The following is a 288,358-nucleotide window of genomic DNA, read 5'->3' on the forward strand; positions in this document are numbered from 1 at the left end:
TATAAAATATTTAAGAAGCTTCATTTAAAATTAAATTAAAACACAGAGCCCGCTGGACTGGTGGCCAGGACCCAGGCAGTGTGAGTGCCACTGAAAATCAGCTCATGAGCTGCCTTCGGCATGCATGCCACAGGTTGCCTACCCCTGGATTAGATGATTATAATGGTCCCTTCTGGCCTTAAAAGCTATGAAACAAATAAAAGTGATAATTTAGGACAAAATCTACTACAGATTAATTTCTGGCATCTGCAAAAATAATTATCTGTAACCACAGTGTTATCTGTGTTTGCAAAGATAAAGTGTGGTAAAAACAATATCGCTAGAGTATACAGAGCTGCATTAGTAGGAAAAAGAAACTACGTTTGTTAATTTCTCTTTCACTAGGATGGTTTCCCGTAAATGAGGCTGTGTGATCAGTGGCTGAGGACTCCAGGTGGGTTTGGTTTGCAAATTCAGGTTCTTGTTTCATTCTCAATGGTTAGAAAGTATCTCTTATCTGAAATTGATATGAGCTTAAGTCGTATTAGACACGTTTGAATTTAAGGACTTGATTTTCATGTCTTCAAACACACAGGACAGAGTGCAAAAATGTGTGCACAATTTCATGCCTAATTTGCACAAGCTTTTCCTCTGATTGTGCATGCAAATTAAGTATTTACATGTATGAATAGCCCGGGAGGCATGTTCTGTCCATTTACCCTTGTGAATAAAGATTACTGCAAGTACTCATAAGAGAGCAAACAATTGTGGGTACATTTCTATACCTGGACCTGCATGTCTGAAGTTTTGCAGATCAGGTCTATTGGCTTCACTTTTGTGATTTATGACCAGGTCTTTATCACCCAGCTTTTCCTTATTCTGTCATTCTCTCTCTCCCCTCTCCCCCACCTGGAGTCAGATCGTTGGCTGGTGTGAACTGGTGAAGCACCCTTGGTTTCAGTGGAGCTAAGCTACCTCACACCAGCTAAGAATCGGCCCCTTTGTACTACTATATAGCTTGGAAGATGGGACACTCAAGAGTCAGTTATCATCCCATCAAATTCTTATTTGACCCTGCCTGTTCGAGACATAGTGGACACAGATGTTTCCTAATTGGGCTGGAAAGCCTTAGTGAAGTGTTTAATAACAAATGGTGCCCAGAACACAAACCAGTATCTTTGCTTAAAATCAAGATATAGAAGAGGTTTGTGGCATTTTATATCAAAGTACATTTCTGAATTTGACATTTCCACTTGATTGGGAGATTGTATCAGTAAATGGGCTAGACATTTCCAACTTGTGTCTTAAGTGACCGATTTGTCTTCAAAAAATATCAGAAGCCCAACCCCCTGTGCAAAAATGCAATTGTGTACTAATTTGTGCAGAGTGAATGTGTTTCTGTGACAAGGGCCTGAACGAGACCTGTCTACCATGTAGATCTTACCTAAGGCCTGTTCCGAGGGATGAAATGGCTATTCTGTGGTAGATAGGCCTTAGGCAGCCCTCTGCACTGGGGTGAATTTCATCTAGAATTGCCATTACTATACACAGCAATTCGCAATATGCATGACAGTAGCCATATTTTAGATATTCTGTTACCAGTTTGCATGTGTAAATGCATATAATATAAATAGTAAATGCATTCTAAGGTTAGGTTTGCAATCTCACTCTCATTTTGCACATAGCTGTATCCCACAGATAGTTTGAAAACTGGGCCTTAAAAGAGTAAGAAGCAGGAAAATTGAGTTCACTGAGACACCAGTCCTGCAAAGCTCTTAAGCAGACACTTTAACTTTAAGCATGTAAGTAGTGCCATTGAAAGGGCCCTAGGCAAGAGTTTCCCTATTCTCTACCTCAGTTCGCAAGCAGCGGTACATGTACCACTGGGTGTACACAGAGGTCTTCCAGGGGGTACTCAACTCATCTAGATCAGCGTTTCTCAACCTGGAGGTTGCGACCCCAAGGGGGGTTCTGGGATGGGTTTGGGGGGGGGGGAGTTTGCAAGGCCACCATTAGGGGATGGCAAGCAGCACAATTGCATGGGGTCCACACCACAAGGGCCCCCACAAAGCTAAGTTACATGCATCAGCCCTGGGCAATGGGGCTTGGCTTCAGACAAGACTCACAAGTGAAAAACAGGCTTAAGTATCACACTGAAATGTAAGTACAATATTTATATTTCAATCAATGTATTTAATTATATGATAAAATGAGGAAGTAGGCAAATTTTTCAATAATATGGTGCTGTGACACTTTTTTGTATTTTTATGTCTGCTTTGTAAGCACGTAATTTTTAAGTGAGGTGAAACTTGGGGGTACGCAAGACAAATCAGACTCCTGAAAGGGGCACAGTCATTTGGAAAGGTTGAGAATCACGGCTTGACCTTATTTCCTCTTTTCACTCATTTGTACTTTTGCACAGTTACTCAGTTGTCCCTTCTACATTTATGCTCTGCTGCCTCCTCACATGGAATCTACAAACCACCTCACTTCCTTGGCTTTGATTTCTGCTCTTACCTTTAGCACCTGCCGGTAACAACTTATCCCTCATGGCTGGTCTTATGGGTGGGCAACCACAAGAGGCCAGGAGCAGGGTGGGCCTAGAGTGAGAAGCCGTGGAAGAGAGCTCAGAGCAACGTGGGGAAAGGAGGCAGCAGATGGGGGGTAATGGAGGGGTGGGGACCCCAGGGAGGCGGTGGGGACAGGGGTGAGGGGGGTGAGCCTGGGGAGGTAGTGGGGGCTGGGGCAATGGGAGGATAGGTAGGGAGCCCAGGGATGCAGCAGGGGTCAGAGGCTATGTGAGGGGAACCTGGGGATGCAGCAGGGACCAGGGGCAATGGGGAGATGGATGGGGAGACAGTGGGGTCCACGGGTACCAAAATACAAATTCACCTAGGGTGCCATTTTCCCTAAGGCTGGTTCTGGTAGTTCTTTTAATCTCCATTTTTGTTTCTTCCTCCAGCCCTGTCACTCAGTGAATAGTGAAAGAAGCATCTTACAAAGTTTAGATCATCCAATCAAGGACCAAAAACAATACCATGTGACTTAGGTGACCAATCACACATCTCGAATATTAACTCATTAAGTCTCCACAAGCTCTTTATTAGCATTTGACTCAGTATGCTAATAGACTTCTATAAGAAACATAGTATATAATGGGTCACCAGGGAAATATGTCTCCTACATCCTGTCTGGAGAAGTTTGTCTCCAGGCATGCTACTTTTGAGTGACCTGTCTGTGACGTTTCACTCCATAGTCTCTATGAAAATATGCTTATGTTATGAATATGACATTGGAAAGGTTATAATTTACTGAATGTGATTATCCAATTTGTTTGCGTGTAGCATTTCTGCATCTGAAGTTAGGAATACTGACTGTATCTGTATTTCAACTATGCTACTTTGGGTATCGCCCACTGCTAACACTTCAGGTACAACAATGGAAAAGGCAGACAGGGCTGATGGCCCATCAGCAAGGACAATGGACTGTGAAAAGAGTTAGCCTTCCTAGGGATTCTCCATACAGCCAGTGAGTCATGGAGGCTGTGATACTACAGAGTCAGGTGGGCTTGTCACCTGATACTAAAACAGTGGCTCGCAAACTTTTGTACTGCTGAACCTTTCACATAGCAAGCCTCTGAGTGTGACCTCCTCCTCCCCTTATAAATTAAGGAGGCAAAGTGAGGTTTGGGGTGGAGATTGACAGCTCGTGACCCTCCCCCCCATGTAATAACTTTGTGACCCCCTGAGAGATCTGAACCACCCAGTTTGAGAACCCCTGTACTCAAAATATATAAATAAATAACTTTACCTGGGACTTCTTGTAACTTTCCACTGGAAGGGAACAAAGGATTGGGAAACAAAGGATTCCTGCCTTATGTAAATCCTGCTTAAGGGTGGGGAGGAAGGCAAATGTGAATAGGGATCAGAAGCGGTTAACAGGGGAGTTTTGTGAGGAAGTTTAGAGGTGAGCTGGGTGTGGGGGGTGGGGAGCTGCCAGTGGGAGCTGAGCACCCACCAATTTTTCCCCGTGGGTGCTCCAGCCCCAGAGCACCCATGGAGTCGGTGCCTATGCAGCGTAGTACATAGATGAGACTTTCTGGGACACAGTAGAATGGTCCCCCACTCTGACAGCCTCTGTGCTGTTGAGGAGGATGAAAGTCCCAGGGAAGGAGAACATCTAAGTGGAGCAGAGGGAAACAATCCCATAGTTGGGACCCTCCTTCTAGGAGATGTTGAGGTATCCTCTCGCACTGAGGATACATCTCTGGGGGAGGGAACTCCAGCTATTAGAAAGAGACAGGTAATAGTAGGCGATTCGATCATTAGAAACACAGTTAGCTGGGTTTGCAATGACCGGGAGAACCGCATGGTGACTTGTCTGCCTGGTGTGAAGGTTGCAGATCTCTTGAGACATCTAGATAGACTTATGTGTAGTGCTGGGGAGGAGCTGGTGGTCATGGTACATGTAGGAGAGAGGTCCTAAAGGCCAAATTTAGGCTGCTAGGTAAGAGACTGAATCTTACTTCCAGCCTGGCAGCTGCGCCACAACACCGTCCAGGACCGGCTGGTGAAGGCCATTGCCCCACACCTGGGTGAGGTCGCAGTCAACCACACCATCCCCAACACCGACAGCCTGCTGCGCCCGGACATCGTCATCACGGACAAGGAGCGGAAAAAGATCATCCTCGTCAACGTGACAATCCCGTTTGAGAACAGGACCCCAGCCTTCCATGGAGCCCGTAAACTCAAAAAATATGCCCCCTTGGCGGACACCTTGCGGGCAAAGGGCTACGAGGTTTACACCGATGCCCTGATTGTCGGGGCCCTGGGTGCCTGGGATCCCTGTAATGAACGTGTACTTAGGGCCTGTGGGGTGGGCCATCGCTATGCACGGCTCATGAGACGTTTGATGGTCTCTGACACTATCCGGTGGTCTAGGGACATTTACATAGAGCACATCACCAGCCACCGCCAATACCAAGAGTGAGCCGGCGTGGCTCTGTGCACCCATGGGGGGAGGAGGCCTATAAACCCCCGCTACCGAACCATATCCCCTAAAGCCACCGAACTAGATTCCACCATGCGAGGGTCATCCTGTCCCCATTACCCGGCCCGCTTACTTATACCCATGACTGCGTGTAACCCACTGTATGAGCGATGTACCCTCACTGCTTCCTTACTGCTTCTTGATCCCACCCACCATACACCCCACATTGGGGGACCTTGCAGACTGTATATGTTATGTGCTAACCAAATTCCCACATACCAGTGTCCCCCTATACTCTGTATGCTGCCCTCAATGACCAACAACTGACGCTTTGAACTCTTTGTATCATTTTTTATTTAAACATTCTCTCACATGCTCCCAGTTTCATGTGCAGGGCCAGTTAGACAGGCAGAACTGTAGCGTCTCAATGTGTGGATGAGACGATGGTGTAGGGAGGAGGGGTTTAGATTTCTTAGGAACTGGGGAAACTTTTGGGAAAGGGGGAGCCTATACAGTAAGGATGGGCTCCAGAATTGCTGGCACTTAACATTAAAAAGGTTGTAGAACAGTTTTTAAACTAGGGGCTGGGGGAAAGCTGACAACAAAGTAAAAGAAGCAGTGGGAGGCAAAAAAGGCATCCTTTAAAAAGTGGAAGTTAAAGCCTAGTGAGGAAAATAGAAAGGAGCATACACACTGGCAAATTAAGTGTAACAAAAAAAAAACAAACAATTAGAAAGACCAAAAAGAATTCTGAGGAACAGTTAGCCAAAGTAATAGCAAAAAAATTTTTAAGTACATCAGAAGCAGGAAGTCTGCTAAACAACCAGAGGGGCCACTGGATGATTGAGGTGCTAAAGGAGCACATAAGGCCGTTGCGGAGAAATTAAATGAATTCTTTGCATCAGTGTTCACGGCTGAGGATGTGAGGGAGATTCCCAAACCTGAGCCATTCTTTTTCATAACACAAGAACTAAGGGTCACCAAATTAAGTTAATAGGCAGCAGGTTTAAAACAAATAAAAGGAAGTATTTCCTCACACAATGCACAGTCAACTTGTGGAATTCCTTGCCAGAGGGTGCTGTGAAGGCCAAGACCATAACAGGGTTCAAACAAGAACTAGATAAATTCATGGAGGTTAGGTCCATCAATGGCTGTTAGCCAGGGTGGGCAGGAATTGTGTCCCTAGCCTCTGTTTGCCACAAGCTGGGAATGAGCGACAGGGGATGGATCACTTGATGATGATCTGTTCTGATCATTCCTTCTGGAGCACCAGGGACTGGCCACTGTTGGAAGACAAGATACTGGGCTAGATGGACCTTTGGTCTGACCCAGTAGGGCCATTTTTATGTTCTCTTCTCCATGGCCTGTCTGCTCAAGGAGAAACACTGCTAAAGCCACCTGAAGGGAAGGGGGTGTGGGGAGAGTCCAGTCTGAAAAGAAATATAACTGGAACTCTGAAACACAGAAACTTTGCAATCATCTGCCTAAAATAACATAGGGTGAGAATTTACATTTTGTAACCCATTTCTTAAGTATATTGAGCTTAGCTTGCATATTTTGCTTTATTTGGTTAGTAATCTGCTTTGGTCTGTCTGCTATCTCCTATATTCACTTCAATTCAACTTTTGCAGTTAATAAAATTATTTCTTGTTTATAATATAATCCAGGTTATGTAATTTCTAACTGGGGGGGGGGCGGGCAAGAAGTTGTGCATATCTTCCTCCACATTGAGGGAGGGAGCAAATTTCATAAAACCTTTGGGTTTATACTCCTAAAAGGGTGTGGGCACCAGAGTAAGTCCCTAAGGCCGAATCTTTCCAGAGCAGATCTCTGTCTCTCTATGCAGCTGGGTGTGGGCCTGCCTCTGTGGTTGGCTGGAAGAGGCTTGTGAGCCTAATCCAGCAAGGCCAGGTAAAGGGGGCCCAGGCTGGCAGAAATAGGCTAACTCAGTAACATCCCAGCACATCAGGTGACACCTCAAAGTGCCCAAACCCATCACACTGCCTTTAACTATAAGGCCTAGAGAACATAATTTTCAGTATATCTACACAACTCCTCACACACTTTCTGCACATACATCTTGCAATGAGTATGATTGATGTGATACAGGCTTTTGTTAGGATATAGCTATTCAGACCTGTCTGCAAAGGCCTATATTTTAAGAATTTAGGTGTATTCTTATCACTTAGCTAGTTATAGAGGTATAAAAGAAAGAATCAAAGATCACTGTCTGTGGAATGTCCTTCTCTTACCGTGACAGGCTAAGGTCTTCAGCTAAGCTGTAGTTAGGCAGCCATAAGCTGGGAAGTGTATGGTCACATCCTCACATTCCAAACTAGTCACATTGAAATTAGGTGCTAGTGGGCTATTTGGAATACAATCCTGCCCTGATATTTCTATCACCTCCAGAGAAAGAGAAGAGCCTAGAAGATGTAAAAGGAAACTTAGTTTGATAGCATCCTGTCTGGCAAGAACTCACTTATCAATAGACACAGCTGGAAAACCCTTATGTCTGTATAGATGTAGTTGTGAAATCCTCACTTCTGTATTGTTTTGTATGTTTATTTGCATGGTCTCTGTCTGGTTCTGTAATTGTTTCTGTCTACTGTACAATTAATTTTGTTGGGTGTAAACCAATTAAGGTGGTGGGGTATAATTGGTTAAATAACCATGTTACAATATGTTAGGATTGGTTAGTTAAATTTCAGTAAAATGATTGGTTAAGGAATAGCTAAGCAAAACGCAGGTTTTAGTATATAGTCTGCAGTCAATCAGGAAGGGGGAGGGAAATGGGAACAGGGACTGGGGATGGGGGAATTGGGATCATGTTTTGCTAAAGGAGAAAATGGGAACAGAGGATGGGAACAGGGACACAGGCAAGGCTCTGTGGTGTCAGAGCTGGGAAGGGGGACACTAAGGAAGGAAACTGGAATCATGCGTGCTGGAAGTTCACCCCAATAAACAGCGAATTGTTTGCGCCTTTGGACTTCGGGTATTGTTGCTCTCTGTTCATGTGAGAAGGACCAGGGAAGTGAGAGGGTGAAGGAATAAGCCCCCTAACAGCTTTCATTAGAGACTGCACACGAAATTCTTTTGGTGAACCCAGGGGATCACTGTATCACTATGTACTCTTGTGCCCTCTGCCAGATGGCATCAAGCGGTCCTTGGGTCACAGGAATAGGTTACATTTGGGTCGTGGTGGGGACAGCAATGAAATTGCCAAATATGGTAAGGTTGGCTATGCATGCTGAAATTTCAGCCCACTCTGAGGTTGGAACTGAGCCAGCCCTTGCACACTCATCTGCAGCACTGTGGGGGCATCTGTCATTGCCTTGGCAGCCATTGTAATCAGACTCCCTGCATGTGTCCCCCATGGACACCACATGCAGCATGCACTACTTTTTTCCTGCACCTAGCTGCTCCAGTAAGCACATGGGGAGGTGGTGTTTTGCACCTGTTGTACTGTATGGGAGTCCTGCAGCTGTTGTCTCTTACCTTTCTCCCCATTGGTTCCTGTCTGATTTACATAAGGAAATATATGTACTGCCAACTACGATTGCTAATTTTTGAGAGATCCCATCAATACATTTTTGGCAGCACTTCACTGTGTAAGAATTAGCTTCTGATGCAAGGCTGGTTTTATGTCTGCTACTCATGGTTACACTCCTCCTCCTCCAAAAGTTGCTAGAAATCTCATCTATGCAGGGTTATCTCTCAGCTAAAACTCTGGCAGATCCCTTAGAATTTTCACGTCTCACCATACCATTTGCTTGTCTCCTAGATTAGCATTCTAGACTAATCAGTTTAAAGGAGAGGTAGCAAACTCGCATATTAGGGAGGTGGAATGTGTCTGATTGTTAGCCTATTAGCCTGGCACTATTTAAAAGCCAGTAGTGATAAAAATGTCATAAAAAGCTGGAGGCTGAAAATATCTTCCCAAATCTTCTGAGCAGTGCAAAAGCAAGGACCAGCAAAGCATTATATTTTACAGTAGTGTGACCGATTTACATTGCACCAGTCACACACAACCACATAACCCAGTACTTTCACAAAATGAAAACACGTGACCTCTCCTGCTGTCATCTGAATACAAAGGAAAGGAAGATAATTTAGCTTGGATCCCTTTTTCACTTACATAAAGTAACTCCTCTTCATGAAGTACTGTTGTCAGTCTTGTTCCTATTGTACTTCATTTCCATAAACCACTTCCTTTACTGAAAAGGATCTGCAAGAAACAATCCTGTCACTTGACTCTACTGTTTACAGTATGGTTTGAGACAGTAAGGCCCAGAGCTACAAAGATATTCAGGTGCCTAACCCCTCCCATCTCTCTCTCCCATGGCTCAATGATTGCTCAACTGTGGATACTTAAATAGTCATTGAGCGAGAGAGAAAGAAAATGATTCTAGTCCCGTGGTTAGGGAATCTATGTGAAGGCGGGAGACCTAGGACCAGTCCCCCAGATACAATCGCTCTTTGGGAGTCACACATTAGAATACCCCACAGTGATTAGCACACTCTTCTGAGAGGTAGGATTTGAACAGGGGTCTTCCTTCACAGAATATCAGGGTTGGAAAGGACCTCAGGAGGTCATCTAGTCCAATCCCCTGCTCAAAGCAGGACCAATCCCCAACTATATCATCCCAGCCAGGGCTTTGTCAAGCCTGCCCTTAAAAACCTCTAAGGAAGAAGATTTCACCACCTCCCGAAGTAATCTAATCCAGTGCTTCACCACCCTCCTAGTCAACAAGTTTTTCCTAATATCCAACCTAAATCTCCTCCACTGCAACTTGAGACCATTACTCCTTGTTCTGTCATCTGCCACCACTGAGAACAGCTGAGCTCCATCCTCTCTGGAACTCCTTTTCAGCTGGCTGAAAGCAGCTATCAAATCCCCCCCCACCCCAGTCTTCTCTTCTGCAGACTAAATAATCCCAGTTCCCCCAGCCTCACCTCGTAAGTCATGTGCCCCAGCCCCCTGATCATTTTTGTTGCTCTCCGCAAGACTCTTTCCAATTTTTCCACATTCTTCTTGTAGTGTGGGGCCCAAAACTGGACACAGTACTCCAGATGAGGCCTCACCAATGTTGAATAGAAGGGAATGATCACATCCTTTGATCTGCTGGCAATGTCCCTACTTATACAGCCCAAAATGCCGTTAGCCTTTTTGGCAACAAAGGTACACTGTCAACTCACGTCCAGCTTCTTGTCCACTGTAACCCCTAGGTCCTTTTCTGCAGAACTGCTGCCTAGCCACTCAGTCCATAGTCTGTAGCAGTGTATGGGATTCTTCTGTCCTAAGTACAGGACTCTGCACTTGTCCTTGTTGAACCTCATCAGGTTTCTTTTGGCTCAATTCTATAATTTGTCTAGGTCCCTCTGAATCCTATCCCTATCCTTCAGTGTATCTACCGCTCCTCCCAGTTTAGTGTCATCTGCAAACTTGCTGAGGGTGCAGTCCATGCCATCCTCCAGATCATTAATGAAGATACTGAACAAAACCAGCCCCAGGACCGACCCTTGGGGCACTCCGCTTGATACCGGCTGCCAACTAGACATGGAGCCATTGATCACTACTCATTGAGCCTAACGATATAGCCAGCTTTCTTTCCACCTTATAGTCCATTTATCCAGCCCATACTTCTTTAACTTCATGGCAAGAATACTGTGGGAGACAGTATCAAAAGCTTTGCTAAAGTCAAGGAATAACATATCCACTGCTTTTCCCTCATCCACAGAGCCAGTTATCTCATCATAGAAGGCAATTAGGTTAGTCAGGCATGACTTGCCCTTGGTGAATCCAGGCTGACTGTTCCTGATCACTTTCCTCTCCTCTAAGTGCTTCAGAATTGATTCCTTGAAGACCTGCTCCATGATTTTTCCAGGGACTGAGGTGAAGCTGATTGGCCTGCAGTTCTTCGGATCCCCCTCCTTCCCTTTTTTAAAGATGGGCACTACATTAGCCTTTTCCCAGTCATCCGGGACCTCCCTGTATCGCCATGAGTTTTCAAAGATAATGGCCAATGGCTCTGCAATCCATCAACTCCTTTAGCAGCCTCGGATGCAGCACATATGGCCCCATGGACTTGTGCTCATCCAGCTTTTCTAAAAAGTCCTGAACCACTTCTTTCTCCATATAGGGCTGGTCACCTCCTCCCCATGCTGTGCTGCCCAGTGCAGTAGGCTGGGAACTCACCTTGTTCGTGAAGACAGGGACAAAAAAAGTATTGAGTACATTTAGCTTTTTCCACATCCTCTGTCACTAGGTTGTCTCCCTCATTTAGTAAGGGGCCCACACTTTCTTTGACTTTCTTCTTGTTGCTAACATACCTGAAGAAACCCTTCTTGTTACTCTTAACATCCCTTGCTAACTGCTACTCCAAATGTGAATTGGCCTTCCTAATTTCACTCCTGCATGCCTCAGCAATATTTTTATACTCCTCCCCGGTCATTTGTCCAATCTTCCACTTCTTGTAAGCTTCTGTTTTGTGTTTAAGATCAGCAAGGATTTCACTGTTAAGCCAAGCTGGTCATCTGCCATATTTACTATTCTTTCTATACATTGGGATGGTTTCTTCCTGCAACCTCAATAAGGATTCTTAAATATACGGCCAGCTCTCCTGGACTCCTTTCCCCCTCATGTTAATCTTCCAGGGGATCCTGCCCATCAGTTCCCCGAGGGAGTCAAAGTCTGCTTTTCTGAAGTCCAGGGTTCATATCATGCTGCTCTCCTTTCTTCCTCGTGTCAGGATCCTGAACTTGACCATCTCATGGTCACTGCCTCCCAGGTGCCCATCCACTTTTGCTTCCCCTACTAATTCTTCCCAGTTTGTAAGCAGCAGATCAAGAGGAGCTCTGCCCCTAGTTGGTTCCTCCAGCACTTGCACCAGGAAATTGTCCCCTATACTTTCCAAAAACTTCCTGGATTGTCTGTGCACTGCTGTATTACTCTCCCAGCAGATATCAACAGGTGATTGAAGTCTCCCATGAAAACCAGGGCTTGTGATCTAGTAACTTCTGTTAGTTGCCGAAGAAAGCCTCATCCACCTCATCCCCCTGGTCTGGTGGTCTATAGCAGACTCCCACCATGATATCACCCTTGTTGCTCACACTTCTAAACTTAATCCAGAGTCTCTCAGGTTTTTCTGCAGTTTCATACCGGAGCTCTGAGCAGTCATACTGCTCTTACATACAATGCAATTCCCTCACCTTTTCTGTCCTTCCTGAACAGTTTATATACATCCATGACAGTACTCTAGTTCTTTCCCTTCTAGGAGGAGAATTGCAGCTGGGTCCCACACATCACAGGTGAATACACTAACCATTGGAATAAAAATTATAAGGTAGGCATCTCCTCCTCTGGTAATTTTGTGTGCAAGAAACTACTTAAGTGCCTAAAATGCCTGACTCCAGGCAGTGGGTTCCCATTCGTGAATTGCTAAGCAGAGATAAGACACCTATCTCCAGGAAAGGGGCAGGGCTTAGCACACAACCTTGTCCATGGCATCTCCCACTGGCTAGCTCAGGCAGCTCCTTGCCTAGCATTCTGGCTTTTGTGGACAGTGTTCTTAGGTGCCTCTCTCTTTCCATTCATTGTATAGGGAGCCTAGGTGCCCACTTCGGCTTTGTGGATTGTTTCTGTTATTTTTTAAGCACCTAGAAGTTTGGCACCATTACTCTCAATGTTATAACAACTGAGTCATTTTGTGGACCCCACCTTCAGTGTCTGGAAGTACACAAAGTATTACAGAATCTGCAAACAGACTCTAGAGCTGTAGTCAGGGCCGGTGCAACCACTTAGGCAAACTAGGCGGCCGCCTAGGGCGCCTAGTGATTGGGGGCACCTAAAAGTCCCCTCAGGCGAGGAGGTGGAGTGGAGGTGGGCTGGGTGGGCGGGTGCGTGCGGGGAGGGCTGCCCGCAGTAATGGGGAGGGAGGGAGGCGCACAGGGGAACAGCTCCCCACCCCAGCTCACCTCCACTCTGCCTCCTCCACTGAGCACACAGCCCAGCTCTAAGTCTCCTCCAATTGGTGCCGCACACATGGGCGGGGAGAATTAGAGTGGCGCCAGCGTGCTCAGATGAGGAGGCGGAGCTGAGGTGAGCTGGACGGGGGAAAACCCAGGCAGGGTTAGCTGCAGTGGGGGGAGTCTCCCCAGGGTTAGCTGCCGTGGTGGGGGAGGGGGAGGTCTCCCCAGGCAGGGTTAGCTGCCATGGGAGGACGGGGTGGAGAGGGATTAGCTGTCATGGGGGGGGGTAGCTGCTGCGGGGGGGGGGTCCCCGGGTGGGTGGCTGAGTTAGCTGCCTTGCAGGGACGGGGTTAGCTGACTGGGGGGGGGTGCAAGGTGGAAGTTTCGCCTAGGGCACAAAACTTCCTTGCACTGGCCCTGGCTGTAGTTAGCACAACCCCCAGGGGATGCTACTCTGAAGTTCTGGGGCTGGCATCAACAATGTTTCCTAAATCATTTGTTTTGAGAGTTTCTAGGCCATTCAAATGTTGTCATTTTAGCCCACATTTTGGTTGGTCTTATGCATCATGTTTCATTTTCCAGTCACTTACAAGTCATCTGTCTAATGCTAGTATTTTTTTTTTTAAATCAGTGACGAAAGTCTTGGTTGTTTTGAATTACATCACTGCTTTTAAAAGTTGTTTGAAAACCAGTTAGTGTGGCTTGCCCGCCCTTTTGGATTTTGGGGGCAAGAAACCGTGAGGAAGAAAACTCAAGCAACTCTTCTATGTAACATTAACCAAGGGCTGGGACACAACTCCTTCGCTTCTATCTGACGGGTATGTTGTTGTTGATGGTCAATAGAATGAATTTCTGGTCTGGGCAAAAGCGTGATTTTCTTTTCTTTAATTTGCTCCTGTGAAATGCTGCTTTTCACTTTCAACAAAAAATAGAGGGGAAAATTTAAAGAGGCTTAATATTTCAGCTGACACTGTGATTGGTGGGTAGTGGGTGAAGGCATATGTCCTGGAAGAATTTATTTCAGGCTGCTTTTTCTTAAAAAGCAAGGCTCACAGTCTCTTCTCCTTTACCTTGCCACCACCCAAGGGGCGTAGTGCCAGTTGTAACTGGGGAGAATTTAGTCTGAAATATCTATTGAACTATATAGAATGCTTCTCTTTATATTGTCTGAGTGTATTACCCAAAGAATACGATCCTCCCTCACGTTGGTGTCCATGAGAATAATCTTGACCTCCTCGCCAATTTTTTCAAGGCATGATATATGGTGCAAGAGTGGGCAGAAGGTGATCGCTTGCTTATTTTTTCCCAAGGTTAAAAGCAAAATCAAAGCAACAAGTAGGCTAGAGTAAAAAAAAAAACAAAGCAAATAGGAAAAGTTTAACCAATAAATTAAAACAGTTTTGTTGCAACGCTCACCCCTCTTTCTCCTCTGACAGGAGCCTGCATGTGCCCCCCCTCCCCAGCTCCTGCGAACCCTACCCATGGCGCTTGTTACCGCAGGCAGCATGGGCCGAGCAGCCTCCCCGCTCTAAGGCGAGAGACGCACGTGCATAGCGGCTTGATGCGGCCAGGCCTTAGCGTGTAATGCTCGGGCAGGGCCCCTGCCTTCTCCCAGAGCCGAGAACCCGGAGAGCCATGGCCGGACAGGGCTGTGCTCAGGGGCCTTCTCCCCACGACACTGCGGGGCCCTGGGGATAACCACGTGCTAGCGATGGGGCCGCGCTGCGACCCCCCAGAGCCCTGAGCGCACACATCCCTCCGCCCCCCGCGGCAGCCCGGCGTCCGCCCACACCCCTGCCCGCCATTGGGGCCTGTGGCGGGAGCCCTCCCCAAGCGGGGGCGGCAGGCGGGCCGGGCCGCGCTGGGTGCAGCATGGCAGGGGAGCCGCGCAGCCCGCCGGTGAAGGTGCTGGCCGCCCAGCTGAGGCAGTGCCGGCGGGCCGCGGGTGGGCCCTGGCTGCTGGCACGGGAGGAGGCCGGGCGGGGCCCGCTGGCGGTGCCGGTGGTGTGGATGCAGGGCACGGTGCTGGCGGTGGAGGCCGGGGGCGCCCGGGGCGGCTCGGCCCGGCTGCAGGACGAGAGCGGCCCCTTCACGGTGCTAGGGGTGGAGCGGGTCCCCAAAGGGCGGCCATGCCTCAGCGCAGGTACGGGGGTGGGGGGCGGAGTGTGGGGGACCCGTATCGAGGGTGTGTACTCCCGCCCTGGGGATCCAAACTGTCCGGCGGCGGGGACCCCCCCCCCGTCCACCGCCATTTGCGGGGGGGGGGTGAGCTGTGCCTGCCCCGTGGGGTCCCCCACACCAACTGCCCCTAGGACCACCACCCAGCGCCTTCAGGGGGAGGAGCCCTGCTGCTCCTGCCCTATGGGGACCCCCCCCACAGGGGGCCCTACTGTTCCTGTCCTTTGGGGATCCCCATACACAAGCAGGGGGGGCTTACTGTTTCCATTCCTTGGTGGGTACTCCCCACATGCTGGAAGGCCTACTGTATTGCCTTGTGGGGTTCCCTGCACACACACACCTGGGAGGGTCTACTCCCACCCCATGGGTCCCACACATGCTGGAGCCAGAGCAACATAGTGATTTTAGTCCTACAATTCACACGAGCACATAGACAGCGACTCACCACATGCATGCAAGGGGGTTATACTGCAGAGGATAGGCAACCTGCAAGGATGCTTGTGCCAGATGCTTTCAGGCCCAGATCCTCAGCGCACATAATCATACACCTTCAACATTTCGAGAGGGTAAAGTATGCCTGTGGACTAGGAGACCCTGGCAGCACAGGTGGATGCTGCCCCAGTGTGGAGAGGCCCTGGTTAGGACATTACAGAGTGAGCCTGTCCCACACTCATCACACAACAGCAGGTCCTGCTGAGGCTCAGCTACCCCCTTTAGGCACTGCAACTTGCCCCCTGGCGCACAGGGTCGCGTTGCACAGCATGGCTCAGGATTGGCCTGGCTGCCCCCAAACTTATATGAATAGTGCTGTTACCTGTCACACATGCGATTCTAATTTCCCACAGTCAGAGGGCCAGCCACACCTGAGTGTCACTGCAACCCTGAGTGTCAGGGGCCAGGTCATAACACCTGGAGCATGAAGCCAAGCCCTGTCAACCCTGTGTGACACAAGCATCTTCAACCAGGACAGGAGGTTTTGGGGTCAAAAAGTCCTGCAAAAGTTGGGACTGTTGGGAGGTATGTATAATTGTTGCATGAGGGCAGGAATTTCTTCCTGCCTGGTGATCAGTTTATGCTTTGAAGCAGGAGGATGTAATAGCCCACCATATATGAGCTAGTGGGACTGCAGATGCTGTTCTTATTCATACAAATACCTAATCATTTTTCTTAAACGTTTGGTCTAATTTTGTGACATGGTAAGAATTCTCAGCTCTTCACACTATCAAGCCTTTGATGACTCAACATTTTTCTCAGAGGCTCTGCTGTGCCTCACATTTTGGCAAGTTTAAAACAAAATAATTGAATAGTTTAAAATGAAATAATCTTGTTTCCTGAGCAAGAATAATGAAAATGTTGAATGTTAATTGCGTTTTGTTTTCTCTTTTCTAGGAAAGTATGTAATGGTGATGGGCGTGGTACACTCCTGCAGTCCAGAGCCTATTCTTCAAGCTGTGAAGATGACAGATCTTTCTGATAATCCTATACACAGGAGCATGTGGAGCTTTGAAGTGGAGGATTTGCACAGAAACATTTCTTAGATGCTGTATATTTTTGTCAGCAGCCTAAAGGACCTGGAAACATAAATGTTTGCTTTTTCGCCACATGGACCTCAGCTCAAAGCATTAGACTGTCAAGAGTAGTTATAGCCTCATCTAGAGAATACTTTGATAGTCAGATATCTTAATCCACTAACTAACAGTTTTAAGAGTTATGGACAGGAGACCAAATTTACCATTGGAGAAAATGGGTACAGCTCTATTGACTTCAGTGAATTTGACTGAGATTCAAGATTTAGAGATCTTTATGCTCATGATAATCATAGGGAGATGGTTCATTCCCTGCACCAATAATGTTTTATGCCAACAGCCTGAACTGCATTAACTTTTCAAATAATAGTGGGTATTTCAATACTAGCTCCATTAATATAGCTGTCATCTGTTAGAATGTAGGGTTAGGCAGTCATAGTACTATATTCCGTCCTCCATTTTGCATAATACTCTTGCTCCCAATGTGAATTCTATACCTGGAATGAGGGCAGAATATGGTACATATTGTTTAGATTGTGTTTATGGTAAGGAAATGGTACCTTGGCTCCATATTTTTTTCTTTCAATAACATTCATATCCAGTTTGCTTTGTTTACAAGACATATGTCCTTTCTAACTGTAACTATAGTTTGGTGCCTAAAACTCTGCGGGTACAGCATTCATCTCTACAATATTAAGAGTAGCCTGGTAACAAAACCTATACTTCCAGTAAATTAAACAGAGATTTGACAGACTCACAGGGAGAAGATTTATCTAGGTCCAAAAAGTAAGTACTCTCACCACATCACACAGTAAGATTACCTCAGCCTAATTATGCATCTTTATATTAAGTTTTCTCTGCCTGGAAAGACAATGTTTTCCAATATACACTCTCGCTTTAAAGTTACTGTTAAATGTATATAATTTTTACCTTTGTCACTTCCTTTTCCTGTAAAGGACAAGTGTATGATACTGCTCTTTTGCCCCCAAAATAATGTATTTGGTCAAGTTTCAATGATAACTCGTGCATCCTAAATAAATACTACATTATCCATAAACTGTAGCTCTGTAGGTTGTGCGGAAAGAGACAAGTTCAACAGTATCAAATAGTTAACAATGTTAACTAACTTTGAGCATATGAAAACAAGCTTTTTGTCTTACTATAAACCACAAAGTGAATTTAAGATCAGGTATTGCACTTGGAAAAATTCTTTTTCTCACAATTCTATCTTGAAGTAAATATTGTCCCCATATTTACAGAGGCTCCTTGGAGGGTGTTGATGAAAGCACTGGGATTAGAATTTTGGGACTGCATACTTCCATCCCCGAGTTTAGTATTTGAGACCATGTCACTTCAGAGGCCTGGGTATAACTGAGGGGTTGTATTAAATGAGACCTTGTTGATTATACATGAGATTAGCCAAGACAGGTGTATAGAATTTTGACAGTATGGGTTAAATTTTTTTTTTTAATGTTGGGGAAAAAGTCCATTTGTAAAATGTAGCCTGCCAGCAAATTCTCGGTGTCAGCATTGTCAGACAACCATTTTTATTTATTTGGTAGCAGGTCCTTTCACATCGTAGTGGTTCTTAGTCTAAGAACTTGAATTTCATCTCAGAATGAAGAAAAACAAAGTTCACCTTCACATGCATGGGAATTAGATTGCGTGTAAAAAGCTTTGATGAAAAGGGCCAAATTCAAACCTCGTGTAAGGGAGTGCAACTCTGCTGGCTTCAGGAGACTTGTACCACTCACATTGCAGCTAAGTATGGCTCAAAGACCTTTTACTCATAGTGAGCAAGTACATAATGCAACAGATGTGAGTAGTTCCTGTTCATTAAATGTATATCTCAGAAGCAGTCTTTACTCAGTGTTGACTTAAATATTGCTGTCCTGAATTTAATTAACAATATCTCTATATCCTCCCCACCCTCCTGGTTCATGAGTCAAGGAAGCCCCAGGGATCCTGCTGCCACTCTGGGTGCTGCCAGGGGCAAGCCCCGGGGGTCCTGCTGCCACTCTGGCCTCTGCTGGGGCGGGGAGGGGGGGAGAACCCCAGGGGGCCAGCCACTGCTCCGTCTGCCCTGGGACTGCTGCTGGGAGACATTGAGCTGTGGTGAATCCCACCGCCCCTGGGGCCACTGCTAAGGCATTCCCTGGGTCAGCTGCATCAGCCACTGCTCGGGCAGTCCCCAGGGCCAGCCACACACTCTGTTACAGAAATCATGGAGCCCTACTTATGAGCAAGCTATGCAGCTCTAGTTTTTGGTTATTAACTATTCTGTTCCTTAAAGTTGAGATTGGCCCAAACTAAATCACTAGATCTGACCACCCCAAGCTTTGGGATGTTCCAGAATCTACGTGTGAATCTAAACTTTGTAGTTGGTGTTCTCTAACTTCTATAAAAACTCAAAACTGGAGACAAACTCTAGGAAAATTGGTGATCTTTGGCCTAAAGCTATTACTATATTTGACAATTGTTGGCTTGTAGAAGTGGCCTAACTGTAGTGCAGCTTCAGAGTTTCTTTGTAACGAAAAGCAACTTACAAAGTATACTGCAAAGATTTTGTGTGGATATTTTATAATAGCATTAGATCGTTAGACCAGCCTGAGTCGTTGAAACTAGATTCTTTTCTGGGAACTCAAAACTGAAACAGGTTCCTAAGAAAGTTGAACTTGGAGCATGTTAGCAAATGAACAGTTCTCTCTTTTCAGAACTTGTGCCCTTGCTTCATGTTTATAAAACAGCAACAACCTTGTGTTTTGCTCAGTGAATTGCTGTTGACTAGGCATGTGGACAATATGTCCCAAGTTTTATGGTATTGTCTGCGGTACTTGTGTGTGGTTGTGTAACTTATTGTGCAACAATGTGAGTAGTGAAATAAGTTTCCTTCAAGTCTTTCCATTTCCTAGTCCACACAATGACTTTCTTTTTCTAGAGCCTAGGACTCAGAAGGGGAATGGGAGGGGTACATGTTTGTGCCCATATGAATTTGAGTGCTTTAGGGTAAATAAAGGAAATCAGAAATGGTTACTATATGAGTTGTGGGCACTAGAAATACTGAGTACTTAGTATTTTTCAAAGGGCTCAATACTTTCCGTCTCCCTGGAGGGAAGGCCAGTATTGATATGTATGGTTGTTGAGGTACAATGAAGTGAACTGATGTAACTTACCCAAAGTGACACAAACTTCATGATAGAGATCAGTTAACAACTCAGGAGTTCCTGGCTCTTGCATTGTGTTCAAACTGCGCACCTGGTCTGACTAAACCACACGTTTATTTGAGAGAGCCTTTCTGCCGTTTGCCAGTCTCATTGGCATACTAAAATACTGTCTTTATGTGAAGCATAAATATGTCCACAATACCTTTTTGCAAAAGCACTTCACAAATCAAGCTGTCCTAAAATCTTCAGTAGCAACTTACATCATCACTAGTCCCACTCTAGTTAGCAGCTTAGTGACCAAGCATTTTTTAAATATCTAAAATCCTGAAACTGCAGGTTTGAATAGAAGCAGGGTCAAATCCCAGTGACTCTTAAGGGGCATATTCTAGGAGGGCTTGTGACTTCTGAGAATCATAAGATTTCATGTGATCTGAGTAATGGTTTTTGCTCTGCCTCAATCTGTGGCCGCTGTATGTTTTACTTTTCTTTGTCATGTTCTATAGATGAAATAGAAATGCACTGCTGGCATTTTAGCTGCAGAGCTCCCTAAGCCAGTCAACAGGAGGTGCAAGAATGTGTATTTTGCATCCTCCTCCTCCCCAAAGGCTCTGACATAATCTTCTGCTAGTTTGAGATATGAAAGACCTGATCTGACCCAGTTCAGGGTTAATGGGAGCTGCTTTACCATCACGCCACCGTTACTAGGGGAGGCTATAAATTGCCCATTTAAAAATCAAGAAGAAAACTTATCATGCAAAACAATAACACAAGAATGCTTAAAAAATGATTGGCCTGTTTTGTTAACAGGAATGGATAAGAAAGATATTACAGGTTTCAGAGGTTGCTGCTTTTTAATTCAACAGTATTTTTGTACAGATGTTCACTTTACAAGAAGCACTGCTCAATGGCTACTTATTGGCATCTCTGTTGGCAGGCTCTGCAGAGAATGGAGTAGTCCCTCCAAGACACAGCTGTAGCACATTTATGGGGCAATGTGGGGAAACTTGTGCTGCTCTTGCCCATGCTGTACTTATTCTGTGGATAAAGCAAGAACGTCAGTCACAGACCTTTAACCAACCCTAAATTCACCAGCAAAAAAACTATTTAAAAAGTAGCTTTGTTTTTTTAAATTGGTATCTTGTTTTCAGTAAGTGCATTGTACAGACACTTTTAGAGCAACCTGTTTTCTTTCTTGGTTTGAGTTCTATATTAATATCACAGTTTACTTTGTTAGGGTGTTTGGAGAGAAGCTTTTCTGTGTTTGAACAGCAGAGATACCAGGCAAAAATCAAAAGTTTTCTGTAGAACTTGGTGTTAGCACCACCTCCTGGTCATTCAGTGGCATGAGTGTACTGGTAACACATGTCAGCATAGCTCAGTATGCATATATGACTTTAGGTATATCACTGAATTCCTGTTAGCTCTCTCTCATGTTTTACTGATAGGTATATGGATGCTCACCCTTTCATTCCTATAAGGTGGATAGATCTTACACTCAGAAAGGCTCATGATGGGTTTAGTATTGCCCATCACACCCCAATTGTATATCATATTTGACATTGTTTGTAATAGAAAATGTTGAATATTTAAACACTGATTAAAGAGTAATTTTTTTAATGGTTACAGTTATTTTAATGTTAAAAGTCAGTATTAAAGCATGATGCAGTCTGTTAAACATGTGTTGCATTTTGTGCCAGAAGTGTCTGCACCTTGTACATCACCTAGTATCTTTCCTATCTTGCAGGGGCATGATGTGAGACTTGATTTTTTAACCTGTGGAAAGAATTTTGAGCTTTCCAGATACTACAGGAGAACAGAATACTCCACCACTAGGCTTTTGCTTGGCACAACCCATTTGTCAGTGTCTTGCTTAATCTCTTCTGGGCCTTCTACCATGCACCACCCTCCTCGGTGGGTACAACCACTCAGTATACCTCCACAAGGCCCCTATTCTAAAGTCCCTCTTAAAGACCTCCTTCTGCCTTGTCATCTACAACTGATGTGTATAAAAAACTCCTCTGTCTACTTGTCTGTATGTCCTTAAATTGTGAGCTCTTCAAAGCCAGGATCAACCTCTTCTTGAATGTATGGCAAGGGCTTAGTACAATGTAGAGACTAAACAAATAATAATTGGCCTGAATCTCCTTTGTGAGCTCTAGCTGCTACTTTAATATAAATACTAAAAAGTATTAATAAGAGCTCTCATTGCTCCTTTAAATTAATTTCTATCTGACTGTTCTCATTCTCTCTTGCTTTATTTGCTGACATTTCACTTTGTCCTTGCATTTCAAATGTTTCCATGAGTATGATCTCAGCAGGCATATGAGTGCTTGGAATTACACAAATTGGCTCATTTAAAAAAAAAAACAGCTGAAATTTGTATAACAAAGTCAATATTCACCATTTACAAAGCTCCTATAAATCATCAGACCAACTTCCAAATAATTTCATGGCAACCTAATCTTCGTATGTTTAAACCTCATGCTTGCTAGCACCACTTTTTTGATCAGCGTGGGTGGGATTTTTTTTTGTCTTCCTAAAATTATGGTATAAAACCATACTATGGGCGGTCTCTCAAGGAGCGTAGAACTTGGTTTTTTTGGGGGTGGGGGTGGGGAGAGTCTCTGTCCACACTGGTTAGAGAAACTAGGCTAGCAACTGTCATATTAAAATGCCTTAAAAACAGCCCTTACTATTGTTTCAGATATGTGCCCTGATCACACATCTACTCACAGGAAGTCTCCTGTGCTTGCAAGAACTCCCACTGACCTGAATGGGGCTTCCAGTCTGCCCATGTGGAGCAGCTTTGCAGAATTGGGCCTGTACAGTGGAAGAAGCCTCTCTATTAACATCAAAACTGTATTAAACCATGATATGGAATTGTTCATTAGCTCTGTGAATGCTGCTTAAATATGATAAAATACATAGTGTACACAGGACCTTAGAAACTAACAATGTTGGCAAAAATGGTGGAGCCATAGATCACATCCTGGATTAGAAACTTTTTCTACTGTCAAGCTACATTAGCCATGAAACTGGGGACATCCCTATCTATTCTTGGATAAACATCAGGGACAAAGGCAAATCATTCTTGTTTGAACACCTCGGAAGGATAGCACCTACTCTCATCCATTGATACAAGTAATGTGGAATTTGACTGTTTAGCTAAGGGTACGTCTACACTACGGGATTATTCCGATTTTACATAAACCGGTTTTGTAAAACAGATTGTATAAAGTCGAGTGCACGCGGCCACACTAAGCACATTAATTCGGTGGTGTGCGTCCATGGTCCAAGGCTAGCGTCGATTTCTGGAGCGTTGCACTGTGGGTAGCTATTCCGTAACTATCCCATAGTTCCCACAGTCTCCCCCGCCCCTTGGAATTCTGGGTTGAGATCCCAGTGCCTGATGGGGCAAAAATCATTGTTGTGGGTGGTTCTGGGTAAATGTCGTCAGTCATTCCTTCCTCCGTGAAAGCAACGGCAGACAATCATTTCGCGCCCTTTTTCCCTGGATTGCCCTAGCACGGCAACCATGGAGCCCGTTCAGCTTTTTTTTTTACTGTCACCGTATGTGTACTGGATGCCGCTGACAGAGGCGATACTGCAGCGCTACAAAGCAGCATTCATTTGCTTTTGCATGATAGCAGAGACGGTTATCAGCCATTCTGTACCGTCTGCTGCCATTGTAAATTGGCAATGAGATGACGGTTATCTGTCGTTCTGTACTGTCTGCTGCTATCATGGGTGCCCCTGGCTGAGGTCAACTGGGGCACAAAGGCAAAAATGGGAATGACTCCCCAAGTCAATCCCTCCTTTATAGTATCTAAAAATAGAGTCAATCCTGCCTAGAATATGAGGCAAGTGTACTAGAGAACCAGAGAGCACAGCCACTCCGTGTCAGATCCCGCAGAAATGATGAGCTACATGCCATTCACTGGGGGTGCCCCGCAACAACCCCACACGTTGCTTCCCTCCTCCCCAACCTTCCTGGGCTACCATGGCAGTGTCCCCCCATTTGTGTCATGAAGTTATAAAGAATGCAGGAATAAGAAACAGCGACTTGTTAGTGAGATAAAATGAGGGAGAGGCAGCCTCCAGCTGCTATGATAGTACAGAATCTTTTCTCTACACATGAAAGGGAGGGGGCTGATGGAAGCTCAGCCCCCAGTTGCTATGATGAGGACAGTTACCAGCTGTTCTGTACCATCTACTGGGAATGACCAGGAATCATTCCTATTTTTACCCCGGCGCCCCCAGCTAGGCTCACCTGAGACCAGCCAGGAGCACTCACGGGCTGATGATGATGACAGGTTGCTCTTCTTGCAAGCAGTGGACAAAGCAGGCGGCGGCCAAATGATGTTATAAGGGAGCATTGTGCAACTTTAAATGAGTATGTTCCCTAATTGAGCAGCAACATAACAACGTTAACCGGGACGACTTTAAATGAGGTGTTACTGTACTTGGCACTGGTGAGGTCCTAGGCGGCGTACCATGTGTCATACTTTAGGAAAGATGTGGACAAATTGGTGAGAGTCCAGAGAACAGCAATAAAAGTGATAAAAGTTTAGAAAACCTGACCTCTGAGGAATGGTTGAAACACCTGGGCATGTTTAAGCTTAAGAAAAGACAATTGATGGAGGGACCTTACATAAGAACATAAGACTAGCCATACTGGATCAAACCAAAGGGCCATCCAGCCCAGTATCCTAGTAGCTTGCGGGGACTTGGAACCAGGGTGGACCAGCAACCCTTCCCCCACCCCCCATCGGCTCCCTGTTACTGGAGCTGGTTGCTGGTCCACCCTGGTTCCAAGTCCCCACAAGCTACTAGGATACTGGGCTGGATGGCCAGTATCCCAGTATCCCCAGTATCAATTTACAACTTTAAACGAGTATGTTCCCTAATTGAGCAGCAACATAACAACGTTAACCGGAACGACTTTAAGTAAGGAGTTACTGTACTTGGCACTGGTGAGGTCCTAGGCGGCGTACCGTGTGTCATACTTTAGGAAAGATGTGGACAAATTGGTGAGAGTCCAGAGAACAGCAATGAAAGTGATAAAAGTTTAGAAAACCTGACCTCTGAGGAATGGTTGAAACACCTGGGCATGTTTAAGCTTAAGAAAAGACAATTGATGGAGGGACTTTACATAAGAACATAAGACTAGCCATACTGGGTCAAACCAAAGGGCCATCCAGCCCAGTATCCTGTCTACCAACAGTGACCAATGCCAAGTGTCCCAGAGGGAGCGAACCTAACCTTCAAATATATTAAGGTCTGTTATAAAGGTCTATGCCTACTGAAGGTAGGACAAGTAGTAACGGGCTTAATCTGCACCAAGGTATCTCAGATGATAAAAAGGCAATTAGTGAACCAAACTATATAAAATAAATACAATCAAATGTCACACTGAATTGACACCAATAAAAGGGATCAATGGAAATAAAAAAGTTTCATTGGGTTATTCCAAAGCAGGACAGGAAGTTTTACTTACACTATGAATATGTGACTTTCTACACTTAAAATAAACTCAGGCCCAGATATACTCCACCTTAGGCTGTATTTAGAAGAAGGAAGTCTTTTTTTTCTTTTTAATGAAAGTTTGGCAACACAGATAGGATCCAATACTGAAATCCCTACTCGGGAAAAACTAGCATTTAAGTCAGTGCCAGTCTTGTTCGAATGAGAACTGCTAGCATTGGCCCAAATATTGAAAGGTCCCCAACAGTACTGAACTCTTAAGGAATTATATAGCTTAATACTACTAGCTGATTTCACAAACGTCGTCATCAGGCTATTGTAAACATGGTTTGCAGATATTAACTGAATAGTCAGACACTTTTTAAAATTTAAACAAATATCTGTCTCTGTATTTAGAGAAGTTAATTCCTCTGTGTGTGTCTTACATATGCTATTAGAGATGGAGCCCAAACAAAACTGAATACGCCTGAGGTTTAGTGGGTTTAGAATAAAGTCCAGATTCAAATTTTGCAGCTGGGTACTGTCTACATGCTGGGCAGCCCAACCCCCCGTATTCCCTACTGATTTATCACTAGCTCCTATGAGAAGTATGTAATACAAATGCACACACCTAGAAGTATGCATGCACATACATGTGTACTGAGCATTCTTTTGACAAGGCTTTATTTATGTGGCCTCATTCACAAATATCTGATGATCTTCCCCTGTGGTCATGTGTAAAAGAATCTTATACTCTTGTAGTTTTTCTTGCTTCCTAAAAATGTAGTTGTACATTTGTAGTCACCAAATCAATCAATCTTTTGTGGTGGCAATGAGTTTACAAATGCCAAATAACTCGTCATATCATTTCATGTATCAAGAGAGCCTCCATTTTCTCCTTTCCAAGCCTCAGCAGTGCATACAGCAGACAAATTAGCAGCGTAAATCTAAGTACTTCAATCCTAGCAGCTGCATAATTGCCTCATCTGCAGAGTCCTATCAGTTACATACAGTATATGCTTTTCTTTGCAGTAAACAAGTTGTAAATGGATCATTACATCTTAAATGATTATTTGGACAAGTGTGGTAGTAATTAGCATGGCAATGATTTGTATGTCTGTTTCCTTTAATGTTCTCAACAACTGAAAGTGATGTAAGGACTTCTTTTCTCCTGAATAAAGGACTGTACTGTACATGTAAACAAAATAGTAATTATTGGGGTCAGTTTCAAAGATTCATATGGCCATTTTTCTCAGAAGATGATTACAGCCTCAAATGTTCCCATATTTGAAGCCATTCTTTATTGTGCTTAGGCAGCATATAATACAGAGCAAGGAACCATGTCAGCAGTAGTAGTAGGTTTTTAATTATCTATCTACTGTAGTCAATAAACAGCACATACAGTTCAAGAAGGGTGCTGTTATCTATAATATCTGGAAACAAAGAGCCAAAAAAATTATATGTGCAGGAGAAAGCTGAGGTGTGTTGTAATAATTCAGGAATGTGTTTGATTATATAGATACCACCTAAAGTTCAATGTGCAGTTATTTATAATCCCTAAACTACAAGATGTATCAAAACATTGCAGTCCTGCCTAACCAGATTGCTTTTCATTTAGCTACTGGTATTGCACACTTATGTTTACAATGGCTGAGGATCAGCACTAGAGCTACAAGTAGGGAGGCAGAGGACAGATGATTCCAAACAATGTAAATGGGAACAGTAGTTGTCTCTTGCAATTGTGAAATGAGCACTGTAATTCAGCTGCTTAGAAGAAATGGAACAAGAAGGTAACCAAAATATAGATGGAATAATGGAATGTGCTACTCCATATGCTGTTGGGCACCATCATTTAGATCAGGTGATGGGCCTGATTCTAATTTCTAATTTCCACACCAGCGTAAATCATGAGTAAATCTGTGGAGATATATCAACCTACAGCAGCGGCCCAATCTTTCTCTAAACTACTCAAGAGTAACAAACATTGTTTCATCTTGGCAGGGACTCTAGTCATGTAAATGGTTACAAACCCCAAGAATCACTCCTTTGAAAGTTTTCTACCTCTGCATTCTAACGAGAGAGCAGCAGAGAGATGGATCTGAGATAACTGATGGTCAGATTAAAATAGTGGTTTTGATAATCTTGGAATTCTAAGGAATACAGATCTCATTTAAAAAGAGTGGAAGGAAGGGAACCTTTTTTGTTTTTTGAATCACAAAATATATATTTTTGATAACATGAATCCAGATAAATTATTCAGAAGAAAAACAAAGGAACAAAGCAAAAAGATCATCAAAGAATTAGAAAACATGGGAAAAATAAGTTTATAATACTGTAAAAATATTTTCACTAAGCAAATTCAGAGGAAATAAAGCAGCCAGCAGGGAATAAGAAACGGAGGTGGTGTCTGCTCTAGAGAGTTAAAAACAAAAGCTGAAATATAAGCTGGAGGGACAAAACTGAATGGAGATGAGCAAAAAACTATGGAATGGTGTTTCTGTTACTTATAGCCACGTTACTAGATAACATTTGAATGTTAAGTCTGGCATCCCAGCTAAAGTGTTTGGGATGACCAGAAATGAAACTTACCACATTGAGAAGGAATTTCCAAAGGGACAAAATTTCTGCTGCACAAGTGGACAAATGCAGCTGCCAAGTTGCAGGCAGCTTTCAACTCACTGGAGTCACAAGCATCATACACGCACATGCTGTAGAATGGTTCGGGGTCCACCTTAAACATGAACAGAGTTATATGTAATGTTTCAGTTACATGAAGCAAAGTACACAACTCTTCTAACAGGTTGATGATAATATGGAAATGTGAATAAACCTTGTCTTGGGTTGTCAGCCTCAGCTGCACATGAGAACTTAGGTGAAAGGAAGGTATTTAGACCATATCAATAGTCTATAAAATAACTCTCACAGTTAATTTGCCTATTTGCTGTAAAGAATGAAATCAAGAACTTCAGAGGAATTGACTTTTTTCATTCCACGTCTGTTTTCTGAAATTATTAATACATCTTTTATTATGACTGATTCTAGGGTTCTACTGTATTTCCATATTCTAGACCAGTATGATAAACTACAATGTCAAGCCAAGGTAACATTTCATAGATCAGAGAAATGTATTTATGTGGTGAAGAGTGTGTGACATTTGGATAGTCCTTCTGTGATACTGTTCTGATCACAACAGAGGATGAGTTTCAACTAAACTCCTGATAGTTAAAAGTAATGACACTGTGGAATGTTCATCCTCCCTGCAATCTTTCATAATTCATTAATGCAGCTTTGAAGAGTGGTGTGAGGAGGTTCAAACCTTCCCTCATTGATTCTTAGTAATACTTACAACTTTGAAACAGTTCCTAAGAAGAGAGTGGGGTTCTTGAAAAAACACTTTACAAACGTTTTGCTTAGCTGTGATGGAACACGGTTTCACCTTCTTCTGTACATAGCTGCAGTGACTGCTCACCTGAGAAAATAGGACTAGTCAATGAATAAACACGTTTTTTAAAGCATTAATGCACTGTAAAGCCCTTCATTTACATTGGGAGATATCACTGCAAGCACTATAGATGAAGGCTTGTTAGACTTTTTTTTTTTTAAACACTGCTCTGAATAATAGTTTATTGTTTCATTAATATTAGGATGTGCCATGCACTCTTTATAAATGAAACAAAGACTGTATTGTCTTATAAATATTACAGGTTACAAACATTGTTTCCTTTTCCTATTGATTTTTGTGATTCATTAAGGATTTTTTTGTATAGCTGCTGAAACAAGTTGTTGGCTCGCTGTCTTTTTTAATCTATCATTTATAAGGTTATTAAAAGTAGTGCTTTTATTAGGTCCTTTTATAGAGAGAAAACAGTTACTCGGATTCTTTCTGACCACTGCACTTATTAACAAGAGTATTTATAAAGTTTTAAGAGAAAATAATCACAAATGGAAAGTAGCAGCAATGACAAACATTTCTGCACAATGAGATGTGGGTGGATTTTCTTGATGCTTGGTTCAGGTCCAAACACAAAGTGGTGATATGCAACATCAACAAAATAAAAAATGAGCAGCATTCAAATCACTGCAGCTTATGCCATGATTTGTTTGGCATAAACATTGCAAATGCACATTTGTGCATCAGATCAGTACGCCATGTGGTCAGGTTCTACTATCTCCTTAAGGAGAGAATTGTAATGTGACAATTTAGCCTCCCAAACAATTCTTTTTCTATGCAGGCATTCAATTGCATGGCTCCTGGCCTGGAAAGTCTCCTGTGGCCTCATGTGCTGCTCCTTTCCTCGCTACGGTTCCTGGGAGAGTTCTGCAGTTCAGGGCTCTCCTGGGAACCGCAGTGAGGAAAGGAGCAGAACACCAGCAGCTCCTCCGGCATTGCTCTGCTGTCCCCAGCCCTGTCCCCCAGCAGGGCTGCTGTACAGACCCCAGAGAGACGCAGCTGCGGGGAAGGGCTGGGTGGTAGAACCACGGCAGAAGAGCTGCTGGCATTCTGCTCTTTTCCCCGCTGTGGCTCCTGGGAGAACCCTAAACTGCAGGGCTCTCCTGGGAATTGCAGTCAGGAAAGGAGCAGAACGTGGGGCCACCAGGCAGCCCCACACCAGCAGTTCCTCTAGTGCAGCTGTATCACCCCCAGCCCTATCCTCCTGTGGAGCTGCTTTACAGACAAAGGAGACCCCGTGTGGAAGGGCTGGGGTGATATAGCTGTGCCAGAGAAGCTGCCGCCATGGGGCCGCCCAGTGGCCCCATGTTCTGCTCCTCCTGTGTCTTTGCAGTACATCATACTAGCTATAAATATCGTGCTGGTATGGCATACCATACCGCACCATATCACCCTACTTGCACTGCTGGACAGACGTAAGCTCCATTTCTCTGTCACAGCTAAATACATCGTCCAGCAGGTTATTTCCACTGTATTGTCTCATCCTACCCCTTTAAAAAAAGTCTGTAATAGTTAGAATGAATTCCTGACTTGGCATATTTGTATTCCTGGCCATTGCTTTAATGATGTATAACAATGGTACATTATCAGCAAGTCAATCTTTTTATTACTTTTTCTGAACGGGATAGGAGACAAACTGACTGCAAGCAGCACACAGAGTTCAGCTAAAGTCATCTATAGATTCTTCTTGGCGGTGTTCAGCACTCCAAAGATGCTGTGTGGCATACAAATAAAATGTAGCAATCAATAGTATAAGCAGAGTCATTATGACATCAACCACTTCAAAAGGTCATGCATGCCTCCATAGCTTATTTATGGTATTACAAAAAGTTTCTTTTATATTGTGTTAAATTAATTATTTTTACCAACTCAGGTTGCCCAGGTGCTTTTGCATTGGGTGCTAATATGTATTCTTAAATAAATTAAATAATAATAAATAAGTAGTTTATTTTAACAATACACCTCTGTCCGTTCCACCAAGATTCTGGCCATATTACCCATATAAGTGTACTCTGCACACTCATTAGAATCCATCTGATTCTCCAATAGCAGAGCAGAAGTAAGATATCTTGAACCCTTCTGCTATTTAGGGAGGAGTTCAGAAGCCCTGAATTGAGTTAGATTGTTGCAGTGGTTCTGGGTGTGGAATTAGGTCATGGTCTTGCAAGTGAAGAGAAAGGGAAGAGCCACAAAGTCTCAGTGGCATCATCTGCGTTGGATGTTTTTTTGAGTAAGTTCTTTAGTAACTGATGTGGAATGGCCACAGAGGAGTTAATACCAACCAGAGTTGGTGCTCTCGAAGGCAAACAACTTGGCCAGGCACTGCAAGCTGAATTTTCCTTTCTCTGCGTTAGTCCTGTAGTACAGCTTATGAGCTCTGTTCATTTTTCCTGGAGAGAATGCTATCAAATCTATATTAACTAGTCGCAGTCTTGGCTTGACTAGCTATAGGCCTCATTTAACTGCACACCTGGGTCCATTTTAGAATTGGGTGCATGTGGTTGTAGTGGCTGAAAACACATTCAGTGAAATTGTCTGTGCAAACAATCAATGTGATGTTACCTGGTCATAACTGATGCATTTATTTGCTTAAACTTTCCAAGAAAATTCACCTTCAGGCAGAAACCAAGCATGGAAACTTTCAGCCCAGGGGAAAGATTCCAAAATTTCCATGCATGGTTTCTGCCTGAAGGTGAATTTTCTTGAAAATTTTAAGCACTTAAATGTGGTTTTCCCCCAAATAAATCTAGGGTGAATATTTTGGTCCACATTTCCAGTATTCTGTGGCTAACTCATGGGTTCCTGCACATTTTCACTGTATGGTTTTAACCTCTTCAGTAAAACAGAAGTTCTCTGTCACATATGTATGGTACAGGTGGCCCTTTGTGTTCCAAGTGCCATATGTGATCTCAAAAGACAGATATCTTGCAACAGTGCTTTCTGATAGCAGTGAGATAGCCAGCATACCTGCCAGCTCCGTGTGAATTCCTGCACACTACCAGTGTAAGAGTGATTGGGAAACATCCATTCATTTCCAGCTTCGTTATCATTGGTACCAAAAAGACCAGCTGATACACCTGGAACCAAATGAAAACAGAGGAAGATAAAAACAGAGCCACGGGAGAATTCTGGTTTTAAAAGTCACCTCTGGCCTTTTACTATCCTGCCTAATGGAGCTTAGGTGTAATGCAGAGGTAATGAGTTTGGGTTCCAGAAGGATAGTATCCCTTGGCAGAGTAACAGGTTGATGGAGCTACCATGTGTTAACTTTTCACTCTGCCCTCCTGCCAGAGAAAGGAGCTGCCATGACAGAAGACGTATGTCTATAAAGATACAGGGTGGCGCATTGTAAAGTTTGGGATGGTGCATTTCATGAGTGGTGAAGCCATGAGTGGGGTATGTTAACCACACCAAAAGAATTAAGGTTTTGTACCACACATTCATATGCTCTGTTATATCTGACATATTAGACAGCAACTCTCAGACTGGCTTGTGGAGGTGGACTGGCTGGTCACAGGTCACCTCAAGCTGCTATACTCCATTAAAAGACTGGAAAATTATAATAATTCTATGTAAACACTTGCTGCTGTTACTATAGGAACATATTACATGTCTCATCACATTCACTGGCAGTGTCTTGTGCCATCTCCAGGGCTTGAGGGAAAGGCTGATGCAAGACAGCCTGTATTCTGAAACCTGAGGTTTCTAGAATTCAGAGAAACAAATTTGAAGCAGAAGGGAATGGCTATGCTGAATGTTTAGTACTTACCATGATGCCATCCATCCAAGGTAACAGTACAGAGATCATAGTGAAAGTCACAGGAGACAGAAATTCCATTTTCATTCAATACTTCTATTCTGTTAGCTTCTTTTCTCATGGTGATGCCGTTCTTTTCAAGGGAGTGATCCAGACTGAGGCAGTTCTCTTCCATCAGGGAAAAATTGTACATCTTGTATGTCTATTTTAAGATGATGATAAAAATGTTCAGGGTAACTAACTTAGGATGGACCTTGCAAGGTGCTGATTCCCCTGAACTCCCCAATGAAGTTGTACTTTCAAATATGTGGAACATAACTTATGTTAGAAATGGCAACTCCTGGTTACTGGGTCAGCTCAGTTTGCACTTTTGAAAATGGATGATGCCATTTATGCACAGCCCCATGTGGAGGATAGTGTGGAGCTCCTGAGGGAGCAGTGAAGCACAAAGCCCCTCAGGTGGACACAAGGAGTGAGGTACAGCTTGTTTCTCCAAGCACAGGTGCTGTAGTTCTTCCTGGCTTACATGGGCCATGCAAGAGTTGGGGAAAGATACCTTGAGCCTTCCCCATCCCATGTATCCACATATGGGCCAGGCAGAATGTGGTCCAGGATTGATGGTATTAGTTTCTCTTATTGAGGGCTATTCCCTTTTGCTGATATATTAGTGGGATTTTCCTATCCTTGCATTAACTTATGTGAGTCACTGTATGCTAAGTCTGAAGTGCAGATAAATTCAGGCTTTGGCTTCTTTGTCAAAGTGCAGTGATTTCAGTCTGGCATATTCTCTCCTGGAAAGGAATGAAGTTTGAATCTCCCCTCCTACCTTCAGTCCTGGGTAAATATCAATGGTAGTCTGGTTCATCTCCACGTGAAATGATCTTAAACCACTACTCTCCTGGTTCAGCACTATGGTAAAGGTATTGTGAACAAAATCCTTGGCAAGAAGCACACTGCACTTTGATGTCAGATCATATATTCTTCCATCAAAAGTCCTAAAATGCTTGTTGCCCATCAGCACAGCATGATCTAGAGGATGATATTGCAAAAGCAATGTCATTGTGTTGTTCACAGAGCTCAGTGGGTGGCACTTATTAACTGCTTGCCAGAATCAGAATACCACCTTTGGCTATGTGTTCTCTGGAAAACTTTCTAAGATAGCCATCAGCATAAATTCTAAAGCAGTTACAAATTGTCCCCTATCAGCAAATTCTCCAGCAGGAAAAATGCATCAGTTTCCTTATAATTATATACCATGCTGGATCCCAGTGTCCCGGAACTTTGGGAAGTATGAAGACAGGATCCAAAGTTTACACTTGAGCCCATCTCGGTTTACAATTTTACTGCTAAATATACATATTCTTATCCAGGAAGCAGGAATAAATATGAGGGGTGTGCCTCAAACAGAGGAAGGCCAGCAAAATCAGAGATAAGACTGGGACTTTCACAGGTGCTGAGGATTCAACTCCAACTGCAGTCAGTGGAAACTGTGGGTGCACAGCATCTCGGAAAATCTTACATCAGAAGCATCCTTTTAAAGCCTTCCATTCTGGCCAGGTATTGGAGCCAATGAAGCATGAGACACACTGTCCAAAAACTACTGTTTCTGGAAGATATGTTGTCTAGTAATTGTTGGTCAGATGTTCAGTGAGGATTGCTCCTATCAGCAATACTCCCTATCTAATGCAGTCTCTGAAGTGTCTGCAGAGCCATCTTGTGCACTCCGAAGTTAACAGGAGTTATGTCATTGACTTCAATGAAATCAGGATCAGGCCCTCAATATGAGACCCAGATATTACCTCAGCCAAAATGCATGCTCTGAGAGCTCATCACAATGGGATGTAGGTAAGATACAGATATAGTCTTCCTGTTCACTCCCCATTTCTCAACATAGTGATGTTATAACACAGCTTTTTTGTACGGTATGTAATTTAAAAAATAAGAAAAATTCTCATGGAAATTTGCTGGAGTTGAAAGCTCACAAAAATGGCTTATTTACTGGTAGGTGACTGTTACTCCACCAAAATATCAGTCTACATAAAATACTATAAAATGCCATCCATTGAAATATGGTGTTAATTAACAATCCTCTCTAGTTATGCAAAATTCTGTCCGGAGTTCAGAGGGGACTGGGACCAGCTGAGAAATATATTAGAACTGTCAAGGAACTTACATTCAAAGGGACTCTCCATCATCCTCTGTTTGATTCTATAATACTCAGCTACTGGGTTGATGTTGTAGAGGTCCCAGAGGGGCCTCATTAGCTTTTCTTCAATGAGGTAGTTAGTGATGTTTGCCAGGTCCACAGAGTGGTCTCCTTTAGGCAGCATTGGTAGTTTCACTGCCACTGAACAGTTCCTGTGGGACACAAATGATTCATTCGTGTTGTTACTGGTGTTAAATTGATTCAATGCAGTTAATGTATCAAATGTTATAAAATGGGAACAAAAAGTGCTGCTTAAGACTGAGTGTACCAGAGTTATTCTATTTGTTGGTGGATATTTATTCTCCGAAGTGGAAAAAGCGGGCCATGATAGTAGATGATAACGTACATTGTCACTGTTAACTGGTATAAAGGGTGTCCAAGGATAGTTGCTTGGTTCTGTTCCCTAATAATGTAACTTGATGTGAAAAAAATATGTAAATATCTGTTTAGAAGACTCTACTGCAGGAATACCCATTGTTACCTGGCTGAAAAACTGTACAGGTTTGATAAAGGCTTTCGGATCTTGCTCACAGCTCTGGAAAACTTGGCTTCTGCCCACCTCAGCATCTGGTGTGTTGCCTAGTGGGGAACCAGAACAGCACATTATAAAATCAACCGTGACATTTCTTGGACCAGCCAGAACATTGCCTTGATATCAAAAGACGATTCACAAACACTCAATCATCCCTCACATTTGTCACTTGCCTGACAGCATGTCATCCTGTTATTTAGAGATAGCTTGTGAATGAGAAGTTAGCCATATTGATATCAGAGAGAAATACAGCCTTCCTATGAGGATCTCATTTAACATGTACCAACACTTCAATGAGTTGATGTGCTACAGTTGCTACTACAGATGATTGAGATCTTTGTTATATGCATTGGTTCTGCAGCACAGACAGCCTTCTTTAAATAGTTTTAGGTATATCTTACCTCTGAAGGTCCCCAAAGCTATTTACAAACTGTAGACTGACAGGAATTACACAGGTAGCTCTGGGGTGGGAAGACAGTAACTGTGTGGACAACAAGCACAGTGCTAGTGGTGTCATTGTGGCCAAAGACACCAGAGTGACACACCCTCTAATATGAAACATGTCACTGAGATACCAGGCCACTTTTTCAAAAGTAGCAAACAGCCATACCCATATATTAGCGGTATATGCACAAAGCAGGAAGGGGGAAATCTACCTGTGCAATTTGCATACACAAAAATGTTGCTTAAAATTTTAGGTGCAATTTCAGTAGCTAGTTTGAGGGCAGGTTGAGAAATATGGCCCTTGATGTTCACACAGAGCAGGCAAAACCTTGAATTTTATTAAGATCTCATGTGAACAGCCCCAAAACAGAAAGGGATCCAATGATGGCATCTACCTTGAAAAGATTCAAGGTAAATCAGCCTGAGTGGGACCTGAACCAGACCTGTATATATGGAGATACTCTTGATATTTCAAAGCTGATGCTTAGACTTGTAAGCTATCCCCTCTAACCCATATAAAAATGAAGCATTGTTTTATACTAACCATATCCAAGCCTGTTTTCATGGCTCTTAATGTCACCTGGATTGGTTCCATTAACCATACATCCTTTACAATACTGGGCACAAAATCCTGGATTTTCTTCATATATGCCTCTGTTTTCTCTTGCCAAACTTCATCCAGTGGCTTCAAAGTCACATCATAGTAGGCATCCTTCAGTGTTGCTAATGGCTCTGAAACAAGTGTGAAACTGACCTTAGCAAATAGATTTTAAAGTGGTCCCCAGCTGTACCTCAGGACAAAATCTTCACTGCCCCAGCACAGGTGGAGGGTGGGAGTGCAAGAGAGAGAAAAGGGGATCTTTCCCTGCACAGGAGATGGGAGCTTCAGTCCTTAATCTTCTCTGCAGGACAGGCTATTGAAAACAGGTATGGCCCTGGTCTGCCTTTCCAGCATCCAGCAGCAGACACTGAGATGGTGGGGAGTGCATGCTGCTTTTTCAAATCCACTGTAAGGAATGTTACATAACATGCTTTCCTCGGGCTCCCTCAGTCTGTTCCTATCTGTGCTGCATGGGCAGAATGCCTCAGCGCCTGGCTGCTCTATCACTGCAGGCTTCCCTCCCACCTCGCCACCCTCCAAGGAGGAGCAAGGGGACAATTTGGTTATTATAACCGAAAGCATAAATACACATTGAACTTGAGTCCAAGGACTAAGTCCTGGTATTGGCAATAGGGGGACAGATCACATTCCGTGACTTGGGTAGAAGTTTTCTCTTGTGCCATGATGGAGACAGCTGATAATCACAGATGAATACAATTCACTTGATTTTCCTCTATTAGTTTGACTGCAAATGTCGTCCATCGGAAACATCATGCAAATTGCTAGCAATGGAATGGCCTGGCAGCATACTACCCATAGAACAGGTACAGTGCCCAGAATCTAGCTAACACAAGTTCCAACAGGCTAGTCCTCAAGTTAATGGTCCTTTGGTTTAAATGCTAGGGGTGGGGGTGGCATTTTCAGCATGTGCTCCTTCACTGAGGAATCCACTGCCAGTCTTAGGCCTTGTCTACACTACAGGGGGAGATAGATCTAAGTGACAACGATCTGTATAAATAACGTAGCTGAAGTTGATGTACTTAGATCCACTTATCACGGGGTCCACACTATGCTATGTCGATGGGAGATGCTCTCCCATCAACTCCCCTTGTGCGTCTCATTCAGGGGGAGTACAGGAGTCGATGGGAGAGCAATCTGTGGGTGATTTAGTGGGTCTAGACCTGCTAAATCAACTGCCAATGCATCAGTCGCCACACATCTTTCCCCCGGTAAGTGGGGCACTGTGACAACTGGAGAAATGATCTGTGTAAATATGGATCCAGTGGAGTTTGTATAGATATTTATAAATAACCTATCACAGCCCAGAGTCTAGATCAGCGCTTTTTCATAGATCAAAATAAAACCTATTCAGCATCTTAATTATTCAGTTTTCTAGCCCCTGCTTATTTCCTGCACGGACTTCACCCTGTGCAGAATACCCCCGTGCTTTAGATGGTTCTGCTTACTTTGCAGTTCATTTTGCATTTGTTGGACAGTGTCTTGAATTTTTTCCAAGTAAAGTGGGAGGTTATTCCTCAAGGTTTGCCTGATTCCACTCTGCTTCCACATCTGAGTGACAGCTTTCCCCCCATTTTGGAGGATTCCAGCAACCTCTTGGGAGGCTTTCAAAGGCCAACCAGCTGCTTCATACAGGAAATCAATTTGCTGCACCTGCAGTGGGCCCCAAACAAGAAGAAATGTAGACATATGCAGTGATTTTTAGCAAACTTTTGGAGCCTGTTTTCCTATGACAGTAATCAGTGCTTTGGAGCTGACTACCATGTCTTTATCAGCAAATCTCACAACTTTCCCATAATGCTTTTGTGATGAATGTGGGAATTTTCTGTACTATTTGTATGCATTAGCTGTATGACTCTGTACCCATCAGCTTCGCATCACTACCTATGGGGAGCAGAATTGGTTTTCTCCTTAGGCATGGGAGATCAGATTAGGTATGTGAGGCATACAGCCACTAGAACTGTCTGGGCTGGAATCAACACATTTGACTGGAAGACCCTACAGAAACAATAGGAACTCCAGTGACCAAAAATTACCACTTAGCTGCAGAGGCAGCTGCGGATGTGAACACAGCATGGCTGTGTCTGGAGAACAAGCCAAGAGGTATCAGGTGTCTGCATTAAGAGGAACAGGGTACACAGAGCACTCCTGGAACTAGGAGACAAAGGAGACAAAGCAGGCAAGCATGGGCTCAGGGAAAGTACAGCATGGTAACACCCTGGCTTCCACCAATAGGAACCATATCCTAAGCCTGACCCTCTCATGCTAACCCAAAGACTTTGAGATTCTGCATGCCAGGTGACTAATACGTTGTTAGCTCCTATTGAAGAGGCTGCTGGGTGTAACTGCAGATATATAGAGTAGTGCACCCTGAAGGTGTAAAGAACAAGCCTCCCACAGGAATGTGGCCTGTCTGGGCTCACTGTAGGGAGTCACAGAGAGAGACAGGGATTGCTGGTGCCCAAGGCCCAGTTTCAGACTTGTGGGGGCTGTGGGCCTGCCCCTGTGGAACTATGGGGACCTTTGGGGTCTGGCATGCTAAAGGGATCACTCCAAAAGGACTGGCTACAGGCTGGCACGTAGATCAGAGCCTGTGAATCTGTGACAATTTTGTATCTTTCTTACCAGATTCCTATAGAAAAGGGCTACCTGATTTATTGAAAACCAAAGGTAGGTTTATAGTACCTTTCAGGATCTGGTCCTAAGTGCCCATAATTCAACTAAAGCCTCTGGGAGCTGAGGTGGGTCAATATTCCTTAGGGTTTGTTACAAAGACATGGAACCTTTATAAGGCTGGAGTGTGCTTTTCCTTTATATGAACAGCAGTGTCCACAAAGGATGAACCATTTAATAGTTCAAATTAAACAAAACAAGAGTTAATACAATGATGTTTAATTTGTATTAATGACTGTGACCAAAAGCACCAAAAGACCTGTATTCACACCATACATACAATTGTCATAATCTTTGTACAAAATATACCTTGTGAGATATCATTTGAAAACTAATAATTCACTGACCAATAATATGATGGTGAAATGCAGGCAGCAAAATTATATGTAAAGTTATAATTCCCCCATATAACACTGTTAGCATATATTCAAACTCATGTAGCCCTGACTAGGCAGAAGTTGTTAAACAGTCTGTCCTAAACAAAGGCAAGTGTGTTTACCTCAGTTTACATATAAGTAGTAAACAGAGTCCCTGAGACAGCAAGAGAGGGTAAATCAGTTTTGCAAAGATAAAGGAAAAGCTGATGCCTCTAGCCGGGTGTCATCGATGTTGACTGTAAATCACCAGCCAAGTAGCCATTCTTTGGCAGTGAAGGGAGGGCAGGAACAGATTGATCTGAATTTTAACAAATAAGATGGAACATCTTTCACCACGAGCCTCCATGTCTCAGTCTTCATAGCGGGAAGGAACTTTATCTTGGGGTAACCCTCAGGAAAATGCATTTCAAAGGTGGACTGGACTACAAAAGTGAGGGGCAAAACCACCCCAGGTAGTCTGTGTCTCTTGTTTCTCTTTCTCTCCCCCACTGAAGAAGACAAAGGGATCAGCCTGTTGACTTTGGAAGGGATCCTGACATGAAAATTTGCTGGAAACACGTGGCAAGGATTTTACCTTGAATCAAGAGTAGTTTAAGTTTTAGCTACTAGAAAATGTTCTCTCTTTATTTCTCTTGTAACCATTTTTTACTTTAATACTTTGTACTTGCACTCACTTAAAATCTCTCTCTTCGTAATTAAATGAATTTGTTTTGTTTTTATTCAAAACTAATCCAGTGTTGTGTTCAAACTGAACTGTTTGGGTAACTCCAGTTAAAGGAGCAAGCTGCTGGATATTGTCCCCTTACAGGGGCAGTGGACCTCTAATATCTGAACTGCCCAGGAGAGGACTAGACTGCGCAGAACACAAATTTTTGGGACAATTTGGGACTGGGAGTGAGTTGGGATCACCCTGCAAGTAGTAACCAAGGCTGGTGGAAGCCAGAGTGTGAATGACAGGCTGCTGGGATCAGAGCTGTTGATCCAGAACTGCAGCTATACACAGACCCTCAGTCTGTTACCTACATGCTGTTAGGCTGTTTGTGAGCTAACTAGCTTTGGAGCTACACCAGCAAAGCATTGAGAGACACCCAAGGTTGCAGGGCAGGTGGTGAGACAACCCCTCACTGGTCTGGACTGCACCCCACAATGACTCCTTCCCAGAGAATAGCAAGGATGGTTCTTGCACAGAATTTCACGGTGCTCTTGGGTATACCACATGACAGAATGGGACCATCCTGTATTAGGTGATTTAGCCATTTCTAAGATGTTAATCTTTAAGCCAACTGGTCGTGTTCATTACTTACTGATCTCCTGAATTTCAAAACAGATTCATCAAACTTCTTGATCTTCTCCATGAGTTTGGCTTTAAGGTGGGACCCAATTTCGTTAAGTTTATTCTGTGAAAATATGAAATATCAGGATTTTATGATTTAGGAACCACTTGTGCTGGGCCAAAATCAATAAGAGTCTAATCAAACTCCAGCAGAGCCCCCTGGTTGTTGAACTTCCAGTGGGGAAACAAGCTGCACATTGCTCCAAAAGGGTGCAGCCTGGGCTAGAAAGGGGAACAGGAGATATTTGCTGACTCCACAGCTCTCTGAAGATTCTCCTTCTTGCAGCACTCCTAGGGAGCCCTGGTGAGAGTTCAGAGTCTTGGGAACTGAACTAGGATTCAGGAAACCTGGGTTCTATTTCTGCTGGATGACATTGGGAAATTGCTTCCCTCTCCCCTTTTGTCTGTCTCTTCTGTTTATACTATCAGCTCTTTGGGGGCAGGGTCTGACTCTTACTATGTTTGTACCTAGCACAAAGAGGCCCCAGCTGAGATCAGGGCCCCTAGATGCTATTGTGATACATATAATCTCCACCCCTCCCCCAATGGATAGCACACAGGAGGCTGCAGCAGAAACCCTACCCGCCCTCCACGGGAGTGAATCTTGCAATGCAAGGGGCCTTGCCAGTGCAGTAAGGCATGTTTTCCATATCTCTGCCGAATCTGGCCCACTATCTTCTTACAGTAACATTGTCACACATGATCTATACTCTCTCTGTGGTCTGAGCACAGAGTTCTGTAGGATTTTTATGCGGTGACAGCATCCTTACTGTCTAGCTCTAGGTGAGAGTTGATCTTTTCAACCCCACTTTTTGCAAGACCCACCCAAATGTTGATTCATCCCAGATATAAAAATGGTAGCATAATATACATTGTTATCAGGGGAGAATCCCAAACACCTCTAATGTGCCATGTTATTGGATACAATCCATAAATGAAACCCATCTGGAGGATGTTCCACTAATTTGATGAGGTAAGACAGAGATGGGCAAACTACAGCCCGTGAGCAAACTATGGCCTGCGGGACCATCCTGCCTGGCCCCCAAGCTCCTGGCCCAGGAGGCTAGCCCTAGTCCCTCCTCCACAGCTCCCCTTCCCCCGCAGCCTCAGCTCACTCTGCCACTGGTGCAATGCTGTGGGCGGCAGGGCTGCGAGCTCCTAGGGCAGTGCAACTGCAGAGCCTGGCCTAACCCCGTCTCTGTGCTGCGCGGTGGCGGCGCAGTCCAGTTCCAGCCGGGTGATGCGGCTGTGGTGCCACCAGCCACTGGTGCTCCAGGCAGCGCAGTAAGAGGGCACAGAGCAGGAGGGGTTGGATAGAGGGCAGGGGAGTTCGGGGTGGTGGTGTGGATAGGGGTCGGGGGGAACAGGGGGTTGAATAGGGGTCCTTGGGGGGCAGTCAGGAATGAGGGGGGGTTGGATGGGATGGCAGAGGGAAGTCAGGGGCAGGGATTCCAGAGGCAGTCAGAGGACAGGGAGAAGGGATGGTTGGATGGGTTAGGAGTCCCAGGAAGGCTGTCAGGAATGAGAGGAGGGGTTGGACAGGGTGGCAGGGATCCAGGGGTGGTCAGGGGACAGGGAGCAGGGGTGTGTGGATGGGGAAGGGGTCCCCGGGGGGGCATCAGGGAACAGAGGGGGCAGATAGGAGGTGGGGGCTAGGCCACAACCCCCTCCCCTAACCAGCTCTCCATACAATTTACGAAACCTGATGTGGCCCTCATGCCAGAAAGTTTTCCCATCCCTGGGTTAAGAAAATATTCTGTAGCTCAAAATGCAGCACTACTATCAACTGCTGCTAAAGGCATCTCACCTCAACTTTAACTACTGGATCTCCACAACCATGAGCCACCAAACTCAAGCTCTGGTTAACAGCAGTGAGGATCAATTGTCCCATCCTTTCTTGCCTTATGCCATTAACACTGAGATAAGCATTAATGGTAGCCATCTGTTGTCCATCAGTACATGCAGTGAGCTCTACTCCTTCCTCCAAGGCCCCTGGGAGAGTAAAAGGAGATATACATTTGCCCAGACAACCTTGCCAGGCATTGGTGTTTTAAAGCCAGCTTTATAATTAATTGAATAGAGTGGTATTTATGCAATAGCTAGAGGGGTTATGTCCTTGCAGAGAGAAGCAAGGACTAACTAGGAGAAATGTTAAATCAGCTTCATTATTAGGATTTCTCCCGTTGTGTAACTTGTATCTACTATACACAAAAAGCGTGCAGGCTTTTTGAAGCATTGGATTAATATAATAAGCTGGTGACATTCTTCTCAGATCTCCATAATGAGTCTTGTGCTCTCCCTTGGACTTCCACAGGCTTTCACTGCTGGAGACTAATTCAAATCCTGCAGAGGTCACAAATGAAAATGTGTTGGGCAGTCTAATCACTCATTCACCCCGCCAGAAATGACTATATGCAGTAGTTCCACACACTGAGCCATTTCTGTGCAAGAGAATCCCAAGAAGGGAGAACTGAGGTGTTGCATGGCTTTTGCCGGCATTTCTCACAGCCGCTACATATACAGGTTCTGAGTCAAGCCATTGCTATCAGCCATTGATTTGAAAATTAAACCCCATGTAGGCAAGGGGAGGATCAGTCACTCAAGATAGCTTTTCAACTACATCACCATCTATTCAAATCCAGACTTGGTTGGGAGTTATTCACAAGTCACTACCACACAGCCTATATGAAATGAGTTGTTGGCCTCAGTACACAGGGTCCATATAGTGAAAAACTATCATCATAATTGGCACCTTTGTTAATAGGCTCAACTCCTCAGATTGAATGGCAACGAAAACTGAACTGAGCTGGCACTTTTTCCTCTCCTGTGTGTGCAATGCAACTGGCTGTCAATCGCAGCTTATTTTTAACAATTGTAGCCCTTATATACTTACCCTTTACATAGCCCATGTAATACTGATGACACTCCTTTCCTTTAGAAGCAGTTACTTTTACTTTCTCTTTTGGATCAATATTTCCCTCCATCAAGACGTGGCTTTGAACAGCTGAGGAAGTAGCAGTTCCTGTCAGGCCTAGCCAAATATCCTCAGATGCTTTTAGCTGCATTCATAAGAAAAAAAAATACATTGATGCAGAGCCAAGGCAAAGAATAAATGAAGCAACATTCAGTGATGATGTCGGAATGCCAATGGATTCTACATAAGACTTGATGGCAATGGAGATATTTTTTCAATGCCTGTGTTGAAAAGTTCAAGCAATAGGATTATTGACTTGAGACAGAACAATCTGATAGCAAAGTGGAGTCAATCAATTACAGCATTGCACACTATGCCAGGCATGTGGATAATCTTTTAATGGTAGCAATGAAAGAAACACTGATCATCAGTTACTTGCTATGCTGCCAGCTTGTGCCACTCATTGACATGTGCGAGAGCATAAAGCTCATATGCATGAGTTGAGTCTCCCACCTTTAATGTCTCTTCTTTTGATATAGTTCTTTTAGAAGAACGTCCAAATCATTAAAATATTTGAAGTGGTAGCTAATGTTGCATGAAATAATAATGGTTAGCTATCTGTGTTCCTCCCCTAAACATGCTCAACACAAGTCAGGTGTTGACCTCAATGCTTTTCTCTTTCCCAGGAGTTCCTCTATCTTACTTGCTATCTACAAGTTAAAAGCGAGAAAGAAAGGTGTTTGCCTGACTGATGATCATAGTATCAGGCAGTTCTCCATCTCTCTTGTAGAGACCACTGTTGTTTTCTGGCAATGGACCCTTTGTTTCCCCATTAATATAATATGCTTGTTTTGGCTGAGATCCTGTTTTATGCTTCGTCAACTAGGGCAGCCACTTAAACTGCAGGTGCTGAATACAGTAGCAGGCTGTGGAGATCATTTTAAAAGCGTAACATACACTCCAGTAGAGGTACACTTACTGCATTTGTCACCAAAATCTGCAGCTGTCTAGTCTTGGTACTTTCTTTTCTCTTGTGGTCACACTGCATCTGCAGTGCATACTAACATGGTAAAGAGGGATACTACCAAAATTATGAAGCAAAATCCTTTTCGATTTTAAGCTTGCATTTTCCGTATTTTACTGTCATTTACTGCACTCGCACAGACTGGAAGCTAGATGGCAGTATGCCTTCAACAGAGAAAAAAAAGACACAATGCTATAAAGCCCTTATTTTAAAAGACTTCACAGATGTCCATGCCCAGCATTAAACTCACTTCAAATTCCATCAAATATTTCTTCACTTTAGCTGTGCTGTTATTCTTTAAGGCTATTGTGAGCACCCCATCATCTCTGACATCACCAGTATGGTGGAGTCTGCCTTCTGACTGCAGGATGACATCTCCTCTGTTGAGCTGATGCCTTCCAGAGAGAATAATTACCTGAACATGAAAAACGTCCCTATTTAGGCTTAGTTTTACTATGGAAATTAAGAAGAGTAAGAGAATCTGCAAGAGTTGCCACAGATCTTGGCATTCTCTCAGTCACACAGCAAAATGATGAACCGCACTTGTCATTTCAGAAACCAATGCCTCTTAAAACTTGCAGCTCCCTCTTACTCTATTGTGCCTCTAAATCTTTGTTATTTAACTACTGTACATTCAATGATCACTTATCTCTACAAGACTAGATGAATGGCTGAACTAAAATTGCACTTCTAATAAAACAAGTGAATTTCTTTCTGGTTTTGTACTGAACTACTGTAGCTGTCATTCTTGTAGATATCTATATACACACACACATATGAGCAGAAAATTTTTAAAGCAGAAGGATATATCAGATTTTAAAGTGACATGGTAAAGATAGGTCCAAACTTCAAAAATAGACAACCATCAAACTTTGAAAAAGTTTTACTGGGACCAAGATGAGAACCTATTTTTAACTGGGCCCAAACCAGAGGTGAAAGTAAGCTGGTATGGGCCGGCACTCCATACCGGTAAGAACCGCACCGGCCCATACCCAGCCGTGGCAGTGCTTTAATGTCCCTGCCCCTTTTGCCTCCCATGTTGGCGGCACTGCCGGTAGGGTCCCATACTGGCAGAGCTGCCGACAGGGGAGGAAAAAGGGGCAGGGACATTAAAGTGCTTTAAGGATGGTCCTTTGCTGTGGCAGCGCTTTAACATTTCTGCTTTAATGTTAAAGTGCTGCCACGGCAAAGGATCCTGAAGAGCTTTAATGTCCCTGCGCCTTTTGCCCTCCCTGCCCAGCCTCCAATGGGTGGGGGAGGAAAAGGGAGCAGTTGCATTTAAATCAACATGGGAGTCCTAGACAGCACAGGCCAGGGGGCCTGGAAGGCCTGCTTGGGGGATGCTGGCCCCCAAGCCTCACCCCTTCCGCCTGAGGCCCCACCCCTTCTGGGGGCCAGAAGGACCCCTCCGGCCAATACTGATAATTGTCCTGACTTACTTTCATCCCTGGCCCAAACCTGCTGTGCTTGCCAACAAGGGAAGCAGCTGGGAAGAGACCATATTTATTTTACAAATACAGACCTTAAGTATGCTGGTGAATATTGTGACGCTTTTAATATCTACAGGGAGCTCTGGATTCTAAGCATGAAAACAGGACAGAACACAGAAAGATGTCCAGTTTGGGTTGTAAACCAAAACAAACATCAAGCATGGGACCAAAGCTTGACCTCCAAATTCTACCACTAGCACCAGAGCCAGCAAAGGCTGGGAATGCTCTCAAGGCAATATAGCTAGGGCTGAAGGAGAGCCCGATATATTGCTCTCTGGTGACCTCTCTGACCAACTACTGGAACTGCACAGATGAGCTCTGGGAAAGGTGAGGGCCTTTGAGTGAGGGCATGGGAATGGAGTGACTGGCATTCTTAAGGGGGACTAGAGAATCTCTCCAAATGGGACATATATAAAAAAGTAATGAGAGTTTGGTGGTAACAGCTCTTTTTCCCCATCCCAGAATGCCATTCAATTTTTATTTATATTTTTCTAAATTCTAGAAACAAATATCTGGTGGTAATTTTTGTGGAACACTGAGGCTCAATGAAAATCAGTCATTTAACTTGCAAATACTTGTGAATTGCAGTAGGAGCAATATACTAATATCCAACTTACATTTGGAAGGTCACACAGTGCAAGACTCATGTAATTATCCAACCAAGTTGAGAAGTCTGTTTCTATTTTACCTAGAATATGTTGCCTGCTGCACGAGGTCAGAAAAACATTTTCCAAAGTGGCTTCTAACTGAATTTTATCTGGATACAATGGTCTGTTTCTCTGTATTAAACCAAGAAAATACTCTGTTAATGTAGCAATTGAATGAAAAATTATAGTTATCCAAAACAACCATTTTCTCCCACACATCAGGTTGCCAACTTCACTCTCCATCCCATGCTCATGGTTTGCTTCTGAACCAAAAGAAGGTCCAATATACATATATTGCCAGCTAACTGGTGGTGTCAGTTCCATGTCTCACCCAACTCCTGTTACCCAAAGAGCCAAAGCTTCAACATAATCCAAAAATACAGTTCTTTCACTAGAAAGCATGTTCGTTTATCAGCATAACTACTGGGCCCCAATACATACCATCACTACAGTATCATTGTATACTCAAGGCAGAAGTGATGCCTGTATTTTATTTCATTTGATTTATTCTTAACTATTCTACAAATCTCTCTCTTTTTCCATGTGAAAATAAAGGAAATCCATAAATAGTGATAACTTACAAAGTAATAAGAAAGGAACCTCCTTCAGCTCCATGGAAAATGCTTATAAACTGTGCTTCAAAATCCATTTTAGAGTTTTCACTGAGTTCTAAGGTGATTCATGTGAAATTTAAAAACTAAGGATAAACCCTGTCAACACAGAAATTGCTCCTGCAAAGTATATGATGAGTAAACAGATGGAATAGTCTTTTGATACCTCATATGTCAAATTCTGTGAGATTTTTTTTCCATCCCAGTTCAGATCTAGATATTCAGTAAACAAGACTGTTGTTTGTTTTATAGACACACATGCCTGAAGACTTCCTACAGTTAGTACTTTCTGAAGCTGGAAGAAAGAAAAATGGAATATACATGTTAGTGCCTTTGCCTGTCTTGTATTTCCTTTCTGGAAAATTAGTTTGCAGTTATACAAAATGCATTTTATAAACTCTTAGAGAATTGCTATCATGACACATGCACCAAAGCAGAATCCATCCCGCTGCAGAGAGCTATCACAAGCAGAGCCTTTAAGTTCTGCTTTGTTCCTGTTGCGAAACCTAAGTAGTGTGTAGCCCTTGCCATGGTCATCAGCACAAGAGTGTTTCATTCCGAATGCACAAATTATTTTTAGACTTGAAACGGAATTTGTCTGCACAACTGTGAGAACACTTTAGATGGGAGGTTTTATTTTTTTTAAAGCTCAGAAAGTAAAATGTGCCTACTAATATTGAACTCCAAATTCATACCTGATCTGAAGAAATTGCCACACAAGCATCCCAAAGGGTGATGTTGAACTTAGATTTATCTTCCAAAGTAATTTTGAAGTCAGCAGGCTGCCCACCATTCCAAGTGAGCTGTATCTAAAACCAGAAGAGATGGATTTCTACATTGATCCTGGGCTGCAGGACTAGAATTAATGGAACAGCCTGATAGAATGCTCCCAAAGATGATGTCCAATGGAAACAACCATATTTGTTGCAATAACTACTATGGAAGGCCAGTATTTTCTATTCACAAAATGTTGAGGCATTTCTAAATCCGTCCATGTTCCATGTCCTAGTGAGTGTGAATGTTCTACTGACTTGCATGCTGACAGGCCTCAAAAACCACCTTCTGCACCACAGGAAAACTGCACTTTTAGAATGAAGTCAATAAAAGTCTTTCTGTTGACTTCATTGGGAACTGGTTTGGGCCCATAGATCTTTCTCAACAAAACTACCCTTGAAATTAATAATTCTAGTGGGAGTTTTGCCTGTATAAGAACTGGACAAACAAGACTTATCCCTAGGCAAATACTGATCACTACAAATACAATCACTTTTGTACGAAAACAAGTTGAGACTCTGTTATCTGTGCAAGGATCAGAAAGAAAACCCCAGAGAGGGTACTGCACAATTCATGCAGCTTTATTATTGGGCATTATCATCAACTTCAGGTGATAACTCACTGTGCAAATGCCCTGATACTGCAGTGCAAATGCTATGTCATGCATACATCTTTCAGATAGGTCATGTAATATCTTCCATTTTTCTTATTTTGCGGGGTGATTTGCAAACTATTTTTTCCATTCCTAGCATAAGCACTTTGCAGACAAACCTGGTTAAAATGTATTTTAAATCCTTTTTCCTTTCATACAACAGATTTTCTCATTGCTCCCTACCTTCTTTTTTGTGTGGGACTTTCATTTGGAACCTAAAAACTGAAGTTCTGTCTGCTCTGTGTATACATTAAAGAACTCAGAGCAGTTCTTATAGGAATAGAGATTTATGTGGCCGTTCTAGGCCAAAATTCATTTGACGACCCCCCCCCCCTCCCACTGTTGTGCCCACCAAAGTGTCATATGTACACGGGACATCAGTAAAATGTTATCAGTTCCTAAGAGTTCATGCAAGGGTATCTGATAAAGCACATTTGTGTGTCTATACTTAGAAAAGGAAATAAATCGAGGTATCTGTGACACTAGGACATAGCGAAGTTTGGTAACTTACATCTGTATAATGATGACCACTGTATTCGGCTCTGGAAATGAAGGATACAGTATAAATATATTATTATAGATATTATTTAATTTGCAGCATCTCATTATCGTACCTGCTGGTTGTACTTTCCACCTTTTCTTTCAGACAGGGAACTGACCTCCAATTGCCTCAAGGTGAAATTAAACGGCTGCACAACAGTGGCTCGGTACTTTACATGCTCTTTTCCAAATTTCAGGGATGATGAAATTAATACCTGGGCAACATCAACAGACACAGAAGTGGCATGAGTAACAAACCTCCTTACATGCACTGAACTGGGATATCCAGCATAAAGCTGGTTTTGTAGTTTTTACTCACATGAATGCCATGCTTAGCACTAGAAGTCAATTTTAGAGTAAGGTATTCTTACTATCTAAATCTCCTCTGTGGTTTCAGCAGGATGCAGCATTTCTCTTTACCAGTGTACTAAGGCCATGATTCTGCAAAGACTTGCGTGTACGTAACGCCAGCAGATACCGGTTGTCGGTGGGTAGGATCAAACTTGGGACCAAATACATGAACCTCTACTGCATGAGCTAAAAGCCATATGGCTGTTAGCTAAGATTGTAGAGCAGATTCATTAAATCTTTCTCACTAAGTGGTCTCAGTGCCACTAGCTGGGACAGAATACTACACCCAGGTGGTGTGTGGGTTACACATGCACTTAACTTTAAGCACTGCAAGCAGTTTCTTTGGCTTCAAGAAGACTTCCCATGGCATATAAAGTTTAAGCATATGCATAAGTGATGCAGAATTGGGGTGTAATTGTGTAGTGTTATGCAAGAACTGTTTAACATCACACACCACAAATGGAAATGGCAGTGGTTGAAGGGTTCCCTGTATATCCCTCTTCTACATTTCATTAGGGATTTTGGTGCTTGAACATTGTTACTCTAAGGGAAGCCTGATTCTTTATGGAGGCAAATTCATTTTCCATTATGGTAACAGGTTTTGTACTTTACTTTTCCCCTTCCCATCATTAAGAAAATAATATTCTTTGAAATATACCTGTCTTGAGTGACATTATGCCAGTGTAACAACCTGTTTAGTGCCTCAGTATGTTGGCAATTATATCTTCAATACAAATTCAGAGTATACACAATATGCTTTAAGTCAGAGCTTGAGACGAACTCAATTATTCACCCATGTTTTTATGTTATAACTGAGATGATTCTGATTAAATTATGGTCCTTTACTTTACCAATTATTTTTAAAGACAGATTTGCTCCTTTATTTTAAACACTGAAACTGGTTTACCTGTAACAGTGTAAAATGTATTAAACATTTTATGCCAAATGTATCATTCTTATTGCCAATTAGGAGAAATCAAAAAAGAAAAGGCTGTAATTAAATCACCAATGCTAAAAATGCCTGCCACTTGGGGTATTTATTGTCTAACTCCTGTTAGTATGAATCTGCCCCACTTCATTGAAAGAAACAATCTCTTAATCCCTTACAACCACCTCCCCCACTTCAGTGGCTTCTCACCTAATTCCGAATTCTTCTTTAGGCTTTGAAATTCCCCAAAGACTTTCTCCATTCTACCTCTTTGACCCTATATCCATCCTCTGCCCCATCCTGGTCATTTGCTCCTCCAATCTTGGCCTGTATGTTATGAACAGCTGTTCTTTGCCCTTTAATTTTCAGTTCAAATTCCTTCAGTCTTCCACTCTGGACCATTTCCATTTAGCCTTTGGTTGCGTCTCTTTGTAAAGTATTTGTAGGGTTGCTGTATGAAGGATGCATTTAAGTAGTTCCACTCATAAAAACCGCTCCACATTCGTAGTTTTACAAAGTTCTTAATAAGTCTACCATTTTTCTCCTGCTCAAATTCCTTGACTATCTTTCTGTCTCATTTAGTGTTTTCAGACATACTTGATATTCTACAAATCTCTTCTGTGCTGTGTGCTGTTTTACCTGGTCCTTGTTGTTCCAACCAATGGTAATGTCATCCTGATGATTGCGTGTTGAATGCTCCACATACACGTGGACCTTGGAATGCCAGGGAAAAGGGATGGAGAGAGGATGGAAAAACTCCACTAAAAGAAAGAGTTCAGACAGATTAATTTCAGATTACCATGCTGGTTTTCTGTTACTTTTAATTAGTGACAGAACACATGACATAGCACCTCAAGAAGCCAAGGACAACATTTGGCACTTAGCAAGAATATCTTTCTCTTATAAAATCATTTTTTGTGCCATGTGTTGATTTCTACTGAACCACAGAAGGGGGGAAACTTCTGTATTTACTAAATCAATCAATCATACGTAATTAAAATTATGACATCTGCTCAAAAGAAATTCCCACAGGGAACACCAGGAAAGTTGTTATTTTCAGATGAAGAAATCTCAGCATCAGGGGCTAGATAGTCTTTCTAGACAGATCCCTTAGGAAGGTGGGAGCGGTAGAGGGCCACTGTCCTAGGGAGAACACCACAAGGCAATGTGCATAATACCCCTGGGGATCCTGGGCTGCCTTGGTGGAATGTAATTTATTACAAGTGGTTTCTGAAGACCACATGAAATAACCTAGTTCGCTTTACAGTCTCATCCCAAAGGACAAAAACAAAGGGCCCAATCTTGAAGTTCTTACTTCTTGAATTCATTGGCAACTTTGCCTGAGAAAGATCTCTATGATAGGTTCAAACATTTTGGGACCAATCTGGCATTAAAATATTTAGGATACCCAGCTTTTGTGTCTTTCACTTTTAAGTTTCCTTTATTTTCTGCTATCAAGGCTTCCTAGAAATTTGAGAAACCTACCCTTAATGTCATGACCTCCAGATAACTTTGGGAAGAGTCCAGTGTAAGTGCCTGTTACTTTTACCTCCTTGCCGTTCCACAGCACAATGTGTCTCAACAAATGAGTTCTGTTACTTTTTTGGTAAACCGTCATGAACACAAGCTGCCTTGGAAGAATTTTTAACTGAAAATAGAATGGGGGGAGGAATCCATTAAAAACCAGGGCTTTGGAGACAGAAAAATCTAAAATGTGTAATTTGGGATTGAATTCACTGGGGCCGGTGGTCCGATTTTAAATAAATGTTTATATGGTGTCTTTAATGGAACCCTGATCCTTCACTGAGGCTTTTAGTTACTACCATTATATAAATGACAGTGCATGTCTGCTGTCAAATATCCTACTCTCTCTAGTGTAACCAAACACACAGTAAAGTACTGTAAACTCTTAACAATATGTTTTCGTACACTTATTGCTTACTTTACCATCTCTAGCTTACCACACATTACAGTATTCTCTCTATTACACCACAGTGTCACCATTTAAAAAAAAAATCCAGCGTTTGTACAAGCAGTTACTATAAACATGGTAGAACAACTTTTCACAGTTTTCTTCTCTACTAAGACTAGGAAGCAATAAACTGATCTTTGATTATTAGCAGTAAATATGCCCAATGGCCTGTGATGGAGTGGGATCTGAGTTTCTACAGAGAATTCTTTCCTGGGAGCTGGCTAGTGAGTCTTGCCCACATGCTCAGGGTTTGCCTGATTGCCATATTTGGGGTTGGAAAGGAATTTTCCTCCAGGGTAATTTGGCAGAGGCCCTGGAGGTTTATCGCCTCCCTCTGCAGCGTGGGGCATGAGTCACTTGCTGGAGGATTCTCTGCACCTTGAGGTCTTTAAACCACGGTTAGGGGTTTGTTACAGGAGTGGGGAAGGGGGGTGAGATTCCGTGGCCTGCGTTGTGCAGGAGGTCAGACTAGATGATCATAATGGTCCCTTCTGATCTTAAAGTCTATGAGTAGGTGTGGTAACTGTGCAGCAAGAGTTGGTCAATATTCAATTTTAAATATATTACAACATTTTCTATATAGCATGTATTTGTATATACTGTGCACTGTCTGTATGTATGCGCAGACAAATCCCAAACCAAACAGTGGTTACATTGTTGGACACTAAACTAAACTAACCATGATCCATAGAATACTACAGGCCTGCTCCTGCTGCTAATATAGTCAATAGCAAAACTCCTAATGGTTCCAACAAGAGCAGGGTTAGTCCTGAGCATGAAACACCAATGCCTGGCAATGTTGTCTAGGCAAATGTATATCTCCTTTTACTCTCCCAGGGGACTTGGAGGAAGGAGTAGAGCTCACTGCATGTACTGATGGACAACAGATGGCTACCGTTAATGCTTATCTCAGTGTTAATGGCATAAGGCAAGCATGAACACAAAATGACAGCGGCTATTTAGCTAATGGTACCAACCTGGGGCATTGTGTGCATCATTTCAATTACTTTTCTGTAGCTGGTCCCAGTGAAAGTTAACTTAGTTGTAAGATGGAAATCCTTTTTCTCCATTCTGATAGAGAACCTGGCTTCTGCTTCCCTCATGGAGTAATTTACCTACAGGAATTGCAGTTAAAGTGAAAGAGAAAACCGACTTAACTAGACTCAGACTATTGTTTCTGTGGCATAGTATATTACATGGAAAGGTGGGTATGATTTGTCATTTTCTTTCTTACATTCATATTGTAGCATGAAAGGTTACAAAACGAATTCTGTTCTCAATGCCGACCCTCTCCCTAAGAGCTGCAGCTGTGGTGGCTCCTTCTGTGTTTTTGTTTGGAGAGCAGGATGGCACGTGCCAAGTGGCTCTGTCTGCACCTAAGCAGATCCACAGGGACATGCAGCGCTGGGTAGGGAGCCTGCCAGTCCTACCAACTATTCCCCCACCCCAGCACCAGCAGGGATCCCAGGACGTGCGCCACCTGTCTTCCCCCACCGCAGCACCAGAGGGGGTCTTGGACCATGCACTGCTCACCCCCCACCCCCTAGCACCAGCAGGGGTCCCAGGCCATGTGCCGCCCACCTCCCCCCCAGCACCAGCTGGGGGTCCCAGGCCACCACCCCAGCACCTGCGGCACCCCTGGACCTCCCCACCAGAGCACCCCCCTCAGCCCAAATCATGGACAGGTCATGGGCCGTGAATTTTTGTTTATTGCCTGTGATCTGTCCATGACTTTTACTAAAAGTACCCATGACTAAAACATAGTCTTATGCATAGGGAATTAGGCTTTGTTACTCTGGCAATAATTGCTCACACACAAATTGTCTCCAGTGAACAAATGATCATGCTATTCTTTTCCTCCACTTTGCTTTTGTATTCCACATCCACTGCTTCTAGCCAGTCTCCAGACCAGTTTTCTCACTGACCACTGTTTTTTAAAATAACCAACGTAATTATAAATACAGCTTTGGAACTGCAAAAAAAAATTCTTTATGGATACAAAATTCTGGCATTGCTTTATCCAGTGCTTAGGAAGTGGAATCTATTGATCTAAATGAATCCCTCCTGTTGTGTTAGGAATGCTGATAGTATTACCTTGGAACATATCCAGCATCTTGGAAATGTGCTGTGCCAAAAAAAGCCACCAATAATAAAAAATTAATAGTAGTTAGTGCTAGAAATCCTGCTGTCAGAATCTTGAAAAATTAGATGGGTGTAGCAAAAGACATGGAGGGTGGATAACCTGTAGATAGTTACCTTTGAAGAAAGTTCAGCTGTGCTGGGGAAGTACTGAAGAAGGAAGGGGGCATTCTGTAGGGCTTTTATATTCAGTTCTTCACTAGAGAAAAGAAATACATTGTTTGGACAAAAATATTTCTAAAACTACCCCGAGTCACCGGAATACAACACTCAAAAGGGTCCAGACCACTGCTGGATACGTGAGTGCCACTGCGTAAGCCTCTGAATCTACCAGAGTCTTGTGAATTATGAATTGCACTTAATAGACTTGTTTAAGGCAAAAGAAAAAAAACAACAAATTCTGACCTCTATGGAAGAAGGTGTGCATTCCAAGAAAGTATATATAGGAATATGATTTTTTTTTAATGTATCACATGTGCACCACTGGTTTGAACGTGGGACTTGCACTAGGGAATATGGGGCTATTAATGTATTCACAGTCATTGTTTCCAGATGAAAATTTGCTATTGTCGGAATTCTAGCTAAATGTGAATGAGTTCTTAGTGCAAAGGTCTCTGGCTGGAATATACTGAAACACATGAGTAATATTCCAGAATTTCAAGAGCCAAAATAATACAACCTCTCTTAGACCCCTTAGAAAGCTCATAAGTTTGTGCATTAGTCTTTCCAAGTCCTTTCTATCATGATATTGTCTAGCTAATCCTTCTGAAGTGAATCACATTTCTATTAATCTTTCTTAGAACAGCCTTGAAAAGTTTTAGAAGAATTCTGGAAATAAACACCATAAATACCACAAGTGTTATGTATCAGAGTGCCCCCAAATTAGAAGAATCAGGAAGTCTTCGCTATTTTTATTGATGCTTAACTGTGCTGAAGTGACTTTAATGGGAGTTAAAACACATGCTTAAGTACTTTGCTGGGTCAGAGCCTCAATCGTCTGGTCCCCTCCAAAGGAATGCAATGGCAAAACTTCCATGGAAATGCTGCCTCTCTCCTGCATGGGTAGGTAGGGAAGTGAAGAGTGCTTGCAGAGGGATTCTACTCTCCATGCTGCATCTTCTTCATAGAAACATGGGAGGAGGCGGCGGATGGTCAAGAGGCCAGCACAAAACCCGCATCTACTTTCCCAAACCCCTGTGTTTGGAGCAGGCTAGGGGAACAGCAGACTATGCCTGCTAAATTTTCCCCATCACCAGCAGTTAGGGACTGATACCATTCTTCAGCCCTGCATATATTTCCCTGAGCTAACAGCCGGTTTATTAGGGCTGTGTATTTTATTTAAGGATTTACTATCCATTTCATTAGTATTTGGGTGATTTAATAAGGGCTTAACTGTATTTCTGTGATCTCATCAGCCTAATTAAATCTTTACAATTACCAAAATCACCCTCTCACCTTTGCTGTTCATTTTTCACAGTGATGGTGACTAAGAGGTTTGTGTTTGTTTCACAGGTCAACTTCAGAGAGCCTTCAATTTCATTTGCAGTCAGGACTTCGAGGAATGCTATCTGAGGAGTAAGCAGAAAGGCAGCAAACAGAATGAATAAAGGGCAATCTCTCTCTACAAGGCTCTCTGGTACAAGGCTAGTCTCTACAGCTATGGTGCTGGAGCTTCTAACTCAAGCAAAGCCCAATGCAAAGTGCCCCATTATACAACACACAGTAAAACATGCAGGGTCTATTGGCTCTTCATAATAAGTTATATGGGTTGTATGCCCCTTGCAATGTTCCTCAGAGTTTCCCAAGTCTTGATGTTGCTTTAACGTATCTTAAAGTGCTGGGCAAAGAAGTAACAAGCTGACCGGCAGATGATAATTCTGCTTTGTGGCAACTTTCAAGGTTTCAACATTTGTTTTCATTCCATGAACAAACCTTCTGAATGATTTAATGAAAGTGGGAGTGTACGTTTGTCAGTCAGTCTCACTCAATGTAGCCTGGTGGTCCGAGCACTGGCCTTGGGAGACAGTTCAAATTGCTGCCGTCTGATTCAGCTCAAATGTTTTCATCCCAAATCAGGCAGAGCAGAGACTTGAACCTGCGTCTCCCACAAAAGGTTTGTGGAAACCGACACAGCTCTACAAAGTGTCTCCGCTTTAACAAAGCAGCATATTTACTGAATGAGCTCTACTGCTCACATTTGATGATGTAATAGTTGGTGACTTTAAAACTGAGCTATAGTGGAGCTCCAGGAGACTTAAGTCATATTAAATGGTATTTCCTGCCTTCACAGTTATAATGCTGACTTACATATTTCTAAATGGGTTTGTTTAGAAGTAGATTCCCCTCCATTTTCCACCTGGATCCCTTGATTATCATAGTTAATCATCTTGAACCAGACAATGCAGACTTAACTCCTGTAACCTCATTTGTACCAAACTCTGATGCACTCCAGAGCTGTACTACATTAATACAGTACTGTGTCCATGAACACCAGTTAACATAAATGTATCCATAGGACTTACATGTTCATAGACTTATTGGGAGATACTTCATTTAGAGCTTGATCCTACAAGGTGCTGAATTCTCCCTCATGGTACTGAATACCCTCAGCTGCCACTGAAGTCAGCATGTGTCATGTATGCTGAGTCAGCAGGAACTGAGGGCATTTAGCTTGTCGCTGGAGTGCTCAGTAATTCTGAGTTACACCCATGCTTCCTACATGCATAAAGCAGTGAAGGAGTCAGCCTCTCAGTCCTCTTCCTTTTCTCATGGAAATTTTTAGAGGATAAGATATTACAATAGAAGATCTCAAGGTGAGAAAAGCGAGAGGGTAGTTCCTGTCCTCTTTAGTAAGATGTTGGCATTAAATACTTAATATTAATTTCAACACTGACAATTTGAGGATCCAATATGGATCTAATATTTATTTTAAGAAGAATGTATCTTATCTACATCGGTCTCCTCGCTACATATTATCTCATCTCAAGTAGGAAGCTACATCAGGATCTTACTAGTACTGCTTCTACGGTTAGCCAACAGAAGGTGAGGAGATATTCCAACCAGTACCCTTCCCAAGAGATGAATGTGTGCAGTCTTTGCTGACCCCTGGTGAGTGGCTTGGAAACTTCAAAATATTGCTTGAATAGTAAATGAGTATGGTGAGAGGCAGTGAAACGTGCGGCAGTCATTGCATCTGGTCAAACGTCCCTGCTGAAGTGCTACAAATGACTTAAACCAAAACACAGGAATTCTATATCAGGGTTGTGTGTATAAAGCTGTTTTCAGTAAAGTCTTTCTGATTTGCTAAGAACCTGTTCACATTAGAAAATGTGATCACCATGGCTTATTTTAAATCTGCTCCTTTTTCAAGTGCAAGTTTAACCCGTAAGAACAGAAATTTCTACTACCTACTGGATTTACTTGGAAATGGACCGTTAGCTCTGCATGATATTTATTTATATTAAATAAATATTTGGATACACTGAGCCAAGGCCTGCTCTCACCTACACCATTCTAAATCACGAGTACTGCTATTGAAGTTGCAACCGATTTGCGCCAGTGTAACTAAAATTAGAATTATCATCCATGGTAACTCAACACACTCCTCTAATCAAAGCACACAAAGCTATCTATGTTTTATTACCTTAATCATGAAGGGCAGTCCCAGATGCTTGAGACCAGTTATTGAATGTTTTACCTCTGCCATCAGTTCAAACGTATCATACAGTTCAAAGTCAGTAACAACATCCATATTCAGAGTGATATATTTCTCATCATATTGAATTTCAAAGGATGCCTTGGCTTTGTTTTCTAAAAGCAATGAACAGAACATTAATCATGCCATTTTAATGGGTGCCATCCCATTCAGTGCAGGCTTATGTAAAACCAAAAGTGCCAGTGAATATGCACCTTTTGAGTAAAGCCATAAAACATCAGACACTCTAGAATGGCATGGGCTGTGGTCTTGGGTTTGCTGAGCCCAAACACTGGCTTCTTTAATTGCATTTGTATATATTAAGCCAGGATCTAGCAAAGCATTTAAGATTGTGTATAACTTTTATGTATGCAACTGGTCTCTTAGGAGTCAATGTGTTTTGCAAGATCAGGGCTTTATTGTCTGTCAATACACATGGTTTTTATAGCACCCAGCATACTGGTATAGTTTCCTTTAGCAAATAAGACCTGTTTTGAGGTAAATTGCTCCCCTCTATTACAAATAGAGATCATCATAATATTTCAAATGATTTTTTTTTCTTTTCCCCCCCTTCCACTCCCACTTTTTCAGTAGCAAAATGGAAAAAGGACATAAAAGGAGGGGGAAAAACAGGAGGGAAAAAGGGGGGGGGGAACTTGAACCCCAGAAAAGCTTTAGAGAAGCAGAGAAAAATATGGAGAGGCATGCAGTATGCTGGCTTATGATCCAGTCTCTCTTTAGTGGCTGGCTCAAGAGAGAGTGAGCACCTATTAACAGCTAATAGAGGCACACCTTTTGATTTAAGTAGTAGGGCTTTAGCTATTGGTACTGAAAGTATTAGCTTGGTCCCTGCTGACCTCCATGACACCTGTGCTTATGTGACTGTGGGTTCCTTACATCACACAGAGTTTACTTAAATGTGACCATTCTTCCATTTGGGCACAGAAGACACTTGTTGCAGTGGGAGATAGGAAGTGAAGATGGAGATGAGGTCTGCAACCTCTAGTGCCATGCAGCTGTGGTGGCTCCTTCTGTGTTTATGTTTGGAGAGCAGGATGGCACGTGCCAAGTGGCTCTGTCTGCACATAAGCAGATCCACAGGCCAAGCCATGTGTTGGTGGTGAGGTTTATGGTTGCCATGGAGACTATTATAGCCCTTCATACACAACTGCTGCCCAATTCACCTAGCTGAAGCCTGCTTACTTGCTCTTGGTGCAGGGACCAGGTTTATACCAGTGGTGCCAACTGAGAGGGCTGGAGTGGGGCGGGAGCAGATTGTGCCACCTCTGCCCCAAGGCTTTTGCCTTGCTCAAAGTTCTGTAGGCCACAGAGCCAGAAGCCAGGGCCTGACCACTCCAATGGAGTGGTACCTGGCACACAGGGTTGCAATGCAACTCAAATTTGGCCTGGCCACGCCTCCATCCAGATATGGGGCAACACCAGAAATGGTGTTGGCAACCTGGCACAAAGGAAATCTGTTCCTGTACAGCAGAGCGCAGGGGGAGTCTGCCAAGAATTCGACTCCTAGCAGCACTGGCTGTGTGAGCAAGAGAGGGGGAGACTCCTTGCCTGAGGGAGACCCGGCATCCCCATGGAAAGAAGGGTGGGGGAAGATGAGCAGGAACCAGCACATGCTATTAGTGTCAACGGCTCCTTCATTTTATCTAAGCATTATGAGGCAAATCTTAGTGATTGTATATGGCCTGAATAACTGGACTGTGTGCTCAGGAGTTCCATATGGGTTTGAGGAAGGAACTTTTCCCTCCACCTATGCTCGGTTGCCAGGACTGCAGCAATGTGTGCTCCAGCGGAGTCCCTGTCATCCCTATGGACAAATAAACCTGCACTGTAAATCCCTTTGGACCCGTGCTCTGCTGCTGCACACAGTGGTTGGTTTCTGCACCTTGTGTGGGGGCTCCTAATCCTACCCTCCCGCCCTGCATACAGCAGAACTGCATTGGTTCCCTGTGATCAGGGCCCTCCTACTAAACCCCAAATGGAAATCTCATCACTATTGGAGGCACTGCTATTTTGGGGATGTAGGGAGAATTTCATGCTGCAAGCAGTATTTGGTGGATCTGGTTGTTGGTTTTTTTTGGGGTGGGGTATGCAACAGATGGCGATGGGTGGGCCATTAACCAGATTGATCATTAATTGGTCAATGTTTGCCTTGTATCTCAGTTCTTCTACATAAACGGAAAGAATGTATGTGATGGAGACATATATGTGCAATAGTTTGACTGCTTAAAAAAAAGCCTAGAGACTCATCTGTCAGGGCATTAATTGCTGAATTGTTTTCATCGGAGGCAGCTAAAATAGCCCATAAAAGCTGGTTGGAAGCTGAAGACAAAATTATACCTGGAGCAATTTGTGGTAGAGAGAGTGTCCTCTTGGGGTTAAGGCTCTGACCTGGGACTCAGGAGATGTGGGTTCAATGCCCAGCGCTGCCACATATTCTTAGTGTGACCTTGGCAAGTTATTTTCCTCTGTGCCCCTCATTTCTCCATCTATAACACAGCAATAATGCTAACCTTTCTCCCACACTTGATCAATTGTGAGGTCTTGAGGCAGAGACTGGTGTTTTGTATTGTGTTTGCACAGCATCTAGTACAATGGGGCCCTGACCTCAACTGGAATACAAAAAATAATAGATCTAGCTCATCTCATGACATACACATTTTTAAGTGCTACCATTTTTATTGCAGAAAGGAAACACTGTGACTTTTTAGACAGTATCGATGGCACACAACAAATTAACTTGCAAATAATTCAACAAAACAGTAGTAATGACCACAAAGTCCTGTTGCATAAAAAGACTACAAAAAACAGCATCCTACCTAGTTTTTGTAACACAAGAGTCAGATTGGTCGCCTTAGGGTAGCCAAATGTCAGTAGTGCCTCACTGTTATGTACACTTTGGCAGAAAATTTCCATTTGCTGGCCAACATGACGAGAGTTAACTGTGTACGTGACTGATGTTTGTCCAGCCATAATTTGCATACGTCTCTCTTGAGCAGAATTTAATCTTTGAAGGTATACAACCATCTGATAAAAGATATGTATAAGTACTGAAAACAGACATTCAAAAACAATATCCTGGCCTGTTCCTTTTCAGAGAAGGACAGCAGAAGGAAAAGTGACTTATCTATAATTGTTACTAAAATTGACCCATACATAGCAGAGCTTTAACCCATTCAATTGTTATCCATTAACATTTCTAGTATCAGATAGATCCATTGAAATGAACTGCCATTTAACTTAAGTTTAATCAATTGTAGGAATCAATTTTATGTCACATATTGCTCAAGTTACACCTTATCCCATAAAAAGATGAAAATATAACTAAGATTATACAATAAACTCTTGATGTGCACGCGCACACACACACACATACAAAGTTTAGAAGACAGGAGGATTTTTCTCCTAATTTCATGAGGGGACATTTAAGAAAATATTTCTCTGTGAAGTACACAATTCCCATTAAAATCATGGGAGCTGTGTCTTACCGAGCAATGCAATGCTCTGAAAATCTATTTCTTCAGGACTTGCATTGCATTTTAAATTCCTGATCATTGTACGTGCTACACTATCAACGATCAAAATGGAACAGACTGGTTCACAAACCAGCAAATTCATCCTTAAGGTTCATATTTTGGCCTTCCTTAGATTGTAAACTTTTGGGGGCAGATACCATCTTTACATTCTGTGTGTGCATAGTGCCTAGCACAGCAGGGTTCTGGTCCACGACTGGAGGTCCTTGGTGCTACTGGATTACAAATAATAAGTAACAATTCATCAAACTATTTTAAAATGAAAAATACCTGGATCGATGCTGAGACTCCAAGTTGTGTCAGCCATGGCCAATTGTGCTGGAAATTCCCAGTCAAGTCAGTTCTTGCCTCAGTCTTTTGGATTTGTCCTCCCAGAACCATCAGGCAAGAACCATAGAGTGTTTTGATACAGAAACTCTTGCTATCCTTCAGGTCAATGGTAGCCTGTGAGTGATAATATCAACGGTATAAAAAAGGGTGAGTTTACAAAAGTTAGTCAGGATTCCCTTTTCAATTCAGGATGGATCTTTGAGATGAGGTATAAAAGAGATGTCTCAGGAGCTTGTGGGTCATTAAGGGAAAGTTTAACTTTGGTGTTTAGCATGAAATTCCAATTTGGGTAATTACATTCTGGTTACCTCAGTGTTCCCAACCTCCGTCGTGTCCAGATGGTTTGTTTCTTCTCCCTTGTTTTTCTGTTCAGTGTTGTTAAACACGTGGTGCCCTGTTTCTCCGTTTGCTCTCAGGTGCAATTCAAGGTAGTATTGACATTGATTTATAAAGCCCTAGCAGGTTTGGGGCCCTGCTATTTGAGAGTTTGCCTCTCTCCTTGTGCATCAACACAACAGGAGAATTTAGCTCACACATCCTCCTTCTTAGTCACTGATTGCCCAGGAATAGCGGAGGGCCCTTGGTTCTGGAATTTATTTTCTCCCTGAGAGAGCCCAAATCTCAGAGTATACGGCAAAGCCAGTGTTGCCTGAGGTGGCCCCTTCACTTCCCTTGTTCCTTTCAGCTTAATTAATAGAATCAGCATTGAAACCCTGCATTGACGTTTATCCAAACATTTCTGTATTGCTTTGCAAATGTCTGTGCATGTGCCCAGAGACCTACTGTGTGAAAGAAATTTTAAAAAATAAATAAGGAAATAAATTTCTCCTGCATTTTTCAATTCCATCAGCTGTTCTCTCTTCCCAGTCTAAAATGCTGCATTGCTACATGTTGTTAAACAAGTTGTGTTTCAACCTAGAGGTGGCCTTAATTTGGAGATGGATCCTTAATGGGTGATGCACTTTGAGGGGAAAGGCATTATATACGTGTCATATTACTAAATAGAAGTGTATTACCATAGTGAGGCCAGGACAATTAATTGCAATTGCATAATGTACTAATTAATCATTAATTAGTACATTATGAATTTTTTAAAAGCATAAGGTGTGACATTTACAAACAGAAAATTAAATTCTATTTTCCAGAGACGTAGTGTATTATAAATGAACAGAATACCTTTCATTTGTCTGTCTAGGTTAAAAAGTCAGTAGTACCAGACAAACTTTTATTGGGTGTCTGCGATGATCGAGCTACTATTAGGAGGAAGCATTAAACTGTTTTCAGCTTCTGCTTCCTACCCCATAAACAGGGTGTGTGGTTCTCTCCATTTACTTCCAAGCCCTCTGAGGGAACCTGGTGTTCTGCAAATAAATGTCAAGCTTCAAAGCCACATTTCCCAAGTATTTATGTGGCACACTCTCCTCCCATCAGGCCACTTTACTGCAGAAGAGTACTTGGAGATATTTCAAAAGCTGCACATTTTTTTCATATCTCTCCAATTTAACCCAGACATTTATTCATAAGCTTTTACCCTAACCTCTTCCATGCAGCTGTGGGGTTAATGGGCAGCTGGTGCCATTTCAAGGGTCTCTATCTTACGAAGGTTCTCAAGTGTTTAAATTTCATTAGGCCATTTCAGCTACATATTGTTGAAATGGAAGAGCCCAAAACCATATGAATAAAACCTGTCCAGCTCTATATATTACATTGCTGAAGTGGCTCACAGCATGATGATCACCTGGGGACAGTGTGTTCACACCTCGCCAGTGTGCTGCATGGGGCAGTACATGATGCCTTGGATCAGATTGCCCTGCTGCACCATTATCTCAGGTGGTGTGTGTGCAAAGGAGCATCAGCAGGTGAGGGGCATGCGAGGGAGGAAACCTAAATGCTGACAGTTTTAAAAGAGAAAGCAGGACAGGCTGCTTCAGTTTTTCACAGGACAGAAAGGGGGAAAATAAAGACAAGTGCAAAGTGCTTCACTTAAGAAGGAAACACCAGATGCACAACTGCCAAATGAGGAGTAACTGAGTAGGAGGTAGTACTGCTGATCCGGGATCTGGGGGTTGTAGTGGATCAAACTGAATCTGAGCCAACAATGTGATGAAGTGGCAAAAATGTCAAACATCATTCTGGGGTGTATGGACAGGAGTGTTGTATGTAAGACACTGGAGGAAATTGTCCTCTTCTACTCAGCACTGGTGAGGCCTCAGCTGGAGTACTGTGTCCAGTTCTAGGCACCAACTTTAGAAAAGATGTGAACAAATTGGGGAGAGTCCATAGGAAAGCAACCAAAATGATAAAATTTTGGAAAACCTGACCTATGAGAAAAGGTTAGAAAACTTTGGTATGTTTAGTCTTCAGAAGAGAAGACTGAGGAGAGATCAAATAACAGTCTTCCAATATGTTAAGAGCTGTTATAAAGAGGACTGTGATCAATTGTTCTCCATGTCCAGTGAAGGCTGGGAAAGAAGTAAGGGGCTTAATGTGCAGCAAGGGAGATTTAGGTTTGATATTGGGAAAATCTTTCCAACTCTAAGGGTTGGAATAGGCCTCCAAGGGAAGTTGCAGAGGTTGTTAAGAACAGGTTGGACAAACACCTGTCATGGATGGCTAGGTTTACTTGGTCCTGCTCAGAGAAAGGGGCTGGACTATACAACCGCCCGAGGTCCCTGCTAGCTCCACATTTCTGTGATTATATGAAAAGGAAAGTGAGGCAGGCCCTGAGCAGCTGGGCTCTTAACAAGCTAGAAGCCTCCTTTGCCTCCTGTGGAACGTATATTGGTCCAGCTTACTCGCTTGGGACTTTCCCTCCTGGGGAGCAAGGCCAGCTCCTGGGCTCCCCCTTTCTGAGATTTGAAAGCAAAGAGCAGAGGCCCAGAGCTGCTGGAGCAAAAGTGGAGCTCTGCAGATATGGTAGGGCCAGCCTAAATTCATTGCCTTTGGGTTAAGAGGTGAGGGGCAGGAAACCTAACTTGACTGCACTGGAAGCAGCCTGAGACCATCCCTGCTCCCTGGAAAATCTCATCCCACAAGAATCCTGGTTTATTTAATTAATATGGTGAAAAAGAGAAAGTTACTCACCTTGTGCAGTAACTGAGGGTCTTTGAGATACATGTCCCTGTGGGAGCTCCACTTCGGGTGTCGGTGCGTCCCGGCGCCGTCTATCGGATATTTACAATAGCAGTGTCTGCGCGTGCACAGTCGGTGTCTCGTGGTGCCATTGGTGCTGCATCTAGCACGCGCACAACCCAATCCCACCAGTTCCTTCTTTACCACAGAGTCCTTACTGCGAACTCCGAAGTAGAGGGGAGAAAGGTGGGAGACCCACAGGGACACACATCTTGAAAAACTCAGTTACTGCCCAAGGTTAGTAACCTTCTCTTCTTCTTTGAGTGCTCTCCTTGTGGGTTCTCCATTTCAGGTGACTGTAGAGCAGTGCCCCTCAAAAGGGAAAAAAGGACTTCGGGTTTGAGTAATAAAGTTAAGTACGATTAGGCCAACTATGGCGTTAGCCCAGAAGTCTTAAGTAATTACATAGTAGTCAGTGAATGTGTGGACAGAAGCACAAGTGGCCACTCTGCAAATCTCTAATATCGGAACATTGTTTAGGAATGCTATCGAGGTTGACACTGAGCGTGTAGAATGAGCTCTGATGTGCCCAGGCGGGTTCGTGTTTCGAATACAATAGCATTGTTGAATGCATGTGGAGATCCATTTTCACAGTCTCTGAGTGGACTGCTGGGAATGTTTTAAAATGGAATGCTCGGTAGCAGAAAAAAAGTCTGGGAGATTCTCTGAAAGGTTTTGTTCTTTCCAAGTAAAAAGCTAATGCACGCCTAACGTCCAAAATATGCAAGATGGTCACTGTTGGATTCCTGTAAGGCTTGGGATAGAACATGGGAAGATGTATTGGTTGATTCATATGAAAGGATGATGTGACCTTTGGTAGAAGGTTGGGTGTGGTCGTAGCATGACCTAGTCTTTGAAGAATATTGTGTAGGAAGGATCGGCCATAAGAGCCCCATCTCACTTACCCATCTGGCAGAAGTAATAGAGACTAAAAAGGCCACTTTCATGGACAAATGAGGAGGGAACAGGTGGCTAGGGGTTCAAATGGTGGTCTGGTGAGGCATTTCAATACCAGACTGAGGTCCCAGGCAATAGTAGGTTGGGGAACCTGTAGGTACATGTTCTGGAGTCCCATGAGGATGCGTTTAATAATGGGGTGTGAGAAGATCAAGGTCCCGTCAATCTCATGACGGAATGCTGTAATGGCTGCAAGATGGACTTTGATCAAGCTCATAGATAAACCTAAGCGTTTCCCCTCCAGTAGGTAACGGTGTAGTGGAGGCCGTCAAATGTTTTTCTTGATACCAGTAGGAGAATCTCTTCCATTTTTTTTTAAGGTAAGTATTACGTGTGTTCACTTTCTTTCTGTTTAGTAATACATGTTTGACTTATTCCAAGCAGGCTAATTCACCATGATGGAACTATTCAGGAGCCATGCTTGTAGGTGAATCTTTGGATTCAGGTGAAGAGTATGATCATTGTCCAGAGACAGCTGGTCCAAGCGGCAAGGGAAAGCTTGAGGGACGCATATTGCCATGCACAGCAGGTGAAGGTACCATGCCTGTTTGGGTCACTTCAGGACTATCAGGATGACCATGGCCTTGTCTAAACATATTTTGTGGATCACACATGAAATTAGAGGAATCGGGGGGGGGGAATGTGTACATGAGTTGTGCCTCCCATGTGATGATGAAAGTGTCCCCCAGTGATCATGGTCCCATTCCCGCTCTCAAGCAGAACACTGTGCATCTGTCTGCATCCCCAACAAACCACAAGTCAATGAGGGGAGTGCCCTACTGGTGAAATATGGATTGCAGGACTCCCCTTTTCACTTCCCATTCGTGGTCCAGAGAGAAGTACCTGCTCAATATGTCTGCCGTCAAATTCTGACAGATGGGAAAGTAGGAGGCCGAAATGTTTATGTTGTTTATGTTAACCAGTTCCACAGTTTCATGGCTTCGGTGCATAGTGAGTGTGATTGAGCACCCCCTTGACGATTGATGCAAAACATACAGGCAATGTCGCTGATCATTATGCAGACTGATTAATTCCTTATGTATAGTAGAAAATGTCTGCAGGCATTGTGTACTGCACATAACTAGTAAATTGATGTGCAAATGAGACTCCACAGGAAACCATTTGCCTTGAGTCATGTGCTGATGCACGTGGGCTCCCTAGCTTATCAGCGAGGCGTCCATTATGATTACTATTGATGGAGGTTCCTGTTGGACCAGGATGCCCAGGCATACATTTTCTGGTCTTGTCCACCAGTGTATAGGCTGTGTTTGCTGCATATGTATGCTGAGCTCAACCAGCACATATGTAATCTTGCATGTAGTACCAAAAACGTTGTGACTACCATGTGTCCTGACAGTTGTATGACAGTACGAGCCGGTATTTGGAGACTTAGTCTGACCTCCGAGATGAGGTTTGTCAGCATTATGAATCTGTTCAGAGGTAGGGATACCTTAGCCTCTGTGGCATTGAGATGTGCCCAGATGAAGTCCAGTTGTTGAACAGAGATTAGAGTAGTTTTTCATTCATTTATCTGTAGCTCTAGATCCCTGAAGAGTGTGATCGTCAACTGGACTGTGTCCAGTGCTTCTTGTTGAGTTGGACCTTTGAGAAGGCAATCGTCCAAGTATGAGAAGAACATTATCCCTTGTTTGTGTAGATGTGCTGAGAGAAGACACTTGGCACAGTGGACAGGCCGAATGGTAATGCTCTGTACTGGAAGTGGCCATGTCCTACTGTGAATGGCAGGAATTTCCTGTGAGCAGGGTGTATGGTAATATGGAAATAAGCATCTTGGAAGTTGAGGTCAGAAAACCAGTCATCCTTTTGCAGCATTGGAACAATCATGCCCAGTGCGAACACCTTGAACTTGTTGAGTGCAAATAAACTTGAGCTTCCTGAGGTTCAAGATAGGTCTCCACCCCCCATTCTTCTTCTGGGTCAGAAAGTAGTGGGATTAGTACCCCTTCTCCTTTTATTACAAAGCACCCGTTCTATGGCCCCTAGTTGCAGAAGATGATTGACTTCTTATCGTAACAGGTGCTTGTGAGAAGGGTTCATGAAGAGGGACAGGGAAGGGGGTAAGGTAGGTGGTTGGGAGGTAAAAGGGATCATACTATCTCCAACACCCACTGGTCTGTGGTTATTGATGCCCAAATATGGTAAAAAGGGTAAAGACAATGACCAAAGCATGGGGATGGATACGGGTGTAAGCGCTGCCTGGTGAGAGAGGTCTCAAATCCAGGACCAAAACTTCTAAATTGTGGCTTGGGCAGAGCTGATTGAGAAGTCGACAGTTGAGATTGAGATACTCTCTGTCGCTGCAACCATTGATGCTGTTGTTGATTCTCGTATTGCCGCTGTTGTTGTCAGTTAGAAAAGGAATCTCTGGTTCTCTAATAAGGTTGGTGGTATCTTCTCTTTGCAGGTGGAATATACATTCCTCAGAGTGTGAAGGATGGCTCAAGAATCCTTGTCTGTCTTGGTTGAGAACAACTTCTCTCAGTCAAAGGGCAGGCCTTCAACCTTGGTTTGGAGTTCCTTGGGAATGCCCCAGGATTGCAGCCAGGTTGCTTGGTGCATCACTGCAGTTGTGGCCATGGTTCTGGCTGCCATGTCAATTAGGTTCAGGGACTCTTGAAGGGCTGTGTGAGCGACAAGTTAGCCCTCATTTAGAATGGCCTTGCATTGTGCTTGTTGCTCCTCTGGAAACTCCTCAGTGAAAGAGCTCAATTTCCCATAGTTATAATTGTATTTTGCTAACAGAGCAGAATAATTGGTGACTCTGAATTGTAATGTCGCTGAGGAGTAAACTTTTTATCCAAAGAAGTTGAGCCTCTTGTGTTCCTTATCTTGTGGGGCTGATCAAAACTGTAGTTGTTTGCCTGATTGATTAGCAGCATCAAACATGAAGGAGTTGGGAGGCAGGTGCGAGGAAGTTCACCCCTTTGGCGGAGTCTTAATATTAGTTCCTATCTGCCCTTTTGCATGTCGGCAGAATCAACCCAGGGTCTGCGAAATTGTCTCTGCTGGTTCCAGAATCACATATTTGATGAGCAGAGTGATCTTGGAAGTAGAATTTGTACCAGTTTGTGCTGGTTTGTCTGAACTTCCTCCAAGGGGATATCCTGGCTTTGGGTGATCCACCTAAACAGTTCCTGGAACTGTTTGAAGTCAACTGCCAAGGTTAGCGGTGGTGACATGATTGCTTCGTCCGAGGAGGAGGAGGAAGAATTGTGAGCAGGAGATGTAACTTCCTAATCTGTGCCTGTTTCAGTGTCATCTCCAACGTCCTTAGCCTCCTTTGGCTGTGGGATGGAGGACACGGGATTAGACCAGGTCACCCACGGCTCATAGAGGTGATCTTAGAAGTAGGGTCCTCGGTAAGCTCATCAGGGTTCCCAATGTGCCCATTGCATTGGAAAGGCCATCGGTGGGGACATCCACAGCAGTTCGTACCAGGGTTGATCCTTCTGGTTGTAATGGTATTTGGGCCCCATATGGCTCCAGAATGGTCTTCATTCGGTCATTGATGATGAGTGTTGTGATGAAAAGGTGCCTGGCCCCTGCACATGATCATAGAATATCAGGTTTGGAAGGGACCTCAGGAGGTCATCTAGTCCAACTCCCTGCTCAAAGCAGGACCAATCTCCAACCAAATCATCCATCCAGGGCTTTGTCAAGCCTGACCTTAAAAACCTCTAAGGAAGAAGATCCCACCACCTCCCTAGGTAACCTATTCCAGTGCTTCACCACCCTCCTAGTCAAAAACTTTTTCCTAATATCCAACCTAAACCTCCCCCACTGCAACCTGAGACCATTACTCCTTGTCTTATCTGCTACCACTGAAAACAGTCTAGATCCATCCTCTTTGGAACCCCCTTTCAGGTAGTTGAAAGCAGCTATCAAATCCTCCCTCAGTCTTCTCTTCTGCAGACTAAATAATCCCAGTTCCCTCAGCCTCTCCTCATAAGTCATGTGCTCCAGACCCCTAATCATTTTTGTTGCCCTCCGCTGGACTCTTTCCAATTTTTCCACATCCTTCTTGTAGTGTGGGGCCCAAAACTAGACACAGTACTCCAGACTAGGTCTCACCAATGCTGAATAGAGGGGAATGATTATGTCCCTGGATCTGCTGGCAATGCTCCTACTTATACAACTCAAAATGCTGTTAGCCTTCTTGGCAACAAAGGCACACTGTTGACTTATATCCAGCTTTCCGTCCACTGTAACCCTTAAATCCTTTTCTGCAGAACTGTTGCTTAGCGACTCAGTCCCTAGTCTGTAGCAGTTCTTCTATCCTAAGTGCAGGACTCTGCACATGTCCTTGTTGAACCTCATCAGATTTCTTTTGGGCCAATTCTATAATTTGTCTAGGTCTCCCTGTATCCTATCCCTACCCTCCAGCATATCTACCACTCCTCTCAGTTTAGTGTCATCTGCAGACTTGCTGAGGGTGCAATCCATGCCATTCTCCAGATCATTAATGAAGATATTGAAAAAAAACGGCCCCAGGACCAACCCTTGGGACACTCCACTTGATACCGACTGCCAACTAGACATGAAGCTATTGATAACTACCCATTGAGCCTGATGATCTAGCCAGCTTTCTACCTACCTTATAGTCCATTCATCCAACCCATACTACTTTAACTTGCTGGCAAGAATACTGTGGGAGACGGTATCAAAAGCATTGCTAAAGACAAGGAATAATGCATCCAGTGCTTTTCCCTCATCCACAGAGCCAGTTATCTTGTCATAGAAGGCAATTAGGTTAGTCAGGCATGACTTGCCCTTGGTGAATCCATGCTGACTGTTCCTGATCACTTTCCTCTCCTCTAAGTGCTTCAAAATTGATTCCTTGAGGACCTGCTCCATGATTTTGCCAGGGATTGAGCTGAGGTTGACTGGCCTGCAGTTCCTTGGATCCTCCTCCTTCCCTTTTTTAAAGATGGGCTAATGTAGTGCCTTTTTCCAGTCATCTGGGACCTCCCCCTATCGCCATGAGTTTTCAAAGATAATGGCCAACGGCTCTGCAATCACATCTACCAATTTCTTTAGCACCCTCGGATGCAGTGCATCCGGACCCATGGACTTGTGCTCGTCCAGCTTTTCTACATAGTCCTGAACCACTTCTTTCTCCACTGATGGCTGGTCACCTCCTCCCCATATTGTGCTGCCCAGTGCAGTAGGCTGGCAGCTGACCTTGTTCGTGAAGACAGAGGCAAAAATAGGACTGAGTACATTAGCTTTCTCTACATCCTCTGTCAGTAGGGTGCACCTCCCTCATTCAGTAAGGGGCCCACATTTTCCCTGACCACCTTCTTGTTGCTAACATACCTGAAGAAACCCTTCTTGTTACCATTAACATCTCTTGCTAGCTGCAACTCCAAGTGTGGGCTGACCTTCCTGATTTCATTCCTGCATGCTTGAGCAATATTTTTATACTCCTCCCTGGTCACTTGTCCAATTTTCCACTTCTTTTAAGCTTCTTTTTTGTGTTTAAGATCAGCAAGGATTTCACTGTTAAGCCAAGCTGCTCATCTGCCATATTTACTATTCTTTCTATACATCGGGATGGTTTGTTCCTGCAACCTCAATAAGGATTATTAAAAATACAGTCAGCTCCCCTGGACTCCTTTCCCCTTCATGTTATTCCTTCCAGGGGATCCTGCCCATCAGTTCCCTGAGGGCATCAAAGTCCAGGGTCCATATTCTGCTGCTCTTCTTTCTTTCTCGTGTCTGAATCCTGAATTCAACCATCTCATGGTCACTGCCTCCTAGATTCCCATCCACTTTTGCTTCCTCTGCTAATTCTTCTGTTTGTGAGCATCAAGTCAAGAAGAGCTGTGCCCCTAGTTGGTTCCTTCAGCATTTGCATCAGGAAATTGGATGATCATCATCATCTTCACTAGACAAATGTAAAGCTACCTGAGAAGTCTGGGGATCACCGCTATAGAGTTCAGGGAACCCTCGGTACTGAGCAAAGGAGACCGGGATGCCAAAGAAATAGCCAAGGCTCTCTGTTGCAGCAGATTCTGTGGCATTTCAGTTGGCCATACCATCAGTGCCAATGGGGGTGCTCTCGTCGGTGCCACCAGCTGTTTTGGCAGTTTAATCAGTGTGGTTGGTGCTGATTTAGCTTTCTCTACTGGTGACAACTGTGATGTTGGTGCCAGAGGAGGAGGCATGTTGCCGGAGGAGACACTCTGTATCACTGGTGAGGTCAGTGCCATGGAGGAGGCATGTCTTCATCTGTGCCTCAACTCCATCTCCTTTGCTCGGCACTCGGCTGTGCCAGAGGTACAACTCAAACATGTGTCAGCATTGAGGGTACTAACCTGGCAGGAGACCACCGTTATTTCTGCAGTGCTCTCTGCAGAGAGGTCTGTGCACTCTTCCTCAGTCTTTTAGAGGAAGGCATGCCTCCTGTCCCTGAGAGAGGTGGTCTGCGGGTCCATCTCAGGTTGGAGAGATTTCTTCCTCAAGATCATTTTGAGGCAGACAGCCCAGTCACACCAGGCTCTCACCTTCAGATTGCTACAGTCAGCAGCAGCTCCAGGCACCAGCACTCCAAGTGTGTGGCTGGGGTGGCAAGCCGCAGGGGGCACCCTGGCGGTCCCTGCGAGGGTGGCAGTCAGGCAGCCTTCGGTGGCTTGCCTGCAGGAGGTCTGCCGGTCCCGTGGATTCGGCGGCAATTCAGCGGTGGGTATGCCGAAGCCGCGGGACCGGAGACCTCCCACAGGCAAGCTGCCAAAGTCAGCCTGACTGCCATGCTTGGGGCAGCAAAAAAGCTAGAGCAGCTCCAGCTACAGTGGATGCATTTTTGTGGTATACGCGCCTCCATGAGACCCCTTACACACGACTGCCCATCAGAAACGGGCATTGCTTCACAGCAGGAGCTGCATCACTTAAAGCCTGGGGAGCCAGGCATCTCTGACAGTTTCCCCACACTGGGGTCGGTTAACCATGGGGAAGATAAAATAGGGAGAAGTAAAGTAAAAACAATTAAATAACTAACACTAACTATGATTTTCTAACTCTTTAAATAACTATTTAAACTACTATTTCTAAAGGTATGGGAAGAGTGGTGAACACTGCCCCAGAGCCCTGTCTTCAGACAAGGATGGTTGATAAGAAACTGGAAGGGTCAGGTCATGTGCACACTAGATGCGGCACCACAAGATATCTACCGTGCACACGCAACACTGATACCATAAATCTCTGATTGATGGTGCCGGGAAGCTCTGACACATGAAGTGGAGTATCTACAGGGACAGAACTCAAAGAAGCAGCAACAGATTTATAATCTGCCCATTATGGCATGACATGCAAAACCCAAGTGTTCGGCCATTTTTCATGCAGTCAACTGGCTTGCATCACACACTGGCAGGTTTGAAAATTGTGAGGTATATTTGTATACAGACTACAAATGTCCTAGTACATTAAATGTCACAACTGGTACAACAAATAACCATTAAAACTTTGCACACTTTGTGATCAGTGCTGGGACTACAACATGTGTGCTCATGAGGTAGTGTCCAAGTGTGGGAAATAGTAGAAGGCTCAAAATTAGGTTTTGGAGGACAGGAACAATAGCTGTTCTCTAGGACAGATGGATTAAAGGCAGAGAAGGTTCTCAAGAGCAGTATGGCAGCTGTCTGGGCCAGAAACTAAGGAAGAAACAGTAGCCTGGCAGTGATTATAGAAATAAGAAGGGAAGATGAGTTGGTGGGATGGAGGGAAAGAGATCATCTCAGATGCATTAATATGGAGGCAGGAAAAAGCCAAGTTACCAAACATAAGATTAAGCAGCTAAAATATTGAGAACAATCTATGCTACCTGCAGCTACTGGAGCCTATTCGTTTGTGGTACCAAATTGCTACTCATGCTAATTTAACTTTGTTGAACTGGGGCGTTAAATAAAGCAGTATTGTACAGCTGCTCTGAAATCTCCAATGTTGTTGTTTCCTCCAGAAGGGATAATACAGTAATAAAAACATAAGAAGGAGAGAACAAGAGCAGTACATGAAGATGGAGAAGCATTCATCATGTTCTATCAATAATGAGTCCTATTTTTTTCATATGTCATATGTGCCGCACACAGTAACATCTACATTCCTCCTCTCTTTGCCATTACAGTTCTGTTGTATTCCTCTTGCTTCCCTCATAGCCTGGTTATTGTCTGGATGTGTGCCACTTTTGTTACCATACAAACCAAAGGACAACATACCTGCAACTCAATCCTGTCTTCTATTCTCAGTGCCTTCAGCGCCTCTACATTATGTGTGAGCTTGTAGTTAATAGACACATGGTCCCGCTTCCGAATAAAGCTCAATTCTTCTGTAATCTGTTTTGTCAGCACAAAATATGTTATCACTTGTATGTAGTGCATCTCCAGTATAGACTGAATAGTGACCAATCAAAACCATCATTTCTACTGCATTAGAGAAAACATTTCATAATGGATATCATAACACTTGTTTACGTTATAAATAGAATGTGGGTTTTGTCATACTTACTGTTTTTCTAAAAACTAGAGGGAATGTAATAGTGATGGCACAAAGAAAAGACTCTTAAAAATGAACAGTTTTGGTATACCTTTGGAGATGGGCTGTCATAAACAGATAGCTAAGGGTTAATGTCTCTTTCACCTGGAAAGGAGTAACCTGAAACACCTGACCAGAGGACCAATCAGGAAACAAGACTTTTTCAAATCTGGGTGGAGGGAAGTTTTGGGTGTGAGTTCTTTGCTCTTTGTCTTGTGTCTGACACTCTCGGCTCTGAGAGTGATCTTTCTGTCTCCTGGCTTTCTAATCTTCTGTTTCCAAGTTGTAAGTACAAAGATAGGAAGACCATAGGTTTATATTGTTTTCTTTTGTATTTACATGGGTATAGTTGCTGGAATGTGTTAAATTGTATTCTTTTTGGATAAGGCTGTTTATTCATTTTTTTCTTTTAAGCAAATAACCCTGTATTTGTCACCTTAATACAGAGAGACCATTTTTATGTCCTTTTCTTTCTTTTTATATAAAGCTTTCTTTTTAAGACCTGTTGGAGTTTTTCTTTAGTGGGGACTCCAGGGAATTGAGTCTGCAGCTCACCAGGGAATTGGTGGGAGGAAGAAGTCAGGGGGAAAATCTCTTTGTGTTAGATTTACTAAGCCTGACTTTGCATACCCTCTGGGTGAGGGAGGAAAAGGAGAGATTAGCTCTCTCTCGGTACTTGTGTTTTCCAGGACTGGAAATAGGGAGGGTGGAGTCCCTCTATTTAGATTCACGGAGCTTGCTTCTGTATATCTCTCCAGGAACCCAGGGAGAGAACACCTGGAGGGGGGAAGGGAAAGGGTTTATTCCCCTTTGTTGTGAGACTCAAGGAATTTGGGTCTTGGGGTCCCCAGGGAAGGTTGCTGGGGGGACCAGAGTACCCCAAAACACTGTAATTTTTTGGGTGGTGGCAGCTTTACCAGGTCCAAGCCGGTAACTAAGCTTGGAGGTTTTCATGCTAACACCCATATTTTGGATGCTAAGGTCCAAATCTGGGAAATATGTTATGACATGGGCATTCTGGATCATTCCTGACATCAAATGCATTGTTGTAAGAGATAGTGCAATTCGAAAGATTGAAAAAAGTGTATTGGGGACTGGGCAACCCAGAAGGTTAGGGCTCAATCCAGCACTCAGTGAAGTCTATGAGAATCTTTCCATAAATGTAAAGGACATTGGTTTGGGGGCCCTAGGCCCGATTTAAAACTGACTAGAGTCAATGAAAAAACTCCCATTGACTTAATGGGCTTTAGATCGGGCTCTTAATTAGTTAGACTTTCTATTTAAGAATATGGATAAATATCCAAGGTGAGTCACAGTAGTCTTGTGAATGGTCTCATGCTATTACTGAGTGGGCATGTGTCTGTGGTGCAATGATTTTCAAGCCTTCTTTAAGTGTAGCTTGTAAGGCCATGAAAAAGCCCATGCATAGCATATCTTTTAATGCATCATCCATAGTTCTAACAAGGCTCCTTCTGTCACCTATTCAAAATGAAAAAAATAACGGTCACCAAATCAGCTCCATGTTTCTAACCTTTCCTCTGAACAATAGGTATGTGGAGACACTTACTTGTTTGCCGTCCACACTAAACTGAATGAATCTTTTATAGAGGTCACCATTTTTTTCTGAAGTCACATCCACTAATGTTCTTGCAGGAATGCCAAGGTCAACGGCTCCTTGGATATTATGAGTTATCAGGCCATCCAGCTCTTGTTTGTCCTGTTAACAATTTAACACACACAAAGGTTTAAAATATGATATTCTTCTCAGTGTGTGTAAAAGAGCTTAGCCCTTGCAGTTTATACACAGCTCAAAGGACAACTCAGTAAGTCTAGGTCTCCTCATACTCTGGTGTAAATTAGACATAATTGTATTGAAGTTAATAGCATTATACTATTTGTACTCTTCTATCTAGCAATACCTGACAACAAGAAAAGCTACAACCACCATAATTTTATTGTGGCATTGAATAAAGAAATAGAAGATGATTGAACTAGCCACTGCCCTTTCAAGTTGCACTGTTAAACACAGAGTTCACTTTATTAATCAGAAACCTTTTATTTCTCCTATTATGTGCATTGCTATAGACTTTTATGACTATTAAATGGTATTATAGTAGGAGGAGATATACTGCATCTAGTCTGATGTTAGCTTCTGTATCATTGTATTGAGCATGATATTTACTGTCCAAATATAATTAAAGCCATAATAGCACAATATAAAAACAAACAAATCTTCAAGGAACATAAATAAGTAATCAAGAAACTTGAGGTGGGCTGTATTATATTATTCGTAGCATTTGACTTGCTGTACATTATAGCAGTGAACTGTTCAATTATCTAAATCACATGCTGGACTTTAATGTTGCCTCAAACTATATCTTTGTCCATTACTTCATAATTGATCAAAGACAAAATTTCAGTTTCCCTACCTGTTTTTCCTAATAATAAAACAGCAGTTTGCAAGTATGAGTCACACTTCACCCCATACTCATTCCAATAATCAGCATGATACTTACGTTAGTGGCTTTTAGTATAAGAAGGCCCTGTAATGTACTTTCATCAACAATTATTAGCATTTGTGAATCGAGGTTCATTCTATCTATCAGGATGTAGCCTGATCCATCAATTTTTATTGGTGTTCCAAGCTCCTGCAATAAATAAAATAAACAATCCACTTGAAAATGACTTGCTGTAGCATCTTTTACGTTTATGTAACTTCTTTGCCCCTTAATAAGTGGACTGTGTGGCATCTGGCTGGAAGACTAGTAAATCAGACAGCATGACTGTATAGTGCATGGTAAATATCAGAAACCTTTTACAAACAGTAAAGAGAGCATATACAATGCTTCTTCCTCCTGCCTGTTTTAAAATGTTTGCTTATACTTTAGTATGTGGTATAGCGTAAATAGGGCACAAGATAATGTGGAAACCTCTCAACTACTTTATGTCAGATTCAGTGTTGTGACATAATGCAGCCATAGATTCAGTGAAGCCAAGTTTACAGCTGCTTTGCGTGGCAGTGGTGCAAAGCAGCCAGAATGTTCTGGTAAATCTGGCCTCATTCAGTGATAACATATTTCCAAAACTTTCCACCTTCACCTCTTCTCCTTTTCATTCCATCTCCTACCTACCTGGAAGCACTGTGGTCTATGGCAGTGTTTCTCAAACTGGGGTCGCCACTTGTGTAGGGAAAGCCCCTGGCGGGCTGGGCCAGTTTGTTTACCTACCCTGTCCGCAGGTCCGGCCAATTGCGGCTCCCACTGGCCGCGGATCACTGCTCCAGGCCAATTGAAGCTGCTGGAAGCGGCGCGGGCAGAGGGACTTACTGGCTGCTGCTTCCAGGAGCTCCCATTGGCCTGCAGAGGCGAACTGCAGCCAGTGGGAGCCACAATCAGCCGGACCTGCAGATGAGGCAGGTAAACAAACTGGCCCGGCCCACCAGGGGCTCTCCCTACACGAGGCAACCCCAGTTTGAGAAACACTGGTCTATGGGATCTAGGGTCATAGTACAAAAATGTAGGACTGCATTAGGATTTTCCATAAAGGACTGTGCTATCTATCACTTAGCTTAGCTGCCATTTTTACTAGAAGTCTGATTCTCTTCACCCATAGCATACGGATGTAAATGCATCCACATGGTGCAGGACAGTAAGGTGCTGCCAAGTCCAGAGTGGCAGTGTTTTGCATTCACTTCACACAGGTGTATATGGCTAACAAAGTGTTGGGGCAATGAAGAATCAGGCCTCTGGGGTTTTTAAAGATGGACATTTCTCTTCTCTTCCCTACCCCTTTTTCCCCCCTCATTTCTTCTGCCCAGGAGAGGTGTCAGCTTGCCCTTGAGCTCTCTTTTTGTGAGCAATCCTACCTGAAGATATGGGGTGGGTCTTTGTCACTGCAGCTGCATAGTACAAAAATCATCATTCAATTTTCATTTCATACATGGTGGGTGGAATTCACCATCTATAACCAGTGGGTGGAGTCACCAATGCTGCAGGTACCACTGATAAAGGCATGGATAGCTATGTAGTGAACAGACATACCCGTGTGGATGGCAAAGCTTGGCTCCTTGCCAGCTCCACATTGCCCTTTTGATGTAAGATGGTTTAGAAACAGGCCAGGGGTGAGGCAAGGTCACTGCAGTTACTGACTGCAATAACATGGATCCTGTGGCCACAAACTCCAAAATTAGGACCTATGCAGAGTTGTAACTTCCACTGAAGGTCAAGGATTGGAATAAAGGCAGTAGACATGCTACGGAGCTGCACCCATAGGTTATAGGGAGTTGCTTCTATCCCCTCCAATCCCCTGTTTAGGTACCTGGACAGAGGCTATTTACTTTGACTACAAGTAATGCAGTGGGGTGAATGTCATCCAATGTGAAGAGCCTATTTCTACTATGGGCTTAATTTTGTGTCTGTTTAATTAATAGAAACATTTCCACTAGTTTAATAATGCAGGATTAGGCCCCATATTTGCTGGTAGTTGCACTGATTTCCTTCATACGAAGTTGGCTGGAATCAGAACTGATACTGTTCTTTAAGTTATTCTGCTTTTAAAAACTATTCCAAAGCAACAGACATTCTCCAAATGAAAAGGTGCTGCATAATTTCTAGGACCACTAAGCCCAGAGTAGGGTCCACAACTGCACAATTATACAGGGTACTAAAAAAAGAATATTTATGTATATACAGGGATGGAACTTCCCACTTTGGAGAGAAAAATGTTTTAGTGCTGCTTAGGCATCCTTACCTGATTCATAGATTCATAGACTTAAGGTCAGAAGGGACCACTGATGATAAACCGTTGTGGAGAAGATATAATTTTTTAGGGCTAAATATCTGCTCATGTTCATTTTCTCCAACTAATGGCCACACTGTGAAGGTTCATAGATTGACAGTCCCTCAAGCAGTGATTAATTACAAAATAAATGGAAACCTATTGCATTTATTGACTAATAAGCTAAAGGTGAGAGTAGCAGGACAGGGCCCAGACACAGTATATGATTGCAATAAATCTTGACAGATTTAGGGTTTTACCTCGGAATGACACAAATGAAGAATTCTCACAAAAAATAAAATACAAATGAATTAACTGGCTGATACTACTGGGATATTTGCTTTCTGATTCTTTTCTGCCGTGACAGTCACAGCACCCTTGTTTTATCACCCTGCCAGAAACACATTTTCTTAGAAACATAGTACTGATTGATACATACCACATTATGATATGTGAAACACAGCAATAGTTTCATGTACTAAGATATGGAAGCAACCAGAATTGCTTGAAAATTTTTCAGCAAAAGAAATTTTTTGTTGAAAAAAATGGCTTATTTAAAAAAAAAATCAAACTTTTTTGCTCTCCCCAAACACCTCTCCTTGAATTTTCAGATTTTCCTCCCTGCGTCCGCCAAAACTTCCTTTTTTTTTTTACAGTGGAAAAAAGGAAAAAATGAAAATTTCAATTTCCAGAAACTTTGGTATAATTTCCAACCCCACTCCCTCCCCCAAAACATTTTTGAAAACTTTCAAACAAACTGTAGTGGATATGGAGCTGCTATGTAATAATCTAAGAATACTGATCTATAATAATTTTATGAATACTGTGTGTGACCTGGTCAGTGAGGCAAATTAACTGTGTTACTATATGGGCTTCTTAAACTTTCCTATATGAATATATTAACCTAGCTTAACAGGGGGCGGTTGGAAAAACAAGTAGGAAAGAAACACAATGGATCTAGACATATAACTTCCCAACAAACGCTTTCGGAGCAATTACTAGACAATTGCATACTTCCAGGCTCCAGCCAGTGCCAGTGCTGGGAACTAAGAGATCAATCAAAGGGCTATAAACAATTTAAAATTACCTGTTTCCTTAGAAGGGAGGTGATCAGAGAACTGGCCAAGATGTTTTCAGCATAATTTGCTCATTTGTTGAAGTTCAAATGTTTTTCGGAGTCTTTCAACAAAGTTCCTCCAGAAACCAGGCACAATCTTGACAGGGCCCTGCCTGCCAGGTGTTAAAAACTGCCTGGTTTCCTGTCAGCCCTCTGTGCAGACTGCCTTGGAGTCAGGGGCAATTTTTTGTTTGTTTATTTTAACTCTGTTTCTCTCTGCTAGCTAAGTTTCTATGGACAAATAAATCATACTTGTTTTTTATGAAGCTGTCCTGGGTCACTGCATTTCATACTAGTCACAGACTTCCAGAGAGGATTCTATATGGTAGTTGGATCCAGACATAGCTGTGCCATTTGATTAAATACAGTTTGTGAAACGGGGAGTTGTAGCTTGTGATCCAGTCTAATGTGAGCTGAGCTATGGGTTCTATTCTGGGAGAAATGCAGGTAGAGGCCTGTCACTTGGAAGGAATGCCCATGGACAGATGGGGGAGAGATCATGGTGCAGTCCAAATTGGAACCAGATCACAAACATTTTTTGGGGGAAAATTATACATGGATTTTTTAGTTTTTCAACCAGCCCTTTAAATCACTCATTTCTAACACTACAGTATGTGGCAACTATTGGTAAATACTGACTTTTCAAATCTGTGATTTCTAAGCAACCAGGGTTTTTTAATCAGTCTATCAGCAATCTCAATTTTCTATAAAGATGCATGGAAATTTCCATAGCTTGAAATTATCTGATTAGTATTGTATATACATTTTGTCTCCACGGGTGGTTTGGATATTTTTTACCCAGTTTGGGACATGTTTTTTAGCAGTGCTGAGCAACCACAACGCCAGCTGAAGCCAATGTGAGAACTCGGTACTTCTGAAGATCAGCACCTGAGGTGATTTTACTGTTGTCCTTTACAAAGTAAATACCAAGTGTGACAAAGTTCCTCCTCTACCTTGGTGGGTCCTTGGCAGATTTGCACACCTCAGTGATCTTCCCGTCTGGTGGAACCCACCGTCTGGGTCAACTCCTCCTGTGTCTGATCAGGAGTTAGGAGGTTTGGGGGGAACCTGGGCCCACCCTGTACTCTGGGTTCCAGCCCAAGGCCCTGTGGATTGCAGCTGCCTATAGTGCCTCCTGTAACAGCTGCATGACAGCTACAACTCCCTGGGCTATTTTCCCATGGCCTCCTCCAAACACCTTCTTTATCCTCACCACAGGACCTTCCTCCTGGTGTCTGATAACACTTGTACTCCTTAGTCCTCCAGCAGCACATCCTCTCATTCTCAGCTCCTTGCACCTCTTGCTCCCAGCTCCTCACAAACCCACCACAAACTGAAGTGAGCTCCTTTTTAAACCCAGGCCCCCTGATTAGCCTGCCTTGATTGGCTGTAGGTGTTCTAATCAGCCTGTCTGCCTTAATTGGTTCTAGCAGGTTCCTGATTACTCTAGTGCAGCCCCTGCTCTGGTCACTCAGGGAACAGAAAACTACTCATCCAGTGACTAGTATATTTGCCCTCTACCAGATTCCTGCACCCCGCTGGTCTGGGTCTGTCACACAAGGTATTTTAAAGTAAATATCCACAAACAGTACGGGCCAAATTATACAAATCCATTTACTTTGAGGTGCAAGTCAGGGCAGAATTTGGCTCTGTGTCTTGTGATAGTATTGCTACAGTGTTTTTGACTCCAAGAGTGGAACATTATTTTTTATACACTTAGAAAGGAGCATGGAGTCCCTACAGGATTCATTTTTGTTACATTAGCATCATCTAAATTTCTTTATAGCAAAGTCCTGGCTCTGCTCCCACTGACATCATTAGCTAATCCTGTACTGAGCCCTGTGTTAGAACTAGCTGCAGCTAGTAACAAGTAAAAGCAGTTATCCTACTTAATCTTTTTTATGCCAGGCAGTACCTGCATTGTTTTGCATTTGGTCTCCATAAGCATTTTCCACTGAAGTTTGTTTTCCACTTGAAGGTCCCCATTGGCTTGAAGTTCACAAGAGCCTGATTTCAATTCTATGTGAATACTATATTTTAACTCTTTTCCTGCCATGATGGACAACTTGTTTTCTCCTGGTATTTCCTTCAGCTGAGGCAGTTCATGACTGAATTCAATTTCCACTGTGACCTTTGGCTGGCACTCTGTTCTCACTTTCAGATGGGCAGTCTTGCCATCTGTTTTGAGGGTACAGAGAAGTTCTGCTTGGCAGCCATCCCTCTGAATAGATCCAATGAGCTGCGACTGAACCGGGATATTGAGATCCTATCAAGAGACAAATATCCTTTTGGATTATAAATTCACTTTGAGACTTGGATTTACCTTTTCCCCCATCAGCTCATGGGACATGAGATGGTCACATTAAAAAATTCAGAGACAAAACCTGAAGTCTTTATGGAGCCATTTACTCAGGCAAAATTGCCACTGCAGCCATTGAAGTGGGAGTTTTGTCTGAGTAAAGACTGAAAAAGGACTTTGGGATTTGGCCCCTAGAATTTACTTACAACTTTTTTACAGATAGTATAAAGTCTTTAAATTACAAAAATTCAAAACTTCCTAGTTCCTCAGTCTAGGAAAGTTTATTGACCATCCCTTGTTTAATTCAGTCCAGAACCACTTGGAATTTTGAGAATACACTCATCTGCATAAAAACAGGTAACAAGTTTTTTCATGTGGGATTCTATGCAACCTGATGGAAAAAATGGAAAAACAATTTTGCAAAACCAATTGAAATTCCAAAGCTGCTTCTGCATGGTTTTCGTGGTTCAAAACTGAATATTTTTTTTCAAAAGTTTTCAGGAAAAAATATTTTTCAAATGTTAATATTTTGAATTTTAGGTTTTCGTCTTTCTATCACTGAAGGCAACACAGTGAATGGTAGCAATTTTCTGCCTTTTTTCTTTTTGACACCGAATAGCCTTTTTAAAAGAAGTTCAAGTTGGAAAAATTAATGGCAAAAATACGAATAATTAGAAATAACCCACAAAAAGCCCCAGGAATCATCCTTTCTAATACATTCAGTGGGGATACAAAGGAAAAACCCAAAATTTCAATATTTCTGGATTGAAGGGAAAAAAAATCTGAACTCTTTTGAAAGAAACAAAACTTTTGACCTTTACTGGAGCATGGCGTTCAAACCTTGCCATAGTGGCAACAGGCAATAATTTTCACCTAGTTCTATTCTGTAGGGGACATCTGTTAACATCAGAGATCTGTGCAGTTTCCAGTTCCTCAATCCAGTGCTGTAGTTGAAGACTGAGATCTGCTTGCAAAGCAACACAGAGAGGCTTGCGCAACCCACTCATAGCATACTCTAGCTGAATCCCCATTAGTCCTTACTTTACTGATCCAGAATCTCTTGTAAAAGCCACTCAGACTACCTGCAGAAGCTGACATTCTGTTTCTGTCTCCAATGTCCATTCAGTTTTATTCTGGGTCTGTAGATCTCCTCTAGCCTTGAGCTTGCATTCACCAGCCTGTAGCAACAAAATGCCTTCAATGGTGGATCCTTTAGCTGCAGAAAGTAGGATGGAGTTTTCAGCAGGCAGCCCTATGTCACTGAGCTGGGGGACTGAGTGCCTCAACATTCCTTGGAAAGCGTGTTTGTGTCCGCAGGAGCTATCTATTTGCACATCAGTTGTTTTGCCATCGCACTGGAGGTTTATTGTTAAACTAATATTGCAGGTGTTGACAATGAATGAGCCCCCAGTGACTAGAATCTGAGGTAATCCCACCTTCTGTGACAGAAGAGAAAAGTTGTGTCAAAAAATAAGCCACATATTTTTGTAGAAGAAACTGTCCTATTAATCTCATTCTATTTGATTGCAAGGCATTTCTCCTTCCTGGTCCAAAAAGTCCAGGGATGGGACCATTTAATGCAGCCTGTGTTCTACAGAGGAATCAGAAATGGCCTCAGGAATAAGCAATGCGTTGAGAAAAACTCTTTAATAAATACTGGAGAGGAAAAGTAAATTTCTAAAATCCTAATTCTAGACAGAAAGGATATGATTTTATTGGAGTCTAGGGGGAAGGAGTTATTTTAATTATAAAGTTGGGATTAAACATTATTTTACGGCAATGACAGTAACATCTGTCACTGTATTACTCCAAGCTCTCAACTTTAAAACATCTGTCTCTGCAAACACTAATTTGCTGCTACTGAAGGACACATTTGATAACCGACCCTGTCTCCTCCACCTACAAGGCAAGATTCTGCCACTCTTCCATTGAGTAGCTTCTTACTCCAGGAGTAAGAGTGGCAGAGGGTGTTAAATATGGAAGTAGTTCTCTGTGCCCACTCAGAACTTGAAACATAAAGGTTAAAACACTTTATAGAACAGCAAATTGGATAATTACCTGAAGGGTGACACACGAATTCATCAGAGTAACAATCCATTCTATATCTGTTTCATTGCTTTCTGGTCTCACTTCTCCATCTGCTTTGAAAGTGCACTGTCCAAGGACAATATCCAGCAGGCCATTATACTTGTCTCCTCTTACCGCTGACATCTTCAGTTGGTTCTCTTTGGCTATGCCCAGAGACTGAAGCTGAGGCAAGGAATGCTTGAAGCCAATCCCCACACTGTGCTGGAGGCCACAGGTGGCATGGAGGTGCATGCGGATGAAGGCGTCATCAGAAGAAACATATCCAATGAAGTTGGCCATAGAGTCGCTGGTGAACACTGACCCATTAAGTGAAATTCTTGCTGGTGTCTAAAATAGAGAAGAACTGTATTGCCAATTTAGTTGCCATGTTACCCTGCATGTTGTTTTAAAATGGCTCCTTGGAGAAACAGGGCCCAATTCTGCACCTCAGTGCAGGTCATGTAGTCACTTATATTTGTTCTAAGAGGATGTAAAATGCTAACTGGCATCAAGTGAGTGAATAATTCTCATCTGATACCATTTTCTACCCACTTTGCATGGATATAAATGACTACACAAGTAGAGAATCCGGCCCAGAATCTTTATACTGAGTTTTCCCCTTACTTTCTTCATAATACTAATAAAATCAGACTGGAGTTAGCTCTAGCAATTTGGGGAGCTTGATATGGCTAGCTGCAACCAACAGGCTGAAATCTGATCTCAAACAGAGTCAGTTTCCTATTGACTTCAATGAGAATTTGCCCAGTGTTAGTGGGGATTAGATGCACATAAATTAGGTTAGAATTAAACTATATTTGTCTGTTGTGACCTATGAGCATAAGCAAGAGCCTCTGTTAGCCATAGGCATCTCTCCCTTTCTGATGCCAACTTTAATATCCTGTACAAATTGCTTGCTGTAAGCATATTTTTAATTAAAATGTTCAGAAAGTGTTAGAACATAAGGAATGCCTTTCCAAAAACTGTTCAAATTTGCAGGTGTCTTCCCAAGCAAACTACCAAATAGGGGGGAAAAGAGAGCTTGTATGAGAAAATTCAAACACTGAGTTGCACTGGCAACACAGCTATATCAGGATTGGAACAATATCAGCTCTGTTCCTCTTGGCTAATGTGTTCAAATAAAAAACTTTGGGCGTATTTGGTATCTGTCTCTTTGAACTTGCTGCCACCATTGAAATAACTCGTCTAAACTAACAACTGCTATCGTTATATAACAAATACATGATTTGTCAAACCCCAGTCCAGTTACAGTATATCATCATGACCATCCAAAGATTCAGTAACTAAAAGGTCTCTTTCAGTTTTGCTTTTTTTAAAAAATAGTCCTATTTCCGCAACCCTTGAATTTATGTAGTATAAAAACCATACATGCTGATTTGGAGGGAGAACCATAAACAGTCCCTCTCTGTGGTTCTTTGGCTGTAACATCTGATTGTTAACCATCCCTAAGTGACCAAATGTAAAACTTCACTTTCAGAGTGATCACATTAGGGGTGTGGATGTGTAGGAATAGCTAATAGGTGAGAAGGCCAGGCAGGACACAAAATAAAAATAAATCTTTGCTAATGGATATTGCTTACTGGCATGATCATCTGACCATATACCTCTGTTGCAACCACATGTTGTGTCATGAACTCAAACAGTAACTTGTGTTCTGATGACAGGTTTCAGAGTAGCAGCCGTGTCAGTCTGTATCCGCAAAAAGAATAGGAGTACTTGTGGCACCTTACAGACTAACGAATTTATTTGAGCTTAAGCTTTCGTGGGCTACAACCCACTTCATTGAATGCATATTCCATTCTACGCATCCAGTGAAGTGGGCTGTAGCCCACGAAAGCTTATGCTCAAATAAATTTGTTAGTCTCTAAGGGTATGTCTACACTACCCACCGGATTGGCAGGTAGCAATTGATCCATTGGGGATCAATTTATCGTGTGTAATGTAGACGCAATAAATCAATCCCCGATCGCTCTCCCGTCGACTGCTGAACTCCAGCTCGATGAGAGGCGGAAGCAAAGTCGACACGGGAGCAGCGGACGTAGATCCCGTGCCGTGAGGACGCGAAGTAAATGATTTTAAGTTGATTTAAGATACATCAACTTCAGCTATGCTATTCTCATAGTTGAAGTTGTGTATATCAGGGTATGGCTACATTTGGAATTTCTAAGCGCTGCCGCGGCAGCGCTTTGAAGTGTGAGTGTAGTCAGAGCAGCAGTGCTGGGAGAGAGCTCTCCCAGCGCTGCATGTAAACCACATCCCTTACGGGTGTAGCGTGCAGCGCTGGGAGCCGTGCTCCCAGCGCTGCTGCCCTGATTACACTGACGCTTTACAGCGCTGTATTTTGCAGTGCTCAGGGGGGTGTTTTTTCACACCCCAGTTGCAGCGCTGTAAAGTGTGAGTGTAGCCAAGCCCTTAGATCGATCCACTCTCCCACCGGTGTAGATCAGGCCTAAGGTGCCACAAGTACTCCTGTTCTTTTTGTGTTCTGATGGCTCCACCATACATGTAAGGGCAATGCACTGTCATTTTGCAAATTTTCATTGCGGTTGAGAAAGACAACAGAATGAAAGGACTGAATGCCTTTGTGTGACTGAGACCAGTGCTGGAACACCAGACATTCTTTCAGTACAGCCATTAGCAGCTTTTTCATCTGATCAGTTTCAGTGTTGTATAGATCCTCAGACACACTTCCTCTCTCTCACCCTAATCCCTTCCCTAATACACCAAAAGCTTCTCTCTGCTACCTTTTGTGAGATCACTGTAGCCACAGCACTATTACCAGGGAGGGATAATGTCAATGTGTTGATAAACCAGCTAAGTGGTAGTGTCAATGAAAGAGAACCTTCCTTTGAATCTCCTGCCCTGCTCAGAATGGCAGAGGTTTCTTATCTGAACAAAACTGCTGGAAATCCAATTACAGCACTTCACACATGCACATTTGGCTCTCTTGAGCTATTATAGTCTCTTTCTGGGATAGCACTCCTCCAGTCATGTGCCTTCTCTGTGGGGTGGGAAAAGGATGAAGAGAAGTGTTCCATAACAGTGAAGGACAGCTCACACTACAATCAGTTTCATTAGGTTCTTTGCTTTTTTCATAAATGTTCATGGCATAAAAAGGGATGAACAGGGAATTTGGGGTAATCCAAACAATGAGATGAGTCCTCTTACATGAGAATTAAAACTCTATCTTTTATCATTGGTCCAAGGACCACTGCTGGGGGAAAAAAATTATTGATTCTGATCCAGTGGGAAAAGGTAAAAAGGGTAACAAACTAATAGGTTTTTAAGGTTTATAATCTTGTGATTTGACAAAGATACAGACACTTTATTGGACCAATGCAATCAGTACATTCAGCAATTTGTATTCTCTCTGAGGCAGACATTCTCTTTCACTCCCCTCACTTTTGCTCCTAGGTCCAACTTATTCCAGGTTGGTTGCTCAATAACAGAAGAGCTCTGCTCAGGTTGAAGTAGTTTTTAGTCCTTTCCACTTCTAGTTTACAGAGACGGTTGGTTTTTTGGACTTCACCCAACAACATCAATCAGATTCTTTTGCTTTTGCATGCTCCCTATGTTCCATGATGCCACTGGACTTTTTCCCAGGTAAGGCCACTTGCGCTGAGTTTTGATTTTAAATCATGCAACTTGTCTGTTGACTGATGCTCAGATAGCACCTTTCAAACTGCACCTGTCTGGTCTGTAAACCTCCTGTCCTAAACAGATAGCTAAGGGTTAATGTCTCTTACACCTGGAAAGAAGTAACCTGAAACACCTGACCAGAGGACCAATCAGGAAACAAGACTTTTTCAAATTTGGGTGGAGGGTTTTTTGTGTGTGAGTCCTTTGTTCTGGGGTCTTCTGCCTGTACTCTCTCGGCTATGAGGAGTGAATTTTTCTATTTCCTGCTTTCTAATCTTCTGTTTCCAAGTTGTGAGTACAAAGATGGTTTATTGTTTTGTATTTACATGTCTATAGTTGCTGGAGTGCTTTGAATTGTATTCTTTTTGAATAAGGCTGTTTATTCAATATTCTTTTAAGCAAATGACCCTGTATTTGTCACCTTAATACAGAGAGACCATTTTTATGTATTTTTCTTTCTTTTTATATAAAGCTTTCTTTTAAGACCTAATGGAGTTTTTCTTTAGTGGGCAACTCCAGGGAATTGAGTCTGCAGCTCACCAGGGAATTGGTGGGAGGAAGAAGTCAGGGGGAAATCTGTGTGTGTTAGATTTACTAGCCTGACTTTGCATTCCCTCTGGGTGAAGAGGGAAGTGCTTGTGTTTCCAGGACTGGAAATAGAGAGGGTGGACTCCCTCTGTTTAGATTCATGGAGTTTGCTTCTGTGTATCTCTCCAGGAACACCTGGAGGGGGGAAGGGAAAAGGTTTATTTCCCTTTGTTGTGAGACTCAAGGGATTTGGGTCTTGGGGTCCCCAGGGAAGGTTTTTGTGGGGACCAGAGTGCCCCAAAACACTCTAATTTTTTGGGTGGTGGCAGCTTTACCAGGTCCAAGCTGTTAACTAAGCTTGGAGGTTTTCATGCTAACCCCCCATATTTTGGACGCTAAAGTCCAAATCTGGGACTAGGTTTATGACACCTCCTGCCTCCGCTATGGGCTTTAAAGTAAGTGTGTATGAATGTACCAAGGATGCAAACGTATGCCACTGGAATATAGGTTTCAGAGTAGCAGCCGTGTTAGTCTGTATCCGCAAAAAGAACAGGGGTACTTGTGGCACCTTAGAGACTAACAAATTTATTTGAGCATAAGCTTTCGTGGGCTACTTCAGTGGGCTGTAACCCATGAAAGCTTATGCTCAAATAAATTTGTTAGTCTCTAAGGTGCCACAAGTACCCCTGTTCTTTTCACTGGAATATGAATTGTGTTGATGCTTCTAACTCAGAATTAATCTCCCATCCAGCTGTGGCAAGACTAAACATTGACATGTGTATGTCCAGTTTTTGTTTAACAACTGCTTTGACCTGCATGTCCCTGGTGCTATTAAAGGAGTGAAGATACTTGAAAGTGTGTACAAAACCTCCTGTTAACTCAGACTCATTTCTGCGCCTACAACAAGCTCTGATACTTACTCTATGGGAATTAGGCCTTAAAACAGTACATTGTTGGTGGCAGAGTTCTGAGAACAAAACTGGTACCTCAGATAAACAGCTGGCAACCTCTCCACTGCAATGACCAGAAAGCTGATTAGTGGTAGATTCTCCGTTGCAATTGACCTGCAGGCATATCAGCATAACATATTAATAAAAAATAAGAGTAAATCAGACTAAACACTGAGCAGATAGTTAAATGAGTAAGTGAAGAGATTGCTTTTTAGGAGAAAGAATAAGGAGACATAAAAATATCAGCCTGAGGCCATGGCTACACTGGAGAGTTGCAGCGCTGGTGAGGGGGTTACAGCGCTGCAACTTAGGATGTGGCCACACTTGCAAAGCACGGCCAGCGCTGCAACTCCCTGGTTGCAGCGCTGGCTGTACACCTGGTCGAGCCTCGGGTGTAGGGATTCCAGCGCTGGTGATCCAGCGCTGGTCAGCAAGTGTGGACGCCCACCAGCGCTTTTATTGACCTCCGTGGTATAAGGAGGTATCCCAGCATCCCTTAGAAGCCTCTCTGGTAATCATGCACACTCCACTGCCCTGGGCTCAGCTGACCCCACCTTTAAATGCCCCGAGAATTTTAAAAATCCCCTTCCTGTTTGCTCAGCCAGGTGTGGAGTGCAATCAATCAATCAATCAATCAGCGACCATGCCTCCATGCCCCAGATGAGCCCCAGCATGGAACAATTCCAAGCTGCAGGACCTCATCAGTGTTTGGGGTGAGGAAGCTGTGCAAGCACAGCTGCGCTCCAGCCGGAGAAATTATGATACCTATGGGCAGATATCACAGTCCTTGCTGAGAAGGGGCCATGAACGGGACGCGTTGCAGTGCAGGGTCAAAATAAAAGAGCTGAGGAGTGCTTACTGCAAAGCCCGTGAGGGAAATCGCCACTCAGGAGCTGCCCCCACAACCTGCCATTTTTACAAGGAGCTGGATGCCATACTTGGGTGTGACCCCACTGCCAATCCTAGGAGCACAATGGAGAGTTCAGAGCAGGGAGAAGTTGGGGAGGGTGTAGAGGAAGCCGATAGTGAGGCTACTGGAGTGGAGGGAGACACCCCGGAGTCCCAGGAGGCATGCAGCCAGGAGCTCTTCTCAAGCCAGGAGGAGGCTAGCCAGTCGCAGCAGCTGGAAGTTGCTGGTGAGGAAGAAGCTGCGGAGCGTGCTCGGGGTAAGCAGATTTTTATGTTTTGGGAGAGGAGGGTTTGGGTTATGACTGCCTGCATCCATGCCTAAACGTGGAATAGCCCATTGATTTGCTCTATCACGTCTCTGTAATCTGCCTCGGTAATCTCTTGAAAAGTTGCAGCCAGAGCGTGCACAATGTGCTTTCGCAAGTTTATAGGGAGAGCCACCGTGGTCCTTGTCCCGGTCAGGCTAACTCGTCCGATCCACTGTGCAGCGAGGGGTGGGGGGACCATGGCTGCACACAAGCAAGCTGCATAGGGGCCAGGGCGGAATCCACATTGCTGTAGAAGACCCTCCCTCTCTTCCCAGGTAACACACAGCAGTGATATATCTGGCAGTAGGAAACCCTGTTGAGAATTTAGGGATACTTGAGTGCAGGGCGCCAGGTTTGCGGTCCCCCCCCCAGCCCCGTGGTGCGTTCCGGTCTCCCCACCCCCTTCCAGCACGTAGCCAGCCCCGTGGTGCGCTCCAGTCTCTCCCCCCGCCTTTCCAGCAGGCAGCCAGGCCCGCGATGCGCTCCGGTCTTCCCCCACCCCCCTTTCCAGCAGGCAGCCAGCCCCGCGGTGCGCTCCGGTTTCTCCCCCCCTTCCCAGCAGGCAGCCAGCCCCGCGGTGCGCTCCGGTCTCTCCCTCCCCCTTCCCAGCAGGCAGCCAGCCCCGCGGTGCACTCCGGTCTCCACCCCCCCCTTTCCAGCAGGCAGCCAGCCCCGCGGTGCGCTCCGGTTTCTTCCCCCCCTTCCCAGCAGGCAGCCAGCCCCGCGGTGCGCTCCAGTCTCTCCCCCCCCTTTCCAGCAGGCAGCCAGCCCCACAGTGCGCTCTGGTTCCCCCCCCCCACCAGCAGGCCGGCAGTTACGCGGACCGCCCCCCCTGCCAGCAGCTCGCCACCTTCCTGTTCACTACTGTCCCCTGTGCAGGACACCAGCTACCTCCTGTACCCAGTGCAGATAAACCCCAGTGACCCATCGATCAATTCCCCCTCCCAGGTGCAGTCGGGGCAGAAACACTCACCCCATTGCTCGCCATGCCTTCGCTTCCCTGGCCTCTCTGTGTTATGTTAGGTATGTGGGAAGGATGCTACAAAAAGTCTAAAAACTCCTTCACTGTGTGATAATAAACAATGTAGCCTCTGTGTATTACATGTTTCTATCTATGGTTTTTTTTAGCGATCTTGACTAATGCAGCCGGATTACTGGCCTCACGTCGCTTGCACAACTTGAGAAAAAATCCGCGAAAATCAAAAGAAGAATTGATCAAAGCAGTTATGATTCACTACAACAGAGAAAGTAGGAAGACGCAGGAATGGAGAGACAAAATGTATGAGTGGAGGTAAACAGAAAGCAGGAGAAAGGAATTGGCTACCAAAAAAACCTCAAAGCAGATGATAAGCCTCCTGGCTTGCCAAACTGAGTCTTTCGAGTCTCTCGTAGCCATGCAGGCAGATCTGTACCGTGGTAACTCACACCCCTCCCAAAGCTCTCTTTCTTGTTCCCCAGTATTTGTACAAAACACCTTTCTCCAGCAGCCAGTTTCTTATTACCCCCAGCTGCCCCCAACACCTGTACGATCATCTACCAGCCCTGATAACTACAATTCTTACCCTGTGCACTCCACCCCCATTACCCTGCAGCATAGTAATCCTGAAGTGCAGCAGACATTGAACAGTAATCCAAACAGGACATATTCAAACCTCTGAATGAACAGTCCGCCACCCTAACCCCCCTGGCCTTTTATGTACTGTACTTTGAATAAAGGATTTTATGGCTTTTACAATACGTTTTATTATTGCAGGAAGTGGTAAATATTGTACCCCAAGGTAGAAAGGAGCACCCTAATCCTTGGAGCCCTTTCCTGGGCCTCTCTAGTAGCCCTGCTCTCTGGCTGTGCAAATTCATCCTCTAGGCGTCGAACCTCGGAGGTCCATTCCTTACTGATTCTTTCACCCTTCCCTTCACAAATATTATGGAGGGTACAGCACGCGGATATAATAGCGGAGATGCTGCTTTCCCCCAAATCTAGCTTCTCATAAAGACACCTCCAGCGGGCTTTCAAACGGCCAAAAGCACACTCTACAGTCATTCTGCACCGGCTCAGCCTGTAGTTGAACCTGTCCTTGCTCCTGTCAAGCTTCCCTGTATACGGTTTCATGAGCCATGGCATTAAGGGGTAAGCGAGGTCTCCAAGGATCACAGTGGGCATTTCGACGTCCCCTACTGTGATCTTGCGGTCTGGGAAAAAAGTCCCGGCCCTCAGCCTCCTGAACAGGGCACTGTTCCGAAAGATGCGTGCATCATGCACCTTTCCAGGCCATCCTGAGTAAATGTCAGTGAAACGCCCACGGTGATCCACAAGCGCTTGCAGAACCACGGAGAAATACCTCTTGTGATTCACGTACTCTGATGCCAGGTGGGGTGGGATGGGGAATAGGAATATGCGTCCCATCTATTGCCCCTCCACAGTTAGGGAAACCCATTTGTGCAAAACCATCCACAATGTCCTGCACGTTCCCCAGAGTCACAGTTCTTCTTAGCAGGGTGCAATTAATGGCTGTGCAAACTTGCATCAGCACCATTCCAATGGTGGACTTTCCCACTCCAAACTGGTTCGCCACAGATCGGTAGCTGTCTGGAGTTGCCAGCTTCCAGATTGCAATAGCCACCCGCTTCTCCACTGGCAGGGCAGCTCTCAATCTCGTGTCCCTGCGCCGCAGGGTAGGGGCGAGCTCAGCACACAGTCCCATGAAAGTGGCTTTTCTCATCCGAAAGTTCTGCAGCCACTGCTCGTCATCCCATGCTTGCAGGACGATGTGATCCCACCACTGAGTGCTGGTTTCCCGAGCCCAAAGGCGCCGTTCCACAGTGCTAAGCACGTCTGTTACTGCCACAAGCAATTGAGTGTCTCGAGCGTCAGGCGTTTCAATATCATCGTCTGACTCCTCACTGTCACTTTGGAGCTGAAGGAATAGCTCCACTGCCATGCGTGATGTGCTGGCAACATTCATCAGCAAGGTCCTCAGCAGCTCAGGCTCCATTTGTAACAGAAATCTCAGAAATCGCGCTGCAGACTCACAATGCCGCCAAACTGCTCGGAATGTGCAGCAAAGCACCATGGGACGTTGGAACAGGAAGCGGAAAGACCCGCACACTTCCTTCCCCTTCCCACATGCCACAGCGCCAAAATGGGACGAGGTGCTCTGTGGGATAGCTGCCCACAATGCACCACTCCCAACAGCGCTGCAAGTGCTGCAAAGGTGGCCACACTGCAGCGCTGGCCCTACACAGCTGTACGAACACAGCTGTAACTACCAGCGCTGGAAAACTGTAAGTGTAGACATGGCCTGAGTTGAGAACGATAGGTCTGGCTCAAATAGGTAAGTAGCAGGTCAGCTCTGAGGCTAAAGCTTGTCTTTAAACTGACTAGAACATTTACAGGAGAGAGCAGAATGTTCTCAAAACAGTAGGCAAAGTTTATTTACTGAACATAGAGTGAGATCCATTCTTAAAAAAAAAAATCTATTGGCCACACTGTGAATTTGAGTTTGCCACGGTATTGCGAAATTTCCTGCTTTTAAAATGAAAATGACATAGTAAACGTAATTATCACCAGAATAAATATGAATGTGTTTAATGCTACCTGCTGTACCATGGAATACATTTTCAAGTGATATAGATTGTAACCTCTGTGGGGCAGGAACTGTGTCTGCACAGTGCCTAGCATCTTCTGGCCATTACTGCAAATCTCAATAATGAACAGTAATAACAGCTGGACCCACAAAAACCAAGCCTGCCTCATCTGTAAAATCACATATTAGAACATGACTTACTAGACACCTGGTTAGCTTATAATGATGTAAACGTGCTAATGGGTCTGCATTTTGCATTTTGGTGGGTTCAACCATTGTGTCTTGCTTTGAAAAATTAGTCCCATATGTCCTGCAGTGCTTAAAAGAACAACGGGATTTTGAATGATGTTCAGTCTTTTCATGCTGGTCTTGTTTGGGAAAAAGGTCTCCCCCTTTTGACCCACTAGCTCTCTTCTTTACAAGATTTAAACCTGAGAAACAGAGCATGAAAGGCAGTGAGATATATCGCATATACCCCAGGCAAGGATTTTTCTACCAACCTGTACCACTGGTGGGACAATGTTAAGCAGTCCTCCCAGGTCATGGTGGAATGAAAGGGCAATTTTCACAGTACTGCTGGTGCTTTTCTTCTCCACTCCCACCTTGAAGTGTTCCTTCTCCACCCTGGTTGTTACCCCAGCAGCTATCCTCTTGCTGAAGTTCTAACCAGAAGAGAAACCAAACTGTGAGAAAAACCAAACAGCAACAAAATAGTAGCAGCTAGCAAACAAGTAGAAGTTGTTTCCACAGGTTGTGAAGACAACAGCCTCTTAAAATGAGAGCACCATTCAGAATCATAATCAAAGGGGCACTGCACAGGCTTGCTCAGCCTGGCTTTGTCTTCGACATGGAATCTTCATGTAAGGCTAAATCCTGCAAGGTGCAACTCCCTCAGCTCCTTTGGATCCCAATGTGAGTGGAGAGCACTCAGTACCGTGAAGGACCAGATCCCGACAGCTTGGCCGATTACAACAATAGTACCAGTAACTGAAAGAGCAATTGCACAGAGTCCTCTGGAGCAGGGGACATCATTAATTTTACTACTATTCCTTCCCATAGTATCTGAGTTCATCACTGACAAGAATGATCTTAGCCTGGCAACATATCTGAGTGGTAGGGAAAGTACTTTGCACCTCAGTTTCTCCATTTGTACAACAGGGGTTGAAGAGATTGTGCTTTGCTCGCACAAAAAGTCTATGGCAAAGGCTTGTGCTTAACCACAACACCAGAGTAGGAAATAACACAGGAGAGGATGTTGATCAACAGCTTGGAAGGAAAGAGATGTGAAGTTTATCTCTTTAGAACAGACATGAAAGCGAAATTGTTAAGGTTGGTTACAGCAGTGTTAGATCCATCAGTAATACTTTGGTTTGTGGGCACTCTCCTGACAGCAGCCTGTGTGCTGCACTATCCCTGTAGGCTCTGCCTACCGACTTCATTTTTCTGTGCAATCAGGCTATACAAATGGACAAAATTCTGCTCTTGTACAACGAACTACTAACTTAAATCCAGAATTTAACATAATTTAGTTTAAATCCAGTCCATATTTGAGATGATTGATGTAAAGTATGACTAAAAGCTGTGTAGAAATCTGTCTTCAGTACAGCAATTCAGAAAACACATGTGTAGGGATCTACTCTGCCACCACTAAATGCAGTTACCTCTAGAGTTAAACGCAGCATTTGATTAACAGCCCACAGGAACAATCTACAATTGTTTTACATTGTTTTGCCTGAGACTGAACTAATCAATCACTCTTCTTATCTGGGCATAAGCTTTTGTGGGTAAAAAAACAAACACACACTTTTTCAGATGCATGGAGTGAAAATTACAGATACAGGCATTATCTAATGACAAATGAAGAGAAGGGAGTTACCTCAGAAGTGGAGAACCAGTGTTGACAGGGCCAATTCGATCAGGGTGGATGTAGTCCACTCCTAATAATAGATGAGGACATGTCAATTCCAGGAGAGATAAAGCTGCTTTTGTAATGAGCCAGCCACTCCCAGTCCCCATTCAAGCCCAGATTAATGGTGTTAAATTTGCCAATGAATTTTAGTTCTGCTGTTTCTCTTTGAAGTCTTTCTGAAGTTTTTTTGTTCACGTATAGCCACATTTAAATCTGTTATAGAATGTCCAGCGAGACTGAAGTGTTCTCCTACTGGCTTTTTACGTTACCATTCCTGATGTCCGATTTGTGTCCATTTATTCTTTTATGTAGGGACTGTCTGGTTTGGCCAATGTACATGGCAGAGGGGTATTGCTGGCACATGATGGCATATATAACATTAGTAGATGTGCAGGGGAACAAGCCCTTGATGGTGTGGCTGATGTGGTTGGGTCCTCTGATGGTGTCGCTAGAGTAGACACGGGGAAAGAGTTGGCAACAAGGTTTGCTGCAGGGATTGGTTCCTGGGTTAGTGTTTCTGTGGTGTGGTGTGTAGTTGCTGGTGAGTATTTGCTTCAGGTTGGGGGCTGTATGTAAGCGAGGACTGGCCTGTCTCCCAAGATCTGTGAGAATGAGGGATCATTTTCCATGATAGCTTGTAGATCGTTGTTGATGCGCTGGAGAGGTTTTAGCTGGGGGCTGTACGTGATGTCCAGTGGTGTTCTGTTATTTTCCTTGTTGGGCCTGTCCTGTAGTAGGTGATTTCTGGGTACCCGTCTCACTCTGTCAATCTGTTTCCTCACTTCTCCAGGGCTGTATTGTAGTTTTAAGAATGCTTGATAAAAATCTTGTAGGCGTTTCGTCTCTGTCTAAAGGACTGGAGCAAATTCAGTTGTATTTTGTGAGGTAACTCCCTTCTCTTCATGTATCATTATATAATGCCTGCATCTGTAATTTTCACTCCATGCATCTGAAGAAGTGGGTTTTTTTCCCATGAAAGCTTATGTCCAAATAAATCTGTTAGTCTTTAAGGTGCCACTAGACTCCTTGTTGTTTTTGTGGATACAAACTAACATGGCTACCCCCCAATACATGTCTTCTTACCTGGTAATAGCAGGCACCTTCTACAGTAAAAGGGATCCCGTGTTTCTTTAGCTTTGTGATATTGTGCTTCAAACTTGCAGTTATTTGGGACTTCGAATCTCCTAAGGACAGTCTCTCAACTCCAAATGCAGCATCAATCCTTTCGCTGCCACTCTGTAAGGCCATAGTAACAGTGTGGTTGGCAATGACATGGTCGTACATGGCAGTGATAGTGCCATCTATAGGAAATCCTATTGACAAATAGAGCCAAATCAGAACAAATGATATACAATGCTGCAAGAAGCATTCAAGGAATTTTCAGTACCACTGAGTGGCAATTATCTATAAAATGTTATAAATGGAGAAATCAATAGTTTCTATCACATTTCATAATAATAGCCTAGCTTTTTCTAACATTACTATAGATCAGTGAGTTGCATCTTCTATTACGTATTCACAATAGAGACTGATGGGAATGAAACCCCCTACAGTGTTACAGGATTAACAAGGTTAAATTTAAAGATATTACTTGGATTTGGAATGTATTTTGGAAACCAAAAGATCATCTTTCCTAAATAAAGGGATGGATGATTCTTAACTCTCCTGTTCTGTATAGTCTTTGAGAATCTATACCTGGGGCCTCGCTGGGACATTCCAAAGAATTCTGCATGATAGGAGTATGTTGTGTGTAGCTCCACCAGATTGCATTTAGAAATTTTCAAAAAACAAAACAACCAAACCAGACTATTCAAGAGCAGAGGGCTAGGTGCATTCAGCCAGGGAGCTTTCAAAACCTACATACCAGAAAAGGCTAAAACATTTGTTTTTACTCAGCAAACGGATGCTTACACTATCTTATTCCACAAGGTGGTTCATTCAAAGACAATCGGAGTTTTACAAGAAACTATTCTGACTTGTCCTAAGGGAAAAGATGTACAAAAATGATGGACGTGCATTAAGCAGGGATACACATAAGTGTTTAAATGACTAACAGGTCTTGCATCCATTCTGTTGCATTTTCTTAAGAATATTAATAAGAATGTTGCTGAAGTTAAGGAGATGGGGCAAATTTGGCCTTGGAGTAAGCAAGTGCAACCCCACTGACTCTAGATTGTTTGGGTTTGCACCCACTTACACTGAGATTAAATTCACCTTTACCATGTTTTGTTACACACCAATTTGATTGAGGTGTAGTTTTTTCATACCTGCATTTTTTAAAGAGGTGAAGTTATGTATGAGAGTCCCAGCAATTCCTCTGTGTCCCTGATTCATGACATTGGAAACATCTACATAGAGAGCTTGCTCATCCACCTGGAAGCTGGCTAGACCCCTTTTGATTCCTTTATTGAGCTCCAGGTGTCCTTTTAACTTTGCTTCCATTGGGATTGCCTGGCTTCCGTTCTGAGTCAATGTGAAAGTGACATTGTGCAGGCTGATATTCCCAAATACATTTCTGTTCCTGAGATGCAGCCCATATAGTGCCTTGTTGATCATCACACTAATGTTACCTGTAAGGGACAGAAATAAGAATTGCACAGAGCTCTTTGGGTTGGGAAATCGGCATGAGAAGAGAAAAATAATTAGATTTGACAAACATGAACAGTAACCCTTTAATTTAACATGGACAGGAATGAAATGCATTTCTATTAGCTGTAATAAATTATTTAGCTCATTCCAGTTAGGGAATCTGCTTACTGAAAGAGAGAGACAGCAATTAGTCAGCTAGTGGAAATACCTTTTGATGAAAGCACATTATATTATAATAGTATTTCTATAATCTGCTATTTACAATAGGTTTCTTCTTAAAAAGTTGCTTGATACTTAAGAGCCAAACTCTGCTTTTCAAGGCTCGGGATTGAGTAAAATGCATCATCCGGGGAAACTTGGGGAGGGACTGTGACCCAGGAAGCACATTGCCCCAGAAGCACATTGTACTACAACAGTGCATGGTGTAGGATGGGACAGCCGCCATGTGCACAGTCCCACCCAGAGCTCCGCAGCACACCTGTCAGCTACTCCCCCACTGAACTCCACAGACACAGCCCAGAAGGGGACGGGGCCAGTCCCTCCCCCTGCCACACACACACACACACTGTAGAGATGGTTGGGAAATGTTATAGCTCCCGAAGAACAATGGCAATGAAGAAAAACCTGTTTCATTTTTCCCAAATTTTCTTCAAAATGTTTTGGAGTTTTGTCAAAAAATGAAACCTTGAAAACCCAAAAATTTCATTTTAGGCCTGAAAGAGTTTAAAATGTCTTCCAATGAAAATGTACATTTTCAGTCAAAATAGAAACATTTTAATGAATTTTGTTTATTGTCAATTTCCATTGAAACCCTCTCCCCAGTTTTGATCACCCAGTGGACAACTGTTCACATCACAAGAAACCATCACCATAGATACTAAATTTATACTTTTCATTTAGGCTGCTAGTAGGTTTTAAATGCACCAAGACACCACAGTGGAGGACATCTTATACTCAAATAATAATAAATTTCCTTTGGTAGCTGCATTCTTAACTATCCTCCTACAGCAAAGCACATAATGAGGAAGCACCTTCATGAATGTTGTTCTTGCGCTTCAGAGATCCATTCAGAGAAAAGAGCTGTGGTATGATCTTCAAGCCTCCAATGTTGTGTTGGACTTTCCCATTCAGGGACAGGAGAAGACCAACTTTCTGCTCCATCGCTCCCAAAAAAACTAGATGAAGTCTGTTCTCATTTAGCTTCAGCTCAGAAGATAATAGAAGTCTACAAGGGAAAGAAACAAACACAAGTAGCTCACACACTATTATCAATAAAGATTTGTTACTGGTGTTCAATATTTAACGTCACTCTATCTCTGTTAATGTAGTGCAAAACTGACCCTCCATTTTGCTTAGTGTATATTATGTGCTTATGTTAGACAAGCATAGAACATGGGAAAAAATCCATGAAGTATGCCAGAGAACAATTTTTCCTTCACTTAGATTTTGGTGACCATAAACACACCAAATATAAGCAAGCTTCCTTCTTATTATTTTCATTTGCTTAGAGCAGATTTCACTGCTTCTCACTAGAAAAAAGAATTCCAGAGGTTACCCTCAACAGGTCAAATTTTAAACAAGATTCAAGGCTGCTCTTATTTATTTACACTCATATCTGTGCAGCAACAGAGCCTGTTTGGCATCCTGCTATTGGCTGACTGCTTACCACACCCCTCCGCAATGCGCAAGACACTCTTTGTTTGTGCAAAAATGAACACACAGGCTGAAATTGTGGCCCAATGTACTCAAAGAACTTTTAAAATCTACTGTGGAGTACATTTTAAAATCTTGTAAAACTAGCTAATTTTACCAGCATGGTCTAGTGGATAAAGTGGAAAAGGACTTGCGGAGTCTGATTGAGAGTGCATGGGCACATGCATGTCCAGCATTGGCGCTCTCATAAAAACATATACTTGAAGTAGTAATTTCACATTTTTCTCCCCCACTTCAATGAAATTTTGCACAAAATACTTGGATTTTTGTAAAAATTTAAAGCCTCTTTCAGTGGATAATTTTACATTTGAGAAGTTTGAAAAAAACTGCTAGAGGAGTGAGAGGTGGTGCTGGTGCCAGTGCCCTCTAAAACAGTGTTTCTTAACCTTTTTGATAGCAGGGACTGTCTTGCTGCCTTCCTAAACTGTATCAAGGAGATCTCAGCAACCGGCGCCAGTCCATGGAGCAGCTGTTGAGAAACACTACTCTAAGAGAGACATGGTCTAATGCAGGGATGGCCAACCTGTGGCTCTGGAGCCAGATGCGGCTCTTCAGAAGTTAATATGCGGCTCTGGGGCTGGAGCTACAGGCACCAACTTTCCAGTGTGCCAGAGGTGCTCACTACTCAACTCCTGGCTCTACCACAGGCCCTGCCCCCCACTCCACCCCTTCCCGCCCCTGATCCTGCCATGCCCTCATTCCTCCCTGCCCCCACAGAGCCTCCTGCATGCCATGAACCAGCTGATTGCGAGGTGCTGGGAGGGAAGGGGAGGCGCTGATCATCAGGGCTGCCGGTGGGCAGCAGGCACTGGGAGCGGGGGGAGGGGTGGAACTGGTTGAGGGCTGCTGACGTATTACTGTGGCTCTTTGGCAGTGTATGTTGGTAAATTCTGGTTCCTTCACAGACTCAGGTTGGCCACCCCTGGTCTAATAGATTAAATCTAGGGCTTGGAGTTAGACAAGATAGAGTGCTAATTCCATATCTGCCCCCAAAGGTTCTTCACAGAACTTTTCAGATATTGGTTAATTATGCTGGATTTCATGATTCCCCCCAGTGTAGCTGCTAAATATCAATTCTGCTTCATCTGACAGAGGACAAAAAATGAGAAAAACAACTGATAACCTAACATGAAGAACTAATTTACTCACAGGGAATCTCTCCTGTTCTCTCCATTATCTATGAACAATGATCTAAGAAAGCAACCAGTAGAGAGAGGGCTACAAGATTGTTTTAGTGTTTCAAAAATGCCTGGTCTACACTAGAGTTTATTTCAAATTTAGCAGTGTTAAACTGAATTAATGCTGCACCCGTCCACATAACAATAATATAAAGGGTTCTTAATATCAATATCTGTACTCCTCCCTGATGAGGTGAGTAGTGCTGAAATCAGTATTGCCATTTCGGGTTAGAGTTAGTGTGGCTGCAATTAGATGGTATTGGCCTCCGGGAGCTATCCCACAGTGCACCATTGTGACCGCTCTGGACAGCAATCTGAACTCGGATGCACTGGCCAGGTAGACAGGAAAAGCCCCGTAAACTTTTGAATTTCATTTCCTGTTTGCCCAGCGTGGAGTGCTGATCAGCACAGGTCCCAGAATCAAAAAAGAGCTCCAGCATGGACCATACGGGAGATACTGAATCTGATCTCTGTATGGGGAGATGAATCTGTTCTATCAGGTTTGACAAAAAGCCAAAACATTTGAAAAAATATCCAAGGCCATAATGGACAGAGGCCACATCAGGGACTCAACACAGTGCTGCGTGAAACTTAAGGAGCTGAGACAAGCGTACCAGAAAGCCAAAGAATGAAATGGAGGCTCACAGAGGGAGGGCAGACTGATGACTGTAGCTATCCCACAGTTCCTGCACTCTCTGAAAACTATTTGAATTCTTGGCTGAGCTCCCAAAGCCAGAAGGATCAAAAACTTTGTCGCGGGTGGCTTAGGGTATATGTCATCAGAGCACCCCCCGGCCCATTAAACCAAAGGGAAAAAAATTGTTTCTCGCCTTTTTTCAATGTCACCATAGGTCTACTGGATGCTGCTGGCAGATGCGGTGCTGAAGCGCTATGCAGCAGCAGCCCCTTCCCTTCCCTTTCGGATGGCAGATGGTGCAGTATGACTGATATCTGTCATCGTCGTCCTGCGAGTGCTCCTGGCCAGCCTCGGTGAGGTCTGCCGGAGGTTCCTGGGCAAAAATGGGAATGCATCCCTTCTTTAAGTTTTATCATTCTCTTCTTTAAGTTTTGTCTCCTGGAGATTCACTCCTGCCTGGAATATCATAGCAGCTGGAGGCTGTCCTCCCCTCCCCCCTTTGATCTCTGCTTGCAGAGGCAATAAAGTCAGTGTTGTTTCTTATTTATGCATTCTTTATTACTTCATCACACAAATGGGGGAATAACTGCCATGGTAGTCTAGGAGGGGTAGGAGAGAAGGGAAGCAACGGGTGGCGTTGTTGCAGGGGCACCCCCTAGAATGGCATGCAGCTCATCATTTCTGCGGGATGTCTGCGGATCTGACCCGGAGCGGCCACTTGCCTCTCTGGTTCTTTAGTAGGCTTGCCTGATATTCTAGGTAGGACTGACTCTCCCTTTAGACAAAACTTAAAGAAGAGAATGACCTGGGGAGTCATTCTCATTTTTGTCCATGCGCTCCTGGCCAATCTCACCGAGGCTGGCCAGAAGCACCCATGACAGCAGCAAACGGTACAGTATGACTGGTAACCATCATTGTTAACTTTCAAAAGGCAAGGGGATGCTTCTGTGTAGCGCTGCAGTACCGTGTCTGTCAGCAGCATCCAGTAGACACAGTGACATTGAAAAAAGGCTAAACAGGCTCCATGGTTGCCGTGCTATGGCGTCTGCCCAGGCAATCCAGGGAAAAGGGCATGAAAAGATTGTCTGCTGTTGCTTTCACGGAGGGAGGATTGTCTGACAACTTTTACCCAGAATCACCCGCAACACTGTTTTTGCCCCATCATGCATTAGTATCTCAACCCAGAATTCCAATGGGCGGGGGAGACTGCGGGAACTATGAGATAGCTACCCACAGTGCAACGCTCCGGAAATCGATGCTAGCCTCAGTACATGGATGCACACTGCTGAATTAATGTGCTTAGTGTGGCCACGTGCACTCGACTTTACACAATCTGTTTCCAAAAATTGGTTTCTGTAAAATCAGAATAATTCCGTAGTGTAGACGTACCCTTCAAAAGCAAAATACTCAAGTAGCAAGGAGAGTGCATGGAACATTGCACTCTCAATGGCTTTCTGCACATGTCAGAATGCAAACTGCCATGCTTAAAAGAGAACTCAGATTTATTAGGGAAGACTCTTCAGAACTCTTTTTAAGGAAGGTTACCACGACATTGTTTTCTTTACCTTGATGGAGATGCTTTGCCCATTAGCTGCAGCTGTACAGACTCTGGTTCTGTCAAAATTGCCTGATGCAGGAGAGCCCTCACTCCAATAATCCTGCTGTTCTTTCTGGTCTCCTTGCTCATATCAACTTCCAGCAGCGCTAGATCCTTTCCACTGGAATGAAGGTAAAGTGATCCATTGAGACTGTTCTCACCATAACTCTTAACAGCTGCATGGGCCTACACGCAGGGGAAAATGAGAACAAGACATCTGCTGCATTAGGAAACTCAGATGACACATGACAAAACAGTGCGGTGTCACATTCAGCAACCCTACTGCTGAGAGTAACGTACAGGACGAGGGTCTCAGAAATCCCTGATTAAAATATGACAAAGAGTACTAAAAGAAAGGCTGGAGTGATTTCTCTATCTCTGATGAAGTCATCCTCTCTGGACACTGCTAAATCATTATCCCTGGAGCTCAGAAAAAAATACTTCAGAGCAACAATTGATTTTGCCTTTGGCATTTACTGATTAGATATTTTCAGTACAGTTTCCCACTGAAGGATAGTACAAGATCTTCATCAACACAACAATTTCAACTTACTCAAGCTGGACACTGGGCTAGACCACCAGTTCACATGGGACATTTTTGAGGAACCAAATATAAATATTTCCAGTGAGGTGCACTTAATAGAAGTTTGTTTGCCAGGTGCTATCACTAGTCCTTGGTTATGTGAAAGCATTTTTGCTTAAATGGAAAAATGAATAGATTCCCCAACCACTCACTCCACTGTTTTAGACATATAATCCTGGTATGAGGGATTTATTACAGGCTAGAGGGGGCCCCAGATCAAAATATTGGTAGTATTTCATTGGCACCAGTGAATTTAAATGACACAAGTTAGAAGGAAGAGACCTATTGGATCATTTAGTCCATTCCCCTGTCAGAACAGATAGGGTACTAGAGGAGGTAGGAGAGAATGATTTAATAAGAGACTACATATGATCTTAGCCAGGGAGTTATTGCCATGTCAAAGCTTTACATACTTATATGAACTTATTGTACATCTGCTTGCAATCAGAATGAAGCATTGATTTTTTAAAAGAAAAGTCCCCTTCCCCCCTGTTCTAGGGAGTTTGGCTTCATTATTGTATTTGTATGATATGATACTACCATATTTATTGCTTTAAGGAAACTTTCTCTGTGCAAGGCAGGAGGGCCTTTTGGCAAGATAAGCATATGCACTGCTTTGGAACTGCCATATGGCCCTACATTGACTAATCAGACCAGATGCAAGTGATTGGCCATATCTCACTCTGTTTGGAACATGTAATAGGAAGAGGATACAATACCATCCTTGACTGTGGTGATTAAAACTGGCTTTCCTGAGCAATCACCAGCGAGGGCCTCCCCTTTCTATTGTGTATCTCTCCTCAAAGACCTTGTGCTGCAGCCAACCCTGCCAAGGTTAAGTTGCACCCAGATCCCTCCGCAGCCTGTTCACACTGCTCTGTCAAGCAGCAGTAACTCCGGAGCAAACTGAAACATATTCCCCCTGTAGAGACTGAGCTTTCCCAGCTCCTGGTAGTATAGGAGAGGGAGACAAAGGCTAGAAATTTGTGGCCTCAGCTCAGACGGTCAAAATACTGTTACTAAACTGCACAACCAATTTTAATACAGATTAAGTGGGATGTAGGCTACTGATTCAAATGTCCTGGATATAGAGTGATTGATACTGTACATTCTATGGCTGACTCCAGTGACTAAGTTGCTGAACTAATAATAAAACTGAAAATAGTCAAAGAGGGAAAATGAAAAGAGATAAAAAGAAAACATACCCCAATTAAAATTTCAGTTAAAATTAGTCTGTACCTGAAAACTTTGGGGGAATTTTGACTGATATGGATGAGTAAACTGGGAAGAAAATCCAAAGTGAATATTTGATCCATTTAGTTGAGCAATGAACTGTTGGCACAAGAGAAGTTACACAGCTGAAATGAAGAATTATGGTGAAATTCCAGCACAATTTAACTTGAGTTTCAGGATAATTTACTCCAAAGTTTTGTGAATTTTACCCAAATCCTGCTCCCTGTGCATGTGTACATACACCAATACCTATTTAGGGTATGTCTTCGCTGCAGAGTTAAACCAAGCTCTTACTCTGAGATTCCATGTAATTCCCTTCCCATCCACACGAAAACCCTTCTCACCTAAGTTTGATGCGTTTACTCCCAGCCAGGTCAGTTAACGCGGGTTTTAGGCTAGAGCTTGGATGCTGATTTCACTTAGACACAGTAAAATTGGTAGAGCTTGCAGTGTTGCTGCTCCCACCTGGGCTAGGTTAACCCAGGTGCTGATCACCTGAGTACACTCTGCAGAGAAGAACATTCACTTAGGGAGAAGGAACCTCCTAGCCCAGGTCAAGAGACTCGGGCTAGCAAGGCTTGCACTAGCACTCTAAAGAGGACTGTGTAGACAGAACTTTGAAGATGCATCTCAGGCTTGAGCAGGCTCTGAAGAGCTTTGTGTGGCTCAAAAGCTTGTCTCTCTCACCAACTGAAGTTGGTCCAATAAAAGATAACATCTGGGACCGGCATGGCTAGAACTACACTTTTCTTAACATGGGTCCATCTCCCAGTTCTGAGGAAAATATCCACCTTCCCAGCATTGATACTTTCAACTAGCAAATCTTTTCTGGAAGCATTCTATGTCTAGTGTGTTACTAAACACTTGGAAGGTTCTGAAGTTTAGGCATCAGAGGTATTTTATTTGAGGATAAATTCCTCATAGCAAAGGACATTCTGTAAACTTTCCAAAGTTTGTGATCTCTGAAATAAAAACAAATTCTAACTGTGCACAGCAGTCAAGCCACAATCTAACCACAGAAACCTAGCTAGGTGCTCTGGGTTTCTCCCTCTCCACAATAAGACTCATCTGACTCCCCATGAACTGCATAGCCTTATGAATGTTGTGCTCCCCTCCCTTGAATGCTGTTCCCCAGGAATTTATTGTACAGAGTTAAACCAAACCATATAAACTTTTCAGAGAGTTAAATTCACTCCTATGGAAAAAGCCAATACAAGACCTAGAGGTCATGAGCAACACACTGGTTTTATGCTTACCCTTTTCAGGAGTGAATTAATAAGCAGGTGCATCACAATAACTCCAGTTCATGCAATGGAATCACAACAAATAGGAACCTGACCTGTGAAGAATCATTTTTGTTGATGGTGGCTTTTATATTCACACCATAGTCAAAGACTTCCACTTTGGTTTGTGCGGAAAACAGTTCTCCATTCAGGGCCAGTGCTTGTGGAAACTGGAGCTGTTCAAGTAAAACACAATTTGTGCATAATGGCAATTTTTATACAAGTTAACTTTCTTCATTTTCTATCCATGCATTTACTGCAAAGTAAGTGTATGTGTGTGTAGATAAAACTTTAACTCAATTCATAGAATGACCCCTTCCCTGGTTGAAAAAACCTCCTAATTATTCCAATTAAAAAAACCAAATGATCAGTATATTTTAGCTTCCTCCAGTCATATTAATTATCTGTATTGTGGTAGCACCTAGGAGCCCCAGTCATGGACCAGAATCCCATTGTGCTATGTCCTGTGTAAACACAGAAAAAAATGAATGTTAACTAGAACTCTCCAAATCAAAAGAATGTTAAAGAAAAACAATGGAATGTACATTGAAAGATTATTGAATGGCAGAAGGGAAGAGACACAAAGAAAGGAGAAACTGTATCTTGGTAGGGAGGAAATAATAGTTCTTAGTAAGTATGGAAGGTGTCAGCGCAAATACCTGGAATGAGTGAGTCATGTCCATGTGTAAGAGATGTCTGAAATCCGTCTCACTGGATTTGTTGAGGTACTTGCCCAGAAGCCTGATGGCATCTTTCTTATTGACTCTCAGAATAGCTTCAATCTCATGCTTTGCCTGTGTGTTGAGATTTGAGCTGTTAGAATTAGCAAATCAAGCAGAATATTAGCCCGATCTATTATGAAATATGAGCGATATCCCGTTACTAGGGAGCTGTTGCATTATGACTCTGAAGGAACTTGCTGAGCAGCATAAGAAAAGTAAACTAATTTTGGTAATAAAGGTGAAATGACTTGCCCAGAGCCAGGATTTGAACTTACAACCTCCTGCTTTCCAATGTACATTCTTAATAATAAATAATAATAATGCTGCTTAACATTAATTTACTCAGAATATACTTGTTCCTCTAACACGGAAGAGACACCTCCCACAGCAATCCACTTTGTACTTCAGCTTCACCACCTACATTCTGGTAGATGCTGTGAGCAAATTGGCAAAACCAGCCAAACTTCTAACTAGATCTGGTAGATCTTAAATTGCTATGTTATACAGACATGTAATGGAGCCTCTCTCATGGATTAATCTTAACAAAAAGTTTACTTACACTTTGGTGTCCTCGGGTTAAGGCACATAGTTCTACATTTTGGGGGAAAATCTTGCTGTTATAAGGATGCACTAAGCCAGCACACATCTAAAAAAATGAGAAACAAAAGCCAGAGATGCGAGTTACAATAACCTGTTTATTTTCTGATTATGTCACTATCCGAAGTAACAGGCAAATTCTCACATCAGGTATCACTCACATAGGGATGTTCAGCTTGGTAGCCAAGTGTAAAGGTTTGAACTGATTCATCCAGCCCATTAATCAAAATTTTAGTTTCCAAGTAGTAGTATTTTTGCTTTTTGTCTGCAGTAAATGTCTCCTGGAGAAGGAAGCTCTGGGGAATGGGCAGTTTAAAAGGATGTCTGGGACAAAACAAAAACATAAAGATTTTAAGGTAAAACCACAGAAGAAAAAAAAAGTTTCTTTCTTCAGCTGAAACTCCTAGACTTTTAACTGCAAATACCTCTAGTGTCAGTTATTGAAACAAAGCAAGCCTACATGAAAGGTTGAAAAGTTACAGAGGTAAAGGAAGGATCAAGAAGGAAAAAAATGTTTGAGAATGGTACCTGTATGAATATGCTAGAATGACACATACTGTCAGAGTTTCATGCTAGTTCAGAATGTAAGCTTTTGGGGGCAGGGATTGTCTTTTTTTGTTTTATATTTTTTCAGAACCTAGCGCATTGGGCTCCTGATCCATGACCAGGGCTCCCAGGTATGTGGGAATACAAAGAATAAATAATAATACATAACAATAGCATTACACATTAGCCAGCATTTCTGACAGAAAATTCCTACCCTAGACCACATAACCTACCCAACATCTTCTAGCATTTAAACTAACTGAAATGATGTTGGATTCTACGGGTGTATGAAGGACAGGTGCAGAGCACCTGAATCAGTGCCTCACATTTCTGGGGGGTAGCCGTGTTAGTCTGTATCAGCAAAAACAACGAGGAATCCTTGTGGTGCCTGAGGCTTGGTCTACGCTGGGGAGTGGGGGGGGTCGATGTAAGATACACAACTTCAGCTACGGGAATAGCTGAGGTCGACGTATCTTATTTCGACTTACCTCCCTTCCTCACGTCACAAGATCAATGGCCATGGCTCCCCCATCAACTCCGCTTGCGCCTCTTGCCCTGGTGGAGTTCCTGAGTCGATGGGAGCAGGTTCGGGGATCGATATATCGTGTCTATATGAGACACAATATATCAATCCCTGATAGATTGATCACTACCCACCAATCTGGGGGGGTAGTCTGGACGTACCCTTAGAGACTAACAAATTTATTTGGGCATAAGTTTTTCTAGACTAGAACCCACTTCATCAGATGCATGGAGTGAAAAATACAGTAAGCAGGTATAAATATACAGCACACGAAAAGATGGGAGTTGCCTTACCAAGTGGGGAGTCAATGCTAGCGAGGCCTCAGGTATCACTCACAGAGAGACTTTAATGTATCTTGCAGCTGAAGTGTGTGACTGTCAAAGCCTCCGGGAAGATATGGATGCACAATTCCCATTAATTTCTAATGGGAACTGACCCTCTCTTATCCTTCAGACAATTTTGAAAATCTCAGCTAACAAGTACATTGTTGTACTCCATAGAAACAATACAACTTGCATGGAATTCACTGAACGAATTTAGGTGCCCTAGGAAAAAGACGGTTACTCACCTTTGTAACTGTTGTTCTTCGAGATGTGTTGCTCATATCCATTCCAGTTAGGTGTACGCGCCGCGCGTGCACATTCGTCGGAAAACTTTTACCCTAGCAACTCAGTGGGCCGGCAGGTCGCCCCCTAGAGTGGCGCCACCATGGCGCTCCATATATACTCCTGCCGGCCCACCCGCTCCTCAGTTCCTTCTTGCCGGCTACTCCGACAGTGGGGAAGGAGGGCGGGTGTGGAATGGATATGAGCAACACATCTCGAAGAACAACAGTTACAAAGGTGAGTAACCGTCTTTTCTTCTTCGAGTGATTGCTCATATCCATTCCAGTTAGGTGAATCCCAAGCCTTACAAAGGCGGTGGGGTCGGAGTGAAATGTGGCAGAATAAAACTGCCGAGCCAGAGGCTACAGCCTCTCTTGAACCAGGGCATACTGCGAAGCAAAGGTAAGGACCGAGGACCAATGGAGCTTCGCGACAGGTCTCGTGGGTAGAAACACGAGCCAGCAAGGCGGCAGATGAAGCCTGAGCCCTGGTAGAATGCACGGTAATGTGGCTTGGGGAAATATGAGCCAAATCATAACAAGTGGGGATGTCCGCCATCACCCAAGATGAGATCCTCTGAGAGGAAAACAAGCAAGCCCTCCCTTTGGCCCGCTACCGGGGCAGAGCTGGGGCACCTTAGGAAATGATTCTGTCAGCACAACTAATGCGAGCACTCCACAGATGTCCAAGGAGTGCAACGGTTATGCCCATTGCGTTGAGCTGTGGGTAACATAAAAGGCCAAAACACCTTAGGGAGGAAAGCCGGGTGCGGTCATAACTGCACCTTGCCTTTGTGGAACCTTCGTAAGAGCTCTGATCTCAGAGACCCGTCTGGCCAAGACTAGGTTGAGGCCCCAGGGCGGGGCTGGGCGGCGCACCCGAGGGTGCAAGCGCTCCAAGCCCTTGAGGGACCTCGAACCCATAGTGGGACACTGAACGTCCATCTTAGCCTGCTGGAAGGTAGGGATGGCTGCTGAGAGTATCCTCAGCGATGATACCGCCAGATCCTGCCGCTGAAGGCCAGAGGCAGGCCAAATAGAGGGGATCGAGACCTCAGCAGGAGCAAGATCGAGCGTACTGCAGCTGTAAAGGAAACGCTTCCACCTGGCTCGGTACGTTGACCAGGCGGAAGGCTGCCTGTCACCCCGACTCAGGTACGTGAGGCGAAGAGGCTGCAGGTCCAAGTGACGAAGCCTGTCATTGCCCTGAGTGATGAGGTCTGGGCTGACAGGCCGAGCAACGTGGTATGTCAGTGCTGCCTGGACCACTCTGGAGTGATCATGATGATGATGCACGCTCCGCCCCTGCGGAATTTGAGCAGGACGTAACGAACCAGTGGGAACAGCGGGAAGGCATAATGCAGTTGGCCGTTCCACGGCATCAGGAATGCGACCAAGATCGATTCCGAGGAGAGACCTTGGAAGGAGCAGAACATCTGGCATTTCCTGCACTCGCGGTGAGCGAACAGGTCTGCGTGAGGAACCATTTCCACTTCCGGAAAGCGGGACGCCTCACATGGGGCAGAGTGACGACTCGTAAGACAGGAAAGACCTGCTGAGTCAAAGAGATAAGACGTTCCGAACGCCTGGGAGAAAGGACGTCGCCAGCTCCATCGAGTGGGCCATGCAAAAGACCCGGAAATGGATGGCCTCCTGACAAAAAAGGGGGGAGGACTATGTCCCCCCTGAATGCTTATGAAGCACCTGGCCATTGTGTTGGCTGTAAACACCGAGATACAACGGCCTCGCAGCTGCCGATGGAACCCCTGGCATGCCAGGCGGACTACTCTCATTCTTGGGGCATTAATGAGGAATGCCAGCTCCCTAGAAGACCGAAGGCCTTAAGCTCGGAGGTGACCATGAGCACTCGAGCAGAGAGATGATGCGTCCGCCGTCAGGGGCAGTGAGGGCTGGGGCGGATGAAACCGCATCCTGTCCACACCAAGGAGGGAGTTAGCCACCACTCTAGGGAGCCTAAGGCGTTCGAGGGAACGGTGACTATCATGACCATTGGCTCCCTGTCCAAGCGGTACGCCGAGGTGGGCCGGACTTGGAGAGGACGGAGGCGGAGCTTGGCGCGTTTGGTTACAAACTTGCGGGCAACCATGGACCCAGGAGACTGAGACAAGAACGAGCTGAGGTCGTTGGGAAAGCCTTCAGACCTCAGATGATTGATGCCATCGCCTAAAACCGCAGTTGCGATAAGCAGGCTCCGGCTAGGTAGGAGACCAAGATAGCCCCTAGGAAGCCCAACCTCTGCGTGGGAACCAGAGCGGATTGCTCTATTAGTAATCGTCAGGCCTTGATCTGTGAATAAGACCGTGACGATGCCCACGGGCTGAGTGGTTTGTGTGTCAGAGTCTCCTCGGATAAGCGAATCGTCCCAATACGGAAAAACGCATATCCGACATAGCTACGGTAGGCGGCGACTATGGCCGTAAACCGGGAGTATTCACCGCTGGCTATAAAGCGGAGGCATCTCCCATGCGGAGGGAAGATGGCATTGCAAAAGTACGCGTCCTTCCTATCCAGGGCGGCATAGTAGCTCCCCGGAGGCAAGGATGGAATAATGGTTCCCAGGGATACCATGCAGAACTTCAACCTTATCCCAAACCGGTTGAGTCCATGCAGGACCAGGAAGGTCTGACCTGTGGTCGAGTGGGGGACTAGGGCATAACGGGAGTAAAACCCCTAGCCCCTTTCGTCCGCTGAAGGGGGACAGGGCTGGAGCAATTTTAAGGTGGTACCTATGCTCCATCGTGCGCAGGACCCAGCGACCTAAAAGTAACTGGGGCCATGCCAGGAGAAAGCGGGATCAGGATCCCGTCCTGCGACTGGTACACCGCCCTCCGGTGAACCTTGGAAGGTCCGTCTTTGGTCCCAGTGGTAATTGCGAGGGACCTCGACTTTGGCTTTTTAGGGGGCCTGACGTTTGTCTGCGACCACCTTGGCCTTGCCGTTTTCCAGAGTTCTGCCTCTGGCTAGGCACAGAGTATGGCGGCTGGGGCCATAAAGGCCTGCGTTTGGTCGCAGGCGTATACATGCTGAGACGCATTAGGACCCTATTGTCCAGCAGGCTTCGCAGTCTGGGGCTGTCTCTGCCGCGAAGATGCCTTTACCAACAAAGGGTAAATTCTTTCCCCCGTCCTCCAAGACGGCAGCGAACTCTAGGTGGGAGGTTCGAGGGAGAAACTCCTCCACCCAGGTGCTATAATTATCGCAGCTAAGCAAGGCTTGTTGCTTTGCTACCCAGAGGTGCAGGGCCCCTGCAGAGTACACCTTGCATTCGCCAAGGCTCTTTCCGCTTCGGGGCTGGCGCCCGCTGGCCATGATATCAGGATCGTGGTCCTGAGCATAAAATCCGCGCATATGGGGTGACACGGATGCGTGTCCGGACAGCCATGGAGGTACTAAAAGAGGGCACGGGCCGAGTCCCTGACTCACTCGGACCTTGCCCAACTCGGCACCGGGGACCGGCATCGGGAGGCGTATCGGTACCTGGAACGAGATCCAGACCCGCAACCAGAACGGTGTCGGGAGGTCGACCGAGATCTCGAGGCTCGGAGAAGAGCTACAGGAGTCAAGGTACCTGCCCCGGTGCCAGATGTCGGAACGGTGCCGATAGCGGGTCGGCGAACGGGATACCGACCGGTGCAGTGAGTGTGACCAGTACCGAGGAAAACAGTACCGGGACTGCCAGTGGTGTCCGGCGTGCCGACAGGACTTGGAGCGTCTGCGGGACCGTGATCATAGACGGTGCCGCTCTGCTGTACTGACAGGGGACAGTCCCTTGAAGAGACTGTATTGCCCGTACCGGCGGTGCCCGGGTCAGGCAGCACTGACTCCGTCATGGCACTGAGAGCCCTCGCCGTTGGTAACATCTCCGGCGCGCAGGGAACAGCAGGCTCAACCACAGTGCGTACTGGGGAGCTGTCAGGCACCGGATTCGACGGCCCTCGTGGGGCCGGGATCCATGGTACCGAGGTCATCAGAGCTTCGGTAGGTGCCGGTGCCGGGAGAACCGAGTTAGATAAGCCGTCTGGCTGGGGTGCCGTCAGCACTGAAGCAGCGGGAGTAATACGCTCAACCACGGCGCGTGCCGGGGAGCCGTCGGGCACCGGATTCTACGGCCCTTGCGGGACCGGGATCGACGGTGCCGAAGCAGGTGTCGGTGCCGGGCGATCCGACTTAGACTAGCCCTCTGGCCGCGGTGCCGTGGGCACGGAAGCAGCCGGAGAATTAGCTCGACCACGGCGCGTGCCGGGGAGCCGTCAGGCACCGGATACTATGGCCCTTGCGGGACCGGGATCGACGGTGCCGACGTCATCGGTGCCGCAGCAGGTGTCGGTGCCGGGCGATCCGACGTAGACGAGCTCTCTGGCTGCGGTGCCGTTGGCACGGAAGCAGCCGGAGCAATACGCTCAACCACGGCGCGTGCCGGGGAGCCGTCAGGCACCGGATTCTACGGCCCGTGTGGGGCCGGGATCGACGGTGCCGACGCCATCGGTGCCGCAGCAGGTGTCGGTGCCGGGCGATCCGACGTAGACGAGCCCTCAGGCTGCGGTGCCGTTGGCACGGAAGCAGCCGGAGCAATACGCTCAACCACGGCGCGTGCCGGGGAGCCGTCAGGCACCGGATTCTACGGCCCGTGTGGGACCGGGATCGACGGTGCCGACGCCATCGGTGCCGCAGCAGGTGTCAATGCCGGGCGATCCGACGTAGACGAGCCCTCTGGCTGCGGTGCCGCTGGCACGGAAGCAGCAGGAGCAATACGCTCAACCACGGCGCGTGCCGGGGAGCCGTCAGGCACCGGATTCCACGGCCCTTGTGGGACCGGGATCGACGGTGACGACGTCATCGGTGCCGTAGCAGGCATTGGCGCCGGGCGATCCGACTAGACGAGCTCTCTGGCTGCGGTGCCGCTGGCACGGAAGCAGCAGGAGCAATACGCTCAACCACGGCGCGTGCCGGGGAGCCGTCAGGCACCGGATTCTACGGCCCTTATGGGACCGGGATCGACGGTGACGACGTCATCGGTGCCGTAGTAGGTGTCAGCGCCGGGCGATCCGACTAGACGAGCTCTCTGGCTGCGGTGCCGCTGGCACGGAAGCAGCAGGAGCAATACGCTCAACCACGGCGCGTGCCGGGGAGCCGTCAGGCACCGGATTCTACGGCCCTCGTGGGACCGGGATCGACGGTGCCGACGTCGTCGGTGCCGGGCGAGCCATCTTAGACGAGCTGTCTAGCTGTGGTGCAGCTGGCACAGAAGCAGCAGGAGCAGTAAGCTCTACCACGGCGCGAGCCGGGGAGCTGCCAGGCACCGGATTCCCTGGTCCTGGGGGACTGGAATCGACGGAGCCGAAGTCATCGGTGCCTCTGCAGGCCGGATAACGCAACTGAGGCGAGCTCTCTGGCTGCGATGCAGGTGGCACGGAAGTAGCGGGAGCAGGGGGCTCAACCACGGCGCGTGCCGGGGAGCCGCCAGGCACCAGTAGGAATCGTAGACTCTCTCGACCTCGGAAGAAGGGAACGGTGCCGAGTCGACATCGGTGCCGGCGACGGTCGGTGCCGGAAGGCCTTGGTGGTACCGGCGGGGTCCGGTGCCGAGGAGGCGCTTCTGCCCGCCGCTTGAACATCGCTCCGCGCCCAAGGTGGAGGGGCAAGTGAAAGTCCCGCACCTTTTTGTTCTCGGCTTAAAAGCCTTGCAAATGGGGCACTTATCTGTCAAGTGTGATTCTTCAAACAGGAGTCATGTAGATCTCTCTTCGGCCGCGGCTTCTGGCAAGCCGGGCCCCTTTTGAAAACCCGGTGAGCCATGCATGGCTCCGGCACTGGGCTCATGGAAGGGGCTACTTCCTGAACCCCGCTAACTAAACTAACCATGTTAGCAAGGAAAACACGTATAACCATACAAATATATATATATAAAAGTGTTATAACTGCATAATTATATACGAGAAAACGAGTAGCTAGGGAAGTGGAGGTCAGCTAAGCCGCGCTCCACTGTTCCAACGACCGACACGGGCGGTAAGAAGGAACTGAGGAGCGGGTGGGCCGGCAGGAGTATATATGGAGCGCCATGGTGGCGCCACTCTAGGGGGCGACCTGCCGGCCCACTGAGTTGCTAGGGTAAAAGTTTTCCGACGAATGTGCACGCGCGGCGCGTACACCTAACTGGAATGGATATGAGCAATCACTCGAAGAAGAACCAACGTTCAACTAATCCTCAGCCCAGGGTGTCGTTTATTACTTAGCTGCAGCATTTTATAGACTTCTCTGATTAGAGTAAGCTGAAAGCTTAGGATGGAGACATTCACTTTTATAATCTCACACTGGACTAAGTTCATGCACAGCAGGACAGCTGACATCATTCCTCATTTTTCATTTGTGTTCTTTTTCCACTACTTAAACAGCCTCTCATACAAATGTTTGGCAGCTCCTAAGGGATCCTGGGTACTTGTAGCTCTTTCTGACCATCCTGGACATTGAGAATGCTCAACACCTCTCTGGAGATGGACAACAGCCCACAGACTCAAGCCCTGAATTTCTGTAGAATCCCCGAAATTACTGAAATTTCAGTAATGACACATCAAGGGGCAGATTCTAGAGTTGGCCAGAATCAAGAGACCATAAATTCCTTCCCATGAATAAATGGAACACATTCCCAAACTAAAACAACATGTTTTAGGGGGGATATATTTGACATTAAGGCAGTCGTATTGTTCCCTAGGAAATGGGAGAAAAATAGGCATCTACATGGCTCAAGGAATTGATTATAGGTGTTAGAACCATCACCACCTGAAAGTCTGACCATCTTGTGACTTTTCTGTGGTCTTTGTGAAATGAGCTGATGCTCTCTGTAGAGTTCCTAATGAACAGATGTCCATATTACAAAATTAGCTATTGCGATTAGCACCCTTGTCAATAGTATACCAGAGAATGGATACAAAGACTCAGTCTATGTATTGCAAGGTTAGGCACATAGGCAAAATGGAGACTTCAGTCTTGTCAAGCCCCCCAGCACCTTTCACAGGAGCACTAAAACTCACATTAAAATTTAAGGTAAAACATTCTGTGAAGATATGAAAAAAAGTGACAACACCTGATATGGATGGTTCCACGTTTCTGGTAGAACATCTTATCTTTCTTCAGCTCTTCTATCTGACCCTCAAGCTGCATCACAACTGGCAGACTCTTGTGGTCTGTCCATAGAGCCTTCATGGAGAGGTTAATCTTTTTAGGCTGCAGTCAAAGTAGCAGGACCATCAGGGTAGCATTGAGAGAGGAGAGTTGAGTAAGATTTGCTGGATCCATGGTGTAGAGGTGGCTAGTCACAAACCACAGAGTGAACCAGGCTGCAGTGAGGTTGTTGTCTTACAGGACAAGCCCATTCCTGCTCCCCATAAAGCCAACAACAAAGCTCCCAATGGCCCAATTCTGATCTTATTTACACCAATTTCAACACTGATATAACTCCAGTGACTTCATTGGAGCTACTCCCAATTTACACCAGTTTAAGTGATGTTAAGATCTGAACCAATGGCTTCAGCAGGATCAGACCTTAAATTAACTGTTTTTAATAAATCAACTATTAATAAATAAATGGTTGTTATTGTTTTTCAGTGGAGATGCTCATCACATTTATGCAGCAAAACATTGGGCAAAAATGAGAGGTGATTGCTACAAAACTTATCACCATTATACAGCAAAGTAACCCAAGAATACCATAAAGTACAAATATTTTTATGTATGATTTTAAAAAAATCAAAGTAAATTTGAAAGTATTGCTTTTATATCATCATAATATTGGAGGCAACAAGGATCAGTCCTGCAAGATGCTGAGCAGCCCTGACTCCATCTGAGCTCGACTCGGGCTTACAATAGTGACTAAATTTAGAACACAGTGTCTTGTAAAAGCAACGCAAGCATGCCTACTGTGTACGTGTCCTAAAACGTGAATGCACAGCAGTTTCAGAATATGCATGCATTCAGTACTGCATAAGATTCTATTTGAAAGAGCCATCAGGTTGCAACAGATTAAAACCTGTTCCTTTCTGTGAAGAGCAAAAGGAGTTACCTTTGTGGAAATACAAACATGAAGTACAAGTGCAAATTACAGGACAGGAGTTGCATTTGTATTTCTGCAGGGACATAATACTCATGTTTTAGATAAATTATTGTATTTTAAGATCAGATAAGCTAGTTTGATTTGCAAAGCATCTGAGTACCATGAATGGAACAGGGTTGTTTTTACAAAACATATGGTATCCTGAGCTGGGTCAAAGTATCTTTTAGAGGACAGGCTGTTGATTATCTGCCATGCACCGTAGATACCAAACAAAGTAAATAAAGCTTCAAACAGCATTGTTCTCTGCATATTAAAGGCTAGTTTCTGATATCGGATAAACTAAAGTGCAAGTGGTGGTGCATGAAACCAGTTACTTCTATCTAGAGCTGGGTGAAATGTTTTAACCAAAACTTTTTTTTGGCAAAAACTCCAGATTTGGGCCAAGGAAAACATTTTTGGGGGAATTAATGTTGATTGCCACAAATTATTACAGTAAAAAAAACCCAAACTCAAAATTCTAAAAAAGTCAACACATTTTGTTTAAATTTTTTTAACTAAACTTTTCAATTTAAAACCACTTCTTTTTGAAATTATCTTCAATTTTAATTTTTAAATTAAAAAAGATCAAAATCAAAACAATGTTCTGTTTGACCCAAAATGAATTTTGGTTTTTGATTCACTGAAAAAAATTGAGATTTTCATTTCTACTGGAAGCAATTTTTCCCCCTCCATATTTCAGAACGGCCAGAAATCCATAATTTGCACAGCAATTTTGTTATCCTACATGCAAGCATGGTACCTGATAGTTCAGAGTATTTAGCAATAGCATCTGCACATATCACACACTCGCATTAAGGTCTAAGTATTTAGGGTTTCATGTTTTCCGTAAGTTTTCTAGGAACACAGCATCCCTTTGCACGCAGTGTGTGCCACTGGTCCCTAAGAGTTGAGAGAAGAACTCAAACTGAAGTACACCATCAAAACGGAGAAATCTAGTAGTGATGATGGATTTCTTTAGCCTACATAAAGTGTTTTAAAAAAAAAAACCCTCAGTTTTACATTTCAGCATTTCTCATAGCATGCCAACAATTTAAAAGGATTAAAAAAAAAAAGCTAACTACCGATATGCATGATTGAAGTCTAATAAATGCATGATGCTCCTCATTTGGATGCACCTGCGAGACGCAGTCCCAGATCCAGAAAAGTTAACATTTATACAACCATCTTACCCTCTGCAGGTGTAAATAGTCAGCTGACAAATTAAATTCTTGCTTTGTACTCTTTATCTTAAAGCAAAGAAACTTGGCTCGCTCGCTATTCTCCAAATGAATCTCAGTCCTCAAGAGCTGGTTCCACATTGATACTACTTCACTGTAGCTATGCAGAACATTCCTCTCAAGGTGATTGACTGTGGATGCCTGAAAGATAAAGATAAATATTTTGGATCTGTTGAGTTACAGCAGGTAGGATCCTTTTCTTTCTGCAGTACAGCAGAGAAATGAATAGAAGGAGTTTCCTTGGACAGAAAGCTCCGTGACAATTATAATAGCATCTATTAGAGTTAAGTTGCCAGCATTTCCATTGTAAAGACATTAATCTCACTTTCAGGGTGTTACAATTCCCATGAGGAGGTCAATGTCTATCTTTGGTCTTTTTATTTTATGTTCTGCCCAAACAAGGGAGGGATAGATGGCTGGACGTCTTCAAAGAAATTAACAAGTAAGCCAATTTTTTCTTTCCAACAATCCTCAACTGGGACTAGACCAACAGAGATCTAATGGGGAAAGGGTGGGACGCAAAACAAAGGAACACCCTAAAGTAACCTGCATTGTAGGTTTGTTGCAGCCTGAAAGACATTTCAGCTGATGGTTGCTTTCTCTTAAACCTTGACCCAAAGTTCTAATTCTAAATAATGTATGCTATAAATAGGACTGATTTTTCAAACTGAAAGATCCTGATTCTGATCTCACTTGGACAGGGATACCAAACTACATCAAAACATATGGAGTTTCTCCAGGGAAAATCTAGTGTCCAGTGGCATATGTTAGTTCTGTTGTTTAATGCAAAACTGAGAGGTGCTCAGAAACTATAGGGTGATGATCATGGTATTAGAACCTGTATAGACCACAGTTGTGTTAGTGAAATTAGAATCAGTTCTAGAATCAGTAGACTAGATGTCCTTGGTTAAAATCTGTTCTGAATGTCAAATATTGGAAGTGCTGCACATCCAGTGGTCCAAAAACTTTGAAGAAAGGGGGGCCATAGGCTGGATTAGTGGCAGGGTGGAACACCATCCCCCAAATACTTTGTGCAGAGAGGGATGAATGTCACCCTCAGAAGAGATGTGCTGCATATGCATCCACAGCTAGCATGCACCACATGTTTCAGAACTGGTTAGGAGGTATAGACTATGCTTGCATTACAAGGTGGGGGACAGAGAGGCCTAACAAGATGCCAGAGTGAGGATGAACAGCACATTATACAAACCCAGAAAACCGATGAACATATGCATTTCAAGCCGCTATCTGGTAGATTCACACATAAAGATCACTGCATGCTGTGTGCTGAGAATTGCTGTATAACTACTGCTGTACGATATCCATCCATGCTGGGCTTTACAAAAGGAAGCAATGAGTTACTAACCCGCAGGTAGGTAGTAGTTGGTGTATAGATGTGAATTTTCCCCTCTTTTTCATTGCCTTTGTCTTTACAAAAGATTTCCACCACCAAGTTCTTGATGGAAAGGGCTTTCCCAGCTGTTAGCTCCATTGTAGACAGATAAGCAGATCGCTCAGGTTGGTGTAGTTTGTGAGTCACATATAGATATAGCCACGGGGTATCCATGTTTAATGTACCTGAAAGCAAATGAACAGGTTGCAGTAAAGCTGGTTGAAATGTTAGGTCTTGTGCTACGTGACTTCTAAACTTGCAACAAAATTGTTGGTATACTGCAAAGGTCTTTGGACTATGATCTTATGAACCATATGTGCTGCAATACTGAAGGCCCATTAATGATGGGACAAAATGTTGCCTACTGGTTACACAGCAAGGGCCCTGGATTCCACTGAATGATCTGCCACCATGTGCACAATCTTTATTCACACAGTAAGTGATTCTGGAGCCTTTATGCACATATTAGTCCCATGAAAGCCAACAGGATTGCACATATAAAGGCAGAAGGTGAATTTTGAACAAGGTTTATAGGGACAGCTCTTTTCAGGACTCTGTCAATTATTATTGTTTATAATTAGATGTTATGACCTTGAAATTTTATCTAAAGATTCATCAGATTAATGCCATTCACAGCTTGTGATATGTTCAGGTAAATCACAGATAAATATTGCCATATCAAATGACGTTTATGGCAGACACTGCAAACCTTCAAAAGAAAACATCAAAAAGTATCTTGTTAGGGATCAAATTAAACTCTGGTGTAATTCAACTGAAGTCAAAGGAAATATCACTGGATGAACTTGGTTCTTTACATCAGACTACTCAATTTGCAACAAAATGTCCATGTGTGCACATACAAATGAGTTGGTACAGATCGACTTTGGAAATATAGCTCTTAAGGGCCAGTACACAGATTGAGCTAAATACTACCCAAATACTACACAACACATAATCTCACTGAAGTCAATGGAGTGTAAGTTAGGGTGGATTTTGACCCAGTTTGTTTGATCAAGAAATATCAGAAAATAGATTTTTTTTTTTTTTACAGACAACAACGAAGTAGGTAAATCAATATAACTCCCACTTCCCAAGCAACTCTGGAAAGGCATGATACAGAATATAATAATAAAGGCCTAGTTCTTGTTCTCCTTACTAAAACAAAATTTCCTTGACATAAATGTGTGGTTTTAAACACTCATACACAAAGCTATTGATACACACACACTGAAATGAATTACTATATTTAAGTGTTTGACTTATAGCCTGAGATATCCTTGATACTGGGTCTGACGAAGTGGGTATTCACCCACGAAAGCTCATGCTCCAATACGTCTGTTAGTCTATAAGGTGCTACAGGAGTCTTTGTCACTTTTTACAGATCCAGACTAACACTGCTACCCCTCTGATACTTGACACCTTGATATTCAAGTCACTGTCACCTCGCATTTTTTCCTTTCTTGAACATCAATAACATAGATCCAGTCAGTATCTGCTAGGGCAAACAATTCAAAATATGGCTCCTTTGAGAACAAATAATCCCTTAATGTATTTAATCTATATCTGGAGATATCTGCCTCTAGAAAGCATCTCACCATTAGCTTACAGAATAACTCTCTATGACTAATTCATAAAAATACTAGGAGCACCTTTATGACTGCTTTTCAAGTCAGAGGTTGGAAATTTTTAGTCGTACTTCACCTTCCCACTTCCTAAGGTAATTTCTGGATGTATTTTTCCATTGCAGTCCTGCCACAAATGGCATGCAGTCATTATACTGCACCTTAAAGTTGGTGCTACTCTCCGAATGGCCCTGAGAGGTACGTGAGTGCTGCAGCTGAGTTCTGTAATTCACCTGCTTTTCTGGGACTTGCATGGTAAACTGGAAAACAACAATGAATTCTGATTAAAATTAAAAGTATCTCTCATCATCTGGAGCATCAAGACCAACAGAACATGCACTTGTGTTTAGAATCAACTAGGTCAAGTGGTTCTGCTTTGCACATTTGTAATTTCATTTTATAGCTGTTCAAAAGTCCTTAGACCTGTTACAGACATTTTATGTATGGCATTTTTATATACAGTTAATTATGCATTTGCAGCCTGATCCAAATCCCACTGAAGTTGATGGAAAAACTCCCATTGACTTCAATTCGCTTTGGATCAGCTCCTTAGTCATTTTAAAAAAGTCATGATAATAATTTCATGTCATTTAGTGCTGGTGTCTCAGGTAAAATCTAGGCTGCTAGCAGGAGGTCACTGCTAAAACAATATTGAAATATACAATATACTTTATGATAGTTCAGATATAGGCTACATGGAAAGGTCACCATCTATTCTAAAACAACAGTGTTTGTTTTCATGTGCAGCTACTGCCTGAGAAGATTTGTAAAATTCGTGCCCATGCGATGGCGTGTACCTTGCCATTGTGGTCCACTGCCAGAGGCTCTGTGGTCCTACTACACCTCCACCCAGGAAAGGAGGCCTGCCTAGAGAGGCTGCACAGAAGCAGCGAATCAGAGCCCAGCAGGCTCAGATAAAAGGAGCTGCAGATCATTAGCAGGTAATTCCTGGCTGGGACCAGAGGAGCAAGACAGAGTGCTCCTCTCTGGCCAGTGGTGCTTGAGGGATAATCAAAGTTTGGTTATGGCTGAATTTGCTTCATCTGAGATGGGGAGGACCTGAGAACTGTAACTCTGAAGTATGGGGTGAAAATAAAAGGGCCAGGTGGGAAAAGGCCCAGGGAAATAGCAGCAATAAATTGAAATGAGTGGGATGTAGCTGCTGTTTATAAGGCCTCTGGGTTGGAATCTGTAGCAGTAGGCAGGCCTGGGTTACCCCATTGACAAAGTGGTGTAAACCCCAAGAAGGGGACAAGGCTTGTTTGCACGCCTGAATGAAGGGCTAAATGTAAAGGCCCCAGAGCGGAGTTTGAAGAGCCTGGTGAAGGCAGATAGATGGTTTTATTGGACTTTTGCTACCACAGAAGGGGTTTCTTCTGAACTTTGTGACTTGGTTGGCAGGTTGAGACACACAAGGCCTCAGGCCACTGAAGCTCTGTCAAGCGAAGCTGAGAACCTAGGGGGCGCTAGGAGCAGGAAAAGGACTAGAGTACTGCATGCAGCAGCAAGAGGCACTGAAGAGGCGAGTGTTTCCTGTTACAGTCTCCCTAAGAACTAAGATAGAAGTTTATAGGCATAGTTTCTGTAAAGATCCATTACAAATCCAGATAGGACATGAGTAACAGGAATTGCCATATGGTTCATTATTCTATCTCTTGCAGCACTCAATACTGCAAGCTTCAAAGGAAGGCACAAACTTACCATAATGCATGTAATTATTCTCTACTATGTTACTGGGGAAACATTCTTCTGATCCCACAGTTTATGTCTGGAGGAATCAGGAGAGACAGTTTTGTAATATAAACTAGCTATTGTAATTCTACAAGAAGACTTCTACCTAAATACTATATGCTCTGGGTCCCTTCTTGTGTTTGATCACTAACATTACAGATACCACTGCAGCATCTTGTGAATAAGGTAAGCTATATTAGGACTGGCAAATCAGTTTGCATAAGCCAACCTAAAACTTCACGAAACTCAAACCAAATCAAGCTTGAACTTTTTTTTGAGGTTTGAAAAAAGTCCAACTAATGAGTTTTCTTGATGTTTGCTTTAATTTTCAAGCATCTTTGAACTTCTTGGTCTCCAATGGATCTGAACTTTTTCCACACATCTAGATATGTGGTTCATCTAATCCACACATCGTAATTTTACCTTTAAAACTCTTAATAGGCCAGGTATACTAAACACTAAGTAAGGGGCATCCCTTAATGTAGAGGCATGAGTAATGTCCCACAACCCACATCAAATAATAAGATATCAAATGAATGAAATACAAAGTTTTCAAGTAATATTTGTGTAAGAATTCAGTCACTGTCACATAACATTCTGACTGCACAATGAACAACATTTGGTGAGATGGCATCTCTCAAAACAAGCATGCTTCAGAAAAATGCCTATGCAAACAATGGAGCCATCTCACTCAGATTATTCTTGACGTGTATTCTGTCAGTTTGCTTTAATGAAAAAAAATTTCTATGGGGCTAAAACTGTTGAGAGAGAGCGGGCTGGACTCTATTCCCTGTGCTCCAAGAGAATTGTTTAGTAAGTTCCACTTACTGCATGCAAATTGTTTGCACAGGAGTAAGTGAGGGAACATTTTGAACTGCAAAAATTATATTATTAGTGATGGTTGAGATGATAAGAATTCAGCTTGACTCTCAGATCCCAGGTTGAGTTTGCTAAGCTGGTAGTTAGAGAAAACCTCTTACTTCCAAACTGAATGTATTTGACCTTGATGTCACTGAAAGACGAACATGGCTGACCACTACACCATTTTCACTTTTTCAGAGCACAAGCACAAGTTATGCCTCATTTCATTTTTTTTTAAATACAGTTTGCCCTTTACTTCCTGGCAACGCAGGTGCTATCCAATAGCAGGTGCTATTACCTCCATGAAGTAGTTGACCTGAGATGGACTTGAACTATTTTTAAATGTCTGGCTGACCAGTAGCTTCCTCTTGTTGTTGATTTCATCCCAGTGTTTGCCATAGTTGACTTCCAGATGGGAGTAGAGCCGAGATGTACTCGCTTCGTGCAGCAAATGAACCTGCAGAAACAATACACCATTTCCCTGTGACATCTTTTCTCCCCTTATGGATGGTGCTGTGCATACACAAAAAGTTAGTAGATCTGCCTACAGAAATACCCCTTGGTAGCAGGCAAGTGATAGTAAAAAGTTACATCACAGCTAATGGTCAATATTTAAACTAGACAGCATTATATGTTATTAAGCTTCAGTTCTGCCTCCTAACAATTCAGAGAACAGGGAGTTTTGAAGAAGTTAATCAGCTGAAGGTTAGTTAGTGTCCAAAGGACATCACAAACTGAACCTGAAAAGTGTTACAAATCCAGGTAAAAGAGTCTAATTTCTGGACATGTAAGTATGATGAAACCATAACTTGGATTGTCTCTGTATGCTTAAAAGGATTCCCGGATTGCTGACTACAGAAAATACAATGAAATCACATATTAATATGTAAACACTGGGATTAAAAAGCATATGCAAAAATATTCCACAGAAATTATATGAATGCATATATAAGAATTGAAGTCTCTGGAATTATTCTGGATTTACACAGCTGTAACAGAGAGCAGAAACTGGTGACTTATTTTTGATGCCCTAGCCCATAGTAGGTAAACAAGTTATAAGCTAAAACAAGAGGAAAATAAGATTGTCCCCAAACTGACCTCTGAGCTATCCCTGTGTGTGAAACCCTACACTGCTAATATATTGCAGCATATTGAACTCTCTACCTTGTGGTTATAGGATGGAGTCTGTGTACAGTGAAGCTCATGTCCCATATCCAATTTGTATGCTTCATTTGAGCTGGTCTCCACTTTAATTTTCTGTCCTGCATTACATTCATGCCGAAGATTTTTCGCATCTCCTGTTTGAGTCAACATACGCACATATGGAAATGCTTTAGCTTTTCAAAAGTGGAAGATTCAGTTCATACAAAATAAACTAGCAATATAACCCTAAGTCTGCATTATAGTTTTAATTTCATGTAATCATAACAGGTTCTTCACAGAAATATAATTTGTTTTATCCTAAGAATCTTGAGGTAAGAACACTCTTATGGTATCAATGAGCATGTATTTAGGGATGATGGGTTTGTGTTTTCTACATGAGAACTTGCCTCTGAAAATGAAAACGTTAATTAACAAGCTAATAACCAGATGATAAAGAAGTATACATTTCGTTCATTTAAATGGGCTGACAGTTTGCAATCAGTAATATCCTTATCTAAACCCTCTTCTAACTGAAACCAAAGGTTCCCAGCTACTGGTATGTATTACCAGTAACAGCACTTCAAGCTTTTAATCCAGGTGTCCCATGCTCTTCCGATGGGGCCCAGAGGTGTAGCTAGTCCCTGTCTAACATGACAGGAAGCAGTCCAAGTGCTATAGTAGGTTAAAGTGCATGGAAGTGTGAATGAAAGGTATCTAGCAGAGGCTGTTTTAGCCTAGGTCTCTGTCTGATAAATCTGCTTATCAAGGTTGGGGATGACTTGCTTAGGTCACACAAACTTTAATTTATCCTACAAGTTTCATTAGAGATGAAAATCCTAAAACGATGGACCACATTATAGGATTTATTTATGATTTTGGGCCTCTGTTTATTTTATTTTCTAATAAAATAAAAGATGTTTCCAACTTGCTTAATTTGGAAACATCTGTTTTACATCAGAAGGCAAAATGAAAACGGTCCAAGTCTTTAGTCTGATTTTGGCCTAAGGAAAATCAAGATACTGCTTGTGTTTGTTCTGACATTTTCTACAGTTTCTCTCTCCCCCTCCAATCCAGCAGTAACAGCAACATCCAGGCATTAATTTTACTTCTTTGGTGGAATTTTTATCTGGGTAAAAACTTTTCAAAACCCGAGCAAGTAGCTGATTGCCAGCTTTTGCATTTTATTGTGGGTCTCGCAATACCTGGGGGTTTTTTGTTCTTGTTTTCAGTTAAAAGCTTAGGTTCTGGAGCCACAGGATGACACGAAAATCTTGGCTTTCATTTAAATAAAAAGTAATGGCTGATGAGAAGAGTTTGAACACTCAAACTCTTTAGGCTCAAACACCAGAAGACACAAAAAAACCCACAAAAATATATATATTTTTAAAATTGCATGATTGTTAAGCCAAACTCATGATTGAATGCTTAGGATACACTGTACGTAAGCCTGGATTTGGTCCCTTATTTTTAGCACCAAGCTCAAAGATATTTGCTTTCAGTGATTATTTGTACAAACCAGAATAGCCATTGTACTGCACAAACACTTTCCATTTACTAATATGATTGAAGAATATTTGTTTCCCTGTCAATGATATTCTAACTAACATGACACTAAATGATGATTTTTAGCAAAATAAACCAATCTGTGCTGGTTTTAAAAAGGTTAGCTAGTCATACCACTACACATGACCCAGGATTAATATGCCACATGCATGCACACAGTCAGGTTTTAATGCACACTGTGCACCAACTGCTATAGCTATTCAGCTAAAGCCATATAATTCCTTTGATTGTCTGACTGCTTTGGCTGCCCAGTAAATTTAATAGCTCGGTATTTCTAGTTTATATAATGTAGCTGGGGAAATACTGCAAAACATTTTCTGGATACATTTTCTCATTTTTTAAATGAATTCATTGAATTTGTGCATCTGTTTTGTTCACTTTTCATAAACATTCTAGCAACTGTGGAAATATTTGCAAAAAGTGTATTTTAAAACAAATACTGGAGAATGTTCGCAGAAACTTTTAAAATTTATTCTGGGGTTTTTTCATTGGAATTCTGAGAGTTACATTTATCCAGCTGGGTAACAGAAGACAGTTCTAATGTTTTGGCTTTGCTCTTTAGCATAACAATAAATGTCATTTACACAGTACCTAGAAGTCCATATTTTATTCTCAGAGCATTAGACCACAGGCTCCCCCGTTGCTGCAGCAGGCCAACGGTCTGAGATCCAAGAACACCTGGAAAGTAGGTCTCCCCTTCAAGTGAGTACTGCCTCAGTTTATCGTCAACCTTTTTCTCCAGAAATACTACAGAAAGAGCAGAGGTTACCATGCAGCAGCACACAATAAGAACTGTACAGTCAGAAAAAGGAAACATTGTTGGCAAAAACATACACTGCCTTCTAAAAAGCAGCCCTAGAGCCCAGTCCTGTGAGACAGCAAGTGCCTTCAGCTCCCCCAATGAGAGAGTGTACTGCCTTGCAGGACTGGCCCTTTTAGGTAGTGGTAAGGACGGGCCAATGGCTGTAGGGCTTTTCATGTCTACAGTAGCTCATTGGTTCAAAATCAGTCCAGATTACAGTGTTCATACACTATTACTATGAGGTCATCTGCATGAAAAGAGGAGTAGATTCAGCCAAATTCCCAGTGGATAAGAGTCTACAAAGAAACAACATTGCAGCTGGCCGCAACAAATGCCACTCTTGGTAGTATCAGCAGCCTGGTTCAGGACCAAATAGGGACAGAGACTGAACTCTCACCCTGCAGATGATCTCCCTGGAATAGGGATGATATGGACAGTGTGGGGAAGCTCCCACAGGGACGATCTGTGCTATAGATGAAGACAGGAGCTCACTTTCAGGCCTGTCAATCTTTCACCACTTTACAGCTCCTTTTATTTATTTTTTCCTATTTATCTAGACCTCTCCTTTATTATGACGTAATAAATATTGAGCTCTACAAGATTTCTCTATAGAATCAATGCTGGGAGGTCAAGCATGACCCACAGGGGATCCTTGGAGATTCCATTAAGACAGAGCTTCTCAAGCTGGGGTGTGTGGAATGTGTTTGGGGGAAGAGGAAGAGAGGGGACTACGAGAAGCTGCTCTGCCTTCAGAGCTGGGTGGCCGGAGAGCAGCAGTGGCTGGCTAGGTGCCCAGCTCTCCAGGTAGCGCTGCCGCCAGCAGCAGCAGCAGTAAAGTAAGGGTAGCATGGGATCTCTTACTTCTGTGATGCTGATGGTGGCAGTATATGCACTTGTGTGGCAGGAGCTGGGTGTGTGCGTAAAGGACGACAGACACAAAAAGGGGGGAGTGTGCGATCAAATAAGTTGGACACTCACCACACTAAGATATTTTGTCAGAGGGAAAAAAATAGGGAGTCTAAGTGTTACATCTTTGATTTATTCCAGTATATGAATTCTCCTTTTTATCTAGCCACATTACAAGCAGCAGGGTTTTTAACACAATAGTGAATGATGGAAAATAGGATTTGAATTTTTAAAAATAAATGACTCCTTGCAAATGTTAATGCTACTTAAACTTTTTCTTTTCAGACAAAGGAATTCAAGGAAGATGTTTAATTTACTGTATAACTGCTATTATTTTTCAATGGTAAGTAAATGTCACACAAACTCATACATTTTAAAAGGCACCCCAATTAATTTCAAAGGAATTTTAGTTCCTATAAAAGCAGGGAACTAGAACATATGCTCTCTCTCGGCATACATCCCAAGGACACCAGATCCCACTCATTTACGTGACAAGTACTTTGTCCACCAACCTGAAAGAAATGCTGCATCCTTCAATAAATTATGCAGGGACACTGAAAAAGCCATTTTCTTGCCAAGTTGCTTAGTGATGTTTCCTGACAGAATGATTGGGCTGCCCTGCTTTATCAGCTTTGCTTCCAGCTGGGCTGTGTATCTCTGCTCTCCACTCACTGTTTGCAAACCCGTCATTCCCTAAAACATCCCAATCCAACAAGACAGTTTGATTATGTTTTGAGAAACAGACTCAGTCAGCATTTGGTGACTAGATACTAGAGATGGGCACCTTATCAATGCGGAAGGAGGAGAGGGAATATTTATATTTTCAATTTAGACAAATGTTGACAATGTTGACAAATAATGGGTGAGAAGACAGTGGATTTATTTTCCAAACAAGACAAAGAACCTAGTCTTGTGAGGTGCTAGGTACCCTCCATTCCCACTGACTTCAATGGGATTTGAGAACACATAGCATGTTGCAAGACTGACCAAAAAACAAACACAAAATGAAAACAAAATCTGTTTGATATGATGTTATTGAAAAAATTGACTGGATGGCAGTTTGGAACTTTATTTTGGTTGGCTAGAATGCAAGTCAGCACTCTGCAATGTTAATTAGTGTTTGATTTGCTGCTCTGCTAAAGAGAAAAAAGGTTCAAAATGTCTGGGTTGACATTATATTGTAGGAAAAAACAGCTGGCAAACTACTGTAGTTGTTGAAAAATGTGTACCAGTTAAGTAGGCTTGGGACTACAGGCCCACGTTGATGCAGCTGCTAAATTGCAAATTAAGTAATGAAAAAAGGTGAATTATTACAGTCTAAATCTGTGGGGAAATAAAAATCTCAGTACAATTTCAATGTTAAATTTCTACCCACATGATTTTTTTGCTTTTATAGTTCTAGTATTGGAATGATCCTGTTTCTCTCTCAGCTATGATGCAAATCATATCTTTAAAAGAAGAATATTTGGGATATTCCTGTATCTACAAAGTTCATGCCAGTGAAAAGCTAACTCTGGGTTCAGTCACAGACATTATGCATGACCATTGTAAAAATTTGTGATTGCAACTGAAAGCCTGCTCTAAGAAATCACTTCAGTTTACTCATTTAGCACCAATTGCAAGTGAAAAATAGGCCAAATATTGTTTAAAGTCCCAATCCAGCATATAGAAACACATGGGGAAATGGGCTGCTGCAATCACACAGAGCTTCATAAACTTGAGTAGGCTCTGAGGGTGCAGAGGTCTTCCTACTTGATTTTACTTTGAGGATCAGGCCCTCAGAGTAATACCACAATGAACTAGATTAAGGCCAAACTCATTTCACATAAGCCACAGTGATAACTTGTAACCTGGAGACCGGGGCAGCGGTAGTACGTATTGTAACCCTGAACTATGTCGACGACCAGGGCCAGAAAATAGAGTTCACTATTAGAACTCTCCAGTCTGACAGTTCATTAGTCAGTGTTGCTGTGGGCACAAATGAAAATAGCTACAACAGCTGGAGGTAAAAGGCTTTGTATTCAGTTACCAATCTTCCAAGCTACCTATCACCCAAACATCTCAGATCTCTTCAGAAGTAGCTGTGGGGACATAGGAGGTTAAACTATATACATGCTTACTAAACCAAATCCCACTGAAGTCAATAGGAGTAGTCCTACTGACTTTGGGTTAGGCTTATAGTGCACAGCTATTGGTGGTTTTAAGGACAAAATCTGAATGGAACAAAATTGCTTTTGCTTATATGTTGGTGCTTAAGGATATTGATTATAAAAAAACGCAATTTAGGGATGATCTGTCAGTATGTATTATCCCTACTTGAGTGAATGGATGTACCTGTAATAGAGAACTCACTCATTCCACTAATTGATTATTCAGATACTGTTTCAGTATACATGGATCTTATTGTCCTTCTATGGGGATTTTTTCATCCCATTTCTGTGTGTCTATTTCATCCTAGTATTGAAAACTTTGTATTTTGAGGGTGTACCTTAATGTAATAGACATCCTTGTCATCTAGTATCAGCTCCAGGTGTCCAACTCGTGACTTCTTAGATAACTCAAGTTTTCCTTAGAGAAATAGGGAACACCACAGGTTTTTTCTTTTTTTGGTACATATAAAGCTACAATATATTTTTTACTGTATCTTACGTAAAAACGTATCACAACACATTATTCACAATGACTGTGAATAATACATTTACAGAATTAAATAACAAATAATAGCAGAGCAAAGGAAAAAGGTGTGGGGTAAAATTTGACTTTGGAGCCTAAGTCGCATTTTCAAAAGAGACATAGCTTCTACATACTTAAGTCTCATTGATTTTTCAGTGACACTTAGGTTCTTAAATGGCTATCATGTTGACAATGGGACTTAGGCTCTTAAGTAAAGCTGGCTGGAACCTAGTATTCCTGTTCTGCAGGAAATTCCAATTATTTTTTTTATTCTGATTTTCAGCTCCCAGTGAGCTCGTGAACCTTTGGGAGCATCTAGGATTAACAAAGATGCAATTACCCCAGCTAATGGAGAATCCATAATATGTCATCTACATTAGCCGAATGGCTATCATACAATTCAGTAGAAATTTACAGCTAGATCCTCCACTGGTGTATATTGGAGTAACTCCATTGCCGCTAACAGAGGATCTGGCTGCTAGTTGAAAGACCTACCATCAACTTGGATTTTTTTCTTTGGCTGTATAAATTTGATTCTGAATTTTTTCTGTGGGACATTAAAATTGAGGTCAACCCCAACATCCCTTTTCAGGTCTGACTTTGGCGTCCCGATAAAGAAATGAAGGACAACTTCACTTGGAATCCAAGAATCCTCCTAGAAAAAAAAGAAATGATCATGACATCTGCAATTGGCAGCGCATTTACAAAAGGGAGCTGGCCATATGGAATTACGTCAAGGCATCACAGCAGGCTCCATTGCTGGATATTAACACTGTTTTTCCAATCTACTTCTATAATCCTTGTATAAACCATTTCCAGGTGTGCATTTCCCATTTAATTTTATCTTTTATTCCAAATGTTTCTCATACATATGATAGTATTAATTTGCAACTAGCTGAATTTTCCAATCCCCGCCCAGTGATAGACTTATGAACTCTCATTTGAACACTTAGGATTTCACAGCAGCCTCAGAGCCTCTTGAAATTTGCCGCCCTCTGCCAAATTTAAGAAAATTCTAACCCATGATCCAGGTATAGAGCTTAACTTACTCAAACCTTTTCTATTATTTTCATTAAGTACCTTCACATTCTAGGGCCACATTCAATTAGCATTAGAATGGTTTTCCCCCTACTATTCCTGGAAGCCTTTGAATTTAATAGTACAGAGTTTGACAGTAGAATGCTAAGTTTTGGACTAAAATCATAATGAACAAAATAATTTTTATAAATGTTGCTGAAAACACAGATTGGGAGGCACTAGTTTATGTGCCATTTTAAATGATAGACTCTGTAATTCTGTACTAAGTGTGTGACCAGTTCAGAACATTGTGGGCCAATCAGAAAGGAGCTCTACTGATGTGCCAGTAATTTTACACAGTCAATCTCTGCGTTTCTCTTGCCCCAGATCTGGGTATCCCAAAACCACAGTACTTTTCTCAGTTACAGTGTCTACAGCATTGCAGGCTGCAGATATCAACACATGGCTCTGCTAATATCACATCCTATTTTGCCTGGAATTTCTCAGCCCTGTTTACAATTTCCTGTTGGGTGGGACAAAGTGTCTCTTTGTCTGTTTCAGACCAAAATTATTTTTGCATCATCTTTGGCTACTCCTTGAATTCATGCTCCAGTCACCTTTTGCTTCCCTCACTTGGCTAATTACAAATGGCTAGGGTTTTTCCTGGTTTTATTCACAATAATGAGATCACCCCAACCCAGATTTATATCTTCCATCACCATAGGCACCAGCTGGATAAACACTTTTCCAAAGCAGTTTCCTGAAGATATCATCAGAAACCTTCGAACATTAATACAGCCAGAAAACAGCCCTCAAATATTTTGAGTCTATACATTTAGAAAAAAGTCAGACATCCTTGCTGTCCTCTCCACAGTGCAGAAAATCCTCTCTCTTAGGCCTTGTCCATACAAAAAGTGCTACATCAAATTAAAAACTAATCTTGTTAAACTGGAACATAGCTCTAAAGTAGACACACTTAAGTCTGTTTAACTCTTGCTTAATTAATTTAGCTTAAGTTGGTTTCTTATTGATATCAGCAAGTTTTAAACTGGCGACAGTGCACCTAACATTAGCAGTTCATACTGGTTTAAGTAGCTTGATTTTTAGGGCAATTTTACACTGTGCTAATATAGAAAAGTGGTAAAAGAGAGACAGTGTTGCTTTGTGGTTAGCTCAAGGCACCAAGTAAGAAAGCCTGGGTTCTGCCCCCAGCTCTATCAGTATCTGAATGAGTGACCTTAGTCAAGTCACTTAACTTATCTGTTCTCTAACTGTTATATAGGGATAATAATAATTATCCACCACAAGTGTCAGGTAGTAGTTTCCATGTAACTTTTTTCTTTCTGTGCCAAACTGGATCCTCTAGCTGTGGGCAACTGGCTGGGCTGGAGCACGCAATGTGCTAAAACACTGTTTTTTCACTCAAGTCTATGGAAATGAATAGAACTACCAAACCAACAATAACAGGTGCTGTAATTGTACCTGAGGAGTATAGTTATAGGCAGCTTCCATCAGGTACAGTTGCAAACCTCTGTCTTGCTTCTTTAATGTCATAGTTGCTTTTGCTGGTCCAGAGAATGGGAAAGGCAAGCTACTGGTTTTGCCAGGGTAAGACATTTCAGAACACAACTGCCAGCCAAAAATCTTGGACACTGGTGAAACATAAGAGCGTTGGGTTATTATGAGCATTATGATATAGCCAAGAGGACACACAGACTACCTGAGGAGAATTACTAATGTGTAGATTATTTTGAGGTAATGGGATGAGAAGAAACTCACAATTGTGTCAAATGTGCTGTTTGTTATGATTCAGACCTCTATACATATTTGAGAGTGATTTAATTCTGTATGATAGATACAATATCCACAAGCCTACCTTCCTCACTAGTACAGGATTTGGTTTCTATATGGTCTTGGAAACCTTCAATATTTTCCATCCCATCCATTGTTGTCAGGTAAAATTTGGAGCTATAACAAAAAAATGTGAATAGTCATTCAAAAATGATTTATTTAATCACTGCTACAAGTTTTTATACATAATTGGCTGGTGTGCCTTTCTTTCAGGTCTGTTTCATCTTATCCTAGGTGGAAAAATATTATTAGAAAGGTGACATTCTACTGCGGTCTCTACGTGTTTATATTCATTAGGAGAGCAAGTCTCTTCTTTGTGGAAGTCTTGAACGAAGCTTATATACCACTTCAAGTGGTGCATGGATGGGCCTCAACACAGGGGTTAATTTGCCCCTAGGAGATGAAGAACAATCCTTACTCTAATCTTTATTCTAATCCAGGGGTCTGCAACCTGCGGCATGCGTGTCAAAGGCGGCACACAGGCTGATTTTTAGTGGCATGCTGCTGACAGCAGAGGTCCTGGCCACCAGCTCCGCTCAGCCCACTGCCAGTCTGGGGCCCCGACCGCCCCTTGTCGGACTGGGATCCCGGCCACTGGCCCCTTGCCATTCTGGGGTCCCGGCCGTCGGCCTCTTGGCAGCCCGCTGCTGGCCTGGATGGACGGAACCCAGGCAGGCAGCAGGCTGAGCAGGGCCAGCAGCCAGGACCCCAGACCAGCAGCAGGATGAGCCATTCAACCCATTGCCAGTCTGGGGTCCCAGCTGTTGGCCCCTTGCCAGCCCCAGTCCCAGCAGCCGGCCCCACTCAGCCCACTGCCAGCCTGGATGGACGGTACTCGGCCGGCAGCAGGCTGAGTGGGGCCGGCAGCCGGGACCCTCTGGCAGGGGGCAGCAGAGGGAACCCCAGACCGGCAGCAGGCTGCGCACCTCAGCCTGCTGCCGGTCTGGGGTTCCATCTGCTGCCCATGCTGCCGGTCTGGCATGCGAAACCTTTTACTGGCAAATGACTCCTTAAATTAATGAAGACTTGGCACACCACTTTTCAAAGGTTGCCGACCCCTGTTCTAATTCTTACTCTTTAGAAATAGAACCATCGTATAGGGTCTGATTCTCCCCTGATTCACACCAGTGCAACTCCATTGACTTCAGTGGAGTAACTCCTAATTCACACTGAGGAAAGTGAGCATAGAATAAGGCCCATAAGATTGTACAGAGGAGGCAGCTCCTATCTAGTGAAAAGGAGGGACATAATGCATATAAAACAGTGAAGGATAAAAGCAAACCAGTCCAGAGAATTTAAAAGCAGCAAATTACAAAGAACTCTGTGCTAAATTGTGAGCTGACAAGGCCAGAAGTGTTTCTTGCTTATAGTTGCTGGCAAGTGAAGGATGATGCCATGAATGGCTGCCATCCACTTGGTCTCACTCCCTCTCCCCACAGCCATACCCTCATCCTTAACAAGGGAGCACCAAACCCATAAAGGAGGGTGCTGTGAAGTTGGAAAGCAGGAGGACAAATTTAGACATAACTCCTTCCCTAACTAGTTCAGCCCAAGTTAGGGTAATTCCTGGCTCTCCATGCTTCTCTTCTCCCCACCAATTTAGGGTATGGTCTGGCCATCAACTATGTTCCAATCCTGAATTTCTTGCAGGACTTCAGTGGGAGTTAGGGTGTGCAAAGACTCATCCTTGATAGGCATGAAAGGGTTAATAAAGTGGAAACAGAAATAACGCTGAGGTAATATTATGGTAAAATGATTATTTAAGATTATTCTGAGATGAAAATGTTGGATGTGGGGAGAGAGAGAAGTTGTGTGCATTTGGAATTGGATGGACATTGCACTACACTGGAATAGTTGCCATAAGCCAAATACTCGTGTCATCTGCAGATTTGCCTCCTGCCCATGCAGTGTGAATTACAGCTTTCTAATTCTGCTGTGTTATTTAGCTGAAAACTCATCAAAAGTAAATTAATGCTCTATCCCTTGACTTTTTTTCTGAAAGCCCCTGAAGACAGAGTGCAAAACCAAGACATAGGTTAAAAAAAGTAGCCATGATCCACATGCTGTAAATGTTTTATAAATCTGTTGACTCGTCTAAAAGGCTAGAGCATGTGGTTTATAATGTGTCAACACATCCAGCCATCTTGCTGATCCAGAATTTTCCACTTGGTCTTCTGTCAACTCTGAAACTAAGAAGAAAAGAGAAAACTGCTGGAACTATACACTACAAAGCCTAGCCCTCATTAGCACAAACAATTCATCAGTTTAACTTCTGGAAGCTGTTGAGACATGAAGCATCCTTCACCCAACATTCAGTGATGTCAGCAGATATTCACCTGCTGGGTACACCTCATGAAACATGGTATACCAAAGAGCCCAGCTATGTTGCTACATACTATCAATCTGCACGGATAAAGCCACATTTTTTCTGCACTGGTGAAATTCCCTGAAATATAGACTGCTTGGATGCAAAAGCTCCAGAGAAGACAGAGCATTGCTAGTCAGTGAGAAATTGGGGAAAGGAGAGGGAATGTCTTTTGCAGTTCATTACTGTCATATCTCTAATTAAAACAATACTGTACAGAGAAGTGATTGTGATATGATTATATCTCACTCTGATAATAGGATATACATAGTTATAGTACGTAGAGCAATATAATTGTACAGTATAAGAGTAAAATTCTCCCATATGGGCATTCATTGTTAAATAGGAATTTCACATTGTTTCCCTGTTATCAAATAGATTAATTGATAATGAAAATGGTTGTATATGCTACTAGACAGCCCTACAGCTTTGACCCCAGCCAAATCTATTTCCCTGACTTTTGGCATCAGTCTTGAATTTAAATACCACTTTGATGACTGTGCGATATGAGAATCTTCAGCCAATTGAGTTTGTCTTGTTATTTCAACTCTTGCCTTCCACGATGCCCTTGCACAGATAGGAACAATCCCATTGCATTCCTGGTAATATTTCTGTTTAGTTTGTCACATATTCCCACCCATCATTGCCTTCTTGCTGAAACACATTGTTATCATATGCAAGACACTTCTCCGCATTTCTTCTGAGCTGACCCACAAACACCTTCCTTTTACAAGCCCCAGAACAAAACCAGATGCTTTTGCTAATATCAGCTTAAGTACATTTTCACCAAGTGGCCACTGCAGAACCATACAGAAGAACCAAAGGAAATAATGCACTGTTCACATCTCATGATCCCAGCAGCATCTACAGTCAAGGAACCTTTTCACTCTCAAAGTTACACATTCTCATGAAACTGAAGGGGTAAACCGGTTCTCCTCTGTGGGCCAGTAAAACATACAAGAATCCTAATCACTTCAGAGACCAAGAGTCAAACCACTTTCACTTTCCTGCCCCACCAACCATTAGCCTATGTAGACAATCATAATGAATAATCAAAAACCTTCTGTGTTTTCTCTCAGTCCTTACTCAGCAAAACCCCCACTAAAGCAATGGGAGTTTTGCCTGAGTAAGAATCAAGCAAAAATTGAATGAGGATATCAGGATTTGGCCCAGTGCTTTTTTCCACTTTTACTAGCTCCCACTGGGCCTTCATAAACATCATAAACATCACTGAACTGTGAATAGACCCAATAAATGTCTATTTTCAAAAGAGCAACTTTGTACGGGGCATAGCTACACCATACTGAGTCACCCTGTTCAGTTTAGTACCAAAGTACAGTCACTATACCTACAGGGAGAAAACTGAATTCAAATTTAGAGCTCCGCACTGTTAACAAACCTGCCAGTTAAGTTCAGATTTTAGAACGTTATCTTTGTTAGTGTTCTCTGGACATTGGGTAACCCACACACCTCCTGGGTGTGGTGTTCTGTCCCATCCAGTGACACTGAGACCACTTAGAGAGATAAAATGAGTCTGCTCTCCAGCCTTAGCTAACAGCCAGTTTGCTTTTAGCTCATGCGGTAGAGACTCATACACTAAGCTCCAGAGATCCCAGGTTCTATCTCGCCTGCCGACGACTAGGGTCTGTCAGTGTTATAATTGCACTCATCTGTTTTTACCTGAAATCGATTATCTCCATTGATTCTTCAGGGGTGTTCAAGAAAACTTTAAGTTCTTGTCCTTTTTTCACCTGGATTCCTCCATCAAGGCTGGTTGATGTCTTCAGTCCTGTTACCCAATTCAAGCCAGCTCTTCCCAAATTCCCCACAATTCCCATTTGGGCAGAAATCTGGATCAAAGCACTGACAAGATGAAAAGAACAGAATTCCCACTGAAAAGCACCTCCTTATTTACCAACATCATTATCTGAGCCACAGGCTTCTTATCCTTTGTGGCACTATACATGTTTCATTGCTAACTTTAAAATTGGATGAACATTTTGTTTTTTAAGAAAACTTTGAAATATTCAGACACACGCATCTTAACACAAGCCACAGCAAAAGTCTGTTATAACAGAGAGGTATACAAGCTGAGGAATCTAAACCTGGATTCAAATCCAAACTCCACCAGAAGAGGCAAGGGAAGTAGTTGGATCCAGCGCTTTGGTTCAGGCCCATCTCTATTTATACGAGACATAGCAAAGATCAAGTAAACAATTCAAGAACACAGCTAAAAGTCTGACAGAGTCAGGTAAGCTAATATAGGGCTAGATCCTTGTTTGCTATAATCTGAAATATAGCTCTGTTGACACCAACTGGATATATTTGACCCATAATGCAATTTATTCTCATATGCAAAATTAATTCATAATACCACAGATTATGAAGTGATGCTCATAAACATAGAGGAATAAGTGGGAAAACATTTTTTAACCAGTAGCCTCAACAAAATATTAAATACTTTGGTCTCCCACATTTAATTTTTGGGGCAAGGATTTCTATCCATAGCTCAGAAAAATCTTTAAACTAACATCTCATCTTCAGGAAACTGCTTTGGAAAGTGGTATAGTTGTGGAAGAACAATGTGAGTATGTAAGACAAACACAGGAGGTTGTAACTTATCTAATTGGATTCAGAACAAACCCTCCCTCCCAATATTTTGTTTTAACAGGGCTAACTTATTGGTAGGAACACAGCAAAAGAATATTCCTGCCTGAATGACTTCAGTGGAATGGCCTCATACAATTAAAAAGCACTCAGACCATACCCCATCCTCCAGGTCCCATTGGAGACAAAATCATGGAGATCCCTATGAAATCCAAGGGAGAATCAATTGTATTATATGAAAAGCAACTCGTGAGATCACCTGCCTGCAAACATTTGTAAACTTGACTTTGAGGTACTATAGGTGGGCTGGCTAAAAAAGCAGGGCTGGAGAAGCACAATAGAGACTTTAAAATTAAATAGACAGCATAAAAAAACTGCTGCTTCCTGATATCATGGCAACATATAGCACACTGCTGGTCACTGAATAGTTCTCCGTGGATTTCCTAATTGATTGTAGGGCACATCCGCATGGAACTTGTGCCTAAAGCATCACTCCATTCTCCTCACTGTCGGAAGTGTGTGGAAGTAATAAATACATGCTAATACTATGCAATTATGTAGCACTTTACATCCACATGCCCTATAAAAGTGAGCTCATACTATTAATCTCATTTTACAGATGGGAAACTTAAGGAACAAAGGGTACATCTACATGGCAATAAAAGACCTGTGGTACAGCCATGGCTAGATAGCCAGCTGATGAGGGCTTGTGGTGCTTGGACTGCTGGGCTAAAAATTGCAATGTAGACATTCGGTCTGAAACCCCAGAAGAAGTTTTTAGCCTTGCGAGCCCAAGTCAATTGACCTAGGCTCTGAGAATCAGCGCCACAGGGGTTTTATTGCACTGTAGACATACCCAAAAAGGCAAAATGTCCTGAGGCAGGAGCAAAACCAAGGACTCCTGATTCCCATTCACATGTTCCAGACATTAGACCATGCTGTCTCTCTACTATTACTACAGTTCTTAAAGATGTCAACCAAGCTCTTTCAAAGATTCCTAGGATACATTTCATGATATTGGTATACAACCCACAGTTTGTAATCACAGTATGGTTCAAAGCAATTACAGATTAACTACAATGTACCTGAATTATGAAGCTATATAGACATTGCTACTATATAAAGCATCTTTTACCTTGGCTTGATATATCCATTTATGAAAAAATTTGATCGTTGTTTGAAATCCACATTCCCTTTGATTTTTACATTGGTTGCTGCAGATGCATTTAAAGCCAGTCTAACCTGAAAGCCTGAAATTGATGGAAAAAACAATTCTTCGGTAGCCAGACTCAGTCTTTTATTAAACTGGACCTCTTGTCCCTATGGAAAAATAATAAAACAAAATAAAATTGCTATGAATATCATAAAGTTAGCTGCAAGGATTTTTCCAGACTTTTGCTTGGGACAGAACCATCTGCTGTGTTTTCCATAGCAGGTCCTTTTCATTGAGCTAGAGTTGGAAATCAATGAGAAACCAGCACCAAAGCTTATCTTTGGCAAGCCGCGTCAGTGTTTAAAGACTAAGTATTATTTTGCTCTGAAGTATGAAAGGTTTTGGACAAGAACAGGGACAAGGCATTAAACTAAATTTTGTTCACAGTGACACAAACACATCCCCTTCTGTTACAACCCAGAGTAGATCCCACATATTTCCCAGTTTTGGAGGTTTCTAAACAATATTCTGATTTGGTTAGATTTGAACAAAGAATAACCCCCGTTCTTCCCCTCTTACATATCAATTCAAAACTATTTTCTCCAAGCACCCACGTTCAAACAGCAAAATGGTTCCTTTTACCTTTAGAAGCTTGACAGCTAGCTCCGCTAGGTTCAGGGAATAATGTTTCACTTGCTTCTTTATATCCTCGCAGTCCAAAAAGCTGAGTTCATTTCCAAAAATCTTGATGCTCAGTTCGCATTTCAGCTCCTTCTTTTTCCCCATCCTTTCAGTAAACTGACAGAGTGGTACAGAGTTATTTACGAACAGGGGCTATTTACACAAAATGCCATTCAGCTTCATACATCACCAGTGCAGTTCAGATTATTAGCAGAGGGGATGGTGGGGCATTTGAACCCACACAAATATGACAAGCCCACATAAGTTCTTGGTTATTAGTCCTGCTGTGTCCTGTACAGCATTCCACACACCAAGGATCAGCTACTTTCAGCCAGGAGCAGAAGTGATAGATGCTCCCAACCCAGCATATTCAAGATGGGTGAGTGACAGGGCTCCTGAAATGCTGAACACTGCTATGCCAGAGACAGATATGGCTTTGGGGAAACAAAACCGCCGACTCCCCTAGAATAATCATGGGTGCCAGGTTTGTATCATTTTTGGCAGTGCCCAGAACGGGTCCAAGCAGAGCTGTTCCGTCCATAGGACGGACCAGGGCAACTGCCCCAGGCCCAGCACTTTGGGGGACCCCACGATTCAGGGGAATGCAGGGTCCAGGGCAGCCTGGGGAGTTAGCGGGAGGCGTGGAACTGGCAACAGCAAGTGACACGGCCCCATCCTGCCCTGCTCCACTCCGCCTCGCCCCGCCCTGCCGGCTCCCAGCTTTGCTAGGGGGAGGGGGCAGAAGCCAGGAAGGGGTGGGGCAGGGGCTTGGGGCAGGGGCTAGAATGGGGATGTGGAGTGGGCAAAGCAGGGGTGGGAAGAGGCAGGCTGGGGGTTTGGAGGGAGGGGCAGAGCAGTGCGCAGTGGGCTGGAGCCAGGTTGCTCACTGCTGCTGGCACCAGGCCCCCTACTAACCCTCTAGACCACCCTGGACCCCGTGTACCCCTGAAGTGCAGGGCCTCCCAGAGCACAAGACCCAGGGTGGTTGCCTCCATCTGTCCTCTGAAAATATAAGCCCAAATATTGGTGGAGCACAGGCACAATGGGCCCATATAAATCGCAGCCTATGGAATAATAACCTTTGACTCTTGCTATGAATGGAACTCACCCATCCTGTGGGTGCCATGTTTGCCTCCAGATATCACTAGCCTTCACTGACTGCCACTGCGACTTCAAACCCTTCAAAGCAAAGCCTCTCCCCCTGACTACAATGTTGAGGAAGTGGCAGAGGTGGACATATTGGCATCATGTGGCTCCTAACTGCTGTGAAAATCTGTTTAGCTATTTGTCCATATGCCCCTATATAATAATTTTAGTAAAACTGGTTGAATTTTTTTTAAAATTCTCAAATTTCAACAAAAATGGGGCTAATATTTTCATGAAATTTTCATGAATTATCTCGGCAATTTTTTTATCATCTTTATTTTTTAGGGGATGTATGTCCTTAAAACTTTCAGCCTTTAATCCATGTGTTGATTTAGGGTTTCCAGCTTTACTGCTTCTGAATTGTGGATGAGTTTATAAAACTGTATCACGAAATTGATGTGTCATGCTAAGCCTATACGTATATGGATCCACGAGGAGTTAGCAGGGTCACATCTCTGCCAAACCTGAGGTAATGATGGATGATCAGCACTCAGTGATTGTCTAGTCAAAGTGAGACACTTTGGGGACGATGGGTTTGCTCCAGATGGGAGAAAACACTCTCTCCTCTTGCTCTAGTTTGAAAGTAGTGGAAAGTTACCAAAAGGCAGAACAAAAGAAGCAGGTGACCCCAGCAGGAATCTACAAATGGATGCATGGAGGAGGGGAGAGGGAGGAACATAAGACAGAGCCATTTTGCACCAGATTAAGATGAGAGAGGCTACTGCAGGGGCAAGGCAGGTAAGGGGGCAAAGGACCCTGCCTGCCTGAGGGAACACAGATGGACTGCCAAGGGAAAGTGAGCTAGTGAGGAACATTGCATTTAGGAAGTGTTATTGTTCTCTGTGTGATCTGTGCTTGCTTGTGCTTTACGAGATTACGAACAACAGAGCATTAATGTGTTAGATTCTGAACAAAGTGTCTCTGAATGTTAGTTTCACAACATCTATGTGCCGCTCAGTGAGCTGAACTGTGAACTAGAAGCTTCACACCTTTGCGGTAGAATTCTGGGAAGGGGTTTCTTGGTGGCTACAGCTTGTTCTGGGGCCTAGGGCGGTGGGCTGAGGAGCTCCATTTCTGAGGAGTAACAGACAGAGTCAGTGTCCAGAAAATGTGCCAGAGCAGTGGTTCTCAAACTTTTGTACTGGTGATCCCTTTCACACAGCAAGCCTCTGAGTGTGACACACCTCTCCCCTTATAAATTAAAAGCACTTTTTTATATTTAACACTATTATAAATGCTGGAGGTGAAGCGGGGTTTGGGGTGGAGGCTGACAGTTCACGACCCCCAATGTAATAACCTCGCAACCCCCTGAGGGGTCCCAACCCTCAGTTTGAGAACCCCTGTGCCAGAGGGAACAAAAGAGGATCTATCAGCTGCGGCTTCAGAAATTTAACACATACACGCACACACACAGGCTTGGATTCCCCTCTCAGCAGTCCTACTGGGTAGCAGGAAAAAGGTGCTTGCTAGGATCTGTGACACCCTGGCAGTGAAAAATAAAGCCTATCGTGCAAACATTGACACAAATGCTCAACTTTAAGTGTGGGAGCAGTCCCCTATTAATTTCAATGAGAATTCTTAGGAGTTTAATGTAGAGCACTTGCATAAGTGTATGAAAGATCAGGATCAGAATCTATATATAAAATAAATACGTTAAACAATGATTATAATAATAAAGAGTTGAACCGACAAATTTTAACAATTTAAATATTTGTTTAGCCTCTGTTTCCAGAATAACCATGAACAGATTTTGCCTCTCTCAGATGTATTTGTTTTTGAACTTATTAGACAACTTTGGTTACTATTAGAAAATTGGCTTGTGTTGAGTAGTTGTGATCAGTCAAGTAAGTTTCTGTTTCTGTTTCTCTCCTCTGATTAAATTAAATAGCATGCTTTTGCTGGGTAAATTCATAAAAGAAAATGTAAATTTCTCCTTCCCTGAGTATTCACATAAGCCAAAAAGCTGCTTTCTGAGACCACATATGCTAGTGAAAGTTGATTACAAGAATGTCCGTGGAAAGAGGCACAAATACAGCCAAAGAAAATCCAAACCCAAAAATTGTCAAATTTAGAGCTCACAGAAATATGTTTCCATTATCTGCTCAGCTATAACATCAATCATGTGCAGGCTCCTATAAACTGTGGCTGTCTCTTTGTTTCCAATAGGAAAAAAAAAGATGGTAAATATACTGTATTCCAAAAAGACCAGCCTATCTGAGCAATTGGGGTAATTTATTAGACTATAGCTCAGCTGTTGCAGCCGGTCCCCACCACCTCCCAGTCAGTTCTGCCTAGAGCATGGGTTGCTCCAATCTCTAATCTTCATTTCATGATCGCTGTACAATGGAATTCCACTGCAGTTCAGAGCACACTAAGCTGAATAAGAAATAAGTAACAATAGTGCATCAAGGCAGAGGCTCAACATTAAGGGTTTGCTTGTGTTCCTCTTGAAACCAATGGATTAAAAAAAAAATCAATAGAACAATATTAAGCCTCAGATTATGGAGGGACAGCCCAAAGTATTGGTGACTAATGCTTTGAGATAATATAGCTTCTGCAAAACAGGGCATGATTCTCCACATCCTTGATTCTTGCACAGTCATTAACACCTGTGCAAAGTGATTGTAAAACACTGCCACATCCAAAGGGCAGCATTCTACATCCTTTTTATACAGGACTTCTAGGCAATTCTAGATCAGACCCAGAGACTACTTTAGAGCATCACAGGCTTTAGCAGGATATGTATATTCAGTTACCTTTTTCACTAACTCACTCATCTTATTGTACTTTCCACCTGGACAGCTCTGCTTTGCGTTTCTTAACTTGGGCTTGGCACCTTTGGTCACAAGACGATGTCCACGGCTGTCTCTCTTTGAAGTCAGCTTCTTTTGTTTGGATTTTCCAGCTGCCTCCACCGGATTTTCTGACTTGGAGTTTCTTTCATCAGTATTTGTAAACAAGTATTCACTAAAAGTAGCAGAGTGCTGGCCAACCATCTTCTGCATGAGATCTTCTGCATTCTCTAACCGTATATTAAACTAGAGGAGAATATATTTAGAAAACCACACATAGCTGGGCATAACCATGTCGATACTCAGCAAATAGAAATTTAACTACCTGCATGGCTCTGGACTGGCAAAATGTAGACTTCTATAGCAACAATGAATTAGCCATACCAGGCCAAACTGTTAGTCTGTTGAGTCCACTATCCTGCCTCAGGCAGTGGCCAATACTGGATGCCTCAGTAATAACTTCCATATCACAACTATAGGCAACCATGTGATGCTCTATATTGGGGAAACATTTCTTTCTTAATCTGGCAGCAATCCATTTGCACCCTGAAGCATGTGTTCTGGCTACATCTAGTTGAGCATATTATAAATAATATTGGTTGTAAAATTATACACCTCTTTTTTCTGTGCTACATAGAAACTTCAAGTGTAGTTCTGTTCAGAAATCTGACTAACATGGCATTATGAAGTCAATATCCAATTGGTACACATTTCATGTAAAAAGATATTTTTTTCCTAACTACTCGCCCTGCAAATGGTAACCTGGAGTCTGAAAATTAAAATGAATTCTTTCCCTCATGAGCATCTTCATCAGCAACAAAGATTCTGGAAGCCAAACTGCACCTTCAGTTCCAGCTGTGCAATTCCAGGCATAACAGGGCACAATTTAAAGACAATGAGGTTGCATATGGGTCACCATTTTGTAATGACCACAACCAGGAGTTGTCAGCCGGGATTGAACTTGGGGCCTTCAGCAACAAAAAGCAGTCTTGAACTAAAAGGAGTAACTCTGTTGGGTTGCATCCAGCTCCCACTGAAGCCAATGAAAAGATTCCCAATGACTTCAATAGGAGCTGGATTGGGGTTTAGCTGGCAGCAGTTCTAGACTTTATCTCCAGTGTGGATAAGGCACTCATGGAGGATATGAGCTGCTTGGCTAGTCTGCTACATTAACACAGTAGAGAGAGTTATCAATTTGAACACAATTCAATCTGTTAATTGAAGTGTTGAAAGGGCTGATTTGTGTCCAAACTTTCATAAACTCACCAGATGAATCTCATATACAACATTCATTAATTTCAAGAAAAAATATACAACTTGATGAAGAAATTGTAATTGGAAACTATACCCAGAAACTATAAAGCACTTACTTCTATTTCAATACACTAGGCATTCCATGAAGAGGGAAAAAACAGAATTTACCTCCAGTAGATTTATAGCCCGCCCTAGGGTGTATATAGTCAAGTTTGTCATTGTTGATCGTGGGATGAAAGATGCAGGAGAAAAGACGAGTGCTGCCTCCACATTAGCACCTGCAGTTGCTGCAATATAAAATATCAGACACTGGGTCGTTTTAAGATCAAATGTTGTCATTTACTTTTCAAGTTCCAGGCTTTCTCTGGGAAATAACAGTTTTGTCCTTATGGAGAAGAAGAAAACATTCAGCCAACAGATTAATCCATTTATTAACCCTTTAACATAGCAAATACTCAATAGACACCACAGTATGCACAAATCCTAGCTCACCTACAGGAAGAAGCATTTATGGTTTATGTCTTACATATATAATTAAAGAGGAAGAGTGTTACAGTACATGAGCAAAAATACTAATCTTACTTTGCTTTTGAGAAACTAAAACAAAAAACAGATGTGCAGGAAAAAAAAAAGAAAGAATTTGCCTTAATCGTCTCTCAGATTAGCGTAAATCCAGAAAAGTCAACATAGGTGCTTCAAAATAAAAACAATGAAAGTGACAGGAGAAGCAGGCCCCAAATATTTCACAGAGAGCTCTGTTTAGTGGTATATTTGGTGCCTAGCGGTATGGGGCTTACTACTGATATGTAGGAAGATAAGAGTTCAGAGGTGAACTCAGGGAACCTCCTCCCCAAGTCATTTTATAACACAGAGGAAGCTCAGTTGCTAATCATATCTCCTTAGTGTCCATGATTGCACTAGCCTGAACACCGCTCTTCTTGCTGCTTTGGAAGTCCATGCCCCTATGGAAGAGAGTGTTGTAGAGTCAAAGGAATGACTGGAAAGTACCAAAACAAAGTCGATTGGATTGGATTTTCCTTTCATTCACATCTGTTGTACACCATCACATTCAATGGAGTGACCACTCATTTGCACCAACAGAAGTGAGAGCAGAATCAGGCCCCATGTTTGCATATCTGGGTTCTATTCATTCACAAAAATTAAAATATTCTGTGGGAAAGTGAGGAATAAAGGAAAAAGAAAGCCACATAGGGATTTAAAGCATGCACATGTGGCACAAGATCTAATTTTAAAGTGAAACATACCTGAATGGAAAGTGACATCTGAATACGAGGAATATTTCCATATCTCCCAGTCAAACTCTCTGCTGAGAATGTCATCAGGAAGAGAATCTCTAAGATATTGCTTCAGGGGATCATCTGTCTCCAGGAGCTGAGAGAGGTGACTCCAAACAAAAGAACCCACTTAAATTAGACAAAGAAAGAGGCTTGTCAATCACAGAAGAGGGCTTTTTATTTTTTAAGGAACTAAGATACAGTACCAGATTCCTCACTTATTTACACCTGTGCAAATCCAGAGTCACTGCCCCAACTGCACTGGGGTTAACTCCAGTTTACACCAGTGTAACAGAAATCAAAGTCTAGACCACTAGCTAATCTCATCACTGGCAAAGTTTTTTAAAACACTCAACTTTAATGAATCCTAGTAAAAGCCAGAGTTTGCTTTATGTTTCAGTAATGGTATTTACAAACTTTCCAATTGCTGTAGTTAACCAACCTCACTATTTGCAGTATTCAAATTTTTTTTAATAATAAGTACAGAATAGCACAAGGGAATGCACTGGATTGGAGGTAAAATGGACATGCTGCTCAGTAGCAGCAGTGTAGCTCCAAAGATTTAGAATGATTCTGGATTTACATTAGTGTAACAGAGCAGAATCTGGCTCTCTGGCACCAAACAAACCCATAATGAAAAGGTCACTCTTATGTAATTACATTACAAAACTATATTAAAACAGCATTAAGGCTGCCCATGCAAACTTAATTCAGCCCCCTTGTAAGTATGCATTATGATTGGTTTTCCCCAACATCACATAGGAAGTCTACTGAAAAATCTAGAGTGGAACCTTGCTGTCCTGTGTTTCAATCTGGTGCCTTAAACACAAGAGAATGGTCTCTTCTTGAAACCTACTGCTCCATTTTACTGTCCACCCTGTACTATTTTACACACAGATCTTGTACAATAAATAGTCATATAATTAAAGATTGCATATGCAGACATAGGCACCAACTCCATGGGTGGTCTGGGGCTGGATCAGCCATGGGGAAAAATTGGTGGGTGCTCTGCAACCACTGGAAACTCCCCCCCCCCTCACCCCCACCCCACTCCAGCTCACCTCTGCCTCTGCTCCATCTCCTCCCCTGAGTGCACTGCCCCGTCCTGCTTCTCCCCCCTCCCTCCCAGCACTTGCGCTGCAAAACAGCTGTTTCGTGTAGCAAGCCTGAGAGGGAGGGAGGGAGGAGGTGGGGGGGATTTGGGGAGGGGTCCAATAGGTGCAGGGAGGGGCGGAGTTAGGGCAGGGACTTTGGGGGCAGGGGTGCGGATGGGGACGGGGGCATGAGCACCCACTGGAGGAAAAAAAAGTTAGCACCTGTGAATGCAGAAGGGGCTTGAAACAAGATTGCATGGGCAAACCAACACAGGCATTTCCTAAATTGTGAGTGCCTGGAGTTTGCAACACTAACATTCTTTTAATGAAGTTTTTGGCAAATAATTTCTTAAGTTGTTTTAAAAAAGCAAATGTTAAAAAAATATCATGTGGACTTATACCAGTGATTCTCAAACTTTTGTACTGGTGACCCCTTTCACATAGCAAGCCTCTGAGTGCAATCCTCCCTTATAAATTAAAATCACTTTTTTATATATTTAACACCATTATAAATGCTGGAGGCAAAGTGGGGTTTAGGCTGACAGCTCACAACCCCTCACATAATAATCTCACGACCCACTGAGGGGTCCTGACCCACAGTTTGAGAACCCCTGACTTATACTGACCCCTTTCATGGATATTCAGCACAAAGCTCGATTACTTGAGCTACAAGTTACTGGCAGCTGTAGTAGGCTGTTATCTTCCAGGTGGATCACCTGCTATATGGCACACATTTTGCCAGTGGCTTACACAAATGTTTGATAGAAAACAAGGGGATCTGGGGAATCAGGAATATTGTGTTCTATCCTGGTTCTAAAGTACAGTCTAGTTCAGAGATTGGCAACCTTTGGCACGCGACCTGCCAGGGTAAGCCCCCTGGCGGGCCAGGCTGGTTTGTTCACCTGTCGCATCTGCAAGTTCAGCCGATCAGGGCTCCCACTGGCTGACGTTTGCCATTCCAGGCCAATAGGGGCTGTGAGAAGCCGCTGCCAACGCATCCCTCGGCCCTCACTGCTTCCCGCAGACCCCATTGGCCTGGAACAGCGAACCACGGCCAGTGGGAGCCATGATCAGACGAACCTGCGGATGCAGCAAGTAAACAAACCAGCCCGGCCCGACAGGGGGTTTACCCTGGCAGGCCACATGCCAAAGGTTGCCAATCCTTGGTCTAGTTGCTACAGACAGCATAGCCAAGCATATAGGCTACGTCTACACTACAGGATAAATTCAAATTAGCTTAAACCGATTTTATAAAACAGATATTATAAAGTCGATTGTGCGCGTCCACAGTAGGCACATTAATTTGGTGGTGTGAGTCCATAGTCCGAGGCTAGCGTCTATTTCTGGAGCGGTGCACTGTGGGTAGCTACTGTAAAATAATGAGGCCAATAACTTCGATTTGCGTCCACACTAACCCTAATCCTATATAGTAATATCAATTTTAGCATTACTCCTCTCGTTTTGTAGGAGTACAGAAATCGATTTAAAGAGCCCTTTAAATCGATATAAAGAGCAGTGTAGTGTGGACAGGTGCAGCGTTAAATCAATTTAACGCTGTTAAAATTGGTTTAATAGCGTAGTGTACACCAGGCCATAGATTAGGCACATTTATTGTGGAAGGCAATTCCTGCTACTGCTGCTGCATTCTTCCTCACACCCAGAGTTCTAGTGCTGTGCCTGGAAGCACACTCCCAGTATGTGAGAGAACTCTGAGGGTATGTCTACAGTGCAATTAAAAAACCATGGCTGGCCCGTGCCAGCTGACTCGGACTAGCAGGATTCAGGCTATTTAACTGCAGTGTAGACTTCTGGGCTTGGGGACCCACCCATCTCACAGGGTCCTAGAGCCCGGACCCCAGCCTAAGTGCAGAAGTCTACACTGCAATTAAATAGCCCTGCAGCCTGAGCTTCGTGAGTCCAAGTCAGCTGGCACGGGCCAACCACAGGTGTCTAATTGCAGGGTAGACATACCCAGAGAGTCTGGACAGTATGCTTAGTGCAGATGGAATGTACAGAGATTTTTAACTCCAAGCCTCTAACAAGCTCTACTAAGCATGTGCAAATGGTGATTTTTTTCAAAATCTTAAAACTTGACCAAAACTAGAGGTATTTTCATGGGGACAGCACGAGGTCTCTTTGTCCATTGGAGCATCCCCCTTGCCACATTTCGAGTCCCTGCTTCAAAGAATGGAGGCACTAGGACGCCTCAAAAATGATTAAAAAAAAAAACAACATTGGCCACATGATCAATTATTTCCTAACCTCATTCTCGGAAATGGCAGATCCATTTCAGTGAAACAAACAAAAAAAAAGGGCAGGCTGGGACGAAGAGCAAGCACAGAAAATTCTGGAGTAAACAGTTAAAGTCTGGCAAAGTTGTAAGCAATTGAAAACAGAGATTTACAATGGAAAGTATTAGGCAACCTTCAATACAGACATCACTACCGGCTCCATTTACAGTACCACCTAAATAAACTCATGTAATGAGCAGTTTTCTCAAGGTTTACAATTCCACGTGCAATTCTGTTTCCATCATACAAGACAACTGGCAATGAAAGCTCTTTACATAAAATAAATAAATCTGAAGCTGTTATATTTTTGGAACCCAATTCTCTAACAGGAGACTGCCAATTGCTTGTTGCACTGGCTGCGGAGATGCGTTCCCATCAGGGGCAGCTCTAGGTATTTTGCCGCCCCAAGCATGGCAGTCAGGTGGCTTTCGGCGGCGCACCTGTGGGAAGTCCTCTGGTAATATGGATTCGGCGGCATGCTTGTGGCAGGTCCGCCGGCTCCATGGCTTCGGCGAGTCCACTGCCGTATTGCCGTCAAAGCCGCCAGACCGGCAGACCTCCTGCAGGCAAGCTGCCGAAGGCAGCCTGACTGCTGTCCTCATGGTGACCGGCAGGCTGCTCCACCACAGCTTGCTGCCTCAGGCATGCGCTTGGTGCACTGGTGCCTGGAGCAGCCCCTGGTTCCCATGCTCCAGCTTCACATATAGAGTTGCAGTATTTATATGATTGTTTGGGAGGGTTGTAATGCAGCTTGATTTTTCGTGTGTTTTTATTCTGAACAAGAATCCTGAAAACCAATATGTGCTTTATGCCCTGAAAAGCATCTATTACCCATGAATCTATTATATGACTAGTGTAAATTCCACATGCTCAGAAGCCCAACAGAAAAATCAAGACAGTTTCTAGATTTTAGGGTTCTTGCCTTCAGTCATTGGTGCAACCGGACAACAGCTTTCATTTCTGTGCAGATCTGGCTCATAAATCAAAAATAATACAGATTTTGTCTTTTCCAGGTTACAGAGAAGAGGATCACTATCTGTGCTGATTCTGGACAGGGTTAAAAGCACCGGATCAAATTATAATTATTCCTTGTTGATTCTAGTGAAGTTGTTTATAGAGAATCCCTCCTTCATCCCAAATCCTGGATCATTTTAAACATGTGTTGCTTTTGTATAGGAAGCTGGTGAGATTCTTCACTTCTATGTAACCCAGATGCTTATTTTCACACTAGTTGAAATGGCTTCCCCTCTGGAAAATCTACCACGTAAACAAAGGCAGTGTTTTAAACCAAGCACAATGGATTTTCTATGCAGCATCAGTTTTCAGTTCAGCATCTAATATCAGCAATCTGACTCAGGTCAGGCGGCAATCAGTCATGGATTGGGCTGGAATTACTGAAACAAGCATTATGAAGTAAAGAAAAAGACTGCAATACTGTTGCCTAGAAACTATGCATCTGGACATATTCCAAATACATAAAACAGTCAGAGAGAGATTTTTAAATAACATCCCTTCTAATCCAGCATGTTCCCCTTCCCCCACTTTTCTTCTTCTCTGGATTATTAATGTTTTGTTCTTGCTGTTTGCACCTAGTTGTTTGCCAAAGTTGTCAAACTTTAGTCTCCAGAGCATTTCCAGGTGGTCTGAAGAGCTGCTTCTGTCATAACGACGAAGCATCTCTCAGTAAGTCTTGATGCTATTTGCAGTTGAGTCCAAAACCCTTAAGGTTTCCACTGACTGTGCGATCAACTAAATTAAAATTAATACACCATCTCTGTACCCTTCAGAATTGTGTTTGTCTCTGGTGCAAATTCAACATGATTAATATACAGATGACACCAAAACTGATGCACAACAAATGCAAAGGAGGACACCACTAGAGAGCACAGTGTCCCAGAGAGAGAAGTGGAGGTGAAGCTGTAGCAATAAGAGGAGATTCAATATTAATAAATGTGTAGTACTATACCCAGTGAACAACTAATATAAAATGGGGAGAAGGGGAACATTTTAAAGGGGCACTGTGAAATACTTTGTAAACAGCTTTTATAATACCTATTACCTGAAATAATTTTCAGAAGCTTGGAAATTTGTTTATTTTTTTGCTACTTTTTTCCTTCTCCATTTAGCAAACTTTATAATTAGCCATTTGTGTTTGTAATGTAATAAAACTCAGCATGGCCTGTTGTTCCTCTCTCAGGCTCTTTGATGATGTCAGTATGTGTTCATTAAATGCTGCCAGCCGAGGGAGATCACACCGGATTTTCTTTTGTGCACCATACCAACTTGTTGACAATTAAAAGAAAAATTAAACCTCCAAATTCTAACAGTTTTAAAGTAGGTAAGGTGGAGCTCAAAAAGGTTGGTACCTCACGCATCTCTAATAGGAATCAAATAAAAAAATCAAGTCTAGAAAATAACATATTTCCTTTTTTTTAACATTTCAGTAGCTGTCTGCTGACCTTGGCTGGATGTCTCCTCCTGCAAAGTCTGTTGTACTTGATTAAACAGCTCTCCACTCGGACATTTCATTGCTATATAATATGAAGCAATTCTTATTTCTACATCATCATCTGCTGCTTGATATAAACGGACTAATACAGTACGCTTGAAAAAAAAAAGAGTTGAGGTGCATTAATTTCTTGGTACAAGCAGCTAGCTATTGCAACAAGCATTACAAGGAAAGTAAGTTGTTTTATACAATATCAACACACACATATATATATGTACAGCACAATCCTGTTCACAAAGTCCCAGGATGCTACACTATTACACAGATTGGGATGGATCGATTGAGCTATTGGGGAGCATTACTATTAACATAAATGAGTTCAGGACTGGACCCCAATACAATAATCATTAATACAGTTTCAAGTAGCAGAATTTACTAGTCCAGGACCAAATCTTCGTTTCCTTATTCAGAGCCTGATCCTGTTAACACTTCTGTGTCCGAGTAACTTTTCTTCACATGGACAGATCTTCTTCCATATCTTACAGATGGAAGGAAGTCATTTTGTACACCCAGTGTTTAGTTCATACAATGTCATTTATTCTTTTCTACTTAACAGTACTCCATATGACAATTTGTTTTTACCAATGAGAATATAGCAATGGGTGGTATAACCATATAACCCAGTTATACCCTTGAACTGTACACAAAATTTCAATAGATTTCAGTGAGCCTCTGTATTTGTCACAATGACAGGATCAGGCAGTATGTCAGCATGGGAAGTAAATCAATTAAACAAATGAGGACGAAATGCTTTGTCTTTCTTAGTATACCTCAGAGTGCGAGTTCTCTTAAGTGTGGGAGGAAATTCCAGGTCTATCTAGCAAGACATGTTATAGGCTAGTTTTGCTTCAGGAAGGCCTGGTGGGTATGGCTTTCTATTTTCTACCAAAGGCTGTATCAATCATTTACTTCTCTCTAGCCAGCTAAGAATGGGAATGTCTCAGTTATAATTAGGCTTATGCATTGCATAAAACTTCCAATACCAGAGGTTAAAAAAACACCACCACATGAGCCCCTCAGGGGCTTCACCAAGGCAAGGCAAGCCAGGCAGCTCAAGTTACCACCTTTTATCAATTCGCCAACAGTTACCACAGTGGGATGCTGAAGTTATCTAAGCACAGCGCTACAGCGATACCTGCAATATTACAATGTGGTAACTGTACTGCACTTCCATCATGTAAAAGGGACCTTTTGCCTGTGAAAAGATCACATTTGTCAAGAAAAACATCTGAAGGCTTTTTTTGCTTCTCCAGCAAGAACACAGTTCTTCTCAACCTCCCCTGCAGCAGAAAGAGTTCTGCTGCGAGATGCTTTTATATTCAGTTCTTATTTGTTTGCACACTCCAGAATTATTTCACACTGGGGCACCATTTTAGATTTTGCGGGATGGGGACAACTTTAACCATGATTCCAAGGGCTACTTAGGCACCTGAAAACTCTAAGGTTTGGCGCGTGCATATGCACGCGCATGTGTGTCAGATAATAACTTAGAAATTAGCTGATAAGGCACTGTATCCAATTCTTATATATAAAAAAAGTATTAAATAAATATTAGATCCACTCAGCTCTAATAATAACAACATGTTCTCACATCATGTATTAAGTCACTTAAGGGACACTGGTTAGGTTTAACATCTTAATGTATATTCTTTGTTACTGACTCTTGAATACAGCAATTGAAACAATTATAGAAAAATCCAGATTATTTTCTATCACTTTTTTGAAGTTCATCAAATCTGAAATAGATCATTTAACTTTGGAAACATCCTGCTAGGGCAAGGCCCCATGAGTTTATATTGTACCTGCCTGGGGCTTTAGAGGTGTAACCTCACTACAGATAACAGACTAGAAACTAACTTTAAACAGGAATGAAACAGACACTTTCAAGTCACTTTCACAGTGTTGCCAATCTCAAATGTGCAAAAACCATGAATCAGGCTCACCAAAAAGCATTAGATTGTTTTTAAAATCATGAGATTATGTAAAAATAACAGATTTGGGGTTCTTTTTATTTGCCTTCTGTTTATAGAGCCTTTAGGGTGCACTGGGGTCACATGTTTAAGCTTTCTGCACAACCACAAGGACTAGAACTTTTCTTTAAGAAATGAAGGCTGAAATAATCACATATCCAATTGATTCCAGGAGCAGTGGCTTTAAGGAAAACAATCATCATGAGACTCATGACAAAATTATGAGAGGTTTCAGAGCTGTGTTAGTCTGTATCAGCAAAAAGAACGAGGAGTACTTGTGATACCTTAGTGACTAACAAATTTATTTGGGCATAAGCTTTCGTGGGCTAAAACACACTTCATCGTATGCATGCAGTGGAAAATACAGTAGGAAGATATATATACACACAGAGAACATGAAAAAAATGGGTGTTACCATACCAACTGTAACGAGACTAATCAATTAAGGGTCACTTAATTACAGACCTAAAAGTAGCAATACTCGAACAAAAAAACTTCAAAACCAGACTCCAATGAGAAACTGCAGAATTGGAATTAATTTTCAAACTGGACACCATTAAATTAGGCTTGAATAAAGACTGGGAGTGGATGGGTCATTAAACAAAGTAAAAACTATTTCCCCATGCTATTTTTTCCCTCCCTACGGTTACTCACGCCTTCTAGTCAACTGTTGGAAATGGGCCATTCTGATTATGGCTACAAAAGTTTTTTCCTCCTCCTGCTAATAGCCCACCTTAATAGATTCATCTCGTTACAGTTGGTATGGCAACACCCATTTTTTCATGTTCTCTGTGTATATATATCTTCCTACTGTATTTTCCACTGCATGCATCCGACGAAGTGGGTTTTAGCCCACAAAAGCTTATGCCCAAATAAATTTGTTAGTCTCTAAGGTGCCACAAGTACCCCAAAATCATCAGAGTTGGCAACATGACTTTTACTTCTGTTTAAAGGCTGGTTACTTTCCAGAAGGTTCTTCAACTCAAATCACTGTAGTGTTGTGTTTCAGTTCTCACAGGAGACTATTTAATGCCAAACACCAAGAAAATTCTATATTTTAAAGTTGAGAAAAGAACTCAGACTTCTGAGGAATATCAGGGCCATGGCAGGCAGGAAAGGAAAATAAACAGGCAAGGGAGCTCTGGGCAGCTCTTCCTCTTGAAAGAAGGTTGGAGGGTCAAATCTTGTAGTATTTAATCTAGTAAAACTTCTATTGCCATCAGTTCCTCCATTCGTAAATATAAACATCACAGTGAACATTTGATAACATGTGCGGTCAATAACTATACACTTCACACTTAAATATCTGAGCTTTCTTATCCTGAGTTACACTGCTTTTATGCACTGGCTTAGGGACTGGATTTTCTGGCATATTCTCAACAGTGCTGCATCTGAGCACACAGATGATGCCCAGAGAATAATGCAAATCATGCCAATAATAGTAGACTTTATGGACTCTGTGGATGCAGTTTCTGTTCTTTGTTCTGGAATTGGCCTGAATACAGCTGAAACCCAAAGAATTTGAGGCATAAACACATCTGGTACTCATACAGCACTTTCTCATTCCTTCCTTTTCTCAAACTCAGAACAAAAAATGACTGAATAAAATGGTTTCCAATTAAAATATAAAATTATACAGCAGCCATTGCTGTACAACCCAGCATGGGGCAGAATCTGCTACCCCCTGGGAATTAAGTCATCTCCTCTCATCTGATTCTCATTCTCCATCCTTCCTGACTTGTGCTGCTTTACATGCTATCAACCACAACATTCATCCCAACCTTCTGACGCTTTGCTGGAGTCTCAGAGAACTGGCCGCCTTGACTTTGCTCCCATCTATCAGAGGCCTTTTTTTTTTTTTTTTGCAGCATGTGGGGCAGGGGGTGGAGAGACTGGTCTCATCTGCTGGATAGGGAGCTAGCCCTGAAAGACCTAGGTTCTACTCCCCCCATGGACTTCCTGTTTGACCCCAGGCCAGTGCTTTAAGGACACAATTTCTAAGGTTTTTAGGCACTTTAAGATGCAACTAGATATCTAGTGGGGTTTACAAAGCACCAACCTTCTAAGTAGGATGACCAGATATCCCGATTTTATGGGGACAGTCCCGATATTTAGGGCTTTGTCTTATATAAGTGCCAACTACCCCTCACCCCCTGTCCCAATTTTTCATCCTTGCTATCTGGTCACCTTACTTCTAAGTACATTTGAAAATCTCATAGGTGCCTAAATACCTTTGAAAATCTGGCCCTTAGTCTGCATGTGCCTCAGCGCTTCATCTGTACAATGGGGATAACAGCACTGCTCTACCTCACTGAGGGGATGGGAGGATAAATAGATTAAACATTGTGAGGTTCAGCCTCATATACTATGGTGATGGGGCCACATAAGTACCACAGGTACAATGGGAACTTCTCTATACACTGGTAGCCCTTCCCTGGGTTTGATCCCTTCTTTTCACCATGCCTCCAAATCTCCCACTTTTCTGAATGCAACCTTGGCTCAGTGTTTTACTGTACTTTTACTGAGCCCCCCACGTTCTCTCTAAAACAACCCCTCCTCTCTCTCCCCCCTCCACAGAGGGATTCCTCTTTTACAGGCTCAACTTCCATATCCCTAATTTAATCACCAGCCCTTTCTTATCTTAATCACCCTGCCTCTGTTTGTAAACAAAATACTGACTCCCTGCCCCAGGGGCACCTCTTCTCTGCAGAACTTAGCCCTCGTCTACACTGGCGGGGCGGGGGATGTTGACCTAAGATACACAATTTCAGCTATGAGAATAGCATACCTGAAGTAAACGTATCTTAGGTCAACTTACCTTGCATCCTCACAGCACGGGGTCATCTGCCGCCACTCCCCCATCGACTCCGCTTCTGCCTCTCACCACAGTGGAGTACAGGAGTTGACGGCAGAGCGATCAGGAATCGGTTTATTGTGTCTACATTAGACATGATAAATCAATCCCAGATAGATCGATCCAGTGGGTAGTGTAGACATACCCTTAGATTTCACACTAATGCTGTGCTATAGTTAAGAGCTTCACCTGGGAGCTTGCATATCTGTATGAAACATGGGAGGGGGGGCTCTCACCCTCCCTGCCCCCTAGTTGGTGACCCTGATTTCACACAGCACAGATTCCAATACAGGACCAGTAAACCATCAACCACTGAACACATCACTTACATTGGCAGTACAGGGAATGCGTCTGAAGGCCTGTATGGCAGCCAGGCGGATTTCAGTGGGATTGCTTCTCAGGGATGCGCAAGAACTCAGGATAGGTGTTAGAGATGTTGCTGCCAGCCCTGCATTTCCAATTGCTTTTAACACTAGCTGCAGCTGAAAATACAAAGCAAGGCAAAATGGGAAACAGAGGTTAGGGTTGCTAAAAACATCCCATCACCTCCACAAGATATTTTATTACTTTTATATTATCACATTTTCTTTCAAAATATTCTGCCTAAAACAGATCTCTGCTCACCATTTTATTGTCGCATAGGGAATTCTCAATAATGAACCACAAACATGAGCAGATCTGTAGAATGAACTGTGGAGAAAAATTGCTTGGACACAGGATGCAAAGGTATTATTTCAGACACTTCTGTATCATTGCTATGTTGTTCTTGCAAAATTTCAGAACAGCAAATACTGAGAGTGTCCTTGGAGATCGCCTGGAATCAATTGTTTGGCTCAGAGAAGGTGCTAGCAGAATATCTTCCTATCTGCCAGAGGATCAGGCTGGGTCACAACTCAAAAGATTTGCTGGCATAGCTACGTAAGTTCAGAATGTAAAAAATTTGCACCCCTAAATGACACTGTGCCAGCAAAAGCTAATGCAGTTGCACTGGCAAAAGAGTCCATATGCTTATATCGCGTATTTCATTCAGGGAACTAGTATAAAGTACAGTTCCACCAAGGACATGGCTACACTTGCAGATGTAGAGTGCTTTGAGTTAAATCAGCCTTCAGAGAGTGCAGTAGGGAAAGCGCTGCAGTCTGTCCACACTGACAGCTCCAAGCACACTGGCATGGCCACATTTGTGGGACTTGCAGTGGCATTGGGAGTGGTGCATTATGGGCAGCTATCCCACAGAGCAGCTCTTCCCATTCTGGTGCTGAAGCTTGTGGAAAAGGGTAGGAGGTGCGGGGCATTCTGGGTCCTGTCCCAACGCTCCGTGATGCATCAGTTCACATCCCAGCAATCACTGTGCTTCCGTCCACATTTGGTGCCATCTTCGGATGTTTTTTGTACTGCACGCTCTGTCTTCCCTTTCAGTCTGCAGGAATGGAGGCTGAACTGCTGAGGAATATGCTGACGAGTCTCACCAGCACATCACGTTTGGCAGTCGAGTTACTCCTTAAGCTCCAAGCTGACAGTGTGGACTCCGACGATATCAACTCGAGTAACGCATATGACATGAGATTGATTGTGGCATTCACGGACATGCTCACCACCATGGAATGCCACTTTTGGGCTTGGGAAACAAACACTGAGTGGTGGGATCACATAGTCCTGCAAGTCTAGGAGATGACCAGTGGCTGCAGAACTTTCGGATAAGAAAAACCGCTTCCATGGGAGGGAGCTCGCCCCCATTCTGCGGTGTAAGGAGAAGAGATTGAGAGCTGCCCAGATGGTGGAGAAGTGGATGGCTATTGCAAACTGGAAGCTGGCAGCTCCAGATAGCTACCAATCGGTCACTAACCAGTTTGAAGTGGGAAAGTCAATCACAGGAATTACGTTGATGCAAGTTTGCAGGACCATTAATCACATCCTGCTCAGAAGAACCATGACTCTGGGTAACATGCATGACATTGTGGCTGGCTTTGCACAAATGGGTTTCTGTAACTGCAGAGGGGCGATAGATGGGACCCATATTCCAATTCTGGCACCAGCCCACCTAGCCTCCGAGTACATTAATTGGAAGGGGTATTTCTCTATGGTTCTCCAGGCACTTGTGAATCACCATAGGCATTTCATTGACATTAATGGAGGCTGGCCTGGAAAGGTGCATGACACATGCATCTTTCGGAACACTGGCCTGTTCAGGAAGCTGCAAGCAGGAACTTTCTTCCTGGACCAGAAGACCACCGTAGGGGAAGTCAAAATGCCCATTGTAATCCTTGGAGACCATGCTTAACTTTTAATGCCATGGCTCATGAAATCCTACACAAGGAGCCTTGACAGCAGCAAGGAGCAGTTCAACAACAGGCTGAGCTGGTGCAGAATGACCATGGAGTGTGTTTTTCACTGTTTAAAGGGCTGCTGGTGCCCTCTTTATGGGAAGCTGGACCTGGCCGATGACAGCATCCCAGCGGTTATATCCTCGTGCTGTACCCTCCATAACATTTGTGAAGGGGAGGGTGAAAGATTCACTCAGGCATGGAACTCGGAGGTTCAAAACCTGGAGGCTGAATTTGAACAGCCAGAGAGCAGGGCTATTACAGGGGCTCAGTGCCGGGCTGCAAGGATTAGGGATGCTTTGAGGGAGCAATTTGAGGCTGAAAGCCACCAGTAACGTTTGGTGCCCTGCAGCGGTTCCAATGTTAGTAGGAATCTGTGTTTGCTATGCTGACTTGCAGTGCCTGGTGATTTCCTGGGCTAAGGTATCTTTTATTTTATGCAATAATAAAGAATGTTTTCAATGCAAAAAAATACATTTATTGAAAAGAAAATTCATGTAGTGAAAAGAAACACAACTTCTTGGGAAACAGAAAGGGGAAGGGGTGGGGAACAGTACAATCGCAGATTTGCGTATGTCCTGTTATCATACTCAGCCTTCCTGTCTGGAGTGCTGTGCAATGAGTGCTGCACTTCAGGATGGCTATAATGCATGGTGATGGGGGTTGAGTGCAGTGGTCATAGTTTCCAGGGCTGGGTGGTAAAGCTGCAGGTGCTGGAGGCAGCTGGTGGCACAAGAACCCGGATGTTGGGGAAAGTGAGTTGGAGGTGACATAGGGGCACAAGGGAAAGAGTTTTGGGACAAGGGCTGTGGGGTGGGCGGGAGACAGGCACGGTAGTGCTCTGCCTGCATGGCTACGAGCACCTGGATCAAGTCCGCTTGGAGCTCCATGATGCTTATCAGGCTATCCGTGCTTTGCTGCCGGAGTGCCGTGCTTTTGTGCCGGCGCTCCTCATTCTGCTGGAGGATGAGCACTCTCCCTTCACTCATTTTAGATTCTCGTTAAGGGACTGCTGTATTATTTCATTCTGCATATCTTCTTTGCTTCTGCATGGCCTCTTCTTGATTCTTTGCAGCCTCTCAGATAGCGATAACACAGACGGCTGAGATCACAAGGTTGCATATGTAAAGGCAAAATGCAACACTTAATAGAGACAGCATTGTTCACAACAGACAGAGCAAGGATTCCCACACACTTAAGGGCAGACACAGTCTACACAATAGCATAATTTGCCCATTGCAAAGAGAGCAGACATAACCCACGGGAGTCCCAAAATTGTGAGTAAGCACAGGGTCAAGGGGGACTGATTGTTTCATGACCATACTGTTCTCTGGGTTTCTGTGCCTTGGGGAGCGCCAACAGCTGGAGGGGTCCCCTATACTGAACATTGTCCCCACATTTTCCACAGGAGTTTATCCTAGAAGATATCTCGCTGCTGAGGGTGACCTGGGAAGCAAGGGAGGGTCTTCTACTACAATGCGGCTTCCGCCCTGGCCCATATGCAGCTTGCCTGTGTGTAGCAATGGTCCCCCCGTCCCTCACGGCACAGTGGCACAGACATGTTAGCCTGACTGGAATAAGGACCACAGAGGCTCTCCCAAGAAACCTGTGCAGGTGCATTGCCCAAGTTCTGGATGAGACCTTTGAAGAGATCACTGAGGCCAATTACCACAATGTGAGAGAACACATCAATGCCCTGTTCTGCATCTAATGAAACCCTAACCATCCTCACTCCAAGAGCCCGCACTGAATACTTCCTTCCCAAAATAAAAGCCACTTTCTGTGCACCTCTTCTGGTGTTTGTCCTTCTCCAAGCACCAGCCGCCACGACTGGCTACCTTCCTCCTGGCTTGAGAACTGCTCCTGGCTACGTGCATCTAGGGATACCAAGGTGTCTTGCTCCTCCTCAGCACCCTCACTCCCGCTTTCCTCCTCCTCCTCCTGCCTTGTTGAACAGGGCTCTGAAGTGTCCATGGTGGTATTCAGAGTGGAGGTGGGGTCGCCCACAAGTATCACATCCAGCTCTTTGTAGAAACGGCAGGTCACAAGGGCAGCACTGGAGCGGCAGTTTGCCTCACGGGCTTTGCGGTAGGCATTCCGCAGCTCCTCACTTTAACCCTGCACTGCAGTGCGTCCTGGTCACGGCCCCTTTCCATCATGTCCCTTGATATCTGCCTGAAGGTATAATTCCTATGGCTGGAGCGCAGCTGGAACTGGACAGCTTCCTCCCCCCAAAACACTGATGAGGTCCAGCACCTCGCCATTGCTCCATACTGGGGATCCCCTGGAGGCATGGTCACCTGGAAAGATTTGCTGAGAGCACTCCACACCTTGCTGAGCAAACAGGAAGGGGATTTTCAAAATTCCCAGAGAATTTAAAGGGCAGGTCTGAAGGTTGGTCACCTGAAGGCAGAGCAGTAGACTTCAAAATGATGACCAGAGTGGCTAGAACAGGTATTGTGGGACACTTCTGGAGGCCGATCAGAGTGCATTAACAGACCAGGGTGTCCACACTGGTGCTGTGGCGCTCCAGCGGGGGCACACCAAACGTTATTCCACTCGCCGAGGTGGATTACCAGAAGCACTCTAGCCACGGAGTCCGGGCGCTCTATGTGCCTTGCCAGTGTGGCTGCATCGTGAGTTAGAGCACACGAGGCTGCTTTAATGCATACTTGCAAGAGTAGCCATGCCCTTAAAGGGTTTGCCACTATAGGTCAATTGGCAAACCCTTCCAGGTGTAGACAAGAGCGTACATACCCATAGTTTGCTCTTCTATAAACAATATAACACTTTTTAAATGAAATTTAGTTTGGAACTGTGACGCTGCAAAAGAATCCAAAAGATACAGTGCATATTAATTTTAATGTGAAGGCATAGACAATAGAACAAGTGGGGGGAGGGAGACAATTGTCAGATATATGAAAGCTATGTCTCAGTTTGATTATCTATCGATCAAAATGCTACAGAGTAAAATGCTTAGTGGTAAAGGTTTGGGGTTCTGAATGCCGTGGTTGATTAAGTCATTTACCACAATGTTACATGGTCATTTCCTATACTAAGTATAGAGGAAACCGGAGGAATTTCAGAAACCAATGGACATAGTAACTGTTGGAAAATTACGACTTTTCAATAGCAAGCTCTATCCCTACACTCCCTATACCCATAAGTTCAACTCCTCATAGGCTGACCCACCTTGCCTTTTTCTTAGCTAAACTGTGGTGTATATAGACATACACTGGTGTAGTTCAGGAGTAACTGCAGACTTAAAATGTGTCAGAAACTGCTGTAACTGTGTGAACTAAAGGAGACTCAGATCCTATTTAATGTAGGATGCTTATGATGAGGCTTGAGACATGATAATCTTTCAACCATGCATGGATATTAAAGATGACATGGCCATTTTAGTAGAACTGTCCTATGCCAAAAATATCCTCTTCCCCGCACCCATTGCACCATATTATTGCTCAGCTGGTGCCTGGCCTGCCCTTCCTGAGGTGACTGCATTTCAGTGGGTCTCAAAAATCAAGCCACTTTTATTTAGGTGCCTTGCTTTGTGTTTGAACATCTTCGCCAGATTCTGTACAGTCCTTTGAGATGCTTGAGGACTGTAAATGTAAATTATTATTTTCATGACAAGCTCATGCATGTAACATTAAGGAAAAAGCCCTTCTGTTATTTGAATGGCCTTTTAAAAGGAACCCAGCTTTAGTCAGAAATGCATGTTGAAGAGATTAAGAGGAGTCTGGCTTACTCTCAGGAAATAGTTCCTAATGGCGAGAGCTATTAGACTGTGGAAAAGTCCCCCAAGGGAAATGGTGGAAGCCCTATTGTCCGAATTATTTAAAACCAGACTAAGCACAGCACTAGAAGATACACAGTAGGGAGCAATTCTGCCCCTCCCTAGGAAAATGGACTCTATAACCTCATACAACAGATTTTTCCTGCCTGTCTTTTCATCTGCCTTCTACGATTCTATTGCCCACAGCAGGAGTCAAAAAAGTTCAGGAATGAAAATTTTATCTGAAAAGCTCAATTGAAAGTTCCATAAAATAAAACCTGGTGTTTAAATAACTGCTGTAACAGAACTGAGAGTGACAGATTGCTCAGATGATATGAAAAAAATAACTAAAATCAAGTGTTCTTTGTACATTGGGACCTTAAATTCTGGAAGGTGCAAAATACCTTGGCTAGCATAGCAGTTGGGGGTCCTGCTACACTTACTATCTGGTGCACTGTCACTGTGGTCTCTAAGAGTGAGAAAGAAGGAGCCAACTGCTTAGGAGGATAGTGAATCAGAAGGAAGATATTTCTTTAAAGGTGAAGTTCAGTTAAAATGAAGAATCCAGAAATATGGACTGAATTGCTCCCAGTCCAACAGAGAAATCACATGCAATCAACTAACAATATCATTTCCCCTTTCCTTGGCAGGTCCTTCAACATCATGCCAGTCAACTCCAGTAATGCTGTGACTCTCCAAAGTGCATCATCCTACGATGTCACAGTTACCACTAACTTCATGAAGCCAATCAAAAGAAGGGAGAGGTAAATTATTTCTCGTGTTATCTGTAGTTTTTAAAAGGTTCTTCATTTTATATCCAACAGCTTTTAAAATAATATGTTACAAATAAAATTTTAAAATCTGTAGAAAGGATTTTAAAAGATCCCACACACTTGTGCCTTTTAGACAATTTTCTAAAAGGTTTTTTTGTCTGAATACCCCGAATATCCATGAAAGCAACTCTTTTCCATCCAACAAGTCTCTTTTGGCCATATGTACTACCAAAGACTATAGCTGAAATGAGTAAAAGAACATTTGCTTGTAGATTCAAAGGTATCCATATTTTCACTCCAGACTCCATTGCATGTCATTTTCATCATACAGGTTCTTATTTTGATTGTGTCTAAAGGGAGAAAAAGGGAGGGATGGCTGTTTGAAACTTGTCTTTGGGGTTACTCCACTCTTGTCTAAATGACTGTTACCTGGCTGAGTCCTGATTCTTGCAAGGTACAGTTTCCTCCCAAGTATCCTTCCAGAATACTTGTCACCATCTGTACTGCAGGCAGAAGGTCACAGGCGCTGTTCGCTGAACAAAAGTGATGCACCAAAGCAGTTATTCCTAGGAAGACACTCTGACTTGCTCCTGGTGACTGCAGCAAAGGCTGTAAATCAAGACAAGAATGACAGGCTGCTTAAAAACTCTACGCCTCCTATTTATTATAATACCCCAAGCACTCTGACAGCATGTACAACTTCACAGAGATTTTTACAAGCATTAATTAATTCATTCTTATACACTCTTATGAAGCCACAGAAAATACCCCTCACTTTCAAATACTGACTATTGTGTCTTTGAAAGGTTTTAATAAAAAACATGCTGGGGAGACTCAGAGGAAAACCCCAGATAATATGGAGAAAAATCTATCACTCTCATATGTTTAAGTGAAGACTGAATTAGTATGATCCTTGAGAGGACTCCAGGCCCTTCTATAAAGTGAAATGCATTCCAAGACACTCCCGGTGCTTAGAACACTCACATTGTTTATGTTGCAAAATAGACTGCTTGTCCCCATAGCGATGGGCTCTCCAAGTCAAGATTAAGCTGTAGCAAATAGAAGCTTTTGATGCAAAGGTGCTATACAGTGCATGGAGGAGATTAATACAAGTGGCCATTGTCCAGCACTCTCAACACGGCTGTGCTTTAAATTAAGGATACCAGTGCAGTGAGAACCTAATTTAGATTGGCTATAACATTATCACCTACACTTTTATTGAGGTGTAGCAATAGTGCGGTATTTCATAATGAGTCAAATTTTATATTAAGGTTCCACTGATAAATAGCTTATAAAAGACAATAAATGACTATAACAATTTATTAACCATTTATTAGTTTGTTATTGTGTCCAACAGGTTGTTTATAACTAGCAGCACCTACCACAACTGGGGTTCTGGTCTAGGACTAGGACTAGAATACAAAAAATAAACAAACAACCTGAAACACATGTTCATGTATTACAGATGGTTATATAAGCACATGCTAATTATGTCTGTAATATGCTTACAACACCTATAAATCATTTATTAGCCTTTTATACAAGGAACCTAAATATAAAGTGTGACCCATATATCTTACAGGGCTTTATCCTGCAAACCACTATTCTAGTAATTCTATTGAATTCAATGGGACCAGGACTAATTGAGGCCAAAATGATTGCAAGATTAGGCCTATGGTTATTCACAGTTTGCATCTGTTGTGGCTTGTTTTCTTTTTACACCCCACCCCCCGCAAAATTTTCTCTTCCTGCCACTTTGGCAGCTGCTGTTTGTTTTCTAGATGCAGACAGCTCTATAGGAGAGACACATACCATAAGCTCTCTTGGGTAAACCCTACTTTTGTTCTTTCTTGTAAAAGCAGTTGTTATAAATAAATATGATAAATAAATGGTTGCTGTTTGTATATACAAAACCGTAACAGAGCCCCTAGATGTGAATACATATAGGTTAATGCTTGACAGAATGGTCTGTTATTTTTCTCCTAGAAAACAACTGGAGTTTGCAGTCAGCACAGACGATTTTAAAAAGTGCCCTCTAGTAGCAGGTCTCTGTTGCACTCACTGGCAATCAAGCAGTTTCTGATTGTTCTTTATGTAATAAGAGATCAGCCAAGAACTTTTCAAACCTCTCCCAATTTAGCTTTCTAAATAGAAAGTTAAAAGTAGCAACATTGCAAACCCAGATCCACCCAGCAGACTGAGAGCAGCTGTAAGACTCCTGGGAGGAAAGGAGAGAAAGAGCAGCTGGAAAGGGTGGACAGAGGAAGAAGAAATGGAACAGGAAAAGCATCTGGAGGGAGAAGCGGGGGGAGAAGGGCCAGAGGAAGCAAAAGACAGAAAAAAAACTGTAGCTGAGGGAGGGAGGGAGACTTTGCACAGAAAGTTATAGTCCTAGCATTCTAACGACACAAACAAGTTCAGCCTCATCTCCTTATGAGGTCAGTGTGTAATGAATTTCTGTGCATCTATCAGAGCTTTTCATTTTGTGCACATCAGCCAATATTTTAACATACCATACAATAAATTTCAATGTGAGCACTTGCATGAGTAAAGAGACACACATGTTTTCAGGAACAGAGCCCATGTGTATACATGGGAACCTACTCTGAACAGTTTGCATTCCATAATCATTAGCAGATTCTTTCCCACTAGACAAACTTGCCATGAATTGTAAACATTTCTCAACTACATGCATTTTGGAGAAGAGGAGCACTGGAAGCTAAGTGGGTCCAAGGCAAAACTATGTTTCTATTTGTCCCATAAAGCTGTAGTCAAACCCCATATTTCCATACACCATGAAGTAAACATGGTTCTGTTGAAAATCCCATAATTTAAGTGATGACCCAGAAGACTAAATGAGCTGGATATGAATTATCTCAAGAAGGAATTCTGGAAAGCCTTCAAAGTTCTGGCAGCCATCGCTTTATTATCGTGGCCTGTAATTGTTTGATAGGAAACAGCAAGTTGTGAGAAGGATTCTTCAGGAGTATGACCAGTCAGTGGGCCCTTTGTTGCCAAGCCAAATATCCCCATGCAGTTATTTTACTCTGTTTAAAAATAATTTGCAATTGCTGACTTTCCCTCAAACTGATCGCAGGCTTTTCAAACACAGTAAGCTACAGAAGTAGCCATTAAGCTATCCCCACCTGAAACGGAACAGGACAACCTCAGGAACAATGTACCAGGTCCAAGTTCTCATGCACTGGGCACAGATAAATCAGAAAGTCACAATCCCCCTGCATAAACCCAGCAAGAAGATTCTGCTGTAAGTCAGGGCCATTGCCTCCTGAACCATTAAGTTTCCTCACACCATTAAAGGCAAGAAATAGAATTTCCTTCCTTCCTCCCTTCAATGGCTATGAGATACAACACACACACACACGGAGCCAGTTTCCAGGGTACCCCAATGACAAGCAACCTATAATTTCTACTCTTTGGTCTGATGCTGGCTGTGGACAGAAGGATCTGTGCAAGCTTTTCCTGTCTGCCTCCACATGCTCCATTTGGCCTTGATGTTGCTTTCTCCACCAGAGTATTTGGGATTCATTATAGCTGAAAACTGGAATAAGTCCCATGGGACTTTTGTGTCCTGACTAAATGAGTCAGGAAAAAATGTCAACGGGCAAGAAATACTAAGGGTATAACATGTCCCATTGCTTCCCTTCCTATGCCTAGTCCCCTGTTCACTGCAGGGCTGTGGAAGAATGGCCATTTTTTCATAGATAAGTTTGGGACATTTTGTACCTTGGTCAGAATTTGGTCTACTATTTATTTTATCCATCAGTCTTATTATTACCTTGTTTTCCAATCACTAAAAAAACCAAATCACAAGTAATGCTGCTGAGGCAGTGGAAACTAAGTGAGAATTGCCCAGTATGCTGCAATAGCTCTCTCTCCTTTTTACAAACTCCCACCCACCTCTATTCATGATCCCAGAGTAGAAATATTACAAGACAGGTTGCTCATTCCACTCTGCACAGATGTAGGAAGTACTTGGAATCTTGCAAATACATTGCCAGTTTGCTCAGTTTTTAGCTCAGTCCTGAGCTCAATTTTGCATACCCAAGAAATTTGGTTACTTCTTCAGAGAAGCACAAAAACAGAACCAAATCTTTTGAGGCCCTCCCGTCACTAAAAAAAAGCCCATTTACAGTAGTTTCCATAATAGCGTCCTGCAGAAAGTGAAGCCCAAAGAAGAGGGCACTGTGCAAATGTAAAAACCATAGACCAGTAGAGCCCTTTAAGGCGTATGTATAATTCCCTGTATCCTTTCCTCCAAATCTTGGAAAATGATACATGAAAGGCGATGAATGCCATTCTGAGCTGAAATGCATGGTGTACATCATAATCCACATACGGACTGTATTACATGTTACCTTAGGGGAAAACCACACTGTGAAAATGTGAATACTCAGCACATATAATCAACTAACAAGTCAAAATCTGAAAAGCAGCTGTAGGCCTGGAACGTCTGCAGGCGTTAATTATAATACTCCTGAAAAGTTGCTGAATTGACAGCATTGGAGAATGAAGCCTTCTATCCAAAAAACAGGGACAGCAGAATCTGCAATAGTATCAGCTTCCTCACACTGTCCTGCCTTTGAACCTCTACCTTGACCTTCAGAGAGCACCCTCTAGGGGCCATTTGAGTCTCTTCCCTTCTATCTCTACTCTGGCGGTTTAAATTAAACCCCAGTAACTAAAGGCCGTTTGCACCCTCTGTTGGAGTCTTACATGAAATGAACTGGTAGTTTCGGTCCACTCCCAGAACACATTACTAAAATCACCTCCAGAAGCAGAGTTTCATGTAAATCTGAGTGTGAGTGAGACTAATAGTCTAAATGCCAAGACTAGGAACCAGTTGGTTTTAATGATAAAATGAAAAACCAGTCTGCTTACAGCAAGAGAGTCAACCATGCCTGTGGTGGGCTCAGGAATGAATGACAACGACCAAAGGAAAGATTCCATTTTGTCATCCTCCACTTCTTTTGCAACAATAATTTCTTTCATCAGTACAACACAGGTCTCTGTAGCACACGACGGGAGAGCATCTACTAGTGGCTGCCTGAAACACAAGAGAAAAACGTCAAAACCTACATGAACTGAAGTACCTAAGAGTCAAAGAATATTTGTCTTCTGTCTTCCTGAGACTGAGGTTGCTTCAATGGAAGTAAAAGCCCACTAAAAAACTAAGTGGCATATCCTGACCCTACAAAAGTCACTGGGAGGTTTGGCATCTATTTCAGTGGGTGCAGCACTGGACCTTCTAGGCCAAGATTTTCAAATGTGACTAGTGAATCTGGGCATCCCAAGTTTTTGTGTCTCCTCAAGGGACTTGATTTTCAAGAAAAGACTCAGCGTCCCTCTCTCAAAAATAGATCCTTCTAAGACACTGGTTCTCAAACTTTTGTACTGGTGACCCTTTTCACATAGCAAGCCTCTGAGTGCGACCGCCCAATAAGTTAAAAATACTTTTTTATATATTTAACGCCATAATAAATGCTGGAGGCAGAGCAGGGTTTGGGGTGGAGGCTGACAGCTCGCGACCACCCATGTAATAACCTCATGACCTCCTGAGGGGTCCCGGCCCCCAGTTTGAGAACCTCTGCTCTAAGATGTCTCAAATTGGGCACCTAAAGACTGAAATGTCATAAATCTTAGTCATTTAAATCTGCAGTTCAGAATTACGTCACTTGGGAAAACTGAAAAAAAGCATTTATATAGCAGAAGAAGAATGTCCACACAGGGAGCTATACTGGTGTAGCTATACTGGTATAATTGGTAAGACTTTCCCATGTAGATAAAGCCTTAGACTACTATGGGAAGATGACGATCTGCAGTTGTGATTTTTCTCTGAAGACTAATGTAGCTATTTGTCAGCATGAGAGAAATTAAGTAATTTAGGGTTTTTATTATAACTAATATAGAGTTAATGTCAATTTTTCATGTTTGTGTCAAGTGAAGCATGAACCATTGTTATAAATCCAGAGCAGCTCTAGATAATATTTTGGCCTGAAAACACATTAAATGCCTGTTTCTCTGCTTGCAGTTCTCAATATATTTACTTGTATTTGCTAGGAAAGCCCACATTGTTGAAAGGAGGAAAAAAACCAAGATTATAGGCCTGACCCCACTCTTACTGAAGTTGAGGGACAAACTAATTGACCACAATAGTGTAGAACTAACTAAGCCTTATCAGGTTTCAGAGTAGCAGCCGTGTTAGTCTGTATCAACAAAAAGAATGGGAGTACGTGTGGCATCTTAGAGACAAACAAATTTATTTCAGCATGAGCTTTCGTGAGCTACAGCTCACTTCCTTGGATGCATAGAATGGAACACACAAACAGGAGATATTTATACATACAGAGAACCTGAAAAGGTGGAAGTATGCATACCAACAGGAAGAGTCTAATCAATTGAGATGAGCTATCATCAGCAGGAGAAAAAAAACCTTTTGAAGTGATAATTAAGATGACCCATAGAAGGTGTGAGGAGAACTTAACATAGGGAAATAGATTCAATTAGTGGGTGAGGACAAAGCCTGGTGGTTGAACTTTGTGACTTTGACAGAGCCAGAAGAGTACCCAGAAGTCACTACTACAGGACAGGCCCAACAAAGAAAATAACAGAACGCCACTAGCCATCACCTACATCCTCCAACTAAAACCTCTCCAGTACATCAAAGATCTACAACCTATCCTGAAAGATGATCCCTCACTCTCACAGATCTTGGGAGACAGGCCAGTCCTCGCTTATAGACAGCCTGCCAACCGGAAGCAAATACTCACCAGCAACCACAGACCATACAACATAAACACTAACCCAGGAACCTATCCTTGTAACAAAGTCCAATGCCAGCTCTGTCCACATATCTATTCAAGTGACACCATCACAGGACCTAATCACATCAGCCACGTCATAAGGGGCTCGTTCACCTGCACATCTACCAACGTGATATATGCCATCATGTGCCAGCAATGCCCCTCTGCCATGTACATTGGCCAAACCGGACAGTCTTTACGCAAAAGAATAAATGGACACAAATCTGACATCAGGAAACATAACATTCAAAAAGCAGTGGGAGAACACTTCAACCTCTCTAACCACTTAGTGACAGACTTGAAGGTGGCAATTTTGTAGCAAAAAAACTTCAAAACCAGACTACAAAGAGAGACTGCTGAACTCGAATTAATATGCAAATTAGATACAATTAACTCGGGCTTAAACAGACTGGGAATGGTTGGGTCATTACACTAATTGAATCTATTTCCCTATGTTAAGTTCTCCTCACACCTTCTATGGTTTTATCACTTCAAAGGTTTTTTTTCTCCTGATGTTAGCTCATCTCAGTTGATTAGACTCTTCCTGTTGGTATGCGTACTTCCACCTTTTCATGTTCTCTGTATGTATAAATATCTCCTGCTTGTGTGTTCCATTCTATGCATCCAAAGAAGTGAGCTGTAGCTCACGAAAGCTCATGCTGAAATAAATTTGTTAGTCTCTAAGGTGCCACAAATACTTCTGTTCTTTAAGCCTTATCAAAGATCCAAACCCTCAGATCTGAACCAGCCCCAATATCAGAGATGTTTGGATCTTGATCTAAATGTTCTGAGTGAGGCCCAACTCTAGATTATATCAAAGAAATAATTTCCATCTAAAAGTTTCTTCAACCAAAACTGGGAAAGCATTTTCAACCACATTTTTGTGGACATTAGTTGAGGGTGTTTTTTAGTCAGCTTTGGAAAGGCTAGAAAGGGATTTTTGACCTTCCGTGCATGCAGTCAGCATTGTTGGTGAAAGAACATTCCATTAGGAAGGATATAATTTTAGTGTTAGGTAAACTGGTTTGGATCAGTTAAGAACAGACGAAAATTTTTGCAAAAAAGAATCCAAAAGTTCTGTTCACTTTTAAAATTACTTTTCTTTTTCACCTTCCTCTGCTATTCTCCTGGTATTTCTGATAGGACTGAAAGGAGGAAATGGCAGAAATCTCATAAGAAAACCTTTTAATAAGGTCTCCTCCAGACCAATTTTGCAGCCTCAAAAGGTTTGATCATGTTGGGTTAAGCATCTGTTTTGTACTTACCTTGAACTAGACCAAACCTCAGAACTTTTTAATGTGCCCACAACAATAATAATTTGACAATGTCCAGGTATTCCTGATTTCACTAAGGTAGGATTCTCCTTGCCCTGATTCCAACCAACATGTATGAATAATTTCCAGATTGTTTGGTTTATACTAACTGAGGAGGCATAACTGGACAAGACACATAAAAATTGAAACAAAAACAATTTGCTTGGTCATGCAAAAATGTCAAGACTGAGCCAATGTTTCAAAAGCACAACACACACAGAGAACTGAACAAAAATAGCTGGACTCCCAGTGCCTAGGGAAATCCTCATACACACACAGAAATATCCCATTCTCCACTCCTCCAGTCATGTTTCCTGCACAATTGACACTGTTAATCTGGAAAAAAACTGTAGATGAATGTAAAACAAATTGAACGCATAATCTTTGGTGAACATCAATCAAGATTTGTTTCTCCAATGAAGCACATCAGGAGCAGCTGCCACTTTTAATTCATTCGACATTGGAAAGTTCATAATGTTCCCAGTGGGATTTTCCCTACCGGGATTTTCCATATTTTACCATTATGGCAGGTGCCTAACAACATAAATCTTGATTTACATCGGATGGTGGAAGCATGACCTGAGCTTCCTGTTGGTTTTGTTCCTGGAATGGCTGGAAAATTCTCTTCACGAGGAAGCGGACAGAGAAGGCAACACTGGACACTGTGCTGGATCAATGACCAGCACTAACAGGGTGTTTCTAGAGGAAAAGGCTTTACACTGATACCATTAACAGTGGCCACTTTATTATCAGCACTAGCATTCAATACCAAAACACAAAATTGGGAATTGTAGAATATACACATAAAACACCCTTGAAACAGAAATTCTCTTCTATGTGTTCCCTCTTCCCATCCTGTTTGTACTGTTTTCAATGGACTCATTTAGTGTATTTAATTCATTTGTATAACCCATTCTCTAGAGACCTCTGGGCCAAATTCTTCCCTTCGTTTACATTCATACAGCTGTGCTGACTTTGACTCTGTGGGCCTGAGTCTCTTTTAACCTCCGCTGGTATAAGTCAGAATCAAGGCCATTAGAGGCAGTGGAGTTACATCAGTTTAATACTGATCAAGTTTGCAGATGACACAAAAATTAGAGGAGTGATAAATAATAAAGAGGTCAGAGGTCACTGATTCAGAGTGAACTGGATCACTTGGTAACCTGGGTGCAAGCAAACAATATGTGTTTTAATACAGCTAAGTGTAAATGTATTCATCTAGGAACAAAGAATGGATGCCACACTTACAGGATGGGGGATGGTCCAGATAATGTTCTTCCCTTCCTTTGCCCACCCCTTCCTCTGAGCAAGAGGAGAGCCAGAAACTGGATTATGACCCATCAGTTTGTCCCTGGTCTGATCCTGGGGCCATGTGTCTATGTGCTCCCCCTTCTCAGGAGCAACAGGGTCCTAAATCAGGATCGGTGTAGACTGTTGAAGATGAGGTAAGTAATCAGCCCATTCACATAGGCCGAAGTTGTTCACACTTTAAGCACAATCAGGTGCACTGCCTGCTGTCACTAAAACCTGTGTGGAAATCCTTGGGGGGAAGCAGTGATTCTGAAGAAGATTTGCAGATTGAGGTGGATAATCAGCTGAATGCAAGACCCCAGTATGATGCTGTGACTACAAGGGCTAATGTGATCCTGGGATGCATAACAAGGGAATCTTGAGTAGGAGTAGAGAGATTATTTGACACTGATGCAAAATGCTGCTGAAATACTATGTCCAGTTCTGGTGTCCACACTTCAAGAAGGATGTTGATATGTGAAAAGAAGAACCATGAGAATGAATAAAGGATTAGAAAACATGCCTCAGTGATGGACTCAAAAGGAGTTCAGTCTATCTAGCTTAACAAAGAGAAGGTTAAGGGATGATTTGATTAGTCTATAAGTACCCACCTAGGAAATAAATATTTAAGAGTGGATTCTGCAATCTAGCAGATAAAGATCCAACACAATCCAGTGGCTGGAAGATGAAACTAGACAAATTCAGACAGGAAATAAGGCATACATTTTTAACAGTGAGAGTAATTGACCACTGAACAATTTACCCAGGGTTGTGGTGGATTCTCTATCACTGACCATTTTAAAATCAAGATTGAATGTTTTTATAAAAGATCTGCTCTAGGAAGTTCTATGGCCTGTGTTACACAGGTCAGTTTAGATTATCACAATGGTCCCTTCTGGCCTTGGAAGAGAAGAGAATCAGACCTGCTAGGTGGCAAAAGGAGACACTACCATGGTTATCATTTATATTACAACAGCATCTAAAGGCCCCAAAGAGATGGGGGCCCCATTGTTCAGGTCACTCCAAAAAACACATTGTAAGAGACCTTCCCTGCCCCAAAGCACTTACAGTCTAAACAGACAAGTCACAAAGAATGGGAGAAAGGAAGCATTGTTATCCCCGTTTTACAGATGGAGAACTGATGCCCAGATTGATCAAGAGACTTGACCAAGGAGTCCAGGGAGTCTGTAGAAAAGCTGGTCACAGAATCCAGATCGCCTGAATCCCAATCCAGCATCTTAACTACAAGACCGTTGATCCTGTCTAAAAGCACATCTCAAAACACATAACTTTGAACCCAAGGCAGGGCTTTGCCACTGGCGGTTTAAGAAGCTTATTTCAAACATGAGCCAGCAGATTTCTTTCGTTTGGAGAGCTATGCAAGTCTTCTTGTGCTCTTATCACTATAATCTGTCACAGAAATCACCCGGCTTTGTAGGAAGTGGGTCTTGGAATTGCTTGAAGACACTCTGATAAATACCTTGGAAAGTTATCAAGTTACATGCTTGAAGGGGAGCATCATCTTTCTGTCATTGAAATGAGACACTCACAGTAGAGCAGAGCAGAACTTAACACAACTATTTTGGCGTCGGATCTGATCAAAATAAAGGTAAAGGAAATACATTTCTTTACTATAAAAGAAAACAGCTGATCACTGTTATAGGGATCTTACCAGTTGTCCCTGCATTTAAAAGAAGATCTACGCCAAAGGCCTATTAAAGCATCAGCAGAGAGACTTCGAAGCTCAAACACCAGAGTTATGAAGAGGTCTGCAGTCTAGGAATAGAAGAGGACATTACAGGTTATATAATAGTTATAGAGGAAGCATGATTCAGTGGATAGGGTACTAGAGTAGGACTTAGCTCAACCACTGAGCCTGCAGTGTAATCTTTGGCCATCCCTGTTCTGTGTTTCTGCCTCTCCTTTGGTCTGTCTTTTCTATTTAGATTGTAATCTCTTCAGGAAAGAGATCGTCTGTACAGTCCCTACCACAGGGTAGGCAAACTTTTTGGCCCGATGGCCACATCAGGGTTCCGAAACTGTATGGAGGACCGGGTAGGGAAGGCTATGCCTCCCCAAACAGCCTGGGGCCCACCCCCTATCCATCCCCTCCCACTTCCCGCCCCCTGACTGTCCCCCTCAGAGCCCCCAAACTGTCCAAACCCCCTGCTCCTTGTACCCTGACTACCCCCTCCCGAGACCCCCTGCCCCTAACCACCCACCCAGGACTCCACCCCCTATCCAACCCCTTTGCTCCCTGTCCTCTGACTTCCAATCCCTATCCACACCCCTGCCCCCTGACAGGCCCCCCGAGACTCCCATACCTATCAAACTCCTGTTGTTTCCCGCCCCCGACTGTCCCCCCAGAACCTCCCCACCCAATCCAACCACCCCCTGCTCCCTGTCCCCTGACTGCCCCCCAGGACTCCCTACTCCTTCTCCAATCCCCCTGCTCCCCATCCCCCTTACCATGCTGCTCAGAGCACCAGGACTGGCAGCCGTGCCACCCAGCTGGAGCCAGTCATGCCACCCCACTGCCAGGCAGGAGCTCACAGCCCTACCGTCCAGAGCACTAGTGGCACAGCGAGCTGAGGCTGCGGGGGAGGGGTCGGGGGCTAGCCTCCCTGGCCAGGAGCTCGAGGACGAGGCAGAATGGTCCCTTGGGCTAGATATGGCTGGCGGACCGTAGTTTGCCCACTTCTGCCCTACCACAATGGGGTCCCAAACTTACTTAGAGGCCTTAAGGCACTACAGCAATACAAATCAATGACACTGTGACTGGGTATAATTTGGAGCAGGGACCATCTTTTTGTTCTGCATTTGAATGGTACTTGTTTGCAGTGTTCTTATAGACATTTTGTTCCCAGGACATTAGAGAGACAAGATGGGTGAGGTAATACCCTTTATTGGACAAATTTCTGTTTGTGAGAGAGACAAACTTTCGAGCTACACTGAGCTCTTAGACACAGCACCTACGCCTCGCACACAGCACTCTGCACAATGGGGTGCTGCTGCATGACCGGGGTTCCTAGGCAAACAACACAATAACAACGTATAATATAATATGATACCTAGCACTTACACAAAACATCATTTATCGCAGTGATTTATTAATGAGTTACCTCTCCCCTCTGTGAAGTAATGTACACAAAGCTGAGAGAATTTATTTCATGTCAATTTATTTAAAAACATTAAAATGTGGGCCTAAATTGAACAGTGCCTCTTTTAGTATTTAGTTCATTGCCATATCAATGTACATGTAGCTGGAGGAAATTAACGCTGATTTGGAACTAAATCAGGTGTTCCAGTTCTAAGAAGGCACTGAAGTAGACTGTGCAAGTCCATGATACACTGATAAAGAGTAAAGGACTGCTCTTCCCAAACCCCTTTGGATGTATACTGCACTATTAGTGCTAGTTTTCATTCTCTAAAGCCTGATGTTGGAAAGATTAACTGAACAAGCAGATCTTTTGCAGTTGGCCAGTTTTTGCAGACAGACAGTCATCCCTTCCAGGAATGGTCATAGTTAAAGCTCCATGTTTTTGAGTCCGCTTCATTCCATGCTTACTCCTGATGAGACTTATTTTGGAATCTACCTGCTCATCTTGGCCAATACTCAACTGTGATATTTTAAGATGGATACATCTGGAGAAAAGCAAATGTTTCTCTGTAGTTCTCACAGTCACTTGTAGAGCTGGTCAAATTTTTTTTTGATGGAACACTTTTCCATCAGAAAATATCATGTCTTCAGATCAAATCTTTCCAGGGAACATCTCAATTTTGATTAAATTTAGTTTAGAAAAACATCTAAAAATTAAATTTCCTGCAAATTGGAAATTCTGGTTCCTGTACAGTTCTAGTCACTTGTTCTGATTTTTTTCAAGTTTTGTGTAGAGTTTTACTATGGAAACTCACAAGTGATTGATTGATTGATTGATTGATTGATTGATTGACTGTCTCCTTCTTTAATGGAGGTCTTTTCCCTAAAACAAATAGCTGTGGTAGCTTCTCTTTTCATCTGGTTACCGGAGCTGGTCCTCCTTTTTCATATCAGTACCACTGTCACATACAAATGCTCCAAGCTAGAAATCACAAAAACAAATCCTCAAAGACTACACAACTGTGAAAGTAATGAAAGCTGTGCATCAAGAAATCACTTTAAACCAGCGTAAGTCTGTATTCTCCGCATATTGCACACAGCTCACTTAATGTAAATAGAATTATGCATGCCCAACAAAGACAATGTGCTTTTGATTTTTATAGAGGAGACTTATCTATCCAAACCCCAATTATCTGAAACTCCCTATTATCCACATACAGACTGTCTTCTGGTGGGAAGGGAATTACTTACCAAATAACACCTCTGATTTTGATAAACCCTATTTATTCCAAATATTTTTGATCTCTTGTAGGATTAGGAAGATATTTTATTATACCTGGAGATTTGTGTGTTTCTTTTAACATACCATACATTTTAAGGTGTCCCAGCTTTAGTTGATGTTGCACTTTAATTGAATTAATTTAAATTATTCATTTCAGATTTGAAAGGCTCTAAAGTAAAAATATTATTCTTACCAAAAGACATTACTATGGGTCATATATATATATAAAACACACACACACACACACATTATATTCATCTATCTGTATATACACACACACACATATACATACACGAGAGAGAGAGAGAGAGAGCAGGTTTAATTCTGCCAGATCACAGCTCCAAAAAACAGGGGCCAGACCTAATTTGGCTCCCTAACTTCTAGCTGTCCTGAAATTTCCTGTGATCCTATACACTTGCAGTGGGTTTCTACGCAGAACTGCCTCCTCAGTAAACAGCCCGATTATTTACAGGTTTCTAACTATTTATGTGGAAAATGAGAGCTCCAGAACTGCTTCCAAGAGCAATGAGAACTTGATATAATCCTATGCCAGAATTAGATCTTCATTAAAGCCTGCCAGGAGGTTTTCATTAAAAAGGAGCCGGCACTATGTAAGAAGATGGAGTAATCTCTTACCATATACATTTTTTTTAGAATACTTTCACAGGTTCGTGTGTGTATTACTCTTTATGTTTTTGTTCTAACTGGACTTTGCTCAGCAATAGCACATTAATCTGACCAAAATAAAATACACCAAAAAAGAAAAGAAAAAGATAATTCCAGCATTTCAAAAATGAAACCACCAGACCCTAACATTATAAACTTAGGAGAGTCATTGATACCCTGGATCTGGCACAACCTCCAGACAAGTATACTCAATAGACTTCTTCCAAAGCATTGGTAAAAATCTGTGTCAGAACGTTTACTGTACAAGCAATGGGTGAGAGTGCGATAACCCTGTAGCTACTCACATGAGTAGCCCTGCTGAAGTCAATGGGAGCACTTGTGAGAGTAACTGCTGACAAATGTGAGTAAGGGGTTCACAAATTGGCCTTAAACTCCACTGTCCTTCTATAAGACTGTGTTTCCTAAACTTTTGAGACACTTTTGAAACTTTTACTCAGTTTCAATTCTAAACTAATGCAAAAACTAAAGGGTCTGATCCAAAGCCCATTGAACTCAGATTTCAATGGGCTTTGGATCAGGGCCTAAGACCTAGGAGTTGTGACTTTCCTCTATCCTTAATATCAGTATCTCACTAGTTTCATTTTAACTACATGTACTAGATAGGCCCCAGTTTAGCAAAGCACTTAAGCATATGTTTAATCCCATCCCTACTTGGCAAGTACATAATAGTTTTAAGATGGTGCTGAAATCCCATTGACTTCACTGGGATTTGCACACCCTGAATTACCTTGCTGAATCAGGGCATTAGTTCTTTGATGAACAGAGTATGGGAGCGCACACAGGCTTAAAATTAACCATATGTTTAAATACTTAACCTTATTATGGCCCTGGTTTAGCTAACTGGAAATGAGTGACAACTAAGGAAAAGTCCGACAGAGAAGGAAAGGGATGAAAATGTCCAATCAAAGTGAGAAAGGATTGCTGATGACTGGTGTCTAAAGAAAGCATGTCAGGAGATTGGGGAAAATGCCCCAAGCAGTATGAATGCTCAGACGACCAACTCCACTTCATTTCAGCACTTATCTTCAATTCAAGGAAGCTATATTTTTCTAACACATGTTTAACTAAAGAAAGACATCTAACACACCTTCAGTTTTCAAGAGTAAGTAAGAAGAAGAGGGAACTATGTAATTCAGAAGCAGCATGCTAATAGTATCAGATAAAAGGAAACCATACTTGCATAAAACCATACATTAATAATCAGGCTGAACACATTTTCAAAACAGCCTCCCCTGTGACTTTATAAGCTCTAGTAGTTGGCAGCAAATAAGGTATTAAGCTTTAAACAGAGTAAGTGCTTGTATTTAATGTCACCAAAAATACTTTTATCTGGAAAAACCTAAACACCTCTTCAGTTCATAGTTTATTACTTACCTCCCAATTTCAAATACACGCTAATATTTATGTTGTCAAAGCGGGGGAATTAATGTTTATGTTTTTGCTAGAATTACAAAATTTCTTGAGGTGTGTGTAAGAGGAAAAACAAATAATTTTTTAATGACGAGTGAAGGGTTCTCAGTAAGGTTATAGTTTACCTGACTACACCATCTCAACACAACCTAACATCAAGGTTAAAAAAGATCATTGCACCCTGTAGTGAAGAAGTGAAAGAATATTTGTATTTCTGGGCCAAGTTCAGTGCTGATTTATAACACTCACAATACCACTGAATTCACAATGGATGTGTCAGTGGAGAGGGAGAATGGTCCAGTGGTTTGGGTGTTAACCTAGGACTTGTGGGGAGCTGGGGTTAAAACCCTGCTTTATCATAGACTTCCTATGTAACCTCTGGCAAGTCATTTAGGCTCCTCTGCCTCTGTTTCTCATCTGTAAAATGTGGAGAATAATACTTCCCTAACTCACAGAGGTGTTGTGAGGATAAATACACTACAGATTGTCCTCCCATCACTATGGTAATGGGAGCCAAATAAGTACCTAAGATAGATAAATAGTGCCACTTTACACATGTATATAATTAATTTCTAACTGAGTAAAATAGGAAAACCACTCGTAAAACTTCTAGAGGATAATGGAATCATGAGCTATAACAGGATTGGTGGACAAGGGAAAGCAATAAATGGATTTGGGTATTGCTAGCAAGTCTCCAGAAAACTTGTTCTCAACTAGTGCTGGTTGAAAAATTGGATTCTTTTCTTGTGGAAAACTCTGACTTCTTGTTGAAAAACTGAAAATTTTCATTTAAAACCAGAAGTTTTCAGCCAAAAAAGTGTATGGTTTTCACAAAACATTGGTACTTTTTCATGAAAAAATTCATTTATTTAAAAAAAGTCTGACAAAATGCAGTTTAGACAAAAAAAATTTCAGCCAGCCCAACTCATAACATTAATTTGAATGGCCTGAGATAAAAACATGTAATTCAGACTAAAAACCAGCAGGACAGTAAATACAGGTTAATAATTTACATCAAAGCTTGAAGGAGTTGCCTAGCGAGGTGCCATAGGGATCACTGTTAGGCTCAGGCTCGTTTAGTATTTTCATTAAACGTCTAAGAGAGGGAGTAAAGAGCATGTCTAAGAGAGGGAGTAAAGAGCACGTCAATGAAATGTGAAGATATTCAGCTGGGAGGAGCTGTGAACCCCAATTAGTACAGCAGAATAATACAAAGGTGCCTGAAAATAACAAACTGTGATTCCACTTGGAAAAAAGCAGATTAATATTCAATGGGAAGGAGAAACTTAGGAAGCATTAATGCTGGAAGAGACTTGGAAGTGGGAACAGAGAGCAAATGAAACATAACTTTACTACACAGTAGGGCAGTAAAAAACAGCTAATGCAATTTTAGGTGGCATATGTAAAAGCTGGGGTAAAGGTCTCCCTCTTAAACAGCTGAAATGCACAAACATCGGGAATATTGTAGTCATTGCAGGTCTGGGCATTATCAGGAGATACTGACAAACTCCAAAGAGTTCACAGAAAAGCAACAAAACTGGCTGATGCCTGGGAGGAGGAGATGGCTTACAATGAAAGATTTAAAAAGCAATCATTTTGCTAAATGACAGCTAAGGGAAGGCATAACAACTGTCAATAAATGTGTAGATCATGTAAACACCAAGGAAGGAGAGGAATTATTTAGATCCATACAAACATAGTCTGCAAATACTGCTTGACAGTGGGCTCCATTAAAGTGTGGAACAATCTCCCACGGGAAGTGGCAGAAGTCCAATCACTTGGGATATTTAAAACTAGACTGGACAAAACAGCAGTAGATGTTTAGTGGGTGCAGTCCTGGCTTGGCACTGAGAGGAACAAGGTGACCTAACAGACCTGTTCCATTTCTGTCTTCTAAGCATTCAGGGTATGTGACGTTTTCTGTTCATAACTGAGGACAACTGTGCGCTAAGAGTGAGTGCTGACAAGTCCAGGAGGTAAGGAACAGTCGTAGCTGCTAAAAGCAAAGCAACCTATACTGTCTCCTCATCTCCTTTTCTCTTCCAATACCTATGTTACCAGGGTAGGATTCAGCTTTGCTCCCTAGAGTCAAAAGCCATGAGTCCAAGATAGAGCCCACAAGTGTCCACACCATAGACACCACCCAAACTGGTACTAATTAGCAACTTTTCTGAACGCGTTAGGAGTGAGGCCAAGGAATGAATGGGGATGGAGAACAAACTAACCTCTTGATCCTAGAGGTCACCCATCCAGGTCAGAGCTGGGAGGTGGCGTGGGGGGATCAGTAATAGGGCAGTGTGGGGGAGCTAGCTGTGCCACTGTGCCACTGCCCATGCTGCACCTGTTTGGTGAAGAGAGGGCTGCGTTCTCAAGGGCTGTCAATCCAGTACCACAACGTTAATGGAGGCCACTGCAGAACCTGCATCAGAGCCTCACTGCATGAGTCTCTGAAAGTGACAGTTGCTTCTCTCCTTTCTTTGACTTTTTTTTTTTAATTCTGCGCTTGTTCTGTTAACGGTCCATTAGCTAATCTCCATCCACATTGAAATTCAATCCATTCTCATAATGGCATTTAAAAAACCCTCAGCTTCCTGGGGAGTGACACAATTTCCCCCTCCTCCTTCGCACTGTTCACTGTTTTGGGGGATTTTCCTCTATTTATTCTTGTTTTTGTTTCCTGAACAAAATGCATAATCTTGCCTCATTCAGAGCCAGACAATAGGGAGACAAATAAGCGACACATGGATGCCAAGGAAGCAGTCTCCCAGACAACGCCATGACCATTCCCATAACTCCCTTCCTGGTCCATAGGACATTTTATTGGTTGGAATGAGGTGAATGAAAAACAGAAAAAGGGGGATGGGGGAATAATACAAATCCCATTTCAAATTTCTTGTCACACAGAAGGAGTCTCATGGAACACTGAAAACAGCTGACAACCAATTGTTTCCAGTGTTGGGACATGCATATTATGAATAATTTAACTCTCTTTTGGGCATTTGAACAGACAACAGCTACTTGTGCTAATCTTAGCAATTTACAAAACAAGTCTCCCATACAAGAAATCAGTGTGGCTTTTTGGAGACATACGTGACACTCAACGGCTACTGGGGAAACTAACTATCATTCCCTTGGGGACACTTTCTCCTGGATTCTGCATTTTGAAAAGGCTCTATACCTTATCTGAAATAGCTTTTTGAGTCCAAAGTGGCAGTATTATGACATTTTCCAAACAGCACAGAGCCTCAGAATCTGTTCTTAAATGCCATCACACATTCTCTTTACAAGGTCCAGCACATATAAAATTAATCACTCATTTACTGGGAGAGATTACTTTTATAGCTCCGCTAGTCACACTTAGCTTCCGGTTGTTCAGCTAAAGGAGCTGCGGAACTACCCAATACTCAGACAGGGAACTTTCTGTCATGCCAAACAAAGATCCAGGCAGTCCTCCTCCCTTCTCTCCCGCCTTACCCTTACTCAATGGCCTTTGCTGGCCTGTGATACAAGGGTCAAACAATCATAGACATCTAATAGGCTAGGAGTAATTACTGAGGGTGTAACTTAGCATGGTTGACTTGGAGTCCCCCTGTTCCAACTGTGATTGTGACCTCTCTCCCCAAGCCTATCCCTTAACCCCAAATCTCATGCTACTCTGAACAAATACCTATACTCACCCTTTGAGCTCATTAACCACTGCCCAGAACCAATTATTGCCTGAGATATCCACATTCCCTCACTGGAGACGAGAGTTTGTATATTTATATTAAAACAACAGGCATCAATCCCCTGCAGAGCTGGGTTCCACAACTTCAGGGCAGTATGCACACCCTCCATACGCTCCCCAAATCCTGTGCCTCACCTCCCAAAGTCCCTTTGGGGCTTAAGTGAGCCAGAAGGATTTGCTTCTCTGGGTTAAATTTCATCCCAACTTTTGTTGTTTGTATTCCAGTAGAACCTGGAGGCTCCAGTGGAGACCAAGGTCCCATTGTGCTAGGTGCTGTATATATACTTATTAATTAAGAGACTATCCCTGCACCAAAGAGTTAATCTAAAAATAGGGGGGGAAACTGAGGCAGAAGTGACTTGTCCAAGGTCACACAGCAGGTTGGTGGCCATACCAGATATAGAACCCAGATAAATCCTACCCACTAGACCATGCCACTTCTTTTACTATATGTTTAACATAAGTAACATTTAAGTGACAGGCACAGTCTTCGGTTTTTATATCTATTTTTTTTCATTTTGTTCTACTTTATTATTGGCAAGAAACATTTTATCTGAAGGATAATGGGATATGGAGCCTCTCTCTTTCAGGTCACTGCTATAAATTCACCTCAGGTCAGTAGTGATCTGACATCATCTGTTGACTGCTCAGTATCCTACATGAAAGGCATCATGATGATCTCTGTATTTCCCACTGGACATTACAAAGAACATAACCAATATGAACTGACACTCGTGTTGCCAGTCTAACAGAAGTCAAGGAGAGAATGAACATAGCTAACAGACAGGCCTCTCACTTATCATGGAGGCCCCTCCAATGTAAAGTGGAAGCTCAGTGATGCACCAAAAACTCACACTGCTGCGACCTATGAGGCTCTCAAAACATTTCACCCATATTTTAATGGCATTTGCCCTTCATAATGCCTTAGATGAGGGGGAGAGATTCCTACTGGAAAGTTGCTATTTCTCAGGGTGTGCAGGCAGCTGACAATTACTAGAACTTACCACAAACACACACAGCCATTTAAGGCTCAGCAGCAATGGTTTTGCTTGAAGTATGCTAGACTGGCTTGAGGGGATTAAGGCCATCTTGAGGAGCACCATCCAATCCACAGTCATCGCCCCATGGAAGTGGGCTCAGTCCTGCCAGGCATCGAGCACCCGCAGCTCTCATTGAGATCCGTGCTCTACAAGATTGGACCGACAGGGCCAAGTTCTCCACTCACCCTATGCTGATGTAAATTTGGAGTGGCTCTTTTACACCAGCATAGCTGAGAGCAGAATGTGAACCATAATCTTTATGGTAATTGAAATGTAAGTAATGGGTCAGATTATTAACCCCCCCTTGGACTGCAAGCATGGACTGTGCCTACGGACAACCCCCTATATCCCTGACTGGGGCCCCTCAGGATTACCGCAACAACAAATCACACAGACCTTAGGCTAAACTCTCATTGACCTCAAGGATCAAGCCCTTCACAATACCACTTTATCGCCCTAGTCCCTATGTTACACAATTAAACTGAATAACAAACAGAGCAAGAGAGAGGGAAGCCATCATCTCCCTGCCCCCCAAAAAACAAAGATGTATGACAGCAAATGGTGTCCCAAGACACCCTTTACATTTAACAAATCCATTTACGGGGATCTTTCATCTTAATTCTGGAGGCTGGAAGAGAATCTCAACATGAGGTCATGCCAGCAGTACTCAAACCTATCAGCCTGTGCTTTATGACAATGTTAACTGCTAATTCAAACATTCCATTTTGGGTCTTCAGCTATATACCACGTGAAAGTGTCACTCTCCTATTTTATTAAAATTAATACAGAGTAATGAAACTCTGAGACATTTCAAATTATTACATATAAAGTGGCACCTCATACATTTTTCCAGCCTTTTAAAAAGGTTAGTTAAATAGATATTTATTTTGGAAAGAATTAAGAATAAATAAATGAATATATTTTTGATGTCCTAAACACTGAACCGATTTGAAAGGTAGTTACAGTACATCATTCTCTCTTCTCTCTGCCTCCCCAAAGAGTTCTAATAGGGACAAATTGAGCCAAACCTCAACTCTGATGTAGCTCAAATTAATGCAAAAAAGTTATGCCAGGGATTAATTTGGCTCCAATCCATTCAGCATATTAAATAAATATATAATCATTTTCCAGCTGTGTGATATAGGAAACCAGATATTTTGCAACAAATAAAAGAAATTGTGGTCACCTCTACGCTATTGCTTTAAAGTGATTTAGCATGGTCTCAAACAGCAATTGTAATATGGTTACATAAAAGCTAAAATTATGAGTAGATATTTGAGTCTTTCCTGTTACATCTCGAGAATAATTCTTTAACAATTTTAAAAGCATTTAGCATGACCCTGGACACTGCACACACCCATATGAAAAGGACAACTACACTACAAGGAAATAAGTGCAAGCTTTACAGCGGCACTCACCACCATAGTATTCGAGCCCCTCACACACACTAGCTACAATTACTTCCCCAGGGAACTAAGGGAGGGAAATATTATGACCCTTATTTTACAGATGGATAATTGAGACACAGAAAGCTTGAGTAACTTGCCCAAAGCTACAAAGGAAACCTATGGCAGGGTAGAAACATAATCCGGCAAGAAGTCAGCAGATTTGAGCAACAGTCAGGAGTAGTTGATTTTCTTTCAAATGATTTGGAACCGTGTGTGCAGTAACTGACCTACAAATCCATATAATCTTGTTGCTGTTACCCATATCCTCCTTCCTTGCCATTGTTAGTTATGCTTTTTTGCTATATGTCGTTTCAATTTAGATTGTAAGTTTTCCAGGGCAGTGATCGTGTTTTCCTCTATTTGCATAGTACTAGCACAATGGAGCCCTGATTCTGCCTGGGACCGCTGCATGCTTACCACAATCCTAATCTTAATAAATAAGATCACCTTATGCCTCTGGAATCCCAGATAAATTCACACTCTTCCTACTGAGGCTTTGTTCCTATGGAATGATTAAAAGGGACAACGACATTAGGATATTAACTTGCCTTGCTGGGAGTCACGGACTATGTTTGTGAAACATATCATGGCACCAAATGGTTGGTTATGCCACTAAAAAGAGCATGAGGTGGATGTTGTATAAAAAAAGGGCTTACCTCAAAACTCATGCTGTGTGCTAAGCAGAGCTTCCGCACCAGTTCAGCTACCTCCTCTCCTGTGGATGGCCTCTCATTTTCTTCCCTTTCATACAGCATATTACTCACATAGAGATCATTGGAGTCCACTGGAAACACATGGGAAAACAAACCAACTATGCAGCAGTCAGCTATTTTCTGTGGCTAACACTAACTCCCAGGGAATCTTATGCTCTGAGGCTATGTCTTCACTGCCAAAAAAGGTGTGTTTTTACTGTTTAATTAATATTTATGTAAAATCTAGTGTAGACAAGGCACTGTAGCTCTGCAAGTTAAATAAATAAGGTCAACCACAGACAGGAATTTAGCACTGATCGTGCCCACCTACCCCACATTAAAAACTACCGTGTTTTGTCTCCACTAGGATTTTACAGAGAACAGCTAACAAGTAGTTAAACCACAGTAAAAATACACCTTTTTATGGCAGTGAGGACAACGCCTATAGCTTCAGTTAAGCAACATTCTAAAATATATGCTAACTTGAAGTCAACGGATATACTCACATGCTTAATTTTAAGCATGTGTTTAAGTATGCTGCCTAAAGGAGCATGTAACCTGCAAGGAAAAGTCATAGAAAGACATGGAACAAACAAGACACACAAATCTCCACTCCTTAATCATTACTCACGCATACCTTCCATTGACTTCACCAGATTTGTTCTGCCAGTGGAGAGGGGCCCAGGGAGATGAGGAAATGGATGGAAACAGAGGGTCTACTTGGCATATTCCTTTGAAGTCCATTGGAATTTGTGATATTTTAGGTACTATACACTGGGGAGAATTAAGCATCACACTCTGCCACTGCAGGGGGAGTATGGGAATTGGGGAGGGCCTGAATCAGTGCTGCAGGCATAGGCGTCGACTCTGTGGATGCTGCGGGGCTGGAGCACTCACAAGAAAAAATTAGCAGGTGCTCCGCACCCACCAGCAGGCAAGCTCCCTCTCTCCCTACCCCATCATCACCTCCTCTTCCCCAGAGTGCTACTCCCCCTCCCAGCGCATCTCGTCCATTGCCTAAGAGCTGTTTGGCAGCACTTAGGACTTTCCGGGAGGGAAGGGAAGGAGTGGGGATACAGCACACTCGGGGAAGGAGGCGATAAAGAGGCAGGGCGGGGACTTGGGGTGAGGGGGTGGAACTGGGGTGTTGCGGGGTGGAGCGGGGCAGAGCAGGGCAGGGGGTGTCACGCACCCACAAGGCAGAGGGGAAGTTGGGACCTATGGCTGCAGGTCCAGGGTTAGGAAAGACATGGAACAGGAGTCAGCCATGAAGAAAGTCAGATCTGTGAGCTCTCGCTTGTGGATAACAACATCACCATTTTTGGAGACTTTCTTCCGGGCCTATAGAACCTCAGGGCCCCGTCTCCCAGAGCAGGCAATGGGCAACAGCCCAAGATCCACAGTTACCGTCTCCAGCTCCAAGCCTTTTAGCATGTGACAGGAAAGATCTGGTAAAAAAGGGAGTTCCTACAGGCAGACTGAAGGCAAGAGGCAGCCCACACACTTTTTCCTCCACCTCTCCCCAGGAAATCACTTTAATTTGCTGTTACTGGAAATATCAAGTAACCTGTTTTGTGCAACATCTCTGCAGCCACTTGAAGTAGTTTCAGTGAGGACTGGGTCTGTGTCTTCGCCCCACTGCCCTTCCTAGAGAAAGGTGTGACAAGACTGGATTCAGTGCATTTGGCCTCTGCCAGGATTCCATCCTTAAAGCTCTGAGCGCATTCCAGTTTGGAGGACAGGATCTGCTGCTGCGACTGAGAGAAACAAACATTTCAGAGAAACTCTTTGCAACCTGTGTCCATTCACAGGATCTCTTCTGGGAAACACAGACTTCACAGAGAACCCAAGCTCTGCGACATTTCTGTCTAGACCTGTTGTGATTCCTAGAGAGGGATGCATTAATAAGGTTCCAATTTCCGAGCTGCACTTCCCTTTTCTGAAATGGAATTCACACCAACTTTAATTATGAACTAGACTCGTTTCATTTTATTCCATAAGGCACCATTTTTACCAGGTCTACTTTGCCAGCAAAGGTTTGAGTGCAACAAAAAGCTATTCATGTCCAGTAGCTGACAGCTGGCGGTACAGTATGTGTGGTTGACTTATTTCTGTTGCTAGTGTTTGTGAAAAGCAGACATGAACACTGATTGTGCTTGGGAAAGCCTTAAGTTTTTAAAACAACTTTTAGTGATTTTTCCAAAAAACATGACTCTTTGCTCACATACGCCTTTTTTCATCCACAGCTTTCTATTTTTCCCCTCCAATTTTAGTTTTAAATCACCTCTTTAAGCACCATATATTTGGAGCGGTGGAAGATTATCCAACTGATGAGTTTTAACCAATCCAGTCCCTCCATACATTGCTGTCTGCTAATCAGTTATGTGATTAATGATTCAGTACAAGAAGATCAATAAAATATATTTATTCATTGCCAGAAGAGGTCACACTCAGTTTTAAACAGTCTGCTACTCGGGTTATTTAAGCATTGCCGTTCCAAAGGACCTTTCTCAGTTGCATAGCTATAGCAAGTAGTGAAAAGCCAGGTGTATAATGTAGTGACTGAATCCAGAGTCCAGAAGACCCTTATTACACTCACTGCATAGGGGGAATGGTGTGTTATGAATGAGGCTGGGATCTGCTCACTGAACAATGAGGATAAAAAAATAAATACTGATTAGTGCCCTCATTTGCTACTTAAAAGCTAGGGAGACGGACTCTCAGAAAAACCTCAGACAGATATATCGAAAGGTTCACTATGTGTTGTCCAACCTGTGCATTAAATGATGAAGAAAGCCTGATAATACAGTCGATTGTGATTGTGCCATTAAAGATGTTACTGTAATGCAATAATGCAAGGGGGCATGAGCCTATAGGAACGTGCTGTATTTGTCACAATGTTCATCAAATACAACAGCAAATCTCAGCAAAAACAAAGGAAACTGTAAACCCAATGACTATCTACCACAGTTTTATTTCTGAGGACTTAAGGAGGGATGGACATACATAAAGTGTAATTGGGCCTGAGTAACTTTTATTTAAATAATCAGAAACACACGTCACTAAATATATCTGACATCAGGATTTGGTTATAAATACTTAGCAGGCCTGGCACTTTTTAATCACTTCAGGAAAATAGTAAGGACTCCTGTTAGGACCACAACCAATCCCCCCCAATACTTACTAGCATATCAGGCAAAGCCATGGACTGCAGGGAACTAAAACCTGAATACCGGTGAGAACAGAGGTTTAAGTCTTTTGTCTTCAAAACAAGAGAGCCTTTCCGCTGATATTTGGTTGGGCATTTTCCCAGAATATCCATCTAGTAACAAACATACAAAATGAATAAAGCTACCTATCTACATATACTCACACACAATACAAAGAGACTATATCGATCATTACAGCTGTTAACTATAATTGCTTTCCTGGAGTAGCAAAGGCTAGAGGAACTGAATTATCCCTTGCAATGCATTAGCTTTGCCACAGATACCATGGGCAGGCACATGCATTTAAAATGGCCTGGTGAGGTGATCTTGCATTTTAAAAGTCAGATTGGATGGTTTAACTTCAATCTGAAAGATTTTTAATTACATAATTGCTTAAACACATATTACATGTTGCTCCACCTGTTTTGTACCTTAAGCCCTGATTCAGAAAAACATTCCCAATCAGGACATCACTTAACCACGTGTTTAATATTAGGCACATGCTTAAGTACCATTGAGACTTCATATGGCTGAATTGCACTCATACAAACCCACTGACTTCAGTGAGTTACTCCAGATTTACCTTAGTGCAAAGCAGCAGAATTTGACCTTATGTTTTCAAACACAGTGTTCAAATGATGCTCAGCTAAGAGCCTTGAAGCCTGATTTCCAACCCCTTGAAGTCAATGACAAAGCTCCTGTTGATTTCAGTGGGTGCAGAATCAGGCCCTTGGTTAGGAACATCTGGACTTTGCCACAGAATAGGTACAGCACAAGTCTCCTTTCACCACTCTACCCTGCTGTGCTCTGGAGCAAAATGGAGCCAAAATTGAACCAACTCTGCTTAGACTTCCAACAAGAATGCCAAAAAGATCCAATTTTATGATGTGTCCACTTGGAAACATAGTGAGACCATCAGATGCTACTGACTGGCCATGAAGCGGCAACAACTTTTGGTCATTTAAAAAGGAGAGAGCTGAAAGCCAGCCTGGAGTACAACAGCGCACACCTCTTCAACAGTTCCACCGCCAGCAGCTGAAGGTGATGTCTGAAGAACGCTGAGAATGCCCCGTTTGATGTTCAGCACCCAGGCCTGTTCACGTTGCCAGGGGCAGATCTTCAGAATTTTCCCATCATGGAAAGAAAAATGAAGTGGATGCTGCTCTAGTACTTCCCTGCAACAAAGAGGTTCAGACACCGGCTGCAATGGGAATTTGAGAGCTTTGATGGATGCAGACATTTTGACTTGGTAGTGTCCCTCCAATGGGACTGGCTCACTCTGTCACATACTCTCACACTTTATAACAGCCCCTCCTATTTCACAAAGTCATCTGGTACCCTACAAGACTTCTAAAAAACAAACTATCAAGTGGATTGCTTTGAAACACAGCACAGTCCACTTAATTGGGACATAATCAGGACAACTCCCAAGGAACCCATTTAAGGTTAAGTATACTTAATGGCACTGGCTCTTGCTGAATGGAAGACAGTAATACCACTTAATGGTGAAGACTTGTGGCAATCCAGTGAATCTTGGGCCATGCATGGTGTGTGTGTCTCAGTTACAAACTGTCCCTCTGATACCTTGCTGCCCTTCAATAGCTGTGGTACATGCAGAAAGGGGAGGAATGGCTTCCCAACAGACTTGTTGTTAATGGCTCCTTCCATGATGCACACACATGCCTGGTCACCATAACAGGGTCATATAGGCAGCAAGTTCAGTCTCTTTCTCAGGGTAGATAGTGCTTCTGCACAATTCCATGGCCATGAGGGGCTGTAGGCAGTGTCAGCATTAAAATGTTGACTTCTGTTCATCAGGAATTCCTCTGAACAGGGAAGGGAAGGAAAGGCCATCCATGGGCAAAGGTGCTGGAACTAAGGGTGCTGGTGAGGTGCAGCAGTACCCCTACTTGATTCCATCATATACAGAGTTTATAGTTTTGTTCATTGGCTTTCAGCACCCCCCATTACAAAAATTCTTCCAACACCACTGTCTCTAGTATCCCTATGAAGAAGGTTCTACTGTACTCCTATCACAAGGATTGCTCCTACTGTGAGAGAATCCATGGAAGAGACATTTCATTTGCTCCTTCCCTACCAAATGAACCATTCTCCCCACCACTGAGAGCAAAAAGTCGCCTTAGAGAAAAATGTCATTTGTGGATCAAGTTTTCTCCAAGGCAGATGTGAGTATTTCCCATGGATATGCCTCTGTGAGTTCCATTAGATTCAGTGGGAGTTGCATGCATGTATGGAGGGCTGGCTAAACCACAGTATATACATTAGGCTGAAGAGAATGCAAATAAGGTGTCACTGTTCTGAATAATTATTTTTAGTAGCCAAGCTTCAGTGAATCCTTTTTTCACCATTTCTGCCACTGCATTTTTGGCTTCTCTGCAGAGAACAATAGACACAACAGCTCTTATCTCTACAGAAATCCCCCTAGCCAGCATTCCAGAAGAAGGTGCATCTGTGCCTGAAACTATCTGAACTCCGATATCAATGCTCATATTGTGGAACAAAAGCTTTTCATAATGAATGCATTTACTCAAAACGTGCTCTTTCTGACCCTTTGCATTGAACTAATTATATTTTTGAGGGCCTGGTGCAGACCTCTGTGTTATTTAAAGGCTGGGAATCCAAGCCCAGGGACAATACAGGCAGATTAGCCAGCTCAGCCTACCAGACAACAAAACAGCTTTTCTTGGTGATGCAAGGAACATCAGCTCTCTGGGAAAATACCACCCCCCCAAAGCTTGTAAGAGTCTTATTGTATAGTCATCCCCATAAGTGTCTATACATTAGCTAGCCAGAGGGGCTGCCCAGTAACAGCAGGCTATGAATGAGCTACTAAGAAATATACAAGGAAGAAACTGACATTTGAAAAATATCCTGTAAAGGCTACAAAACATATTTTCATCATGCAAAGTATAAATACTCCAAGATTATACCTTAAGAGTCAGGTTTTCAAAACCTCAGCAACCCAGGGCCTATTTGTGCAAGAAACTATGAAAATTGTGATCAAGATCAGGTATCTCTACATGCAAGTAGCCGGCGAGGTGTCTGATGCACTGCACAGCCAATCGTGGTAATCATCCACTGAATGTACACAAAAATCCCAAAGAGATCTTTTTTAACCATGTGGCCCTTAGCTATTGTTAACAATGCTGTAATCCTGATCAATGCTTGCTCAACAGACAGCTGAAAAGTAAGAGAAAGGTAATATGATGCTGCTACAGAAAGTTTCTAGAGAGAGGAACTGAGCCAGGTAAGAAGCCATGTTACCTTAAACTGTCCATTTCCTTCAGAGACTCCTCTCTGGATGCCAGGGTTGTCTTTATCCGTACATCTTGCAACTAGGAAGGAAAATGCCAGTGCAGCAAATATCACTGTCAACAGGAACTCGTGGGCTTCAATTCACACAAGGACAAGGAAACACAAAATAGAATACAAAGCAATGGCCCAATTCTCCAGCCCTTACTCGTGTAAGTCAATGCTACTCACACACAAGCAGATTAGCTGAACCTAGGTGAACAACTCACAAGTCAGATTAATTCCCAGAATTGCTTGCTTGATATTTACCCCCCATGAATAAGGGTTGCAGGATCAGGCTTTACAGGGCATGTCTAACCTGCATCCGGGACAAGCCTCCCAGCCTGGGTAGGACTAATGTATGAAAGATACATTTTGATTTCAGACAGAAAGGGAAAAGCTAGAGCTTGGCTACACACAATGCCTTGAACAAAATACTTGGCCAACACACCATGAACTGAACCCAGGACCTCCAGAGCTAACACCACAAGCTGCAGCTTGAGCTAAAGCTTTGCAGCAGGTGATCTAACAGGCTCGTATCTTGTGTGGGTCACGTACAATAGGGGAAACAGTAACCCCAGCAGGTTAAACATTACATATTGTCTGAGCCTTCTTTGAGACATTATTATGCTCTCCCCCTAGCCCCCAATTGTTTTTACTTTTATAGCAAAATGTGCTAGGCTGCATTTCCCATGCTTGGGGGAATGTGTGTGTCTTGTACAGAAGTTACAAGCCGATGCTGGAGGTAGGCCAGTGAGAAAATGGTGTGTGAAGCTATCGCCTTACAGTAGTATATCCTTTGGCACAGAGTACTCAGCAGATAGAAATATCAGTAAGTCAACCAGTTACCACCAAAAACAAGTATAGGTCCAATTCTGAGCACTCATATTCTGGGCACCTTCTCAGTTAGGTGGGGCATTGATCAGATCAGGCCTGGGGGACAGATACCTCTAGAGTCCTTGGTAAGAGGAAGAAGGATCCAGGCTCTCCTCTCCCAAGCATCCTGTGGCCCAAGTTAGTGTGGGTGTGGTGGCCACATTCCTTCCCACTTATCTGACTGGTTCAGGGGTTGCGGGGAGACACTACTGGCTTCTGGCCTGCTGGGTATTACACAAGCACCCAGCGTTAAGCCTACCGTCATTGGCTCTGGGGCGGTGGAGGGGGCGGGGGAGAAGAGGTATGCTTGGGTTGGTTGCTGGACTTCCTAGGTATCTGGGGATTTGGCTGTTTACTGTTTGGGGTCAGGAAGGAATTGTCCCACAGGGCAGAGCTGGCAGCCCACGTGGTGACCTGTTTATCTAGCAGCCTCTCAGTGCCCAAGAGGCTGAACCAGGGTCTCTGTTTATTTTGGTTTTAATTTTTGTTGCAGATTCTAAAAGAGAGGCCAGTGCAGATAGTTTTGGCAGGAAATGCCAGTTATAAGCGGGCCTGAATCAAGACAAGCACTGAAAGGCAATAGGCTTCGTTCTTGATGTTGCAGGGTGGTGGTGTTGGCTTGAGTATCTCATGCAGCTCAAAGACTCCTCTTCTGGACCCTTATCCATCAAGTGAGGTAGGCAGGGGATCATAGCAGCTCCAGCCACTACCCTTTATTCAGTTGGCATGGATGGGGTAGGAGTAGCTTCCCCTTCTTCTGTTGAGGTCTGCTTGGATACGGCCTTGGCCTAGTTCTTGCTAGTAATTTTGTAGGGAGCTGCTCAATCCCCATGTCTGTTGTTAGATATGTTAATAAAGTTGTGGTCTCCACTTGAAGCACATTTTTGTGCCTTTTTTCAGTGTCTGGGTCAGTGAAAGCACAGATATGCCATAAAAGCAGTTTACCTTATTCCAGTCACACACATCACTGAATACAGACTCTTCCCCCAAATTATCCCCGCAAGGACCTAGGTGCTCAGACAACATTACGACTGTGTAAAACAAGAATATTGAGTAAATATAATATTAAATGAGTAAATATGATATGAGCAAAGGCATGTGCATAGCGGTCATGAATAAAACAGACGTCATATACAGATCAAAGCGTGGGCCTTCCCCTGACCTAAAGGCTCACCGTAGAGCCTCTGGGGGTCTTTGTGCCCAGAATCTATGAATTAACCTCTCTGAATTTGAAAGGAAGCCAGAATTGGTACAGACAAATAATTTCTCCTTGCTCCCCCTGCTGGGCATCTATGCATAATGCCCAACCTGAATTTGGCCGGGATAAAGCATCCCATCTGAGTCTTTGGGCTGATGCTCCATTTCGGTCAGTGGCAATTTACCGATTGAGTTCAATGTGGCCCAGTGAATTTTATACTGTGCTAGACATGCCTTATTCCCAACAGATCCCAGACTTTTCAGAAGTTCTCTCTGCAAGAAACAACCATGGCTATTTTAAAATTGCTGATGCAGATCTGAAAGTGATAAAAGAAACTAAGGTGATTGTTAAAGGGCATCGGCTACATCTCCTCCTCCAGTTCGCTTGGCACAACAGTAAAGCAGCAGTTTTACTCAGGGAAGGGAGTGATTTATGTAATTTAGCCTTTAAAATTCTTTACCACTTAATCTGGAGTTTAGTCCAAGGGATTTGTCTATTTGCAGGTAAACCAAATATTTATGGAGCAGCCACCCTAGGGAGGGGCACTCTCCTGTGTCAATTAATTGCAGTCAGTCACTGAGGCACTTGTTGAACTCATGACAATACTCACTTTTAAGACCATCTGGCACTTTCCTAGGGCTTCAATGATCACTGTGCTCTCCAGAGACATACCACTCCTTTTGTAGATGCTTCCCTGCAGGAACGTATTGGTGGCTGTTGAATACCTGTAGCTATATCTGGATCCTTTGGGGAAATTCAGCCCACTGTGTTCTAGGAAAAAACAAACCAACCAACCAACCAAAAACCTGTGTGTGCACTTTTACATTTTATCAGCAAATCAAGAGAACGTTGGTAGATTTAGGCCATTTAGGCACCTAAGCAAGAGGCCAGATTTTCAGCAGGAGCTCCTGCGTGGAGGTCACAGTGAAGAGGAGTGCCCTCCCTCCCGCCGGACACTCTCACAGAACCCAGCCACCCTATGGCCCACGACATCGAAGGCCCTGTAGTGTTAAGAGTCAAATCATACCACAAGCAGGGAGGGGCGATAAGCCACGAGTGTCATGGCACAGCAGTCTTCCCACCCTCCAAGCAGGATATTTTGATGACAGCAACATGAGACAACCAAGACTTTACAATTCTCCAAGTACATTTCATACATGTAAAAACTTCCCAGCTGTCAGGGTGGTTAAGCACTGGAACAAATGACCTAGGGAAGCTGTGGACTCTCCATCATTGGAGATTTTTTAAAGTGAGTTAGGCAAACACCTGCCAGGAATGGTCTAGTTATGACTTAGTCCTGGTTTGAGTGCAGGGAACTGGACTAGATGACTAATTGAGGTCTCTTGGGGCTGGTCTACACTAATGCATAAGATGCTTTCCCACCAACTTACCTTCCAACTCTCGGGGAGATGGCATACATATGTTGTGAATGGGAGAACTCTCTGCCATCAGCTTAGCTTGTCTTCACCAGACCTGCTAAAATCGACACTGCTGCATCGATTGAATCAGTACCAATTTAGGCGGAAGTATAGACAAGCCCTCGGAGTCCTACACTTTTAAGATAACTGCACATCTGTTATCAGATGAACTGTGGAATGATTTCTATGCCCCAGTCTACACTACAAACTCATGTTAGTATAACTACATCACTCAGGGGTGTGGGAAATCCACAAAGTGACACAATTATACTGACCAATCTCCTATGTATGAGATATGTCAGCAGGAGAGCTTCTCCTGTTGGTACAACTACCACCTCTCGGGCTTGTCTACACTTATAGCCCTGCAGCAGTATAGCTGCTCCACTGTAGTGCTTAGTGAAGATGCTACCTATGCTGACAGGAGAGCTTCCACTGCCTGAGCGACATAATTACACTGACATAAATTTGTAGTGTAGACCAGGGCTTGGGGAGATGGAGTATCCACGCTGACAGGAGAAGCTCTCCCATTGGCATATGTAGTGTCGTCGCTAGTGTGACAGCAGCACAGTTGCAGCGCAGTAAGTGTAGACAAGCCCTATGTCAGAACTGCCAGTTTGAAATACCACCCTGGATTTTGCCAAAATCCGCAGGAGTTCACAGAGCATTTCAATTTCAACAGAGCTGTATTTTAATAGATTTACTACTGATAGGTGAGTTATTTATTATATAGAATGCTACCCTCCCTTTCACAAAGTGAGAATAGCCGGCAAACAATGAAAAAAGCAAGCAGCAAAAGAAGGTAACAGGGCAGGAGTGCTGGAACAATTTGTATAGTGGGAGGCTGAGAGCCATTGAACCAAACTGTAAATCCTGTATTTGAGGGAAACTCCTTCAAAAAAGAGGGGTGCAGCAGCCCTCCCAGCACCCCATAAAGCACTTATGGGCCTTTTTAGTGGCTATGCAAGGATTAATGTGTTTGCTCTATCCTGGAAACATGGAACGCTGCTGCTTTCAAAATGTCTTCTCTAAAGTCTTTTACAGTTACATGATGAATGATTCAATTTAAATGATAAAGAGGTTTTGATGTAAACTGTGATCTGATTGCATGACTTGGCTTTCTCCTACTGAACACATGCATCAGAGTAATATTGCTGCTTTCACTACAATCCCCTACAAGATGTGCCATCTAAAATAGCCACTTGATTGTAATGAACTGGCTAGTGCATGTGAGCTGTGCTGCCCTCTACTAAAAAAGTCAGAAATGCTAGTGTGTGTCATAGACTCTATACAGCTATAGTCAAAGAAGAATCTCCTTTAGTTCAGATGATAGTAAGCTGTACTTTACGGGCTGGAGGATCAGAGTTGTAATCCTTCCACTAGCATGAGTTCTGGGGGCCAAGGCACGCACAGTGACATTCATGACAACAGTGGTGAAATCCCTAAAAGATCACAAATTTGTTGCATTATCTTAGCCATGGAACTACTGTAAAGAGGAAGCAAGAGAGTTTGTTTAAAATGTCCTCTCTCACATCAGGTTAAGAGGGTGTTGCCTGGAAAAGATGGCCAGAACATTTGCCATGCTTGCTCTTCATCAGCTCCACCTGCAGGATCAGTGTGGAATTGAAAGCCCTCTAAGAACACCAGGTTTTTGTTAGGAATTATGAGGTTGGATTAGAATGACGGCTGAGCAAAAAGACTCTAAGCCACACTAGCTATGCAGGACATATCGGGGGACCTGGGATCAGAGCGCTCTCTGAGTCTCTTATTGTTGTTCTGTAAAGGAGCAGTGTGAACTCAAGCACCGGCTGTCAAGATGAGCAGGAAGCTTTGGTTACTGATGCATGCACACAAGCTAGCTGACCAAACATTGAGTCTGTGGAGCACCCTCAGGAGCAATAGCCAGGCCCTGTGGATGGAGTGCTAGGTCTTTCTCCTAGCTTGCTATTGTGCAGGTAGGAGGTGGAAAAGGAGACTCAGGACAGGGCAGGATTTTGCATTGAATATTTTGTAGCACTGTAGGCTAGTTTTCACTTTTGTGTGATCGGAGTCTGTAGAATGTTAACTTAGAGCAACTCAGTGCAATATAAGACTCAGCCGTGCTAGGCAGTTTCCTCCATGAATATAAATTAGCTCAACAGCAGTAAATCTCATCTCAGTTATTACTATCATCCTTCCGATAAAGCAATGCCCACTGAAAAGTCCAGCATGTTACAAACTGCAAAGTCATGCGTTGCAACTATAAACCTGCTCTGAATACCAGCTTGGCCTTACTTACCAGCACACTCAGTCATACAGGCAGCTTCTGGGCTCAAATTCTCCTGCGATCCTGCAACAATAAATCAGAATTAATTGTAGAAATCCACTAAGAAAAAAAAATCTATCGGCGGCTTCAGTGACTGATACTGTAACTGTTCATTTACAATAACACTAAGATTAAAGCAGCAACATACATTGCAAAGTCCTCGAATAGCAATTACTGAAAAGACTTTATTAGGGGAAAACGCCATATTCAGCAAGGGACTCGTTATCACACAATCATTTTGTAACAATGATTTTTCATTCTTTTCTGGCAAAGGATAAAAGCTCCAACATTTGAACATCATCTCTTTTCTAAATTGGGTAGAAGCCAACATCTTTCACAATATAAAATATTCTTACAATCCTCAGATCAGAAGCTTTAATGTGTGAGTGAAATGGGCCACATAATGGAGTCAGAAGTTCATTCCATGACTGTTAGTCCAGGCCAGGACTCTGTTATGAGACCCACTGGCACAGGTTCTGCCTCATTATTCTGGGAGCCAGAGAACCAGAGGGACAGTCTGTGTCTGGCTGGCAGCTCCAAGTGAAGAACCACCATTGTATGCATAACAATAGAGTCTTGTCTCCTTTGTACCACCAGCATTATTACAGGCCTGAGCAGCAAAGTGGAGATCTGTGTATTAAGAGCAGGGTTTAGATGCTGCTGCTTAGAGAGATAGGAGTCAAAGTTCTAATGAAGGCCTGACGTTCATTCAGGGGAGTTCAGCCTCAGAGTGGTGGTTTTGGTCCACCTCTGTTGATGTTAAACCATCGGTAACTATATGCACATTAACACTCATGATTTTCCTTTCTTCCTTCTTCTGCTCTGAAGAGGATAAACACTTTTTGAAAACACAAGCAAATAAATGAGACGACTAACACGTTTCCGGTTTCTCGCCCATAAGATGAGAAAAGTCCCATCTTCCACTAGAGCTTTTCCAGCATATGTTGACGATCTTAATTCTTAGTGCTTGAATTAGAGAATAATTACTCTGGTTAGATCGGTGGAAGCAAAATGCAAGATTCCTCTTTACAAGTTCTACCACACCTCATTATAACCATATCTAAATAAATGCCTTCTAGCCACACCCTGGAAATGTCTTGGGAGTTATATTTTTATTTTCTAGATTCCACAATCACCACTGATATTTTCAAGACATGCATTAGACATACTGCAGCCTTTAGAACAAATGACTTCACAGTCAGCCATAAAAAATCCCTCCCCAGAACTCTCAAATCAGGTTTTGTTTTTTAATCTTCTTGACAAACCAAGTATACTTTAGCCTTCTCAATATAAGGCTCATGGAAGGCTGGTGAGGCCAAAACTTGTTTTCCTGCTAAGTTGTCCAAGGTCTGACAAAAAAAAAAATCACAGAAAATAGCACTGGACAAGGCCTAATAAGCAAAGGACAAACAAGACATTGTAGGCCAAGATACATGTCTCCTATCACTCGTGGTGGAACTGATTGCTGAATAGAAAAGAGATCCTTTTCAAGCAAAATGGTACTTTGTCATTCTTTTCTATTGGCAGTAATCAGCACAGCACCAGTAAATAGTGCTAACTGACCAGGATTATTAATTATTATTAATTATTATTATTTTTAAAAGGAGACTTTTCTGACCATCTAAAGTAAAAAAAACCCTGCACCACCTCATGTCTACTCTTTACTGTAAAGGTGGCTGTGACTAAATTTTCTGATAACACCGAAGTTAGAGTACCACCAGCATAGCGCACACATAGATAAACAAAACCAAGTACAGAATGACCTAGAGTGCTTAATGCATTGGAAGCTTCAAGAGGAGAGATTTGGGAGTATTAAATTACTCCTTATACACCAGGAGAGGAAATAAACAGCACAAACATAAACTGAGAGGCAGGAATAAGAGAGATTTACCAAAGCAACCTCAGAAATGGTACTGTCTCTTTAAAACTTTCATATTATTCTTTCATCTAACCAAGCTCTATAGTTGCCGAGGGGAAAGTACGGGATTTAGAGGGGAAGTGTTCTACAATGAGAGAAATTTTGAGACCCGCTGAGTTATTCTACAGCAAAATTATATTAATGTTCTGAGTATAGCTACCTTTAAATAGAACACAGAGATGTGTTAACTTACTCTCATCCTCATCCTCTGTTTATTACCATCAGCCATTATGTAAGCTGTTCAGGGCAGGCCTCATGGGTGAAATCCTCAGTGGGAGTTTAGCCATTGTGTTCAATGGGGCTAGGATTTCAGCCCATGTCTTCCTAAATGTCTGTACCGTACCAAGCACATTTTGGACACTACTGTAATGTAAATACATAACAATCCCCTGGTAGATTTGCTCAGGTGGGTATGAAAATGTAATTACTTTTCTTACCAACAGAAGAAAGGAAAGACTTTAGTTAAGGGCCTAATTCTGCCATTCTTGCCCGCCTTGGGGAGGAGCACCTAGAAGAATTCTAGGCACTGGACTATCATAGCAGCTGGAGGCTTCCTTCCCCTCATTTTATTTCACTAAAAAGTCAGTGTTTCTTATTCCTGCATTCTTTATTACTTCATCACACAAATGGGGAGACACTGCCACGGTAGCCCAGGAGGGTTGGGGGAGCAGGGAAGCAACAGGTGGGGTTGTTGCAGGGGCACCCCCTAGAATGGCATGCAACTCATCATTTCTGTGCGATCTCTGGGGCTCTGACCCGGAGTGGCTGTGCTCTCTGGTTCTCTAGTACACTTGCCCCATACTCTAGGCAGGACTGACTGACAATTTTTAGACAAAACATAAAGAAGGGAATGACCCGGGGAGTCATTCCCATTTTTGTCAGTGAGGCCAGCCAGGAGCACCCATGACAGCAGCAGACGGTACAGAACAACTGATAACTGTCATCTCATCGCCAATTTACAATGGCATGGCAGACGATGCAATAGGGATGGTAACCGTCTCTGCTACCTTGCAAAGGCAAATGAATGCTGCTGTGTAGCACTGCAGTACCATGTCTGTCAGCAGCATCCAGTACACATACGGTGACAGTGACAAAAGGCAAAATGGGCTCCTTGGTTGCCATGCTACGGTGTCCGCCAGGGCAATCCAGGGAAAAAGGGCGCAAAATGATTGTCTGCCGTTGCTTTCATGGAGGAAGGATTGAATGACAACATTTACCCGGAATCACCCGTGACACTGTTTTTGCATTGGGATCTCAACCCAGAATTCCAATGGGCAGGGGAGACTGCAGGAACTATGGGATAGCCACAGGATAGCTATCCACAGTGCAACGCTCCAGAAATCAACACTAGCCTCAGTACATGGACGCACACCACCGAATTAATGTGCTTAGTGTGGCTGCGTGCACTCGACTTTATACAATCTGTTTTACAAAACCAGTTTATGTAAAATCGGAATAATCCCATGGTGTAGACATACCCCAAGAGAGAATGCAAGTGTCATTTGAAGCATGAACAGCAGGAAGTTTCCACACTAAAGCTATTCTTTTCCAATGCCGGCACCCTGAGGAGCAAACACTAAACATCACCTCACAAGGACTTTTTGTTGTTTCATCCGTCCCTGAACACTAGAGAGTCTATTCTCCTTCCTGACTTTCATTCAGCTTCATGGAGAGGGCAGTGACTCTCTAGAGATGTGAGAGCAAATGCATTGAAATGAATGGACTGATGCCAGAGTTAGGCAGGCATAAATGAGAGAGCAGTTTGGTTTATTACATACAGATACTCTGTCTGCTTTTTAATCTCAGTGCACGTACAGTGTCCGTTAAAACTAATGGCATAGCTCACAGTCATGCTTAGACTTTGAAATGATCTTCCAAAGGAAGTGGCAGAATCCCCATCACTTGATCTGTTTCAGACACAGCTAGACAAAGCACTAGATCAAAAACCATTAAGGAGCAGGACAACAGAGTCAGATTTTCATCGTCTATTAGGCATGCACATGTGTGACACATTGCCTGCACAATTTCTGCAATTGCATGCACAAACATCAGGACTGGGCATTCAGATAACCAGTTAGGCTGCATCGGAGAAAAATCAGGTGAACAAAAGGTCCATAGATTTGTGGGTTTTGTCCATCCAATGGGCACTTATATCAATATAGTTCTGAAGATCTGACCCAATAGGCCTTTTCCACTGTTATAATAAGTGGGAGTTAACTAAATATACTGTGATGAGAATAGCCCCTTTTATGGATGCTTCTAGGACATGACCCCCATTCAAGACCTGATCCTGCATTCCTTGCACACACCAAACTTCCTTGGAATTCACTAGGAACAAACAGTGTTGGACTGAGTCCCGGGTATTCTATTAACAAACCTTGGTCACGCTGGTACAGTAAAAACAGCCAAAATCAGATGGGTGATGCAGATTCACTACTGTTTATGGCACTTCATATGCCTGGGCAGAAATGAAGGTGAATTTGCTAATTTTATAATAAATCATTTACTATTAAACCTCTTTAAAAAGCACCCAACGTTAGCTTGCTATAATCTATAAAAAACTTGGTTTAAGATAATTCCCTTCAGTATTAAGAACAGCAGCAGTATTTACACCTCTTCCACAAGTTCTGTGCTAATGAAACATACCCTCCAGTTATAACCAAAGGTCCTCCGTGCCCCTTAGGTCAATTATTCGTACAGGAGACAACAGTTAACAATACCTCTCTCTTTACTTGCCATTGCTGTGCTGTTGTATATTTCATATGTTCCATCTGCCTTAAGGAAATCCTTTTGGCAAACTAGCTCATTTAAAAAATCTATTCAGATTATTTGATTGAAACCCCTTTTCTCTTCACTTCATATAGACTTTAAAACTGCTAGGGGAAAATTCACTGTTTTTGCAACAAAAATAAGTGAGCAGCTTTTCCCTTTGGTGTCTTTTCTTGTATCATTCTTGAAGTAGAGTTAGAGCTTAATTCTCAGAAGAGTAAAATTACTTTTCTATCAAAATACATTTATCACTCACTTATTTTCCTCCTATACAAGATTCTGTTACATTTTTGCAGAAACTGAACTCCCTTATGGAAGTACAAACTTGAACTAAAAGAGCAAAATGCAAATGAGTTGGTTACTGTTGTTTAAATAAACTTTATCTCAGTTCAGTCAGTAAGTAGAAAGCAAGAAGATTTCTGGAATGATGTTGTCTATCTAATTGACCACACCTGCTAACAACATTCTAGGACTAGAAAATCTTGCTAAATCTATATACCTGTATAAACCAACCTTAAGATTCCAACTGCACTGCTTTTGGAAAGCAACAACATTATTCTGTTTCATTTTCTCATAATCTCATTAGAAATTTAAAATACACAAAAAGAAAAAATTGCAGCCATACAAATCTAAATAACCAAGTTTGGGTCTGGAAATTCTTTGGAAAATTTGAATGGTTTTTTTCTTTCTTGAAAAAGTTGGTTGGAAGCGTAGAAAGATTCATTGTCAAGTTAATGGCCTTTAAATGCAATAAATCAGCAATTTCCTTTGTAAGAGCATAGAAATAAATGCAACACACACAAAAATCGCACACGGTTCACTTTAATCATGGAGGGCCAGATTTTCAAGAATGTTCAGCACTCACGGCTAGGGCCAGATTTTCAAAAGAGCTGTCAGAACCTAAATGATACAGCCAGATTGTCAAAAGTGCTCAGCACCAAGCTAAGCAAACAGAGCTGAGGCGTGCGGAGCCCTTTGGAAAATCTAGCCATTTAGTTTAGGTCTCTGACTGGGAGCAGAGTCCTGTGAATAGTTCATTTTATTTTATTGTTTCTAGTTTGTTTTCCATTTAGGAAACAGCATGTGTTCGGATCTATTTTCAACCAAAATGGACAATATTATTAGTTTCCCTGATTCGCAGCTAGTTTAAGAACCTTTCATTTTCAAGATATTGTAGTAACCATCATTTCTAATCATCAAACTAATGCAGCCTTTTATAAACTCCAATCATTCTGTAATGAGTGCACATATCCACTATAGCAGCCCTATCATTTTCCTGGGCTTCCCCAACTAATGCTGAAGGAAGATACAGTAATACTGTGCTCTTTAACATGCAGGATACCCTCCCACCTGCAAAAGCACCACCCAGGCAGGCCAGCAATACAGAACTGATGTACAGAAAGCCAAGACAAAGTTACTACAAGAAAGTATTCCTACAAGAACTGCAAGTCCCAACTTAATTTACACTCTCCCAGATGCTTTGCAAGTGAGATCACTGCTGTGCAGAAACACTGCATTGGCGAGCTAGCAAGCAGATTTTAGCAGAGGAAATAATATTTTTTTCTACTTACTCCTAGGCACTCCTGTGACAATCACGCAGAATAAAAGGACTGAATGCAGCCCCATGACAATCCAAAGTGCCTCCTTAGCCCAGCAATAACAAACCCACATCAGTCCTCCTCTCAGAGGCAGCTCTGAGCCAGGCAGTGAAAGAAAACTTTCTTCACAAAGCAGGACCTGACTATTTCAGCTCCCCTCTTCCAGCCAGGGGAGGGGCTGACCGGGGGAGCGGGTGGTGGTGTGTGTATGGGAGGGAGGGGGGGACATCTCAGCCACTCAGAGTTCTTTGATAACGTTTTAGACCTACGGCTCCCACCCAACAAGGACCATTTCTAACCTATCAGAAAAGGGTCACTCCGGAGGAAGCTGGAGTATTTGGCATCAAAAGAGGTCACACAGCCTGAACAATCCTGGGCAGTGAGTGCCCTGCAGGTGATCCATTCCTGCTGCAGTAATTACAGCCATGTAGGGAAATGGGCCAAGACTTTGGGGCTGAAAGGAAGGTGCTTACGTGGCGGGGGACCAAACTAGTGAGCTTTTCTCCTCTATGCTCACCCAGGGCAGCAACATCCTCTCTGCCAAAGTGCCACTTCTCAGGTGACTGAATGTGTGCCTAAAACCACAGACAAGCACGTAAAAAAGAGCCCTGAAGGTAGCTATGGAGGTTTAAGGACATGCCGGATACGTGGCTTCCAGTGCTCACTAGCCTAAAGACTCCCCCTGCAGCAGCTACCTTGAGTTTGCTTTAATTTCCCCAGCTCGTGCTCCCCACCCAGGCCCTTTCCCCTGCTCTGCCTGCTGTGCAGCACTCAACCAAGGAGTTTCTGCACTTCCTCATCACACTTCCTCCCTGGGGGTTAAAGCTAGAAAGGACCTCTAGGGTTCAGCCCCGTGAAGCAGGGCACGATCACAAACAGCTGAGAGGCTGCCTGGTTTAGCAAGCAGAGCACAGGCGATGGGCGTCCAGGGCTCTGCTTCCAGGTTTGCTATTGACAGTGCGAGGTCTTGGCCCCGCCTAACCCCATCTGTAAAGCAGGGCTCTCAGTGAGGGCCTGCACCACAGAGGTGTTGGGAGGCTTGGCTCTTCACACACTTTGAAGTTACTGTAAAACAGCAAAGAATGATTTTGCTCTGTACTAAGCTCCCATGTCCTCTGAAGGATCATATGTGTGGTGGCCTGGTGCTGCTTTCGCACAAGGGATAACAATTCAAGTCACTGGAGTTAGGCTCTTCCACTCTGTAGGTAGTGTCTTCAAAGCAGTAAGGATTACCTCTACCCTTCCTCCACCACTTTTAATGATAGGAGAAGGCAGATATTCCTGTGTACTTAAAAGGCGAGGCCAGGGGTAGCCAACCTGAGCCTGAGAAGGAGCCAGAATTTACCAACACACATTGCCAAAGAGCCACAGTAATATAATTATATAAAGTTGATAATGTATATTTATTATACATTTAGAATGTATAGTTAACAATAACTTAATCTTTTACTTAGTGGAACTTCTGGCAATCTTTGCTTTCAGCAATTCCCTTGAAGTTGGTTTGTGTTCAGTTGTGCTCACACGCAGCAGTTCTCTTAAGTGGCTGTCTGTCAAAATGAATCGGTGCTTGGATTTCACATTTGAGGGTCAAGAAAACAGACTCACAAAGACAAGTCGAGGCAAATACAGATGAATTTTAGTGCTGCACCTCTGATGTTGGGGTATTTATCTTTTGGTACAGATTTCCAGAAAGTAAGGGTCTGCTTTGTCTTCTGAACAGATTTCAATCAGTCATCTTCCAGAAGTTCTATTATTTCCATCTGGGATGTTGCCTCATCAGTGACTAAAGGAGGCTTCAAACAATCAGCTTCAACACTAAAAAGGGTTAATCAGAAATCTGATCTGAGGTCTTTTCTGCTGCAAATCTTGGAATCTTTCCTCAAAACTGTCCTTAAGATCTTTAATCACGCCACATACCTAGTTGTGCTCTGTTTTAGGGGTTCTGCTGCATCTTCTTTGGATCTGGCTTGAAGTTGTGATATTGAGGGAAAGTGTATCAGCTCTTCCTCAAGCATTTGTCTGTGAAACAACTGCAGTTTGTTCATGAACACAAATACACCTTGCACTAGATCAGACAGCAACTGGAATTTTCCTTGTAAGTCCACCTTTAGTTTATCCAATAGCAGCATCATGTCTACAAGAAATGCCAAGTCTAGAACCCATCCAGGATATGTAAGCTCGGGGTGTATTTTGTGCTTCTCCTCCATAAACAATTTCACTGGTTCCAGAAGCTCAAAAAAACCTGGGAAATAATTTTACCGCTCAAGAGCCATCAAACTGCACAGTGAAATGGCAAATTGTCAGGGGAGTCGTCTTCATCCAGTTCTTCAGTTAGATTTTGAAATTGTCTGTAGTTGTGAAATTCATTCTCTCAAATGCACTTAATGTGCAAGACAAGTTTCATGACATGATCAGATTTGAGATTTTTCAATACCAGTTGCTCCCAATGAATAATACAGTGAAATGTCCAAAATTCAGGAAGGCTCTCGTCAGACTTACAATGCCCTACTAATCCATTCGCAGATCCCCACATGGACGAAGCCCATCCATTGCAATGGCAGTGAGCTTCTGTAAAGGCAAGTGGCTTTTCACAACTACCAACATCAACATCTCCTTTAGATCTCATCCACAAGTTCTGTCCTTTAGTGACATGATATTGAGGAATTCTTCCCTTACATCGCAGTCGTCAGACACGGTGCGGACAAATACCAATAATAAGGTTTATCCTGTGCATTGCACAACTCATCCAAAGTGATGCTCAGATACTCACACTGCTGAAGTTGTGAGAGCAATTGCGATTCGATGTCACTGTTCAGGTCAAAGATTCTGCGTTCTATTGTGTGGTGTGAAAGCTGCAGGCCAGAAATTTTCTTCTGTAGATTCTCGTTCTCTGGTGACAGGATTGAAACCACAACGAGGCATGTTTTTATAGGCTCTCCTTCAGAGAAGGGCTTTTTTACATGGGTTGTGTGCCAGGCCACATAATAGGAGGCTAACGTTACAGTCTGCGATTGGTTGGCAAATCTGGTGAAGTACTGGGCTTCTACATCTGTTTGTTTTTTCAAAGTTTTCAGTTTTAAAGTGCAGAGTTCAGAACCTTGTGGGAATTCTCAATCCATAAGCACTTGGCTAGAAGCGAAATGATGCTGCAAGTTTGAAGATTTGAACCGAGAGATACACGCCTGGCAAAGAAGATACATGGCCTTACCATTTGCGTTCAACGAAAAAGTACTTATTCTCCCACTCCTGTTGGAAGCCTCGATTTTCATCTGTGTATTTTCTTTTCTGTTTGCACTTGTCTTCCACTGCTAGATGGTGTAAGAAAGATTTTGATTAAAAATTTCCACACCAGGTTTATTCAAGGAGACACTGGTGCTGGCTAGGGGGTGCTGGACCCCTTGGTCTGTCTCAGATCCCGACTCCCACTCAACCCCTTTCCCCAAGTCCCCACCGGCACCTCCACTCCACTTCTTCCTGCTTCCTCCCCTGAGTGAGTTGTGTCCTAGCTCCTCCTCCCCTCCCAAGCCTCCTGCACATCGCAAAACAGGTGATCGTGGCGGTCAAGAGGCACAGGGAGGGAGGTGGTGGTGCTGGGGGAGGGAGAGGTGAGGCTGTGAACCACGTCCTCTCTACTCCCCCTTCTCCCCGCCGAGCCTTCTCAATGCTGCAAAACAGCTGATCATGGCAGGCGGGAGGCGCTAGGGGAGGGAGTGGGGACTGATAAGGCTGCTGGTGGGTGCTGAGCACCCACCATTTTTTCCCCAGAGTTGGCCAACCTGTGGCTCTGGAGCTGCATGTGGCTCTTCAGAAGATAATATGCAGCTCCTGCTAGGAACCGCATATTATCTTCTGAAGAGCCACAGGTTGGCCATCCTTGGGCTAGGCCAATGAGAAACAGTGGAGAATCAGGTCCGCTATGCTAGACAGAATCAGCTATCATTAAAGATGGGCCTAAAGACTGGGAGAGCTGAGGACTAGATCCAAAATTCTCCAGCTTACCCCAGGAGTTGGAATTTCCTATAATCAATCCAAAGTGTTCTGTGAGAAAGACCAGTTCTGTCTCTTAATGTAATTTTTGAAAAAACATTAGAGCTTGGCTGTTAAAGCACTTCAGAAACTGCATTATAGTGATCTAATAACTGTGTTTTTTTCAAATCTGCAGAGAGTTATTGAATTGAAAGTACAAAATCATTGCACACTTTATACGATATCAATTCATTTGAAAAAGTTTGTAGTAAGTTATCTCATAGTCAATTACCTCTGCAGTTAGGCTGCAATCAGGAGCCATAGGAGGCAGTAGAAGCAGGGGAGGTGGGGATCTGTGTTAGCAGGCTGAATTTGTAGCAGAATTGTTTTAAGAGGACTATTTCTGCTTTTTCCAAATTAATGCTGTTGCCAATTCTCCACAATAGTCTGACTTCATAAGCTACTTAATAACTTTCACCCAGGCTGTTACACTGAATATGTCACCATGGCAAAACTTCCACGGAAGTCAGTGGGACATCTGCCTGTGGAAGGAGGTCAGAATTAGGTTTAGAGATGACTTTTGTGCATTAGCCTGACTCTCCTAAAACCTACATGGCCCGCTAACAATGTACGCAGCAGTATTTGTTGGATTCATGTTGTTCAGCCCAACCCTCATAGTAAAGAGAACATTTGTGACACATCAGGAACGCCAACATAAGCTAGTCTTTAAAGGAATTATTGTTTCACTTTTTGAGAGTATGTTGACATCACATACAGCAGCAAGGTCCTGAGCCTCCAGCGGATCAAATCAAGTTCGATATAACGTGATTTCACTTATAACACGGTAAGATTTTTTGGCTCCCGAGGACAGCATTATATCAAGGTAGAGGTGTACCTAATTCAAGTGGTTTGCTGGAGTGGGCAAAATTAGTGTTATTGGCTTTGTATCCCTAATCCAGGCACCATAGACTGCTGGAGGACAGCATGCAGGATTAGCAACACTGTAAATAACATTGCTAGTTATTTGTCTAGTTGGCTTTATGTCACTATTAAAGAAACAATTTTACCCTATTTCCTCTTCCTTCAATTAAATCTCTAAATGTTCCCCAAAAGCCTCTCTGCATTGCACACATCTTTGTAATATTGTAAACAAATGTAACTCATGGCTATTAAAACCAGAGGGGACCATTATGATCATCTAATGATCACCTGACCTTAAACATAAGGAAGGATGCCTTGTTTAGTGAGCGGAGCACAATGGAGTGGAGTCCAGACTACAACCAATAATTTCTGCATCAAACCAAGTAAATTTGTAGTTGAACCACAGCACTGATTGTAGAGAGTCATGATACAAGTATTTGGACACCTATTTAGATTGAATATTTTATAAACTACCCTCTTATCGCAATTTTTAAAAATACTGGCAGTTCTATCACGACTCCCAGAATCCCAGAGCACTGAAAGTTGCAAATGGAACACAAGCTCATCATCATGTTAAAATGTATTGTGTGCGCCAGCATGTATGTCATGGCTCAGTCCTTCTAAAGAACCAACCAATGACTTTTCTCAGATAGATCAAGGACATGGCATTAAAATTTTCATAGGGTTGCTTATGAACTTATGGGCTTTGATCCCTGTCTTGCAAATTCTTATGCATCTCTTAATTTTAAGCACAAGTAGTGCCACTGATGTTAAAGGTATTTGTAACAGTTCTCGAGGTTCCCAGGACTGTTTGTTTCCAGTCAGGCTTCCAATTCCCCAGCTGTTGTCTTTCTTGGGTGGAGACTCATGTCTCTCTCTCCGTCTTGATCAGAGTATTGTCAGGCTGCACAGTTCCCTGCCTTCACTGCGTTACTCCCAGCAAAAGACAGACTGCCTAAGCAGATCTGCTTGCTGTCTCTTCAGAGTGATTGCCACAGTTATAGCTTACCACTCAACACTTCCTATGCACGTTTACATTATTCTTGTGATGAAAGCATTACAGAGAAGACCTGTTAAAAGCAGTAAAAGAATCTACACGCATGCTAATAAGCTAAGTAGAGATCACCCCAATTCTAACATGGGTTCTTGCAGGAACAGTCCTTCAAATCCCCACAAAGCAGCCTCTTCTATGCTCACAAGTTCATAAGAGCCTCAGTTCAGAGCTAGCACACAGCCTAATTGGACCTCAGGGAGCCAAGTCCTTCCAATCCTTCCCTAATGATCGGGGCCCTCCATGAACCAGAGGTACTGTCCGTTTGCTGCATCAGAAGGCTGTTTAGCCTGGTTTTAAACAGGCTTTGAGCTAGAACTCTTTTCTTTGTTGGTCCTTGGAGAATCCAGTTTGACCTAGTATATGCGAACCTCTCCAGTGGTTAGCTTCAAAGGGCTGATAACCTGAGGAATTATATTAGCATACACCATTCCTCCTAAAGTAGTAACATACAGTGTCACAATAATACATTAGACACTTGCCTTTTAAATACAATGAACTCCAAAAATGTTAAACTTAGTTCAATGAGGTTTAACTAAGTTAAAGTTTGTCCAGGATATCGTCCTGTCACATTTACATCGAACACCACACGGCTTACTTTCCAAAGAGTTATGTAATTCCTTAACTATTACCCATAAATACACCTCACAAGGATTATGAGGCTTGACAAGTTACTAAGTATCAGTTGGCCGTTACCCTTTACGAATAGAGTATACCCTGCAAGACACGTGGTTGGTGTAGCGAGTTTGTCAGATCTCAGATGAGCGTTGTTCACAGTGAACAGGGACCCTTTGCCAACAGGCCTCTGTGTCACAGGATTACTCATATATGTGAAATTAAGTGCATATACAAGTGTTTCTAGAATCATTGCCTATATTTGTGTAAGTGACTAGTGATTCTCAGTGCCCAACAGGAGGTGCCTTGAAGGGGATGATTTTCAGAAAGTGCTAAGCACTCTTAAGGTGAATAGTACATCAAAAATTCCTAACAACTTGAAAATTTAGGCTCATATGCCTGAGGCTGAGTACTAATCATTAAAAAGCCCATGAAAACAATTGATTTGGCTTCCTGTATATACACACAACAAATACATTTATTTAAATAGGAATCCAAATTTGGTTACATTTTTATATTACATCCAAAAGATCAAATGTTCAAACATGGCCCCTTAAAATTTGGCACCTACATTCTGATTTAGGCAACATGTGCGATCCTAAACTGTAGCCCTCCAGTAAAATAAACCTTTCTACCAAAAGGAGCCAGCTACTTGGAGTCTTTTGCTTTAGGCATTACTCCTTGCAGGCCCCATCTGCCCTTTCATTGGCCACGGAGACCACCAGGGACCTCCGGGGAGGGATGACAGTATAGGAACTCATAACCCTGGATGGGCACAAAGTGCTTCCTTTTGGCTTTTTTTGATGTGGGGGGAGGGAGGCAGGGGTTTGCCACAGGGCTTTCACTGGGTCCATAATGGCCTCATTGAGAGGAAGGGCCACTTTCGACTGGCCTGCAGTGGCCAAGATGCTGACCAGGCTATGGAACCCAGATTCTTTCACTACCTCTGTTTTTAAGCCTAAGTTAAAGGCCACCCTCTCTTCAGCAGTTCTTGGGTGACCCTTGAAGTCATCTTGAGGGGTTGACACGCCCGTCCCTGACACTCCTTATCAAGGTCAGGCCACTCCTCTGCCTGGGCATTGCAGGCAGCACCATTGACTCTGGCCCATTCACAGGCACTGTTGAGTCCAGCCCCGGATGAACTGTCAGCACCAGAGAACAGTGCGGCTGGAGGTTTTTGCCACAGTCAGAGACCTGCTGGTGTGCTCAATACCACCATTGCTGGCAGTACAGAAATTGGTAGTGTCGGTGCTGATGGGCAGGAGGGAGCACATAGCCCCAAGCTGCCATCCAGTTCCAGGCCCCACAGTACTGTCCAGAGGGAAACCATCCTTGCTGGCCCTGGTACAAGCTTCCCCACCCCAGCACCAATCTCTGGCACTGGTTGGAACTGCACCTCCATGATCCCTGGAGGAAGGCTTGTCGTTGGAGTTGAAGGTTGCGTCTTACTCCTCTGATCCGAGGAGTCACCCTTAGTATCCCTCCTGTCAGCATTACCCCATAGGAGTATCATTGACTGCTTGGCCCAGTCGTCACTGGCCTATACCAATGCAGTGGCCCTTTGGGAACCCATGGGGATTTCCCATGATGCCAGGACCTCACTTGAAATACTGTTACTTGGTGGCCTCTAAAAGAAGGGTACCTCTGTCCCATTGGGCAGCACCTGACTCAGACTCCAGTACTGATCCCAGTACCAATCTTCAGGATCTGGATCTGCGGTATCCCATTGGCACAGAAGGGGAAGTGACTGATGAATCCACTTATGGCTGACAAGCACAATTCAAGCACGACACCAGTTTCACAGATCCATGTGTTGTCTGAGTTGGATTCCAAGATTACAGCATGCTGCTTTCTTCTTTCTTGCTTTGCTTCCATCCTCTGGATCAAAGCCACTTCACGTTGAACTGCAGCCTTTGCCAGATGTTCCTTCCGAATCAAATGGGATTCTGTGTGCTCTTCCCAGCTGTCTGCCTTGATGTTGAACAACGTCACATCATTTTTGCAAACATCGTGGTACCTCCATAAAGGGCAACCCTGACTTCTAGAGCCGGCTCGAATCTCACTGTACAAAATATTCTTGGGGATAAGGTCTCCTCCCATTCTCCTGACATGACCACGCTATCGCAACCTCCTCTTCCTGGTAGTAGTTTCTAAGTGAGTCAATGCCATACCCTCCAGCACTTTGGCATTTTGGTATTTTGTCTTCTCACTTTATTTTCAGGATCTTGTGCAGGGATCTCATGTGGAAGCTGTTCAGTCTCCTGATGTGCCTAGCATACATAGTCCATGTTTCTGAGCCATAGAGCAGCAGTGACAGCATGCAAGTCTTAGATTTGCATCCTCAACCAAGTTGAGAGTTTGCTGTTATTACATGCACGTTTCTCTAATAGCCCAAAAATTCTTAGCTGCTTTTCTGGTTCTCTTAGTTCAGTCTGACAGTCAAGATTCTTTTTGATCATAGAACTCAAGTAGCAAAAGCAGTCAATGAAGCCAAGAGATTTACCCTTCAGAATAATATCAGGCACTGATTCTTCCACCTCCTGGTACATGATCAGCCTTCTTGAAAATCTCCCCAAGAGATTTTGCAGAGAAGATTCACCGTGGGCCATCATTCCCAATGAGAATCTGTAGAGAAGGAAACAATAGTGAACATAATTAAATCATAATGAACAACAAGAACCAACCAATTTCTTCATACTCAGATATATGGAGAGAGGTAAGTAGCAGGGGGCCCCTCAAGGATCTGTACAGTGACCTGTGTTGTTCGATGTATTCATAAATTATCTGGAAAAGGGGGCAAAAACAGTGAGGTGGCAAAATTTGCAGAGGATACAAAATAACTCGAAAAAGTTAAGTCCAAAGCTGATTGTGAAGCGTTACAAAGCATCTAAAAAAACTGGGTGACTGGACAACAAAATGGCACATGAAATTCAGTGTTCATAAGTGCAAAGTAATGCATATTGAAAACATAATCCCAACGATGCATACAAAATGGAGTGTAAATTAGCTGTTACCACTCAAGAAAGATCTGGGAGTTATGGATAGTTCTCTGAAAACATCCACTCAAAGCACAATGGCGATTAAAAAAAAAGCAACAGAATATTAGGAATCATTAGAAAAGATCATAACATCTCAAAACAAATATTAAAACTGGAAAAAGGTATAGAGAAGGGCAACAAAAATAATTAGTGGTGTGGAACAGCTTCTATATGAGGACAGAAGGAAAAAGACTGGGATTGTTCAGCTTAGAAAAAAGAGACAACTAAAGGGGGGGGGGCAATATGAGAGAGGGCTATAAAATCGTGAATGGTGTGGGAAAAGTGAAATATTATTTACCCCTTCAGATAATATGAGAACCAGCGGTCACCCTCGGCAGCTGGTTTAAAAATTAGCATAACTAACTTCTTCACACAATGCACCATCAATCTGTGGAACTCGTTGCCAGGGGATGGTGGGAAGGCCAAAACGATAACAGGGGGAGGGAGGAGGAGGAGGAGGAGGATCAAAAAAGAATTAGATAAGTTCATGGAGGATAGGTCCACCAATGGCTATGAGTCAAGATGGGTCAGGGATGCAACTGCATGCTCTGGGTGTCCCTAAATTTCTGACTGCCAGAAGCTGGGACTGGAGGACAGGGGATGGATCACTCAGTAATCGCCGTTCTGTTCATTCCCTCTGGCACTGGCCAATGTCGGAAGACAGGACACTGGGCGAGATGGACCATTGGTCTGACCCAATATGGCCATTTTTATGTTCTTATCTAAAGTAACAGTATAGAATAGATATATCTCAGCTTCCAATCCAAAGCTCCTGACACAGCAAACATTTACACATGTGGATATTGAATCCCTGCTGACTCACTATATTAAATATATTTATGTGCCGAAACCTTTGCAGGACCATGGAGTAAATGAATGAATGAGATTGGAATACATAGAATCACTAGGTCTATTTATATTTGTGAGCTGAAAGGACTTGGAGTGTGATCAACAGAGAACACAGCAGCAGCATTCACAGTGCCCGGCGTTCAAGCTGGAAGAAGTATTACTATTAAACTAGAAACACTGCTTTATACTCCCTTAAATCAGTTAAACATGGACACTGCTGATACATTTACTCCTTACATTAAGTGTCCATTATAAAGTTGAGCGATAGCACCATTGAGCCCCAGTGCCAAGAATCAGTGTAGACAGAGCACGGTGTTGCTATCTGTGCCAGACTGAACTTTAAGGAATCTAGTATGTTGTTCTTATAATACCAAGAACTGAAAGTTTAAGTCAATGCAAAAAAAATATAAAACGTTCAATCATGCCCACATAGTGACTTTAATAGCTTCCCTTAAGGAGAAAATTCACCAGCATCTTCTCAAAGAAGCAAAACACAGAGCAAATTAAGCATAAATTATTGTATATGCCATTTTGCGCACACACACACACCCCTCATTATGCCCTAGGGAAAAACACTTTCTTTGATCTCTGCTAGGTAAAGGACATCTGACTTGGATTTCCCTTCCCCCTTTACAGGTCCTACTGCCTCAGGGAATAACATGAGCACCCTCTTGTGGTGAGCAATTTAACACCTGCAAACAGCAGATGCTAAACAGAAAGAGTATACAGTCCAATGGATGAAACAGGTAATCTGTGGTGCAAAAGTTCCTAGTTCAAATCCTTTTAGGGTTCATTTTTATTTCAAGTGCCTCATAATTTTTTCCTCTGAAGACTGAATAGGTTCAAGACAACTTTGGCCCTCTTTAATACTCTTTAGTAAACTAATAAATACTTTAACTCTTACTTGAAGAATCAGCTAATATTGTTTGATGAAATCTTACACAATTCTGCAATGCCCACATGACACCAGGGTGACCTCACTACCAGCTGCATAATAATCTTTATCATAAAAAAATATGAAGATTTGATGCAGGGCCATGATAATTGACAGGATTGCTCATGACAAGAGATGGAATCTGGAGTAAGGGCGTAGCAGCTGCTGATTTACAGAAATCTGCTGCCTTGCTCTCCAAGTCAGTAAGCTGATTGTGATCTGCATATCAGGGTGCCCAGCAAAGCTAGCATAAGAAGAAGAGACATAGGAACCATCAGAGTTAAAGTCACAGATGAAAATCCCATGTAGTAATCAGTAAAGAGTATTGCTAGCTCCTGCAGAAAGCCATGAAGCCCACTTGGCTCCATTGGTGTCTATGAACAACCAGTGACTAAAGGTCCTGTGTTGTTTTTATTAATGCACAGAGAGCTGGTCCATTTAATTCAAACATTACAGAACACAGCCATGAGCACTTCTGTAAACCACAGCAGTCTGCAATTCTCTGATAGGTTTCTGCAGTCTAGAGATGCACCTCCCAAGGTGAACAATAACCAAATGTCTCTGCAAAATACAAGGAACCTTCTTACATAATTGCTGCTCCACACCATCTGCCCCATCAGAAGCTAAGGCAAATCATAGTACACACATATATGCAAGTATCTGTCCTTGTAAACTATTCTGATGCTTTTGTGAGATCTAATAATTTAAGTTCATTTATTGCTGAACTTCTGTGCTGTGCTTTAGGACCACTTGGTTATTTGGTATTAGATATATACATCAGATACAGTATTTCAGGAGTCCTTGTGACCACACATCAATCATCATCATGTTCCTATTAGCTTTCAGCATTTAGGGCAGTGATGAAGCTCCTCCACTCCTGTCTGTTTCTGGCAAGTCTTTAAAAATGTGGTCATGAGGAATCATTGAAAGTATTTTATTGAAACATCTGTTGTCAGATGAGCTTCTAGGTATAAGAGACAAAAAGGAAAGAAGTGGGTGGGAGGTCACATGTGGCAGAACAAATGGCTGTCTCTGACAAGAGATTTTAATTTCCCAATGGACTTTACCTGGGCTCATTCTCTATTGTGCAGGGCTATTTTTAAGCTCTCCAAGCCACAAAACAAGCTGCTCATCAGACATGTTTAAATTCTTACATCCTTAAACTAGAGAAAGATGGGGGTGTGGAGAGAATCAAGTTTGTATGAAAGGCGTTTTTTCTCTTAAGCCACTAGATCTTAGTATACTATACACACACACACACACACACACACACACACACACTTTTTTAGCATCCTGGTTAAAAGACAGTAGATTAGCAGTGTCAATAGTAGATTAGCATTATATGTCGTCATAGTTTAGCTGCTAGAGGATTACATCAGAATGCAGAAGTCACAAGAACCCCTTAAAAAGTCACACTGAGATCACAAGTTTTACATCTTGTAATTTGATCATGAGATCAAGATTGAAAACATTTTAAAGTAAGTAGAGCCACAAAGATTGGTTTACCATGAAATACAAGTAAATCAAGTACCATGAAATACAAGTAAATGTATGTCCCAGTGTTTAGGTATTTATCATTTAGATTTTTCTTTTTAAATTGCCAGGACGTTGTTGCTCAGATATGAAGTGCATTAAAGCTGTTGTAGGTTAACAAGGTCACGTTGATGGTGCTTCAGAAGAATGAGTTGTGATTAGACAATAACCACCTGTAATGAGAAGTGATTTCAGGAGGGATGCTGTGAATACCCACTATGAAAAATGGTTTGTTTTTACTCCACAAATCTGCATCTTACATTTCATCTATTGATATTGATAGCTTCTTGCTGTTTGTTCCTCTTAGCAAGACAGCAAGTTCAATTCTATTCTGGCTCGCAAGTCTTCAGATTTAACTTGTCAGTTGCTCAATAGCAAAGCCTATTACATTTGCCTCTCCAATGCCATCATTTTTTTAAATGCGGTTTCCTTCCTATTTTTTGGATGTTATTGCTGATGGCCATCCAGGCTGACTGCACCTCACAGGGTTCAGTTCCTGAAGGCCCCTCCTTGCCTTTCCCTTTGTCCCCTTCATCTAAGATTCCCCAGAGCAAGGGGAGATTACTCACCCTGTGCAGTAACTAACGTTCTTCGAGATGAGTGTCTCTGTGGATGCTCCACTACCCACCCTCCTCCCCTCTACTTTGGAGTTGGGGTAGCCTCCGTTGTAGAGAAGGAACTGAGGAGACCGGCCGCACATGCTCACTAAATAGGTATACTCAGAGTGGGGGGGCAGGCTCTGTGCATGCGTGGCTGGTATGACTACTGCTACAGAAATCTCCGATCGAAGGCGCAGGCACACACCAGCACCTGGAGTGGAGCACCCCTAGGAACATCTCTCGAAGAACCACCGTGCTCTCTCACCTTCAAGGTCTTCAGTGTTCAAATCTCCTGTGCTTTTATTATAAGTCAGTTCAGAAGTGACTGATTCTTGCCGGAGCCAAACCGAGGAGCTTTGACCCCTCCACCTGCATAGGGTGCTCCCCCAAAGAGGAGCACCCAGTCCATGTCCCCTCCCCCAGGTTCTGCCCAGAGCAAGTGGAGGGTCCGTGGCTTCCCATAGCTGCCCACGTGGCTCTTACCCTAACCCGGCTTCCAGCCAGGCCTGGGGGCAGGGCCTCTGGGGCTGAAGAGCTGCAGCCAGGCCATGGTAAGAGCCTCCCAGGCAGCTGTGGGGAGCTGCGACCCTCAATCTTCCCTGGCCAGGAGGTTCAGGGGGCAGGGACACAAACTGGGGGCTGCTCTCTGGCCCCCCCACCACAGGCAGGTGGAGGGCCCACAGCTCCCTGGGCTCCCCAGGCCGCTCTTACCCTGACCAGGCTCCAACTTCCAGCCTGGCCGGGGGAAGAGGAGGGGCACAGGGTTGGGCCCATGGCAAAGAGCAGATGGGCCAGGCTTGTCCACTTTCTAAAGTGGGAGGGTGTCATAAACAAATAGCTAAGGGTTAATGTCTCTTTCACCTATAAAAGGGTTAACAAAGAGTAACTTGAAACACCTGACCGGAGGACCAATCAAGAAACAAGACTTTTTCAAATCTGGGTGGAGGGAAGTTTTGGGTGTGAGTCTTTGGTTCTTGGTCTGTTCCTTTTTCTCGTCTCTGAGAGTGATCTTTCTATCTCCAGGTTTTCTAATCTTCTGTTTCCAAGTTGTAAGTACAAGGATAGTGAGACAATAGGTTTATATTGTTTTCTTTTGTATTTACATGTGTGTAGTTGCTAGAATGTTTTAAAATTGTATTCTTTTTGGATAAGGCTGTTTATTCATTTTTTCCTTTTAAGCAATTGACCCTGTATATTGTCACCTTAATACAGAGACTATTTTTAATGTCCTTTTTCTTTTTATATAAAGCTTTCTTTTTAAGACCCATTGGAGTTTTTCTGTAGTGGGGACTCCAGGGAATTGAGTCTGCAGCTCACCAGGGAATTGGTGGGAGGAAGTAGTCAGGGGGGAAATCTCTGTGTTAGATTTACTAAGCCTGACTTGGCATACCCTCTGGGTGAGGGGGAAAGAGAGATTACATCTCTCGGTACTTGTGTTTCCAGGACTGGAAGCAGGGAATCTCCTAGGGTTGTCCAGGGAGGGGAGCCTGGGAGGAAGTAACAAGGAACAAGGGGAGGGGGTTATTTCCCTTTGTTGTTAGACTCAAGGCATCTGAGTCTGGGGGTCCCCCAGGGAAGGTTTTGGGGAGACCACAGTGAGCTAGGCACTGTATAATTCCTAGCTGGTGGCAGCGATACCAGGTCCAAGCTGTTAACTAAGCTTGGAGGTTTTCATGCTAACACTCATATTTTGGACGCTAAGGTCCAGATCTGGGAGGAAATGTGATGACAGAGGGCCATGGCCCTTTGGCCCCTTGGGTCAGTTTACTGTTGTGGGTTTTGGAAATTTCTTTAGGGCAACCAAATACAAGTGTTCCCATCTCTCTAGATTAAGGCCAAAATGTTCCCACTTGGGACCTAAAATTAGGCACCCACATTTGAGGAATACATGTATTTATCCCAAGAATCACCTTTCCAGCCCACATTTTCATCCCTCTGCCAGAACCCTGGATGCAATATTTCATAACATTACAACTGTCACTCTGTACAAAAACCAAAACACAATTTTATTGTAAAAGATATTCAGCAATAAAAGCAAACAGTGACTTCAATGTAACCCAGAACACGAATGCGTTTTCCTCACACACAATGTAGTATTTCCTGCATTTCCTTGATACACTTATTTGGACACTGAAAATTGTTTTGGTCCATTCAATTTATACGTCTCTACATACACAAGAAACAATATCTGAGGAGCAATGCTCAGAACAAAACCATAGAGGGGGTAGTAGATAGGCTTGCTAAACCACCTGCAAAAGCTAAAATCAGGCTCAGAGAATCCTCCCACGCAATAAGCCTTATTCCGGTTCTGACAAGACAAAAAGAGATGTGGCAAACCGCACCCTAAACAAAACTCAAACTCTGTGCCTTGTGAGTATGAGGGGATATCGCTTCAGGTTTTCCATGACATCACTATGTAGGGATAGGGGAACTTAGGTGAATACTTCTTTGACAATGTATCTGTTGTTCGTTTGTTGAACAAACAGGGTTGCCTATGTGGAAAAGGAGTGATGTGACCAAAGACAGAGGTGCAATTTAAATCTGCCTTTTATCAGGCCAATGAATGAAGAGTTAATAAGTGTCACATGCTTTTTTTGCTCCATCTGTCTCAAAACAAAAACACTGAGCCAAGAATTATATTTTGAGATGTGGATAAAATAAAGGCATGATTTGTCATTGTGACACATATAAGGTTATAAATTAGGATCAACTAATGTTTGTGTAAAGTCTCTACCAATAGCCTGATTGCAAATATTTTAACAACTGAATTGCAGCTCTAGATCCAGATCCTACAAAATGCTCTGAGGCAAGCTGACTCATACTCCAGTGAACTGCGATGAGCTCAAGTTCCTCATGGGACAGCTTCTAGGTCTCTGCTATTAGCATGTTACAGTCAATACAACGTGTGTGCAGAGAGTTAATATAAAACTGGTATAATATTGCAAAACAAACAGCACAGAATAGGTGCATATATCCAGTACCAGTGGGAAACAGTAGGAAAAACTACTTTAAATGTAAAAATGGTCAAAATAAGGACACTGATCATATTTGGGAAAAGCAGCATATCTGAAACTACAGAAAATTAAACTTATCCAACCACATTTTAAAAAGAAGAATATTCTGTTATTAGGGTAGTGTTGCTTATGCTGATATAGTAAGGTTTGAAAATAAGTCTTATGGAAAAAACAGAACAGTCAAACTGCAAAATAGAAAGCAGAATCTTCTATTTGGATTACAATACCACAAAAACAACCTTACATAAACCTGCTTTTCTGCTTTCCACATAAGTCACCCCTACTGACACTTCTTGGCACTATGGGGTATTGCTATTGTCATCAAGCTTTGGTTTTCTTGAGTTAATGTAACCTCTGTCTACAGATAGCACACATGTAATATGCAAACACCATAAATGCAGAGTGTAAAGTACATAAAATAGTTTCAGCTCTTTACCTCCATTATTCTGTTGTCAGTTAGCTGCTATTTTGGTAAATTCTTGTGGTGCGCTAAATATCAGACCTGAAACTTTTTCTAAATATAGAAGTAGTTCTTAAAACCACTTGCAAAGTGAACCACAAAAAGCATAATCAGTTCAGAAAAAGAAAGAAATAAAAGTCAGCTATGTATCTGTAGTACAATAGCCACTGCATTTCAATGTTACAAGTTGTAATGTTTTGGGGGAAAAAAAAGTTACCCCATTCAAATATTTAGAGAGACTTTTTTTTTTTTTTTAAAGAATTATAGTTGCAATTTTTATTGTTTTCATGGGTTAATACAACTTTACAATCACAGCTCATATTTAAACTCAACTTCTGATGTTGCTTTTTTACACAGACCTCATTCAACCAAATCACAGCAAACACATTTGAACCTTCAGCAGTGGAATCATGCTCTACTTGACACAAGGAGCAGCGTTAGGCAGTAGTTTCTGTCAGACAGTTCTACCCCAATAACGAGAAGTATTTCAAATCTTCAGAGACTCAAACCTCAATTCCTGTGATCAGTCTCTGGAAATTCTACCCATATTTCATTTTGGAAACTTCTCTTTCATTTGAAATATCACCATACAAGTCTTATCCAGCTAGCACTCACTCAGTGAAACTCCTTAACAAAAGAAGTTACCTTCTTAATGAAAAGATGTGATCAGATTACACCAATAGCAAGTAAAAAGTTGTTTTGGTTTGATTTTAACATTTATGCAGATGGAATCCAAGCTTTATAAACTTAAAGGCCTAAGGGGTTTTTTTTGTTTGTTTGTTTTTTAAAGATTTATCATTTGGCTCATGTAATTATATTAGAGGAAAGACAACACTGATCGAGCCATGGCTCTATCAGCATTTCCATCAGAAAGCTAATTTTCACAGATTTATAACTCAGCAGTAAAAAATATATATATATACACACACAAATATTTATTAAAAAATCCTGCACAAAAAAACACTCTGTGCAGCGCTAAAGGTATGACTGAACTCACAACCAGCAAGGAAACTGGGAGACCATGTTGAGAAGCCATCTGCATGGTAGCCTGAGTGGGCTGGATTTGGTAAAGCAGCCTAAGGGAAAAGCCAAAAACTTAAGGCTATTTTTGGTTCTGTTTCTTTTAAAGGCAATTTTTTAAAAACAAATTTAAAGTGAATTTTAGTGCATGTAAAATGTATCAGATTGACTACACTGGCGACCAGAAGTCCTTTTTAGCCACAGAATAGGACCATCACAGGCAGTCCCCTGCCAACCCGCTTCAATATTTTCCCAGAGGCATCACTTCTAGGCGTAAGAAGGTAAGTCTGCCTGCATGCAAGCTCAGACCTGGGTCTCTGTGACAGAGGTGTCAATCCACATGGGGAACTTTCTAATATTAACCAGACCCACACCATCAGCTATTTTGCATAAGCCATAGAGGGACAAATTTGGTCACTACCAACTTGACTAAGTGGCCTGTGAAGTGACAGACTATATATCCCCTTAACAGTCCTGAGTCCCCCTAAGCAGATTCTTACTATTACAAGAACAGTGAGATAAATCTTGATCCATTCACAATGACAATGCACAGAGATCTTCAAGAAGTTCAGAAAGAGCTTGAAAAGGTGCTGAACAATCTTGAACATCCATCTTCACTCAATATTTGATATTGCCTACAAACGCTTGTAGGTACCAAGAAGGGCTTGGCAGCTTGGACAATAGTGATCCACATCCTGGAGGGCATCAATACAGAAGGGGATGAAACAGCAACCAGCTACGCACCTGCAAAGATAAAACAGCATCCTTCGTTCTGTCTTCAATTCATGGCAAGTAACATTCTTCCCATGTACAGTAGTTGCCAAACTGAAAATGGGATAGTGCAGCACTAGGAAGAGCCATGCAGAGTTTGGCACTATACTTCACTCTGGCTTTTAAGCAGGGTTTGTGAACCCTGCAGGGGTTGCGTGAGAGTCACCGAGACCCTGAGGTGTCCCATTCACAGGAAGAGCAGCTAACCAAACCCAGCAGGTATGGAAAGACCATAAATCTACTGAAGCTGCTGACAGTTATGCCCAGGATTTTCTCCTCCCTCATGCTAAAGGTCAAAGGGATTCTGAATGATTGCTCAGAGTGGGAGGGGGTTTTTCACACACATTCAGCGGAAACTTCTCTGCATTATTAGCTTGTTTAAAAGGCTTTATGTTCATATTTTAATAAAAACAAGACTGGGAGTTTCCTTCTCCGGAAGAGGGAGAGTAATGAAAGAGTCCCACCAGGTATAGACTCCACCCCTTTCTGAGATCAGCTCCCCAGCCTTCTTTGAGCTATGGAAATCACATGCATGGAGAGAATCACAAATGAGAGCATTACATGTTGTATCAACATACCCCAGCAGACAGAGGCTGCCGCATGACAGCCAGGTCAGTGCTCCTGAAGTGTGCGAGAGACGTGTCACTATCATCTTGTTGCAGGAGGGGCAGCACATCTGAACTGGGCGATCATAAAATGTTACTGGCTGCTGCACATACACAGTCTGAACTGTAACTGAGCAAACAAAGAGAAAGGCACTGTTTACCACAGGTGTTAAAAAAGAAAGAAAATTTTCATGTCTAAACCAATACATTGTGCAATAAAAATACAGTCAGTGCTGAGGACACTATGAATTACAAGATAAAAGGAAACCACACTACTGCAATCGACGGAACAATATCTTGTGATTTAGAAATAAACCTGGCTTTGAAGCAGTAGAAAGTCAGATGAGGCAGTTATAGGTGATATCTTGAAAACATGTGAGATTCATTTCACTCTAGTTCCATGTAATGTACACAGTGGGACAAATAAGTCTTGCAGCTAAGGAGGAATCTCTCTGCACCATGATTGCTACATGCTTGTATGGCACCATGATTAGGGCCCCAAGGGGAAACTACAGATATAAAAACACTGAACAGTATTTCAGACTTACTTGGATTAGGAGCTGGAACAGGTTGTGAAGGATACGGAGGAGGATTCATACTCTTCATGTTTGGTCCATGCCCAGATTCCGGGGCAGGATAAGGAGGGTAAGTGTTTATTCCTGTTGTCTCTTCATATGTTGGGGGTGCTGATGGGATTGGGTAGCCAGTGGGAGCTGGCAGATGGGATGCTGGAGCAGACATTGTGTCTAAAACAAAACTGGAAAACAGACAAAATATACAAACTGTTTAGGGAATAAAAAAAAAAAGTTATAGTACAGAGTACATTCAGATAACAAGTAACAAGGTGGTTGGCTGGCAGACAAACATTTTATTCAGAGTAATAAATCTGAGCAGGATTTTTTGTTAGTCTTATTTTTAAAGATTTTAAAAATGTTCTTTAGAGAGTTTTTTGTATACAGTGCTTCTCCTCATCCAAAAATACTATTTCCAGAATAAATTTTTGTTTTTTCTCAACCTTTTCTTCTTTAATTGAAGATGCTGTAAGAGGCAGATCCAGCATTTTTACTAACATAGCAGGCTAGCAACCTCTCCCCTCCATCGCCTGTAATTTCTCTTATTTGGAACTCAAATCCTCCAGGGTGCTACCTGCCATCAACCACCCAGGACATGCTTAGCACACTGGATTCAACGCAACCCCAGTGCTGAGTCATTAAAATCACGTTTAAAATATGATCCTTGACCTTTCAAGGGTTTTCAATTTTACCACACTTGCTGTTTGCCAAAACAGTTTTTTCACTCAACCTATCACCATCTCTTGGGTTTTGTACTGAAAACGACAAGGAAATTCTCGTAAAAATAAACCTTATGACTTCACTGTGGAATTATTTTCCTGTACACACCAACCACCAACACCACCACCTCCCGCCCCACACACACCCTCTTTTCATGCTGGCCCTGGGGGAGGGGCCCTCTATGGAGTTTAGAATGGGGGGCTCTATAAGGGATACCTTGGTGGGGGAGAGAGGACTCATGGGATGTGGCGCAGGATGGGGCTCTACAGGGGCAGTACCAGGTACTCCCAGGGGCCTGCCAGCAGGACACCAAGGCGGCTGTACCGAGCACCGCCACAGGCAGAAGCACCCTAGCTGGGATAGGCGCAGCCCCGGGCGGTTTTGAGACTCTCCAGGATGGGGCGATAGGAGAGGATTGGGCGCGTTACCGCATGTGGGGAGAGGGGGCTGCTGTACTGAGGGGCGGGGGAAGGCAGTTCCTGATCCCAGAAACAGTGCAGTGAAGTAGTGCCTGTGCAGTGGGGCTCTGCATGCTGGAAGATGGTGCTCATCAAGGGAATTGAGAGTCAGAGGCTGGTGAGCACTGGGCAGGCAGAGCGGGGCAAGCCCCTGACCTCACTGCCCGGCAGGAAATTGAGGGCCGGATAAAAACATCTGACGGGCCGTAAGCAGCCCATAGTTTGCCCACCTCTGACCTAGAGCTTACAGAAGCACAGCTGCACTGCCGCAGCGGTAAAGCCTCATGTGTAGCCGCTTCATGCAGTCAGGAGAGAGCTCTCCTGCCAGCATAATTAAACCACCCTCAACAAGCAGCGGTAGCTATGTCAGCAGGCGATGCTCTCCCACCAACATAGTGCTGTCCACACTGGCCCTTTTGTCGGTGAAATATGTATCGTTGGGGGGGGAGGGCCAGTGGAGGGAGGTTCCCTCCACATCCCTAACCGATACACTGTTTTGCCAATGAAAAGGCTTTGTCTACACTAGCACAAATTTTAAAAGTCTTCCCTCTTCTCCTCCCAAAGATTTCTGAAGACTTGTCTATTAGATCAAACATCCCAGCTATGACAGCCTTCTAGTCTATACGTGTTCCAAATCACTGCACTGAGTGTCCACACTGAAGCACTGCAGCTAATTTACGTTTAGCCATAGGCCAAGCTGCATAACACTTAATTTGATTTCAAGAAGTGGAAAGGATGATCACCCTCTCTGCTAATGTGTCATGAGAAACAGGGCTTTGTGGCATGTGTGTGTAGCCAAGGATTTTTCCATTGCCTGCCCAATATTTGTGTGGACAAAATATTTTTCATTCGGCTCTATCGAGCTATAATTTAAGAAGTTTACACTTCTGTTTTGGGGGGGCAAAAAGTTTTATATGGACCATTTCAAAAGTTGACAATTTCTGGGCCTTCTGAATAAATTAAGGCCTCAATCCACAACAAGCTCCATGGAGACAGATCCCTGTGACCACATGGAGCTCACTGCTAGACTGGGACCTAAAACTATTTGGAAGCCCAATGGCCTCATACAACTGACTGCAGCTAAGAGACTTTCCTACCTCTGAAACTGATGAGTCAGATAATCAGATGTTAACTGAAAAAAGTCGATAGAGTAGCTGACAATATAAACCATGATTAGATGCTGCTTAGATATCTGAGCTCATGGCAACAGTTTCAACAGCACTGTTTCAATATTCCATTTTAGCTCAAACTAGATTGGGCTGTCACATGGATTACTGAGACAGTCTATCAGTGCTCAGCACTACTTAGACATTGCATGCAAGTTCAAGGACATCAGTGACAAGTAAAAGATCTTTTTTTTAAATTTCCCCTTTTTTCTTAAAGGCCAGCAAGGCCTAAAGCAACTACACACACTTTAAATGCTTCAAAATCCAGAAGTGGGAGCAGAAGCTTGATTGTGAGAAACGAGGTAAGTGGGAGCGCATAGGAAGGATAGGGGAGAGGTTTTAACTAACCGCTGTTCAAAAATCAAGCCAACTCAAACCATGTTAAAAATCAGATCCTATATAACCTTGCTGAATTAGAACAACATTTTAAGAGTTATTTATATTTTGGGGGGAAGCTCATTACCTAAAAAGAGCCTCTCTGGAGAGAAGAAAAATCAACACCAGTTTTGGATCGAACAAACCCTTAATTCACTTTGTGGGTTAAGTTAAACAGGAACAAGACCCCCTTATTCCAGAATAAGTGTTCACATACGGAGTTTCTCAGGAACAGCTCTTCCTTCATGTGTAAATGTGCGCCAATGCCATTTAAGTATTATGTTCTTATTCTGTTGATTGTTGTCCATTACTGGGGCTTCAGATACATAAACAGAAACTGTTCCTTCTGGCTGAGTCTGTCAGGGGCCTTGCCTATATTCGAAGTTGGATTAAAGTTTAAAAATGCTTTGGTTTAAAAGAACAATGTAGAAAAAAAAACTGGTGAAAAACCCTGACTGTGCACTCAACTTGATTCAAACCTTGTAGCAACTGGGCTTCATTTAAAAAAAAAAAATAGCATCCACACACTGTTGCAAACAACGCTGCAGTGGTTTTAATAGATTTAATTAAACAAACAAAAGACAAAAAGCCACACATCTCTAGTTAAACCAATGCATTTTTTAATGCTTGCCTACTGCAACAAAAATAAATTTCAAAGTAGTAAATATTTATATGAACAAAGTTTGAAGGGACAGACTATAAAAAGAACAAAATCTCATAGCCTCAAGATAGGCATACATTTCTTGGGGTTTATCCATTAAGCTTGACTTAGATGAAAGCTGGACATTATGATTTTCTCTATCATTGCTGTTCACCAGTTCACATGGCCTCATATCAGTAAAAGCATGCCCAGTTTCACATGGATGTGGTATAACATGTCTGGATGTGGTATAAAATGTGGTATAGCATGTCTTTAGTAGGTCAGGTAGGTGATGAAGTAATATAGAGGGGTTTTTTGTTTTGTTTTTTAAGTGGATCAGGTTTGTAAGAGATTTGATATCACTAACCTCAAGATAAAAATATATGGTGAACGAGCAAATTAAAATATCCTGACTGTGAATACTTTATACAACTTCCCTTTCTTGTATCATTGCACCTAGAGGCTCCAAGCCATTGACCTCGATTCAACAAACTCTGGTTCCAAGTGCTTAATCAGTGACTGCCACCAGCTCCGTGGTTTGACTTTCTTTAAAAGAGCAACAGCAATCATGTACTGCTTAATACTTTATTTAAATTGTAATAAATTATAGCACACCATATAGGGTAAGAAAGAAATTTTTACACTGGCAAAGACCTGCAATAAGAGAACTAAAGACACTGATCTCAAAGTCATTGCCAATGAAAGTGTAAACAAGTTCAATGAGAACCAGATTAAGGAACAGCGGAGTAGTTACTTTAAAAGGTGAAGTATGAAGAGACTCGTGCTGAATGGTAAAACCAAACCAGGATCTGGTGGCACCAGTCCTAGGAAGAGACATTATAGAGGCATGGAGCAACATGAAAAATAAGAAAACTCTCGTCCCTGGCAGCATATCAGTAGTAGAAGTTCTTGCAGCAAGTAGTGAACACATTGACAACTGTTTAATTTCATCATGAGGACGGAAGATGTCTGGTGAAAAATATTAGTACTAATATGTTCTAAGAGAACAGGAGACATACAAGTAATGTCTCCTCATAATCTCATGAGCCACACAATGAAGATCTGGAATAAAATCATCGAGAAGAGACTATGAAGAGAAGTGAGGTCAGTGACAATGAGTTTGGGTATGTAACAGACAAGTTAATAAATGGATGCTATTTTGCATTAAGATTGGTTGCGGAAGAACAGAGAAAAGAGGAAAACCTTGCCCCTTGTTTTCAAGGCTGAAAGCACTTATGACCACATTCTGGAGGGAAGTCATCTGATGGTGTATGAGAATGAAACAGATGCCTGAAGACTATATAGGACATGTCCAGGACATGTACACGGGTGCTTTCACCACAGTTAAAAGGCCATGTGGAGAAACTGAACAGTTACTAGTAAGAGTTGGAGTACATCAAGGCTCGGCACTAAGCCCATTTTTGTTCACATCAGTGCTCAACCCTTACAGAAAACATCTAGAGTGGCACCCTGATGTGTGCTTTTTGCCAATAAAGTCTAGTTCATGAGGAGGAGAGCAAAAAGGAAGGGGAAGAAAAATTAGAGATACAGGTGTATACTTAAAAAAAAATGGCACAAAACCTAACAGAAATCAAAGAGAATATATGGTCTGCAGATTCAATAATACCCAGCAGGAAGACAATGAGAGCAAGTCAGGGGGAGCAAGGGAGCAACCATTACCAAAAAACACAGATGTTTAAGTACCTATGCTCCACAGTAGACAATAATGGTGAACTCAATGACAAACTAATGAACAGAAGAGGAAAGCATGGATTAAATGGAGAAAAGTGATAGAAGAATGTCTATTAAACTGAAAATAAAGATTTACAAGACAGTAATTAGGTCTGCATTTTGGTATGACTGAATACTGGGCATTGAGAAAGAGATAGGATCAGATCTGGAGTTCAGTGGAAATGTTAAAGACAGATGCCTAGGGTTAGAACAAAAATTAGGGGAAGTGTGAAGGTGGTACCAGTTACAGAAAAGCTGAGGGAATCCAGAGTTATATGGTTTGGGCATGTGAAAAGACAAAGAATAAATAGAAAACAGGTTGTTACACTGAGAAGAGAAGAGTTGGAAGACCTAAAACTAGATGGATGGATGTCATTCAAAAGGATTTGATCTGCTGCAAAGATTCTGAGGAACAGACTAGAATGGAGAAGAACTCAAAAGAGATGACCCTATGTGGATTGCCAGAAGAACAAATTACACTAAGATTATCCATTAACATAGGTTGTCATGATTTCAACCAGATATTAACAATATAAAACCTATTTAGTTTAAATAAGGATATTTTATACAAAAAGATTAATTTTTATGCCCCAACAGATGTCCCAATGTTTTACTTAGGTTTTCACTCATCCACCCAAAACATTTTACATTATATACCATAGCTTATCTTGGAACTCAACATGCTTTTACTGCTATTTACATATAACACATCACAGACATTCACCCACTTGTGGAGTGAATGGCAACAGTAAGAACATTGCTCAAGTTTGGAAAGGAGAAGAAATTTTGGCCAGAAACACTACAGCAAGCCCCGATTTAGAAGTCCCAGGAGATCTTAAGTGTCATTCAGAGCAGGCAGGACTTGAGTGTCTAGCAGCATTTTAATGGACTGAGAGTTGGGATATATGAAGTGAGCCATTCATTTAATTCAAAGAGAAATCAGCTTACCTGAAAGAAATAAACAGGCTCAGTGATGAATGGGTGGCAGAGGTAGAAACAGAACTGGGAGTCCTGTCTCCCAGTCCTCAAAAAAAGCTCTTTCCATATAATGATTCAGCTAACAAAGGTGGTGGTGAAAGGCAATAGGCTATATAAATGGCAAAAGATAAAGGAGACAGTAGAAAGGTATCAGTTTAGCACAGTGCCTCACAGAGCTATTTTTAAGTTGTGTATGCAAATAATTAAGCTATATTAAATGATCCAAAACTAGAATATACAAAAAATATTCTAACAGTACAATACAGACTAAATGTAAGACTGGATCTACTTTCACACTGATGCACGGACAGTTTCCTTCCACTTTAATACATTTTATATACATATCCCCTTAAATCAGTGGCACAAAATAATGGACAAACTGTAGCTCCTTTGTGCAGGCTATCACTCCTCCTCAGCTTCCAATCTAAGGAACCATGGGTAGGAGGCAAGGGCCAAAGGTTCTGGCCTCCATCCCTCCATAACTGTCTGCAGTCTCCCTCCCCTGACCAGTGCCATTGAGTCACTGCACCCAAATGCTGTGTTACTTGGTGAAGATGAATCACCGAGTGTTCAGTGGAGAGTTAGTAGCAGCATAAAATCCACCTACCCCAACTTTTCTTGTTAATTGTATTTAAGGAATCATAACTACTCACTGCTGCTCCAGCTCCCCAGCCCTGCCCATTGTCCCCCAGGCCCAGATCCCTCTATATCTTTTGGAGAGGGAAAAAAATTGTTTATGGGGAGGAGACAGCATCCCTTTAAGTCCTTCCACCCAGAGAGGCTCCCACTACAGATTTGTTTCTCTGCACAGCACAAAAGTCACTGAACTGAGGGGTAGGCAAGGCTGTTAAACCACAACACTGATGAGCAGCTCCACTCAAACTAAAACTGACGCTTATTCCGATTAGCTACTACATTAAATATAAACAGCTGAATGCCAAGTGACAAATCCTACTCCAGGGAGTGACACACAAAGATACTCCTCTCCCATGACGAGTATGAAATGGAGGTTGTGAAACTTTCATAACCATACTCAAGCCTGGTGAAGATACATCTGTGGGTGGAAACAGTTTGAAACAATTCAAAACCAGATAAATCCTGAGTAGTTATGATTCTCCTTCCCGCTAAATAAGGTGGTACTTTCAGCTGAGTTTAGGTTGGAGATTTGAGTTCATGCAAGCCCAGAATCTCCAAGCAAGTTCCCAGGATATAAACCCATGCAATCTGAAGCCAAGAACAGGGTTCAAATTCACATCCTAACCTGAAACTGCTGACTTTAAACAAGCAAGAGCTTCTGCTGGCCACACCTCACAGAAATGTGAGACACCTGGTTACACAATCTAGTTGTCTAGCTATTGGAGACATTAAAACCTTGCGGGGAAAAATGATCCCCAAAGAGCCATAACTTATTAACTAAGGATTTATTGCTGAAGTCCAGATTCTTGCAAAATTTCCATCAGACCCAGTTTATCAAGGATTTACAACAGATACAAGAAGTCCTCAGGATAAAACTTAACTTTGTAATTATGAGTTGTCTGAAAGGCACCTGTGCACAGTGGAGTGAAACTCAGCAATGGTATACTTAGATAAGCACACACACAAAGTATTTTTCAATCATGTCAGTTTAACAATTAAAAAGCCCTCTGAATCCTTATTAAAATGGAGATGTAGGCATTGTCTACATAATTTTTGCAACATTAACTACATGCATTTATCTGGATTAAGAAAAGGTGTGGGTTTTGGTTTTTAAGTTGCTAACCTGAACTAGTTCCAAGTTGTAAAATCCTACTGGAGACAAAGCAAAGGATATGGTCACTCAGGGAGAAGGAGATACACAACATGGATACAGTTTAAGTAGCACAGGAATCAAAAAGACAAGGCCTGACATGTCTGAAACAATGGCTCTGCTGTAATCTATGCTCACCCCTAAGACATAACATGGCCAGTTAATTCCAACATTAGCCTGTTGCCTTGTCTTCACTAAAAAGCCCAGTGGTAGACTAGTTTACACATGAAGACTACAAACTGCCTTGTCCGCACTTGGGCTTAGTCTAAACTTAAAAGTTAGTGCCACATAGCTACACGTACCTCAGTCAAGAGTGTGGGGGAACCACGTCCCTACATACACACATACCCCCAGACCAACACAGTTATGCCAACCCAACCTCCCAGTGTGGACACAGCTACGTTGACATAAGCATTCCATCAGCGTAGCTATCTTTCTTTAGGGAAGCAGTGTTCCTACACTGACAGAAAACCCTTTTCTTGGAATAGGCTGTGCTTACACTACAGGATTGTGCCCACGTAGCCATGCCAGTATGGTCTCCATAGTGTACACACCACCTAAGATTTTACTATGTATTAGTAACCATGTTAGCCAACACATGGTAGAGAAACTTTCCTTACACGGATGTACACTGCAGCTTACCAGGGCTTTTTAATCATGTTTGGCTGAATTGACAGAGCCAGTCTCACTGGGAAAAGAAAAAAAAAATGCACCCTTTATCATCTGTGAAGATAGGACTCAAATGTGTACTGTGGGGAGCCAACAGCAAAGAGAGGAAGAAAGGAATCAGGAAGTGCAGCAATGCATACAAATATTGATTGGTAGTAACTGAAAGAGACAGGATTAGTTTCAGGACTGGGAGGAACAGGTCAGAAGTGGAAAGGAAGAACTGAGTCACTGACTTAACCTTTAATCCATAATTATTGGTTGGGCTGGTTTCCCAATCTGTTTAAATATATACAGACTGAAACCAAGTACATAGTATACGATGATTCGATAACACAATTCAAGAGCTGGAAAGAGGATAATAAATTCTTCATGAAGAACTGTTTATTTTTTTTTAAGTTAATGAACAAATAAGTGGTTAAAGGATTTGTCAGATTACACCAATATTTATATTTTAAATGTCTTTTACATTTTAATATATTAAAATTGAAGCAACCTTTAAAAAAAAGTCTCCATTATTTATGGGTTAGGGGTTGTGTTTTTACTTTAAACAGCAACTAGTTACAGTATTTCATAGTGTTGGAAGGGACCTCAGGAGGTTATCTAGTCCAACCCCTGCACAAAAAGCAGGACCTAATCTCCTACTAAATCATCCCAGCCAAGGCTTTCTCAAGCCTGACCTTAAAAACCTCTAAGGATGGAGATTCCACCACTTCCCCAGATAACCCATTCCAGTGCTTCACCACCCTCCTAGTGAAAAAGTTTTTCCTAATATCCAACCTAGATCTCCTCCCACTGCAACTTGAGACCATTACTCCTTGTTCTGTCATCTGCCACCACTGAGAACAGTCTAGATCCATCTTATTTGGAACTCCCTTTCAGGTAGTTGAAAGCAGCTATCAAATCCCCCCTCATTCTTCTCTTCTGCAGACTAAACAATTCCAGTTCCCTCAGCCTCTCCTCATAAGTCATGTGCTCCAGCCCCCTAAATCATTTTTGTTGCCCTCTGCAAGACTCCTTCCAATTTTTCCACAATCTTCTTGTAGTGTGGGGCCCAAAACTGGACACACAGTCCTCCAGATGAGGCCTCACCAGTGCTGAATAGAGAGGAATGATCACATCCCTCAATCTGCTGGCAATGCTTATACAGCCCAAAATGTCGTTAGCCTTCTTGGCAACAAAGGCACACTGTTGACTCATAACCAGCTTCTCGTCCACTGTAACCCCTTGGTCTTTTTCTGCAGAACTGCTGCCTAGCCACTCAGTCCCTAGTGTGTAGCAGTGCATGGGATTGTTCCATCCTAAGAACAGGACTCTGCACATGTTCTTGTTGAATCACATCAGATTTCTTTTGCCCCAATCCCTCTAATTTGTCTAGGTCTCTCTGTATCCTATCCTTACCCTCCAGCGTGTCTATCACTCCTCCCAGTTTAGTGTCATCTGCAAACTTGCTGAAGGTGCAGTCCACACCATCCTCCAGATCATTAATGAAGATACTGAACAAAACCAGCCCCAGGACTGACCCTTGGGGCACTCAGCTTGAAACCAGCTGCCAACTAGACATGGAACCATTGATCACTACCCGTTGAACCAGACAATCTAGCCAGCTTTCTATCCACCTTATAGTCCATTCATGCAGCCCATACTACTTTTAACTTGTCTCATGACAATTTGTTTATAGATATTTCACTTCCTGCTCTTGTACTAACACAATGCTGCAATGTATGGATGTAGATACTCCCCCTGGCCGGGTTTGCAAGCCAAACTAAAAATTGGTTTATGTATTTTTAGAAAAATACATAAAGCTTAATGTACTAATTATCAGTCTTGAAGGGGCACTGTCATAATCACCAACTACTGCTGTAATTACATTGGTAAGAGGAAAAATGCCAGCTTATTTTGTTGGAGTTATACCAGAGAAGTACTAGACCATGGTGTGTAAAAGTTGATTTGATCAAAGATTACATTGCTATCAAAATATGGATGATTAAGAAAAAGGTAAAGACTGTATTTCTTAAATCATTGGTCTCTGTGTATAAGAATATTTAGCCTCTGTTTGAGAGCAGACATGCAACTTGCTTTGTGTCTGTGCATAACTGGAGTGAAGACTTTTACATAAGGCTAGGAGGATATTCTCCTATGATCATTAATTTTGTTGTTGCTCTCAAGTATAGCAACAGAGCAGAGACTTGCTTGCTGCGGATGGCAGGTTATAGAAAACAGCAACCATCTCTCTTCATGAGAAGACTTATTTTCATACAGTTTCCCGCTCTCCTATAATAAGGTCCAATTCAACATTCTGATTAATTAAAGACATAATGTAATAAAAATTTCTTTTCTACATGTCTTTGCTTGAAACTGAGAGCTTTGTTGGGTTGGTTTTTAAAAACGCTTCTCAGAAAGCAGTCAGAGAATGACCACACCTCCTTTACAGAAGTCTATGCATTCCACTTGTTTATCAAACATGCAGCTCAAGAGAAACTTAATACACACAGTCTAGTTTGTTAAGAGGAAAGCTTGTAAACAAGCCAGTTCAAAAAACAAGTGACAAAAGCAAAATGAGGCATGTGCTTAATGTGTCTTATATACGGTTTGGAAGAGACCACGTATTATGGCATGCAGGGAACAGTAACAGGCACCTCACTCGTACCTAGGATAGGCTGGCAATAGTCTGCCTGATGTGCTCAGATCTGTTCAAGATTCTCTCATTAATGCAAAAACAGAAGATAATCAGATTAGTTGATCACGATGGACCCTTCTAACCTTACAGTCTGTAAGTCTATGAGCATAAAACCCCGCTTCTTCAGATTTTGTAAAATAAGTGTTCTTCCCTAAGGAAAACTCTCCTCATTTGAAAATCCATTAGAGCCAGTGGTCCTCTGCTCCAGACCACTGTACTTGATTCAATATGGGCCAGCCATCCTGAAATTCCCTCTCAGTGTTTTAAGATTAAGCTGGTGCAATTTTAAAAGTCAGGGAAAGAAAATACTTTTGTTCATTAAGCCTCAAAAAAGTTCCTTTTATATATTTTAATATCCAGGCCCTGCTAAACTTTTGCTTAAATGTTTTATTTGTTGCATTAAAAAAGGCAAGCCACAGACCTGAACTCCCCAGGAATATCTGTCTTGCTGTGTTTATCACACAGAAACTCAAGTACACATAATGGTGTAAAAGAATTTGGCCCATGAAGATCATTGCACATTTGTTAAACAGGAAGGAAAGTTGTGGGAGGGACTGTTTTGTTTGTTTGTTTTGGGGGAGGGGGTGTTTCCTACTCTAGGAAAAACACACTGTGAGAACACTGGTGGAATCTTTAAAATACACACACCTGGCCAGGATGTCCTAACTGGAAGGAAACAGAAGCTGTGGCCAGGTGAACTTTACTAGAAGGAAACAAAAGGCATTGTGAATGAGTCAGAAATAACTAATGTAGAATTTCCCCCACAGGAACCATAAGCAGTGAAGATAATCTCTTAGTAAAATGGAGGTGGGGAACACAAACTCCAAAACACAAAGCCCAGACAAACCCGGGACGGGGCATATGTACATTTAAACACTATGGCCTAATTCACCTTACACCGACACTAGTGTAAGTTAAAGTCAATTGAGTTGCACTGGCATAAAAGTTTGGCGTGCCAGGAATATCCACCCTTTAGATTTAGTGGGTCCAGTTCTCCTGTCACTTGCATTAATTAGGAATCACACATGCTACACAAGTGGGATGGAGAGTAGCCTGATATGGCCAGCTGAGAATTCCCCAGGGAAGCGCTCTGGCGGGGCAGAGTTGGCCCAGCCACCACCCCCTCACTTATTCTCAGTATAACCAGAGCCGATAGTATTCTGACTGTACGCAGCTAGTACAAAGTCATAAGATCCATTGCCAGCTAGCATATGTTTAGTACCTCCCAGACGATTATAACCTATACCAGGGCAACGTAAATTTGCCCTGATAATCCAGAAGCTGTGCTATCTATTATTAGTAAGGAAACATGACAGTGGAGATTCTGGGCCAGTGCATGGATGCCAAAAGGAAATACAGTTTCACAACTGGACTTGACTTCTTCCAATATTTCACAAGAGGAAATACAAACAAGATTCAGCATGACCTGATTTTATGTACACAACAGCAAAAAACCACCATCAACTAATTACAAGCAAGGAGCTCTAAGCGAAACAGATACTAATATTTCACTTGATACTGGAATTAGGTTTTGAGCTATACATTTTCCTGAGCAAGGATCAAGCTTCTTCACATTAAAGTGTCCAGTTCCAAAACGGAAAGCAGACTAAGGCTTTGTTATATGCTCTGTGAAAGCTAAGGCAAGTGACTTTCCTGAGCAACACTTCCACAAGCAACTTTCTTAAAGAGCAACATGATTTGGGACAACTACTGAAGTCTGGGAAGCATTAATGTTCTGTATCAGACAACAGTAAGTGTCACATGCTGCACCACAAGCAGAAAAAGAAGCTTTTGATTTTAAAATGATCTACTAGTATTCTGTCACCAGTTCAAACACCTTCATCCCTGAGTTACTTTGCACTTAGGCTTTTTACCAGCAGATCTCAAAATACTTTATCATTAAATCTTACAGCATTCACATTGTCGCAGCCCTAAGGTCTTTTTCCAACATGGTGTCTGTATGGCCAGTTGCCGGTCATCTAGAGGTCACACTGGTACTGTGTGCAACACTGTGGTGCGGTGTGCAACATTAGAGTGCCGTGTGCATTTTCCCGCTCCTTTTCCTGGTCACCTAGGGGTCAGGCTAGTGTCGTGTGCAGTCTCCTGCTCTTCTGCCTGGTAACCCAGGGGTCAGGTTAGCGCTGTGTGCATAACACCAGCGTGCTGTGGGCAAAGGGACCCAATCTGACCAATCATAGTTCAGTTCAAACGGTCAGATTAGGGTGGTGTGCAAAACTATGCTAGTGTGCTGGGTGCAGCTTCTAGTGTGCTGTGTGCAAATCCTACCTGTGTAGGGGGCAACAGCTCGGAACCTGGAGGGCGTAGGAGCTAGGGACCAATCAGATCCTGACAAGTGTAAAAAGGGCCTTTGAATAAAACCATGCCTCGTGCCAGGATCTGCAGGAGTATCCACATACTGACTGAAGGACCGGATCAACCCTTCGGCCAGGGGTCTCCTCCGGATATAGCCGGCTCGGGACGTGTCGTTTTATTGCTTTTTCAATGTTATCTTCTACGGATTCGGTATGTTTCCGGTGTCTGTTCTGCTGGTCAGCTGTGCCTGGAATATGGTACTTGCTTTCTAATCTTTCTTTCTGTGCTTTGCTTAGTCTCTTCTCTTTCCCCCTCTCTTATTTGGTACAGAATTGCATATATTGTTGTCTGATGTAAAGTTGTGCATATATGGTATATAAGAACTGAGTTGTTGTAATAACTGCTATTGAAGTTAATTGGTATATTTAATAATAGTATTTGGTCAGTGTGCACAGAGTTTGTTTTCTTTGGTATATTCGTTTACCTGGTTTTACAGGGCAGTTAATTTCACAGTAAGTAACATCTTGTTAATAAATGTAAATAGATTGCTTCAGGTTGTGTAAAGGTTTCTTGTTCCAATAGTACTGTTAGTTGATAAAACTGCTCCTCCCCAGCCCAAGCTGTGATTTTCTCCCTGTTAATAAACGGCCATGTGGTGTTTTGAAGTTTACATTTGTCTGGTGTTAATTTTCCTCTCTCATTCAAACAATTCACCGAACCTGTATAGGGACGCACACACATATAGTAAATAAGTGAGAGAGAGAGAGAGAGAGAGAGATCTTTCATCCACCATTGGCATGTAGTGCACCACTTTCACAGCATATGTCAACATTATCTTTGCTTTTGTCTACAATTTTAATCTTAATCCAATTGAAACAGAAAGGGAGTAATGTAATTACACAAACTGGAATTCAGCCAACACAAGTGATAAAAATACCCTTTGAATAGCTACCATGGCATCTTTATATGTAAAAAAGTCCTTGACACTTGCTATTATTGTGTCATGTGAAAAAGAGTCCTTTCCGGAGTTCAGTGCCTGCTGGCACAACACTGGGAGGATTTGCCACCTACTGTGCTACCACCACCACTTCCATAGGAAGTATGATCTTTTGAGGTCTCTGGGATAATTTGCTGATTCAGCACAACCCTGCTTGGCTCATAAGATCTGACACTACCCTAGCACATAGCTCTTGAAGTTGGATTGAGTATGCAGAATGAAGTGTTAAATCAGGGACAACGATTTTGTGGAAGTTTGTTTGTTTTAAATAAACCATTTGCTTTCTTCAAGCTTCTGAGGCAGGATTCAGGAGGAATTTAAAGTATTGCTTTAGTATTTTCCTTATGTCTACATATCCATCTCTCAAGCCAGATCTCCTCAATAAGTTAAAGATGTCTAAACATATTTTGGCACAGTGTAGAAAGAGTTGAGCAATAAAAAGTATTTTATGCTTAAAAGTTTGGCTTATGTTAGAGAAGCTCTCAAGTAAAGCAAATTATGCCAATGGCTTGTCATGCAAATTTATCAGGCAATTATGGAACTCCACTCACTTTCAAGGATAAGAAATTCTCTAAAACATTCCTGATTACTTGCTCTTGTAGGAGAGTTCAGCAGAATAGGAATGTTTAAAGAGAAATTCTGTATCTGCCACAAGTTTGCTCCCTTAACTTGGTTATATTAACTTAGTTATACAGGATAACGTACCCAACTGCAGCAGTGAAAGAACAATAGCATGCCAAAAATACATCACTCAGGATGGCACCAGTAGTCAGTTTTGTTCTTTCAGTCAACTGAGAGAGAAAGGCTTATTAAGAAAAGTGGTTTTGTATTTACTCCAGGTAGGAATTTACAGTAGCGTCTTTCCTTAGAAATGCCACATGTGCCATCCTCAGGACACCAGTAGATAAAACTTCAGGTACAGCTGGTGTTACAGTATCTACAGTGTAAGAAAAGATATACAGTATTGGTTTCTGGTATTCCCCATCATCATGCTAGAGAGATGATGGTTCCTACGCCACAGAGCTCACAATCAAAAGATTAACAGAAAAAGACTAAATGAAAAATGACAAACAAAAGGGCCAAGGTGATTGGACATATCCCCATATTACTATGTTTTTGATAATGGAATGTGTGTTTTATAGATTTTCCTCAGTTGCCTACAAGAATTGAGTTGACTAAATAACAGCATGGTTGCAGGGTATCATGGCAGAAATGAGCCTGCATTCATATCCCACCTGAAGGGAAGGTAGTCAACTTCCAGACCAGTACATGTAAGTATCGAGCCTGGTCAACATTTAAAAACTTGAGTCAGTATAAGTAGTGTGCTCAGGGCTGTAAAAAAATCCACACCTGAGTGCTGCAGCTACACCAGCCTAACCGAAGCATAGATGCAAACGGGTCAACAGGAGAATGCTTCCTTCAACCTAACTCGCATTGCTCTGAAAGGCAGCGTTCCTACGTGATAGAAAACCCCTTTCTATTGCTGTAGTCTGCGTTCATTCTACAGGGGCATAGCTATGGCTCTGCGGCACCTGTAGACATGGCCTCAGAGTCTGTATGAACCCTGGCCTACAGTTCTCTTCACCATAGAAGCAAAGTTTCCCTGATGACTAAAATGAAAAGCTGCACATTTAACTGTACCTTTACCAGCTGTCCCCAATCACTGCTATTTTTACAACACAGTGGCATTAGTATTCTTGAGCCTGTAAGCATAATGCTCTAGGATTCTCAATTGCTATTAAATAAAGGGGGAGAGAATGTATTTCTTTTCATGCTCTCAACTATCTGCAAGTACTGCAACCTTTCATTAATGGGGATTTTTTTTAATCAAGTTAACTTTATTAACAGCAACACTAGTGTCTTCCTGGACAAGAAAATAAAGCAGATATCTTTAAAAGTGATTATGGCAGATTATCAATTTTTTAAACAGTTATATTCATACAGAATTAATCCAACAGGACCAAGAAATAACGCCTGTTAAGACCATTTAGTTGTACTTTTACTATGTGAAATTCAGCTTCAGAAATAGAAGTGAATTTAAGTTTGCTTTGAGATTATTCTTATATACAAAATGAAAAAAATGTTAAAAAAATCTAATGAAAATAATTTCTACCCTTTAATAGATTCCAAAATACTAACTGGTCAAGAACATCCTCCCAACATGGGTAGTTACTGGTTGCCCACATACATTCTCCTGTTGCTTTAACTGAACATCATATTCCTCACTTCTTGTGCATAAGCTGCTTGGTGTTGCTGGCTCTTGTTACAATAACTTCCACATTTCATCTAGTCATGCTGGTGTATTCCAGTCATGCGTGATAGTTTTCTTGTATGCATATGGTAGTTCTATAAAGCACTTTGTGGTATTTACTGACAGTACATGCCATCTTTCACAGGCCTCTTTTTTCCCAGCTTTTCAAAGATATTTTGTTTTTGAAGTATAGATGATTTAAGCTATTTTGTTTTTGTCACTTCTCTCTGGTAACAGATAGTATCCAACATCACTCCTTATGTTATCAACTTTTTCCAGTGAACGCACAAGTTCTTATAACAGACCTATAAAAACCATCAGCACTGCATAGTGTATAATCTTCACATACATACAACATATTGTTACAGAGAAAAAGCCAAAGCTGTCACCAGTGGTGTACAATAGCATCTTGCTAATGTGTCTTCTTTTAGATGACAAATTAAAACTGAGTAATCTGTTACTGCATATATTTTCCATGAACCTGCACCTCAGAATCAAGGCAGACACTGCTTTGAGGGATAAAGAAAAAGAAAAATCTGTACATTTGATGGTAGGGTTGCCATTTTTTAGGTACAAAAAGTAGGGACATTCAGGATGATTCTGAGCCCATAAAACTAGTCAGCTTGCAGTGTGTACTGAGCACCCTTATAGATTTCCTGGGACAGCTACCTCAAAAGGAGATGATCCTGGGAAAGCCTGGAGAGGGGCAACCCTCCTTGGTGAGCAAGAGCCCAGAAGAGAATGACCTAGAAAAAATGAGGAAGAATTTTTCTCCTAAACCAGCTTCTCCAATACAAACTGCTATCTCAAATGTGGTTGTCCTAGAAAATAAGATGACTGTCTTTCCCTCATGCATAACATACTGATATGATCTGCCGTGCTAGCAAAATATATCAAAACTGCTATTCTGTCTCTTCTCCACTAATGAGCCCATGCTGTTGTTTGGAAAGTGCATTGGCTAATTATGTGTGTGATCTATTCACACAGCACAGCGTGAGACACAACTGCTCCAAGGAAACGGAGACAAGAAGTCATTATTGTGACCCTATAGCAAGATTGCACTGGTATGCCACTGCACCCAGAATTTTTAAGTGCAGGTCAGAAAGTAATTAAATATATCATTTGTCCATACCAACTTTTTGGTTGTCTGGACAATAAGATTTTTTCCCAGTTTACCATTTTTCTATCTTTTCATAGCAATTTTTAAAATTAAAGTAGTGCATATTCCTCAAAATTTATTGGAGAATAAAGGCTCTATCATGTTTGGTTCCAAGAGTCTTCCAGAAGCTGATCAGGGGTCCTAGGAAACAAGTTTTTACAACTGACATAATGGGAATTATAGTCTGGTTTCCATTTTTCTTCAATAAAACTTCACAAGCAAAAAATATTTTAAATAAATGATTAATGCCCACCCTTGAACTTTTTAAAGAATTTTGTAACTGTTTCTTAAAACTGACTGTTATAGGCTGATAAGATTTAACATTATACTTTGGAGAGACAGCATCATTTTAAAATAAAAATATGGTACTAGGTCTTATGAAAAAGCACAGGTTTTGAGAAAATAGCTGAACATTTAATAAACAATTTATATCTTATCTGGAGAATTTGTGGTCCTAGCTGCAGATCATTTGAGAATTTTTTGTAAACCACTAATTTTAATATCCAGCTAGACCACGTCCAAAACCTAGCTGGAGACAGATCTGGGTGGCACTCTATCTGCAAAGAGGCCATAACGCTTTGGGATTTGCCAGGAGGATAAAGAAGTTTAATATAATTGGCTAAGCGCTGAAGCTATTACTTTTGTCTACACATGGACACTCAGGAAAGTTAAGCAAAAATTAACTGAAGGTGTGAATTTAAAAATGCATTAGTTAAACAGTATTAAACTCCTGTGTAGATACTCTCATTCAGAAAAGTGATCTCAGTTCACTCCCTAATGAAAGTGAATTAAGGCCACTACACTTGTGAATGAAACGTTCCACCCAGGGGTTTCACGTGCTTTTGGTTCAGTTTTCCTGCATTACCTCATGCAGATACGCCCTTTCACTTTTGATCATTTGTCATAGAGTGTTCCACTACCATCAGTTTTAGGGTTTGTTTGCCCAAGGAAGTTAATTCAGCATAGAATAGGGTGTGAATTTCAAATTGAATAATTAATCCCAGTTAATTCCCTAGGAATAGTTAATCCAGAGTAACTTTCAGTATATACAAACCCATAGAAGAGCTCACGCCAAAATTTCACTTGCCAATATTAAATGTTTCTAACTAAACATTAAAAAGTTTTAAACAGATGCAGTAACTAAGTATTAAAATACTTCCCAAAAATACAGACTTACAGCTCCAGAGCTTACAAATGTAAACATGAGGAAAGATGAGTGACTCTGCAAAATTAACAGGCGTACTTGTGGCACCTTAGAGACTAACATTTATTTCAGCATGAGTTTTCATGAGCATCTGAAGGAGTGAGCTGTAGCCCACTAAAGCTTATGCTGAAATAAATTTGTTACTCTCTAAGGTGCCACAAGTACTCCTTTTTGCAAATACAGACTAACACAGCTGCTACTCTGAAATCTGCAAAATTACAAATCTATAGAAAATACAGGCTTTGCAACTGCAGAAACTACATTGGGCAAAGTGGGTTAGTAAGCAGCCTGAAATTTTGGTTTCACTTCAGAGAAACTTATTCACAAATTCCAAGCAGCTCGATCCCAGCCTATGTCCCCGGAAGTCACACAATGGAAACACCATCCGAGCAGCCCACTTTACTTGAGTAGCGATGCAAGCAGCAGGGAAAGAACTGAAGGGTTGCGTTAGATACAGTTGTACAGACCGACTCTTCCTCGTGTGTCCCTCTATTGCCTTACAGCGTACGGAGTCGCTGCTTCTTTACACTGGTGGGAGGAACTGGGCCTTCACTGGCCAAGCCGATTGCTCTAGAGATTGAAACCACCCCATCGAGGCAGCACAGAAAGCGGCTGGAGACGTGGCTAGGGAGCCCTGGGCCGCCTGTCAGAGCGGGCCCCGCTCGGGAGGGGCCGTCACCGACTGGCCGGGGAGCCCGGGGACGGAGCGCGGGGGAGGTGGGTGGCTGCCTGGTCGGTTTCACGCAGTCCCACGTGGCTTAGGCTGCGCGCTGTGTCCGGCGGTCTCTGCTGGGGAGGGCAGCGAGCGCTAAGGGCGGGCGGTGTCGGGCACCCCGGGACCCTCGTGGGACGCAGAGAGAGCGCGGGGAGGCTGCGCCCAGCTCGGAGCGTCCCTACAGCGGGGCTCGCTACGGGCGATCTCCGAGCGGGCCCCAAGCTGCCCCCGCAGCAGAGGGAAGGGACGGCGAGAGCGGGGGCAGTTTGCGCCGGGCCCCTGCGCAATCCGAGCCCGGGACAGCCGGGCAGCCCGTGCCGCGAGCAGCCCCGAGGGCCGCTCCCTCCGCCCCCCATAGAAGGGCCCCCCGAGACATTGCAGGACCCCGAGCAGCCGATCCCGCAGGACTTGGGCCGCCCTTACCTCCTGCGCGGGGACTGGGGGCCGCCTGCTGAGCTGGACCCGCTGCGCTCCTGGCCCGAGTTTGCGACTTCCCTGCGCCTGGCCTGGCGGAGACAAAGCTACACCCTCCCGGACCGCACTTTGCCCCCGCCCCTTCTTCCCGGTCGGGCGTTCGCCTCCCCCGCCTCGCAGCTGGGGCTGCGGGGAGTTAATGAGCGGCCCCGCCCCAGCGAGTGACCCTCCCCTGCTGTGGCCTGTGCCCCTTGGCACCGCGTCCGGGGGGTCGCTCCCCCCTTCGTGCTAGGCCCTTCCCCAGCTGGGAACGAGCTCACGGACTCATTGGGCCCCACCCCATCTCCCCCAGCAGCCGCACGTCGGCTCTGGGCTCGCCTAGGAGCCAGCCCAGAGTCGGTCCAGCTGACCTGAGCCGATCAATCTTAAGCTAAAGACTTTGATCCACTGTAATACATCTATAGCTATTGATAGCTGATCTGAAGAGCCCACAAGAGCAGCCTCCATTGCCTGGCAAGTTACATGTGTGAAAGCCAGTGCCTTCGAGTTAGCAATCAGAAACAAAGGGTATGTCTGCACTACCGGATTATTCCAATTTTACATAAACCAGTTTTGTAAAACAGATTATATAAAGTTAAGTGCACGCGGCCATACTAAGCACATTAATTCGGTGGTGTGCGTCCACATACTGAGGCTAGCATCGATTTCTGGAGCATTGCACTGTGGGTAGCTATCCTGTAGCTATCCCATAGTTCCCGCAGTCTCCCCTGCGCATTGGAATTCTGGGTTGAGATCTCAATGCATGATGGTGCAAAAGCAGTGTCGCGGGTGATTCTGGGTAAATGTCGTCACTCAATCCTTCCTCCGTGAAAGCAATGGCAGACAATCATTTCGCGCCCTTTTTCTCTGGATTGCCCTGGCAGACGCCATAGCATGGCAACCATGGAGCCTGTTTTGCCTTTTGTCACTGTCACCATATGCGTACTGGATGCTGCTGACAGACACGGTACTGCAGTGCTACACAGCAGCATTTATTTGCCTTTGCAAGGTGGCAGAGATGGTTACCATCCTATTGCACCATCTGCCATTGTAAATTGGCAATGAGATGACAGTTATCAATCATTTTGTACTGTTTGCAATTGGAAAGTGGTAATGATGGTTATAAATCATTTTGTACTGTCTGCTGCTGTCATGGGTGCTCCTGGCTGGCCTTGCTGAGGTCGGCTGGACAAAAATGGGAATGACTCCCCAGGTCATTCCCTTCTTTATGTTTTGTCTAAACATAGAGTCAGTCCTGCCTAGAATATGGGGCAAGTGTACTAAAGAACCAGAGAGCACAGCCACTCTGGGTCAGAGCCCCAGAGATCCCGCAGAAATGATGAGCTGCATGCCATTCTAGGGGGTGCCCCTGCAACAACCCCACCCATTGCATCCCTCCTCCCACACCCCTCCTGGGCTACCGTGGCAGTGTCCCTCCATTTGTGTGATGAAGTAAAAGAATGCAGGAATAAGAAACACTGACTTTTTAGTGAGATAAAATGAGGGGGAGGCAGCCTCCAGCTGCTATGATAGTCCAGGGAGTACAGAATCTTTTCTTTAGACACGAAAAGGGGGGAGAGAGGGCTGATGGAACTCAGGCTCCAGCTGCTATGATGAGGACGGTTACCAAGCATTTTGCACCATCTGCCAGGAATGACAGGGAGTCATTCCCATTTTTACCCAGGCGCCCCCGGCCAACCTCACCGAGGCCAGCCAGGAGCACTCATAGGATGATGATGGTTTTCCAACATTTTGTACCGTCTGCCATCAGGAAAGGAAGGGGAGGGGATGCTGCAGCATGCAGTAGACATACGGTGACACTGAAAAATGGCAAGAAAAGATTTATTTTCCCTTTTCTTTCACGGGGGAGGAGGGGTGGTAAATTGACGAGATATACCTTGAACCACCCGGGACAATGTTTTTGACCCTACAGGCTTTGGGAGCTCAGCCAAGAATGCAAATACTTTTTGGAGACTGCAGGGACTGTGGGATAGCTGGAGTCCTCAGTCCCCCCTCCCTCCCTCCATGAGCGTTCATTTGATTCTTTGGCTTTCCTTTATGCTTGTCACGCAGCACTGTGCTGAGTCCCTGCTGTGGCCTCTGTCTATCATAGCCTGGAGATTTTTTCAAATGCTTTGTCTTTTCGTCTTCTGTAACAGAGCTCTGATAGAACAGATTTGTCTCCCCATACAGCGATCAGATCCAGTATCTCCCGTACGGTCCATGCTGGAGCTCTTTTTGGATTTGGGACTGCATAGCCGCCTGTGCTGATCAGAACTCCACGCTGGGCAAACAGGAAATGAAATTCAAAAGTTTGCAGGGTTTTTCCTGTCTACCTGGCCATTGCATCCGAGTTCAGATTGCTTTCCAGAGCGGTCACAATGGTGCACTGTGGGATACTGCCCGGAGGCCAATACCGTTGATTTGTGGCCACACTAACCCTAAGCCGACATGGCAAAACCGATTTCAATGCTTGTCATGGTATAAGTCCCCACTCTGAACCTTAGTGTCCAAAAGATGGGGTACCAGCATGAATTCCTCTAAGCTTAATTACCAGTTTAGAACCTGTAGCGCTGCCACCGACCAGAAATTCCAGTGCCTGGTACACTCTGGTCCCCCCAAAACCTTGCCCGGGGACCCCGGAGACCCAGACCCTCTAGATCTTAACACAAGGAAAGTAAACCCTTTCCCCCACCGTTGCCTCTCCTAGGCTTCCCCTCCCTGGGTTACCCTGGAAGATAACTGTGATTCAAACTCCTTGAATCTAAAAACAGAGAGGAAAATTCACCTTCCCCCGTTATTCTCTCTCCCCCCTCCCAGACTCTCCCTGAGAGAGAAAGTAATCCTAACACAGAGAGAAATTAACCTTTCTCTCCCTCTTCCCTCCTTTCTCCCCACCAATTCCTGGTGAATCCAGCCCCTGTCCCCTGGGGTCTCACACCAGAATAAAAAAACCAATCAGGTTCTTAAACAAGAAAAGCTTTTAATTAAAGAAAGAAAAACAGTAAAAGTTATCTTTGTAAATTTAAGATGGAAAATGTTACAGGGTCTTTCAGCTATAGACACTGGGAATACCCTCCCAGCCTAAGTATACAAGTACAAATTAAAACCCTTTCAGCAAAATACAAATTTGAACTCCTTCCAGCCAAATACACATTTGCACTCCTTCCAGCCAAATACACATTTGCAAATAAAGAAAACAAACAAGCCTAACTTGCCTTATCTACCTAGTACTCACTATTCTGGACATAGAAGAGACTGTATCAAAGAGATTGGAGAGAAACCTGGTTACACATCTGGTCCCTCTGAGCCCCCAAAGTGAACAACAACTGAAAACTTACAGCACTCACAAAAACTTCCCTCCCTCAAGATTTGAAAGTATCCTGTCCCCTGATTGGTCCTCTGGTCAGGTGACAGCCAGGCTCACTGAACTTGTTAACCCTTTACAGGCAAAAGAGACATGAAGTACTCCTGTTCTATTAACCCTTAACTATCTTAACTATGTGTTTATGACAGCGCTACTCCTCTCATCGGGGAGGAGTACAGAAACCGATTTAAAGAGACCTTTATATTGATATAAAGGGCCTCATTGTGTGGACGGGTGCAGGGTTAAATCGGTTTAACGCTGCTAAATTAGATATAAACGCATAGTGTAGACCAGGCCAAAGACACGGAAGTATAGAGAAGGAAAGGGTTTAAAAATATTAAGCTCCTGGAGAGTAAAAATTCAGGTTTCTGAAACACAAGTTGTATCATAACATACCATTCTTCTTCGAGTGATTGCTCACATCCATTCCAGTTAGGTGTGCGCGCCGCGCGTGCACGTTCGTCGGAAACTTTTTTACCCTAGCAACTCCAGTGGGCCGGCAGGTCGCCCCCTAGAGTGGCGCCGCCATGGCACTCTATATATACCCCTGCCGGCCCGCCCGCTCCTCAGTTCCTTCTTACCGCCGTGTTGGTCGTTGGAACTGTGGAGCGCGGCTTAGCTGTCCTCCACGTCCCTAGCTCTCCTAGTTCTCTATCGCTTGTCTATCGTTTATCTCTAGTTCAATATAGTTGTTAATTAGTATTGTTAAGTAGATAGTTTAGTTAAATAGTTGTTAAGTAGTTCTTTGCCGGGGGCTTAGCCCTTCCCGGCACCCGGCGCCAGGCTCATGCCTGTTTCGCCGGGCTTCAAGCAGTGTGCGGCCTGCAAGAAGCCCATGCCTACCAGCGATCCCCACGAAGCGTGCCTGAAGTGCCTCGGGAAATCGCACAGATCTGACAAGTGCCGCATCTGTAAGACTTTTAAGCCGAGGACAAAAAAGGAGAGGGATCAGAGGCTCCGAACTCTCCTAATGGAGGCGGCACTTGACCCATCGACTTCGCAGGCCGTGGTATCGGCACCGGCACCGGATCGCTCCGGCACCGAGAAGACTCCCCGGCACCGACCTTCTCCGGCACCGGAATCAGAGCCTAGGCCGTCGAAGTCTGATACTCCGGCCAGGCAGACCCGGCTTGAGCGCCCGGCCTCGACATCGGCCGCGGCGCCGCCGGCACCGTCAGCACCGTTGACTCCGGGCCCGGCGGGTCCGTTGAGTCCGGTGCCGCCGAGCTCCCCCATGAGATCTGGGGTTGAGATAGTGGTCCCATCCACACCGGAGACCTTCGCCTCGGCTCGGGACCTGATTGCCCTGACTGAGCCCACTCGGCTGCCACCCCCGGTACCTCCGGTGCGGGTTGTGTCCAGAGGCAAGCCCATGCTGTCGGCGCCGCCCAGAGACAGTCGTTCGCCATCCAGGTCCCGACGTCTTGGGCGCTCCAGATCCCGACGCCGCTCGCAGTCCCGGCACCGCTCCCCTCAGCGGTACCGGTCGCACTCGCGGCAACGATCGGCATCGAGACGGTCGCGGTCAGGCTCCAGTCGGCGACACCGGCACCGCGACTCCAGGAGCAGGTCCCGACGCTACTCGCCGCACCGGTCGACCTCCCGGCACCGAGCTGGTGGCAGGTCCCGGTCTCGGTCAACCTCCCGGCGCCGAGCTGGTGGTAGGTCCCGGTCGACCTCCCGGCACCGAGCTGGTGGCAGGTCCCGGTCGACCTCCCGGCACCGAGCTGGAGGTCCCGGTACCGAAGCGGCACCCGGTACCGATCAGGATCCCGGCACCGTGATAGATCCCGGTCCCGATCCCGGTCCCGGCACCGATATGACTCCCGGCACCGGTCCCCGGCACCGAGACGATCCTCCGTGCCGGCCCGCGCAGACCCTTACCATCCGGGGTCGGCCCCACCGTGGCCCTCGAGACAGCCGTCCGTATCTTCCCAGACGGACAGTGGGTATGCGCTGGGCACCGACCGGCAGGCGGCGCTGTTCGGGGATCCGCCGCTGCAAGACCAAGGCCCACAACAGTGGGGATTCTGGACACCCTGGGCATACCATCAGGCCCAGGGCCCCCAGCAGCTCCCTGCTAGACCGGCGACTGCGGAGCGTAGGGCCCCTGAAGCCTCCTTGTCTCGCCCCCCTCCCTCCCCGGAAGGGGAGGAAGGGTCCAAACAGCAGGACTCCGCTGTGGCTCCGGAGGCAGAGGCGAGGGCTGAGGAAGACCCTCAGTTGGACACTATCGTGCCTGGGGTCTCCTCATCCTCCTCCCCGGATGAGGCGGTGGCGGGTACCTCCTCCAACAGTCCCCCCCCGCTGGATCTCAGGGCACACCAGGACCTCCTCAGGCAATTGGCTCAAAACCTGAGTCTGCAGGCAGAGGAGGTCTCGGAGATAGAGGACCCAATTGTCACCATCCTCTCTTCTGATGCTCCCACCAGGGTTGCCCTGCCCTTTATACGAACCATCCAGGCCAATGCCAATACTATCTGGCAGTCCCCGGCCTCCATCCCTCCGACAGCGAAAGGAGTCGAGAGGAAGTACATGGCCCCTTCTAGGGGCTATGAATATCTACATGTTCACCCGACTCCCGGTTCACTGGTAGTGCAATCGGTGAACGATAGGGAGCGTCACGGCCAGGAGGCTCCGGCCCCCAAGTCCAGAGAGGCCAGGCGGATGGACCTCCTTGGCCGTAAGGTGTATTCGGCTGGGGCGCTGCAGCTCAGGGTCTCTAACCAGCAGGCCCTGCTGAGCAGATACGCCTTTAACTCCTGGGTGGCAGTGGACAAATTTAAGGAGCTGCTGCCACAGGATGCTCGCCAAGAGTTTACGGCCATCTTGGACGAAGGCAAGAAGGTCGCACGCACGGCCTTACAAGCCTCCTTGGACGCTGCGGACTCGGCTGCCCGCACCCTCGCGTCAGGAGTTACGATGCGTCGCATCTCCTGGCTGCAGGTTTCCGGCCTTCCGCCGGAGCTCCAGCACACTATACAGGACCTTCCTTTCGAAGGCCAGGGCCTGTTTTCCGATAAGACAGACCCCAGACTCAAGAGTCTAAAAGACAACAGGGTCATCATGCGGTCCCTCGGGATGCACACCCCCGTGACGCAGCGTAGACCCTTTAGGTCGCAACAACAGCAACAACGTAGGCCGTTTTCCCAGTTCCGCCAGCGGCAGGACCTTTACAGGCGCCGCGGCAGGAACGGCAGGCGCAGGCAGTCTGGGAACCAAGGGGGGCAGAACCAAGGCTCCTCAAAACCCCCGCCTGGTCCTAAGCCTTCATTTTGAAGGTGCGCCCGAGGGCGCGGTAACAGTTTCCCTTATGGATCCTTTCCCCCCGTTTTCAAACCGCCTTTCGTTTTTCCTCCCGGCGTGGTCCCAAATAACATCGGACCGCTGGGTCTTAAGCCTGGTGCAGACGGGATACCGCCTGCAGTTTGTTTCGTTTCCTCCTTCCCGCCCTCCTTCCTCGTCCCTCTTCAGGGACCCCTCTCACGAGCAATTCCTTCGACAGGAGGTGCAGACGCTCCTCAGCAAAGGAGCTATAGAGGCGGTTCCGGAAAACGAGAAAGGCAAGGGGTTTTATTCCCGCTACTTTCTGATCCCCAAGGCCAAGGGGGGCCTCAGGCCTATCCTCGACCTGCGAGAACTCAACAAATACCTCGTGAAGTTGAAGTTCCGCATGGTATCCCTGGGGACCATTATTCCATCCCTGGATCCGGGAGACTGGTACGCCGCCCTCGACATGCAGGACGCGTATTTCCACATTGCCATTTGGCCGCGCCACAGACGCTTTCTCCGCTTCGTTGTGGGGGCTCTTCATTATCAGTTTGCAGTCCTCCCATTCGGCCTGTCCACGGCCCCGAGGGTGTTTACAAAATGCATGGCAGTTGTCGTGGCGCATCTTCGGCGCAACCGTGTCCACGTGTTCCCTTATCTGGACGACTGGTTGATTCGGGGCACGTCGGAACAGCAGGTCAACAGCCATGTCCGCATGATCACCGCCATATTTGCAAGTCTGGGCCTCTTGATAAACACAGACAAGTCCACTCTGAGGCCCACGCAGAAGGTGGAATTTATCGGGGCCGTCTTGGATGCCACTGTGGGCAGGGCCTCGCTGCCTCTGCAACGGTTTCAGACCATGGCGGCGATCGTTCAACGTTTGCGGTCAGCCCCATTGACGTCAGTGAGGACATGTCTAACCCTGTTGGGCCACATGGCGGCGTGCACTTTTGTGACCGGCTACGCTCGGCTCCACATGAGGCCTCTCCAGCTGTGGCTTATCAGTCGTTACAGGCCGCAAAGGCAACCTTTAGACATGTTAGTCACAATCCCCCAGAAGGTCTTAGATTCTCTCGGCTGGTGGTTGAACCAGTCCGTATTATGTGCGGGTCTTCCCTTTCACCCCTCTCAGCCATCGGTATCCCTGACAACGGATGCCTCAGATCTAGGCTGGGGGGCCCACCTAGGGACCCTGCGGACACAGGGCCTGTGGTCCCAGGAGGAGGTGGGGCTCCACATCAACATACGGGAGTTGAGAGCGGTCCGCCTTGCTTGTCAAGCGTTTTGTCATCAGCTTCAGGGTCGTTGTGTCGCCGTGTTTATGGACAACACGACGACCATGTACTATATCAACAAGCAGGGCGGCACCAGGTCCTCCTCCCTGTGCCACGAGGCGATACGACTCTGGGACTTTTGCATAGCCCACTCCATTCACCTCAGGGCTTCCTTCCTCCCCGGAGTACGGAACACGCTGGCGGATCGATTGAGCAGATCCTTCCTGTCACACGAGTGGTCCCTTCGCCCAGACGTCGCCCTCTCCATTTTCCGGAGGTGGGGTTATCCCCGGGTGGACCTCTTCGCGTCCAAGGGGAACAAGAAGTGCCAAGCGTTCTGCTCCTTTCAGGGCAGGGAGCCGGGGTCGATAGCGGATGCCTTCCTCATCCAGTGGTCGACCCACCTGTACTATGCGTTTCCTCCGTTCCCTCTGGTTCACAAGGTCCTCCTGAAGGTGCGCAGAGACAGGGCTCGTGTGATCATGGTGGCCCCGGCGTGGCCCAGGCAGCACTGGTACACCATGCTGCTGGACTTGGCCATAGCCGACCCAGTTCCCCTGCCCCTTCATCCGGACCTGATTACCCAGGACCACGGGACCCTCTGTCACCCAGACCTGCAGTCGCTGCACCTAGCGGCGTGGCTCCTGCGTGGCTGACTGGTTCAGAGCTGCGCTGCTCTACGCCCGTGAGAGAGGTGCTCTTGAGCAGCAGGAAACCGTCCACAAGAGCCACATATTCAGCGAAATGGAAGCGCTTCTCCTGTTGGTGCGTAGAGAGAAATCTCCGCCCTATGGAAGTTTCGGTTTCCGAAATCTTAGACTACGTTTTGTCCCTCAAAGGGCAAGGTCTGGCCTTATCGTCATTGCGAGTCCACCTAGCAGCTATCTCCACCTTTCACCCGGGTGCGGACGGTCGCTCCGTTTTTTCTCACCCGACGGTGTCGAGATTCCTTAAAGGGCTGGAACGTTTATTCCCTAACGTCCGTCCCCCTGCTCCAACCTGGGATCTTAACCTGGTGTTGTCCCGGCTCATGGGACCCCCCTTTGAGCCGTTAGCTACTTGCTCCCTGCTCTACCTCTCTTGGAAAACTGCCTTTCTAGTGGCTATCACCTCAGCTAGACGGGTGTCGGAGCTCCGAGCTCTGGTGGTAGACCCCCCATATACGGTCTTCCACAAGGATAAGGTGCAGCTGAGGCCACACCCTGCTTTTCTGCCCAAGGTGGTCTCAGCCTTTCATATCAACCAAGAGATTTTCCTTCCGGTTTTTTTCCCAAAACCTCACTCCTCAGGCAGGGAGCAGCAGCTCCACTCGCTGGATGTTCGTAGGGCTCTCGCGTTCTACATAGAGAGGACTAAGCCCTTCCGAAAATCCCCCCAACTTTTCGTGGCGGTAGCAGATCGTATGAAAGGTCTTCCTATCTCCTCCCAGAGGATATCCTCTTGGGTTACGTCCTGTATCAGGACTTGTTATGACTTGGCCCATGTCCCTACGGGCCGTGTGACTGCGCATTCTACCAGGGCGCAGGCGTCGTCGCTGGCTTTCCTAGCCCGTGTGCCCATCCAGGAAATCTGTCGGGCAGCGACCTGGTCATCGGTCCACACCTTTGCTTCCCACTACGCCCTGGTCCAGCAGTCGAGGGAGGATGCGGCCTTCGGAACGGCAGTGCTCCGGGCCGCGACTTCTCACTCCGACCCCACCGCCTAGGTATGGCTTGGGAGTCACCTAACTGGAATGGATGTGAGCAATCACTCGAAGAAGAAAAGACGGTTACTCACCTTTGTAACTGTTGTTCTTCGAGATGTGTTGCTCACATCCATTCCACACCCGCCCTCCTTCCCCACTGTCGGAGTAGCCGGCAAGAAGGAACTGAGGAGCGGGCGGGCCGGCAGGGGTATATATAGAGCGCCATGGCGGCGCCACTCTAGGGGGCGACCTGCCGGCCCACTGGAGTTGCTAGGGTAAAAAAGTTTCCTACGAACGTGCACGCGCGGCGCGCACACCTAACTGGAATGGATGTGAGCAACACATCTCGAAGAACAACAGTTACAAAGGTGAGTAACCGTCTTTTCTAAACAAAGGAATTTGTCAGGAAAAAGCCACCAACTCAACACTATCAAGAGGACCCTGCAGCTGGAGTTCCTTGCAAATCAGCTTTTTCCTGAGCTTAGACAGTCAAAACAAGAAGTTCTACAAACTACTGTATCAGCAGAACCAGCTATTAAGTTTTATATGCAAAACACAAAGATAATTTGAACAAGAGGAAAATTCCTTCTCCAATTTCTGTAATGTCTTCTTACTTTTTAACAGGCAGTTATTCAGAAGTAAACAATTCCCATCATCAGGCAAATGTAGGTAATTACGGAGTATCATTCCTGTAAAGATTCCCATTGCTCTGTGCAGAAGAGGAACATTTTGATGCCTGAATGAAACAGCCTGGCACTGTTTTCTGCCTTCTTTCCATGTCCCCTTCTGTGAGGCACATAAAGATGAAAGTGAGCCAACAAAGAGAGATTTCCTACCCTTTGGAAAAGCCACAGGCAAGGAGATAAAATTCCACAGTCAAATAAAAAAGTTTAATTTCTAGCATAATGGATGTAGCTAGAGAGAAATAGAGTGATAGATAGTTGCAGTGTTTCTGTAAGAGAAACTGTCTACGACAAGACACCCATTAAATAAAGTTATCAGATAAACCTCTAAAAAGCAAACTGATTTGTAAACAACCACCAGGCAAGTAAGTTACGAAACTAAATGTTTGGAGCCTCTCTACAGTTACATCAGTTCCTTTCATTGTCCAATTCTGTAGCTCAATACATAGTTTAATTCCTCTTTTTTAATTCCTCTTTGTCTTTTGCAATGACTGTATATTCCAGAAAATAGTGAGAGTCACAGGATATTCAGACAATCTATGACATATGACAATCTTCAGAAGTTCGAGCCATGATACATCTACCGGGAGCCGGGGGTTGGGCTTCAGCCCCGCTCCTGCTGAAGCCACGAACCCTGGCAAGTGCTAAAGCCCCAAGACCCCTCCTCGTTGAGCAGAAGCCCCTACTGCACCACCCCACTGCAATGCAGAGCTCTTGAGCTTCCCCCACCCAAGTCTGATAGGTAAAGAATGGGGTGAGGGAGACATGAGGTGCTCTGCGAACTGCACTTTAATGGTAAAAGAACTGCATGTGGCTCGAAAGCCACAGTTTGGCCACCCCTGAAATATGTGTTCCTGAGCTTTAATCCTGCTCTAAACTGTTGTGATTGTTATGCATTCCACCCAGTGGTGGCTGCATTTCAGTAATGGCTGAAGAGGTTCTTGCATCTACAGAGTTCAAATAACTTCCATCCTTGTAATGCCCTTAACAAGATACCCTAGTGGGAAAAAAAATAAATGAGAATCTTGATAATCTGCCACTCCACCCCCAAGAAATGCCTATTTACTAGAATGCTGTTTTTACTGAAGTTTTTTTAAGTAAAGATTTAAAGCAAGGAAAGGTGTGTTGCAATCAAACCAGAAACATTTCATTCTTGGCAAGAGACACACAGTATAATGTAATAAAATGCAAACAATTAACGTGATACACAGGGTGCCAGCAGATGTCAGTTTAACCCCAGGAATGAGAAACACCACTGCATATATAGTAAATGCATTGTTGCTGTGAAAACAAAAACTAAGAGTTTCCGACCAGTGAAACTTTGGGCTTGTCTACACCACGCAGCTTTTAGCAACAAGGTTGTGTCGACACAGCCTTGTCGCTAAAAGTCAGCATGTGTAAACGCTCTTTTTTGGTACTTTGTTGACACTTTTGCCGACAAAATACTTCCAGCCCTGCAAGCAGCATTAGCTTTATCGGCAGGACAAAGCCATGTTCACACTGTCACTTGCATTGGCAAAACTTTTGTCTTTCACGGGGCGGCTTTTTTAAGTACCTGTGAAAGACAAAAGTTTTGTCTACAACTTCGCAGTCTAGACAAGTCCTAAGTGAAGAAATTATTTTAATTAAAATACAGTTAAAAGCCTGTTCGCTATAAAAATGTAAAATACAATATGCCCTGAAAGTTCAAAATAAGGAAAGAGTGAATGGAAATGTTAGATGGGGAAAATGGGCCATTTGTGTGTATGAGAATTTGAATGTGCATCTTGCTGTGGAGTAGGTATGAAACCTGAGTGCTAATATACAAAGTCCAAAGGAATTTGTCTTCTGCTAAACTTCTTCTAGATTAACAAGCTCAGAGGAAGAGCTAATGAGGCTACAATTGAGTGCAGTATTTGGGAACATCAAATTTTTGGAACCATTTAAAGTGTCACTTTGGAAATCTTCATGCTTTGAGAGAAGAACAGGTTGTTGTGCGCATACATCAGAAGGGGATACAGATACATACCAGTCACCCGTTCCCTTCTAAAGTAGGAAAAGCATCACATGAGCTGAAGCAGAAGCCAAGATTCCTTAACTCAGTATGAAATAGATTCTGTGGTTCCATTAAATTTCAAATATAGAACTGTATTAGCCTAGAGATTAAGGCCAAGATTTTCAAAAGTAACCAGGGATTTTGTGGTGCCTCAGTTTTGTAGGTGTCCAGCTTGAGCCCATTTAAAGAGATCTATTTTTTAGAAAGTGCCACCCTATTAAAGGAGCCTGATTTTCAAGTGTCACATTGGGCAGCCAAAAACCAGGAAACACCCAAAATCACTAGTCACTTTTGGAGATCTAGGCCTAAAAGAGTAACAGCCATTTTAAAAAATGCAAAGAAAAAAAAGCAGACCAGACATATGAAATTGAAACATGTACCTTTTTAAAGTACAGAGGGCCTAAATGGCCGTGGGTGGGGAAGCAGAATCATATAACTGATATTCAGCTGCTACAGAGAGAAGCAACAAAGAACTATCAATATACAAATATAATAAAATCTCTACTCACCTACATTACGCCATTTTATGGCACAAATTCACCCCTGGTATAGTTCCAAGTCAATAGAATTCTACCAGGCATGAATTTGAGTCATTGTTTTGGAAAGCTTTTGATGCTTTCCTTGCACAATACCAAAAACAGATAAAAGATGCCCCCCTAATTGCCAGGTTTGGCTTTGGGTTTAATATCCAAACATCTCTAAAGTTCAGAGTGTTTTTGGAGTCCTAGTTTTTGATCTGAGTGCTTCTACAACTGACACCATATTTTGGCCATTATCTCAGCCTCATCTATTGTTTGCTTAGGATTTCATACTCCTAATAATGACTGCTAAGAGAAAAAACACAGGCCACATATTCAAATGTGAAACTTTAAAATTATGGGTCACTTATTTAATTTGAAGATTACACCTTTGAATCTTGGTCCATCCAAAAGCAACTAAGGAGTAAAGGGTATGTCTATAATGCAATTGGACACCCATGGCTGGCCCGTGCTGACTCGGGCTCATCATAGGGCTCGGGATAAGAGGTTGTTTAATTGCAGTGTAGGCATTTGAGCTTGGGCCGAAGCCTGGGCTCTAGGACTCTGTAAGGTGGGAGGGCTCCCAAAGTTTGGGCTGCAGCCCAAGCCCAAGCATCTACATTGCAATTAAACAGCCCCTTAGCCCAGATCAGCTGGCACAGGCCAGCCACAGGTTTTTAATTGTAGTGAAGACACCCTAAAAGGCCTGTGGACACATTACTGTGATTTAAATTGCTTGCCATCTGCAGGTACGTAATTCCAGCTGCATTTTAATGCTTTTAATGAAAGGGGACATACAACACTGGATGGAGCCAGGAACAGTGAAGATTGCATCAGACCTGTCCCTATATCTTACAGGTCTCTTTGCAATGTATATTTTGGGCCATTATCCAGTTTCCTTTCCACCTGTAAGTAAGTTTATCTTGCAGGATTGTGTATATAAGGCCCCAGATGAACAGTACTGTGACATTGCACTCTATATGATTTTATAAATATATGCTAATGAGTGAATATAATGTAACTGGAATATGCTTAATGCAAAAAGTCTCTTGTAAGGTATCATTACAAACCTTATAATCTACTGAGCATAGTCATCCTATTTGTATAAATGTATCACTCTTGTATCTGAAACTAGAAATATGAAATATAACTCTGAGGGCCTATTGTAATTATGCAAAGTGTGGGCCATTAATGGTGGTTTGGAATCTTGATGGCTCCCATCAACTAGGACAATTGATTGTGGATGACTCTGTTTTCAGGCAAGCCTTCCTGTGAGTCAGGCTGGGAGGAAGGAAGGCTTGAAGTCTTAGGGTATTTCTACACCACGGGATTACTCCAATTTTACATAAACTGGTTTTGTAAAACGGATTGTATAAAGTCGAGTGCTCACGGCCACACTAAGCACATTAATTCGGTGGTGTGCGTCCATGGTCCGAAGCTAGCGTCGATTTCTGGAGCGTTGCACTGTGGGTAGCTATCCCGTAGCTATCCCATAGTTCCCGCAGTCTCCCCCACCCATTGGAATTCTGGGTTGAGACCCCAATGCATGATGGTGCAAAAACATTGTCGCGGGTGATTCTGGGTAAATGTCGTCACTCATTCCTTCCTCAGTGAAAGCAATGGCAGACAATCATTTCACGCCCTTTTTCCCTGGACTGCCCTGGCAGACGCCCTAGCACGGCAACCATGGACCCGTTCAGCTTTTTTTTACTGTAACCGTGTGTCTACTGGATGTTGCTAACAGAGGCGGTACTGCAGCGCTACACAGCAGCATTCATTTGCCTTTGCAAGATAGCAGAGACGGTTATCAGTTGTTCTGTACCGTCTGCCATGCCATTGGCAATGAGATGATGGTTATCAGTTGTTCTGTACCGTCTGCAGCTGTCATGGGTGCCCCTGGCTGAGGTCGGCCAGAAGTGCAAAGACAAAAATGGGAATGACTCCCCGAGTCAATCCCTCCTTTATGGTATCTAAGAATAGAGTCAGTCCTGCCTAGAATATGGTGCAAGTGTACCAAAGAACCAGAGAGCACAGCCACTCCGTGTCAGATCCCGCAGAAATGATGAGCTACATGCCATTCTAGGGGGTTCCCCTGCAATAATCCCACCCATTGCTTCCCTGCTCCCCCAATCCTCCTGGGCTAACGTTGCAGTGTCCCCACATTTGTGTGATGAAGTAATAAAGAAGGCAGGAATACGAAACACTGACTTGTTAGTGAGATAAAATGAGGGGGAGGCAGCCTCCAGCTGCTATGATAGTCCAGGCAGGACATTAAACGGTGCGGAGGAGAGGAGCCCAGCATCCCGCTGCTATGATAGTCCAGGCAGTACAGAATCTTTTCTTTACACATGAAAGGGAGGGGGCTGATGGAGCTCAGCCCCCAGTTGCTATGATGAAGACAATTACCAGTCATTCTGTACCATCGACTGGGAATGACCGGGAGTCATTCCTATTTTTAACCAGGCTCCCCCAGCCGACCTCACCTGAGTGAGGAATACTCATGGGCTGATGATGACGACAGATAGTAATCATATTGTACCATCTGCCACCGGGGAGTGGAGGGGAGAGGATACTGCTGTTCACTGCCGCAGCATCCCGTCTACCAGCAGCATGCAGTAGACATAGGGTGACATTGAAAAAAGTCAATAAACGATTTTTTTCCCTTTTCTTTCACGCGGTGGTGGGGGTAAATTAACGAGCTATACCCTGAACCACCCCAGACAATGTGTTTGACCCTACAGGCATTGGGAGCTCAGCCAAGAATGCAAATACTTTTAGGAGACTGCTGGGGACTGTGGGATAGCTGGAGTCCTCAGTACCCCCTCCTTCCCTCCATGAGCATCCATTTGATTCTTTGGCTTTCCGTTACGCTTGTCACGCAGCACTGTGCTGTGGACTCTGTATCATAGCCTGGAGATTTTTTTCAAATGCTTTGGCATTTCGTTTTCTGTAATGGAGCTCTGATAGAACAGATTTGTCTCCCCATACAGTGGTCAGATCCAGTATCTCCCGTACAGTCCATGCTGGAGCTCTTTTTGGATTTGGGACTGCATCGCTGCCCGTGCTGATCAGAGCTTCACGCTGGGCAAACAGGAAATGAAATTCAAAAGTTCGCAGGGCTTTTCCTCTCTACTTGGCCACTGCATCCAAGTTCAGATTGCTGTCCAGAGCGGTCACAATGGTGCACTATGGGATAACGCACGGAGGCCAATACCGTCGATTTGCGGCCACACTAACCCTAATCTGATATGGTAATACTGATTTCAGCGCTACTCCTCTCGTCGGGGAGGAGTACAGAAACCGGTTTAAAGAGCCCTTTATATTGATATAAAGGGCCTCGTTGTGTGGACGGGTGCAGCGTTAAATCGATTTAACGCTGCTAAAATCGGTTTAAACGCATAGTGTAGGCCAGGCCTTACAGTGACATGATGTGATCATGTCACCTGAACTGGAATCCATCTTTAACCTGGTGTCTTTCCATTGAGAAGGACGGGGTGGGAACCCAGAGAGGGACAAAGGATTCCTGCCTTATGCGAAAGATATATAAATGGGTGGAACAGAACAAAAGGGAGAGCCATCATGAAGAATCCCCTAGCTACCACCTGAGCTGGAACAAGAGCTGTACCAGGGGAAAGAATTGTGCCCAGGTCTGGAAAGTGTCCAGTCTGAGGAAAAAAGTTACTGAAGCATCTCTAAGGGTGAGATTATATGTATTCAGGTTGATTAGACATAGATTTGCATTTTTTATTTTATTTTGCTTGGTGAATTACTTTCTTCTGTCTGTTACTATTTGGAACAACTTAAATCCTATTTTCTCTATTTAATAAAATCACTTTTTACTTATTAATTAATGCAGAGTATGTATTAATACCTGATGGGGGGGGGATCAGCTGTGCATACCTCTCTGTCAGTGTTATAGAGGGCGAACAATTCATGAGTTTACCCTGTGTAAGTTTTATACAGGGTCAAATGGATTTATTTGGGTTTTAGACCCCATTGGGAGTTGGGCATCTGAGTGTTAAAAATAAGAACATTTCTGTTAGCTGCTTTCAGTCAAGTCTGCAGATTTGGGGCAAGTAATTCAGACCCTGGGTCTGTGTTGGAGCAGACAGGCGTGTCTGGCTCAGCAAGACAGGGTGCTGGGGTCTCAAGCTGGCAGGAAAAGCAGGGGCAGAAGTAGTCTTGGCACATCAACTGGCAGCTCCCAAGAGGGGTTCTTTGATCTAACCTGTCACAAGTACCCTAAACTGTGCGCAGGGTGGATAGCATAGACTGGGGTCATCAACCTTTCAGCATTTATTCACTCTGATTTAAGGTTTCGCGTGCCAGTAATACATTTTAACGTTTTTAGAAGGTCTCTTTCTATAAGTCTACAATATATAACTAAACTATTGTTGTATGTAAAGTAAATAAGGTTTTTAAAATGTTTAAGAAGCTTCATTTAAAATTAAATTAAAATGCAGAGACCCCTGGACCAGTGGCCAGGACCCAGGCAGTGTGAGTGCCACTGAAAATCAGCTCACATGCCGGCTTTGGCACATGTGCCATAGGTTGCCTACCCCTGGCATAGACCTAAGGCTTCCATTGAGCATTACTGTGCATGCTTCCCCATGCATCTCCTGAAATGCTGATCTGCCTATTGGTACTGGACTTCTTATCCCGTGGTTCCTCACACACAAGGTCACAGGATCAGGGCTGGTTCTAGAGGTGGATAAGCAGAGCAGTCACTCTGAGTGCCAACTTCCAGGGAGTACCATGCTACTATGTTTCAGATAGTTTTTTTGCTTGCTCAGTCGCTCTACGGGAATCAAAAATGTTTTCTGATCTGGCTGACTAAACAGGGCCACTCCTGCACAAGATTCTATATTTTTCACACCTCCCGTTCTGCCCATGCAAAGCTGCTGAGAGGGACTGAGATACATTTTAGGCTGTAGTAGTTTCAATGTGCCAAGAATGTCCTCTTTTCAAACCTAGTTTCTACTTTCTCACTCTCCCGGAGCTGATCTATCAAACATACAGTATCCAGGTCTATATATTGTGCCCATTATCCTTGATATCCAGATGCTAACCAAGATGGGGATCTAGATGAAAGTGAACCAGCTACAACTTAACCCAGAGAAGATGGAAGAAATACTGAATGGCACTGGGTAAGCATTTGGAGGAATCAGCAGATGTAATGTCAGCCCTATCTAAAGAGGAGATATGGTCACTTTTTGCCAAGATGCCTTTCTGCTTATTGCTGCTCTGGATTCTCAGCAAGTGGTGGTGGCCCTTAGTGCTTACCTGAAGGCCACCTTACCTTTAATAATTATTATATTATGGTAATGCCAAGGACCCTAATCAAGTTTGGGGCCCTAGTGCATTAGGCTGTTCAAACACTGAAACAGACATGGTTTCTACCTCAGAGTTTATAATCTATTTAAAGATAAGATGCAACAACTGAGTACAACAAACAGGAGCAGAGGACAAGGGCAACAGTGTTAATTGAAGCCCTTGAAAAAATGTTGTCTATGCTTTAATCACCTCCTCTCTAGACTACAGTACTACAACACTGTGTTTAGGGTTTCACTTTAAACCCACATGGGATTTCCAGCTAGCATGGATGACAAAAATCCATCTATCTCACGAGTGAGGCAAGAATTTTTGAGTGCAAAACACCCATGTTCAAATTTGTACAAGCTTCCTGTTCACTTCTGGGTGAAGTATAAGTGCATTGGTGATTCTCTACAAAGTCCAGCATGGCCTGGGCTCTGGCTAATACCAAGCCAGTTAACTTTACCCTCAAACTAGTAACAGGACTTCCAGAGTTTGGAATTCATTCCTTTTAAGTGTTCAGAGCACAAGTCTAGCAAGATTCAGTGCACAAGCCAAAAACTATATTATTTCTTTACTCTTCTGTCAGTTATTCCCAATTAATGTGTCTTAATTCACAAGCAAGCACCCACCATAGCTGCTAGGGCAACAGGCATTCTACAAATCATTAAAAATAAATAAGCCTCAGCTATTTTAGTACCAGATCCTTCCTAGTCATGTCAAATGATTTAGTGATTCTGCAGTGCAGTCAAGTCACTTATAAACTAGGCTAAGCTGAGACAATTTTTATATGCTACCTAACGTAGGATTTTTAAATATAGCAAATGCTTTTTAATGCCACATTCTTAAAGAACAGTGCCAGTTACACGCAGAGCTTTGGACACGTTCTCAGGATGATGCACAACATTCGTTTGTATTGTTTATGGATATGCCACTGTTGATAAATCATGTTCTCCATCACAGATATCTCCAGCAGCATTATTTGCATGTTTTCCCTAAGAGGAAGAAACATAGCTTTGGGCAATCTCTTTTTTTAGAGCCCTTATGCCTAAAATTAATGACATTAAGGAAAAATGCAACATTTTCTGTGTATTCTATTCCAGTACTAGAGTATTAAGTGAAGCCTTTTTTCATAACTCAGACAATGACAAGCAAGAAGTCTCCATTTATGAGTAATGTGGTAGTTTTGTCCCATGGATCATCATTTACCAAAGAACTACACATGTAGAAATGTTCCCTGCATCTCTTACAACAGGCCTAGAACACAGGAGCAGGTAATGCCCCCTGCTTCAATGTCCCTAATGCCATCATTAGCTCTAGTCCTTCTCTAGCTCTCTCCTCAATCAAATAAACTCTGCCCTCATACCAATAGTCTGAGGGGAAAACAAAAACCTGACTGCTGTATCTATCCACAACAATTTCATCTTATCGGTGATCACAAGAACTAGAATGTTTTGCTGTTAGTACAACTGATGTATGGCTGACTCCATTCTGCTTCACATTCATACACTGTCCAGAGAAAATCCCAGTTTGGAAATCCTGATTAGACCCCAGCATACTGAAAGGCAGTCATTAAGGGCCCAACCTTGTGACATCCTGAGCTGTTCTCTCAGAAATCAGGATCTAGCCCCACATGCCAGCAAATTACCCAAGTATCACTGACACCATAAGTGTCTTCTCATGTACAAATCTCTTAGGGCCAGATCATGAAATTAAAGCCCCTACATGAAATCAGCAAAGTTTAGTGTTGTGAGAAGGCAGCACACTTGTTATAGAAGATTCTTGCACCTATAAAAAGCTATAAATGAATGATCTGTGGCACACATTTTCCATGTGAGCATAGGAACCTTAACCACGAGATCAAGTGACCTGTCTAATTCTATAAACTGTTTTAATGATCAGTCCCAGATACCTCAGAGGAAGACAAGTGCAAGAAACCCCCTAGTGGACAATTATGGAATACCCTGTCTGTAAAGGAAGTTTATAACTTCTTAACCAACTATTTGCTTGTTTCAAATCATGACGACTGGCAACTGCTATTCCTTAAAATATGTTATCCTAAATAATGCATCAGGACCTACTCCCATTATCTGTATTAGCGTTGAAAGGAAGAGGGGAGGCTAGTGTCCTTGGGGTGGACAAATCAATCTCTTGTTTTTTTAATTCAAACACACACATCCTTGTAAGGATTTTTACTCTTAATTTGCTGATATCTACTCTCAACTGTAACTTTGTTAATTTTTTTAATCTGGCGGTATAAATAGATATTCATAAATACACAAGCCACTGCATGCAAGAATAAAATTTTCATATGATTCTTTCATATATACCCAATATTTTAGACAGCCACACTAACATACCAATATAAAAATCCAGGTTGCTTTTTTTTTAAATAACATAAAGGCATTGGAGGTCTCAGTGCAGCACAGAGAGTATATAAGTTTGACATGTTGCATTACAGAATTTCCTGATACTTCAGTTGTATGTTGTTCAACTAGGCAAGCCCCTATTTGGATTGGCTTGATCTTCTTGAAATGATTTCTAATAGCTTTAGAATCAATATTTGTTCCTACTCCAATTGTTGAGACCATGTAATCTCAAGCAATTTTTTTCTTTGCAGTTATATCATCTCATTCACACTGCAAAGCAAATGTACAAAACAAACACTGTGGAAACAAAACCTGCCACCCAGAATGAGTAATTACTGCAGGATAAAGGATGACAAAATCATGCCAGTTATTTAATTGCCATTCAGTAGCACCAAAAGCTAAAATTGAAGCCAAAGGTTTTTGCTTACTTCTTACAACAAATATTTTTTAAAATCTGCCAACTTTGTTAGACTTTAAAAAAAACTAATCACTGTCCCCATGGCGTTATCTGGACTCAGGGGAGGGTGTTTTTGTTTTGTTTTCTGATCATTCAAGTGACCCTTCCTACAGCAGGCAGAAAAATTCTCACTGCTTCAAGGATCAGTTCATTGGAGGGACCCTATTTCCAAAACATTAAAGGCCAAAATGTCCAGAGAGGATCAGTGTTGAGGAAGGTCCAATTATTAGGCTTAAAGCAGATTCTCCAGTCATTACTTAATCGAAATTCATAGATTCAGGGTTTAAGGCCAGAAGGGATCACCAGATCTTCCCATTTAGGGGTTCTCAACCTTTTTGGAATCACACCCCACCTCAGTTGTTTTGTTTTGTTTACTTGGCGCTCCCAACCCCGTTCACAATAGCAAGAAGGATACTGCCACCTAGCATTGCTAATGTGTTAGTTCAGGAAATAATAGGCAAATTACTCAAAGTCCAAGTCAAGAGGTACTATAAAGATGCCTCTTACCTGTACTATTGATGCTGATGTCAATCACTGAAATGTGCCGCAACCTGGTACTTGCCCTGCCCCTCTTTTACTACAATTTCTGAAATATTAGATGACCCACCAAGCCCCCCTGGAAAGTTTGAAGCTCCCCTGCTTGAGATCCTCTGATCTAGTCTGACCTCCTGAATATCACAGGGTACCAACACACCCAGCAGCCACATACTAAACCCAACAGTCAAAATCAAACTGAAGTATTTCAACCCACTGAAGACTAAGGGCATGTCTTCACTTGCAGCGGCAGCACTTTAAGATGGCTGTGGAGTCGCAGCACCAGTGCTGGGGGAGAGCTCTCCCAGCACTGTAAAAAAAACACCCTCACGAGGGGAACGGCTCCCAGCGCTGAAGCACTGTCTACACTACCACTTTACAGCACTGAAACTTGCAGCACTCAGGGGTATGTTTTTTCACACCTGCACCCCTTGAGTGGTGAAGCCCAGTGCAGGCTTACATCACAAAGGCACAATCTAGCATCTTATGTTTCTTCTGTTCTAAGCTCCTTTACGTACCCCAAACCACCCTCGCACCCAACCTAGCTTCTTTTTGACAGGTCAGACTGTTCTTTCCTGATGGACATTAACACTATGTTAAAATATATAGTAAACAATCTGACATTCACACCTAAGCTGGGGACCACACACATCCTATGCCCCACACAACCCTTCAAAATAACGGTATGTACCATTTGTATAGACCCTCAGCACGGTGTGAATTTCACCCACGAGGAATGCAAGGAAGAGAGCAAACAGTTCTCATGTTTGTATAAATCACATAGCTAGAAATTAGAGAGACCTACAAGGTCTTCAAATCTGTTCCCCTGAAAGGGAGGGGAATAGCCCCCTATAGAGGATACATCAGACAGACAGTTAGCAGCTATTACATGAGAACTTAGCCAGAGAACTTATATGGAAAATTCACACACAAGGATGTTCTTACAGTTAATGTGAAGTGTGGAGAAAGGAAATAGTATTCCAGAGAGTTTCTTTCCCTGGAGAATAGGAAAGATAGCTTTCCAAAAATTTATTTCCCCTTCCCACAGAAAGCACAAGAAGCATTTCTAGTCTGGGGATATTTTTCTTTCCATTGATTTGGATCACTCAGACCTTATCAACTTGTGCTGTAGTTTCTTCATTAAAATGACAATACTAAAGGATCATTACCAACATAAGATTTTTTTTAAAATCAACAGTGCCTCAGTTGATTATTTGAATGAAATATTTGCAGACCAGTAAGTCTGTAGGCAAAATCTCTCGGTGAAAGAGTTGTTTATGTTTTGTAGACAATTATGTTCAACAGCACATTCTCCTGGCAGATACACAGTAACATTAAAGTAATAAGCAGATGCTGTGAATGTCCAAGTTGCATGCAGAGAACAACAGGAACAACATTCAGCATTATATCTCCCCCTCCTCTCCAATCTTGAACATTAATAACAAAGTGATTTGGGATCTCATTCCCCCTTTGCTGAGCCATCATAATCAGTTTGATATGGAAGATATTCGCATCCTTGTTTTAAAATGCTGAGGTTTCCCCACTAAACCCTGTAAGACAAGTAGAAGTAGTGGAATGTTACACCTACAACTACAGTGATCTGACAAAAACTGAATCACACTAATGAGGGCTTATTTATACAACATTGCAAAGCACTCTAGAGGAGCATGACTTTTAAAGTGCACTACAAATCACACCCCACTACGGCATTTTTCTGGCACCATGTAGGTAGGCCCTCAGAGAGCTAGAAGTGAAATAAGGCCCAATTCTGTCTTTATTCTAATATAATAATGTGTTGCTCCTGGAGTGGTTCTATTAACTTCTGTGAGAGTACTTGTTAAGTAAGATATTACACAAAGAAGAGTGGCAGAATGTAGTTCAACACAATACTCCCTGTTCTCTATTGTGCAGTTTGATTAGCAGTTAAATGGTCAACAATGCTGACATGTAAACAGTCATCATTAGGCTTCAGTGCCAACATCCAGCTCACACCTAGGAGAGCTGTTGTTTCAGGCTGTGCACAGACTCTGAGGCTGTTCCACTGGTTACATTTTGGTCACATTTTGGAGGTTCTCTTTGTAACCATATAAAAAAACAAGCTTTAAGTGTGAATGGCAGCCGCCAGCATGAAGTCTCAGGCAGCCAGCATGGCAAAACTCAGTCTAGTCAACCATCTGGCTTAGTTTACCAACTGAGGAGAAGGAAGGAGAGGTAAGATAATATTAGTTAAAGAAGAAAGTAGGCTACTTAATTCACACACACTCTTCCCCACAGCTTCTCTTACTGCATTCTTCTCTTCACACTGCAGGGTAGGAGAGTTATTCTAGTTTGGCTTCTCTGTCTTTCCCTTATACCCAGTGCCAAATTCAGAGAAGTGTAAAAGGGAGTGTAAGTTACACACTAGTAAGCATATCTGAGTCCAAAAGTCTAACTTAGGCATGATTCAGGCCAAACCTACACTGCCTCTAGACTTTCTTATACATCCCTCTGACTTAGGCCCTGTCTCTTTGAGGAGCTTCTAACTAGGACCTATAGTCAGCAGTGAGAGAGCAAGCCACCACTAAGAAGTAAGAAAGACCCTCATGAAAGATGCTACTACCCTATCTAGCAAGCTAAGCTTATTCTACCTGTTTAATTAGTTTTAAGAAAGTTTAATTAGTAGGACACCAAAGCTGAAGCTCTGAAAAACAGAACAGAGCTCCCCTCCCACACTGTCAATAAGCTAGAATAATCTGCTTTCAGAAAACAAAAACAGAACAAAAAAACAGCTAGGAAGCAATCCCTACCCTGACCTTATAGGCCAGGGGTGCACAAACTTTTTGGCCCAAGGGCTATATCTGAGTGGGGAAATTGCATGCAAAGCCATGAATGTAGGGCTGGGGTAGAAGGTTGGGGTGCAGGAGGGAGTGTGGGAGGAGGTGTGATGTGCACCAGGGCAGGGGAGGCAGAGGGCTCCATGCGCTGTCCTCACTTGCGGGTACCTGCACTGAAGCTCCTATTGGCTGTGGCTCCCCACTCCTGCCCAATTGGAGCTGCGGGGTGGGGGGGTGCCTGCAGGCGAGGGCAGCATGCAGATCCCTCTGCTCCCCCTCCCCCAGGGGCCACAGGGATGTGGTGCTGGCCACTTCTAGGAGCGGTGTGGGGACCCATGGCACCACGGAGATGGCAATCCCATGGGCCAAATCCAAAGCCCTGATGGGCCAGATCCAGCTCGTGGACCGTAGTTTGCCCAACCCTGTTATAGGCAAACAGAGACTGATACCACTCAGCAGACTAAGTCCATCAAAACAATGAGAAAAGGAAACCCCTTCCATTTCCTTTTACCAAAGCATGCTGGGAAAGGAGGAATCTAAACTCCCTTTAAATTACAGATTCTTCAATCCCCTCATTTTGGGTGACAGATTTGCTGAAGAAGAGGCTGCCTATTGTGGCAGAGAAATTGAAAAGACCTGCTAGGTCATCAAATCTGATCTCCAATGTCTAGGGCAGTGGTGGGCAACCTGTGGCCCATCAGGTTTGTTTACATTGACCATCGGCAGGCACAGCCGCCCACAGTTCCCAATGGCCATGGTTTGCCATTCCCAGCCAATGGACTGGGGAGATTGATTCCAGGCTGAGCAAAGAATTTAGCCTCTGTATTAAGAACTGTGAATTGCTTACAATGTCTAGTGGGGTCTGAAACTGCTTGATTCAAATCTTGCTTAGTCTGATAAAGCGTAGAATTTAGACTGCGATTTTATTTTTATCTCTTATGTAACCAGCATTGACCTCTATGCTTGCTTAAAATCTATCTAACAGCCAGCAAACCAATAAATGAGGGCAAGATATAATAAAGCAAGCTAGCAGGCTAGCCCTGTGGGCTACACAAGTCCCTGGGCAAAGGGAAGCTGTTCTGGCAATGACAGGAACCAAAGAATGCCTCATGTTAGTTACATTTAGAACTTGAACAGATTCCACAAAGGTAAGCTTCTTCCCTAGTTTAACAGAATGCTTAAAATTAACCTGAGGTATTTATAGTGTGCTGATCATTGCTTTATCTGGGTACTCAAATGCTTTGTAATGTGTCTTGTTTGTATACAATGGACCAGGTTTTCAGAAAGAGACGTCTTCTGCTCTCCCTGGGCAATCTCCTCTTAACTGACTCAAGGCAATCACTGATTCGGACTGGGGTTCAAGTGCAATGATATTCATAGTAATTATTTGGATTCAATCAGCAGCATGCAAAAGAACTAATTTCTCCCTTGGAACCAAGTTAAACCATTATAGTATTAAAATCTCTTGGCTTAATACATTATGTCAATTTTCTTTTCAAAGATGTTTGTGTAAATAAGAAAACAAGCCTTTTTAGAAGCACTACATGAACCCTAACACGTTTCTCTGTGCCGTGTCTTTGACCAAGGACAAGGAAGCAGAATGTGGAAGTGTTTGTGGATTTATTCTGGGACTTTGATATTAAATAGACCAGAGCATTTGCATTGCAGGTGTCCTTGATTAAGGCTTGGGAGAGGAGGAATGGCATAACTGGTGCAACAAAAATGTATATGGAGTTAAGCTGACTATTGTGCTCCTGTTCCTGAGACTCGTACTAATGTAGTTGCTGCACCTGTGCTTACAAACTGTGCCACCTGTACCTGGTTCTGAAACACTCAACATGACACTAGTAACTGCGTGTTTTAGACATAATATTAGTAAGATTGAGTGGTGGTTTGTCAGCCATTCCCATAAATATCTCAAAGCTAAATCTCATTTCATTTCAGTTATAGCTTCAAAGCTATGTGTCACCTAAAGCTCATTGCTGTCTGTGGAAATTAATCAGTTTTTGCATTACCTTCTCTCCTTTACCTCTCTTGGTTAGTTTTGACCATGAATGCAAAGTCTGCATGATGCGGACATCTTTATACTAATTAAGATATACATCAAAGTCAAAAAATCTGAACAGATTTAGGCCTGGAGCACAACTTGTAGATCTAGATCTGAGTTTTTTCAAAGTTTAGGGATGTCTGGATTTGTATTAAGCTAATTAGTCTGAACAAATCATTGGAAAGTGAGTTTGTAAAGAACAATCCTGCACTGGCAGGGGACAGGCTACAAGGCGTAAAATGTGGCCATTTCTAACTTCTGATATATCATCCATTATTTCAGAGGTTTGATATAGAAAACAAGGTAGCCATAGTCTGTTTCAGTGGTTTGGAGTTCTCAAAAATGAATCTTAAGGAGGATGGTTTGAGACAATTCTTTTAAAATTAGCTGTTTCTTTCTAAACCCTCCCTCATCTTTGCCCTTTGGTCTGCAGTGGGTGGCTGGCAGTTACAGGAACTATACTCTGCATGCACATTCAAACGTATTTGAGTTCCATTCAAATCCTTTCCTCTAAAATTGTAGCCTATCACATTGTGTAGAGCTTTTCTCATAGAGATGACAGGCTGTTTAAAAGGTCTGACATTCTGCTAATAAAAAAGGCTTTGTTGAAAAATGGCTACCCACACATTCTATACAAGTTTCATTTATCATCAGAATTGTGTATTGCTCATGGAAAAAATCAATAGCTTATTGTGGAATCAGACAGACTGATGGTACCTAGCTGACACCGTTAGCAACTGTTTTTCAGTTGGAGTAAAATAATTCATGTCAAAACTATGTGACGAGAACCGGAAGGTCGCACAGTTAGGCACTGAAAAGCTGAGAAATACCAAACTTACAGTAGCATCTGCTACCTTCTTCTCCATAGGTATTATGGTAGTCTTTAGTAACATGGTCACACTACTTCCCATAATACAATACAATCACATACTAGTAGCTTCTATAACTTTCCACCCCTTCTCTTATATTTAAGCTAACATCATTGTGCTAGTGTTCCATTATTATTTTATTTCTGGTCTAGGCTTCTTGTAAGTCAAGTCCTCCCCTCTCAAAGATGTGTGTGTTAGAATGCATGTAATAACCTCTTAAGGAATAAGCATAGTAGTGAATTGATGCATGCACAATATGGCTGATCTTTTGATGTAATTCTGATGCTGTGCCAGGTAGCTGGGGTACAAAGCTAACAGAGAAGTTAAGTAGCCTATATGAATTCTACTCTATTATACGAAATGGGGGCTCCAGTGTGGACAATGCTCCAGACAGCCTAAACACTCTCAGAGTAACTGTGCCAGAAAAACCTAGTATAGACAAAGGCAGATTATTAATGGTTTGAGAGAAATTAGAAGTAAAAACTCTTTTAAAATGATTTAAAGTGATTCTAGGACCTTGGTCAGAGGAACAGGTTAACTATAACAAGCAAGTCACCAGATTTGCAGATTGCACTTACATACCCCTGCCTGCCCCAGTGCTCTAGACTGTGCGGTGGCATGGCTGACTCCAACCAGGGGTGTGGCTGCCAGTCCTGGTGCTTTGAGTGGCATGGTAAAGGGGTGGGGACGGGGGGTTGGATAAGGGGCAGTGGGTTCCAGGGGACAGTCAGGGGATGGGGAGCAGGGGGCAGTTGGATAGGAGTGGGAGTTTCGGGGGGCCTGTCAAGGGGCAGAAGTGTGAATAGGGGTCGGGGCAGTCAGGGGACAGGGAGAAGGGGGGTTGGATAGGGGGTGGGGTCCAGGGGGACGGTTAAGGGCAGGGGGTCCTGGGATGGGGTGGTCAGGGGACAAGGGGGGGGTTGGATGGGTCAGGGTTTCTGAAGGGGGCAGTCAGGGGGCGGGAAGTGGGAAGGGGTGGATAGGGGGTGGGAGCCAGGCTATTTGGGGAGGCACAGCCTTCCCTACCCAGCCTTCCATACAGTTTCAGAACCCCAAAAGTTTGCCCACCTCTGGCTTAGGGGATTGTTGACAATTACTGTGGAAACTATTAGATTTAATAACTACTAGGAGGCTGCACACTTTTTAGATTCTGTAGGCCAAGCTCATTGCACACAACAGGAGTGACTTGCATTCCATCTCACAAAAGATTCCACCTCACAAGATCCCTCTCTGCTCCCCATGCCAAAGGCTGTGTGCATATCCCCATTCCCCTTTCTGTCAATTATTAGTCTAGGAGACAATTCTGTAGCCATTCAGCCTGTCGGTGTATCAACATGTTAAACTACCTTGGGAGGATGGGCAGAGATGAGATGGGCTATTATGATGGAAAGTGTTAATGGGTGTTATCAACCAATGGTTTGATCTATAAACAATTGCTGAAGTGCTTGAAGCTATAGCTGTGCTAAACTGATGGCAGGAACTCACTATGTCCTGGATTTTCCCTTTTTGGTGTTTCGATTTTCCCCAAAATCAATAGGATTCTAGCCATTGATGCCTAGAACTTTCCCTGAAAGTTTGGTATGGATCAGATGTGGTGTTCATGACAGACAAACAGAAATGCCATCAAACGGAGTGTATGGATGGGACCCTAGCACATCCCAATGCAAGAGGAAAAAGAGCTCACTGGTGTCTGGCAGTGAGTTTCAGCTGGCCTGACGAGTTCAGTGTACTCCAATTCATTAATGTCAAACTGTATCTAATAGGTATCACTGGGAAACTAACACACTGATCATTAATATTCTTGCCCGGTGCCTGTGTGGTAAACAATCAAGGGACAGTGCAAACATGAAAAAGGTGGAACCAAAATGTGTTTGTGGGTAAACCTGTTTCTCTAAGACAAAGAACAGGCCAATGCCTCCAGGCAGCTGTTAGAGTCTCATATGTCAATAGTCTTCTATGGTGTTCCTAACTTGGCCAAAGTAGAAAACATAGTCATCCTATGATAGCAATGCGAGAAACCCTTTCCCATGCAACACACTAAAAGTTATAGGTGATCTTTATGGTTCTGGAAAGACAATTTATACCTTTTTTCTATAGTTGGGTAAAATATGGAGGAGAAAAGGGAGGAGCTGCTAGTGATATTTATATGATCCCATCAGTGCAGTATCAGAGTGCCCCTCAAACATTAATGAATCTATCCTGTCAGGCAGAGAAGTATTATTCCTGTCCAAAGAGGATGGATCTAGGCTCTTCTCCACTGTGGGAAGTGACAGAACAAGAAGCAGTGGCCTCAAGGTGCAGTGGAGGAGGTCTAGGTTGGATATTAGGAAACACTATTTCACTAGAATAGTGATGAAGCACTGGAATGGGTCACCTAGGAAGGTGGTGGAATCTCCATCCTTAAAAGTTTTTAAAGCCTAGCTTGACAAAGTCCTGGCTGTGATGATTTAGTTGGTGTTGGTTCTGCTTTGAGAAGGGGGTTGGAATAGATGACCTCCTGAGGTCTTCTCCAACCCTAATCTTCTATGATACAAATGTACACAGCAAGGGACTTGCCAGGGTTTCCATCTGTAGCAGAGCTGGGAATTTAACCCAGATCTGAGTCTCTACCACAGCCATCCTTCCTCCCTCCATCTTGGGACTCAGTGATTATAGGAGAAGACAATCTCCCATAGTCTTATCCCTCTTATTCCTGTAGCCAGATTGGTTAACCTCTCAATGTTGAAGAATGATTATAAGAGTAGTCCAGAATGATTCAGTCCCTAGATTGGCTACAGTAGAGAGGCTTCAGAGTAGCAGCCGTGTTAGTCTGTATCTGCAAAAAGAACAGGAGTATTTGTGGCACCTTAGAGACTAGCAAATTTATTTCAGCATGAGCTTTCGTGGGCTACAGCTCACTTCTTTGGATGCATAGAATGGAACACACAGAAGATATTTATACATACAGAGAATATGAAAAGGTGGAAGTATGCATACCAACTGGAGGAGGTCATCTGGACCCATGGAAATGAAGCCCTTGAGGAATTCTACCATGATTTTAACAATTTCCATCCCACCATCAACCTCAGCCTAGACCAATCCACATAAGCGGTCCATTTCCTAGACACTACTGTGCTAATAAGCGATGGTCACATAAACACCACCCTATACCGGAAACCCACTGACTGCTATACTTACCTACATGCCTCCAACTTCCATCCAGGACACACCACACGATCCATATCTACAGCCAAGCTCTAAGATACAACCGCATTTGCTCCAGTCCCTCAGACAGAGATAAACACCTACAAGATCTCTATCAAGCATTCTTAAAACTACAGTACCCACGTGCTGAAGTAAAAAAACAGATTGTCAGAGCCAGAAGAGTACCCAGAAGCCACCTACTATAGGACAGGCCCAACAAAGAAAATAACAGAACACCACTAGCCAGCACCTACAGCCCCCAACTAAAACCTCTCCAGCGCATCATCAAAGATCTACAACCTATCCCAAAAGATGATCCCTCACTCTCACAGATCTTGGGAGACAGGCTAGTCCTCGCTTACAGACAGCCTCCTAACCTGAGGCAAATACTCAATAGCAACCACACACCATACAACATAAACACTAACCCAGGAACCTATCCTTGCAACAAAGTCCGATGCCAGCTCTGTCCACATATCTATTCAAGTGACACCATCATAGCACCTAATCACATCAGCCACGCCATCAGGGGCTCATTCACCTGCACATCTACCAACGTGATATATGCCATCATGTGCCAGCAATGCCCCTCTGCCATGTACATTGGCCAAACCGGACAGTCTCTACACAAAAGAATAAATGGACACAAATCTGACATCAGGAAACATAACATTCAAAAACCAGTGGGAGAACACTTCAGCCTCTCTAACCACTCAGTGACAAACTTGAAGGTGGCAATTTTGCAACAAAAAAACTTCAAACACAGACTTTGAAGAGAGACTGCTGAACTCGAATTAATATGCAAATTAAATACAATTAACTTAGGTTTAAATAGAGACTGGGAATGGTTGGGTCATTACACTAATTGAATCTATTTCCCTGTGTTAAGTTCTCCTCACACCTTCTATGGGTCATCTCAATTATCACTTCAAAGGTTTTTTTCTCCTGATGATGATAGCTCATCTCAATTGATTGGCCTATTACAGTTGGTATGCATACTTCCACCTTTTCATGTTCTCTGTATGTATAAATATCTCCTGTCTGTGTGTTCCATTCTATGCATCTGAAGAAGTGAGCTGCAGCCCAGCAAAGCTTATGCTAAAATAAATTTGTTAATCCCTAAGGTGCCACAAGTACTCCTGTTCTTTTTTTAGTAGAGAGGCTGTCATTGGAATGAGGACTCCAAGTTGCACAACAGGGACAAATCACTTGTTCTTTCTGTAATCAAATACCTTTATTAGACAGAAAAACAGTCATGTTCCCCTGACAAGGAACAGAGATAAGATAACAAATAACCAGCACGTGCAGTACTCACACCATCCTTGCAGGGATACCTGAGAGTCCGCGGATGGATCTTGTTCTGGTGTCTCCCACAGTACTATGCTGAGAAGAATCTTTTATACTGTTGCACTAATGCTCACCTTATCTTATGCCTATTCACACTGGGTTCACCCATCTTTCCCTTATCTCAACTACCACACCCCACTTCTGATAGGTTAATTCCTCATTTATTTCATAATCATCAGCATTTATGGCAATTGGTTACTATAGCATCATTGTGGTTCATACTTTCCACACATTCCAATCAAGATGCCCTAAAATATCAATGACACCAATGGCGTATTACTTCATTAGTCAACTGCTACATTTGTGTTTTGCTGGGCTGTATCTTGTGACTTGAGCAACTGACAAGAAAGTGATCTCACGTCAAGCTGCAACCTAGGCCTTTATTAGTTACGCTAAGCCAGGGGTCAGCAACCTTTCAGAAGTTGTGTGCCAAGTCTTCATTTATTCACTTTAAGTTTTCGGGTTTTGGTAATACATTTTAACCTTTTTAGAAGATCTCTTTCTAGAAGTCTATAATATATAACTAAACTATTGTTGTAGGTAAAGTAAATAAGGTTTTAAAATGTTTAGAAGTTTCATTTAAAATTAAATTAAAATGCAGAGCCCCCCAGACCAGTGGCCAGGACCCGGGCAGTGTGAGTGCCACTGAAAATCAGCTCGCATGCCGCCTTTGGCACACGTGCCATAGGTTGCCTACCTCTGCGCTAAGCTATCTATCTTACAGGCCCTAGGCCTCCTGGCTTCCAATTTACATTCCAGGGCTAATCCATGTACATGTATCACCTATATAAACTACACTCCTAACAACTGCTATGGCACAGCTACCAAAATCTTTATCTTGCATTACAATAAAACATTTGAGTATGTAAAGCATATGAACTCCCCTAGAAAGCAATACAAAGCACAACAGCAGTAAATTGGTAACAGTACTCCCATTTTTCTCAAGTCACTTGGAATTTTATGTTGAGAAAAGGGGAGAAATCACTCATTACAGGTCTGGCTCTCCTGGTACAAGCAAACCAGAGGAAAATGGCTTTGCAGAGGTATTCCCAAGAATGACTTTGTGATAGAGCAACAGAGTCCTGTGGCACCTTATAGACTAACAGATGTATTGGAGCATAAGCTTTTGTGGGTGAATACCCACTTCATCAGATACATGTGATAGAGGTGGTTCGGGTTCTGTAGCAGACTTGTTATGATTAAGGCATCTATTTTACAAATTCTCCAACTCATTTTAACAGAGAACAAAGAAGGAAGTTCTAATTCTCCAACACTTTGCCCTTTGATTCCTCCTCTTCACCTCTGCTGCAGAGTAAAGGAAAGACTATGGTGCCTGGTAAATTTAAAAAAAATCAACTTGAATATTTGTCTATCTGATAAAGTTGAAGCAGGATTTCAGTTGCTGTAATACCATTCCTAGAAACGTAATAGTGCAAGAATGACACACCCCTGTCTCACACAATCCTTGCCATATTGTGAGCCCATACTGCAGGTATCAGCATGCCTGTAAATCTTGTTGACTAGCTCATATTGCCTATGATCACTGAAGCCGTGGCATCTAAACAGGGACGGATTAACCTTTTGTGGGCCCAGCGCCAAACATATTTGTGGGCCCCCATGGAGGCAATGAAGCATGGCACGGAAGGAGTTGCCAGCCAAGTGCATGGTATGGCAGGGATGGCCCCACTCCTCCCAGACCAGTGTGAGGGCACTATTTACAAACCAGCAGTTGCCAGATGCAATGTGTCCTACCCAGCCCTGTGATGCCAGCATGCCCCTTCCTGTTAGAGGTGGGCCCAGGCCATGCCACACAGCCCCCCCTCACTCAACACCCCCCCACACTCCCTATGGCCAAAGCCCCCCCAGACTCACTATGCCCAGTGTCCCCCCAACCCTCCCACAAATGCACAGTGCCCTGCACAACATCACCCCAGCCCAGAACCCCACACAGAACCCCCACTCCCTAGTGCCCCAACACACACAGATCTCCCCCTCTCACAGCCCAGCACTCCCTCACACCCGCCTCCTGGCTGCACTCACTGGATCCGTTGGGAGGCAACTGTGTCTGCCAGGCTGAACCAGCAGTGCAGCCATGCGTGGTCCTGGGGCAGGGAAATCACCCTAGCCCCTTGGGAGTGGCTCAGTCAGCCACGCCAGAGCCTGCTTTGGCCGGGCTTCCTCAGGACCCATTTGCCTGGAGGGGCCCAGCCAAGACACCCACACTGTCACCCCCCCACAACTGCCTGAGACTGGCCAGGTTTCTGCATCAGTCCCAGGCAGCTCAGTTCTGGGGAGACAAGTGTGGCCCCACAGGTGGTGGGAAGCAGAGACTGCCCGGAGTTGGAGGTGCACTGGGGTCCAGCAAGGGGGCAGAGAGGAGCCCTCAGCCAGCCGGTGGGCAGGCCGAGAGAAGCAAGTGATGGGTGCGGGGGAGCCAGCAGGCTGACAGTATCTCGGGACACAGTGGAAGCGGAGCAGGCCGGGGTCCCTTCTGACCATGGGCCCGGCTCCATGGAGCCAATGGGGCACCATTGTAAACTCAGTACTGCATCTAAACATAATATTTCGTTTTCTGCTCTTTTATATAAAGCAACAGCCTGACATTTTAAGGACCTGCTTTTTTTCCGCCTCAGTGCATCTAAAATGCACAAAGCACTATAACACTGTATTCACTCACGTGTAATTCTGATGTGTTAATCCTTTCCCAGCAACTGACAGATGTCAGGATTCTAATGGCTTCAGTTGGGAGTTAGGCAACAGAAGACAAACTTGAACATACAAATCTCTGTTAGCAAATCCCACTGTTGGAATTCACAGGTATTCAACGAGAATTTTCTTGGAGGGGCTCTAATCTTCTTCCCCTTCACCAAAAGTCTTATACAATTAAATAATACATATAATACGAATTGTAGTCTAATAAAAGTCATAGCTAGTGGCACACTGTTCACAGCAAGCTGAATACCCACATGCTGAATTTGAGGTTGTCTGCAAACTGTGGAGCCCTCTGTCTTGATTGCCAGATTTATGGCTCTGCATATTCATGAACAGTAGAAGAACAACACAGAAAGAAAATGAGAAATGGTTTCTAGAAGTGTGTGGTTCCCCCCTTAAAACTTTCATCTGGCACGAACAGCTCTTTGAAAACATGTTCTTAAAATGCCAGGACTCTTTCCGGTGCTTTCATTCTGCATTCCTAAAATTCCCTAGTATTCTTTGATCTGATACAAGCCAAGAATTGCTTCTAGGACCTCTTGGCATTTTATATGTAAGTCAACTTTGAATTTGTCTACACCATTATTTCTTAATCTCCCACCATTGCACCAGCACTGGGGCATTTCCACTGATGGCAGAAATTGTAGAACTGCTAGTCTACAGTAGACACCAGCACTTACTACTCATCTAATGCTGCTCAGGGTTACATGACAATGCGGTGGCAAAAATGCTGACAGCTTGTCTACACATGACACTACCAGTGACAATGCAATGGTGGGGAAACATTAAAATATGCTAGTATGTCAGGCCTGAAAGACCTCTTTGTTCTCCTACTACCCCCTGTAAGGGGAAGAGGAAATAGAATGGTTTCCTGGACATCTTAAAGGAACCCATGATTGTGGAAAGAAGGGCAATGACCACATCTGTTCTGCCCCACACGGAATGACAGGAGCAATCATGTTGGTACAACTATCTCCATAATATGAAGATGAGAACAATTTGGGGATTGTCAACAGGGGACAGAGCATTATGTTCTGTATTGAAAGGACCCAGGTTCATAAAGAAGGACAGTGAAAAAAAGACTACAGAAAGATGTATTCCTCTGGTGCCTTTATATCCAGGGCCATAAATAATATATATATAATACTCAGTCCAACTCCCATGGTCTACCAGTTGTAGCTAAATTAGGCCCTTACTGCTCAATCCTGTAGAATTAAATTGGAAGGAATGCAGTAGTTAAAAAATCAGTCCTCAGATTGCAATAGAATAGATACTTTGATGGCACAAAGCCAAAAAGCCATGGTGGCTGTAATTGCCATATTTATTAAAATACTGCAAGCAGGCATGGCATTCAGATTTCACATTCAGACACTAGCAATAGACCGAGTTCCCTGCCAGCATTGTCACTGTCTGAATTTTGCGTTTAAAACTTTTGCAGTTTCAGACATTAAAGAATGTAAACATTGGAAAAAACCCTGACATTTATAACTAAAGTTCTGTCCAAAGTGACAATGAAAATGTGACAGCATCAGCTGATTAAGCATAGTTCTTGTTACCAGAGCTTTAGTACACTTTCCATCACCAGTAAGGATATGGATCTTTTTACTTATAAGTTAGCAGTGTATTATCAAATGCTGCTATAGGTAGCCTCTTTGGTAGTCTATAGCATAATCCAGGGGTCGGCAACCTTTCAGAAGTGGTGTGCCAAGTCCACTGTAATTTAAGGTTTCACATGCCAGTCATACATTTTAATGTTTGTAGAAGGTCTCTCTCTATGTCTATATAAATAAATGATTGTTGTATGTAAAGTAAATAAGGTTTTTTAAATATTTAAGAAGCTTCATTTAAAATGAAATTAAAATGCAGATCTTATCAATTTAGTGTGATCCTTGCCTGGGGTTCCAACCACCAGCCCCGCTCAACCCGCTGCCAGTCTGGGGTCCAGCCACTAGCCCTGCTCAGCCCGCTGCCAGTCTGGGGTTCCATTCACTCAGCTGGCGGCGGGCTGACTGGGGCCGGCGGCAAGCTGAGTGGCTCAGTCCACTGCCAATCTGGGATGCTGGCAGCACTCAGCCTGCTGCCGATCTGGGGTTCTTCTTCGAGTGATTGGTCATATCCATTCCAGTTAGCTGTGTGCGCTGCGCGTGCACATTCGTCGGAAAACTTTTACCCTAGAAACTCAGTGGGCCTGCAGGTCGCCCCCTAGAGTGGCGCCGTCATGGTGCTCGATATATACCCCTGCCGGCCCACCCGCTCCTCAGTTCCTTCTTACCGCCCGTGTCGGTCGTTGGAACAGTGGAGCGCGGCTTAGCTGACCTCCACTTCCCTAGCTACTCGTAGTTCTCGTATATAGTTATGCAGTTATAATCCTTTTATATATATATTTGTATAGTTATACATTTTTTCTTTGCTAACATAGTTAGTTTAGTAATAGTTAGTGGGGTTCAGGAAGTAGCCCCTTTCCTGCACCTGGTGCCAGAGCCCTTGCACGGCTCACCGGGTTTTAAAATGGGCTCGGCCTGCCAGAAGCCAATGCCAAAGGGAGATCCACATGACTCCTGTTTGAAGTGCCTCAGGGAATCACACTTGACAGCTAAGTGCCCCATTTGCAAGGCTTTTAAGCCGAGAACAAAAAGGAGCGGGACTTTCACTTACCCCTCCACCTTTGGCACCGAGCGATGATCAAGCGGCTGGCAGAAGCGCCTCCTCGGCACCGGACCCCGCCGGTACTGCCAAGGCCTTTCGGCACCGGCCGTCACCGGCACCGAAGTCGACTCGGCACCGCTCCCTTCCTCCGAGGTCGAGAGAGCCTACAATTCCTGCTGATGCCTGACGGCTCCCCGGCACGCACCGTGGTTGAGCCCCCTGCTCCTGCTGCTTCCGTGCCACCTGCATCGCAGCCAGAGAGCTCGTCTAAGTTGGATTGCCCGGCACTGACACCTGCAGAGGCACCGATGACATCGGCACCGTCGATTCCAGTCCCCCAGGGCCATTGAATCCAGTGCCTGACAGCTCCCCGGCACATGCCGTGGTAGAGCTTACTGCTCCCGCTGCTTCTGTGCCAACTGCACCACAGCCAGAGAGCTTGTCTAAGTCGGATCGCCCGGCACCGACACCTGCTGAGGCACCGACGACGTCGGCACCGTCAATCCCGGTCCCACAAGGGCCGTCGAATCCGGTGCCTGACGGCTCCCCGGCACACGCTGTGGTTGAGCTTACTACTCCTGCTGCTTCCGTGCCAACTGCACCGCAGCCAGAGAGCTCGTCTAAGTCGGATCGCCCGGCACCGATACCTGCTGAGGCACCGACGACGTCGGCACCGTCGATTCCGGTCCCACAAGGGTCGTCGAATCCGGTGCCTAATGGCTCCCCGGCACGCGCCGTGGTTGAGCTTACTGCTCCTGCTGCTTCCGTGTCAACTGCACCGCAGCCAGAGAGCTCGTCTAAGTCGGATCGCCCGGCACCGACACCTACCGAAGCTCTGACGACCTTGGTACCATCAATCCCGGTCCCACGAGAGCCGTCGAATCTGGTGCCTGACAGCTCCCCAGTATGCACTGTGGTTGAGCCTGCTGTTCCCTCCACGCCGGAGACATTACCAACGGCGAGCGATCTCATTGCCATGACAGAGTCGATGCTGCCTGACCCCGGCACCGCCGGTGCGGGTAATACAGTCTCTTCACATGACCGTCCTCTGTCAGCACAGCAGAGCGGCACCGTTCATGATCACGGTCCCGCAGACGCTCCAGGTCCCGTCGGCACACCCGACACCACTTGCAGTCCCGGTGCTGTTTTCCTCATCGGTACTAGTCGCACTCGCCGCACCGGTCGGTATCCCATTCGCCGACCTGCTACTATCAGCACCGTGCCGACTCCCAGCACCGCGACAGGTACCGTGACTCCCGTAGCCTCTCCCCGAGCCTCGAGATCTCGGTCGACCTCCCGGCACCGTTCTGGTTGCAGGTCTGGATCTCGTTCCAGGTACCGGTACGCCTCCCGGTGCCGAGTTGGGCAAGGTCTGATAGTGTCAGAGACTCTGCCCTTGCCTTTTTTTTTTTTTTAGTACCTCCATGGCCATCCAGACACGCATCCGTGTCATCCCACATGCGCAGATCTTATGCTCAGGGCCACGATTCTGATATGCCCCCCGACAACCTGAGGTGGAGGAGGTCCCAGAGGTAGAGGATCCGGTATGGTGCCCTCTAAGGGGTACGACTACTCGTCTGTCCGCTCTCCTCTCTGCTCACTAGTCTTTCAGTCTGTTAAGGAGAGGTATTGGCATGGCCAGCGAGTGCCAGCCCCGAAACCGAAGGAGGCTTGGCAAATGAACCTACTTGGCCGCCAAGTGTACTCTGCAGAGGCCCTGCAGCTCTGGGTAGCAAAGCAACAAGCCTTGCTTGGCTGCTATAATTATAGCACCTGGGTGAAGGTAGTTTAGTTTATGGAGTTTCTCCCTCAAAACTCCCGCCAAGAGTTCACTGCCGTCTTGGAGGGCGGGGGAAAAAGGTACCCAGAGCGTCCCTCCAGGCCTCGTTGGACGCAGCAGACTCAGCAGCCAGGACTCTGGCCTTTGGTGTCGCCATGAGGTGCATCTCATGGCTTCAGGTTTCAAACCTCCGGCCGGAGCTGCAGTATGCCATTCAGGACTTACCCTTTGTTGGTAAAGGCCTCTTCGCGGCAAAGACAGCCCCAGGCTGCGAAGCCTGATGGACAATAGGGTCCTAATGTGCTCTCTCAGCATGCATATGCCAGCGACCAAACGCAGGCCTTTCTGTCCCCAGCCGCCATACTCTGTGCCTAGCCAGAGACAGGACTTTGGCAAACGGCGAGGCCAAGGTGGTCGCAGACAAACGTCAGGACCCCTAAAGAGCCAAGGTCAAGGTCCCTCACAATTACCACTGGGACCAAAGACGAACCTTCCAAGGTGCGCCTGAGGGCGGTGTACCAGTCACAGGCCGGGATCCCAATCCCACTTTCTCCTGGCGTGGCCCCAGTTAATTTCAGATCGCTGGGTCCTGCGCATGGTGGAGCATGGGTACCACCTCTAATTTGTTCCAACCCTGTCCCCCTTCAGGGACCCCTCTCACGAGCAATTCCTTGTACAAGAGGTGCAGACGCCGACGGACGAAAGGGGCAAGGGGGTTTACTCTTGTTATGCCCTAGTCCCCCACTCGAACAGAGGTCTCAGACCTTCCTAGTCCTGCGCGGACTCAACCAGTTTAGGATAAGGTTGAAGTTCCGCATGGTATCCCTGGGAACCATTATACCATCCTTGCCTCCTGGGGACTGCTATGCCACCCTCGATATGAAGGACGCGTACTTTCACAACGCCATCTTCCCTCCGCAGAAGAGATACCTCCGCTTTCTAGCCAACCGTCAGTACTTCTGGTTTACGGTCCTACTGTTTGGCCTTTCTGCAGCCCCACAGGTATTGACCAAGTATATGGCCATAGTCGCCACCTACCTTCGCTGATGTCGGATATGCGTTTTTCCATATCTGGATGATTCGCTTATCCGAGGAGATTCCGAGATACAAACCACTCAGCACGTGGGCATCGTCACGGTCTTATTCACAGGTCTAGGCCTGATGATTACTATAGAGCAATCCACTCTGGT

At 43.6% G+C, this 288,358-nt stretch overlaps 3 protein-coding genes across 13 annotated transcripts; 1 reads left to right on the forward strand and 2 right to left on the reverse strand.

Annotated features, from left to right (window-relative positions):
* The first annotated feature begins 14,808 nt into the window (after positions 1 to 14,808).
* RMI2 (RecQ mediated genome instability 2) lies at positions 14,809 to 16,670 on the forward strand. The gene is made up of 2 exons (XM_030578111.1): positions 14,809 to 15,079; positions 16,504 to 16,670. The coding sequence occupies exons 1-2, from the start codon at positions 14,809 to 14,811 to the stop codon at positions 16,650 to 16,652; spliced, it is 420 nt and encodes a 139-aa protein (XP_030433971.1). The 3' UTR covers positions 16,653 to 16,670.
* A 4,081-nt stretch (positions 16,671 to 20,751) lies between these two features.
* Positions 20,752 to 217,185, reverse strand: LOC115658723. 8 transcript variants are annotated; one of them, XM_030578103.1, is made up of 74 exons: positions 217,081 to 217,185; positions 201,713 to 201,763; positions 198,630 to 198,790; positions 195,919 to 195,989; positions 193,643 to 193,808; positions 192,609 to 192,746; positions 190,992 to 191,181; positions 189,389 to 189,516; positions 177,711 to 177,814; positions 171,514 to 171,679; positions 167,044 to 167,223; positions 160,069 to 160,221; positions 154,866 to 155,010; positions 148,992 to 149,150; positions 147,895 to 148,013; positions 146,437 to 146,718; positions 142,496 to 142,651; positions 141,836 to 142,020; positions 139,774 to 139,956; positions 135,754 to 135,845; positions 135,360 to 135,529; positions 133,356 to 133,515; positions 132,676 to 132,755; positions 130,700 to 130,880; positions 129,071 to 129,226; positions 126,938 to 127,071; positions 126,072 to 126,230; positions 123,261 to 123,441; positions 121,533 to 121,744; positions 120,119 to 120,307; positions 117,924 to 118,063; positions 109,310 to 109,472; positions 109,111 to 109,197; positions 108,489 to 108,623; positions 107,886 to 108,005; positions 106,553 to 106,645; positions 104,699 to 104,916; positions 100,637 to 100,830; positions 99,284 to 99,586; positions 98,100 to 98,329; positions 95,608 to 95,769; positions 90,343 to 90,420; positions 85,163 to 85,519; positions 84,187 to 84,543; positions 82,721 to 83,071; positions 77,429 to 77,560; positions 76,480 to 76,629; positions 74,597 to 74,713; positions 62,217 to 62,390; positions 61,233 to 61,440; positions 58,345 to 58,511; positions 56,157 to 56,269; positions 54,819 to 54,900; positions 53,540 to 53,677; positions 52,076 to 52,238; positions 51,230 to 51,351; positions 49,386 to 49,526; positions 48,041 to 48,154; positions 47,512 to 47,640; positions 46,705 to 46,866; positions 44,848 to 45,012; positions 43,553 to 43,718; positions 42,467 to 42,651; positions 40,631 to 40,723; positions 37,725 to 37,929; positions 36,202 to 36,389; positions 35,163 to 35,260; positions 34,649 to 34,833; positions 33,302 to 33,504; positions 32,488 to 32,677; positions 31,686 to 31,795; positions 28,614 to 28,736; positions 27,857 to 27,998; positions 20,752 to 20,839 (listed from the first exon to the last, which is right to left on the reverse strand). In XM_030578103.1, the coding sequence occupies exons 1-74, from the start codon at positions 217,124 to 217,126 to the stop codon at positions 20,835 to 20,837; spliced, it is 11,655 nt and encodes a 3,884-aa protein (XP_030433963.1). In that variant the 5' UTR covers positions 217,127 to 217,185; the 3' UTR covers positions 20,752 to 20,834. The 8 variants fall into 8 exon arrangements, with proteins under 8 accessions (XP_030433963.1, XP_030433966.1, XP_030433962.1 ...); XM_030578106.1 differs by lacking the exon at positions 217,081 to 217,185 and adding an exon at positions 207,998 to 208,119 and having other exon boundaries at positions 84,187 to 84,282; XM_030578102.1 differs by lacking the exon at positions 217,081 to 217,185 and adding an exon at positions 207,998 to 208,119.
* Positions 217,186 to 223,510: 6,325 nt separating this feature from the next.
* LITAF (lipopolysaccharide induced TNF factor) lies at positions 223,511 to 248,319 on the reverse strand. Of its 4 annotated transcripts, XM_030577987.1 has the most exons (5): positions 248,235 to 248,319; positions 234,011 to 234,149; positions 227,949 to 228,157; positions 227,374 to 227,530; positions 223,511 to 226,768 (listed from the first exon to the last, which is right to left on the reverse strand). In XM_030577987.1, exons 3-5 carry the CDS (start codon positions 228,139 to 228,141, stop codon positions 226,660 to 226,662), a joined length of 459 nt encoding a protein of 152 aa, XP_030433847.1. In that variant the 5' UTR covers positions 228,142 to 228,157; positions 234,011 to 234,149; positions 248,235 to 248,319; the 3' UTR covers positions 223,511 to 226,659. The 4 variants fall into 4 exon arrangements, with proteins under 4 accessions (XP_030433847.1, XP_030433846.1, XP_030433849.1 ...); XM_030577986.1 differs by lacking the exon at positions 234,011 to 234,149 and having other exon boundaries at positions 248,235 to 248,311; XM_030577989.1 differs by lacking the exons at positions 234,011 to 234,149; positions 248,235 to 248,319 and adding an exon at positions 247,598 to 247,798.
* Between the last annotated feature and the right edge of the window lie 40,039 nt (positions 248,320 to 288,358).

Source organism: Gopherus evgoodei, chromosome 10 (assembly GCF_007399415.2).
Source record: "Gopherus evgoodei ecotype Sinaloan lineage chromosome 10, rGopEvg1_v1.p, whole genome shotgun sequence".
NCBI lineage: Eukaryota > Metazoa > Chordata > Testudines > Testudinidae > Gopherus > Gopherus evgoodei.

Bases quoted from the DNA above. Each gene is read 5' to 3' on its own strand.
- LITAF (XM_030577987.1), bottom strand. From the start codon at position 228,141: ATGTCTGCTCCAGCATCCCATCTGCCAGCTCCCACTGGCTACCCAATC. The intron at 227,531-227,948 runs GTAAGTCTGAAA...TTGTTTGCTCAG, and splicing joins TGTTCCAGCTCCTAATCCAA to TTACAGTTCAGACTGTGTAT. The intron at 226,769-227,373 runs GTATGTTGATAC...TTATCTTTGCAG, and splicing joins GGCAGCCTCTGTCTGCTGGG to GTGCGTAGCTGGTTGCTGTT.
- LOC115658723 (XM_030578102.1), bottom strand. From the start codon at position 208,097: ATGTGGGTTTGTTATTGCTGGGCTAAGGAGGCACTTTGGATTGTCATG. The intron at 129,227-130,699 runs GTTGGTGGACAA...CTCTTTCTGTAG, and splicing joins GGATGCAGCATTTCTTTCAG to TATTTCTGGAGAAAAAGGTT. The intron at 100,831-104,698 runs GTAAAGAAAACA...TTTCCCTTGTAG, and splicing joins GGCAAAGCATCTCCATCAAG to ACTTCTATTATCTTCTGAGC.
- RMI2 (XM_030578111.1), top strand. From the start codon at position 14,809: ATGGCAGGGGAGCCGCGCAGCCCGCCGGTGAAGGTGCTGGCCGCCCAG. The intron at 15,080-16,503 runs GTACGGGGGTGG...TCTCTTTTCTAG, and splicing joins GCGGCCATGCCTCAGCGCAG to GAAAGTATGTAATGGTGATG.